This window comes from Phyllostomus hastatus, unplaced genomic scaffold (assembly GCF_019186645.2).
Source record: "Phyllostomus hastatus isolate PE091 unplaced genomic scaffold, TTU_PhHast_1.1 phas_contig_17, whole genome shotgun sequence".
In the NCBI taxonomy this organism is placed as follows: Eukaryota; Metazoa; Chordata; class Mammalia; order Chiroptera; family Phyllostomidae; genus Phyllostomus; species Phyllostomus hastatus.
Genome location: NW_025333664.1, coordinates 11,500,137 through 11,768,527, shown reverse-complemented (window position 1 = coordinate 11,768,527; position 268,391 = coordinate 11,500,137). Strand labels below are relative to the sequence as shown.

Below are 268,391 nucleotides of genomic sequence, written 5' to 3'. Positions count from 1 at the left end.
CTCTTGTCCTTCTGGCATCCCTATGATTTGGATGTTGGCACATTTGGAGATGTCCCAGAGGCTCCTTATACTATCCTCGTTTCTTTGAATTCTTTTTTCTTCTTGCTGTTCTGGTTGGATGCTTATTTCTTCTTTATGCTCCAAATCATTGATTTGAGTCCCAGTTTCATCCCCTCCACTGCTGGTTCCCTGTACATTTTTCTTATTTCACTTAGTGCAGGGATGTCAAACTCATTTTCACCGGGGCCACATCAGCCTCGTGGTTGCCTTCAAAGGGCCGAAATAATTTTCAGACTGTATAAATGTAACTACTCCTTAACTGTTAAGGAGTTGAAATTACATTCAGCCCTTTGAAGGCAACCACGAGGCTGATGTTATGACCCCCGGTGAAGATGAGTTTGACACCCTGACTTAGTGTATCCTTCACTCCTTCCTTTATTTTGTGGCCATACTCAATGAGTTCTCTCAGCATCCTGATCACCAGTGTTTTGAACTCTGCATCGGATAGATTGGTTATCTCCATTTTTAGTACTTTTTTCTGGGGTTTTGTTCTGTTCTTTCATTTTGGCCATGTTTCTTTTTTTTTCTTTTTTCAAGACTGACTTTGTTTTAGAGAGAGGTGAAGAGAGGGAAAAAGAGGGAGAGAAGCATCAGTGAGAGATATCAATTGGTTGCTTCTTGCACACTCCCAGCTGGGGACCTCCTCAACCCAGGCACATGCCCTGACTGGGAATCAAACCGTCAACTTTTTGGTTCACAGGCTGGCGTCCAATCCACTGAGCCACACCAGCCAGGGCCAAGCCATATTTCTTTGTCTCCTCAATTTGGTAGGTTCCCTGTGCTCATTTCTGTGTATTAGGTACAGCTGCTTTGACCCCTTGTCCTAGTAGTGGACCCTATTGTAGAAAAGGCACCCATCTGGATGGATGTGGCTTCCTTAAATCCTTGGTTGTTGGACTTCCATACAGCTCGATTTTCTGATGGTTCTCAGTGTTATTTGTTTTAAGGTCTAGTTGTAATTCTTTCTGTGGTTGCATTCGGAGGCAAAGTGTGTTTACCTACACCTCCATCTTGACCGGAAGTTACCTAAATCAGTCTTGGTAAGAGGAAGTCCATGTTGTTGTGTCCACTTATAACCTCTAACTCGATTATGGTGGCCGTTTTGTATGTTGAGAGCAAGGATGGGGTTGCTGGGAAAGGACTGACATCTGCAGGACAAGTCGTCTGTCTGGCCCATCTGTTTATTGATGGTCTCCTCTGAAGTGGCCATCTTCAGGGCACTAACTACAGAGGATACAGATACCCTCCCCTTCTGTGCCCACTGTTACAGGTCTGTCCAATACCTTCTCCTACAGATCTCCTTATCACCACTCCTCCAGCCCTGACCATACGTCCATCTCCTGAAAATGCGCAGATCCATATTTCTGAACTTCTGTCTCCATCTAGATGGACAACTGTAATATGTACAGTTGTCCCTTATTATTCGTGGGGGACTGGTTCCTGGACCCCTGCGGATATCAGAATCTATGGATACTCGAGCCCTTACATATATAAAATGGCACGGTATTTTCTTATCACCTACACACATCCTCTTGTACACTTTGAATCACCTCTAGATTACTGATAACATCTAGTACAATGTAAATGCTATAGAAATAGTTGTAGTGTATTATTTAAGGAATGACAAGAAAAAAGTCTATACATGTTTGGTACAGATGCAACCCTCAAAGGCCTAACACACAACAACAATGTACCATTTTAAAATATATATATTTTGGGTTCTAGCCCATGTGGCTCAGCTGGCTGTGCGTTGTCCTGCAAATTGAAAGGTCGCCTGTTCAATTCCTGGTCTGGGCACACACCTACGTTGGAGGCTTGGTCCCAGGTCAGGGGGTGTGTGGAAGGTACCTAATCAATGTGTCTCTCCCTCTCTCTCTCTTCCCCTCTCTAAAGATAAAAAAATAATAGTCACAATAATATATTTTTGATCCTCAGTGGGTTGAATCCGCAGATGCAAAACCTGCAGATACGGAGGGCCAGCGGCACTGTCTGAAGTGCCGGTCACTGGCAGGAGTTCCCTTCTCCAGTGCCTTTCAGGGCGTCCCTGTAGTGCTGCAACCACCCACTTCTGGTTGGTACCCAGCCTGAGCTTTTTCTTCCTCCATCCATTGATCATGAGGATTTACCCCGAGGTCTTAGGTGTGGACTGAGGAAGAGGTGGCAATGTGGCAGGAATGGGTGACGCAGCCTGAGTGGTTTCGCTCCCACTTGATAACAGAATGCTGAGGTGCATGCCTAGCTTTACAGCTGATGGATCGGGTGGCATCCAGTTCACGATGGGCGGCTCGGGTTGCAGTCTCTCAGTGTCTCAAGGTCAGGTGCTCGGTCTCTACCAGGGCCCAACAGCAAGGCAGACACTACATTTCAAAATAACAGTTGTTACTTGCAGAAGAGGATATGACTTTGTTCCAAGTCCTAGGGAGGGGCACTGAGATTTCCCTATTGGGGCTCGCTGGGGGCTCTGCCCAGACAATTCTAAACGTGACAGCCAGTTGAAGCACCACTGGACAGACTGGGTCACGTGGCTCAGCTGGCAGAGCACGTTGCACTGCAGCCTAAACCTGCTTTGGCGCCCACCCAACACCGGCTGTCTGACGGGTTACTCAGTGAACGGTTTGGAGCTGCACCCACAGACGGGGGTACCCTGCCTCCCAGATCCAGAGGGCTACCAGTTGTGTTTTTTTTCTTCGGGATAGCAGCAGCAACCTGCCTTTTATCGGAGGGGATGACCTGACATTTCCTAACCCCTGGAACCCTGGAAACTCCACCAAGGTGCCAGGCTTCTGCACACCATGGGGTTTACATACCCCCCGGGGCTTCCTAAAGCATCTGGTGTGCTTGCTAGTTCCTGCTCACTGGGAACAGCTTGACGTTGTCAGTGTAGTGCATCGGTGTGTTCTTATGGGGACACCAGGGTGATCCAGGCCTCCACGGACGAGATGACAGCGGAGAGCAGAGACGCTGACTCAGGCCCGCAGCAAGAAAGAAAGTGAGGGCGCACCGCTCGCTGCCCTGCCAAGTAGAGCTAATGGCTTTGGGTGGCCCTCAACGACAGAACATTTTCCCAACCGAAAGCTGAATGAGAAATGCCAGACACTGTGCTGATTAGCTTTAAACTGGAAACCACATCTAAAAAAACTGCACCCCCTGATGGAGTTACAGTGCCCACGCTTCTGAGAGACACTCATTAGGGAAAGATAAATCTCCTCAACAATAAAGCAGCCCTCATAGATGCCCGATATTCTAAACCTTGTAAAATATTTTCCCCTCCATGACTTCATCAAGCCCATCAAAGACTAGTGAGGTAGAAAGAATCATCCCCATTTCGTAGATGACTGGCAAGCCCAGAGAAGCTAAGAGACTCACCTAAGATCACACAGCTGTGGAGTTGGTCCACAGGATGTGGATGCGGTCTGCTCGCTCACGTCCAGTGTACCCGATAACGCCAGCTGAGAGTCAGCTTATACCCCCACCCATTCAGCCCTGCACCGTCCCCAGCAGCGCAGGGACACCTAGCAAACGCAGCACGCTCAGTAAAGGCAAGCAGAGGCAGGAAGAAATGAAAGGAGTGATTGGGAAATGGCCCACAGCAGCTTGGTTGAGCAAGGCCGGAATACCTTTGCTCCAGAAATTAAGATGCTAATCAGGGTGGCTCCGAGGCCCCTTCCCGCCTACCCAACCACCAGAGCACTCAGACACACACGTCCCAGACAGCCCCACCCTGGCAGAGAAGACAGAAAGAGCCCAGGCTCCACGATAAGGCTTCCAGCTCAGCTCCCCCCCAAAAAAATACGCAGCCTGGAAACCAAGGCCAGGCCGCCCTTGGATTGCCTGTGAGTGGACAGCACCTCCGGCAGGGGGACCTGCTTTACCTTGGCCAAAAGGACCCCATGGATACCCGAGTACCCCCATTCCTTTGACTCTCCTGGAAAACACATCTTGCCCTCCCCGACCCCTAGTTAATCCGGAAGCCAGATTGCTGTCTTAGGGACTCCGTTCCCACGCTAGGTCACTGGGACATGGCCTTCCACATTCACTGACCGCATTTTAACGACTGCTGAGCTGATTGACATTAAAACACTGACATGTATGAGGTTTCTCTGTCCTGGTTTTAAAGTGGTTACGGTAATGAGGGCCTGTCAGGGACTTACTGTGCCCTTGAAAGACACTTTATGGCTTAGCACCTGATGTGTGTGTGTGTGTGTGTGTGTGTGTGTGTATATATACACACACACACAGTATATATATATATATATATATATATATATATATATATATATACACTATGTCCTGTCTAAACACTTTACACATATCAATTTATTTAGTCCTTGCAACAACTCTATGAGGTAGGTACTTACATTATCCCCATTTTACAGATGAGGAAACTGAGGCTGAGAGATCAAGGAATTGTTGAAGGTGACACAGCCCATGAACATGGCGGGGCCAGAATTAGAACCCATGCAGTCCGGCTGGAGCGCATGCTCACCGCCCCACTCCTTTGCTTTTCTAAGTGCTCCGTGTAAATCTCCTCTGCCTGAGCTGTGACTACATTAGGGTGGTTTGGGGAGCACTGCGCTGTTGAGCCCAGCACCCTGTTTGGAGTTACTCATTCCATTGTCTGCGCCCAGCTAGACTGTGAACCGCCTGGAGCCACCGTACCCCTAATGCTGTGCCGAGCACCGTGCCCGGTTTCCTCGATGCTTCTCAACTCTTGGGCAGTGAAGGCTGAACCACCCCATTTGCACATCAGAAACAGAGGCTCAGAGAGACTGACTCGATCCAGGGCACACAGCTGGAGGTTCTAGCACAAAACCGAGTGTTTCTGCCATCGACTCCACTGTAACTGTAACATCATTTATTTTTTTCTAGTGACTGCATTATATTGCTAACGCAGAGGTACCATGATTTATTTAACAGATTGGCATTTGGGTTCTTGACAGTTCACTGTAACAAAAAGACGGAATAGAATCTTTGTACTTATCTTAGCCCATTTCTACAAGTTTTTCTAGGGCTCAAATCTCTAGACTGAGATTGTTGGGTCTACACAGTTCGAGTCTGGACCGTACTGTTACCATTAAAACAGGTGGTGCCGCCCTGGCTGGTGTGACGCGGTTGGTTGGAGCGTGGTCCTGTGAGTGGAAAGGTTGTGGGTTGGATTCCAGGTCTGGGTTGCAGGTTCTGTTCCCAGCCAGGGTGCATGCAAGAGGCAACTAATCAATGCTTCTCTCCTTCTCTCTCTCTCTCCCTTTGGCTCTAAGCATGTCCCTCAGGTGAGGATAAAAAATAACAATATAAAATAAAATAAAATATTAAGTTGCTTAAAAAAAACAGGTCGTGCCCATTTACCATGCCCCCTTTCCCCAACATATGAGAGTGCCTGTTCTCTGTGCTGTGTGTTCGACTTTAACACTTGCCAGAGGCTGTGTAAGGGGTTTCTGGGACAATTTCTGAAGATGACTATACTGCACAGGGTTTCTCTTAACAGAACGTAGGTTCTCCTCAATAGCTATCGAAGACGGTTTGACTTTGGAGACTTTTTAAAAGGACTTCCGCTGTAGTTCACCCCTCTGGGAACTAAGTGCCGCTTCCCATGCCCAGTAGGCCCACGTGAACCCACACAGTCAGGTCTGAACTACACGGCTGTTGACGCAGGAGGAAGGGTGTGATAAAGTGCACCTCGAGGTCAGTGCTTCCTGCACTCACCAGGAAAGCAGCTGCCGCCTCAGCTGTGAGTGGGAGTTTCTTTTCATGGGGTTTCCTAAAATAAAAGTCAGAACCAGCCTGGGAAGAGCTTTTCACCAGACAGCACAGAGAAACAGAATAGAGCAGAAGAGCTGGGGAGATGATTCATTCCACTACCACCCATCACCAGATAAGGAAACTGAGACCCAGAGATGCTGACTGACTGGTTCAAGGTCACACGGAAAGGCAGAAAAAGCAGTGGCGGAGCCCAGCTCACAGCCAGGGGGCGCTCTTCATGCGGGGCACCTCCGTGGTGTCCCCTGACAGTCCTGTCCTGTCGGTCCTGTCTCCAATCTCCGCTGATTCTGAAAATGACGGGGAAGTTAGGTTTCTGGAGGAGGGACATGTGGATGGAAACCCCGGCAGCATATCTGTGTCCTCGGGCATGCTGTTCTCACTTCCTTGGATGCCCTTCTCTGCCTAACTGCGTGTACTCCTCCTCATCCTCCAAGACCAGAAAGAATCGTTAGGTTCTGCAAAAATATTCCCTACTCGCCCAGAGCAGCCGGCTGTCCCCAGCTCTACGTCCTCCGGCCTGACTTTAACCAGCGCGCAGAACACTTTATGGTGAAAATTTCTCGAACGGAGAAGTGTATCAAATTTATCTCTGTGACCCCAGCACACACCTTAGGCTCCAAAGGGACTGACTTGGGACCACAAACAAACTCCACGAGGCAGCGAGTCTGTCATCCTCCCCAGCTCCTGGCTCACGGCAGGAACTCACGAAGGTTCGCGGCTGCCGAAGGAACCTGGACAGGGCAAGTCTTGCCGCACGAGGGGATTCTAATCCTGGAGCCACTGAGCTTTTGACAAACACTCCCTGGAGGTGCCCAGCAGGTCAGGCTGGCAAACCAGTGGGCCCTGAAAGGCAAGAAAAGCCGTCCACTGTGTCTAGGCCTCCGGGACTCTGAGCCATTTTCAAAGATGACCTCATCTGAGTGAACTCTGTAACTGCTCTTCAGTGTTCCTCCTCTCCTGCCAAGAAAACTGCTCCCAAACCTGGTCGGTCCAGATGCCAGGACTCCAGGACCCAGCTGTGGTGGAAGGAAGGAGTAAGTCACGCTAAGAAATACATGGCTGCACACATATTCAGTTTACAGGAGGAACAAAAAATACCTTTTCTACAGCCATGAAATACCTTATATGCAATGAGTAGCTCGAGAAAGGATCCATGCCACTTTCGTAAAGTGGGCTGAGCTCTCGTGGTTGTACGCCTCCTTCAGGGGATCGGAAAGGAACACACGAAACGCCGGGATGTGGGATTTCATTATCTCCAGTTTACTTAATTTGCTTGTTTACACACACGATCTGCGTATATATAACAGTGGCAAGAGCCATTCTCTAAATACAGTCTGGTGCTCAGACTATGACAGATGCACGGGGAAGATGAGGCGTCGGTGAATGAGCCTCAACAAAGAAAGGCAAAAAAAGCGCGGCAGTGTTCTGTGATCGCAGATGTCCTCAGACGGGCTGGGGGACAAGACACTCTCCAAAAGACAGCACGAGACCATTTTGGCAGGAGACAGAGACCCCCCCATGACACTCAAAAGATGTTAATCCCCCTGCCTTCTCTGGAGGAGCCAGAAAGCTTTAAAGGGCTTAGTCAAGAAAAAGGGGCGGGGGACTTTACCTCTGCTGGGCATTGTACATGCATCATGTCTTTTCATCCTAAAGCATCATCTCCATTTTACAAATGAGGAGAACGAAGCTTGCCCATGGTCAGGCAGCTCTCAGTAGTGGTGCCCGGTTTTGAACCCACATCTCAAGTTTGCCTAAGCCCGAACACAGCTCCACCAAACTGTCTCACAGAGGGACAGAGAGCACGCCCCCCAGGAAAAGGCAAGGGTGCTAACATGGACAGGAAGCAGTGGGAGATTAATCAACGTACGAGGCTCGGTGACAGACTCTTTCTGCGGAGTTAATTGGATGCTGAGCTTGAATCGGACCCAGATGAAAAAGACTGAGAGATTGGAAGTACGAGAAATGAACTTCCAGGGTCACCCCGTGCCCATTGGCTTTTGGTGTTGAACACGAAACTTTGGAGATTTCAATCCCTTCCACAAGCTCCCACCATCTACTTCCCACCCCCACTTCCACCCCCTTCCCACTCCCGAGGGCCAAAAAAATCTCGTGGGGACGTTGCCTTTTGCCAGTGCTTCCAAAGCACCAGGGTGGCACCTCCGAAATCTCATTGCTGCTGTGTCTGCTACCTTCTTTGGGTACAAGGTAACTCACCTCACAAGGTAACTTGCAGCTCAACTGGATACAAAGGGAGTACGAACTACATATTTTAAATACATCATTACATGAAATGCAATTTACCCTGAAGGTTTTCCAGAGCTCAAGCCCTTAACAACCAAAACGTGAGTAAAGCCAGTGGAGTTAAGGAGTATTTATCAGTTTGCTATTCTCAGGCTTAACTGGGGGGAGGGGGGCATCAAAGAAGCTTCAGGGATGAGTATCCAAAATGCAAGGTGCTCAGTTTGAAAGGCTTAAGGAAACAGGCGGGGAAGGGGAGGGGGTATCTTATCACAAGGGATGTAACTGCGCCTGTGTGACGGGGGGAGTGATGGGATTTCTAGCCCCTCCCAGCACGCTCCCAGCAAAGACCACACAATGACAGGTGGGAAACTGAGAAGGGCCACAAGGGGACAGAATGGGTAGACCAGGACAATAGGCCCTGATGGTGGTACGGATAAGAGGAGGGTGGGGCCAGGTGATAAGGACATCTTTGCAAACAGCTTAGTTTCCCCGCCATCAAAGGCAATGGAGGGCATTTTCTTTCACTGCTCACTCATCACAATCTTATCCAAAAGGTAGAAACTCCTTGGGCCACAGCAGACCTCCTGAAACACTGGTCAGTCTATACTGGGGACGTGCGGTGAGGAAAGCTTCTTACAAAGAAAATAGCCCCACGAGGTGGAATTTAATGCCATCAGCCAAGAGTTTAGTTTATAAAAAGTAAGTGTTCTAAAAAAAAACCCCCTCAAAGCAATCTACACGTGTGCCAAAGTACAACAGTGGAGATGTGAGTTATTTTCAGTTTTGTCGACAAACAACAAATGCTATGGTTATTAAAAATCATAAAGCACTCATTCAAATTGGAAGGAAAAAAATATAACCTTATTGCACCAAACACCAATAAATAATAGACGGATGAAAGCGTTATCTATCACTGTTCATTACCTGAAACTCATCCGACATTCAGTCACAGAGGCACTCAGTTTAGCTGCTCTGGTAGCTAATCACAAGTCCAGTGTGACGGTTGACATTCCGCGGATGACACCAACACTGAAACCACAGAGTGGCTTTCAGGCAACAGCTGGTTGTTTTTGCCAGAGGGCAATATGGTTAAATAACAGCATTCACAGCCATTAAAACAAACAGAGAAACAAACAAAAACCCAATTAGAATCAGGGAGAGAGCGATGGCAGCAGAGGAGTCTGAGGCCCTGGCCTCCCCAGTTCTGTCCTCTCACTGAGCCTTAGCCTTGCCCTCTGGGGACAAAAGGGACAGTCCAGATCAAGGTCAAGCATTGCCGGGACAAAAAGTGCCAAACTAGAAGCGGTGGTGCCTGTGCCGCCACCGAGAGCAGCTCGGGGACTGAGCTTGCTCGCAGACTCTCCCGCCCCCACCCAAACTGCCTGGTGAGCCTCCTCCCTGCAGGGGGGTCCATACTTTAGTCAAATAACTAAGAAGATACATGAAAAATGTATGAACCACTGTCCTACGGTCACTCCTTTTGTTTCTCTTTTATTTCTTGTAACTGTCTTGCTTCAGATGCGAACTGGAGCCCTGGGGGGGCAGTCCTGGGGAAAAAGATTTCAGATACCAACACCTGTACGTCCCGTACCACCCCAGCAGGCCGAAGGCGGTGCCGCACACTTTCTGGAACCAGTTGTGGAAGTAAACGGTAGTGCAGAGAAACATCCACAACCAAATGAAGGTCAGCGAGCCCAGGGCGACGACCAGGGTGGTGATGATGGTGTGGAGGTGGTGGCCACGGTCCGTCTTCACCTCGTGCAGCACGGCCATCTCCTCCACAATCATGAGGGCACAGAAGGTCAGCAGGAAGCAGTGGCCTGAGATGTCGAAGCCGTGCCAAAAGCCGCCGGCGCCGAGGCACTGCTGCTTGCTCTGGTGCTCCCTCCGGAGGCCCTCCAGGGCGGGCGACTGGTAGCAGCTGCCCGTGTAGTGCTCCACGCTGGAGAAGATGGCCGTGCACACGTACCAGATGGCCGTGCCCACGAGCAGGGTGAACAAGCGTTGCAGCACTAGGACGGCCTTGCCCGTCAGGTGATAGTTGGTGAGCGCGATGAAGGGCAGGAGGAGACAGAAGGTCCAGGCCCAGGCCAATTTGACGAAATACCTGGCAGAGGAGGGAAGCGGAAGTGAAGAGCGGGGACGTGGTAGAAAGGGAACCACGTCACGACCCAGGTCTCTGGACTCTCAAGGGAGGGAAAAGGAGAAGAGTGGACAAAACCTACAGATACTACGTATTTGAAACGTACTATTTAATCTTTAACAAAGCTGTGAGGTGGGGGACTGTTATGATCCTCACTGACAGACCAGAACACTGGGGCACAGAGAAGCATCGTGCCGGAAGTGGAGCTCCGAAGTGGTGGAGCTGGGATTCAAACCCAGGGCCTGTGATCTGAAGCGCTATGCTATTTGTTTGGGAAAGTAATAATAATTTAGCATCTACCAAATGCCAAGAGCTTTCATATACCTTCACTTTCCCATAGACACTCACACTCTCTGGGAGGAAGGTATCATTTGCCCCAGTTTATAGCTAAAGAATTTGAGGCTTAGAAAAGTTCAATAGCCCTGGCCAGGCAGGTCACTTGGTTAGAGCGTTGCCCGGATATGCCAAGGTTGTGGGTTCAATCCCTGATTGGAGCACATACAAGAATCAACCAATGCGGCGGGGTGGGGTGGGTGGGGACGGCAGGAGGACTCAACCAATGAATACGTAAGTAAGTGGAAAAAACAAATCAATGTTTCTCTCTTCCTCTCTCTCTCTTGCTCTATTTTTTAAAATCAATAAATAAAATAAAAGTTTAATAACTTGCCCAGGGCCACACTCACATGCCAGCAAGCACAGAGTTAAACCAAGGTTTGGCGAGTCTCAAAGCCCACGCCTTTTTTCCTACACCATGGCTCTTTCCCACGGGGCAGAAAACCATCTCGGAAAAGAGCCCGACTGCACGTTGTTGGAAGACCCAGCCTCAAATCCTGACTCCCGCTTCATTTGTTACCACACTTCTCTAGGCCTGTTTCCTCAGCTGGTAAATAGAACTGAGGGAACCAAATGGTTTTTTAAACCCCTGCCAGCACCAGTGATTCACTCGTTCCTTTCCATGAATTAGCACACAGGCTTGGAGCAAAATGCCAGAATCCCCGGCTACTGGCATACAACGGGGGCTGACTGGCCTGCCAGGCTGCTTGGCTCCCACACTCCTCCAGGCCAGATAAAGCAGCAGCTGCCTCGCCTGCCCCTCCTGTGCTCACCAAAGGTGGCTGACCTGGGGCCCAGCTGCAAGCGACTTGGGGCTACTACCACTCTCATAATCTATCTTTAGCCCAGCTTCCATGGTGGGTAAGGGAGGTGTGCCAAGGACAGAATAACCCTTTCCTGGGTTCCAAAGGTTTTTCAGACACCACCTAAGGGCCTGTCCTAAAAATTCTTCCCTGAGATGAATAGGCCAAGACCTGTCAGGCATTTGACAAAGCCGTTGGCGAGAGGGTTTTAAGTACATAAGAGGAGTTGGGTTGATTTGGGGAGATGCTGCTGACCCTGTAATTCTAAAGAATCTAGGCCTACATGAAGGAAGAACTTTCATCTTTCAGAGTTCCCCTACTGCAACAGTGTTTTTGTGCAATAAACTTAAAATCCAGGAGCTAAAAAAAGAGAAAGAGAGAAAGTCCTGGTTGGTGTGGCTCCATGGGTTGGGCATCCTCCCGCAAACCTAAGTGTCCCAGTTCGATCCCCGATCCCCAGTCAGGGCATGTGCCTGGGCTGCTGGCCAGGTCCCCGGCTAGGGGAGTAGGAGAGGCAATTGATTGATGTTTCTCTCCCTTTCTCCCTCCCTTCCCCTCTGTTTAAAAATAAGTAAATAAAATCTTCAAAAAAAAAAAAAGAATAAAAAGGAGTGAGTGGGTAGAGTTAAGGAGATGTTGCAAAGAGGGCGGCTGGGATCGCCTTCCTGGGCCACTGCCATGAACTTTGAGTGGCTGACAAGGTCCAAGGAAGTCCAGGAGAAAGGTCATTAGCTGGAGGGTGCCGCTGCTCCGCAATTACCTTGGAGTTCGGGCCCTGCCCTGGGCTGAGACGAGGCTCTCAAAGGGGTGGGGGAACAGGTTTTCCACAGGTGGTGATGGGACTGTCACCAGCTGCGGGGATTGGATTTAGGGTGGAGGCATGGGGACTGACACAGGCAGGAGAGAGGTTGGTGGCATCTCCCCCCGGCCAGGGGCCAATGCCTAACTCCAAGGGGAGGAGAGGGGAGAAGCGTCACAGGCTAGGGCGCCCCTCTTCCCACCCTGCCATCCTGCAGAAACACAGATACACACACAACCCTGCTCGCCACTTCCTGCCCCGTGGAGCTCAGGCTGTCTTGTTTGGGTGTGCAGAGACGAACTGCTAGTGACACTAGCTATCCCGGATCCCTTGGTCGAGACACTCGTGCAGATGCTGTTATGAGTGGGAGGACTTCCCCTCCCAATGACTGGTCCATCAGAGCAGCTAACCAACCCTCAGCTCTCGGGACAAGGCGACAGCGGGTCGGCTATGGCGCGGATAGGAAGAGGACCCGGGGCGCACTCACATGTTGAGGATGTTGCGCTTGTTGCTGAAGTAGCTCTCGGGCAGTGGGGAGACCTCCTTGAGGAGGGAACCCACCAGCGTGGAGGACAGCAACCCCCATGGCAGGTAGCTCCGTACGGCCACCCGCACCAGCGTACACCGGAGGAACGAAGCGCAGCGCTCCACATGATTCATGTCGGACCTCGTCGGCCACCGTCCGGCGCCCTGTGCGCACTCGGCCACCGTCACGCCTTTTTACCCTGGGCCTGTACAGCCACCTCCCACCGGGCGCAAGCGCATGCGCACCGCCCGCGGGCCCCGCCCCCTGAGGAGCGCTCGCCCTCCCCCTTGTGGCCACTGGCGGCCTCGGCCGCGCGCCTGTCGCCGTGCTCCTCGCTCTCCTCTCGGTTCTCTCTGTCCCGCCACAGGAGACGCGCTCGTGTGGGAGGTTCGAACCTCAGCCTCGGCGTATTTTTCTGGTCCGGGTAAAGGTTGGAGGTGAGGAGCCCTGTAGAAGTTAAAGCAGTGGTCACGGCATCATTTTGTCTCTCGTGGAGACTGGGACACACCTCCTCCACATGAGCCTTAGTTTTCTGTGCTGTAAAATGGGGAGATGAGAAATCAACCTTTCTCTAAACTTCGTTAATGAACTCGAGGTTCATGATGGTGTAATCCAGGTATAGGGACGTGAGATCAAATTCCATTCGAAAATAAATGCGTAAAATAATTATTACATTTACAATTTCAATTGTTAGACTTATTTTCACTTCTAAGACACTTGTAATGCTGGAGCGGGGGGGGGGCGGCGGTGGCTTAAGTGGAGATCAGATAAGGGCTTCAGAGACTCAGTCACGCAGCGTGTCCCCAGAGCTAAGTCCTCCGCCGCCCGGTCACCGCTGGGCGTCTCACTCCGCGCTTCCCAACCGGCAGTCATTTCTTGGCCGCTGTGTGTTTCCTAGGGCTGCCGTAACCAGTCACCCCACACTTGCTGCTTCCGACAACCCTCTGGCGGTCGCGGAGGCCGGGAGGCCGAACTCCAGCTGTGGGCAGGGCTGGCTCCTTCCCCAGGCTCGGAGGGAGCCCCCTCCATGTCTCTGGCCAGCCCTTGGCGTTCCGTGTAGCTGTGTAACTCCAATCCCCTGTCTCCACGTGGGATTCTTTCCTCCGTGTGTCTTCTCTCTGTCTTCTCTCCTCGTGTCCTACCAGGACCCCAGTCCTTAGATGTAGGGGATCGTCCTAAGTCCAGGGTAGTTTCATCCTAAGACCTTTAATTATATCTGCAAAGGCCCTATTTCCAAGTCAGGTCGAATTCCCAGGTGCAACTCTTCCCAACTCCGTGTTCGGTGACATCGGCCCTGTTGCGAGGATTTACACTAAGGAAATCGGCCAGCGCTGCAGGTCAGGGCTCCATTAGATGGAGATGCAACTCCTCTTACGGAACACGTTTGGGCTGAAACTGGAGGCTGGCGGTGGATACAAGGGTCCAGCAAAAGTCAGTGAAAGCCTTCTGTGAGAATCATTGAGCTGTATGGAATTTACAATACAGAGTATTTGTATATTTCATTATTTGTAAACTATGTGCTACACTTTATATTAAGAAAAATGTATAACTTATGTAATATATACTTATACATTTTCCCCTAGACAGATAGTTGTTAAACAGTTATCAACAAATCACTGGTTGTGATCCAGTGATTTCACACATGAAAATATAGATGTAATGGACGCTGGGGGCGGGGGGAGGTGTGGGGTGCGGGTGAGAACCGGGGAAGATTAGGACAACTGTAACAGAACAACAATAATTTTTTTAAAAAAGCAACCCAGAAAAAATAAATAATAGAAATAAAAATGTTGCCCTGGCTGGCGTAGCTCAGTGGATTGAGCACGGGCTGTGAACCAAAGTGTCGCAGGTTCGATTCCCAGTCAGGGCACATGCCTAGGTTGCGGGCCACAGCCCCCAGCAACTGCACATTGATGTTTCTCTCTCTCTCTCTTTCTCCCCCCCTTCCCTCTCTAAAAAATAAATAAAATCTTAAAAAAGAAATAAAAATGTATATGCAGCATATAAATAAATAAGTGTGCTAATAGGTACCTAGATATAGCTATAAATGTAGCTTTGTGACAGTTCATGACAGAATTTACCTCTACTCTGTAGAAGGCACTCTGATGTTGTCTATTCAATTATAAATTCAATGGAAAATGCTGGCCCTGGCGGGTGTGGCTCAGTTGCTTAGAGTGTTGTCCTGTAAACCCCAAAGGTCTGGGATTGGGGTCCCGGTCAGGACACGTGCCTGGGTTGCAGTTTGGTCCCCAGTCGCAGCCCCTTGGTCGAGATCTCAATGGAAAGGCAACTGATTGATGTTTCTATCACGTCAATGTTTCTGCCTCTCCTCTCCTGTCCTCTCCATCCCTAGCTCTCTGGAATAAAAAAGAAATGCTGGTCATGACCCAGCATTTTACAGCTCACCAGTGGGAAGGGTTCTGTAGTTTGAATCACTCCACTAGATTTTAAGGCATTGGAGGTTGATGCTCTGCACTTCTCCACCAGAGGGTGACAGAGGACCACAAACACCAGGGTCCTGCCCGGCCTGAGGCCTCATTGGTACCGCCTAATCGTTGGTTTCCGTCCTTCATCTATCTATTCAATAAATACTTCTTAGGAGTATGTGGTTTCTGGTCTCAAGGAACTTAAAATTTAGTGAGGGTGATAATCATTAATGTATTCAGCCAACCAACATGTATTAACCATTTTCTAGTCCCATCCATGGGACTAGATGTTAGGATCTCCCATGTTTTGGATAAGTAAGTTTCCTTGCTAAGATATGAGACCCTTTAAAAACACAGTTTCCCACGTTTGAGGCAGAAAGTACAAGTTGAGGCTGGACTAGCTGGTCAAACCAGTAATCAAGGAAACCATAAGCGATAAAAGACTGGTAAGGTAATTTCAGGAGGACACGAACCAATCCATAGAAAGGCTCCCAAAAGCCCAAGATGGGACAATTTGGGGCATAAATAAGAATAATAATGTCAATGGATGGAAACACACACATCTGCTTAAATCCGTGGATTCATAGTGGCACTTAAAAACCATAATGGCCTCTTTTGAAGGAATCAACTTATTATTTTGAAAACTAGTAAATAAGGTAAAGAATCAAACATTTTTTCTGCCTCTTCTATGGGAACTGAATCACTGAATAACCAAAGAGTAAATGAGTTTTTTTGTTAAAGAAATATCTCAACTAACAAATGAATAATTAGAATATCACCATATGTAGCGTGGAAGTAAAACTGTTAGTCTGAAATCTTGGCGAGTCAGATTCACTACAGAAAAGTCAGTTTGCAGATATTCATAAAGAGAAAAGCCGAATAAATACTGAGCATCATTTTTCCTTAAAGCTTTAAAATTCCACCACATGAGATTTAAAAATTTTAAGGCCAGATTATCATAATTTGGACCATTGCCCAGAATTTTACATTTTAGTTTTCTTAGAGTCAGATTTTGTAGAAGCACATGGCTTCATGTTTACTACAGAGGTGGAGGATGAAAAATGTGTCTGCTACAAAAAAGTGGTATTTTCCTGCTGAATGCTAACTGTAAGTTCACAAGCAAACCCCACACATAGGTCGCTTTTGTTATGAGTCTGGAGATGATGGACTTTATCTTGAAGTCTGAGTTTTTCTTGGACAAATAAACACTCAGCTTTTTGATATTGTGAACATCGCTTTTACTTGTCTTTTTATTCTGGTGGCGGTTTCAGTTTTCTGAAAACCGTAAAATCACTAAGTTTGTAGAACGGCTGCATGGCAGTCGCCTGCGGTGACAGCGGTGCTTCGGCTTGGCCGAGCATGAGCACACGCACGCACGTGAGCCAGAGACAGGGTGCAGGGAAATGTAGGCGTTTGCTGCCCTCCCCTAAGTAAGGACTCTTTCGCTTTTACAACCACATCGCACTCTAATGCCACTGATTCACACGATTAAATTCTGCTGGGGTAGAATACCAAAAAAAGTGTTTCCATTAGAAAAAGGGCCTCTGTTTTGACAATGCTCTTGGCCTGTGTAAAGTACACTGCCCTGTAGCACTTGATTAAATGGCAAAAACAAGGAGGTTTTTGTGTATGAGCAGTGTCATCTTTTAAAAATATACTTTACAATTGATTTATTTATTCATGGGCTTATTTCCTGTCTCTCCTACTGGAATGGCAGCCCCAGGGAGCAGGGCACGTTGCCTCTGTTATTCAGTAATGCATCCCAGGCGTCTAGAATTGTGTCTGGCGCCTACTAAATATACAAAAAAAATTAAGGTTTTGTTTATTGATTTTTTAGGGAGAATCAGGAGGGAGGGAGAAAAAGAGGGAGAGAACATCGATTGGTTGCCTCTCTCTTGCGCCCCCAACAGACGGGGGACCAAACCTGCAACCTAAACATGTGCCCTGACCAGGAATTGGAGGAATCACACCCAACCTACGCCGACCAATTGAGCCACACCCATCAGGGCACACACTAAATTTTTTTTTTTTTTGGTAAAACAAGTTAAAGAGTTATTATTAATATGGGATGTAAAGAAAATTATTTTTAAATTTAAATTTCATCCTTATAAACAGAAGAGAAACAATGGGAAACAGTCATTGTGAAATTGATTATAAATCTCCGTGAAAGGGGTTTTCCGGGTCACCAAGTTTGCAAGATGCTGAGGTAGAATGATAGTAAGTTCATTAGAGGTTGCTTGGGGCCATGAGGGGAGGACCCCACAATAGAGACAGGGAGGCTCAGGGAAGGGTTCTTGGAAGAGATGATGTCTAGCTACACCGAGGTCTGAAGGACTGGCCTGGGGCTGGCCAGGGCAGTGGGGAGAGGCCATTCCAGGAAGAGCAACAGCCAGCAGGTGCCCTTTTGTTGGCTAGCGTGTGTGAGATAATCCACGCTGGGCTGGCCGCGGATAGGCAGCCCAGTCATTGTCCCAGCGGGCAGCCCTCTTTGTCTACAGCTTCTGGCCAGCCAGCAGAAGTACTCATCCCAGCACCGATCCCTCCCCTCTGAGCTCGCCTCTGCAATGCCTCCCCCACCCTTAGCCCCCGGCCACCTGTCTTTCAGGCTGGAGGGGAGACTAGCCACTCCCTGGGGTGAGGCAGTTGAGCAAAGCGGGTGTCTGCTGGAGGCCAGGCTGCTTGATTGCTTAGCTGGGAGGGGGTTGCATCTGCTGGCTGTGCCCTCTACCACCCACCCCCCATTATGTGGGCCCATTTGGGCACCAGACCGACCCCCAGCAGCCTCGAGGACCCTCCTGCAGACCCCAGCCTGTCCTGCTCAGGCAGTCACAGGGCAGGGGGCCTGGGAGGAGGGAGCTGTTGTTGCCTGAAAGAGCTGCTGGTAAAATTAGACAAAATTAAAAGCAAGCAACTAAGTACCCCAGAGTCAGTATAGCAGTCACCCGCAGGGTGGAAGGAGGGGGGCATTAGGATCTGAGGCTCAGGGGCTGTGGGCAAGTCCCAGTTCTTTACCTGGGGGTAGTCATATGGATGTGTACTTCAAAAATATTTATTAAACTATATGTTTAGATTTTATAAATCTTGTTTATAATTCAAAATTTATGAAATTATATATATATATGTGTGTGTGTGTACCAAACTGAGCATAAAATGCCTAGGTTCTAAAAAGAACCACTGTTTTGTTGAGCCTTAACTAAGGGCCCACAGGTGCTGTGCTAAGTGCTGTGCTTTACAGTTGACCTTGAACAACGCAGGGGTTAGGGGCACCTACCCCATGCAGTCGAAAATCCATGTATTACTTTTGGCTCCCCCAAAACTTAACCTCTAGTAACCTGCTGTTGACTGGAAACCTTACCCATAAGATACTCGATGAACACATTCTTTGTGTATTATATGCAGGGTGGGCAAAAGTAGGTTCACAATTGTGAATATGCAAAACAGAATCCATTCTTGTATTATTTTCCACACAAACAACTGTAAACCTCCTTTTGCCCATCCTTGTATAATATATACTATATTCTTACAGTAAGTAAGATAGAGAAAAAATGTTTGGAAGAAAATCGTAAGCGAAACTACACTTACAGAACTGTACGTATTTATTGAAAAAAGGTTTTCATTTTAAAAAAGTGCAGTTTGAACCCGCATGGTTCAAGGGCCAACTGTATGCGATCCTCTTCCTTCTCACAGCAGCCCCACGGGTAGGCGCTGTGGTTACCCAAGTCTACAGACGGAAACACTGAGGCACAGACAGGCTGAGAAGGTGACTTAGCCAAGGTCCCAGAGCTAGGAACCCAGCTCGGCTAGGATTCACCCTAGGCTTGCCATGCCCCACGGGACGAAGTGCTTAGCCACTAGCCCACACTGCCTCCCAGGTTTGGGGGTGCCCCTCTGACCTCACGGGCCTGCCGGAAGTAACGGCTCACATGGTCACAGCACTCTCTGCACGTTTCCCAAGTCCCAGATCACAGGGTTTAGCAGCCCTGTCAGACGTGGGTTCAGGTCAGAATTCATTACCCGTGTGACCTAGGGTGAGTCACTAATCTGTTTTCTCACGTGAAAAATGACAACAGTGCTGTGCTAACATTGTTGCCCAGGCAAATAAGTGAAACCTTATTTTACTCGGTGTCAGGTACACAGGATGTACTCAACAGATGTCACCTCTGAAACAAAGATGTCCATCTTTGGCTGCTCATTGTAGCCTCTGAGGTAGGCAAGGCAGTCTGGCACCATCCCCATGCGACAGATGGGGAGTCTGTCTCGGTTCTCATGCCACTGAATTTTGAAGAGGCCCAGAGGGTCCCTCAGGCCCCTTCCCACCCCCACCCTGTGGGATGCTTAGGGCCCTGCACTGGGATGTGGCCGCAGGGCCCCGTGCTCCGTGCCCCGTGCTCCGTGCCCCGTGCAGGAATGTGGTGGCCAGGCTGGGGGCGCTGACGCTGAGGCTTTTCCGCTCCAGCTGCGCGGGCAGGCAACACAGCAAATTCTGCAGCCACACCTGGCTGTGCAGCTGTCCCGGGCTGGGCCAGGACAAGAGTTCTCCAGTCCTCTGATCGCTGGCCCCGAGGGCATGGCCTTGACCCCTGGAGGCCTCACACCCCAGATTGCTGGGCCAGGGCTCAGGAGCCTGAGGTGCCCTTTCAAGGTTAAGCCTGCCTGGCCATCCTCACCCTCCAGCTTTTCACCCCATCCTCCTTTTTGGAGGAAGGAGGGGGCTAGTCCTCTTTGACACCCCAGGGGTGGGGCAGGGGGTGGGGGACTCCCTGGCTCAGGCCCTGCGAACATCAGCTTGGAATCCTTACAGGGAAGAGGGGGGCAGGGACAGACCCCTCAGGGACAAACCCCCTGGTGTCAGGGTTCTGGGGTCCATGAGAAATCAGCTTCTAGTGTGAACTGGGGTGAGCTGCGCCCTTTTCCTGCAGAACTAAGCCCTAGTCTGCTCTCCCCACCTCCTTCCCAGCCCCCAGGCCCTATGTCCCAATAGGGCAAGGCACAAAGGAGGACCTCGGCTCTTCACCAGCCCAGTGTTGGTGTGCCATGCACCTCTGAGCCCCCTTCGCAGCCCACCTCTCGCACTCCCTGTTCGCTCTGTCTCCCCTAACCTGCCTTTTTTCAGTTCTTCCAATGCCCCAGGTTCTCCACAGCCCCAGAGCCTCTGGCCATGCTGCTCCCTCTCCTTGCATTGCTGTCTCGTCGGCTCACCCTGGGGTCCCAGCTTCTCCTTTCACTCAGCTAACTGCTCAGTTTTCAGGGTTTTTTAATAATTTTTGCTTTTTGTTTTCTTGGCTTAGTCATCATGTATTGCTAATATGACTAATGGCATATCTTGAAAATTCTTGGGTTTGTACGTGAAGTTTATAATCAACTGGGCAACTTCTCCCGGAAACCTTGTGGGAACTGGGCTGGGATCACACCGTATCTCCAGGCTGGGCTGGGGGGAACTGACAAGCCCCAAGTTCACGTACAGTGACACCACGCGAGTCACTGAGGATTCAGACGCAATTGAGACAGAGTTCCCTGAGCCTCCAAGAGCTGTTTCGCTCATGGCCTTCTTTTAAATTTTCAGTTCACGAGAGAAGACCTCACTGGGCCTAGTTTACAGATGAGGAAACTGAGGCTCGGAGAACTTACATGACCTGCCCTAGGTCCCGTGGGGAGGAGGGGGTGGGGCCAGCGGTCTGCCCGAGCCAGGTCAGTCTGTGGGTTGGGTTTGCGTGTGTCTGTCTGTGTGTTTACAGGCAGGGCGTGTTCCCACGCACCCAGAGTGGAAAAGCATTTCTATTTGAAGAGGGATGGGCTGCGGGGGTGAGTGGGAAGGTGGTGTGCTGTTTTACCGGACAGGGACTGTGTGTGTCAGTGCCGGGCTCTTCGGCTGTGTGTGTGCCGTGCTGGGGGTTTTACTGGGTGTGCGGGGAGGGTATGTATGTATGTGAGGTGGGAAGCGTGTGCTGGGGAGACAGGCAGGGGATATTTCTGTCGGGGTGTGTATTTTCTCTTTTATGTAGGATTTTAGTTTTACCCTCGTTGAAAGGCTCTTTTAAAGATTTTTAAAACTATATGTAACTCTAACCTTTTAATGGAGATATACATTAATTTTAGGTGTCAAAATGTAAAGGGTGCAGCTAGAGGAATTTTTATATATGTACACCACCCAGATCAAAATATGACGCCGAGGCGGCACCTTCAGTGGAAGCTCCGTGGCGCCCCTCTCAGGCAGCACCCCTGAAGTGGCCCTCTTCTGACTTCTGTCACCCCAAGGTAGCTTTGCCTATCCTTGAGCATCTCGTCAACGGAATCGCACAGCGTTTCTGTTTGGGCAAGTTAATAGCTAACATTAAACAAACTTTGCTTTGTGTGCTAACATTTCCCATATCTCACTGAATTTCTCATAATGGCCAGATAAAGCGGCACGTATTTACTGACCCAGTTTGCAGATGAGGAGGCTGAGGCTTAGAGAGGGCCCGTGCCCTGTCCTGAGGGCCAGGCCACCCATCCGACTCCACACCTCTGGTCCTTGCCCACTAGACCATCCAGCCTCCCTCTAGGTCCCCTGACAAAGAAGCGACACTGTTTTGGGGGTGCAGAGAGAGAGGGAGTCAGACCTGGGCACCCAGAGGTGCTTCTGGGTGTGCTTTATCTTCTGAGGAGTCGGCTTCTCTGAATCTGTTGGGAGACCTCTCCTACTCCCCAGGCTGGGTCAGGAGTGACCACCGGCAGCCCAGCTGCCGCTGTGCTGCGGAGACGCACAAGCCACGGGGTTCGAGTCCTGGCTCCCAGACGTATTTGCTGTGTGACTGTGGGCCCGCTGCCTCCCTCCAGGTCCTCACCCTTTAAAAAGAACATGAAACCCTCATGCCCAGCTAAGGTGGCCACAGAGGGGAGGTGTCACTGTATGAATTACTGCTGGGTTTTTTTTTTTATCTTTTTTTCTGATAAAATAAAACACAAATACAGAAAGTCACATAAAATAAACCTAGTAAGATGAACCACATGTAGCCACCACTCAGATCAAGAAATGTCCCGCCCCAATCATAGCCAGGCTTTTACACTATTTCTTTGTGTTTCTTTATAGTTTTATGGCCCGATTACACATCCCTAAATGTTAGAATTTACTACACCGTTGAAAAAAATGTGTATTTTTTAAGTGTCTACTGACTCCTCCCCCATCCCTTTTGTTTTTTTACAGTTTATCTTTTCAAAGAACCTGGAACATTTGTCCTGGAGAGTTTCGAAGGGTCTGGACTACCACGGCATTTTTTTTCCCCCACGTGTGCTCTCCTTCCTGGAGCTCCCTCCCTCTTCCACTCGGATTTGGAGTTAAATAGCTCTGGTTGCAGCCCTGAGTCTGCCCGTTGCTGTGTGACCTTGGACAAGTCATTTAACCTCTCTGAACCTCTTTCCTCAATGGACAAATGAGGGCATGACCTAGAAGATCCTTAAAGGCCTTTCAGCTTTCTCAGTCTCTCAAGTGCCAGGCTCCTGTCCCACAGTCTCTTCTCAGAAGCAACCATTGCAGGGTAAGGACCAGAGAGACCTCGTGTTGGAATCCAATTTCCACTGCGAGTAGCTGTGTGGCCTTGGGTGAGTTACTGACTCTCTGTGAGTTCCCACTTCCTCGTCTGTAGAATGAGGAGCCTGAGACTGGACCCATGAAACTGGAGCTTCAATGAGACCCTGCCTCTAAAGCACTCAGTGCCTGGCATCGAGTACGTGCTACGTAAATGTTGGCTATTGTTGTTATTAGTATTTGCTATTATTATAGGTCACATTGATTGACTGCGCACTCTGTGCTGGGCATTGTGTCAAGTGTCTTTGGACGTACTAACTAGTTTAATCCTTACAGCAATGCCATCTGTCATTTTACAGAGGAGTACACTGAGGCACAGAAAGTTTACGGAGCTGGTGAGCCACGGAGGAGGGTCACAGGCTCAGGCTCTCTGTGAGCCACGGAGCTGTGCCGTCTCGAATACCGCCGTAGTCTGGAACCGTGATTTTCAACCGGGGCGCCACAAGAGTTTTTAACGTATGCAGTCCTTGACTGTTTAGTCAAAGGCACTGACCTCTTTTCTCTTAGACTGTCAAATAAGAATATGACAACAGCCAGCCCAACAATAGCGGTCTGGTGTGAATGAATCAAGATTATACCTATTTTTCGCCCTGGTTGGTTGGGTAGTTCAGTTGGTTGGAGTGTTGTCCCGATATGCCAGGTTGTGGATTCAATCCCTAGTCAGGGCCCATACAAGAGTCAACCAATGAATGCATAAGTAAGTGGAACAGCAAATTGATCTTTCTCTTTCTCTCTCTCCCTTCTTCTCTTTCTAAAATCAATAAATAAAAATTAAGAAATTAAAACAAAATTATACCTATTTTTTGTCAGATCAGCAAAAAAATATATTTTTAGTGTGCTGCAGAACTTTAGCAAGTATTTGTGTGTGCCGTGAGATGAGAAAGGTTGAAAATCGCTGGTCTAGACTAACTTCCCCTTTCTCCACCCAAGCGCAGAGGGAATTCCAGGAAGGGTGCGGGTGGAGCGGTAGCTGAATCCAGAGTGATTAAGATCCCAAGGGTGAGAAAGCGTGCTTACCCCAAAGTGAGATCCCAGCCACGGCCTTCATCCGGGTTGCCCCCAAGGATTTCCTGCCCCCACTTTCTAGTATTTACCTACTGGAAACCTGCCTTGGACAATGAAGACACCAGAGAAGGTTGCCCCTGGTGGAGCGGCCAGGGGTGCCCCTGTGTGTTGGCCCCAGTACGGGGTCTGGGTTTCTGTGAGTGTGTGAACGCACAGGGTGGGAGATGGTGATTCCGTTTGCGTGACGGAAGCGTGGGGCTGCACCTTCCTCCATGCGTGTCTGCCTGTCTCTGTGGAGAGACAGAACCAGCCTGCCCACTTACCTATCCCACCTCTGCCACCCACGGGATGTGTGACCCCAGGCAAATGTTTGCCTCAGCTTTCTCCACGCAGCTTTCTCCGCAGCTTCCTGCGTGTAAAAATGATTGTGATGACAGCAGTACCCACCAGATGGCGTTGTTGTGAAGGTTGAATGGGCTTATTCCTGTGCAGTGATTAAAACGGTGCTGGGCACTGAGGAGCAAGTACTAAACAGCTTATATGTGTCAGATAGGATTAAATGTGTAAAAGGTGGGCTTTTGTATAACCGAGGGTGCACAATAGAAAGTATCTGAGGGGCTGGGGAATGGGCTGTGTCTGTGATTTGTGGGAGAAGGATGTGCTTGTGTGAGTGTGTACAAGTGTGATGTGTGCACAGTGAATGTGTGTGCATCCTGTAAATGTGCAAGGGTGTTCACACAAACAAGCTCCAGGCCCTATGACAAGTCACCGAGGCTCTGTGTGCCTCGGTACCCTTGTCTGTGCAGTGGGTGAGGTCACGACCCCAGAGTTAGCTGTGAGAGACGGATGTGCCCTGAGCCAATGCAGGCGCTGGGACAAGTTCATGTTAAGCATCCTGAGAGAGTGGGGTGTAGTTGTTGGCACTCCTGGGATGGGTCCTGAGTGCCAAGGCTGTGTCCTCCGCCCCTGGGCTGCAGGACCCCCTCTAGTGACCCATGGATCCCAGCCTGCTCTAGGCAGAACAGCCCTAGTCCAGTTTCTCCGATGGGGCGCCTGAGGCCCAGAGAAGGCTAGGGACTGGCCCGGGGGTCCCCAGTGCCGTGGAGGCCAAGATGGGGCTAGGCTGGAACCAGTCTCTCTTGTCCTTGTGGGGTGGGGGAAAGCCCTGCTGAGTCTGTGCTGGCAGCTCCTGTGTCCCTCGCTGCCCTGCCTGCCCCCCCCGCCCCACGTCCCGCCCGGACTGGGGGAAGCTGCCCCAGAAGGAGGGTGTGTGCTTCGGCAGCAGATGGGCTGTCTGGGCCGAGGAGGCTGAAGCCGGGTGGCTGCCTGGGGTGAGGGTGCCATGTGTCTGGGGAGCACCCCGCCTGGGTAGCCCAGTCCCAGCTTCCAGCCCTGCACCACCACCTGGCTCTGCCTGGGCTTCTCAGGGGTCACTGGGGGAGGAGGCTGGAGGCTTGCAGACACGTCAACTTTTTTTTTATATATAACATCTTTCTTGTAAGTCTACCCCTCTCATGACAAAAGTACTGCTTGTCACTCAGGGAGAATACAATTAATCAGAGGGAGAACATTAAGCTTTTGTAACCTGGAAGGACGAAGATAGAGGGGCTTTCATGACACACATGCACATGTGCAGTGCCCTGGAGCTGCCCGAGCGCCCCACCAAGGCTCGCGTGTCTATTCCCTGCAACCGTGCTCTGGGCAGGTCCTGCTACGACGGAGGGGGGCATGAAGCGGTCGAGTAACTTGCCCAAGGACGACACCCAGGCAGCGAGTGAAGTCGTGGCGTTTGAGCACAGGTCACAGGCTTAACTAACGAGGCTGCGTGGTGCTGTGAGCGGCATCGCGGCGAATGCCCCTGGCTTCTTTCCTTTGCACCTACGTTGGTCCGGTTCCAAAAACGGCATCCTTTCACACACCCACAGGGCCGGAGGGTCAGACCTGGATCTGAATCCCGGCTCTTCTGCAGGTAGGCCTACTCGACTTGTGTTCCTTCACCTCTGAGGGGCTCAGTTTCTCCATCTGCAGAACGGAGAGCTATAGTGTCTGCCTCTGAGAGCTGGCTGAGCTCGTGTACGAAGCATTCAGCCCATGTCTGGTGCATAGTAGGTACCTCTGAGGTGGGCCGTGTTAACAGCCTGCTCTGAGGACAGAGGGCTTTGCAGGGAAAACAGTCAAAAATGCTCTGGATGCAAAGTGGCCTTAATATGTTGGGGTCTGGAAGGCAGAGCGAAGCCTCTGGATCTCCCAAGGGGGTTGAGACTTCCTCTAGGAGTCCCTGCCACTGCCACATCCCTGCCCCTGCACGCTCCAGAGGGCAGCGGGAACAGCAGAGGCTAGACCTGGTGGAAGAGGAAAGCCCACAGCCGGGCAGTGGGCGGAGCCTCCTGTCCGAGTCTGGCCTGGCTGGAAGGGGAGGGGGCTGAGAGGCAGGGCTGTCAGATGCCATCAGCTCCCAGGGGACCGTTAAAGTCGCTGTGCTGCCAGGCGGGCCGGGGTGTCTGCAGAGGTCCCCTGCCTCCTTGGTCGCCTCCTGCCACCCACCTGGGCTGCCTGTCCTGGGTACGTGCTCCTGGGGAGCCTGCCGCATGGTCTCCTGCAAGCCCCTCGTTAAGTCAATTTCTCTCTCCCTCTTCCCTGTTCTTTATCCCTTTGCCTTTCTCTCTCTACTCTCTTTCCGTCTCTCCCCTGTTCTTCCTTTTTCCCTTCCTATCATCATCTCTCATTCTCTCTTGTATCTTTCCACCTATTTCTTTCATTCCTTTTCTCCGTATCTCTTTTTATGGTCTCTCTCATTTTTCCCATTGGGTTTTTTTTCTTTCTTTCTCTCTGCCTCTTCCATTTTTCTGCGTGTGGATCTTTCTGTGTCTTGCTCTCAATTCTGAAAGTGCAGTGGCTCAGGGACGAGAGCGCCCTCCCTAAGCCTTGGGGAAGGTTGGCCCTGCCCTCCGAGGGCTAAAAGCAGGAGGGGGAAGAGGGCATCCGGGACGGGGAGGACTGGTGTCTTTCTCCTGGGCTGGTGGGATGGAGCCCTGGCTTTGAAGGGGTAGCACCACCTCAGCCCAGGTCCTGGTCCAGATTAGCTGCCGCCTGGGCATTTCTTCCCGTTGCCCAATCCACTCAGTCCACTGGCATGGGGAGGACAGGGTGTTGGGCACCTGGACCAGAGCTGAGTCAGGACATCTTTGCCAAGTTCCCAGGGTTAGCACCCTCTGGGGTGGCAATGCTGGAGAACACTCAGGCTTTGGTGCCCTTATGCCCGCCCCCTCCAGGCAGCCAGCCCTGACTGCACAAGGCAGACGTGTGTGGCCCCTTCAGCCAGCTATGCCCCTGCTACCCGGCACCGTGGGCCTGGCAGGCCTGATCTTCTGGGCAGGCCAGATAGTGAACACCTTGGTGCCCAGTGCCACCCCAGTGCCGGCTTGGCCCAACAGCACAGCTCTGCGTCCCCTGAGTGGCTTGGGGGTGCCCCACTACCGGCGGAAGCGCCACATCTCTGCCCGGGACATGAGTGCCTTATTGGATTACCACAACCACATCAGGGCCACCGTGCACCCACCAGCTGCCAACATGGAGTACATGGTGAGTCCCCGTGCCCTCCCCAGCCCTGCCTCCGGCAAATGCCACTTGCCTTAACCTGTCCTGGAAGGGCTCACCGTTCCCAGCCGGGCCCCCCAGCCGGTGTCTGGGTGTCTGGACCCTGCGGAAAGGACAGGATGTAGCCACCCATTTTGAAGAAGAGAACGTGAAGGCGATTGCACAGGTGTTCGGAAAGTCAGGGGCGGGGGACGGCTGTTGGTGGCGCACCTATTTTGTACACCAGGCCCTCCACACAACGCTGAGGGCCCTCCTCCTTCAAGGTGGGAAATGTCTTCATTTTCCAAGGAAATGCCGGTGTGGAGAATTCAATTGCCCAAGGTCACCCAGTTGGGATTTCAACCGGGGTCTGCCTGCTGCTAAAGGCTGTTGTTGCAACCAACACGATACCCTGCCTGAGAATTTTGGCTCCCCACTGGCACCCTGCAGCGGGTGGGTGGCTGGAGCTTTTCACGCTATTGTCTCTTTGCCCCGGGGTGGGGGGGTGTGATGGACATACCCAGACGGCCCCCAGCAAGCCAGTGGAGTAGAGTTTGGAGCTGCGGGGCTGGGGCCTGGGCATCTCCAGCTGAGGAAAACCGGCAGCTGGCCGTGGGAGGCAGCTGGGAAGTCTGCCCTCAGAGGGACCGGACTGGTGGCTCTTACCCCAGCCTCCCGGAGTGAAGGAGGGACCTGTCTCTTCACCCCAGTCCCTCCTCTGGGACCATCATCCCAAACCAGCCTGGAGACACAGGCTGCCAGCCCACCCACAGATTTCTTTAGGGTAAGAGATGGCCAGTCCCACACCCTCCAAGACTGGCTACACGCAGCCTGCAAATTCGTTTGCAATGTGTCCGTTCACTTGCTAGTGCCTGCTTAAAGCCAGGCCCCGTGCAGAGCCTCAGAGACCCTGCCCAGCACAGGATGGACGAATGCCCTTCCCTCATGGAACTTACATTTTACTGAGGATGACAGAAAGCAAACATCAACGAAATACGTGGGGACTGTAATGTCAGGTGGTGACGAGGAGCGGAGTGGGGTGGGGAGAGAAGCAGGAGTGGCAGGCACCCAGAGGTGGGAGAACCTGTGTTTGTTCATTGACTGACTCATTTTTTATCAGCACAGCCACCGGCACACAGAGGGCCCTCCATCTTCAAACAAATGACACATTTATTGAGCACCAGCTGTGAGCGCAAGGCACTCACTTCAACAGGTGTTTAATGATGGCTGCAGTGTAGAGCGGGAGAGACCGACGTCTCCCGAGGGGCCTCCTTGGGGAGGGTCAGTGAGTGCGGGTTCGATGCTCGCGTGCCTCTCCCATATGGTCCCCTCCTGGTCGAATGCGGGAAGCACGTCTCTGTTTCCCTAACATACTGTTCTCTGAGTCAGACAACCCGGGGAGATGCTGGCAGCCCTCTCTTGGTGCCCCATTTCTCCCCCACGGGCTGGCTTCTGCCCGTAGAACAGAGGACCCCTGCTCAAGGAGCCTTTTCGCTGCCACAGCCCCAAGAAAGTTCCGGCCCGGCTCACATTCTCACACCCTCCAGGACTGTGTCACACCTCGTTCCTCGCTAGACTGTGAGTCCTCGGGGCCTAGAGATACTGTTCAAGCCCTGGCGGGGGGCTCGGTTGGCTGGAGTGCCATCATCCCGTGCACCGGGAGGCTGTGGGTTCGATCTCCGGTCAGAGCACATACCTAGGGTTCAATCCCACATTGGTGCGTGTACAGGGGGTGGCTGACTGATGTTTCTCTCTCTCTAAAATCAATAAGCATATCCTTGGGTGAGGATTAAAAAAAGAAAGAAATACCATTCAATATTTGCTGAAGAAACAAATAGAGAATCCTAGGAAGTCAGAGCTGGAAGGGAACTAGTATTTTTTTAAGCAATGCCTTCTCAGGCTATAAAACTTGGAGCTTTGGTGCATTGTGAAATTATGAAGCTGCTATGGAGGATGAGAAGGGCATTCTCCAGGTACGGATGCGGACTGGTCACCAGGGTGACCTCTCTTGGTGGAGCCAGGTGCTGAGCAGAATGCCTAGCATGCTGCCGTGTGTGTGTGTGTGTGTGTGTATCTTTATAATCATATGTAACCATATGTGCAATCACAGTGCCCATGCCCGCACGGATCCAGGGTATTTCTGGAAGAGACACAGGAAGCTCACGGTGACGCCCGCCTCTGGCAGGCACGGAGGCTGGAGGGATACGTGACAGATGAGAGGCTTCCCACTTTTCCTCTTGCGCATGTTTTCATTGTTCAAAAAGTATTTTAAATTAAATTTCTTTAAAGTTTAAATAAATACACTTTTAAAATACAATAAATGAAATAAAAAGTCAGTTATTCCCATCACCTTGGGCTCAGCCACTTCTAGGGTCTGCTGAGAACTCCAGTACCAACCCCCTGGGACCCTGCCCACAACAGTCATGGAGGCCCGTGAAGAGAAGAGGGCGCCAGACTAGGAGTCAGAGACCCGAGCATGTGTGTCGGCTCCTACGTGGACTCGCTGTTGGCCTTGAAGTCACAGGCCTTCTCTGAGCCTCAGTCTGCTCATCTGTCACGTGGGTGGATCCCAGGTTCCAAGGGAGGGGGAGGCATGGCCCCAGGTAAACATGCACATCTGGGCACTGTTAAAGATGGCCGTTGTTCCCCCCGGGAATTTCACGGCCTCTCTTTCCCCAGGTCTGGGACGAGCGGCTGGCCAGGTCCGCCGAGGCCTGGGCCACCCAGTGCATCTGGGCCCACGGGCCCTCCCAGCTGATGAGATACGTAGGCCAGAACCTCTCCATCCACACCGGCCGGTGAGTGACCCTCTGCCCTTCCCTCACTCAGTCACTCAGCACGCTCACCGAGCAGGCTGGTGGCAGAGCGACTTTCCCTTCCCCCGCCCCAGCGCGCCCCATCTTCTCTGCCTCCCAGGTACCGCTCGGTGGTGGACCTCGTGAGAGCGTGGTCTGAGGAGCGGCGGCATTACTCGTTTCCAGCCCCGGCGGACTGCACCCCGAGCTGCCCCTGGCGCTGCAGCGGCCCCGTGTGCTCCCACTACACCCAGGTACCCCTCCGTCGGACTGCGGGCTGGTGGGAGAACGGAGGGACAGAAATTACAAGCAAAACCTAGACTTCCTTTTGCATGATAAGCACGTTCCTGGGGAGTTGGATTGAGGTGGGCTGCATCCGGTACTGAGCGTCTGAGGGGGCCAGCCAGACTGTGTGGCCCCACCGTGGGGACGTGTGGTGTGACGAACTCCAGAGTGCTTTGGAATTCAGTAGGTCCAAACGTATTCTAGTATTTGCTGTTTTCTAAGGCTCCCACTAGCTTAAAAAAAAGAAGTGACAAAATAAGTTTACAAAAACCATAGTATATTTTGAGTGCTAATATTGAACATGTTAGCATTTATCACACATAAAATGTGATGCAATGTAATGTTGCCAGAAATAAGACAGAAACTTCCAATTGCGTGACAGATACCTTCTTTGGCTCCCCTTGGGCTCTCTGGGATTCACTGGGAGTTAACGTTAAAATTTTAGACTCGAGACACTCTAAGAAATGTAAGGCCTAAACCGATGTCATTGTTAACCCCTCAGGAGATATCGTTGCCTCCGCTGTAGAGCCTGAGGTACCAAGTGGCTAAGCGCCTTGGTCACCGCCACTCAGCTGGTGATGCTGAGATTCTGACCCATGGCTGTTTAACTCCAAAGCTTGTAGTTTAACCCCCAGCACAACAGCGATTTTCAAACAGTGGTCACTAGGGAAAAAGAAAAGAAAAGGAAGGAAAAGAAAAGAGAAAAAGAAAAAAAAAGACCTAATAAAACAATACAGAAAATATTAGCATATTTCACATGATAAAATTAAATGTTGGTTCATAAAGTTTTTTTGTGTGTGTTCACGGGGTAACAGTATAAAATTTCTTTCTTTCTTTTAAAACGTGGAACTCTTCACAAATTTGCATGGTGTCCTTGCGCAGGGCCACGCTACCCCTGTATCCTTCCAGCTCCAGTGTATGTGCTGCCAAAGCAAGCACTAGAATTGACTTCCTACTGTTGGTTGTAGTAAAAAAAAAAAGTTTGAGAAACATTATAGTTCAGCGTTTCCAGGCCCCCCTCACCTTGGAACAGGCAGACCTCACTTCATTCACCCCCCTGAAGCCATTCCAAGGAGCTCCCCACCCCAAGGAGCCTGGGCCCCCCTAAATCCTTCTCAGCCGCCCTCATCTGCGTCCTCCCTCAGATGGTGTGGGCGTCCTCCAGCCGGCTGGGCTGTGCCCTCCACACCTGCGGCAGCATCAGCGTCTGGGGCAGCACTTGGCGCCAGGCGGTGTACTTGGTCTGCAACTACGCTATCAAGTAAGTGCAGCCCTGGGATGGAGGGGGGCCGGGGCAGGGAGGTGGGTTCTGAGGTGGAGCGGGCAGAATCTGAAGACAAGGAAGGCACACTGGACACCCTGCCTTCCTCCGTTCTAAGTAGCCTTCATGCCAGACATTTTGGTAGTTTTAGTCCATTAATGACCCTTTTCCTTTACCCAGGTTTCAGAATTGATGGGGGTGGGGTTGGGAGTGGGGGGCAGAGGACCAAGGCAGGTGGGCAGGCAGTCTCACTGATGAAGTCAGTAGTGGAGACTGTGGCTTAGACCTGCCAGCCACGTGTGCTCCCAAATATCTCACTGTCGAGCTAGACCTGCACGCTCACGGATGGGCCTGGTCCTACATGAGCGGCGCCGGCCCCGCTAAGCTCACCGCATGGACCAGAGCCGCCAAGAACACCCTGTGTGCCCGGCAGGCTGGCAGGCCCCAGAGGAAAGGAAGGGTAGAATGAGCATGTTCTGCTCATCAGAGTTGCCAGTCAGCCTGGTGGGAGGGCGGTCACGCGTGGTCTTCATGCCCTGGAAACACGGAGAAAGGGGAATGGGAGTCTCTATCCAATGTACAGTATGCAGGCTTGCAAACGTCACAGGTTCTTACAGGGACGGAAACAAGAACAAATTCTAAATCAACACGATATTTAGAATTTTAAAATTACATGATGAGAGCCAACTATGACTCTCACGCAACCCTTGGTCGTTTACAAAATATCAATACCCTCACCTTATTATCTCACTGAAGAGATGGAAGAGAAAGAAGGAAACAAGGGAGGGACACCGGAAAGGTGGTTTCCCCTTTCACAGATTAAGATACTGAGGATCAGAGAGGTTACGAGAAGTCGCAAAGCCGGCAAGTAGCAGAGCCGTTTGAAACACAGGCCTCTTGGTGCCAAGCCCCACGTTACGTCCGCTGCACCACCCGATGTCCTGGAAGTCGTGGGTACCCTGGACGCACACTCGCCAGCTGCGTATTTTTCAGATGGTGACGCCTATTGACACCATGTATTGTGGCCCAGCTTTATGAGACAAGGAAAGAAATAACAACCAAATTCCAATGCATACAGCTTACAGAACTCCTCCACTTTATTTGCTGATATATCAAATTGTTGCAACGTTGACTATTAAACAGCATAGTTGCTAGGATGTTTAGACCCTGAGGTCCAGATTGTCAGGGTTAGAATTGTAATTTAACTTAACTTCTCTATGACTTTTCTTCATCTGTAGAATGGATGAGCGTTCTCTTGTAGAATCATTGAGAGAATCAAGTGAGCAGACCCAGGAAACGCCCCCAGGCTCAGGAGAAATTCAGAGTTTGTGCTGGTTCTTGTTGTCATCACCAGACCTGGGCTTGGTTCCTAGCTCTCCCAGGCACACAGTGAGGGCTCTGGAAAAGCTGTTTTGTCCCTATCTTTGTAAATAGGGTCAACAGCGCCCAGTTCCCAGAGGGTCACAGTTCACCGCTGCCCACGGTACATGATGAATAAGTGGCAGCCGTGATTATGACTAGGTTACAAACTCTTTGAGGATGGGAAATAGATCTTACTCATTTCTCTATCTTTTCATTGCAGTGATGCCAACCCTTAGCTTTTTCAAGCAGTAGAACATTTTTCCAAGTGGTTCAATTAAACAAAAAAGAATGACTCTGATTCTATCGCCCTTGGCGTCTCCACCATTCCCTCTCCCTGCCCTCTAATTCCCGAGAGGCCTTTAGAAAACTGTGTCCTCACAGATCTGGCGCAGGTCCGTGCCCAGCAGATGCCCTGGAAGGATGAATGAATGAGTTCCCCGTGGAACCAGAAGGACATACTTTTCCAAGCACTCGGGCTGACTTTCCTCGTGGTCCTTCAATAACCACATTTGAAGAAAAAAGATTCTATTTCTGCCCACAAAGAGTGTTCATTTACAGTGTGAGGAAATAAGGCACTGGGACTTACAAAGATAATCAACACTGTAGGCCAACAGCGAGATTATTAGGCAGCCACGCGCACGAAAGAGCTGGAGGAGTGATTTCGGGCCTCGAGAGGAGAAAGAGGGAGGAAAAGAGAAACCTGTGGGTTGGGATGGGGAGGAAAGTTTTGGGAGGACGAGGCGTGTGAGCTGGACCCACGTGCTGCTAGAGTGGTCCGGAGAGCAGCGGACGTGAGCCCGTAGGCCAGGGGTGGGCAGACTACCGCCTGTGGCCAAACTCTGACCCGCTGCCTGTTTTTACACATAAAGTTTTATCGAAGCACAGCAAAGGCATTCATTTACATATTACCTGTGCCTGTTTCCGTGGGATAGGGACATCTGGCCTGCAAAGCCTAAAATATTTACTATCTGGCCCTTTCAAAAAAAAATTCGCCAATTCCTGCACAGGCAATGGGAAACCACGGAAGGTCCTTGAACAGGAGAAAGTGGTGTTCTGTGTTCCTTTATTTTTTTAAAAACAGCTTTATTGAGACATAATTCACATACCATACAACTCACCCATTGGAAGCATAAAACATATTACATTATTACCTTTTAAAAATTGTGGTAAAACACACAACATAAAATTTGCCATTTTAACCATGTTTAAAGTGTACAACTTGGTGGCGTGAATTACACCCACAGTGTTGTGTGACCATCGCCACTATTTCCAAAGCCTTTTCATTGCCCCAGAGAGAAAGTCTGCGTGCAACCCTTAAGCCGCGGCTCCCTAGGCCCCTCCTCTCAGCGGCCATGGTGGTTGGAAAGGATGGGCTCGTGAGCAGGTGGGATGGACTTGGGACGAGGCCATCGGAGACATAAATGCACAGCAGTGGCCGTGGGGAGGCTTCACGGACACGTCCCCCCCGTGACTGAATCACACCCATCGTCTAAGCGTTCTAGCTCTGCTTCGCACAACACTCTTGTAGGTTACAACATAGCTTCACGTAATTTTTTTAAAAAGATTTTATTTATTTATTTTTAGAGAGGGAAGGAAGAGAGAAAGAGAGAGTGAGAGAGAGAGAAGCATCGATGGGCGGTTGCTGGGGGCCATGACCTGCAACCTAGGCATGTGCCCTGACTGGGAATCGAACCTGTGATGCCTGGTTTGCAGCCCGTGTTCAATCCGCTGAGCTACGCCAGCCAGGGCAGTTTCATGTCATTTTCACGGACACCATTCCATTGATTTGTTCTAGTCAGAGGATAAAGTGAAGGCTCACGAGATGAGGCGGTTTATTCTGTCACCGGTTGGCAGGCGGCAGCATCTAGGAACAGCTCAGAACCCAGCTCTGCCTGAGGCGGGGTGAGCGGTGGCAGGAAGAACGAGAGCATCGGCACTGACCGGGGAGTCACTGACTGGCCAGGCCTGGTGCTCGGCGCACGCGCACGTGGCTCCATCATTTCATCTTCACTGCGTCTCCCTGTGCAGGGAGGTCTTCTCTCGGCTTTGCGGACGGAGAAGCTGAGGCTGGCAGATGTGACTTCCCCAAGGGCGTACAGCCAGTCTGTTGGCGGTGCTGAGATTTGAAAACCTGTGCGAAGGTGGTTCACGGAACTCCCTTCTGCCCTCTGACCCCATCTCCCTGGGACCTTTTTTCTTCCAGGGGCAACTGGATTGGTGAGGCACCATACAAGACGGGGAGGCCGTGTTCCGCCTGCCCCCCGAGTTACCAAGGCAGCTGCAGTAGCAACATGTGCCTCTCTGGGCTCAAATCCAACCAGCTCCGGGGGTCCTGAATTCCCCCAGGGCTCCGGCGGGCCTCGGGGTGGGCCTCAGCCTCAAAGGGTCCTTCCCTAAAGATCAGGGCGAGGAATAATTCTTTTTTAAGACATGAATTGATTTCCTTCCATTGATCTGAATTTTTTCCCTGATAAATGTCTAGCATGTGCCAGAAGAAAACGACCTCCCTGCCTCCCTTCTTTTTTCGGCCGTATCTTCCTTTTCTCTGGCCTCCAGGAGAGAGGCCTGCGTCTTGAATTGACTCAGTTCTCGGAGACCCAGGGCTTGAAGGAACAGTGGCAGCAGTTTTGCTACTCTTAGGCCTCCAACTCACAAGTTTCTGTCCCTCCAATAAAAGGTATCTATTAAATAACTCTTAGCCCGAAACCCAGCTTCATTCACCTACCAGTAGCCAGTCAGATTCTGGGCAGCCTTGGAAGATCTGTGGTCCCCTCCTTGAGCTGGGAATATTCCGGGTCTGAGCTTTTAAAACATTGTGGGTACCCCCTCCTGTTTCCTATTACTGAATCCACCACCTGTGGACCCCCCCCCTTCACAGATGGGTACACTGAGGCGCAGTGAAAGCGTGTCACTTACTGAGAGCTGCAGGGCTTGTCTGAGAAGGCGCCAGGTTGGAAGCTCAGGCTCTGACGTCCTTTTCAGACACCTCTCTGAGCTGACATCCTTTTCAGACACCTCTCTGGGTGCTCAGGACTGAGCGGGTCTTCACCGGCTTCCAGTCACCCTCTCAGCATCTGCCTCGGGCTCTCCCTTTCATCTCGTGCCAGCCCTAGCCCCATTTCTCGGGCTCTCTGTGTCTCCTGTAGAATCTCATTCTCGTTCCCATTAACCGTTTCCCCTTTCCCCACCCCACCCCACCCAGAGGCCATTAACACACAAAAGCTCTTTTGTCTCCAGAGATAGTAAAACTTCTCCCTCAGACCTTGCCCTCCAGCTGGGGCTCACACCCCGCCCGCCCGCCAGGCTGGAGAGAGCTTCAAAGACCAGGATGGAAACAGACCCCTCTCCCCAGGGTCCCTGTGTTTTCCCAGGAGGAGGGAATTGTCTTCTCCTTTGGTCATTCCCACGTAGGCCACAACCTAAACAGGTCACCACCACCACCACCCTCGCCCCCAAGAAAGTCCTCTGAGGACTTCTGCTGTGGCTGTTTCTGGTCCCTCCCTCTCTCAGCTCCCAGGAGAGTCCAGAGGAGGAGAAGGGAGTTGAGCAAGGGGGAAAGGAGCTCACGAGGAAGCCCAGGGGAGGGGGCAAACAGCCCCTCAGCACCCCGCCCCCCCACTCTGCTGCAGGCTCATCAGCTAGACCAGTGCACGTGTGCCTGTGTGCATATCATTAACTCTCTTTTGCAGATGAGAAAAATGGGGCTTAGATCGGAAATGAGTAAGAGAAGCAGGGACACTGTTGTTAGTTCGCTATTCTCAGATTATATCCTTCCTATTTTCTTTACAGGCGGGGTATTAAAATATTCTTTCATTTATAGGACAATGGTGATAATACATGTTAGGTATTCAAGGAAACTATTAATGTTCTTATATTGGGGGGGTGGCTTGCCAACGCTATGTCAATTTCCCAAACATTCTGAAAATTTAAGTGGCATGTAGCCCCCTGAATTAAATAGTAGATGTGCTAATAAAGAGTGGACATGGAATTCAGCTTCATCTGACCCTATTCTTGTGTTGTTTTGATTTCCCACCTTACCTTCCTGTGTCCTGAGTATTAAAATAATGAGAATAACAGCCCCTGGCATTTGTGAACTGCTTACGATGCCCTTAATCTCATGGAATTGTCGCAGCTATCTTAAGTGATAGGTGCTTTTCCTATCCCCATTTTACAGACGTAAACACTGACTGAGGCCAAAGAAACTGGATTTGAATCTGCCCTGTAAGACTCAAAAGCCCAGTGTCTTAACCTGCTCACGCTTCTGCCTTTCACCTGAGAAGAAAGAAACACAGAGACTGGACACAGGCAGAGACAATTAGGCAAAGAGTGCCATCGTGGGGTGGGAATTCCAGATGACCTCCTGGGTCGTCCATTTCTGACACCGGCTCTGAGGAGAGCCCATTCTAAAGGGAACGAGCAAGGTGGGCCTGCCTTGGACACACAGGCCTGGGGGTGAAGACTCGGGGTCAGGGGAGTTGCACTTGAATCCTTGCTTGTTAAGTTCCGTCCCAACCTTCAAACCTCCATATTATTTTATTCTTTTTGAAGACTTTCATTCTGCAATCTCATTTGACTACTCATCCGTCCATACATTTACCAGCCAAGAGGGTTAAGAGCACAGACCCTGGAGCCAGACTGCCCAGGCACAAGTGTAACTTAGTGGCTGGGTGTGTTTGCGGTGAGTTGCTGTGAGCTTTCAGTCTGGTCTGCAAATGAACACACTGCTAGTACCTGCTCCCAAAGTCATTCAAACCACTAAATGAATGAATACACAACAACCATATAGAACAATGCCTTACACATAGTAGGTGCTATAAAATTGTCAACTCTGAGCACAGTGACCATTCATATAGATTGGGGTGGGCCAACAATGACCCACAAGCCAATGGAGCTCTCTGCCTATTTTTGTAAATAAAGTTTTATTGGGATACAGCCATGCCCTTTTGTTTATATACGTTCTATGGCTGCTTTCGGGTTTCCACAGCAGATAGGAGTAGTTGCAAAAGACTGTACATCTCACAAAACCTAAAATATTTCCTAGCCGGCCCTTTACAGAAAAGTTGGTCAACCCCCGAGACCCGCAGTGTTCCTCTGTTCCTGAAGCTCACGATTCTAGAGGGACAGTTAAGCGTTAGACAGGAGATGAATACAAACACTCCGCTAAAACGGAAGGAACTGCTGCCTGGGAGGACGGGGAATTACAAGAGCGCACTCTGAACTAGAATGGTGGTCCCGGGGCTTCCTGCAGAGGGGTGTTTTCTGATGAAGGAGAGAGGCCAGCCAGGCTCTGGGGCGGTGATCTCAACAACGTGGGTGCGAAGCTGGGGGAGAGAGAGCACCTGGCGGTGTAGGGGGCTAGAGAAGACCTGCTGGGTGTTGGGGGACAGTGACTGAGATGACCGAGGGGAGGGGGGCAGGGACCAGATCATGAACAGTCTTGGGGTTTCACTTGAGGACAATGGGGCAGCGTAGCGAGATTCTAACAGGGCAATAGCACGTCAGAGTTGCATTAAAAATGCAATAATTCTGGCTGCATTAAATGGGGAAAAGCTTTGATGAGTATAAGAGTGGATGCGGGGGCCTGGGGGTGGGGTAAAGGCATTTTGGTAACCCAGGTGAGAAATGAAGATGGCGTGGTCCAAGATAGCGGCACTGGGAACAAAGACAGTGGATCCGTTTAGGACGTGGAATTCGAGGGGATCTTGCAATGGTTGGGTGGAAAGGGATTAGAGTGGATGAGAGCGCCCTTTTATCAGGTGTGGAATACAGGGGAGGAGTTTGGATGGCAGCTAAGAGCAGGAGTGCAATTAGAGGCACATCATGTCGGAGACGTCTGGGAGACGTGTGCGTGGAGACGCTGGGAGGCAGTTGGATGTGTGACTCTGGACTCCAGAGGAAAGTTGAGGTTGAAGATACACAATAGGGGGCCCCAGGCATAAGGTATATGTGTGGCCGCAGAAGCCATGGGAACGAATGTGATTATGGAAAGAGAGATAATAGATTAAGGAAAAAAAAGTGACTCTGGAACTAGGCCCCAAGTAATTCTAGTATTTAAGGATGAAGCATGAGCTATCAAGAGACAAGAAAAAAAATAGTCAAGAATAAACCCCCCCCAGGAAACTATTGCAGAATGGATGCGAAGGGGAGAGGTTAGTAAGAGGAAGGGGCGTCAACTGCCCAGCCTCGCCTGGGGTCTAGTGAAGTGTCCATCGGACGTTTGGGCGTGGCACTGTTCTCACTCACCAGTGAGGACCAAGCGGTGTGTCTGGAGGAAGGGGGATGCAGTGCTACAGGTGGGGGAAATAGAGGGAGCTAACGTAAACACCTATTTTACAAGCTTAGCAAAAAGGAAGGAGAGAGTGGATGTAGCCGCTGAGATGGGGAAGGAAGTTCTTGAGGGGATCGTTTACGTTAAAAGAAATGTTATAGCATATTGAAACATTGATAGGATTCTGCTTCTAAAAATTTGTCCCACAAATATACTCCCCCCAAGTGGGTCAAGACACATATATGAAGACAGCTGCATCTATTTGCAGTGACAAAAGCACGGAAACAACCTACATGTCCAGCAATGGGACACGAGGAAAACCACCGGTGGGAGGTTCACACAATGGAACGCCACACAGCTGCTTAACACAATGAGGTAGGTGGCTGGTGTGGAGATGGCGCTTAGATACCAAGGAGGGGCAGCCAGTGGTAGAAGACAGTGCCTAACGTGTCCCCGTGTATTTACATGCATTTATGCGTGTGTATGTCTTAGCTCAAGCTGCCATAACAAAATACCATGCTGGAGTGACTTAATCAATGGGAATTATTTTTTCATGGTTCTGGAGGCTGGAAATCTGAGACAAGGGTGTCAGTGTGGTTGGGTGCTGTGAGACCTCTCTTCTTTGGCTTGCAGATGACCGTCTTCTCACAGATGGCAGAGAGAGAGCTCCCTCAAGTTTCTTCTTACAAGTACACCAATCCTGTGAGTCTGGGACCCCGCCCTCATGACCTCATCTAATCTTAACTACTTCCGTAAAGGTCCTGGCTTCAAATACAAACTGGGGGGTTAGGACTTCAATGTACGAATTTTGGGAGGAGAGAGTTCAGCCCGCCCGTGGCAGTGTGTTCACTGTCACGTGTGTACGTGTGTGTATACGTGTGTATATGTGTAATGTCTGGCAGTATATACAAGAATCTGTTTCAAGTATAATAGAGCAAGATGCGGGACTAAGGTAAGAGGAAGATTTATTTACCATTATATGCTGTTTGTCCAATTTTCATTTTTAACATGTGTATGCATCGTTTTTTTTCATGTATAAAACTAGTTTAAAACAAACAAGAGCAAAAGAAAAGGTCACATCACACAGTTATGATTAAAAAGATTGGCCGCATGAAGCTGTGGTCGGGGTGTGGAAAGAGGGGCTCTCTTGCCCTGCTGGCTGGGTGCAGAATAGTACGACCACTTGGGACGACGGCTGGGGAGTGGCTTATACATTAGACATACATATACTGTATCAAGCAGCAGTGCCTTTTCTGGATATTTTTAAAATTTTTGTTATTTATTGATTTTAGAAAGAGTGAGGAAGAGGAAGAGAGAGAGGGAGGGAGAGAGAGAAACACTGATTTGTTGTTCCACTTATTTATGCATTCGTTGGTTGATTCTTGTATGTGCCTGGCCAGAGATTGAACCCTCAACCTTGGCCTATTGGGATGATGGTTTAACCAGCTGAGCTACCTGGCCTTGAAATTTAACCAAGAGAAATGAAACATACGTCTGCACAAAGACTTGTCCATGAATATACATAGCTACTTAATCCATAATAGCTCCAAGCTGGAGACAACCTCATTGTCCATCGCCAGGTGAACGAGTGAACAAACTGTGGTATATCCATTCAATGGCCTCGCCTTAGCAAGAAGAGCGGACATGATTGAGATGAATCTCACAAACATGCTGAACAAAAGAAGTCAGACACAAAAGAGCACATGCTGTCCGATTCTATTTCTACGACATTCTAGAAAGTACTAGTCTCATCTAGAGTGACAGAAGGCAGATCGACCCTTGCCTGGAGTGGGAGGTGCCTGGGGGATTGATGGTAGAGGAATAAAGCCAACTTGAGCGGTGTATACATTGGCCAAAACTCACAATGCTATATGTAAATTGGACCCCAATAAAGCTCATTTTAAAAGCCTAATGAGGGAGAGGTTGAACACATAGGAGAAGTCACTAGTGGTCCCATTGGGCGCCTGAGCAGCAGGAAAGGTGGGGTGCAGACCCACGTGGGTCTGGACAAAAGGAGGGGAGCAAAGTGCACAGGCAGGTGGACTTTCGTGGGGAGCTGAGGCAGTGTCAGGCTTCTATTCTCTGTGTGAAGAAGGCAAAGACTCGTCCTGCTGAGGAGGAGAACGGACAAGGTTTGAGGAGAGACAGGATCTGACCTGGAGGCAGAGAGTGGAAGAGCAACGAGAAGAGACGGCAGAAGCTCGGCACCATGCAGAAGTCGGTGATCGTGGATCTACGGCGGTTCCCATCTGTCCTCTATGTGATTTTGTTCTCTTGGCAGTGACCGGCTGCCGGCACGCGGGCACGATGAAAGCAAGGCCCTTCGGTCCGTCCAGGATTGTGTTTTTGTCAGCTGGTTGGAAGGTAAGGAGCTGAGAGAGAAACCAAGATAGCACACTGGAGAAAAAGAGGACAGGAAGGTGAGACAGGAAGGGAGGAGATAGCAGGAGACCGGAAACAGCCAGTGTCCAGGGACCAGCAGGCCCCATGAGAGGGCTGAGTGGGCACCCTGAAAAAACAGACTAAGCCGAGAGGAATACATCAATGAGCTACCTTAGAACCGGAGCGAAGCCTGAGGTGGCCATTACCATAGGGACGTCATTTACCAAAAGCCATGCAGCAAGACAAGGTGGAGCTGGGTGTTCCAGTTCTTCTGGGTCCCAGGTTTTACTGCTTCTCATTGGACTGCTCTCTAATGTGGCAAAGACCTTGACTTCAGAATCCCTTGACTGCAGAGACCCAACACTGGGGCGGTAGAAATGGGGCTGTTCTCCAAAAGCCAGGCGGCAGGTGTCTAGCATGCACAGGAGCCGAAATGCAGGACGGCTCCGCTTTCAGAGACCAGGGTTTCAGCAGCCTGCAGCAGTGGGTTACCTTCTAAAGGAGCAGGAGACCAATGAACCAGTAGAGGGGGTGGGCGGAATGTCTTCGGTCCGTGGGCCTGGAGTCAGACCCGGGTTTCTCCACCCCCAAAAGCAGGCATCAGTCTGCAACCCTATCTTTTCCATTATCTGATTACATCACGGCCATCTTCTCCATTAGCCCACAAGTCCTGTGGCTGCAGGGATGATGCCTACTTTGTTCATCTTTGTACCGCTGGATTCTAACACAGAGCTCAGTATGCAGTTGGTGCTCAATAAATGTATGTTAGATGAAGGGGAATTCTGACTCCAACCCTTCTGTGTACCAACTGTGAGACTCCAAGCAGTCAGCCTCTCTCTGTGCTTCAGTTTCCTCGTCAAGGTTTAATTTAAATGGGCAATGCCTGTTCGCATCTCCTAGCATCCAGTAGGTGCTTAACACATAAAGTCCGCCACCCCCACCTTTTCTCTTCTCCTCCTCCCGCCCACCTCCTGCCACACCCATTCTGCAGAGTCATAAAGCCCAACCCAGGCTGGACTCTCACCTCCCCATCCCCTCCTGGCCGCTCTTGTTCCTCAAGTTGAGAATTGGGGAGCTGGTGCTCCCTACTTCTGGCTTCAAGTGTCTCCAACCCCAGAGTGCAAGACTGGGGCCCAAATGGACCCCAGGTCTTGCCAGGTTGCCATTGTCATGGCAACAGTGACAGTCCCCAGCCGCAGGTTCCCTAAGTGACTGGTTACTCTTTAACGTATCCACCCACCTTGGGTGATTAGAAGAATCAATAAGATAACCGGGCGGTGGCAGCTGGCTGCACTCCTGCCTTCCTGGTGAGCTGACTCTCACTGCTGTGGTGTGTGGGGCCCTGGCTCCTCCATGCCCCCAGGTCTTTGGCTGGGTGGGCTCGGCCATGGTCAGTGTGAACACGCCCCTCGGGGCTCCAGTGGAGGGTCCCTATGGTGAGTGGGGCCAGCGGTTGGGACTGGGGGAGGACTGAACAGGGTGGACCCATGCTGAAGTTTGGGAAACCATGGGACGCCCTCCTGTACATTCCGGAAGGGACCAAAGACCCTCTAAGGGCTCCCGTAAAATGGCAGGAAGCCCAGAGGAGACATGTGACTTGCTTTGCTAAGCTTGCAAACGGGCATGGCGGCTCTGGTACGGGAAGTGCTGGGAGGGGCCGCAGGGGCCCTAGCGCAGTGGCTGGGCTCATTTCCTGCCCGGAGAGACCACTTTCCTGAGTATGCATGCCAGGATTCTTCCAAAATTTCTCAGGGGCCGGGGCAGGAAGCATCATCCCCACTTGCCTCGGGGACAAACTAAAGCCCACAGGGAGCCTTGCTGGGCATGGTTGATGAGCGGAGTCAGGTCTGGGTGGGATAGGATGCAAGGGGAGAGGTGGCTAGCCCCTCTGATGAGGGCCATCAGCTCTGGATAATTCAGCCAGGGGAAGTGATACAAAGCAACACACAGTGTGCGGCATTGGAAAATGAGAGCGATCTCATGCTAGTGCGTGCAACTAAGACGCAAGGTTGGGGAGGTGTGTGTTACTGATGGAAAAAGGCTGGGGCTCTTCTGCTCTGGTGAGCTTCCAAAACTGGAAGTCAGGCTGATGTCGGACAGGAGAGGATGGGTAAATAAAGCATGATGAATCTTTAGGACAGAATGCTATCCCATTGCTGGGAAATAATGCAGACCTGTGTGTGGACAGGGAAGGACCTCCAAATTCCATTCAGTGGAAAAGTAAGTTGAAGAGCTGTGTATAGCACGTAACATTTCTGATAACAAAACGGATATGTGCATGTGTGTGTACACACATTTGTATTTGCGCAGAAAATTGGTGAGAGGGCACAAAGAGACGGGGAAGAGAGTTTTGTTTCTGAGGAGGGAGGTTCCAGAGAATGTCTGTTTTTCTTTTTCGGGGGGCACATTTTAGATTTTTAAAAATTAAGTGCTTTTTATAAACCAACTTAAATCACACCCGTGCACAGAGCTTGGCCTCTGGAATCGGTAGATCTCAGTTGTAGTTCTGTGACTTTAGACAAATTATTCAACATTTCTGTGCCTCGGTTGCCTTATTTCTGAAGCTGAGAGAGAAGCTGAAGCCTCAGGGTCTTCCTGGACAACTAAAGGGAAGCAAGGGTGTAAGTCCTTGGCAACACACACACACGCATGCACACACACACACAGAGTACGGAAGTTTTCCTTACTGTCATCAATAGCTGAGGACAGATGGCCTCAAGGAATCAGGGGCTGGTCTCCTGACTGGTCCAGGAGACCCTTCTCTGACCCACCATCCAGCAGGAGTCTGTAATGCAGCGGAATTTGCAAACCCCGCACACCAGCTGTGTGTCCTCCAGGAAGTCACTTCCCCTCTCTGAATCTATTTCCTCGTCTGTAGAATGGAGAGAACAACAGAACCTGTCTCACGGGGAGGAGAGCGGTGGGATTAGAGATTGCATAGCTAGAGGGCTGGGCATGCCGTAGGTGCTTCATAGGAGGTTAAAACACAGTTGCAAGACTTGGTTAACCCTGCGGCCAGAGGAAGACTCATTGTCTCCCAAAGGGGCCAGTCAGTTTCTGGAGGAGAGCCCCAGGCCACAAACCCAGGCTAGGGCTGAACAGAAGGCCCGATAGAGTTCCCTTCAAAGGATAATGTAATAATAATAATATACTTGGCAGCCTCTCACCCTGTCCCAGGTCTATCCACTTTGTAGGATGTCCACTCATGTCCCTTTATCCTAGCCTCGGCACAGTGCTCATCACACAGCAAGTACTCAACAAACATTGGCTGGATGATTGGATGGGTGGATGGATGCTCTATGTCTATTACCTTACTTATTCTCATAATAGTGTACATATATATGAACATACCATTTTGTTATCAGAAATGTTATATGCTATGCACAGTTCTTCAGCTTACTTTTTCATCAGATGCTTGTAGCATACTTCCTCATGACTTGTGCCAACCAAAATTGTCTCCAGACATTTCCAGGTGTGCCCTGGGTGCATGTAACACTACTGTGTTGTAAGGAAGCAGGAGTAGCTGCTAGGCAGTGTCTGCCACAGTGCAGTATTCTGTGACTCTCGTGTCGTGGTGTTTGCCTTGGGTGCCAGGACATAGCCCAATGCCAAGTTTGGGGCTGCTCTTAGCAATGGTGAGGATAAGATGCTGTGGTGTGCCTATCTGTGTGATAACCTGACTCCTGGTTTTGTTATTCTCCTGCCCTTGTTTTCCTTCAACAAGCTTCCCTTAATTACATATTTTGGCACTTTGGGAATTTGCTATTTTTGTAAGTATCTCAAATCTCCTTGCAAGCAAGGTCTGTATTTATGTCATTCTTCTTGTTATACTCCAGGCTACCACAGGTCCTGGCCCCATGTAGACTTTGATGGAGCCTACACTATTGAATGAATGAACGAATGGGAAAATGGATAGATGGATGGATGGATGGATGGATGGATGGATGGATGAATACATGAGTGGTTAGATAGGTAGATGGTTTGATAAATGGATGTAATATCCATGGTGGATGGACTGATGGAGGGGACCCATGAATTAATGGAAGTTGAGAAGTTTGGTAGGTGATTAGATGGGTAGATGCAATAATGAATAGATGTGATGGGTGAGTGGGTGGGCATGGTGGATGGAAGCTTGGATGGATGGATGGATGGATGGATGGATGGATGGATGGATGGATAAGTAGGTGGATGGGATGGGTGGAGAGATGTGTGTGTGGGTGAATAAGTACCTGGGCAGGCAGGCGGGTGGATGGACGGAGGAGCGAGGTGGTGGGTGGGTGGGTAGATGCAGAGATGAATATGTGGATGAGCGGGTGGTTACATGGATGGGTGCACAGATGAGAAGGCTTGGGCTGGGCTGAGAGCAGTACCTGTGGGTGCTCAGAGCGGGACAAGGAAGAAGATGGGGTGATTTGGCCAGTGGTCAACCAGCCTCCATCAGGGCACTCTATCTGTTTTCAAGTGCTGGATGAGCCTGATTTTTCCTGGGGGCGTAGGACTCGTTCCTTTGCCAATGGCATCGGCCTCAGACCAGATCAGAGGCTGCTGTCAGAGGCAGTTTGGTTAAGTGTCCCTCCCACTTAAAGCTGTACCACGGTGGGCACGTGGACAGCCTGATCCCCAACTCTTCATCCACCAGATTAACCTTGGTGGTTGTGAGGGTTCCATGAGCTGGTGAAGGAGAAAATGTACCATGAACTGTAAGGTGCTCTGTCTCCCTGACAGGTAGGGGGACCCAAAGGTGGGTAGGACCCCAGATACTAGAGGACTGTGGGGGTGTGTCGGGTATCAAGCATGCTCTTCCCACCCTTCATTCCCAAAGTGTAGTCCCCCTCCCCCTTCCCTCCTTTCTCCCCCGGTCCACATCTCCCTCCCATCCCACCTCAATTTCAGTTGGATCCCCCGATGGGTTCAGTGGATCACAAACCTGGCTGCATATGGGACACTTTTAAAAACCGACATATTTTGGGTCAGTTGGAATTGAGAAACCATTGCCTTATTTTGCCTCATTTTATAAAGGGAGGCTATGGGTCCCCCAGAGTGCCTCTCGTCTCTACCTAGGAGGTTTCGGCATTCATTAATTCATTGTTCACTTGTTCATTCCTTCAACCAACAACCACTGGGGGCTTGTGGTGTGCCTTCTGCTAGGCACTGGGATGCAGGAGACTGAAACCTGCCTTCAGACCTTGCATAGAGCCCCGTGAGGTGGGGCAGACGGACAAACCAGCAGCAACCAAAGGCAGAGTGCCGTGACAGGGGTGAACGGGGCACTATGGGAACACAAAGTGACTTAGGAGGAGGGGAAGGGGTCGCAGACATCTGACCCTGGGGGAGAGGACTGGTCTTTAAGCTGAAACCTGCAGGTTTGGCAGGACTCAGCCAGAAGAAGGGAGGGAGGAGGAACAGCACGTGCAGAGGCCCGGAGCCTGGTCTCCCACTGCACTGATTTTACTTGACGTTTGACTGCAACTAATTCCACCCTTATTGAAAGTATCTTGGGGCTTTTCTGATTGTTTTAGGAATGGTTTATCTTGTTCCTAGTAAGATTATGAGATGCTTAAGTGCAGGAACTATGCCTTCCATCTCTTCTGCCTCACTTGCCTCCAGCATAAGGTGGGCCTGTGAAGAAGTAGGGATTTATCTCCACTTAACCCCCATCTAGGTAAAGAGCAGGATGTTGGCTACTTTCTGTTTTCTCTATTTAGCCTCTGCAATGACCCGTCAAGCTGGAAAGTATTATCCCCATTTCGCAGCCAGGTCATTGAGATGCAGAGTTGGCAAGTAAGCTTCCCTGCATCACACGGCAGATGAGTGATGGAAATCTATTCTGATCCCAAACCCTCGTTCTCTTACCTGTACTGTTACCTCGTATAGCAGCATCTGAAGGGCTGTACGTGACAGCGTGGTCAGCAGCTCAGACTCTGGCCTCAGACTGCATGGGCTCAAAGTGCCATCTACTAGCTGTGTGGCTTTGGGTAAAGTAATTTCTGTCCCTCAATTGCTTTATCTGTCTAATGGGCTGATAATAATATCATCCACTTCATAGGGTTGTGAAGATTAAATGAGGTCAACATCTGTCAAGTGCTGGGTGGTGTCCGGCACATAGAAAGTGTTGTGAAATAATTTGATTATTGTCACTGCTATTTTACCTACTGCGTGAAAGAGCCTGAATGCTTACTATGCACTAGGCATGGGTTAGCTGTTTGGAACAAATAGAATGAGGGATATGTAACTGGTAACAGGATGCAGCTGGCTAGCTGGAGAGTCAGGATGAAGCTTGACTGCAAGCTCCCCGGGGCCCGCAGGTGCCTGGGGTCTGGTCGTGGGGCTGGTCCATGATCTGAGCCCGTGAGGGGCACACGAGAGGCATGGGGATGGAGGGAACAGCCCACGCTGGCTGCAGACCTGGGAAACAGCTCTGGCCCCAGGCGGCTGTCTGTGGCCTCACGCTAGTCTTTTTCTGCCGGCTCTCGGCCTCCTCTTCTGAGAAACGGAGGCCTGCGCCTGGCTCAGTGGCCATCGCACAGAATTCAGTGGGGGTCGGGAGAGATGCTTCAACCAGAGAAGCTCCATTCTGACTTCTGACTGAAGCATTTAATGGAAAGATCCGTGGTTGAAAACGTTCAGAGAACCAGAGGACCAGATCAGTGTGTTTGAAACTGCCATCTTGACCCATTAATGGGCCACATGATTTATTGGGCTGTATTATTTAGAGCCATACTAGGTGATGTAACGAACAAACCCAAAATGTAAATTACAAGTTTATTTACCTCTGTCGCATAGTCACTCAGGATCCCAGAAGTGCCCCTGGCCCAGACTGACATTTATCACTTCTACTCACGTTCTGTTGGCGAGAACTTGTCACCTGGCCTGGGCCAAGTGCAGAGGATCCTGGGATATGTCCCTAGTAGGCAGCTGTTTCCAGGAATAGCTCTAAATTATGGAAGGGGAGCATGAGTTTGTTGGTATACAGTTGACCACTTCTGCCATGAGGTGGTATACATGCACACAAATATATATAACAGATGTGAATACGCAATTTTTACAACAAATACTTTAATTACAAAGTGCATACAGAGATACATGGGTAGCGATAAAGCAAATGTGATGGAATGCTGCCAGTTGGTGAGTCTGGTGAAGGATACATGAGTGCTCACCGTACTGTCTGTTCACACTTCAGGAGGTTTGACGTTTTCCAAAGTGACGTGTTGGGGCAAATGTAATTGTTAGAATTTGCAAGACTAATACATAGCATAAAATAAGATATATATAGAATAAGTTTAATTTAGGCTTAAGAGTTTTGAACTATAAATTTAATATGGGAGCTGGTAAACTTTTTCTATAAAAGACCAGATGGTATATACTCTAGGCTTTGCAGGCTGGATGGGACTTGTGGCAAGTACTCTGCTCTGTTCTCGTAACCCAAGGGCGGCCATATGCAATAAATAACTGAATGCGATGGCTGTGGGCCAATAAAACTTTATTCACAAAAACAGGCAGTGGGACAGATTTGGTCCCAGGGTTGTCGCTTGTTGACTCTTGCTTTAATATATCAAATATATTTTTAATATATTTTATTTATTTTTAGACAGTGGGGAAGGGAGATAGAAAGAGAGAGAGAAATATCAGTGTGTGGTTGCCTCTCACACCGCCCCCCCTCCGCCACTGGGTACCTGGTCCGAAACCCAGGCATGTGCCCTGACTAGGAATTGAACCTCCAACCCTCTGGTTTCCCCGCAGGCCGGTGCTCAATCCACTGAGCCATACCAGCCAGGGTGCAGATATTATTTTTTTAAAAGCCTTTGAAGCACATGTGTTTGGTTTGAGGCAGGTATATTATTCCTATAGTGCAGGTCAACAGTATTCATAAGACATTATGGATCACTAGCATCCAATCTATTAGGGACCCAAATCTGTTCATGTTTCCTCGCTATGCTGGACAAAATAATTTTAGCACATTTGCTGTTCGCATAATCAACCGGTTTCTTTTATTTTCATTCTTTGTTTTTTCTTTGCATAAAAGGTATGCTATTTAAAAGCATCTTTATTACAGTATAATGTTCTTCAGAAAAGAACATGCATTATACATAAAAATAGATTAATGTAATTTCACAAAGATGACCATATTTTTAAATGAAATAAAATAGAATAGAAAGCCTAGTTCACACCCTGTAATAAGAATACATTTTGCATGTGCGAGACTTCGTCTCATTTCAGTCCACTTACGGATGTGTGCTGGGGGCCATAGCAAAAAAGAATGGGGCACTCACCATGGCCTCACGCGTATTAACTCTTTATCCTCACGATGGCCCTGCGAGGTGGGTACCGTTATTGTCAGCCCCCTTTTGCAGATGAGAAAATGCAGGCACAGAGGTTGAGTCACTCGGCGAAAGCGGCATTAAGAGGCATTAGGAGGCGATGCTGTGGCTCCAGCCAGGGGGGTGGGCTCCACAGTCTGCACTCTTCTGGCGACCACTTTCGTTGCCGCTGAATATAAGGTGTGTGGTGTAAAATGCGTTATGTACTAAGGGCCAGGATAGAAATGATTTAAAAGCCACTGGACAGAATTTTTCAAAGGTGGTTTATAGACCTAAAAATAGCATACTTGTCCTTTGGTGCACCCACAGGGTACAGGCACCAATTTTAGGATGTACCCAAAATCATACTGGGTACATCCCAATATGACCTAAATCACATTGAATTTATTTTACTGTGTGTTAGGAAAATTTATGACTAGCATATTAAAGCATTTATATGAGATATCTTCTTAAAATTAATATCCTCAAAAGAAAGAAAAAATCAAGTAAATAATTACAGGTAAATAAAGGACAGGTAATAGGTAGATATGGTAAAATTTCATAGAGAGGAACATAAGCGTCTGGGGCTTTGGGGTCAGACATTGAACTTGGCATCAGAAGGCCCAGACATGGGTCCTGGCTCATTCACTTTCTACCTCCGGTTTATTTGATCACTTACATGGTTGTTACTGTGGGCCAGGCGCTGTTCTAAACACTTTACAAAACTTAGCTCCTTTAGCCTCACAACTGCCCGTTGAGGTGGGTCCTGTCAGCAAACCTGTTTCTCAGAAGAGGTAACAAAGGCTCTGAGAGGTTAAACAACCTACTCCAAAGCACGCAGCCCACGAGAGGCAGGGCTGGGGTTCAAACCCAGGTGTTGTATTCATAAGGGCACTATTAGCTGATGTAACAAGCCACCCCCAAGTGTGAGATAGAAGAGTTATCTCCTTCACACTTCTATCCTCCCAGTCAAGATGAAAGAAACGCCTTTCATCTGCGCTGGAGACTGGGTTTTATTTTAACCACCGCACCCCACTGGGGTTTATAATGCCAGTTCCGCTGCCCTCTCAGGGGCTCCACAGATCGCAGGGTGGTTGCCAGAGTCTTCCGCACACCGCCAACGCAGGTTTCACTGAGTGCGACGTGTCAGCGTGGTCGTTATCTTGACCAGTACCTGCCCTATAGTGTTAGCGTGAAGATTAACTGAGAAAACACGCACGGAAAGGCCTTCCTCATTCCTGTACAGGCGACATCAGGCGTGAATCACAGTAATGGCAGTGACATAGTTATGCAAATGAAAACGATGAGTATTGACTTATCTCCAAACTGGGAAATGGTTTCTAGGGTCTTCCCTGTGAGCAAGTGAACATATTACATCTAAGACGGAAAAGTCCAGAAGTAGCAGCTTAACCGTGATACCTAGAAATAGAGAGGGGGAACGTCCCCGGGGAAAATAGTGGCAAACTCTTGCCTCTGGGTGGTGGCCGCCAGGTTCAGGAGAGCATCAGCTTGGTAGAAGTCTTTGATTTGTTTTCAATTGTGTGCCTATACAGCTTTGATAAAACTTTTGAAAACAAATTAAATTAAAAAGGAAAAGGGAGGAACTAACTACTGTTTCAAACACTCTCAAGTGTACCAGGAAACAGGAGTTACGGGGTGGAAAGCCGCAGAGGGGAAAGGCAGAGTTAAAGCTAGAGGAGAAAGTCGGGATACAATCGTGTTTAAGATTCCTGCCGAACATCTCTCCCAAAAGCTCGCGTCAGGCGAAACAGAAAGCCCGAACTCTTTCCCCTGACCTACCAGTCCCCCCTGGGAACTCGGCCTGCCCCTCTGTTGGCCTCTCCCGTTTTTCTCCCTTGTGCTCGCTCTGCGTCAGCCGCACTGTCCTTCAATCAAGCCAAGCACGTTCCTGCCCCAGGGCCTTTGTACTTGCTATTCCCTCTGCCAAGAACACCCTTTCTCCCCATCTTCCCACACCTGATTTCTTCCCATAGTTTGGATCTGAGCTCCGGCTATGACCCAAGCGATGGCCTTCCCTGACCACCCAGACCTCAGGCTGACCCACCTCCACCCATCACTGTTATCCTCTACAACAGGGGCGTCAGACTCATTTTCACCGGGGGCCACGTCAGCCTCGAGGTTGCGTTCAAAGGGCTGACTGTACAGCTGCTTGCCCCCAGTTAAGCAGTGGTTACATTTACACAGTCCTGAAGTTACATTCAGCACTTTGGAGGCCACCTCGAGGCTGATGTGGCCCCTGGTGAAAATGAGTTTGACACCTCAGCTCTACAACCCTGGAATCTGGTGCATTCCTTGGTCTGTTTATCATCGGTCTCCTCCAGGACAGTGTAAGTTCCACTGCAGCAGGGAGTTTGGCTGTCATCTTCCCTGCTGTGTTCTCAGCATGCAGAACAGTGCTTGGCACACAGTAGGCGCCCCGTAAATATTTGCGGAATGAGCAAATACAGATGGGGAGAGCCGAATCAGCATGCTGAGTGGCTGGATGGGTCCGTGGCATGGGGAGGAAGCAGCAGCCTCTGCTTGGGCCCTGCCCTGGGTAAACAGGCCTCCCTCTGCCCAGACGGCCACTGTTTGAGAACTGTCTGACGTGGGAGCGGCCAGCCCTGGGCTGCCACACCGCCAAGGCCCCAGGATTCCCTGGGACACTCAGCGGAGGCAACCACACCTCAGGGAGAGCCTGTGAAAGAACAGGTGAAAAAGTTATCCAAACAGGCGCAAGGAAGAGCCAAGAAGGTGGTGAGACAGAGCAGTTGGCCCTTCCTGGGCAGAGGCCAGAGGAGCTGGAGGGAGGCCCTGGCACACCCAGTGGACGCCGTCCCAGGCGGGGCCTGGCCTCCAGGCTGGACCTCCAGGGTCCAGTTCTAGTCCCGGCTCTGGTCCTGACTTGCAGAGGAACATCAGGCACTTGTCACCTCTGGGCACTTGTCACCACTTGTCACCTCAGTTTCCTCCCCTATAAACCAAGGGACCCTGGGCCAATCCATGGTTTAAAAAAATAAAGAAAGAAAGAAAGAAGAAGGCAGTAGCATTCATTCTTCAAACAAAACCGTACCCGGAAGCCAATTCACAGGAACGGAACAATGGTGGTGGGGTGGGGCGGGGGGCGGTTAAAGGAAGGGTTGAGGTTCAGGACACGGCCCCCCCTCCCACGCAGGGTTCTTCAGTGTGGGAGGTGGAAGGGGTGTAGCCAGAGCCGGGCATCTGGTGTCTCCTAATCCAACACAGACCCAGCTTCAGGCCGCACGGTGTGTGTGGTCTCGGGCAGTTTCCTCCGCCTTTCCGAGCCCGGGCTTCCCGGGTGCAAGTCTGGCGTCGTCGCCCACGGTGTCTCCTTCGCGGTGTCACGTTCAGCACGGAGCCTGGCGCCTTGCAAGTTCTCAATGAGAACACTGAGAAATCAGTGTTGGCTATTAGCAGAGGTAGCAGAAGTGACCCAGAGCTCTGGTTCTTTGTCTTGGCTGTGAGTTAGGAAAATACTCGACCGCTCTGAACCTCAGTTTCCTCCTCAGTAAGACACAGCCAAGGTCTTAAAGGAGGTCAGAGGTTGAGATCCAGCCTCCCCAGTTGTTTCAAAATAAAATTTGAATTGATGATTAACTTTTAAAAATCCCAACCGCCAGCTTCTTTCAAAGAGCTGTTAGTTCTAGCAATGCTGATTCCCCCTACCTGTGAGGCAGAAGTGCACTGGAACCGGCTTAGACCTGGTGTGCTTTCTCCAATTTGCCACAGTCCCCACCATTCCTTAGTATCCCTACACTGAAGGTACATTAATGAACAGCACATTAATATGTTTGCCATGTTGTTTTTCTTACACTAAAGTGTGGGATGTGCTTATACCCCATCCACTTATTTCTGTTCCTGGGCATGAAGGGCATGCGAGTGTGGAACCCTCGATTTAAGACCAAGGGCAAGCTCATTATTTGTGGGAGCAATCTATGTTCTAGACTTTGCTATTGTTTTAATGTGACTACTAGGACATTTAAAATTATGTACGTCCTGGCCAGGTGGCTCAGTTGGTTGGAGTCTCGTCCTCATACACCAAAAGGTGGCAGGTTCGATCCCGGGTCACGGCACGGGATTGTGGCTTCAACCCTGGGTCATACGGAAGACAGCTGATCCATGTTTCTCTCTCACACAGATGTTTTTCTCTCTCTCTCTCTCTCTCCCCTTTTCTCTTTCTCTGAAATCAATAACTATATCCTTGGGTGAAGATTAAAAAATATTTAAAACTATGTATGTTTCTCATATTATATTTCTGTTGGACAGTGCTGTCCTAGCCCCTTGGATTCTACAGCAGTGGCCAAGTTCATTGCTAATGCATCCTGCCTCCATTTCCCATCCTGAATAGACCAGTGTTAGCCACCCCCCTGGGGCTGCTGTCCCTGACTGGGTCTTTTCCTCACTCTGCGTTTATCTCTTCTGTCCCATCCCTGCCGTCTTCCTGTCTGTCGGGGGGACCCAGGCGGCAGAACTCCAGGCCCGTCTTCTCAAAGTCTCCACTCAGGAAACCTCACCTCCCGGCCCCCCTCTCACAGCCATTGTGTCTTCCTTATCAGACGTTCCCATAAGACAATAGTCTATGCGAAACTTAAATGCCTACCTGTTCTTCTGTCTCCAGCCTGCTGAATTCACCCCAAATCCAGTGATTTGTGGGGTGGAGTTGGGATCGGGGTGGGGGGCAAGTCATAGTGTTTCTAGGGATAAGGTGGGCTGAGTTTGGGGGAGGGACGCAGATCCTTTGCTTCTGGAGGAGATAATGTACACAGCTTTTCCGGGGAGAGGAGAGCATCCTGAAGGACGCAGGGAGCCAGCCGGGGCGAAAAAGAACGGTGATGAAGGCTGCCCTTTAAAGGGAAAGGCTTTAGATGGTTGTGGCTGAGAACTTGCATGGCAGAGTCAGGCCAACTTGGGTTAGAGTCACGGAGGCCAATGACCTTGCCCAGGTGGCTTTGCCTCTGACCCTCGGTCTCCTCTTCTGTGAAATAAGGGTGAGACTGGACCAATTCAAGCACAGCGCATTGCACAGAAGTGCTCCATAAATGCTAGCTATCATCATACCTTTTGAAAAAGGGCCACAGTGGCATGAAGAGTAAATTTAATTTTTTTATTCTGCTTCTGTGCACTTTTGCAATTCTACTACACACCTGCTTTTAGTTAAATAATAAAGAGTTAATAGAGGAAGAAGGAATACGTGAAAATGTCATCCTAACTCTGGGCTCCAACATGGGATTTTTAGAGCTGGAAGCAGGTAAGAGACCGTAGAGCCTAAGCTCACACACCCATCTGGTATCCCAACAAACTGAGGCTCCAAGAGGAAGGGGATTGGGCCAAAGTCATCTAGCAAGCTGGTGTCAGAGCCCAAACCAGAATGCTGACTGGGAATTGTAGGGGAACTTGGAGGTCACGAGGCCAACCTTTCCCCCAGCGAGACCACTCAGACGAGAAGGATTCCGCTGTTAGACGTTTGGAAAGATGCTGGATTAAAGAGAGCGGTACACATTTCATCACCAGGGAACTTCTCAGAGCCCTTACCACACGCCAGTGCCTCAGGCACCTCGACAGAGGCCCCCTGTGTGCCCACAGCAGTGCATCATGGAGACCCCTGAAAACGTTAGCGCCGTCGAAGCTCTCCCTGCCCCCAAACACAGAAACGCTAGGCTTAGATACATTGTTTTTAAAGAACTTTATAGATCTGTTACATACTAAGATCTTACTAATTACAGTACCAAATTGTCTGTTACCGGTATATGGAAAGATAGTCAGGTTTTTGCTTCATTTCTCCTTCTTTCCAAAGCAAAAATATTACGAACAGGCAGAAAAGTATAGAGAGCACTGCGGCGAACACTGACATGCCTGTCTCTCAGTTTCGCCAGCTCCTGCTGCAGGACCGAGTTTCTGCCAGGCTCACGTCCTGTCGTAATGAATGAGCCACGAGACGTTACCCTTAGCGTTGAAGGCCCTGTGCCCTGCCGTCCTCCTCGGCGGTGACCACGGCCAGCATCTGGTGCTCATCACCTCCAGACAGGTTTTCATACTGTTACTGTGCATGTCTGTGTGCACAATAACTACACAGGAATGCTGTGTGATATTGTTCTGCATGTCTGGGAAATTTATTCAAAGGGTATGTTATAGGGCCCTTCAGCAACTTCCTCTTATTCAGTCGTGCGATAGCTTTGGGGGTCTTCCCCTGCTGATGATGTACAAGCAGCACTAGGTCACTCATTTCAAATGCATGCGACGATCCCGATATTTATTCTGGTTTTTGACAATGGAGTTGGTGCCAGCGTTTTGCTATTTTAAACAGTGCTACGGAGAACACTATTGTACTTGTGGGTGAGAGTTTCTCTAGAGAAGGAGTAGGAGCTGACTGTCTGGATCTCAGGAAAGGGGCCTCTTTGCTTTGGTGAGAAGCTGGTAGATGGCTCCCCACTGACACCTCGGGCAGCTGCGGGGAGCTCCTCTGTCCTCAGCGCCTCCTCTGTGAGTCCGCCTGTTCCTCTCCTTGGCCCACTTTCCGACTGCGCTATTTCCCTTTTCTTATCAGTTTGAGGGAGTTATTTATTCTTGATACAGATCCTATTTCGGTTGTATTTGTGGAAAATACCTTTGATCAGTCGGTAGCTTGTCTCTGCACTCTGTAGAGAATCTTTTGTTATACTGAAGTTTACAACTGTAATGTAGCAATTTCAGTTGAATAATAAAATAAAGGTCATTAAATTTAATCATTTCCATTATGGTTTGCACTTATATCTTGCCTATAAAATCCTGCAGGGCCTGAGATCATAAAACTATTATGCTAAATATTTCCTATTAAGTTTTATTTTTATTTTTCATATTTGGGTCTTTAGTCCATAGAAATTGATTTTTGTGTATGGTATGAAATCGAGATGCCATTCTATTTTTCTTCAGATGGATAAACAATTGTCCTGGCACCATTTATTAAGTAGAATATCCTTTCTTGGCTGATATGCAAAGCCGATTGCTTTTGTCTCCCATTTTCAAATATCCGTAGATCTGTTTCTAGGCTCTCTATATTGTCCCACTCACCTAGCTCTAGTAGCCACTTTAAAACAAATTTTTTAGTCCTGGCTATGTAGCTCAGTTGGTTAGAGCAGTGTCCCAATACACCTAGGTTGTGGGTTTGATCCCTGGTCAGGGCACATGAAAAAAGTAAGCAATGAATATATTAAATAAGTGAAACAAAAAAATGAATATCTCTCAAATTGATTTTAAAATTTTTTAAATTATACCTTGTTTTGTTGGTTTGGCAAAAATTATATTTTTGGGTGTGCCACAGAATTTTAGTAATTAAATGGTTTATGTGTGCTGTGAGATGAAAAATGTGGAAAATCACTGGGTTAGGGTTTGGGCAGCTGCCGCTCGACAGAATCTCTAGAAGTTCGCTCTAGAAGTTCCTGCCGTTAGAAAAGCTCTCCCCACCCACACGGTCCCGGCGATTTAACCGGTGTGAAGGGTCTCCCTTCTCTCTTCGCCGAGTTCAAGCGCTTCTCCGAGCCCCCCTGGACCTCGGTCTGCCGCCATCGCCACCACACAGCGGACACTGGGAGGCTCCCTGTGCGCCTGCGCAGTTCTGTCCCTGCGTCAGCTCCGACAGTGCTCCCGGCAACCCGGAGACACACACACCGTCGTCCCTATTTTGCCAAAGAGCAGAGCAGTAACTCATCCAGGGTCCCACAGCTAGTCCATGGCAGAATCAGAATTCAAGCCAGAAGGTCAGGTTCCAGAATTTGTGCTCTCAGCCTCTCTACTGAGCCGCCTTCAAACATCTGACAAACCTCAGCCACCTTTCTGGAGCCCGAAGGATTGACACACAGCTAGGGGACGTTCTTGACTGTCTCTCCTCTCCTCTCCTCTCCTCCCCTCCCCTCCCCCCCCTCCCCCTCCCCCTCCCCTCCCCTCCCCTCCCCCTTTCTTTTTAACAAAAAGAGAACAAGGACCCACAGACAAAGACAAGGGGGGGATTGAAGGTGGGAGGTGGGGGTGGGTAGGGCAAGGGAGAGTAATGGGGGAAATGGGGACAACTGTAATTGAACAATAGTAAAAGAAATAATTGTAAAAACAAACAAGCAAACAAACAAAAACAAAAAGAGAACAGACCAGGGGCCCAAGGGCTTCCAAAGGCAACAGTAGTAAGTCAAGAGAAAACATAAGTTTATTTCATTCTGTTTATTTTCCCATTGCTTTCTACTTATGATACTGGTGTTTCATTTGGTAGTAATAACACATCCTTCTAAAATAAACCTAAGTTAAAATAAGTGAGTTGATGTTAAGAAAAATGTTAATTAGCCTAAGTGGTTTTTACATATGACAAATCATGATGGTCATAGGAACGTCAGGGAAGCTTTGGAAAGACTGTGTTCAGTCTGCACAGGCGAGGCTGTGCCGCAGGAAACAGCAATGGCATCAGTCTCAGGGGCCGACACAGGGTAGAGCTGCCGCTCACCTACCGTACCTGCGCGGCACGGTCAGCAGGGGCTCTCCTCATCCCGGGGACTCCATTTCTATCCTCGGCTCTACGGCAACCTCAGCACTGGCTCTTAAACCTCCGCCCAGGTGTGACACAGATGGTTTCTGTTCACATGTCATTGGCCAAGACAAGTCACATGGTCACACTCAACTTCAAAGGAGGCAAGAGAGTGCCAATCTGCCATGTGCCCGAGAGGGGAGAAGTGGAATTGTTGAGAACAGCTCACAGACAGACCATGAGTAGGAGGGCCTGAGAGATGGGTCTAGAAAGGTAGACCAAGTCATGACTCGTTGGGCTGCTCCGTCTCAGCACCTGTTCTCAGGGAAGGGACTCTGGTCCAACAGGCAAAGACAGTCCGACACCCCCATTCTGTTAAGCAGCACCTCAGGATTCATTTTGATCGGGATGCTGCTATTTTATCAGCAGGTTTAGCTGAACTTCGTGGTCAGCTTTTGTTTCTTCCCGGAAGGTAGATGAGGCAGCTGGGACTTCGGCTGCGCTAGGATTTGGTTCTGTCCCTACTTTGAAGAGATATCCAGGGATGGGTAATGGGAAAGGAGAGACATTCAAGGGTAGGGTTCAACGGAGAAGGGAGCCTCACCCCGTGCTTGGTTACCTGGTTATCAGGGAGGCTTCCTGGAGGAGTTTCCGAAGTGGGTTCTGAGGGCTCCGTGCACCAGAAGCAGGCGGAAGCTCATTAAACATGTGACAGCTGGGCCCGCTCTTGACCCTGGAGACTTGAGGTGCGACCTGAGGGATTTGGGTTTTTAACAATGGCCTCGAATGATTCCTATGGACGCTGAAAAGTGAGACAGACTGAATTTGGGGGAGAAAATTTCCTCTAAATCCAGAGGTTTAACACAGGTGTTCTCAACCAGGGGTAAACATATGGCGATGTCCGGAGATGACTTTGGTTGTCACGCCTTGAGGGGCGAGTGCCAGTGGAATGCAGCTGGTGGAGGCCAGAGGTCCTGCCGAGTGTCCTGGAGTGCACGGGACAGTCCAGCCCCTACAGCAAAGAATTATTCAGCCCAAGATGTCAATAGCACCAAGGTTGGGAGACCCTGGTTAACAAGAGTTGACCCCTTCCAAATGTAAGGGCACAAGTGATTTCGAATCTTCCCTCTTTATTTTACTGTCCATACTTTCTACTCTAAGCATAGAATCCTTTTCATTGAAAAGCATCGTATGTATCAAGCACTTCATGCATGCTATATCAGTTTTTCCTCGAAACTCTTTCAGTCGTTCTTCCAGTGAGTACCTGTGAAGTGACTGGTATGCGTTGAATTTTAAACTATTCAAGATGTGGGGTGCCCCCTGGAGGACTCAACAGACAATATCCTCAGATCATACAACAGATCATATCCTCAGTGGGCGTGGAGGAGATGTGTAAAGGCCCTAAGACAGGAAAGAAAAACTAAAAAGAACTGGGGGGGAAAAAGCTAGTGTGGTTGCAGCCACTGGGGTAGGGGTGAGTGAAATGAAATTGGGCTGAAGATATAGAGATACAGAAACAAGGTTAGGTAGGCCTCATAGTCCCTGGGAGTTTTGAATTTTGAATTTTGTTATAAATGCATAGGAAACTGTCCAACCCTTTGGCATCTCTGGGCCACACTGGAAGAAGAGTTGTTTTGGGCCACACGTTAAATATATTGTGACACATAATCACCAAAAAAAATATCATCATGTTTTAAGTAAGTTTATGATTTTGCGTTGGGCCGCATGCATAGCCAGCCTGGGCCGCAGGTGGCCTGTGGGCTGCAGGTTGGATACCCCTGCAGGTGTAAAAGCTTATGTAATGTAGAGACCTGATGCAGTCCCTTGGTACGAGATCACCCCTGGCCCCTGGGTGAAGAGCGGGTACAGGACCCAAGCAGAGGAACGAGAGGAGTGAGTGAACAGACCCACAGAGATGATGGTGAGGCGGGCACGGCTGGCTGTGGTGGAAAGGGACAGATGGTGACACACCGAGGTGCTGCTGGAGGTGGCAGGACCTGGATTTCTGGTGAGTTGGGAGGGATAGGAGGAAGGACACAAAGACGGGATTTGGGCTGGAATAACTGAGATGCAGGTGGGATGATGGACTGTGACGATTAAAGTAGGTATCATTATTAATATTCTCTTTTAAAGATGGAGGAAGGAAAGTGCATTGTCCTCCTTTACAAAGCTAGTAGTGGACTCCCATTTAGGTGTGTCTAATTTCAAAGAGCATGCTTTCCCCAGTCTCCCGGACCCACACATTAATTATTATGGTAATGATATCATGAAATATTAAGATATATAAACACCCCTGAATGCAAACGAGGGATCCCACACGGAGCCAGCACAGAGCCTGGGGTTGGGGCTATAAATTTCATAGATGGTGGAACTGCAGTGTGGTACTGGCCTTAGGGAAACAGGTTTTAAAATCTTGTGTTCTGATTGGTGCAGTGCCCAGGTGTTGGTGTGTGACTGGAGGGAAGTTGGCTTGTCCCTAACTAAACCCAGTGAGTTGTGTTGAGCTGTCATTCACTGAGTGTGAAGAGACGTAGTCTGTCTCGGCCTGGGATTGGTGGGATTGTAATGTAACCTTCGCGGTGATTGGTGAAGCCCGTGTGATTATTTAAAGATTTCTGAGAGCCGGTTCCTGCATTGACCACTAGGAGGAGCCCAAGACGCTTAGAGCGCGGCGTCGCGGCGTCTCCGCACTGCTTCCTGCCGGGTACCCTCGTGCTTTCCGCGGCGCCCGAGGGTATCCACCCGACAGGTGGCCACGCTTCTCTGCATAGCCCCTACGGTCCCTTCCTCTGGCTCTCATCCCTGCAAATAGTATTTGCTGACCGAGGGGTGGGACTGCATGCAGTTCACGAAACTTTGTGCAGGCTCAGAACCAAATTACGAAGTTGTGGAGTCTTGACAAGTGAGACCCTTCCTGCTGCAGCCCCTTCTGCCTGCCTCCGAGCCCTTCTCTTAGGAGTAACAGCCTCCACAGTGCCCTTTGAGATCCTCAAGGGACTTTTACAAAGTAGCATCTCTCTGGAGCTTAGAACTGTCCCACAAGGATAAAGGCCACTAGCCCAAGATCATCCTATGCAGGGATGCTCCTTACTGTCCCCACGGCGCTACAACACCCAGTATTTGAAAGTCTCCTTTAAAAAATGTAATTGCTTGCTTACTATATGTTTCTACCATGCCTCCTCACCAAAGCCATGTGAGCAAGGGAATAGGATGGCCAGATCCAATACAGAACACCCAGTAACACTTGAACTTGAGGATAAACAGCAAAGGAGTTTTAAATATAAGTGTGCCCCATGCATTATTTGCTACATGCTTATACTAAAATAATTATTCATTATTTATTTGAAATTCAAATTTAATGAGGCATCCTGTATTTTTATTTGCTGAAACACCCACCACAGTGCATGTGGTGCTGAACAGTTGTTGAATGATTGGATGGACAAGTTCCTTCACTCACACATTTATTTCCCCAGCCCATTATATTAAGTGCCAGCTGGGTACTGAGAATATAGGGATGAAGCAGGAGAAGGCAGATAAATAACCAGTAACCACCACTGGATTCAGCTTCAATGATGTGAAGCGCTGGGGACTGTGGGAGCTCAGAGGAGCCCGGACCCTGCCCGAGCCAGTAGGGCTGCCCAGAGGAGAGGACGAAGATGGGACTTGGAGGATGAGGGTTTGAAAAAGGAGGTGTGACAGCTGCTCTGGGCAGATGGCGCGGCAGGTGCAAAGGCCAGAGACAAGGCGAGGCTGCGGGATTCTGAAATTGCCAGTGGCTGGGGCTGGCGGGCAGAGGTGCAGTTTGAGGGGGCTCAGAAAGAGGTGAGGGGACTCGCGTTCACTGAGCGTCAGTACTTACTGGTCAGCACAGTCGCGGTTGTGCCCAGTGTATAGAGGAGAAAACCAAAGCTCACGGAGGTGAAATGCCTGTCCTAGGTTTACAGTCTCAGTGGGAAAAGCCTGGCTTCAAACTCAGGTCTGGCAGACTCTGAAGCCTGCACTCTTCTGGAAAAGTCACCCCAATTGGAGAAGGAGGAAACGAAGGCTCAGAAAGGTGACAGGGCTGCCCCTGTGAAGACGGCTCTGTCCCGTTTAACGGGAGAACACTGAGGCAGTGTGAGGGGTGTGGTTTATTTCACACCCTCTCCAGAGACATCAGGAGGCCCAGGGCAGGACCCAGGAGTCCGGGCCACTGTCTCCTGTCCCTGTTTGGGTTGGGTTTCTAGGACCCCCTTGGTGACCCCTGTGGCTAATTCCTTGCCTGGGTCCTGGGCGGGCCTGCAGTTTCCATGGAGACCGCCTCCCACCATCCCTGAAATCTCATTGTGACCAGTATTAAGAGATTAGCTCTGCCCAGCAGCCCTTGCAGGGTCTGGGGTGCCAGGGCGGCAGTGGGAGCTGCATCGGGGAAGAAGAGGCTGCCCGCTGTGCGCGGCCCCGTAGCACCAGGACCAGGATGTCAGCCTGGGGCCGGGGCTTCCCCTGGGACCCGCCAGGTATGGTCCTGACGCCACGTCCAACTGTAGAGCAGGACGGGGCGGTGGGAGACAGACACAGGACTGGGGGAGGAGTCTAGATTTGGGAGCAGTTGGAAACCTCCCACCCCCAAGCCCCCACCCCGGGAAGGCCCACCCCAGTGTCTTGATGGGCTCGCCCCATTCTGATCAAGGCAGGATTCAGATTTCCTCAACAAGGTAAGGGGAGCCTCGTAGAGTCCTTTAGGGCTGCTCCAAAGCTATCTGAAGATCAGCTACCTAATACTCTTCATTTTCACTTTGGGGAAACTGAGGCACAGAGCAGGACAGGGAGGTGTCCAAGGTGAGTGAGTCAGTGCACCGAAGCAGATCAAGAACACACAGGGAGCCCTGAGGTGGCCGAGCAGAAACATTTACTCAGACTGTCCCCTCTGCCTTGAATTCCAAGTCTTCCTCCCTGACTTCCAGGAATGGGGTCCCCCCCCTCAAGTCTTCTTCCCCCGGGCCTGTTCCATCAGCCACATGTCCCTTCCCTCCCTGCATCGCCTCCGCTGTCCTCTCCTGCCCCCAGCACGGCCCTGAGGCTGGCAGAGGGCTCCTCCCGGGCTCCACTCTGCTGGAGGGCATGATCCGCAGGCCCTACCTGTCCCATCTAGTGAACTTCCCCTCACTGGGTTACCACCGGGAAGACTTAAAACATGTATCTTTCCTGCTTCCTCCCCTCGGCGACTTTGGTGCTTGGACACCATGAGGCCCTGACAGCCCCCTACCCCCACCCCACCGCCTGCCAGGCCTGCCCTGGAGAGATTTAGGCCGGGCTCCAGCGCTCTGGGCCAGGTTTCCTGGAAGGCCACAGTGGAGCAGGGGGACAAACATGCCCCCGGGCCAGGGCGAGAGCTCAAACAGCAGTGACTCAGCAGTCCGAGCCTCGGTGTCCCCAGCTGCAAAGGGCACGAGAACCCTTCCTTCCTCCGAGCTTGCTCGCAGCTGCTATTGGAAAAGCTGGTAAAAGGGCAGGCAAGGTGCAGAACGGTGCGAGCGTGGGGATAATCATATGTGATCCTGTACACTGCCTGCTCTGTGTAAAGAAAACTTGGAAAGCACACGAGAAAGCAGAGCAGTGGTTACTTATGGTGAATTCAGAGGGTAGTGGGCTGGTGGTCAGGACGCAGAGGTGGAAGCGAGACCCATCACAGGATACCTTTTGCTTTTCGTTTTTATTTTTGAACCATGTGAACATAGCACCAATTCAAAAAATAAATTTAAAAAATCTAACAAATTAGGTAAACTGTCAAATCATCATCATCATCATCATCATCACCATCATCACACAGGCTTCAACAAGAGGGACAGGTGTGCAGCCCAGGATGAGATGCACTAGGACTTGGTTCACGGAGCAGAGAAAGCCTGGTCCCAGCCCGAATCCTCGGGCCCTGAATTTGAAGTCAGTCTCGTTCTGCCAGTAGCAGAATAACGGTCGTTGGTACCGAGGACCAGGAGCTTCCTGCTTGCCAACCACAGTGCCAAGCACTGTCTGAATATCCTCTCGCTGACTTGGCCTTCTGCCTCTATGAGGGATGTGTCATTATCCCCATTTTATAGGCGGGCAAACCGAGACGCACTGCAGTTGCAGGTACTGAGCCGTAGAACGCGGATGCAGCTCTAGGCCTTTCCTGCTCCGAATTTCACGCCCTCCCACCGGTGGGTCTCAATCTCGGCTGCACGTCAGAATCACTCGGGAACTTAAAAAAATACCGATACCCCGCACCCACCCCCACCCCTACCCCGAGATTTGATCATTGGTCTGTGATGGTGCTTGGACATCGGTATTTTTAAAAGGCCCCAGCAATTCTACTCACTATCAGGGTTGAATCCTTGCCTTATGCTAGACAATTTTTCAAATGGGAAACCAAGGCCGGGGAGGGGATGGCCTTGCCCTAGGTCACACGGTGGCAGGAGACAGAGCTGGGGCAGGGCTGGCATGGAGACTTCGTGCAAACAAGTAGAAGATACCCCTCTCTGGGCAGGCAGATCCCCATGGGCACTTGGCTCGGTAAGTGGAACGGGGCTGGACCCCCAGCTCCGCTCGCCGGGGACGCCCTGTGCAGTGAGCAACCATGCAACCGTATGCAGCGACCCCGACCTGATCCTCGGGGCTCCCACACACTTCGCTTCAGAGGCCTCCTGGCAACCCCTGGAGCCCTTCAGAACAGGGTGCGGGGAGACCCAGGGTGGTTTCTGGGATGCAGGTTTCTCCTTCACCCCAGAACAGGGCCGGCGCCCGGCCGGAGCCCCCCTCATCCTTCAGGCCCTGCAGGGGCTGGGCAGTCCCCATCTACCTCGCAAGGTCACTTCTGCAGATAAGGTCAGGATCGTAACCAGAGGGGAGAAACATAAACAGGGTAGCGATGGCCTCAGCCCAGAAGTCACAAGCCACCTGGCAGGAGACAGCCTTGGGGGAGGCCCCGCCCACACAGACCCAAGACCTCCTGGCTTCCTTCCTGATCACTTTCCCGACCAGATTCTCTTCCCTGCCTCTTGAGTCCTGGTCAGCATCTCCCACAATGTCCTGCTCTCTGGCCACACCATTTTCTCTACCTGTGGACATTTCTCTGCTTAGGGTGCCACCCTCTCTGGGAATCCATCCCCGACCACTCCAGCCCAGGGACACGTCTTCCTTCCCCCGCCTTCCAGCCCTCGCGGTCCATGCATAAAGCCCACCCGTGCTTTGGGACGGAGCTTATTTTATCCTCATGCTGGCCTGCTTTCACTGAGCACTGACTGTGTGCCCTGGAAGGGCAGGGTAGCCCCGGGGTTGGGAGCACAGGGTCTGGGGCCAGACTGCTTGGGTTGGAATCCCAGATCTTTCTCATAAGCAGCGTGAGCTCGGGCATATGGCTCAACCTCTCTGTGTCTCAGGTCGGGGCGATGGAAACACTGCCCATCTCAGAGGGGCTGTGAGGATGAACCAGTCAACCCGCAGAAAGCTCCCAGGCAGCTTTAGAAACGTCGGCGTGGTTAGCATTGCGCGCATCTCTGTCCATTTCATCCCCACGACCACCCAGTGAGTTGGGGGTTGTTACTCCCAATGTAAAGGTGAGGAAACGGAGGCACAGAGAGGTTGAGAGAGTCAGGGTAGGGCGTTGCATCCTTCTCTGTGGCCTAATGCCTGCAGAGAGAGGACGTGGCTAAACGGGTTATAACTTGGAGCCCCTGGTTTACAGCTCCTGGCTGCTCCTTGAGGATCCACAGGACACTAAGCCAGGTGAGTCCCCCTGACGCAGGCCTTCCAGTTGTCTCAGGCGCCGCTCCGAAGCGAGCTGGCCCCGGGAGGGAGGGGGCGTGGTGGAGCAGGGCGCTGGAGTACCATCTTGTTCACTAATACACAGAGTACATCGCCGAGGCCCAGAACTAGCTGCTGTGCCCCCTGTGCTGGCTGGAGACCCAGGATGCCTGGGATGGCCTTCCGCCCTCGCACGGGTCCCTTCCTCCCTCCAGCCTCCATCTCCCCATCCGTCCAGGGAGTGAGGGGCTGAGTCTGCATTTGCAGTTGTCTGGTGCTCGCTACCCGTAGCTAGCTCAACCTGTCACACGAATTGTTAAGGAACAGTGCACCCAAGAGGCAGGTGCCGGGGGAAGCGGGCCTGTGCACGTGTCCCTTGGCCCTGGGGAACCTCCAAACCCACTCTGAGTGGCCCCGGCCGCCTCTCCTGACAGGCTCTCCTGGCTCTGACACCGCAGGGTTCTCGAACCCCGAGCTCAGAAGCTGCCGCAGCGCATCCCTGTTTGGAAAGCTTCCCCGCAGCTGCCTTTATCTCTCTTTGGTAACAGAGCAAATTTGCTCAGGACCCAGAACAGGGGGAACTAGCAAACTGTTGACTCTTAGGCAAAACCTCCGCTCGGGAGGGCAAGCGGAGGATGTGCGTGGGGAGGCCAGTGGCCTCTTGCATAACCCGGGCGGCCTCCTGCCCACCCCGGCCTTTTCAGGGTTAGGGGTGAGGCAAACCGCAAACTCATGCCCGGTTAATTTTTTAAGGCAAAATCAACAGGCTCAGCAATGATTAGCAGGCAGGTAAGTTCGTCTTAATCGTGCTGAGGACAGGGAGGAAGGAGGCTCCTGGGGGCCCAAGGATGGGGCTCAGTTATCAGTTAACCACATGAATGTTGTTTCCTTCCAAACGCACTGGCCTTCAGCCCCAAGCTCCCTCATCTTCCTCTCTGGAAGCACTTCCATGGCAACCCCGTGGCCATCGGTCCTTGGGCGAACAAACACGCCGCCATCCCAGGTCCATGGGAGGCAGTGCCGGGGCCCCGGGGGGGCTGCCGTGGATATAAGGGGTCCTCACAGAGCTGGTGGTCTTCGTCTTAAGGCAAATCTCTCCCCCCACTACCGCTGTGTGGCCCTGAGCATGTCCTTCCCACCCCATGGGGCTTAGTGAGGGGCCCCCGGTCTACGGTTCCACCTGCGGCCAGCTCCCACACCCCGGGGGGCTCCTTGTCTCCGTCCACCAAACGTGGAGGTTGGCTGAGACACCTTTCCAGTCTCTAAGTTCTGTGAGGCCTGTTCTCCAGGGTGAGGAGGGTGGTAGGAGCGGAGCTTTAGGAGTCAAGGGGGTAGAAAAGATGCCCAGAACAGGGAGCATGCCTACCTGGTGTCTGCCGTCAGCACCTGCGAGAGTCAGATCCCAGCTCCAGAAGGAGGGCTGTCCTCTCAGGTGGGGGGCCGGAGTCCTGTGGGGCAGGATGGGGCTGCGGGAACGGCCCAAGGGGCCCACCGGGCCGGGCCCTCTTCGCCGCAGCCCGTGGGAGCAGCCAAAGGCAGCAGCCCCGGGCCTGCTGGCTGCCTGGACTGGAATTTGGTCAGTGGTTGGGGACCTATATTGTGAGAAACTTAGGACTTTGTCCACAAACTGGAATTTGAAATTTCAAAGGGGCGAAGCTGAAGGGCCCTACCCCAGAGTGGAGATGGCTTGGCTCCTTTCCCCCACGACTTTTGTTCTCTGTCTTGATAAGTCCCTGACTCCCTCCCCGCGTGCTCCCCGGTGGCGGGTGGGGGAGGAGACGGGAGACAGCGGGCAGGTGAGCGCCCGGGGAAGTGAAGGCTCGGGGCCGCCGTCTGGAAGATGCCCCTGACCTGGCAGGTGCTGGCCACAGGCCCCCTCGCTCCTTGCGCTCCCGAGCTCCAGGGCGGTAATGGGACGGTGGCCCCGCCAGCCCAGCGCTCCAGAATTCTGAGGGGTTTTTCATGGGAGTCCAGGAGGGAGGCAGCCTGCAGCGGGGGTGGGGGGACGGTGAAGCCCCCAGTTCTGGAGTCGGGCTCCGGTTCAACTCTCAGCCCCTCCTCCTTTGATCCCCGTGGCCTTAGGTAAGTCACTTCACGTAGTCTGGGAGTCTCAGCTTTGTCATCTGGAAAGTGGGGCAGATAAGCGGAGGAGAGTGCAAGGTTTTTAGCTCTGGGCCAGCACAGCTCGGGCTGCAGCACCCATCCCAGCACCTGGCCACCCGGGGCAGTGCTAAAAGCCACTCCCCCCTCCTCCTTGAGGCCTCTGTGTCTCCATCTGCAACATGAAGGAGCTGGACCCCGAGGTGAGCCCCGAGGTCCTCCGTTGGCCCCTGGGGAGCTGGGTCTGCAGCCCAAGGGGGCAGGGCAGAGAGAAGGAAGGGCAGCTGGGGGGCATTTGGGATCTCGCTCCCTTGCAAGTGTCGTCAGTCTGGCTCCAATACACTCTCACGAGCATGGACAGAAAGAAGGACTGTTGAGTTGATGGCATCAAGGCCAGGGCTCGTTCACGGCCGGGCCCGCCGCCTCCGGAGCCCTCCTGCACGGGGGCCCCGATTCCCACAGGCTGGGTGGCCGGTGGGTCGAGAGTCAACCACCGATGACAGCAACTGCTGCTCTTGCACAGCGTGCCTGTCCTTGGCCACTGTCGTCCAACTGTCACCGAGGAGAAGGTTTCAACCCATTTGTCTGATGCCAACACTAAGGCCAAGAGAGGTGGGGCAGAGCTTGGGAAGCTGGCAGTGCCTGGATGTTGACCCAGGTCGTTCTGATATCAAGACCTGTGGTTCGTCCTCCCAGGGGCTGGGGTCTGAGCGGGTGGGGTGGGGCTGAGAACCTTACAACGGCGTCTCATTGACCTGTCACAACGAGCTACGTGAGGCACGTTTTACGGAAGAAGAAAGCCAGGTTTCAGACTGATGCCCGTCATTCCTGCAGGCGGGGGGGGTGGTTTATAGGAGGAGCGTGAGGACGTTGTTCAGGGCCAGCTACGGGTGGGGCCAGCCCTGTACGAGATAGGTCATGTAGGTCACATGGTTCAAGAGTGGGAAGGTTTACTTCGGGGTGGGTTGCGGTGGGTGAGGGACAAAACGGGTCTCTGGAAGGTGCCTCAGTGCTCGGATGTGTTGTGCATCGGGCAGGGAGTGTGTGTCACGGTTTGTACACTCAGCAGCTCGTCCACCTGTGCGGGCTGTCCGCCGGCTAGTCCTTGTGCGTGAGCGGTCCAGTGTGGCGTGGCTCGCCCGAGGTGATCAGAGACCTCATTGAATTCAACGTAAGGTATCATGTGCAGAGATGGAGAGGTTGATATTTATGTGACCAATTCAACTCGGGCGTGCCAGCCATCCCAGGGCACTTCGGGGAATGTGGGACGTGGCTCTCCACATCCGAGACATGCCGCACGTGGAGGCCAGGCTGTGCTGGGCTGTGATGGGAGCGGCTGCGTGTGGCCCGTCACGGGTGCCAGACAGGTGGCCGGGCCTGGAGTCAGTCCTTGGAGGCACCCCACCCCCACCCCCACCCCCGGAGCTGCCGCACACTCCCCGTCGTGTTCACCCCGTCGCCGGGTCCCCAGCCCTGCTCAGACTTCCCCTGGGGCCTCTGGAGTCAGGACCAGACGTCCCTGAGCGGGCAGGGGAGGAGCCCACCCTTAGGGGAGGTCATCTAGTTCAGGCCCCCGTGGAGTCTCAAGTGTGGGCTGTGGGGGGCACTCCCTCTCCCCCCCTGGGGGTCTCATCCTGACCCACCCAGGGTCTGCTCCCCATTTCACCGATAGGGAAATTGAGACCCTGAGAGGGATGTGGTTTAAACACAGTCATCTGAACGGTGGCAGAGCGAATTCCGACCCCGGGTCTGCTAATGGCAAATCGTGCCTCCTTCTCCTCCCAAACATTTGCTGCCCCTCAGTCCCCACCCCAGGTATCTCAGCTCTGGCGGGGAGATGCAACCGGGAGAACAGAGCTACGTGGGCAAAGAAGAAGCTTCTAGTCATTGAAAGAACACGATGAGGGTGACTCCACACACTGCCTGTCCCACTGGCTCGCCTGCTCGCTCACTCGCCCACCCATGTGCGCGTTCACTCGCTAATTCCCTCTGTCACCAATTCGCCCACTCGTCAGTCCACTCCTCCCACGTTCATTCGCCCGTCTCCAAGTCACTCAGCCTTCAGTTCTCCTGCTCATTCATTCACCCGCCCACTCACGCATTAGTTCACTCTCTCACCGATTCACCCACTCCTCCCCGAGTTCATTCAGCCTGCCTCTAGTTCACTCGTTCTTCAATCACCCACTCGTGAACTCGCTGTCACTAATTCACCTGCTCTCACTAATCGGCTCTCTCACGCATCTACCCACTCTTTATTTTTTAATCCTCACCGGAGGATGTGTCCATTGATTTTAGAGAGAGCAGAAGGGTGTGTGAGCGAGAGAGGGAGAGAGACGGAGACAGGCATCAGTCGGTTGCTCCCGTGTGCACCCGAACCAGGGGTCAAACCCCCCACCCTTCTGGCGTACAAGACAACGCTGCAGCCAAGCCACCCGCTGGGTCCAGTCCACCCGCTCTCGCTCATGGTGTTACCGCGTCCCGCCGCCCTGGTCCTCCCAGCTGGCAGAGGAGAGCAGGCTCCCCGGCCTCCAAGCCTCAGTCCTCCTGCCTCTGCCCAGTGGGCTCCACCTTCCACCTTGTGACCTTGTGACCTTGCGACCTTGCGACCTTGCGACCTTGCCTCCGCAGCCAGGCTGGGCGCTCTCGGAAGTGCTGGTAAAGAGGGCGACGAGGACTGGAGGTGTGAGGGGACATGGGTGGGCCGTGAGCTCAAGGCGGGCAGGACCCCGTGTTCAGAAATTATTAAGAATTTCGGCAACAGCAGAGTATGGAACCAAACCCGGGACCCAGGTGTGGGCTCTGCACAGCTGCTCGGGTGGCACTCCTCTGCCGCCCACTCCGAGGGGAGGGGTGGGTGGAGAGGGACCAGGGAGACATGGAAGGGGAAGAGGGAAGGATGCCTCCTGGGCACCACTGGGTGCTTCACTGATGCCGTCTCACTGAGCACTGACACCACCCTGGAGGTGGACGGAGCTTCAGGTCCCCCCTCTGTAAAATGCACACAGAGGAGAATCATTTACCCAGAGTCACAATTAGTCGGTGGTAGGCGCCTGAGTGCAAATCCAGGTCCGTGGGGCTGCAGGTCCTTGTCTCTGCCTGTCTGGGGGGCAGGAGGGGACAGCAGGATGTGACAGGGAAGGAGAGATGGAGTCTGTCTGGCCCGGAGCAGCTGTGGGGACTTGTGGTGGCCATGGCGGGGTCACGGGGAGCAGGGCAGTGGAACCGAAAGCGAGTCTGGCCCCACCAAACCTCCAATTCATTCGGCTCCCAAAGAGGGTGGGAAGCTGGGAGGGAGCTCCCAGTACGAGGATCCAGGAGATCGGTATCTGGACCTTGGGATTTAGGTTTGTGATTCGTGAGCCGGGAGGCAGCTTTATCTCCGTAAGAGCGCTGAGGGTGGCGGTCAATGATTCGGGGAGGCATTGAGTTAGGGCGCCTCGGTGGTGGCCCTCCGCGCCCCCGCATATCAGCTAGACTGCCTGACTTGGAGCGACAATGACTTGGAGGGCGGCTGAGCCAGGGGTCAGACGAGTGCTCGCGAGCCCGCCTCTCCATCTTGCGGAATCAATAACTGAATATTGGTGAGTGAAGGCCCCACCGGTTGTAGCAGCGCCCCGGGTGTCTGCCAGAAACCAACAGACAGCCAAATCCCCGCGGCCCCGCCCAGACCGTCCGCCAGTGGGGGAGCCGATTAACCATTAACCCCCACCCCTCCCTGGCAGAGCCTCCACCCCTTCCCAGACGCTAGGCCAAGACTCCGGGGAGAGCCTCCCAGAGGACAGTTGGAAAGGCAGGAAGGCAGAGAGCCGCTCTGGGAGGAGACGGGGGGAGGAGGGTGCAGGGCGGGGGCCACTCGGCCAGGAGCCTTCGAGGTGGGCCTCCTGGGCAGGGCAAGTGACTGAGGTGTGGAGGGGGGAGGATGCGCCTCTCCAAAACCCTTGTCGACATGGATATGGCCGACTACAGCGCTGCGCTGGACCCCGCCTACACCACCCTGGAGTTCGAGAACGTGCAGGTGTTGACCATGGGCAATGGTAGGTGGGGGCAGGTGTGCCCGGGCCGCACGGAGCGGGGCTGCGGCCCGCAGGGTCGGGTTGGACGGAGAAGGATAGGCAACGTCCAGGTCGGTTCGATAATGCAGCACGGGTGTTGCCAGGCGAAGGGAGCGTGCCCAGGTACAGTGAGCAGGGTCTTTCCGGGTCGGGGGCGGCCTGCACGGGCAGATCCCCAGCAAAAGCAGACCCCAGGAATCCCTGCCAGGCCCTTCCAGCCCCTGGGACCTCAAAGCCGTTCCTGCTCAGTGTGTCCCTGGGAGCCGGGCCATGACTGTGAGCTCCGTCTTGACATCCAGCTCTAGGGCTGGGGCCCAGCACGGCCCCTTCTTGAATCCCATGGGCCTGGGTCCAGGGCGATGGACAGGTATGCACGGTCCCTGGAGACGGCGGATGGAGGCACAGCTGGGCTTTAGGGCGTCTTCGGGACTTTCCTGGGGTAAAGGCCCCACTTAGACAAAATGCAGTTCTCAGGGAAGTTTTGCTAAATGTGTGTGAGTACTTGCGTGTGTTGTGTGACCTCCTGGTGCAGTGTGACACCTGAGTTTCCCTGCAGGTGGGTGGGCGGGTGGTAGCCTGGGTTGGCAGCCGCGTGCCTGCGGGAACCATGAGCATATTTGTGTCTGTGGGCACCTGTTCTGTGTCCACTTCCACTTGTGTTTGTTCTTTGAGTGGGTCTGTGCGGGTTGGTGTCTCCAGAGGTGCCTGTGTTTCTCTTGCTTAGGCATGGAAGTGGCAGTGCATGTGTGTACTTGTGTCTGCACACACGTACTGTGGATGCGGGTTTGCCGGTGTGCCCTGTGTTTCCCGGGCGCATGTGCCTGGCAGGGGCATTCGAGTCCCGCTCTGCGTGTACCCGCTGGTGTGCATGTGCGCACCCCTGCCCTGGGGCCGGCCCTCTCTGGCAGGCACGATGTGCGGACGCGCTGTGCGGGGTTCGGACATTGCCGTTCTCCAAGTGAGAGTCTCACCAGCAGCACGTCTGTTTGTCTTCGAGCAGATACGCTGCTTGCATGTGTCTCCCAGGTTTATGCGTCTGCTCCTACATCACTGGGACCCCATCTGAAGGGGAGAGGGGGTTCTCCTCCACAAGGAGGTGGGGGAAGGAAGGAGGCTTGGAAGCCAGGAAGTTTCTGGAGGGGAAGGTCCCTAACTGGTGGCAGGCCAGCCTCAGAGGAAAAGTGGGTGGCAGCTCTGCGAGGTCAGCCTGCCCCCGGCCTCAGGCAAGGCCTCTGAGGCTTGCGGTCTGTTTGGCTAGGCCACAAAGAGGGGGCTGCCCTGCCGGTGATCACTGGGCACTGTCCGTGGTCGATCCCACCAACTGCTCGCCTGCCCCTGCCACCAACTCTCTGTGTGACCTTGGGTATGTCACCTCCCCTGTCCCAGCCTCTTCTTCAGAATGGGCTTAATCACCGCATACCTGCTTGGCGGCTGGCTTTGAGGAGTGTGCAAGAGTCACATGAGGAAACTGAGGGAAAAACACACAGGAAATGGTAAACAAAGAGCTGCCGTGCTAGGCGGGGTGCCGTGTGACCCCACAGGGACAGTGTGTGCTGTCACACTGCTGGCCACCACCCAGCCCCAGGCCGCTCCCTGGGACTGGCGCCATCTCCCCCCTCCCCCCACCAGAGCTCGTGCCTCCAGCTCCCGGGCATCCCGTGCTCCCGACAACGCGGAGGCCAAGCCCCCCGACTGGGTGTCCTGAGGACAGGCAGCCTCCTGCTCGGGAGCCAGAAAGACCAGGCTCCAGTTCCGGCATAGATCCTTTCCTGCTGGAAACTCAGTTTCCTCATCTGTAAAGTGCGAATAAATAACAGCACCTGCCCTCCCCCGCCCCCTAGAGGATGAATAAGGTGCCTGAGAGCCCAGCTCTGCTAACTGGTACTGGCTCCACAGGCATCGTCCCGGGAACTCTGAACAACCATGGAAGGGTTTACACATTCTTTGCTGGAGTTTGAGACGGTCTGAGAGTTGAGGTTGCGTTTGGCATAGGTGCTGGGCTGCTAGCTCAAAGGCCCAAGGATAGCTCTCCACCTGTCCCCCACCTCCAATTCGGAGTCAGCTGCAGCAGACGGTTGTTGCTGCGGAGGCCCAGTAGACACCCCAACAATGGTGGTCGTGGCCAGAGTCATCCGGGTCACCTGGGCCGTATGTCTGGCTCCTCTATTAGCAGCAGCGTGATAAGCCCAGGCAAGCCGCTTGTCCTCTCTGAGCCTGGTGTTGTCACCTAGAGAAGGGGACCCATCAGCTGATCCCAGGGGTGAAGTATACACTTGGCAGCACCCCTCCCCCCAGCCTCAACCTGAATGGCCACAAACTGTGGGGTCAGCTCTTCCCAGGGGTCTGGGGAGGCGAGGCTGAGGGAGAAAGGGCACAAGCACGGCTTAACAATTATCCCCATCTCCGGGAATAATTCACCAAGTGGGGGGGCCGCACTCCGGGGCACCTTCGGGAGTCTGGGAGGAGGTCAGCCAGGCAGCGGCAGAACGAAACGCAGCGGCGTCCGCTTGCGCATGGAGGCCGGAACTCTGCTGCTCTGAGAGTTTTCTTCCGCAGACAAGTTTTTATTTCACACATGCTGGTGTAGTGCTTAGTGTATGACAAACACGTCACTGAATCAGCATAACAGCCCTAGGACACTTTTCTCCTCGAAGTTAATTAATTCAGCCAAGGTCACACGGGCTAGAAAGTGGGCAAGCTGGGATTCAGACTTGGCAGAAGGGCTCCGGATTCTGTGCTCCTAACACAGCACCATGTCCCTCTCCGGTCCTTAGCTGGGTGTTCCCTAGGAAGTCAAGGTCAGGTACAGCGTTCCTGTGAGAACGTGCGTGTTATGACTTTGTGTGGTGTGCACACGCATGCATTTGTGGGGGAGGGGGAGATGGGACACAGTGTTTATCATCTTCTCCAAGAGGTCTATTCCCGGTGGAAGATTTGCTTATAAAAAGAGAGTTTGGCTACTGAAATTTAAAAAAAAATTAAAAACCGTTGGACCAGTAGAACTACCTTCTTTATATTTAGAGGAACCTAGGCCCAGGGGAAATTGAGGCAAGGGGAAAATCTCGCCCGAGGTCACAGGCCAGTTAGTGGCAGCATCAGCACTAGCACCCAGAACCCATAGCACCCAATCCAAGGTCTCTGCCACCTGCCTCTGATAGCCCTCCTCACACTTATATAGACGCCGTAGCCACTGCCCTTGATGCCTGCCTCCTCATCTCCCAGGAGGGTTGGCAGGGCCCCTGGGCACTGAGACCACCAGCCCTAGTTACTCAGGAGAAGGGAGGGGCAGGACCTGTTCCTGGGCAGATGCTGGGGGAGTATGTCTCCCTCCCACAGCCCCTCTGCCCAGTCAGTCAGGGCCCATAAGGGTTGGATGCATCCTAGGGGGCAGCCAGTTCTTCATTCCTTCCCAGAGAAAGCTGGGCTAGCAGTCTCCACCATGCCTCACCAACCGCTCTGGGAGGTCACTGTCACAACCAGCCCTAAGTTAGAGATGCCAAACAGGCTCCAAAAGGCTCCCAAGGTCACCAAGAGAGTGGGGACAGCGTGGCCTTCTGGCTCAGGCTGAAGGCCTGGGGAGAGCCCCACAGCACTCGTATTGCTTTGTGAGTCTTAGCCACCGGAAGAACAGGGCCTCTGGGAGGTGACCCTGCCCCCCCTGCCCCCACCCCGAGCCCTCACTGTTCTTTCTTCTCGTGCAGACACATCTCCATCAGAAGGTGCCAACCTCAGTGCAGCCAACAACCTGGGCGTCAGCGCCTTGTGCGCCATCTGCGGGGACCGGGCCACGGGCAAGCACTACGGCGCCTCGAGCTGCGATGGCTGCAAGGGCTTCTTCCGGCGGAGCGTGAGGAAGAACCACATGTACTCCTGCAGGTGCGGAGCCCCTCCTGGGGGCTTGGCTTCTCCGGCTGGGAAGTGAGCACCCTAGGGCGCATGGTCCCCAGGGTCTGTCTTCTCCCTGATTGGGTCCCAGGGGCGTCTGTCCTCCGAGGTCTGTTTGTCTGGTTTTGTAGGCCTTGTGGGTTCAGATGGGAACGGCCTCTCTAGGAACCTCACTCACTGATCAGAAAGCTAGCGGCTGCCTGTTAATGAGCACTGAACTCGCGGGCGCCGCACTAGGTCCTGCACGCTTGTTGTTGTCTTTCCCACTGAGCCAGTAGGCATCCGTGAGGCTTGGGATCAAGCTGCCTCTGACGGCTCCGAGGATGGGCCCATCCCCCAAACTGGGGCTTTTCCAGGGGCGACTAGGAGATTGGCCCCAGGCCTTTCCATGGACTCCGAGGGATTCCTAAAGCCTTAGAGGTCCCTCCTTGGAAAGATCTGCCATTCTGGGTGACAACAATAAGGAAGTAATAGCCATTGGTGATGAGCATGGTTTTAAGCTCCATCCATGTACTGTCTTCCCCTGTCACTGCCCCTCTGAGGCGGTTACTATTACTATTTCCATTTTACAGAGGAGGAAGCTGTGGCTTGGAGAGGGTTTGGAATTTGCCTATGGTCACCCGGCTTGAACCAATGGCAGAGCCCGGGCTGATGCTCAGGGCTCTACCTGCGAACACTGTGGGGCACCGTCTTTGCTTATACCCCCCTCCGGAGAGTGGCCTACGTGGACCAAGTACTAACCCCTAGCTGTAACCAGGACCCTGCCCTGGCTCTGGGCTCTTACAGGATGTGGTGCAGACAGCGGTGCTTCGATACTCAAGGGGCAGGGGCCAGGGTTCCCACCTTGGCTCTACCACCAGGCCGAGCGACCCAGGTGTACATGTGGCAACTCTGAGCCTCAGTTTCCCCACATTTAATAGGACCGGGTTGGACGCCATAGAGCCTTTCTCATGGTTACCATGAGAACTCCTGGGGGGAAGGGTTGGAGCCAAGAGGTTGGGGACCCCCCAGGTGGCCAGAGGTCTCGTTCCAGCCTGGGGGTGGGAGGGCTGTCCCTTCTGCATCTGACCATCCGAAGCCCTCCCCAGATTCAGTCGGCAGTGCGTGGTGGACAAAGACAAGAGGAACCAGTGCCGCTACTGCAGGCTCAAGAAGTGCTTCCGGGCTGGCATGAAGAAGGAAGGTGAGCCTCGGCCCTGCCCTGCCGCCGCCGTCCCACCCGCACCCGCCCGCAGCTCCCCACGGCCATTTACGACCGTGGCCGCAACTTTATGACTCGGTGACAGGCCCCAGGGTGACTGGCTAATGGCTGAGAGAAGGAAGAGCCTAGAAATCTGACCACAGGGAGGGGCTGGGCTTGGTCTTGAGAACATTCGAAGAGATAAGCTCCCACTCTCAGCTACTTGGGTTCCCAGCACCGCCGCAAGGCAGCCAAGTCGGTGGTTTATTCACACACACACACACACACACACACACACACACAGTTTTGAATATTAAGGAAGGTATAGAGAATGGTGTTACAAATGTCCGTGTATCGCCCTGACTCGGATATGAATGGGAGGGAGGCTCTGTTCCCGAGCTTCCTGTCCAAGGGCAAGCCCAGCCCCTCTGCCGTCATTGTTGAGTACCGGGTGAGTCAGGCTTTCCCGTTCCAGGGAACGGGAACAAGGTGCCCAGCTCGTCCCGGGAGGTGGAGGGAGAAGGGGAAGATACTAGTGGACACTAATCCCTGCGCTGGCCTTTCCCACGATGGATCGCGCTCTTTGTCCTTGTGACAGCCCACCGTGGCTGGCGCCATCACTGTTCCCTCTTTTCACGGATGAGGGGATGGAGGCCTCACCAGAGGCCCCCCAGCTGGCCAATGTGAGGTCTGCGATTTGGCCCCCGGTGCTACCAAGTCGAATTTGGTGACGTTTGGACGACACCTCCATGCTGGCTACTTTCCACCCTCCAGGCCTCAGGGACATTTAGAAATTTTTTAGCACAGGCTCAGGAAGCAACAATATTTTAGCTGCTTCTTTCTTACTTTCAAATCCCTTTTTCTCCCCGAGCCTCACATCTCCTGGCTCTGAGACCGGCCGTGGGCCTTCACTTCGGGCGCCCTGGCCAATCCTTTGGTGTGGTCCTGCGCCCCTCCTGCTGCTGCCCCACCGTCCAGCAGGACCCCGGGGCCTGCCTGCTGGGCCTCCTGAGGAGAGGAACTCAGCTATATCAGCCTCTCCTCCCCCGTGTCTGCCTCCAAGACCCCGTTTCCTCTGCTTTTGCCCTAGAAAACATCTTCCGTGTGTCCATCCTCCTAATGGGGCCTTGGTTTGAGCGCACGAGTCCCGTTGGCAGACCTGGGCCTGCCGACCCAGCCGGGGGAGCGGCACCTCCTGCTCTTGGCACGGTTCTAGCACCCGGACCTCCGTGGTCCCCAAGGCAGGGCAGGGGGGCTCTTTCCAAGGGCAGATGCCCCCATCTCTCTCGGCCCTGCCCATGTCCACGGCAGGGTGGGGGGAGCCTCTGCCACCCACCGTCACCTCCGAGTTAGGAGCCACTCCGTGGAATGAGAAACGTTACAGATGGGAATGTGATACACAGGGGTAGGCAAACATAGACTAGTAACAATGATAAATGCCACAGCAATAAGCAGCAGCACGAGAGTAAACTCTGTTTTAAACGCTCACAACTGTAAACCGACTTTTGCCCACCCCCTATGTGTGAACAGCTGGTCGCAAGAGGGAGGCTGAGAGCTGTAGTCTAAGCGCCTACCGGTCCGTGGTTCTAATAGTCAGTGATCCCATTACCCCGGAGTCTAGGGTTTTAGGTTCAAGAGAATGAATCTCTCATATGAAAATTTTGCGCCTGTGCCAGGCAGGTGGCCGAAGGGTTGGTGGCCTTCCTGGACTGAATGTGGCCTGGCCCAGCTGTGGTCAGTCTTTACATATGTCCCTTGTTACGCATTCAGAGCTATTTTCATGTGTGTCTTTTCGGGGGTGTCTCTGCTCCTTCCGGACTCTGTAAAAGGAGGGGGTTGGTAATGATCCCTCCCAGCTTCGAGAATGTCACCACAGACACGGGGACCTGTGTGTTTGTTTTCTGGCCTTCCCCCAAAGCTGCCAAGGAGACCCAGGCCCATGGCCTGGTACCTCGAAGGGGAGAGAGCGAACCACGCCACCCTGCCATAGCTTAGCCTGGAAAATAGCCGTTGCTTCTTGGCTCAAGGAAGGTGGCACTCTGCCAGGGGGGTTGGAGAACTGGCTGATGGCAAGTCAGCATGGGCGAGTGGATGCTGGTGGCTATTTACACGCCCGGGCTGAGACTGTGTCGTGTGCACATGTGGCCTGGGTGCTTTGAGAGGGGCCAGGGCAGCAGCGTGTTCTGTTGCCACAGTGGTCAGACTCTGGGACGCTGAGGGTATTACTGGTTCCGCCGAAGTGTCCCAGTCCCAACACCCTCCTCAGCCTGGTCGGAAGTTCCCGGGGCCAAGAGAGAGTTTTCGAGGCCGCAGGGATCGGCAGAGTTGAGACAAGTTTTCATTTTTCTTCTTGATGGTCTTAGCAGGATTTGGGCATTGAAACCCAAAAGTAGTCCCCGAGGGGCCAGCTGTGTGGTGATAGGTAGTCACTAGACTTTGAGGATGATTCTTTGCAGAATATATAAATATCAAATTATAACATGGCATACAGGACACATATTTATCTTAGAAAGTAGTTCCCGGGGACAGGAAGGCATGTACTGAAAACAAAATGTATGGACCAGCCAGGCTTATATGAGGCCATCAAATCTACCTCCTCCCCACTTCACAGATGGGGAAACTGAGGCCGGGGAAGTGACATGATTGGCTCCAGGGTGGAGTCAGAACTAGAACTCAGGCTCCCAGAGCTGGGCAGACACCAAGCTCCCAGGTTCGAAGCCGGGGGTGGGGGACGGGGAGAGGGTCCAGCATGGAAATCATCTCAGGTCCAGATTCCTGCAAGTTCCTCTCGACCCCAGAGAAGGGCTCCAATGGCCAGAGGTTACTCCGTGGTGGCCAGAAGCGGGTTCCCCGAAGTGACAAAGACTCTGGGGAGAAACCCAGGGGCCCATGGGCACAACAATAGGGGGAGAATTCTTTCCTGTAACCCCGGCACCTACTTGACACTCCGCTGCCGGACCTGGGACAGAGGTCGGGTCCCGGCACCGCACCGGAAGCCCAGCCCAGGAAGCAGGGCCGGGGTGCAGGAGGTGGGTGGTGGGGCCTGTCTTGGAACCCCAGCCCAGCGCCCCCACAGGCCCCCATCCAGGGGCTCTCTGAGAAGAGAAGCTCATCCTCCTCTCCGCCTCTGCCCGGGCTGGTTAATATTCAATAGAAGTTACATTAGGTCCCCGACCCCGCTAATACTGAGCAAACATTTGGAAAACATCATTCCGTGACTGAGCTCGCGCCGGGCACTGATAAGGCGGCCTAACCTTGAGGAGCCCTGTCCTCGGCTGCTGACAGCAGCCCTTTTATTCCGCCTGCCTCCTCGGCCGGGGCCGTGGGTGCGGGCCGCTGTGGGAGCGGTGTGGGCGGGGCGGGCGGGCAGGGCCGGCGCTGGGGAGCGGCTCTGGGAGCTGGCCCCTGGCAGGGTGGCGGGTCTCCCCAGAGACTCCTTATCTGGGCACTTCTGTTTTATTCCACTGACTCCCCGCTCCGGTTAGACTGTCCAACTTTCGTTCTCTGATTTCCACAATGTGTGAAATCTCGAGACAGTTGAGTAGCCGGGATGTGAACGTTGCCCCGAGAAACAGGGCACAGGGTGCTCCCGCACCCTCTGTCATCCGCTGGACACACACTTACAGGGTGCCTGCTGGGCGCCAGGCTCTGTTCCAGCTGCTGGGGCCACAGCAGTGAGCAAGAGGAAGGAAGTGCTTTCTGGAGCTCTCCTTCTCAGAGAGAGAGAGAGAGAGCGAGCAAAGAAATGCACCTAGAATTCGGCAGTAAGTGCCAAGAGGAAGAATAAAGCAGGGTGAAGGGCAGAGCGTGAGGAGGGAGCGCCCCATCAGATGGGCGGTCAGAGGGGATCTCTGAGAGCATGACGTTTGCGCAGAGACAGGAGAGACATGAAGGTGCAGCTAAGCCGCCGGGGAGAGGGTTTTAAGGAGTGGGAAAGGCCCTGGTGCAGAGCGGCAGGGTGAGCGGTGGGGGCAGGTTTGGGGGACAGCGAGTAAGCAGAGGAGATGGGAGAGGAAGGGCCACAGGGACGGGCGAGCTGTGGCTTTTCCCCGGGGGAGGTGGGGAGGCACCGGCTTCGAGTGGTGGAGGGACTCCAGCGGAGTTTCAGTGTTAGCTCACTGAGAGGCGCACGGGCTGCTGCGGGGCAAGGCCAGGAGCACAGGGACCAGTGAGGAGAAGGCAGGGCCCAGACGGAGCGGGAGCTGGGGACAGATTCTGTGAGGCTTACTGACAGCGTGTGGGGCGCGAGCGGAGGCAGAACGTGAGAACGAGACTCCCAGGCTGGATGTGGGAGAATAAGCCTGCGTGTTCCTGAGAAGGGAAGGGCCGCAGAGCAGCGGGTTTGGGGGGCAAGAGCTGATAGAGGGGGCCCTGTGGGCCCAGAGAGAGGAGGTGATTCCCACCAGCACTCGCGGAACGAGTGGCAAGATCGAACGGGACCCGGGTCTCTGCCCACTTCGCCCTCCCTCCCCCCAGCTCCCGCCAAGCCTCAGTGCACAGGGAGGCCTCCCCCAGTCCGAGGGGCCAGGCCACGGCAGCAGAAGGTCTTTCTCACATCTCAGGCCAGGACTGGCCCAGAGGGGGTGTGCAGCGGGGTGTGGGGCCCTCATGGACAGAGGTCCCAGATCTCGGAGTTCCTGGAGAGAGCCCAGCAGCGGGGCCGGAGGACAGTGTTCCTCGCTGTCCCCGAGAAGGTCAGTCCAGAGCACAGGCAGCTCCTGCTGATGCGGGAGGCTGCCAGGCCAGGTGTGTAGCCTCAGGTCCCCTTTTCTCGACCTTCTGCCTAGGGGTTCAGGAATCCCTGGGTCATCTCGTGTCACCCAAAGGGGTTCATTTTGCTTGTTGTGCGCACTTTCATCTGGAAAGAAAGGGACCCTTTGCCAAAACAGAGCTGGAAAACCTGCTCTCTAGACAGATGCCTTCTTCAATGCTCAAGACCCACCTTAAGCCCTCTGCCAAGTCATCAGTGACTTGCATGCCTCCAGTGATGGTCGGATCACTCCTGCAGGCACTGCGTTGTGTTGGGACAGCTCTGGCACTTGGAAAGTTCTTCCACAAGCTGGGTTAGATCCATCTCCTGTCCTTCCCACAAGCCGGTCTGAGCTCCGCCCCCTGGACGTCCCCCTCTTACTCCCACCTCCAGCTGTGCCTCCTCTGCTGCAGGGCAGCCCTGCAGAAACCTCTTTCTGGGTTGAACTCTCTCCCCTTGCACCTCACCCACTACCCATCAGCCCCGAGGAAACCCTCCCCTCTGCCACACCCCTGCCTTCCCTCCTCACCTGCCTCTGCTTCCCTCACAGCCGTGCAGAACGAGCGGGACCGGATCAGCACACGCAGGTCAAGCTATGAGGACAGCAGTCTGCCCTCCATCAACGCGCTCCTGCAGGCCGAGGTCCTGTCCCAGCAGGTACTGAGGTGACCCCTCCACCCACCTGGGGACCCCCACACACTGAAGAGGGGTCGCCTCCACCCCGTCCTCCCCAGCCAAACCCTGGAGCAGCAGCTAGAAGGACCCTCAGCTATCACAGAAGGGAAACTGAGTCTGTGTCACACAGCCAGTGCAGTAGCCAAGATGAATCTCGATCCCGGCCTGGCGCTCTGGGGCACTTGTAGTTCGTCCATGGCCTGCAGTGCTCAGGCCAAGCAGAGCCGTCGCTGTCACTGAGGCCTGAGGTCAGCTGTGCCCCAAGCGAACAGGGAAGTGAACACGTGGACCGAGGAGCAGGCTGGGCCTCAGCCAGCCTCTCGCTGTGTGACCCGGGCAAGTCACAGCACCTCTCGTGGTCTGTGGTTTCTTCATCTGTCAGATGAGGATGATTATCTCTGCCCTGCTTCTCCCCGAGGGCTGAGGGGCCCCTTGGGATTCCAAGGAGCTGGCGGGAGAAAAGGCGGGGATGGGCAGCAGGTGAAGGCCCCGAGGGGGCCCTCCTCCCTCCTGTCTGCTGTCTTCAGCCTCTTCCTTCTGTCCGTCTCCCCTTGCGCTTCCTCCAGAGCCGAGAAGGCACATGGGGGCCCGTCTCCCCCTGTCCAGGCAGGGAGACTGCCTGAGGAGGGGCCTCCGTGCAGGTGCGGAGGGCGTGGGGTGGGCCCAGCCTTCCCCAGCATTCCCCTTCCTCTCCCCCAGATCACCTCCCCTGTCTCCGGGATCAATGGCGACATCCGGGCAAAGAAGATCGCCAGCATCGCGGACGTGTGCGAGTCCATGAAGGAGCAGCTGCTGGTGCTCGTGGAGTGGGCCAAGTACATCCCGGCGTTCTGCGAACTCCCCCTGGACGACCAGGTGCGGGCCGGCGTGGATTGTGGGCGGAGGGGCCCTGGGCCGGGGGGCCCTGCCGGCCCACGGGGGCTAGAGCCTTGGGCTGGGTTGATGTTATTTAACGAGATGCACATAGTGTTCTTGTGTCCTGGAATTCTTTAAATCACTTTGCAAATATTAACTCATTTAATCCTTCCAACAACACTATGAGGTAGTGTTGTTATTAGTTCCGTCTTACAGGTGAGGAAACTGGGGTACAGAGAGGTTGAGTAACTTGCTCAAGGTCACACAGCTAGTGCCCAGCAAAGCTGAGATTAAAACCAGGCAAGCAAGCTCCAAAGTCCAGGGGCCCAAGGCCAGCAATCAGGACATTTAGGACTGAGCCCTGGTTTTAAGACTGGTTCTCTGTGTGATCTTGGACAGATTACTTCCTATTTCAGTTTTCTCATCTGTCAAGTCGAAACCATAGTACCCGCCTCAGAGCTGCTGGGAGCGTCGAGGACATTACCATCCGAAAAGTGTGAACCGTGTAATGAGGACACGCAGTGCCCAGGCCCCAGCTGGCCTCCCTAGATGTCAGTTTCTTCCTTGTGCCCCACTGAGAGGGTCGAACTCAGCGTTTCATGTCCCAGAGTACATTCCTTGGCACGCTAGAAATGTCTCAGGGGAACACAGGGGAGCGTCTGAGGACACACGGGCTTCTGAGGTACTGCAGATGCTGGCTCCGGCTTAGCGCCCCGTTAGGCGGCTACGGGCGTGAGCCCCGTCGGAGAAAGGAAAGCTGGGAGGGGTCACCTTCTCGGCTGGCTCCGAGGGAAGCTCAGGGTCACCGATGGCCAGGGCCAGGATGTCAGCTCCTGGTGCATTGGATTCTCTGCTTTGCACAAAAGACTGGCAGCGCACGTTGGTCTATTAAATTCCCCAAGAAGCCCCCCAGGTGGGGCAGCTGTCGAACCGTGCGGACAGGCCCAGGGCTTCTGACCTCCTCCCTCCTCCGGCACCGGGACTCCCCTGGAACGCGGTTAGCATCCCGCGGCGGGACACGCCGCACAAACACCAGTCCGGCCTGCCCTCGGCCCCACACGGGGTCTGGGTCGGATGTCCTCTCACGCGGACTCCTCCTGCACTGGGAGGGATGGCAGGGCAGGGAGCTTGGCACAGCTGCCCCTGCTTTCTCCCCTGCTCCTCTCGCTCTGGCCCTGGTCCCCTCTGCTGGAGAGGCTACATTAATGTTTAATCCCTCCTGTTCCTTCCCAGGGGCTCAGCAGGGCAACAAGACACCCCCAAGCTGAACAATTGTTAACCTCGATTTCCCACCCAAACCTCCCTGGCTGGGGCTCAGAGCATTCTCGGAGAGCAGTGATGGGTGGCCGATAGCACAGGACAATCATTAACACCCACCCCCTGCCCGCTCACCCCCAGAACAGCCCCCATGTCAGGGGACAGGACCGGGGACCATGAGGGTTCCCAGCTCTCCTTGCATGGTCGGTGTATAAGGAACCCATCTTGCTTAAGATGGGGGGAGAGGAGGGAGGAGGAACACCTGGAAGACTTGGGGGTCACTGTCTCCCAAAGGACACCCCAAATCTGTAGACACTGCCCCAGGAACCACCTTCCAAGTGTGTTTACTTCTCATTTCGTTTGGGGTATCAACCCGTGGAAACCTAGAAGGCTGGGGAGCATCGGACGAGGGGCCTGAGGCCTAGAAAGGGAGAGCGACTTGCCCAGGACCACAGAGCACGGCAGCCACAGCGCTGGGGTTCGGTGCCAGGTCTTCGGCCTCTCGGTGTGAGGGCCACCGGTTCTGTGACAGAACCCTGCACGGTCCCGGGGGAGCGGTATGGGAAGTGCGCAGTAATCAGCGTCCTCGTCCTGGGCGTGGGACACGCACTCGCCCCTCCTGCTGGCCATTCTGCTCTTGGCCTGTCACCCCCACAAGGTCTAACCACAAGGACATGGACCAGGGAAGGACAGGCGGCTGCCCAGGAGGGGCTGGGTCTGGAAAGGAAGTTAACGAGTTTGCTCGTTGGTTCATTCGGCCGTTTCTTCCTCCCTTCCTTCCTTCCTTCCTTCCTTCCTTCCTTCCTTCCTTCCTTCATACACATATTTACTGACCGTTTCCTATGTGCCTTAGAGCACACTTGCCTCCTTAGATAGGCCTTTTCTGACCTCGCTGTGCATGCGGTCAGTCTTGTCCCATTGCTCCTTATCACGTGACCCTCCCCTCCCTCCCCCCATCCTTCCCTTCCTTCCCAGCTCCCCTCTTCTCCTCTTCCTCCCTCTCTCTCTCTCTCACTTTCTCTCCCTTTCCTTTCTTTTCCTTTTCTTTCCTTTCCTTTCCTTTCCTTTCCTTTCACCACTGTGCCCCCATTGTCTAGAAAGTGTCTGTCACTTAGTAGGCACTTGACATTCGATGACCGAAAGAACAATCAAATGAATGAATGAACAAAAGCAATTTTCCCTCGGAACTTAGCCTGTTGTAAGACCTCGAAACTCCCTAACCCAGCCTTGCAGACAAGACCCTGGAGGGCACCAGCCTGTTCCTGGCTTGTCTCTCCCATCCCTTGGATCTCACGCGAGCTGAGTGCTAAAGCAGGTGGTCTGGAAGGGCAGGCCGCGTCCTGGGAGCTGGCTGGGCTCCTACCGCTGACTTCAGTCTTCCAAGGCAGCCTTGTCCTCTCCCAGAGAAGGGGTCTGTGAGCTCGTCCCCTTCCAAGGACCAGTGCTCATCCCTGTGCTTTCGCTGGGAACCAACGTCCACGCCCAGTTTCTTGTAACTCCCTCCCAGAACCCTAGAACCTTGCGCTGTCACGTGAGGGTTGCCCTGGAGATCTTCCGGAGCGGCGACTTCCCAAACACAACGGCACGTGTCAGGGTCAGCCGGGGAGCTTATTCAGTACAGATCCCTGGGCCCAGCCCCACACATACAGAATCAGAATCTGGTCGCAGAGCCTGAGAATCTGCATTCTTATAAAACACTGTTCATAATCTTTCGTAGCAGGTCCGTGGGTAGGAATTTGGGACCCACAGTTTCGGAACGTTTAGGGTAGTAGGCCCTCTTCCCAGTCTGGTGAGAGCCCCTGAGCCCCTAATGAAAAAGCACACCCCGAATATTGTCACAGTTTCATCAGACACAAAAACCAGGCCCAAAGGGGAGCAGCAACTTGCCCAAGGACACAGAAGTTCAAGGTCAGAGTCAGTGTTTGGCCTCTCCGCTCTGAGTACATGTTCTTTCCCCTTCTGGGTTTCCACTGAAGCTCTCCCAGGTCCCTGGTTTGGTCAGTTGTGGGGAGAAGGCAGCAGTTTTCTGATGCCCATTTTATGGGTCAGGCAGGTCCAGGCAGGTGGAGCGGGCGGCTGACCTGCCCAGCCAGGGAGTCGCGGGGAGCAGCCTTCCCTGGGACACAGACACCAGGCAGCATCCCTTCTCCCTTCTCCCTTCCAGGTGGCGCTGCTCAGAGCCCACGCCGGCGAGCACCTGCTGCTCGGAGCCACCAAGCGATCCATGGTGTTCAAGGACGTTCTGCTGCTCGGTGAGGGGGCGGCCCGCCTGTGCACACTCAGGGTTGTCCCCGGGATCTCTCGTGTGTTCCAACGTCAGGAACAGGAGGCGGTCAGAAATGGCACAAACCCCAGCCTGTGTCGCCTATGCCTCCATAGCACGGTTGCCTATTATTTCAGTGCTCATAGAGATTGCGCTGTGGGTCAGATCCTAGTCTGAGCACTTGACAGATATAAACCCCTCTAACACAACATCTCTTATGGGGTAGACTCTGTTATTTACCCCCATTTTACAGATGACAAAAAACAAACAAGGCCTAGAAAGTAATTTATCCAGATATGTCCGGCTTGTTAGTGGCCGAATTGGGCTTCGACCCAAGCAGTCTGGTTCCAGGATGGAGGCCCTTACCCTTGATGCTTTGGCATCTTCCAGGTGGCCCTGAAATGGCATCATTCTTGAGGGTCTTGTTGAAGAATAGAGCTTGCGTGATGTGAAAGGGTCCCAGAAAGCCAGGCTCCAGGCCTGGTCCTTAGCTTTGACCAATCATTCCTTTAATCTGAGCCTCAACTTCCTTGTCTGTAAAATGGGCAGTCCCCAAGGGCGCCAGCTGTACTGCAACGGCAAGGGACAGGGCCTGTGCAAAGCTAGGGGTAAGGGGTACACCCAAGGTGGCTTCCCCATCGCCTCCCCTTTCCAACGACGCAGGGAACGACTACATCATCCCGCGGCACTGCCCGGAGCTGGCGGAGATGAGCCGGGTGTCCATGCGCATCCTCGACGAGCTGGTGCTGCCGTTCCAGGAGCTGCAGATCGATGACAACGAGTACGCCTGCCTCAAAGCCATCATCTTCTTCGACCCAGGTACGGTCCGCACCTCCCACCCCCACCCCCAGCGCTCCAGACCTCCTGCCGGACCTGCACCCTGAGGTCCCAACCCCACCTCTTTAGCACAGCAACCCGGAGAAGGCATGTGTATTAGCCCCACGTCACAGATGAGGGGAATTAGAGGTCAGACGGATGGTGTGACTTGACTGACTCCCGTCCGCCCTCCCTCCTTCTCTCCCTTTGCCACCTACCGTCCTTCTGTTCTTTCCTGTGATCTTTCCTCCTTTTCCTTAGAACATTTTTTTAAATGTTAAATTACCATAGTTTTTTAAAAGATTTTATTTATTTATTTTTAGAGAGGGAAGGGAGAGAGAGAGAGAGAGGGAGAGAAAAACATCAATGTGCGGTTGCTGGGGGCCATGGCCTGCAACCCAGGCATGTGCCCTGACTGGGAATCGAACCTGCGATGCCTGGTTCGCAGCCTGCGCTCAATTCACTGAGCTACGCCAGCCAGGGCTCCTTAGAACATTTTTATCCCAAGAATATCTGCATATGCTTACAATGCAGACAGTCCTCCCCACCCCGCTTTCCCCGCTGAAGCCTGCTCCCTGGAAAGAACCACTTCTGATGCTTCTCACTGTTCCTTCTGGCCATGCCCTCGAGCTCTGAATAAACGCTAAGCCTGCTGTTGCTTGATTTATCTTTTCTAGATCGAATTCTTGCTCCTAGGCTAGTGGAGGGTTTCACTCTCCTCTGTCACCATTCCCATCTTTTCTTTTCTCCCCCATCCTCGTAATATATTTCATGGCTATTTTAGTGTCTCCATCGATCACCTTTATCACGTTTGTTGTGTGCTTACGCCTCCATTTCTTATTGTATCAACAGTGCAGAGGATTTTCTAAGCCTTTACTTGGGAGGGCGAAAATACAGTAGTCCCTCTTCTTCTCCATTTTGCCTTGGGTGGTTTCAGTTAACTGTGGTCAACCATGGTCTGAAAACGTTAAATAGAATCTTCCAGAAATGAACCATTTGTACATTTACAGTTGCACGGTGTTTCTGAGTAGCGTGATGAAACCTCACACCCTCCTGTTCCACCCGCCTGGGACGTGTGTCACCCCCACTTGCCCCAGCGTGATCACTCCGCCCACGCTGCCTGCCTGGTAGCCACGGGGTAGCCGCCTCGGCCGTTGGAGGGACCGCGGCCATGTCGCAGTCCTCGCGTCCAGGCAACCCCATTTCACTTGATCCTGGCCCCCAAGTGCCAGGGTAGTGATGCGGGCAGTTCGGACATTCGAAAGAGAAGCTAGGAAGTGCTTTCTTGAAGTGGAAAAGGGCATACAGTCCAGTAAGACATTCTGAGAGAGGAAGAGAAAGACCACGCTCACGTAACTTGTATCACAACGTATTGTTCGAATTGTTCGATTTTATTATCAGTCATTGGCGTTAATCTCTTACTGCGCCTAATTCATGATTAAACGTCCTGATAGGTTTGTGTGACAGGAAAACCTGTGGTGTGTAGCTCGTTTCATAAAGGGCTCAGTCCTGTTCGTGGTGTCTGGCGTGCGCTGGGGGCCTGGGGCGGTACCTCCGCTGTCTGCCCTATCGAGTCCCCGCCCTTTCCCCTCGGCTCTCTCCTCCCCTCTCTCCAACCCATCCACTGACTCGCCATCTGCATTTGTAGTGGTGTCTGTGGGCAGAGCCTGGTTTTAAAGAACAATGTCAAGGTTCCTGGGCCCCCAAAGGCTTGTTTGCTTCCTCCCCTCCTTACCTGTTAGAGAGGACCTACTAGGTGCCAGGCGCCTGCATGAGGATCACCTCTAGTAACAACAGTAATGAAGAGGAAGATGATCACCCTTTATGGAATGCTTTTTAAGGCACCATTCTAAACATTCTATGTGGATTATCTCACTTATTACTTGCAACATGGTACCTGTGAGGCAGGGATTGTTATCCCCATTTTGCAGATTAGAAAACTGAGGCACAGGGAGATTGATTTCTTTGCCCAAAGTCACACAACCAGGACATGGCAGAGCTCGGATTTGAACTTCAGACTACCCAGCTCTCAGGCCTATGTTCGTACTTACCACATGTTATTCCCCGTTTCTTAAAGGGTAAGATCTCTAGATCTAGTTTCCTTGAGAGCTGTATCCCCTCCAGTGCTTAGCACTGGGCTAGATCGAGTAATTAATCGCTCAGCAAAATGTGCAGGATTACTGATGCTGAGTCAGGGTCGGCCACCTGGCTTGGAGGGGCAGGCGACCTAGAATGGGGCCTGGCATGAAGGTGGCGGTCAGTAAAAGTTTATTGACTGAATAAAAGAATGCATAAACGTGATTCAGTGGAGAGAGCCCTGGACTAGAAAAGTGAGGGTGACGTCCTCTTTTTGCCACATCCTTTAGGAAATAAGCGCATTACCTCCACGAAGGTTGAGATTACCTAGTAGAGGACTGTGTGAGTTGCCTTCTTGAGACTGAGGATCTAGAATTCACCCATTGATTTTGTTCATTCATTTGTCCTTCCACCCATCTACCTGTCCTTTCGTCTAGTTACCTATTCAACAAGCACTGACTACGCATGGTGCTAGGTGGTGGGTTTAAAATGACACGTGGGACGTAGGCCTGCCTGCGCAGAGCTCACAGCCCAGTGGAAGGGACAGTCACCTCCTGTGCGGCCGGCAGCCACAGAAGTCTGGGAACATGATGGACACTCACAATGCAGACTCGGGGAGGGGGGAGCAGAGAAAGCTTCCTGGTGGGGGTGAGACCTAGGCTGAGACCCCAAGATGACTCAGGCAAGGGAGCAGAGAGGCGGGGGCATGGTTCTGAGGTGGTGGCAGCAGCAGCCTGGGCTGGGGTATGGACAACGGGGCCCCTCCACTGGGACCAGGAGCCCCAAGTCCACTCCTGGATCTGTCAGCAGCCGGATGTGTGACCCGGAACACGTCCTTTCCCTGCTCTGTGCCTCAGTTTCCTCAGCGTAATGAGGGAGTTGCTAAGTGCCCTCTTGGGTATGTTCCTGAAGTCCCGTCCCCCATCCCCGGTTTCCCTCTCCCGGTTCTGCATCTCAGGAAACGTGACAGGAACACTTTTCTGCCTGAGTCCAGGAAGCTCCCAGCCGCACTAGTGAACTCTGGTTCTTGAGGACCCTGAACCCTCATCCCAGCACTGCCGATGGCTTCGGGTCACTAGGCCCCCTCTCGGGGCCCCATGAGTCAGGGGAGGCCTGGGTCCTGACTATCCAGGTGCTCCAGCCGGGCCCCCTGCCATCCCTTGCCACCCGCTCCCGTTGCAGATGCCAAGGGGCTGAGTGACCCGGGTAAGATCAAGCGGCTGCGGTCGCAGGTGCAGGTGAGCCTGGAGGACTACATCAATGACCGCCAGTACGACTCGCGCGGCCGCTTTGGTGAGCTGCTGCTGCTGCTGCCCACCCTGCAGAGCATCACCTGGCAGATGATCGAGCAGATCCAGTTTATCAAGCTGTTCGGCATGGCCAAGATCGACAACCTGCTGCAGGAGATGCTGCTGGGAGGTCCGTGCCGAGCCCCAGAGGGGCTGGGAGGTGGGCGGGGGGGTGGGGGGCAGAGGGGCCTCTCCCAGAGACGAGCCTCGCACAGACCTGCGTGCACCTCCCTTCCTCACGCTGTGGCTGTGGGCAAACCCCTTAAGCTACCTGAGCCTCAGTTTCCTCATCAGGAAAATGGGGACAGTGGTCCATTTATGTAGGCACTGAGAGCCCAGCATGTGCCAGTCACTGTTTTAAGAGCTGGGGATTCAGCAGAGAACAAGATCTCTGTCCTCCTGGTGGTTGTGTGAGTGTGTGCGCGCCTGTGTGTATAAGGCCCGGGGGAAGAGGCAATAATCACGTGTGTAAGAAAGAGGGTAACTGCAGATATTTAAGTAAACAGGTAAAACAACACAGCAGCACTGAAAGGGGCCTGTTTTGACAGGTTAGAGAAGGGAGCCTTCCCTGAAGTAGTTAGTGGCTTAGGCCCGCTGGATGAAAGGAGATAGAACATTTAAAGGCCAAGAGAAAAACCCTCCAGGCAGAAGTAACTGATACACAAGTCCCAGGCAGGAGAGGCGCGTGTGTGTCGGAGAAGGAGAAGGAGAAGGAAGGGGAACGCTGTGAGACAGGGGAGTTGTGTGAGATGAGAATGGAGACCAGGCAGAATCCAAACGAGGAGCATGTGGTTTTATAGGCCGTGGTCAGAAACTGGGGTTTTACTCTCATGCAACTACTAGAAGAAGAGTGAAAATCAGACTAGTGTTGTAAACTAACTGCTCTGATTGTCCGGCAGAAACTGCATTTCGGGGGTGGGGGCGAAGCGGAGGCAGGAGAGCCCTGAGAATGGTGTCTCCGGCCAGGGGAGGGGCGGCGGGGGCTCGGGCGAGAGCAAGACTGGAGCTTCCGCAGCGGAGGAGAAGCTTGATCGTCTCTTTGATCAGGACTTGCTGATTGACCAGATGTGGGGAGGGAGGGGAAGAGGAAGAGTCAAGGGTGAAACCTGTGTTTTTGCTTTGAGTAACGGGAATGCTAGTGGAGCGATTTCCCGGGATGGGGAGACTGAGAAAAACAGTCGGAGGTCGGGTGGGGGGTGAGGGATGAGCCCACAGACCCATCCGAGACTTCAGTGAAGCTTGAGAGGACTCCTAGACATCCAGGCCGAGCCACCGAGGGGGCAGCTGAATGTCCGTCTGTTGCTCACACACAAGCCCGAAGCTCGGGATGAACGGCCGCTCTGTGGTGCTCCCGCAGGTCAGGGCCAGGGACAGGGACGGGAGCAGGAAGACCAGCCCCGGGGGTAGCAGCGAAGCCAGGGCAGTTCCAAGAGAAGAGGGTGTTTTAGGGAGGACAGGACATTCCACGGTGTTAAATCCCGCAGCGGAGGGATGGAGGTGTTCACTGGATCGGCACCCGGGAGGCCCTGGGCGCCTGTGGAAAGAGCGTCAGAGGACCGTGGGGAAGGGGGCCAGAGCGAGAGGTGTCCCCGCGTGCGTGAGTGGGAAGGTGAGGTGGACACAGCAAGAGGAGACTCACCCTTTGAAATGTTTCACTCCGAGGTGGGGGGCCGTGAGGGAGCTGACGGTGACCGCGAGGGAGTGATTATAAGGATGGGCGATGGAACCTTGGCCGGACTAACAGAGATACAGATGGGGTGACAGACAGTGAAAAGTGGGGGTCGGGTCGGGGGCCTCGACAGGGCTGAAGAATTTTTGCAGTGGTGGTGCTGGAGGAAGTGAGCTGGAAGGCGAGGAGGCAGCGTCCCAGTGAGGCAGCTCGGGCTCATTGTGAGGCTCCCGGGCGGGGCCGTGGCTGTTCCCGGCAGGTGGGTTACAGGTGAATTGCCCACCAGGGGCGTTCCCAGGGAGGAGGAGTTCGCTTCCGGTTAGAACGGCCAGAACCAGGAGAGGCTTCGCAGTGGAGGAGACATCTGAGCTGGAACTGTGCGCATGGAGGGGCGCAGGGGTGGCGGTGAGACTGACAGGGGAACCGGGACCAAATGCTCGAAGGACTTCAGACCGTGAACTTTGAGAACCATCGATTAACTCCATTATACTAACATCCAATCAGAACTCGATGTAATACTTAAGTTCTCTCAATGCTTCCTTACATCCTCCTTGTTTCTTTTATTATTTTTTTATTTTTTTAAAGATTTTATTTATTTATTTTAGAGAGGGAAGGGAGGGAGATAGAGAGAGAGAGAAACATCAATGTGCGCTTGCTGGGGGTCATGATCTGCAACCCAGGCATGTGCCCTGACTGGGAATCAAACTGCGACACTTTGGTTCGCAGCCCGAGCTCAATCCACTGAGCCACACCAGCCAGGTCCTTGTTCCTTTTAAATCACTTCTGTTCTCTTGGCTTGTTGGGTCCTCCCAGTATCCTCACAAAGTGTGCAGATGGGAACAGCGCGCCCAGGTCCCTGACCCAGGAACAGGCACCCAGTAGGCATCTTCAGTAAGGGGTGAGCGGGTCGACCGGCCCCCCCCTCCGAGGAAGATGGTGGCCCCAGGCCCACGGTCCTTTCCCCAAAGTCTCCATCTTCACTGAGCTCCCCCTCCCCCCGCAGGATCCTCCAGCGATGCCACTCATGCCCATCACCCCCTGCACCCTCACCTGATGCAGGAGCACATGGGCACCAACGTCATCGTCGCCAACACCATGCCCGCTCACCTCGGCAACGGGCAGATGTGTGAGTGGCCCCGACCCAGGGGGCAGGCAGGTGGGCAACTCAGGCTCTGCTCAGGAAGGGGTGAGGTTGGGGCGTAAGGGGGGAGCCGAGAGGAGGTCGGGGCTAGAAGATGAGAACCAGGATGCAGCGGTTCTGGGTGCTGCGGGGTGCAGGCGAGGGGTGAGACTGTCCGCTCATGAAGGCTTTGCCCAGGGAGGTGACTGTCAGCCTTTACTGAAGGAAGCTGCCCTTGGGATGAGGCGGCCCACCGGGGCAGGTGGCCCACCGGGGGAGGATGCCCATTAGGGTGCAAATGCCATCATTTTCCCTAGGTAAACCTGTTTGTTTAATAAGGCTCCTCGAGTGGGTGAGGCTCTCCACTAGACCGTGGGGTGAGACTGTTTATTAGGCTGGGGTGTCCGCTGGACTAGACTCTCCTCCGAGGTGAAGTCCCGCAGCAGTGAGTTCGTCCCTGGCAAAGCTCTTCAAAGAGTAGGACTAGCACTGGGAAGAGGCAGCCCACTAAAAGGAGATGCCATTTCATTGAGGTTGTTCTTTGGGAAAGTGGTCCATTGCATAAAATCAGCCAAGTGGGTCATGGTCAGAGTTACTTTCTGAACCCATTATGCGGGTGAGGCCAATTAGTTTCTGTTACTCATCTACTTAGATATCAGAGGAATCGTCCTTTTAAAGCCAGTTAGTCCGACCTTGCGTTGCATCAGCCGTTTTGCTCCTTCTCTCCGAGAATGGGTCTTCCTGTCACAGGTCCAAGCGTCCTCGGGGAGAGCCAGACCTGGGCCCTGGTTTGGGAGGAGGAGCCCACACCCCCTCCGCATCAAATGGGTGGGGGGTAGGACCCGGGTAAAGGCTGTGCCACAAACCTGGGCCGGCCACTGCCTCCCAGACCTCACGGGGCTTAAGGCTGTGATGTGGGGCTCAGAGAGTTTGAGCCCTCAAAGGCCTTAGAGAGTGTCTAGCTCTGTTCTCTCACTTTACAGAAGAGGAAGAACTGTTTCTTCTTCCTCTTCGCCTAGAGAGGGGGAAGAGCTTGCCTAGGGTGCTTCCTTCACTCCCTGAAGGGCAGGGATGCTGAGCAGCCATCCGTCTCTCTGTCCCTCCAGCCACCCCTGAGACGCCGCAGCCCTCACCGCCAGGTGGCTCGGGGTCTGAGCCCTACAAGCTCCTGCCAGGAGCCGTCGCCACCATCGTCAAGCCCCCCTCCGCCATCCCGCAGCTGACCATCACCAAGCAAGAAGTCATCTAGCAAGCCGCCGGGGGTCGGGGGCTCTGCTGGCCCCCCAGCCCCCTCAGAGAGCCCCTGGTGGTCCCTCCACCACAGTGAAGGGAGCTGTGACCCGAACAGGGCCAGCCCCAGAGCAGGAATGAAAAGGGCGAAGGGCCCAAGAACTTGGGCCGTGGACCGCATCCCATTGCCACCCTCCACCCCTGCTCTAGACGCGGGGCTCCGACCTGGGGACACCCCAGCTGGACACCCTCGGCTGCCTGGGACAACTTCGCTGAAGCCACTGCCTTCCGCTCATCCGCTCCTGCCCCACCCACTTCGCCAGCAGAGGACCTCACTGCAGCCTGGCCCCTCCCCCTCAGGCCGGCCCTCCCCTCCCAGCGCTGCGCAGTGTCCACACCCGGGAGCCCCCACGGTGGGGTCGGCTGGGTCGCATCAAGACCCCTTACTTACTCCTCCCTGCTCGGCTGCCCCACCCTCCAGTGCTCCTCTCCGTCTGCCGCAGCCACCGCAGCCTGTCAGCGTCCCCAGAGCCACCTCTCCAGAGCCCGAGGAAGACTTGCGAACGACTCTCCCAGTCACTTGGGAGCGTTTCCGGAGCCCTGCCGGGCTAAGCGCAGTGTAGCAGATCGTGGAGAAGGAAGGCGCTTTCTGCCTCTGACCCACCGGTCTTCCTTTCCTCCGGGCCTTGGGTCGGACCCCTGGGGGGACCCCTTGGCTGGGAGTGATGATCCCTACGGACTTTCAACAATGAAAGAACAATTCGGGGTGGACAACCGCAACAGGAGCTGGCCGGGAAGGCCGGGCTGGTCAGAGAGAGCGCCCACAAAAGGGCAGACTGCGCACTCGGCCCCTAAGGCAGGGTCGGATTCTGGCTTGTGCAGCCAGGGAGACAGGATGTTCCAAGGGAGGTCAGAGCGCCTGGGCGAGGCCTGGAGGCCAGAAGAAGGGCCGTCTGGAGCGGAGGGGGCATGCCGGGCTGCACGGGGGCCTCGAGCGCCAGACTGAGAGGCATTGGTGCTTGGGCTCCTAGGCCCTGGGTACTTGGGAAGGGAGTGCAGCCAGCTGAGCTTCCAGACGCTGCAGACAGCAGTTCTGCGGAGGTGGGAAGGAGCAAGGAGATCGGGCGATGCCGTGTCCCCAGTGAGAGAGGCGAGGCTCAGGGGTGGAGAAGGACGGGTGAGTGCCCAGGTCAGAGTGACGTTGGCTTGGGGGGCAGTGGAATTACATGCCAGGGCCCGTCTCAAGCTCTTTCATACTCGCGGGACTATCTCAGGGCACTTTCCATGCATCAGCTCCTTTCCCGGTCCCCACCACCCAGAGATCCGTATAGACGATGACACTGGGACCTAAGAGGCTGTGAGTTTCTGGAACTCACGGAGCTGGTAAGGGGCCAAGTCAGGGCTGGGTCCCAGGTCCACCTGGACCAGAACAGGAGCTTTTAACCAGGGTGGCAGAACCTCTTCCCTGCAAGGACCCTTCAGTCCTCACTGGGCTAGAGCTGAGGGACTTCCTGCCCCCTCCCCCAGCCTTAGGAGCCGAAATATCATGCTTTGCGGGAGCCCTGCCCACGCCCAGAACTAAGATTCGCATGAGGATGCACTCAGGTCCATTTAGGGTCCAGAATCCTGTCTGCTGATAAACAAGAAGAATTCATAGCTCTTGGGCCCTTTTCCCTCTTCACTCCTGGCTCTGGGGGGCAGTCACTCAGGGTAGATCCGGTTCCTGACGGTCCAGGAGTGGGCCAGTTTGCGGGGGCAGGGGACAGGTCTGAGCCTGCGACTTGCTCTGGGGCGCGTCACTCAGGGTACATCTGGTGGGAATTAAAGCTGGGACCAGAGCTGTGCTTAAGTAGGGGGGGTGAACAGTCAGACTGGTTACCGACACCCCAGCCAGGGATGACCCTTCTGAGCAGACGGGGGCAGTACCCCCACGCCCCCACATTCCATCATTAGTGATTGTTGCCTTTGGCAAAAAGAGGCGTGGAGGGTACTGAGACCGTGTGTCCGAGAGAAACCTCTACATCTCCAGTGCTGGCAGGGTGGGCCGTCCCCACTCCGGCGAGCCAAGTCCCCACCCCCGGAGCAAGTCCTCCCTGCTCAGAGCTCTCGGGCCTTCCTCTGCCACGTCTCGTTTGGGTCCCCCAGACACCCCAGCGGGGGGCTCAGACTGGCCTGGGGCACAGTCGGGAAGCCAGAGTCCTTCTGGTCGTCGAGGTCATTCCCACTGCTGGCTCTCCTGCCCTCACTGTCACAGTGGCCATGCTGAGACAACGATTTCCTGCAAGGCGGAGTGGCGTGATAGTGGCTTTTCGTGGTATCAGTTTTCTGGGGCAGGGGTCAGTCCTCTGCCCAAATAACCAACCCTTCTTGGAGGAGAACTCCGTCCCACTTCAATGCTTGGATTGCAGTGCAGGAAACAAAACAAAGGCACGTTTGCTCCTCTGATTCTCCACTGAGACACCACATTGGGAATTTTTTTTTTTGTCTACCTGAGTTGTAGCCCTAAAACAAAATGGATAGACTAGAGAATGGCTGCGAGGGCAGGCGCGGACCTGCTGTCCCTCCACGGAGACAGCCCCCTCTTGAGGCAGCTCCCGGAAGCTTCCCGAGTCTACACCGCTCTCCTGAAAACAAATGGACAAGGAGCAGGAGAAAAGGGTTGTCAGCGGCTGCTCCCACATTTCTCCTGCTGCCCCGCCGGCCACTCCTGCCAGCCTGCTCTGTGATTGGCCCTGCGTGGGAAGAAGTGTGGAATTCGCATCAGGTGGTTCTGGAGGTTCTGGAGGTTCTGGAGGTTCTGGGAGTGGGATGGGTTCGCTCAGATCCACCCGCCTCTCGCAGTTGCCGTGAATGTCACTTGGTCCCCGGCTGACATCTGAGCCCCTGTCCCTGCCACCCCATGGGGCAAAGAAACAATCAAACAAACAAACGTTTCTTGTGTGTTTTAACAAAAGTTTATAAAGCGAAATAAATGGCGCATATGTTTTCTAAGTCCTTGGATGGGTGTCTTTCCTTCCTTTCCGGTGTTAGACATGAGAATGAAAATAGCCAGATAGGTGCTCTGCTCTCTCCTCCGATCGTAGGGATCTGTCCCCTTCCGTGAAAGTGGCCGGGCAGCGCCTACAGCACGCAAGGAGTGCGCCCACATCCAATATTGTCACTTAATCTCCGCATCAGGAGGAACGCAGGTGAGACATTATTATGCCACCCCCCCCCCACTTTATGGGTGGGGAAACTGAGGCTCAGGGGAAGTGATTTTCCTAGACAGCCAGAGATAGGACCCTAACTCTGGTCTCTTGATTTTTGAGTACTTGGTATGTGGCAGATAGTGAGAGTGAGAAGAGAGCGGATGATGGAAAGATCTGGAAGAATGGCGAGAGGGTCCAGTGGTCTGTGGTCTACCCTCAGGGTCCAAGATGGAGCCCTATTCTGGGTCCTGGGTCAACCTGCCAGGAACAAGGGGCAAGTGGGTATGTGGAAATCTCATCAAAGCAGGTGTTGCTTTGAAAAAGAATAAAAGCAAGGGGTACACATGAGGATTTCCAGCCAGGTTCGTAGCCACCTTGGTCTTGTCCCCTGATACACTAGCCACCGGGGACACAGCCGCACAGTCACTCGGGGGTTTGTGGAGCTGGTGAGTGAGGGTCGGTTGTTAACTGCTCCTCCCGTTGGGCAGTGTCTCACTGACAGCGGCGGTGGGGACACTCACACCACCGGAGCCGGCACAGTCTACCAGTCAAGGCCTTCTGCAGCAGAAAGCACTGTTGAACGTTGGCCAGCACACCCCGGCATTCAGAGCTGGGTGGATGGGGGCGTGCTGGAGGCTGGACTGGGGGGTACCTAGGTGAGGTGTCACTCAAGCATGAGGGTGGAGCATAGTGGCCCCTTCAGTTCTTCCTCAACAGAGGGGACAGCAGGTCCAGCCCAGCGATTAGTGTAACCTTGGTCTGGTCACTCCACCGCCCTGAGCTATATCTGCAAAATGCAAGTGATCCCTCCCTGCGGGAGTGTTGTCAGGATTAAGCAGCATGAGACGATAGTGACCTTAAGAGCTGCTGTGTACAAGAGGTGCCCAAAGTGGCCGTCACGTGGACTGGGTAAGCGTGAGCTCTTTGCCTGACCCTTTCTCGTGAGAGGCTAACCATTAAGCTCTCCAGCCTCTGGAACACCCATTAGCTGCCTCCCTTATCCTGGGGGCCACTCCCGCCTCCCCTGCCCCTCCCTCCCCTCACCAGTACCAGGAAATGTTTTCCGCAATGTTGCAACAGAAGCCTCATCCATGCTGGTGCCAGCATAGACGTGGCGGTGGGGTGGGGGGGGAGGCAGGGGCGAGGAGGAGACTGTTGCAGTCCTAGAGCGTGTTTAATAAGTCCATATCAAAACCATAAACCCTGGGCTGCCATAAATTCCTCAGGCCTTGGTTCCTCCACCTCATCAACCCTTTGCCCCAGTTAATCTCAAATCTCAGCATGGGCGGCCAGACCTTGGTTTCCATTTCAGTGGCAAAACATCAGCTTGGGAGAAAAACAGTAAATCCCATTATATTTAGAGGAGATGAACTCAAAGTTCGCAGAAGTGAAGGAACTTCACGTAGCCAGAGAGCACAGCTAGTTGAGCCAGGGCCGGAACCTGTGCGTCTTCTACCAACTCATATGGCCTCGCTGAGAACTGGGAATGTGACCCGACCCCCCGACCCCCGACACGGACTGCTTCCCCAGCCCTGACCCCAGAAGCTCCTTATCCCGTTATTCTGAATGGATCCCCATTACGCCAAGAGCGGGGATGAGAGGTGAAAGGGACTCTGGGTACGTGACAGGCTGCGTGTGGAGCCACAGGAAACTCCGTGCAGTGCGAATGACCTGTCATCCCAAACTGGTGGCGTTGCCATACTTCCTCTTTTATGGAACCCACATCACCTTTGCTCTGCCTTTCTGGAATCAGTGTGTCATATGTAAATTCCAAGACTCGAGCTAAGAGGCCTGAATCACGGGATCCCACGCAGCTGTTTGATGATGACGGAGTGAAAAGCCAAAGGCCGACTCCGGGGACAACGTAGATTGACCTCTTCCTCGTTGTCAAGCACTGTCGGGCGTGATTTAATCCCCACAACGATCCCCTGAGTCAGCTATTCTTGTTGTTACATTCTACGAACGAGGAAACCAAGGCTCAGGAGGAGGAAGGGACTTGACCAAGGTCCACAGCTGGTGTGACAGCTGCAACCCAAACACCTGTGCTCTGGCCCGAGGGGCCGCCGTGATGGAATTGAGGAGGGCGTCGATGAGCAGCCCCTGCGTGCCGGGCACAGACGCATTGTGGCCTGTGGGTAGTTCGTCATTTGACGAATGGCAATGGTCAAACAGCTGCATCTTTTTTTATTTTAATTCTTTAGTTCTCACCCAAGGGCACCCAAGGGCGTAGAGGGGAAGGGAGGGAGAGAAACATCGACAGAACGTGCAGCCCAGGCATGTGCCCCGACTGGGAATCAAACCTGCGGGCGGACCTTTCGGGCGGCGGGACGTCGCTCCAGCCAAGGGAGCCACACCGGCCAGGGCGCAAGCTGCTGAATCCTAAGAGCCAAAGGAATGAGTGACAGCTGTGAAGACGATGGTTTGAGGAAGGGAGCGATTACGGCGGTCCGGAAGGACGAGTGGTGTGCGCGTGCAGGACACGGCTCAGGCGCAGCAGGACGGCGGAGAAGGACAGAGCTGGAGGCTGAGGGAGGGGATGCGCAGCAGGCTGGGTGGGCAGCGGGCAGCACCGCCCGTGGGTGGCTGGGGGGCCAGAGGCCAGCAGTTTCCAACCTTCGGTCACCGCACACGCCACCTTGATCCTCTCCACACCCGAGGACCCCTGTCCTTTCTGCTGCTTACTATTTTTCTTTAAATCAGTTCATAATTATTCTCTTTGCCCTGATCCCTGATGTAGATGGGAAACCAGTATCACTTGCTGTAAAGAGGAGGCAACTGAAAAACTAACATGAAAAGAAAACAATATTCTCCAGCCCAGGCAGGCTTGCCAGGGAGATCTCTGCTCTTTCTTCTTTAGGCGGGGAATTGACAAGTACGTAGAGAGATGTTATAGGCACATCTCTATCCATATGCTATCCAAAGAAGACTTTCTCCTTAATATTTTCAGAAGGGAGTTAAGACCTATAAAGAGAAAGTCTTCGGGGACAATGTCATTTAATGTCATCCCCAGGCATCCCAAAAATCACTCCGCATGCCACTGAAGTCCTCCTCCCACACCCAGAAGCACACCACGGTGGCTGGTCTCGGCCAGGGGGTGCGGGCCTTGAACACTGGGCAACTGGGAATAGGAAACCACTGGGCATTTGAGGTTGGGGGAAGGCTGTGGCCAGATCTGTGTTTTTCAAAGGTCATTCTGGCAGCTTTGTGGAAGATGGATTGAAGGGGGTGCAACTGTGCAGGGGTTTAGCAGATGTTATGAAGGTTCTGAATGGGCTGATTTTGTGAGAGGGAGATCACCCTTGGTGGGCCAGCCCTAATCAGGCGCGCCCTTATAGGTGGCTGGGCTCTTCCTGTCTGGCAATTGAAATTAGAAGCATGAGCGGGATTTGATGCGAGGGAGTTCCTGTGGCTGGCTCTGGAGATGTAGAGAGCCATGTGGCAAGGGAAGCAGGCGGTCTCGAGAAGCTGAGAGCGATTCCGCTGACAGCCCACTAGGAAATGGTGACCTCAGTCCTGCAACCGTGAGGAACTGAATTCAGGCAACAACACCTTGAATGAGCTTGGAAGTGGATCCTTCCCCAGAGCTTTCAGGGAGGAAGAAAGCCCAGCTGATACCTTGAATTCAGCTGTGTAAGACCCGGGGCGGAGACCCCCATGCCGCCAGGCCTGCCTGACCACACATAGTGAGATGACAAATGGGTGTTGTTTTAAGCCACTGAACTTGGGGCAATCTGTTATGCAACATTGAAAATTAATACAGGCAGTGGTGAAGAGGGGTGGTCAGACTGGGGTGTTTTAGCAGCGGCCCTGTCAAGGACTTGCTAGTGGACAGGACATGTGAAGAAAAACCAGTGACCACGGGGCTGGTGGCACTCATGCCTGAAATGAGGGACACTGTAGCAACTGTGGGCTCGGGCTAGAAAGCACAGTTCCCTTGGGGTGTTTTGTCTGACCTGCTAATTAAACATCCAGGGACTCGTGGGAGGTAGGAGCCTGCAGCTCCGGGAAGAGGTGGGCAGGAGGGAGAACGGTGAGGCCGTAAAGAAGCGCAAACGGGACTGAAGAGCCGGACAGCAGCACTGCTCGGCGAGATACGGGGGCACACTGCTGACACGAGCACCGGACCTCAGACGTGCCCTTCTGGGCACAGGAACCCCAGCCCGGAGGCTACCTACAATGTGGTTCCATCTACACAACGTGCTGGAAGGGAACAGCTCCAGGGGGAGATGCTGTGGTTGCCAGGCGCTCGGGACACAGTGGGGAGGGGACTCGGGGGTGATGGACGTACTCTGTATCTTGATTGCGGTCACCACATTTTTTCAGACTATAAGACGCACTCCCCCCAAATTTGGGAGGAAAGGGGGGGGGTGTGTCTTATCCTCCGAATGTAGCTTTACATTTCCATTGGTGAAATATTATGTTTTTTATGTTATTAAATATTTTACCACATTTTTTTGCTTCAAAAAAATTTTTTTTCCTATTTTCCTTCCCTAAAACCTAGGTGCGCCTTATGGTCTGAAAAATTACGGTGTACCTTAATAAAAAATACGAAAGAAAAACAAGCCAAAATAGTTGTGTGAGATCCCTTAGAGAGGGACTGTAGCCAGAGAGACATGTATGGGAGGACTTCACTCTGGGCCACGCCACTGCTCAGGTGGAGAAAGAAAGATGTGGTGGTTGCCGTCCTACTATGTGCTGGGTGTGCCAGCACACTGGTCGTGCCTGGCCACCTCAGTGAGGCTGTGAGGCAGGTTAAGGGGATTGTCCTTGTCTTACAGATGAGAGGAAGCGAGTTGCCCTGGGTCCACACAGACCGTAATAGTGACAAAGGGAGGAGATCCACACTGGCATGCCCTGCACTCTATTCCCTGTTTGTTGAATGAATAAACGAGCGAACGAACACATGAATGAACGAACCGATAAATATCACCATGCTCCAGGTGCTGAGGTTTCACCAACAGGTTCAAACTGAGGATATGAGAATTTGGTGTTTTTAGAGAAGCTGAGGCCATAAAACTTGTTCCATTTCCCTCCTTGTGCAACACCCAGCCCCTCCCGCCGTGGCTCTGAAATTGCTCCCCGGCCTTGGGAAGGGCTCCTCAGGCTTATCTCAGGGGAGAGTGAAACTGTAAAAGCCTTTATGGCTTTGAGATCATGTCTGGCAGGGGCAGTGATTGTCGCCATAAACCTGCGTGGGCCCTGCGAGGGCGCTGCCCGGGGCCGCCAGAGCGGGGGCGGTTGAGCAATGCCAAGGGGCCGCCACTGCGGAGCCAGGCGCGCTGGGGCCCGCGGTCAGGGCCTGGCACAGGTTTATCTCGTCCTCGCACGAATCCCCGGAGGCAGCAATGATCGCGATATTCTGAAATCCTACGGCGCACTCTTTTTCACGATAAGATATCGCTGAAGTTGAGTCAATGACATGCCATCGTCGCTGTTGGTTAGAATGGGTGGCGGTCACGACCCGGTTGGTTCTGGTCATTATTTCCGGTGGCCTCGCTGGACAACTGCGTCCTCTGTGTATTTCATCACCGAGGACTTAAGGGTCATTGGAGGAAGGGACGGGAGCACTGGGGTCTTCCTGAAAACCTTCCGCTGACACCTTCCGAAGAGAGGAAGCAAGCGCCAGGGTCAAGCCTGCAGGGCAGGCGGGAGAGAATCTCGGAGGCCTCAGCGGAGCAAAGCTTTTCACGGCGTGGAGGACGGTACTGGGCAAAACCGACGGGACCAGGAAGACTCCGGGTGGAAAAAGTGGTCCAGATCAGCACAACGCTGCCCCGAGGGACTTCCAGCAGTTCCCGAACTAATTTGTTTCACCTTTGTATTTAGGTGCAAGGGTGATGTGGGATTTTAAAAACAACATCTCAGGGCTCTTTAATAAATACAAAATAAAAATTCTAAGTGCTAAGAAAGCAATTACATCATAATTAAATTGTCAGTGTCTTTTCTTCCTAAGTGGGACACAAAATGCTAGTGCCTCGCCCTGGCTGGTGTAGCTCAGTGGATTGAGCACAGACTGCGAACCAAAGGGTCACTGGTTCAATTCCCAGTCAAGGCACATGCCTGGGTTGTAGGCCAGGTTCCCAATGGGGAGTGTGAGAGAGGCAAACACACATTGAAGTTTCTCTACCTCTCTTTCTCCTCCCTTTCCCTCTCTCTAAAAATAAATAAATCCAATCTTTAAAAAACAAAAAGCAAAACAAAATGCTAGTGCCTGTTACAAGGGAGCACTTAGTGAGATTCTACCCATTTCATAGATGGGAAACCTGGGGACGCAGAGGGTGCGGGGCAGCTAAGTGGTGCTCTCTGACAACAGATCCTGTGTTCTTTCTGACCCCCAAGGCTGACTTGGATGTGGCCACACACCCTGTCACCTCCCTCAAAGGTCTTGGCCACACAACTCCTTGGGAGGCAGCAGGCTGCCCTGAAGGGGGTTTGCAAGCTGCCTCCTGCCCAGCCGTCCATCCTTGCCATCACCCAGGTCGGCCACCCCAGCCTGGCCAAGCCCACCCCAACTCCAGCTGCCGCGTGTCCTTCGTGCTGTCGCTGGAACTCTGGTGTCTGTGTCCAGTGCGACCCCACCTCTGATCACCTGGTCCTGGACCAGCAGACTGGATTCTCACCTCGTTTTACAGAGGAGGGACTGGGGCCTAGAGAGGTGGCCTGACTCTCTCAAGGTCACGGGTGAGTCAGTGTTTGGGAGGAGTCTGGGATCCGGGGCTCAAATCCAATGTTCCTCCCAACCTCACAGATCTCCTGCATCTGGAAGCAGCAAGCTGGGGAGGGGGAGCCAGCGACCCAAAGTGGGTCGAGAGACAGGACATTCTGGCAAGAGGGACTGCCGGTCCCGAACACAGAGTCACGTGATAATGCCAAGGTCTCTACCTGGGTGTCACGAGACCAGCAAGTTCTGGGATGGCAGTGCTTGGAGGGCGGCAGAGGTACGGTCCTGCCCAGAGGGTGGAGCCAAACACCACCAGCCATCCTCTCCATTCTCTAAAAACCCTCCCACAGCTTCCCGGCACTCCCAGCGCTAACTTCACGCGTCTCACCAGGGCCCCACCCCCAGCTCCACAGAAGGTGCCTCCTGACCCCTCCTCGGGGGTCATGGCCTCCACTCCGCCTCCGGGCCACTGCATTCCGGCTCCCTGGGCCCCCTCCCTGTTCCTCAGTGCCAAAGCTATTCTTATTTCACAGCCTTTACCCTGATTTCCCTTCTTCTGGAACATTCTTTCCCTAGTGTTTCTCATGGCCACTTCCTTCTAACCATTCAGATCTCGGCTCAAAGATTGCCTCTTGGAGGGCCCTCCCCTGACCAACTGAGCTAAGTATACGAGGCTTTGTACGGCTGTATGATCTTTGTTGTGGCTACCGAAGTCTGCCGTTTTAGCGTGAAAGCAGCCACACACAACATGTAATGAGTGGGCGTGGCTGAGTTCCAATAAAACTTTATTTACAAAAGCAGGCACAACAGGTCGGGCTTGGCCAACGACTGCAGTTTGCTGACCCCGGCTCCCGGGATTCGTCTTGTTTGATTTTCTTCCCTCTGTTTACGGCTCTCTGAAACTATCCAAGTGTCTGTACATCAGTGCATTGTTTTCCTCTGCGGCCCCACCCCCACCCCAAGACCGTCACCTCTAAGAGCGGGGACGTTGCCAGTCTTGCCCAACATTGTGGCAGTGACCAGCTTCCCGGTACTGACACTAGCATATGGCTTTCTCCCGAACGGCGCAGGGCTGCCCTGTGTAAGCACCTGGCTGCCGTGGAAATGGAGGGGTGTGACTGTCCAGGCTAGGTTACAAAAAGCACTGTGGGTTCCGCCTTGCCATCTTGCGTCACTTGCTTGGAGGAAGCCCGCGGCCTTGTGGTTAGGGCCACAGGGGAGCGGCCGGGGCCTCCCGCCCGCCGCCCGCTGCGGGAAGGAGCCGTCTTGGAAGTGGGTCCTGCCACGCCTCCAGGGGACCGCGGCCCTGGCCAACTGTGACTTTGTGAGAGGTCCACCTAACTAAACCACTCCTGAAATCCTCCCACACAGAAACTGTGGGATAATAAACGTTTGTTGGTTTAAATCGGGATAATTCGTTAGGCCGCCATAGATAAAATACAGTCGGCCAGAATAGTGTCTAGTACATAGGAGATAATGATTAACACTAAGGTGCTCGATGCACATTATAGAAGGACACATTATATTTGAAAGGCAATGTAACATTGTATAAATATTTGTGGAAATGGAAGCTAAAGAACATAGAAAGGCATGGTGGAGTCTCACCTAATTCACCAACAGGACAAGATGCCTGTACACAAATTCTTCCAACATTGAAATCCTAAGCTTCTGGGATGCTCTGTGTCTGCATTTCTAGTACTTTCGAAGTTTGTAATTATGTGACCCCGAGATTTGAGGTTTCTGTGTCACCAAGTCCACGATTCTAAAATGTTGTGGTTCTGTGATTCTAGTGTCCTACGGTTCACCAATCACACATGTTGGCTCAGCAGCACCTCTCTGCCCGGCACAATCAGGTGCGAGGCATTCAGCAGAGAAAAGACAGCCCAGGTTTCCGCTCTCCTGTGGCTGCTGGGGACACAGGCCAGCACCGGGGCATGTGGGACCCGCAGGGAGCTCTGTCATTCTTGTGGACCCAGGATCCGGGAGCGCGAGCAGAGGGAGTGGGAGGGCAGTGAGCAGAAGCGGCTTCCTAGCCGAGAGAGGAAGAGAGAGTATTCCAACCAGAGAAGGAGGCACTGCTGTACACTGTGTTCCAAGTGGCAGGAACAGCAAGTGCAAAGGTCCGGGGGTCAGGGAGGGGGAGAGCGTGCATGGCATACATACCTGGTGAACTAAAACAAGGTCGGTGTGAGTTGTTGTAAAGTTGAGGGGTGGGGGTGCCAGAGAAAGGCAGAGTGGCAGGAGACTGTGGCCAGATGACAGCAGACCTCATAAACCAGGTCAAGGGGTTTGAACTTTATCCTGAGGGCAAAGGGGAGCCAGTGAAGGGTTTTAAGGGGAAGAGTGGCACGCTGCGCTTAAAGTTTAAAAAGATGCCTCTGGCTGCTGCGTGCAGGTTTGGAAGGAGGAGAGACCAAGGAGGAGGCTGGAACAAGACCCCAGGTGAGAGCAGAAGAGGCCTGAATGGAGGGAGACGGGCCCGAGAGAGACGCTTCGTCCGTGGCGTGGTGAACAGGTGGGGGGTGGGTTATACGGCCAATACACAGGTCCGTGCGTCCTGGGCTCCTGGGCTTGATGATTCTAAGATTCTCTGATTCTGTGTTCAGCACTCCACACTTTTTCATACAAAATGCCCATCGATGTGACTCTACCTGATGGTCTCTGACCTCACCCTCCCCTGCGTCTCTCCTTCCTGAGTCTTGGGAGTCCTTGTGCACAGAATGGGCATCATCACCGTCCTTGCAGAGCACCTGGGGGCTGAGGGCTGGTGCGAGGGCAGCGCCCGCACAGAGCAGGCGGTCCCACCGTGGTGGGCACATTTGCCCCAAGAGCTGGGCACGCAGACGTGGTCAGGAAGGAGCCGGTGTCCAGAGGAGGGGAGAGAGCAGAATGAACGAGCCCTGTCCCCGTCTGCTCTGGCCTCTGGCCTTCTGGCTGGGCATCTGGGCTGCATGACATCATTAAGTAACCTAGGGGCCCAGATTTGGTGGTTGGCTTTCAGTCACTGGGAAATAAATCTACGAGTCGACTGTGGGGACCCCCATGCCTGTAGCCCTCTGGCCCTCCCAGCTCTCCCTTCTGGTCTTCAACTCCCCGAGGGCTGCAGACGCCAGCTGGGGACAGTCGGGGAAGATCTGGCCTTCCCCAGGCAGGTCTGGGCCAGGCCACGTGCCACCCAGTTGGTGGGACCCAATTGCTCCCAGCCCAGCCCCCTCGAGGCCAAGCCATAGATACTTGTTCCTATGACTGAGGGTCAAGCAGGTCTTCGGGGACAGAAACCTCACTGACCCTCCAGAACAACCACCTGCAGTTTCCAGAACCACACCCAAGGCTTACGGGTGCACCTGTCACAAAATGTGTTTCTTGCCGGTGGTTCAGCTTTCATTCAGTTTAATCCACAAAACGTCAATGGAGCAGCACAGCTGGGGGCACCCCCGGCCGTGTGCTCCTTGATGGGATGAGGAAACGAGAAGCCAAGTGCCCTGTGTGTAGAACTACAGTGTTCGGTGAAGGGGCAGGCTCGGAGTCCACCCCCGGGGTTCTCAGCCCGTTTCTTTGCACACAGCATCATGCGCTGCACAAACATCACGCACATTCAGTTAGGTGAGGGGTGGCCCCGGTCACAAATGTGACTATAACATTTACTACCTTCGCAGGGATTATTTCTAGAAGGTGGTAAGAGACTGGAGGTAGTTTCTGGGGAGGTGAGCTGGGCGGCTGGGGTCAAGGGTGGGAGGAAGACCTGCTTTTCATTTTGTGCCCTTTTGTACCGTTTGAATGTTTTATTTTCCCCAAGTACACGCAGAACAGAGCCAATCAATCAATCAAACAATCGCAATTAAATAAACAATTACGCGAGCCAGGCGTTTTGTAACTCCTTCTGTACCTGCTGTTCCCTTGGGTGGAGACACCCTTTCCCGGCTTTCTCCATCCCGAAAACTCCTACGCAAGTTCCAACACTGAACTCAAATGCCCGGAGTCGGGGGCCGCTTCCCCGCGGCAGCGACTCTCCGTCCACCCGGCACCTCGCGTTGCCGTGGGTGCCCCGCTCTGCGCTCCAGGAGATGCACACGCCTCCTTCTGACTTCGGCTGGATCTCATCAAAGGAGGAGCCGCGGGGAGACCGAAGGACCGGATGAGAGAGGAGCGGGGGCACTCGTGCTGCCCACACCTCCACGCCCCCTCCCCCCCATTTCTCCTTGATCTTGGCGGGGGCTGCGTTTCCCCATGGCCTCGAGGCCGGTCGGCCTCGCTTCCGCAGAACCAGCCATGTCCGGCAGCAGTTACACTGTTCCCCCTCTCGCCTCTTTGGGACTTGAGGTGATGACGGCCCCCCTCTGTCTCTAGTCCCTGGTGCCTCTCCACTCCTTGAAGGGTCCCTCCGCCAGCCCTCGCCTCTGCAGAGACCCCCTTCATTAAGTTCGCTTCCGTTAAGCCCCTGGTGGTCAAGCTGGGGTGATTCTGCCCCTCAGGGGACATTGGACCAAGTCTGGGCGCATCTTTAGTTGTCAGGACTGGTGCAGGGGAGCCGCGGGCGTTTAGTGGGAGGGGCCAGGGGTGCTGCTAAACATCCCACAGTGCGCAGGACAGCCCTGGTGTTAGAGGGTCACTGGGCCCCAAGTGTCCCTGGTGCTGAGGACAAGCTACCCTGGCTTAGACCTTGGGGTGCCAGCTGCTCTCTGGCTGGACCCTGACCATTCACAGTGAGGGGGTCTGGGTGCCCGCTGCCCACTCAGTGCTGTGGCGGGATCCACTCATTTCCACGCCCACTGGTGGCCTCCTCCCAAGGGCACGACGGTGGAAAGACCCGATCTTTGCCGTCAGCCAGCCACTGTGCTGGGGGGAGACCCTGGTGAACTGGGCCCCCCAGCTCACTGGGGTCCTGTGTCATTCACCACATAGTCCCAGGAGTAGGAGGTCGACAGATGTTTGCTGATTGAGCTAAACAAACAAAAATTCTCTCAACAATGTCTCAAAACGGGCTGCAGAAGACAAGGGGCTAAACGGAACTCAGAGACCATGGGCAGGCGGATACACACGGAATGAATGAATGGTCGTCCCCAGGGATGTGGGCGGGGGGGCAGGACCCAAGGCGTCTCACCTCTCAGGTGGGTATCAGAGTAGAGCCCACCTGCTCAGACTATTATGAGAATATCATTAATGGGAAGCATTTTGTGTGTGACCTTGGACCTGGCTGGCGCCAAATAAGCAGCACCCATCAGCTCTCGGGAGGAAGTGATAGAGCAGAGGCATCAAGGTGGGGGCTGGGGAACAGCTCTGCCCCGCACACGGGGGCTGCTTTGCACCCCTGGGCCTCAGCTTCCCAAACTATGAAATGGGCGTTAGGTAGGCAAGCTCGCCGCTTTGCGGAAATCATAGCATAAGGGATGCCTTTGGGGTTCCCCATGTGTCTCAAACATCACCTTCAAACTCAAATTGATAATTTAACTAAAGCAAGAGGCCCGTTTGTTAAGTTGCAATGGGGCAGAACAGGCAGGGGGACCACCGCATCCTGTTCCGCCCAGGACTTCTCCAGTGTTGGCCGGGAAATTCCTGAACGTCCCCAGTCTTGGGCAGACAGAGATGGCTGGTCTCCCTGGCAGGCCAGAGGATCCGCCTGGCCACGTAATTTTTAGAAATAATAATTAACTAACATATGTTGAATGCATATTGTGTGCCAGGTGCTTTTCCAATGGCTTGATAAGTATTCGCTCATTTACTCTTCATAAGAACCCGGTGAGGGTCCTGAGTCACAGAGCCAGGACCTGATTTCAGGGTGTCTGGGTCCAGAGTGCCCGTATTTAACCAGGACCTCTACTATGCCTTTGAATGTAGTTTAAAACAGCTTTTGAAATAGTAACAATGATCATAACACTTCTGAGCACTCAACTACGCCTTCCAAAGTTTAACCCGGTGGCAACAACTGACGCTCTGCCTCGGGCCACCAGATCCACCTGCTGCTGTGTGGACCTCGGAATACAGCATTCAGGCCGCCGCCTCTGCTGACTTAAAGCTGGAGTCGAAGACGTAACCGGTTACAGGGCCAGGTGGGCAATGTTGGCGAGTGAGGTGAGCCTGGCTGTAATGTAAGAGGGAGTGGTGGGGACTGCGGCAAAATTGGGGTGGCACGCATGTGCTGAGAAGCAGCAGCCAGGAGCTCAGTCCAGGCTCCTGGGTCTGGGGACCCAGGGATGGCAGACCTTCCCAGAGAAGCCAGACATCCGTCTTTCACAGCAACTAACTCAGTGAAAACAAAACAAAAGCATGAGGTGTGTGAAAAAAAAAAAAGACACTTAGAAGTTGCGGTGTATTCACACAACGGAAGACTGTGCAGCCATGGGAATGGATGCGCTCTGGCCATAAAGCACAGGGACACCTGTTTATACGTCAGTCACCAATGAACACGCCCTGTGTTGCCCGTTTCTGGGAAGTTCAACAACAGGCCAAATTAATCCAGGGTGTTGGGAGTCAGGACGGTGGCCGCCCTGGAGAGGGGTGGGCCGTGGGGGACTGGAAGAGGGCCCCAGGGAGGCTTCTGGGGGGCTGGCTGGGCCCCGTGGCTTCCCCTGGGGGCCAGCGCCATGGTGGCGTTCTCTTTGTGATGAGTGCTGAGCTGTCAACTTAGGTCTGTGCATTTTTTAAATGTGTGTTGTATATTTTAACTTACATGAAAACATCGCAACACAGGTACAGGTACACACAGACTGTTACCACTAGAAATATTTCTCTGGTGGATTGAGCGCGGGCTGCGAACCAAAGCATCGCAGGTTCGATTCCCAGTCAGGGCACATGCCTGGGTTGCAGGCCACGGCCCCCAGCAACCACACATTGATGTTTCTCTCTCTCTCTCTCTTTCTCTCTCCCTTCCCTCTCTAAAAATAAATAAATAAAATCTTTTAAAAATTAAAAAAAAGAAAAAAGAAATATTTCTCTGGGTGAAGCAGCATTTTGTGTGGCTAAAAAAACTAAACTAAACTAAACTAAACGCTGAGATAATTGGACTGAGAGGCTGGCTTCCGCCCGGGAAGTGTCTGACCGCCCTCTGTGGGATAAATGAAATGATGCCATGTGTATTTTTGATATTTGAATTGCCAGGTTATACCCCGATTTGAAGCTGTGGTTTCTAATAAAACAGCCTCGTGCTTCTTGATGATGGCCTCGATCATATTCGTGTTGAAAGACGGGTCTGTTTTGCTCCCCACATTCACCCAAGTTAGGGATTTGAAGCTATAAAATAACTTTCTATGCACTTTCTGTATCTGACTTTCATGGGGAAAGGGGTGCACAGCTAAGGAAATCGGAGTCTGAAGATTGAGGTTCAGAAAGTCCTCGTACGCAAAGCAGGCTGCGAACGGCGGGGTGCATTTGGGGGTGATTCACCTGGCAAGGCCGGGTGGGAGGGGAGCTGCTGCAGCCTTCTCTCGCGGGGCGTGTCTCACTTACAAAGGGACTTTTCATCCTTTAGTCATCTCTCCAGTAAACACGTCCCAAACGCCCACTCTGTGCCAGGTTACAGGGCGCAGCGTTAGTCCAATACCCACAGAGACAGGCTACTAACGGCGGCCAGGTGTCGTGTGAGCACATGGCCAGGGGACCCTCGCTGGTCTCCCCCAACCTCCCAAACCACTCAGGTTGACCCCTTCTCAGCACCCCCACTTTCCACCCCCGCCCCACCTTCCCCGCTGCCAGCTGCACAGCTGCCACCTCAGCGGTCTCTCTGCCCCACTCGGACCCCTAACTCCATTCGCTACAGTGTTTCTGTAAGGCACAAACCAAAGACGCCCACCCTGGCCTTGCCCCTGCCCCTGCCCCCGCCCCCAACCTGAGAGCTATACCCAGGCCACATGGAGACACATCCAAACTCCTCCCTTTGGCTTCCTAGCCCCATGTCATCTGCCCCAACTGCCTCCGCATCCCCTCTCTCCGCCCAGGAAGCTGGTCCAGCCTCGGGGCCTTCGCACTTGCCATGCCTCCACCCAGATGCCTCTCCTCCCACATCTGCAGATGGTTGCTGCTTCCTGTGGTTCAGACGCCACCACGCATGTCACCTACTCTCAGGAAACTGGAAGAGGGGTGGGAGCCGGCAGGGAGGAGCACTTCTGACCATGTGACATCGTGCAACGCCTGCATTTCGTACCAGTGCACACCCAGATAAGCTTTGGATTTAAATGGAAGCGTCCCCTTGGAGGGGACTTTCTCGGGAGCAGCCTTCCTCATTTGTTTCTTCTTATGGTGCTTTTGTTTTCCCTTATGAAGTACTTAATACAGTTTGTAATTGCCTTGTTTTTTTTGTTTTGTTTTTCTTCTCGTTTTAGTTTATGGTCTACCTCCTTCCCCTTCATGAGGATCGGGACTTTGCCTGTCTTATCTACCAGCTAGCCCAGTCCTTGCACATAGTAGGTGCTCAATAAATATTTATTGAATAAGTGACGAAAAGAAGGGAGGGAGGGAGGGAGAGAGGGAGGGAGGGAGGGAGGGAAGGACGTCTGAAACAATAATGGAGCGTTGGCCAGGCAAAGCTGGGGTTGGGACAGTCGGGCTAAGCACCAAGCAGAGCTGGAGGTATAGCACCTGAAGAAGGCCGGGCTGATGGGACTGGACGTAAGGGAGTCGGGTATGAAGCAGACACGATTATGCCCATTGTACAGATGAGAACTCTGAGGTTCAGAGAGGGCGAGAGACTCCCCCAAGTCATCCAGCATTCCAGGGTCTGAGTTTAGAACCCAGGCCCTGATTCAAGATTATACAGAACCTTGCAGGTAGTGAGCACCTATATGTACTAACTTATGTGGTGGGCACTATTGTCACTTCCTCATTTGACTGATGAAGAAACTGAGGCACAGAGAGGTTGAGAGACTTGCCCTAGGTCACACAGCTTAGAAGTAGCTGAGCGGTTCCCAGTTTCTACCTCCTAATTCTCCCACAGCCTCTGGGGTCACACAAGGCCCCAGTCTGGACCCCAAAGAGGCTGTAAGTCAAACCCTGACCCTCTCTGGAGCTTTGGGAAAAGTAAAAAAAAAAATAATTCCCTGAAACCCTCTGGGGCCTGGATTCCCCCAACTCCAAATCAAAAGAGAGCAAAGCCAGCCCCGTTTGCAAGGCTGCTGTGAGAAAAAGGTGATAAAAAGGCTCGTGGAACTGGTAAGCGATAACAGTAACTGTAGAGCCCCCGCAATCAGCCCGGGCCGCAGCCGCAGCAGCGATAGGGACAAGTGATAGCGGGGTTTATGGCCCCGTGGGCCCAGCCTTTCTGAGGCCAGGTTGATAGGAGCTGGGGTCACAAGTGGGGTCACAGGCAGAAAACTCCCAGCAGCCCCTTCCTGAAGGGAGGCCGAAGGCCCTTCCTACCGGCCTGGGCCTTGATTTCTGGGGTCTGCCCCGTCCCCAACGCCAGGCTGAGGGGCCACCATTAGCCATCCATCTGGTCGCCTTGGTCTTGTCTATAGCTGCTAAACCTGTAAGCCATTAGCACTTTATAGTGACTTGGTTCATTCATTAATCCTCAGGGCGCCAGGGGAGGGCAGGGGGCAGAGGGCTCTGTGATTCACGCCTCCTGTGGCCAGGGGACATTCACTGGGGCACTGCTCTGTGCCGGGGGCCCTGCAGGGAGGAAGGTGGTGATTGGACCCTGGCCCGGAATCACACGTGCCCTGGGACTGTGGGACGGCACAGCTGGACCTGGGTCCCCACCTCCCGGGACCGTGACCTCACCACTACAAGGAAGACTGGGAGTGGTTTGTCCCTACAAGAGTTCAGTCTTTAAAAATATCAGAAACCCACCTTAGAACATGGAGTTCTATTTCCTGGTTAAAAAGAAGAAGAACCTACGTATCACTAATGCTCATATAATACAGAGAAGTACAAAAAAATGTTCCAACCACTGAAATTTTACCACCCTGAGCAATGGCAGCGGAGCTACGTTAGTCAAGAGCACAGCGTCCCAGGTCCCCGTGCCAACTTGTGACATTGAGAGCATCACTCTCCTCTGCCTCAGTATCTCCAACCTGCAAAATCTTCCAGCGGAAGCCCCGGCCACACGGCCCGCGAGGAGCACAGAGCCGGTGATGACCTACAGAGCGCTCGGCACGCCCGGGCCCAGAACCAGGGCTCTCGCGGCGGCGTCTCTCCGACACGCCCCGTCCGTGCGCGCTCCACCTGCTCGCGGTTTCAGAACCTGACAGATACACTCGACAGGACATTCTAGGCCTCTTTCCGTGTCTCTAAGCGACGACGTAGAGGCTGAACACCTGACTCCTTCGGGAGCCCCCGCCTTGCTTTAGATCGGCGCTAGCGCCCCTGGGGAGGCAGCCGGCTTTCTGCCCCACCCGTTCTGGGCAGATTCGCTCCGGCAAACCTGTGTGGCGGTGTGGAAGCGAGGATCCACAGACAGCGGATAACTTGCTCGGGGCCACAGAGCTTCGACCTGAACCTCTGACATCTGGACTCCACCGGCAGAGCTCAAGGCTGAAACACAGGCACCAAGAAATCCGGGGGGGTGAGGGGGTGGGGGAGGTTTGGAGCCAGGCGGTCGTGGACTTGAATGGCTGTTCTGCCAGTACCGGTGGCGTTCCCTTGGGCCGGTCTCTTCACCTCCCCAGGGATTAGTTTTCTCCTCTGCAAAACGGGGCTGCCCACCCCCACCAACAGTAAAAGAAGTAAGTATATTGAGGTGCACTCACGGAATGGAATACGACGCAGCAACGAAAAAGAGCACGTTACCAACAGCAACAACGGGGGTGAACCTCAGAATTATATCGGAGGGAGCCAGGCACCCGAGACTGCTGGAGTAGCCAGATAAAAATATAGAATGAATTTCTGTATTTAATAAATATAGCAAAAAATAATGCATTTCAAATAAACAATGATTTTTTTTTAAAGTATAAGCACGTTCCATAGGACATTTAAATTTAACTGACATCCTGGATTTTTATGTGCTAAACCCGGCAACCCTAAATAGTATATGTGTATAATTACATTTGCATGAAGTTCAAAAACAAGTGCAATGAATACATGGTGATAGAAGTCGGGATAATGGTCGCCTGGGGTGGGGGTCGGGGGAGTGGGAAGGGTGTTAACAAAGTTGTACATGTTCAAAACCACAAGTTCATGGCTACAGACCACAGAACGGCGACCGCCAGAGGGGTGCGCAGGCAGGGGAGGACGAAGACGGTAAAGGGGTCAAGTGCAAGGTGACACAGGGCAACTAGGCTGCAGGTGGTGAGAATGTGACATTGTATTATAAAGCTGCACACCTGAAATTTATATCATGTTATTAACCAATGCTACCCCAATAAATTGAATATAAAAAATTAAAAAGGTATCTTGATCCGGGTGGGGTTACCTGTGTGTATACACTTGTAACACTTCACCGAGCTGTACACTTAATAGTTTTGCATTTTATAAGATTTGTGAATCGTGGCTCCTTACAAATTATATTTTGAAAATTCTAAAGAGCGATACACCTCTCGATTCAAGTCTTTATAATAGCACTTCACTGATAGGGCATAAAGGATAAAAGGAAATAAAGGTTGTGCGTCTCTCAGCACATTTTAGGAGCTCAGTAAAAAACTATCAATGGAAGCCATTGTTAAATGAACAGTAACATTCCTATTATTATTACCACCCTCCTGGGATTTTCTCTATTGTCGGTGGATTGGAGCGCCCTCATGTGTCTATATTTTGTCATGGCACCTCAGTTACTGCAAAGAATACCTACTCTATCCAAGCGTGGAGTCTCCATCCCAAAGGGCAAGGCTTTGCGTTTCTTTTTGCTCCAGGACCACAAAATAAAGTACCAAGATTCACATGACACCAAGGTGTCCGAAGTCCAAGTCCAGCCCTGCCCACGATAGCCCCTGCAGTGTGTCAGAAGAGACCACACAGGTTTATCTCTCTGACTCACTGTGGAAGCACAATTGCGAACATTCCCCCATTTCCCGAGAACTGACGTGATAATATTTGAAAGTTGCACTGGGAGGGCTACAGAATGCCTTCAAATTAATAATAATCACAACTGGCTTTCTCTGAGCGCTTCCTGTGTGCAGGCACCATGCTCAGACATGCATGTCCACTTTTCTCCTTGAATCTTTCAAATGACTTGTGAGGCATATACTGTTTTGTAGCCTGCTTCCCACCCCCCACTCCCCGCACCCCCAACAGTGGGCATCTTTCCATGTCAATAAATACGGCTGAGGCGGTGAGTACTTGATTCAAAGGCTGAGAAACTTAAACAGTCAGCGGCCACTGCCCAGGTGAAGATCAATAATAGTTAACATTTATTGAGTGCTTTATCACATACCCGGCCCTGTGCTAATTGTTTAACGTGCACTGTCTCTTATTTGATCCTTAAGGCAATCCGAGGTAGCTGCTAGTATTATTCAGATGAGGAATCTGAAGCTCAAAGAGGCAGCGGGACCATCCGAGGTCAGAGAGCTGGTGCGTGGGAGGATTTTTGCACTCAGGCAGCAGATTGGATTCCTCACTCAGGCAGCAGATTCGAAGGACTGTGTGGAGGAGGGCACAGGGGAAAGGTCCCCAAGTAGAGAAAGCAGCCACTGACAAGTCCTGGAAGTAGGCAAGAGGGGGGTGTGGGGGTGGCCGAGGGGTGGCAGTTCCACATGGGAGGAGGACAGGAAAGCTTCCTGGAGGTGGTGCCGTGTAGACTGACTTTCTATCCCCAGCCAAGAAAGGAGGCCTTTTAATAACTTGCCAGCTGCCGAGTGGTTTGACCTCAGATGCATACATGGGTTCAGATCCTAACTGCCACTCTAGAGTGTTTTAAAAACAGCATTACTGAGGTATAATCGATGTACAATGAACTACTACTTAAACCGCGTAATTGGATGAGTTTCGACATGTGTACATACCCAGGAGCCCGTCACCACAGTCAAGATGAGGGACGTTTCTGTCACCCCCAAACGCTCCTGGTGTCCTTTCCCCTCACCACCTCTCCATCACCCGCTCCCATTCCCAGGAAAGGCGGCAGCAGTCTCTACAGTTTAGGTTCTTCCACTGCAGGTTACTGCAGATCTCCTGGAATTTTATAGAAATGGAAATATACAATTCACACTCTTCTTTTCACCGAGCATAATTATTTTGAAATTTATCTGTGTATCAATAGTTTGTTCCTGTTTGTTGCTAAGATATAAACAGGGGTGGGCAAAAGCAGGTTGCCAGTTGTAATACAAATCAATAATACAGTAATGAATAAATGATAACACAAGAACAAGTTCGGTTCTGCGTACTCACAACTGTAGCCCTACTTTTGTCCACCGCTGTATACATCGCAGTTTGTTTTGGCCTGTGGTCCTGTGGATGGACACCTCGCCCCCAGTCTTTAGCTTCTATAAATAGGGCTGCCAAGAATACTCACATGTGTGTCTCTGAGTGGGCAAACCCTTTCATTACTCTCGGGCAGATATCTAGGAGTGTGATTGCCGGGTCATATAAGTTTATGTTTAACTTTTTTAAAAGACTTTATTTATTTATTTTTAGAGAGAGGGGAAGGGAGGGAGAAGGAGAGGGGGAGAAGCATTGATCGGTTGCCTCTCGTAGGCCCCCCGGCCAGGACGGAACCTGCAGCCTAGGCACGTGCCCTGACCAGGAATCCAACCGGCAACTTTTCGCTTTGCAAGATGACGCCCAATCACCTGAGCCACACCGGTCAGGACATGCTTAACTTTTTAAGACAGTGCTGCAAACCGTTTTCCAAAGTAGTTGTACCACCTGGCTTTCCCACCAACAACGTCTGAGAGCTCCAGTTGCTAGGGTCTCTTTAATTTCAGCCATTCTAGAGCACTAGGTTTTGTTGTTGTTTTTTTAACCTGTGGAGCCCATTGATGGTTTCCTAGCCTTTCTGAGTCTCAGCGGGTCGACAGGGGGCTGGGCAGACAGGGGGAGAGGAGAGGAAGGGTGTCACGTGACCTGCACCGTTCTCGTGGCCTCCAGTGCTCTGTGCTCAGCACACAGCTGAGGCCGCCCCTTTCTGTTGGGGTGCTGTTAGGGGCTCTCAGAGATGGTCCTTGCTCCAAGGGTTTCTCACCTTTGATCTTGATGGCTGCGCCCCTCCTCCTGGCCATCCCTTGCGATTTCTTCTTCAGCCTTTGGGAATCTGACATCGGACTGTAGCTTCTTGCTGCTGCCACCCTTCTGCCAGTCTAGGAGACCCTATGGGACAGGGCCCAAGTTGACTCCTTGTAGCTGCTTCCTGCCCACACTGGTCCGTGGGAAACACTCCCGCAGCCTTGCCCCGGAGCGCCTGGGAGTGCGGGCCCACCTCAGCACGCCCACTCTCTGGCTCCTTCTCCAGCGCAGCTGAGCACCCCCTTTCTCCCAGCCCCTAGACGTCCCTGCCCACAGCACGCCGCTGGGCCCTCACGTCGGGGTCATGTGTGAAGCTCTCCAAATAGTCATCCCCCCACAGAGGAGCCCCCATGACCCCCACTCCACCCTTCCAAGAAGAAGGCCACCAAAGGATCCCTTGCCCCTTCTTTCCATCTCAGGAGAGCCATGGGTGAACGTAGGAGTAATAACACAGAAAGGGTTTTGGGCCAAAAAAAATTTTTTATTGATTTCAGAGAGAGAGGAGGTAGAGGGAAGGAGGAAGGAAGAGAGAGAAAGAGAGAAACACTGTTTGTTGTTCCACTTACTTGTGCATTCATTGGTTGATTTTTGTACGTGCCCTGACCAGGGATTGAACCTGCAAACTTGGCGTATCAGAACGGCGCTGTAATCACCTGAGCTACCCGGCCAGGGCCTTGGCCAAATTTTAGTTGTGGGCTTTCACGGTGCTTTCGAGAAGCAGTCACTGGTTGTCACAGCAGGACCTCTGAGCGACATCTCACAAGTCACGCCCACCTCCCCGGGCCTCAGTGTTCTCACACCCTCGTGGAGGTGACCACACCACCCGACCAGGCAGCCGTGGCACAGGGCACCTACAGAGCAGTGCCGGGTCTGACAGCCTGTGACTCACAATCACGGGCCTGAAACCCCTCGTGTGTGGCTGTTCACAAGTGATTTGTGCCTCTCCGGGTCTCCGTTCTCTCATCTCTCGCGTGAGAAACCCTGTAGCCTGAGAAACTCGGTAGCCTGTCTGCGAGGTGGCTGGGCGAACACATGTAACGTGATTCGCACGGTGCCAGCTTTTACTAAGAAGTGGATCCTGCTGGGCGTTAATAGTACAGTGGAGGGTGGGCTGAGTGGGCTCTTAGGCTGGTGCTTGTGGGGCAGGGGGTGTGGCGTCTCCACCTCTCCTCCACCCCTACCATTCCTGGCCCTGGTTTGGAAATGCTTCAGCCTAGCTGGGACGCAGAGCCCCCGGGAACAGAGAATGGACTGCACCTCCAAGTGGCCATGCTGACTCAGGTTACAAAATCCATGTGTGAGCAGAAAAACCCATGTGGCCTCCCACCTCTTCTGGGAAATCCAGCCCCCAGCCCCTGGAGAAACCATGTCTCACGTGTGGAAAGGTGCACAGCCCTATGGTAGGTCCTGATTTCAAGGCCTGTGAACCAGAGCCCGGTGCCCGGAAGTCCCTGGCTCCTCGAGGCACACCCAGCCCTTGGAGCACAAGCTTCACACGACCCTCCGGCTGGGGTCAGGCACGCCTGGCACTTGCCAAGCTCTCGACTCCTCCCAGCCTCGTCCAGGCACTTCTCAAGCCAAGTCAGGCTCCGGACCACTGATTGGGCATCCGGTGACCTCAGCCTGGGTCAGACCCATCCGGTGAGCATCTGTTTAAGAGTATAGAACATCTCGTTCCTCAGAGTCCCAAGGGCAAAAGAGTAGGAGTCCTCTCCCTCTGTAACTCAACCCTCCCGCCCCCAAGTCTGCCGAGAACTTACTTTGTAACTTCGGGCAAGTTCTTCAGCTCTCTGAGTTCAAGTTTTCCCGTCTGCCAAACGCAGACTAACAAGGACCTCCACCTTCCAGGCTGTGTGAGACTCGGGTATGGCGCGTCAAGGGGTGGCACGCACATGGGCAGGCACTCGATAAGGGGGACTTATTATTTGTGCAAATAGATTAAAAAAAAAGTCCCTGTTCGGGTTGCAGGTTCAACCCCCTGTCAGGGCACATACAAGAATTAACCAATGAATGCATAAATCACTGGAACAACAGATCAGTAGTTTTTTTCTCACAAACAAACAAACAAACAGTAAGGTATACACACATGCGTATGAGGCAATCAGGAAGCCAGACTGCCTGGGTTCAAAACTTGGCTGCTCTTCCACTTTCCGTGGGGCCACAGATGACCCCTGGAAGCCTCCGTTTCCTTCTCCGGAAAAATGGGAATAAAAATAATAAGGTTGTGAAGATTCAGTTAGATTAAGTGTACTGGGAACAGTGCCTGGCACATAATAATTAACCACTTAATGAGAATCAACTACTTAGTTGCACAAGCTAGTCAGGTTAGTAATGGGTCTGAAATCACCAGGGTTAACAGGAAGGAAACTCATATTTAGTGGGCACCTGCTATGTATTTGGTACTCCCAGAAGCTATGTATCCATGTACATATATGTGTAGACACACACACAGTGAAGTACTTCTGTTTTCATTTGTTAAGACACATATATTGTAAAACAAACATACAAATTAAATCTGTAGCTCAGTGAATCATATATGTGTTAAGACACATATATTGTAAAACAAACATACAAATTAAATCTGTAGCTCAGTGAATCATATATGTGTTAAGACACATATATTCTAAAACAAACATACAAATTAAATCCGTAGCTCAGTGAATCATTTCAAGACAAACACTCTTGTAAGCACCACCCAGGTCAAGAAATAGAATTTTGCCAGCCCCTCAGGAGTCCCCCCTGCCATGCACCTTATCCCAATCACAGCCCTTCCCCCCAAAATAGCCACTACCTTGATTTTTATAGTAATTATTTCCTTGCATTTCTTTATGGTTTAATCATCTGACTGTGTGCCCCTAGACATTATAGCTTAGTTTTGCCCATTTAAAAAAAACTTAATATGTCTTTTAAGCCTTTCTTAATGCATAGGTTTCTCCATCTCTTCCTTTTCCTTGCACTTTATCTGTTGAAGAACTCAGACTGCTTGAGTTTCTCAAAGTCTGGATTTTGTCAATTGTATCCTCATCATACAGTTCAACTTGGCCCTTTGACCTCTGCATTTCTTGCAAATTAGCAGCGGGATCAGACCCAGGTTCATCCCTTTGGCATGTTCACAGGTGGTTCTGGTCCTTTTATCAAGAGTCTTGTACATGGCTGGAGTTTAGCTTCTTTTTTTCTTTCTTTTTTCCTTTTTTTTGGCTAGAGACATGAATTTATTATGGATTGCAAAATGGCAATATTGTACCATTGTGGTTTCATTTATTAGGTGTAACAATTTTATAAGAAGTTGCTTTTCTTAATCTATTATTCATTTACCCAGTGGTACGATTCATATATAAAAGGTGGGATAAATATTTCATACTTTCCCTTAATTTATCTGGCTATCAACAATATAATTTGTTTCCATGCCATTCTCAGAAAGTGATCAATTAGCGTTTTTGCTGAATATGAACTCTTTTTTGCTGGTTTTATGAACTCGGGGATTGAAATATATTTGATGCATTTCAGTCCATTGTAATTGTCTTCGTTGCAGCTATTATCTCATTATCTCAAAATTATCTCATTTTCAGGTTGGTTTCTAAATTCTTTTGATGTAGCTCTAGTGCCTTTGATAGCTTCTTTGTTACCAAGTATGACAAGACAGTCTAGACTCATCCTGTGTATTTCCTGCTACTGATCTGTAATCAACAATTTCTCTAAAAGGTCCCTTTATTTTTAAAAAATAGAAAATGGCATTTCAAGACTAAAATCTGAGTAGTCATTGTTTCTGGGCCTTTCTAGCGGATAGAACTAGGTATTTTATATATGCTATATTGATATACATATGTATGTGTGTATACATACATATTTACTTCTTTTCAAAAATAAACTGTCTCTTGAATTCATACTGATATTTCCAATGCAAATACAGCATTATGACGCTTTAAATTAACTTTTTCTATATTACATCTGCAGCTCCTTTCTCCTGTTCAGGAGATAAAATTAAAAGATTCTGTAATTACTGATATTCACACAACCTAGCAACTCACAGAAACGACTGTCATGTTCTTGTGTCCCTCTTGGGTCATTCCCCATCTCCCTGGGACCTCTTGTCCCTGGAGTGGGGAAGACTGTCATCTCTTGCATACTCTTTTGGGTTCTGAGTCCTCCTGGACATAATTTCTCTTTCTACAAATGGTTTAGTCTTTTCGCTGACTGAAAGATGGACCTCGATTTCTCTCAAAGTCGTATTTGCACAAAATATATGTCGGTGAGTCTGGGGATTGTAATGGACTGGGATTGGGGGATAGTAAATCCTTTTTCTCAAGCCACCACTTTCTGGAAGGGGACTTGACGAACCCCAAAGCAGAGAAGAATCCTGGAATGCTAACACCAAAATCTAGGGTTAAAGCCCTATACTTCATTGATTGCCTGATTCCCTTTCACGCAAGTTTCCATGAATATGAGGATTTAATGAGACAAAAAAAATGTAAAACAGGCTCGTGGAGTTGCGTTCTCGGAAAATGGCAGCGTTTTTCCTTCCTTCTCTGGGCCTCAGTTTCCCCAGCTGTACCACCTAAACCTGGCGGCACTCCCTGTTCCTCCCAGCCAGCCCCTTCCCAGGCTCCTGTCCCACTGCGCGGGGTTTCGGCCGCCAGGTGGCGACAAAAGACCGACGCCGCGGCGAGATGTTACACATGCGCACTCACAGAGGCGCCCGCCTTTACACGCCCTGTCACGTCACTTCCGGCGCGAGGGCCCGGCCGGCCGGGCCGGGAGTGCGGGTCGGTTCTGCGTGCGCTGCCGGACGAGGTTCCAGCCGCCGATTGACCCGCGCTCCGCCCCGTTGCCGGGCCGGTGAGTGCCCGCGAGTCTGTCCGTGTGCCTTGGGGACCGGGGAGAGGGACCCCTGAGAGGGAGGGATAACCGGAAGTGGGCGACCCAAGGAGAGAGACCCCAGGAAATGGGGACACCTGGGGAAGGGGTGTCATCCGGAAGTGGGGGGCCTCCAAAGACTGCGGACGGGAGTAGAGTCTCTGGGGCTCCAGGAGCGATGACATCCTGTCCTCCCCTTGTTTGGGTGGCGTGGGGAGGAAGGTGATGCTCACAGAATGATGGACTCCAGGTGAGGAAGATTCACGGCTCCACCCTAAGCCACGGTGTTTGCACCCCTCCCTGTGTCCACCCATCAGTTCCTTCACAGGCTGTGACTGAGCCCTGCTCTGTGCTCGACGCTGCCGAGACCCTGGAGATAACCGGGGAGCTCCAGCTGGAGCAGAGGGGCCAGTGTGGGGCCAGACACATCCTCCTTTGCCTCCCTGGCTGTGCACCTCTGGGCGCGTCGCTTAACCTCACATCGGCCGCTAGTGGTTGCTGAGCACCGCCGTGTGCCAGGCGCCGGGGGTGGCAGTGAACATGCCAGGCACATTGTCTGCCTTCATGGAATCTGCATTCTAGTGGGCATTGTCCTCCTTTGTACATGGGGACAGTAATAGAGCTGTCACCAAATATGTGAAGGTGAAATGAGACACAGATGTAAGGTGCTTATCATTGTGCTTGACGCATGATAAAATGATCAAGTGTGTGTTATCTCTTCATTATTCCACTGTGAGTTAAATTTCTAAGGCAAAGAATTATATTGTTCACGGTTGTATGCCCAGCACCTGTGAGCGTAGTGCCTGACGCATGTGGTAGGTGATCAATAATTATTAGGTAGTGAATGGGTGGTGAAGCTGATTCTGAAGAGTTTTCGTGCAAATACCCATAACACTGGACTGCCATTTCTGAAAGAGATAGGTGCTGTGGAAAACTGGAGGGAATCACCCTGGGGGAATCAGGGAAGGCTTCAAAGAGGAGGTGACGGTGGAGCTGGGTGTGGAAGGTGATGAGTTGTCTGGTTGGGACAAACAAGGAGAGGGAGTTCCAGGCAGAGGTATTGTAAATGCATGAGGTATCCCAAGAATGGTGGGTCATTAGTTTGTTTTGAGTGACTGGCATTTAGTGTGCTTCGAGTGGGGGGAAAGGAGGACAGAGGCGGGAGCAGGACTTTGAGGCTAGGACATGGACATCGCAGTCTTTCTCCTTGGTGAACACTGAATTGGGGTTACGGGCATCTGTTGGTAACTCCCATGGGAACAGAGCCCAGGGTGGATCCTCTGAATCTGTGATTGTTCCATCCCTTGCCCAGCATTCCTCTGCCAAGCAAATTAGATTCATTCAACAAACATTTACAGAGCTCAGACTATGGGCTTGGCACCCTGCTAGGTGCTGGGTTTAAGGTGATGAGCAAGACGGCTGGGAATGTTGCCCACAAACTGCCTACAGTGCAGCCGAGTGGGAGAAGCGCCATGTTGGAAGGGCTGCCGTGGGGGAGGCTCCTCACCTGGCCCGGAGTGGGGAGGCCTCCTGCTGCAAGCACGTCATCCCCGCCTGGGTTACGGAGAAGCTTCTAAATGGCCTCTTCGCTTCTCTACTCATCCTCTCAAATCCCATTCGCAAGGCAGCGGAGCAATCCTTTTAAAATACAAATGCAGTCACATCACTCCACTCAGAACCCCCCATGGCTCCCACCAGTTTGAAAGTCAGACTTCTTATTGGCCTCCAAAGCTCTGTATCAACAGGTGCCTCTCTGAATGTGTCTGCCAACACTCTCCGCCTTATTCACTTGGCCCTAGTCACACTGGCCTTCTCACTGTTCCTCGAAAAGCCGGTGTGTTCCTGCCTCAGGCTTTGCACTTGCTCCCCTAAATACCGGCATGGCTTGCTCTCGCCTCCTTTGTCGTTGCTCCACTGTCCCTTGGGCGAGGCCTGCTCTGACCACCCAGTTACAGTTGCAACTCCTGTGCCCAGATACATTCAGACCCCTTCCCTGCTTCCTCTCTCCCCATAGTACTGATCTGGTTGTTGGCTATGTCGTTTATTTTGCATGTAGTCCTCCTTTCTGCCACCAGTATCTAAGTTCATTGAAGGAGGGACTTTTCATTCACTGCTGTCTCCCCAGTGCCTGGAAGTGGGCCTGGTACATAGTACGTGCTCAATATTTGTTGAGTGACTGAAGTGGCATCTAATTAGAATGTAAGGGTGAGTCAGGTGATGAACTGGAGGAAGAGCATGTTGGTTGGCGGAAACAGGAGGTGTGCAAGACAGGAAAACACCTTTGAGGAAGTGCAAGAAGCTGGGTAGGGCTAGAGGAGGGGTGTCGAACTCAATTTCACCGGGGGGCCCCCTCAGCCTCGCGGTTGCCTTCAAAGGGCCGAATGTAATTTTAGGACTGTGTAAATGTAACTGCTCCTTCACAGTTAAGCAAGAGTTCAGCGCTGTCGCCGGGTAGAAACAAGGTGCCGGGCCAGATAAAACAAGGTGGAGGGCCAGATTCGGCCTGCGGGTCTTGTGTGTGCTGCTGGTGGACTAGAGGTGAGAATGCAGGGAGTGGAGTGGGCAGGCCTGAGGCTTAGGGGAAGTGACCTGGTCACAACGGTGCCGTTGACTTGTGGGGGAGACTGACCACGTGCAGAGACTCTTGAGGTGGTCCCTGCCTTCCTTGCTGAGCTCTGAGTGGTGATTCAGTGGCAGCCCGTGGCCAGGAGCTTGGGCTTTGGAACGGGACAGCCCTGCTGCTGGTTTGTGACTGGGCTGTGGAAGGCAGCTGTTTCGTGTTTGTTTTCATTCGGTAAGTGTGCTGGCTCCGTCGTCTAAGAAGCAGATGTTAGGATGAGATTACACATGCAAGAAATCTATCGGCGGCAGCACCCACGGAGCACAAGGGGAGGGGAGCTGGCCCGTGGGAAGGAGGTGTGGGCAGGAAGTGTCGGGCTGCAGCGCAGTCCACAGAGGGTCGCTGGCTGGCCGGGCTGACAGGGAGCCCCCGAGGCAGAGCTGCCTGCTGGAGGCATCAGTGTCTCAGCCGCTGGCGGGGGGGAATCTGTGCACAGTGGCGTCCGCTGGACGGTGGGTTCAGGGGGCAGAGCTGGGGCCCTCCGTCAGATGTGCTTCGCACCGGCAGGGGACCTGGCGAGCTCAGTTTCACAGCCACCGTGATAGGTCACATTGCGTATGGTAAAAAACAGAACAAAACAGAAAATAGTAAAAAGTCTCTCCCACCTTAAATATCCAGTTCTTCAGTTCTGTTCCCTGGGAACCTTTGGCAACAGTTTTCTGTATCTCCTTTCAGAAATTTTAGGTGCATTTGCAAGTGTATAAACATATATTTTTAAAATGTAAGCACGATTATTTTATGTATACTGCTCTGCAACCTGCTTTTTTCCCTTTGACATGTCAATTTATAAAGTTCTGTCTGATTCCTTTCGTGGCGTCTGAATACTTTGGAATACTCCAAATAGCATTCCATGCCTATGGTGCTGTGATTTAACCAGTCTCCAACTGGTATGGAGTTAAAGTGCTTCCAGTCTTTTGCTGTTATAATCAATTCTTGTGACGGTTATTCTTCCGTGCATATTTTGTCCACGCGTATATGTTCTGGAGATGGAATGCTGAGGCAAAGGGTATGTGGTTTTAAGTTTTGGTAGATACTGACAAACTGCCATCTAAAGAGGCTATCCAATCTATTCTCCCAACGGCAGGCACATGAGAGTTGTCTTCATTCACGTTTCTTTAACCGCGAGGGAGGTCAGGCACCCACCCGCATATCGTGCGCAGGGCATCGGTGTTCGATGAGGAGCTGCGAGTGCCCTGCTGCGGGTGCCTGGGCGCCTCGGGGGAGAGTCTAACTTCTTTCGGTCTGGGGTCCGACCCGGGCCTGTGGTTCTGATCCAGTTCCCCGCTCCCCCGAGTTGGGAGCCACTGCTCTGAGGTTCCTTGGCTCACCAAAAGTGTCCCCGTCCCCCTGCATCAGCGGCCCCAGGGTTTGCAGTGGCCAGTGCTGCACTTTATTAACTTCCCATGGGGCTTCTGTTTGACAGGGATCCTGGTGGCTAATGTCAGAAGAAAGCGACTCTCTGAGAACCAGCCCTTCTGCGGCCTCGCTTTCCGAAAATGAGCTGCCGCCCGCCCCCGAGCTTCCCGGCTATGTGTGCTCGCTGACGGAAGAGCTGGTCACCAAGGCCAGGGAGGAGCTGCAGGAGAAGCCGGAATGGAGACTTCGAGATGTCCAGGCCCTCCGGGACATGGTGCGGAAGGAGTGCCCGAACCTGAGCACCTCGCTGGACGACGCCTTCCTGCTGCGCTTCCTCCGAGCCCGCAAGTTCGACTACGACCGGGCCCTGCAGCTCCTGATCAACTACCACAGCTGCAGGAGAAGCTGGCCCGAAGTCTTCAATGACCTGAAGCCCTCGGCCTTAAAAGACGTGCTCGCTTCCGGGTTCCTCACCGTGCTGCCCCACACCGACCCCCGGGGCTGCCACGTCCTCTGCATCCGCCCAGGTATCGCCCAGGCTGGGGCGGGCCAGCACCCTCTCTCCTCTTCCTTTTCTCTCTTGTCCCCTCCCTGTTTTCATCAAGGCTCTTTTGATGGCAGAGCACTCACCCCGGCTTAAGAAAAGGGGCAGAGTTCGTCTGAGGAGACAGGAGCATCTCACATTTGCACCTCTCCCCGGGCCCTGGAGCCGGAACCAGACCCCAGTTTGCTCCCCCTGGGGCCCTGAGCCAGCCTCTCTCCCTGCCTCTCTGCTCTGCCTCTCTCCCTGCCTCTGCCTCTGCTCTGCCTCTGCGGGTCTTGGGTCTGTGTGTCTGTGGGCCACACACGTCTGCTGCCCCTTTGCGTGTCGTCTTCGCTCTTCTCTCTGTGGCCTGGCTTTTGCTGCCTCTCTGCACATGCCCACATCGGGCACCCCTCAGCTCCCGGGTTTGCCTGGCCGCCCTACTAAGTCCCTTCAATGCAAACTCCAGATTTCTAGGGTTGAAACTCTGGCGGGCTGAGAAAGCCGCCCTGGTCACTGGGCATAAGCAGGGCGGCCCGGCCCCGGCCCCAGCCCCACCCTCCCCCGTGAGCAGGGAGGCGCAGATGCCAGCGTGGGCTGGCGGAGCGTGGAGAGGTGTCATCTACCCCACGCTTCCTCCCGGCTTTGCCTCCTTGCCTCTGCTTTGTTCAGCCCCTGAAAGGATTCACTTTCGGTTCACTTTTTGATCTCAGCACTTCACGATCGTAATCAGGACACCTTGCGTTTCTTTGGCACAGCAGGTTTCGGTCGGTGGCAGCTCCCTGCCCCCTCACCTCCGCAAAAGCGTGTAGAATGTGTGGGGACAGTGCTCGCTCTGGCGGCACACATACTGGAAAGGTGTGGGGACGTTTTTTAGCTGACACCACGGCTGGGGACACTAGAACTCAAGCCTTCGCATCCTTCCCTCGGATGTCTTCTGTGACACCGAATGCAGGATGCGCTCAGGAGTGTTTCCACCCCACCCACAGCTGCAACATCCCCGCGCCGCCCCCCCGCCCCGGGCCAGAGCTGAGACAGAAGTTGAAAGTGGGATTGCATACAGACACCTCTGAAGGGACTTCGGGAGGGAGCGGACTCCTCTTCCTTTAAGACCCGAGTTGCCATTTCCGTCTGTCACTCACTGAGCCCTCTTTGGAGACTGAACCATTCTGTTGAGCCTGTCCTGCGACCCAGGCACAGTGTTAACTAACCGCTTTCTCTGCTGTTTCGGGCAGAATGAGAGGTGCTCATTTCTAAATTGACATAAGCCACGCAGTGGAGATTTCAGGGCACCAGGAGACACTGAAACCCAGTCAGGGGTTTTTCTGCAGCTTCTCTGTACTCAGCCGATAAGAGGATGATGAAACAGTCAGATATTACCACACTGGTTTCACCTCTTGTGTGGCTCAACCCTTTGCTTGTAAGATGAGGTTTTTCCTTGTACATCTGGGATGGATCTAGACCCCTGCCCACCGGCCCAGCCTTTTAGGAGGAGGCAGACAGAGAAGGTTTTGTTCTCAACTGGGGATTGGCTTCGCCTTTCCAGAAGCTCTTTTGAGACATCTGCGACTGCAAAGGCTGGCAGCCAGCGAGGGAGAAGCAGCTTTGATTGGCAGCAGCGTTAACCAGCAAGCTGGCACGGTTTTTGGACAAAGATTCCTTCGTAGGAATTGTGCGCATATTACACATCCCATTGGCAGCGGTCATGTGGAGTTTCATCTTTAACAAAGGGTTGCACGAGTCTTGGTGGGATTTTCTTGAGAATGGTGGTTAATAGTCAAAAGTTGTCATTTTCCATGTTTTTCCCAAAGGAAGGAAAGACTCCTCAGCTCCACGGGGAGAAGTAAAGGAGCGTCCAGCCTGGGAGGGGAGTTTGCGCAAACCACGGCGTTAGAAAGCCGCCGCCCTCTCCGCCGTCCTCGGCGTGGGCTTCCGCCCCAGACCAGCTGTTGTCCCGTGGGGCGCCTGCATCTCACGCTCCCACCCTCGCCCTTCCAAGAGGAGAGAGGGATCTGTTCTTTCCAGAGGGCCAGGCTCTTGGAATGGAGCCCCCTTGGCTCGCTTGACCTGGCTTGGATTGCACTCTGGCCGGGCGGATGTGAGACCTGGCTTGGCCAAGCCCGCGCCTGGAGCTGGGAGTCAGTTCAGCTGGGTCCAAAGTGCATGGCTAGCCTAGGAAGAGTGGTCCCCCCGGGAGAGATCAGGGTGCGGTTATGAAGACACATCTGACGGCAGGAGGCACAGATATCCCTTAAGATGAGTACCACTGTCCCCTTCTGCTTGTGAGGCGGGGCAGGCTCAGGGTAAGGAAGGACCTCACCCAGCGTCGGACGTGAGGGTTCACACTTGTCATTTCCACACTCAGTTGCTTCTGCACTTGGGAACACGCTGCTGTGCTTGAAGCTACGAAACGGCAGCTGCTGCCTAAGGTGTCTGACTTCCCGACCTGAATAGAGCCAGGCCAGTAGCGGATGTGGCTTTTCTTTTTCAAACATCTGTTTCAGCGTGGAGATAAACCTTAGCCTGTCTGACTGTATTTATTTCTGTAACGTACCGATCTTCTCTTAGACAGGTGGATACCGAGCAACTATCCAATTACCGAAAACATCCGAGCCGTATACTTGACGTTAGAAAAACTCATTCAGTCTGAAGAAACCCAAGTGAATGGAATTGTCATCCTTGCAGACTACAAAGGAGTGAGCTTATCAAAAGCGTCTCACTTTGGCCCTTTCATAGCCAAAAAGGTGATTGGCATCCTTCAGGTATGGCTCCCATTGGTTGCGTGCCCGCTCCGTGGTTGCCTTGGCATTCCCCGGGGCTCCGCCCATTTCCCTGTGTGGTGCGCACCCCCCTTCCCACTCCCACAGCGAGGAGATGCAGAAGCACTGTGGGAAATGTGGAAGTCTGTTTACCACGCATTCCGTGAGGTCCTCCCATTGTTTCTGAGGGACCTTCAGTCAGGCGAGACCAGCTCTCGGGCAAGAGTCCAGAAGCCAGAGAAATGCTTTCTGCTTTTTTTTTTTAAAATCGAGAAGACAGAGGAGAAATTCTCCTAGCAAACGAACCCCAGATGCCGTGCTGCTGCCTGAGGTAGTGGAACCCGTCCTGCCGCCCGTGGGACTGAGCACGTGGGCGCTGTCGGGCCGGACGCTCTTGCCCTTGGGGTCCACGTCTCAGAACACAGGGCACGGAGAACCATCACATTCTCTGCGTGTCTTCACTGCGTGTAACGGTTTGCGGTGCGCTTTTGTAGTCGCCCTGCCCTTCTAGTCCTTCAAGGAATGTTTCGAGACAGATGAGTCAAGGCTCATCTCTCCTTTTTGGTAGATGGGGAAACCGAGGCCTAGAGGATGCAGTCCGGCCCAGGTCTCCAACGGGCTCGACTCCCGGTCCCTTCTGACCCAGCCCGGGGGGCGCTGTCCCCTGTGGGCTGTGGGGCACTGGAGCAGGAGCCGTTCTCGGTGAGCTCGAGCCCCACCTGCGGCGCCCCAGGCCGTACACCAAGGTCACGTTTGGTCGTTGTCAGAAATGGGAATTCTGCCTCTCCTTAGCCACTTCTCTTTGATGCCTCCTGCTAAATCCCATGTAGATGCGAGGATCAGTGTAGTGAGTGTGGGTCACTGTTTCCTAGTCCTGTAAGGCGATCTGGGAGACAAAATTCCAGGGTAAGTTTGGGGAATAAGGTAAAGTGAGTTCCTTCCTTGGGAATTTCAATGTACGCATCTGCACATTAAAGCCGTGGAGCCTATTTGACAGTGTTGAGTCTCCTGCTCGCAGCTGCTTGCCCACTGTGGGGCCCTCTTTTGCATCACACCCCGGAACTTCCTGAGGACGTATTTCGGGCGGCAGCACGGGCCCAGCGGGGGTGGCGCCTCTAGGCCCACCCTCTCAGGCTCAGCACGTTTATTTCGCCACAGGAGGAGCAGCTCCCCACTAGTTTGCCCGACCCCTCCCCACCCTTACCCAGCTCTGGGTCCCAGGAGAGGCCCTTTCCGGAGGCCTGCCGTCCCGTTCAGCACCCACTCGGGTTTCTCTGAGGCCGTGAGAACGGTACCAGACTGATGGTGGGGCCTGAAATGCAGAAGATTTCACGGGGGGAGGCAGGCTGTGGCAACAGGCACTTGGCAAATACCCTGCATGTGCTAACACCCCCTTTCCTTCCCGCGCAGGACGGTTTCCCCATTCGGATAAAAGCAGTGCACGTGGTGAATGAGCCGCGCATATTTAAGGGCATTTTTGCCATCATAAAACCGTTTCTGAAGGAGAAAATAGCAAACAGGGTAAGTGGCGATCCTCTAGACTTAAGTACTTTACTTTGTTTTTGCTCCCTTGTTTGTGACATCGTCAGTGAAGTTATTTTAGTTTATTATTTTTTCCCTGGGACCGTTAACGTGGGAAGTACAGTGAACAGTCCTTCCTCCGAGGGAGGATGAGGTGAGTACGAGTGTGACGTTTGACAGTAGGGGGCGCAGAGCCAGGGCCGCCCCCGAAGAGCTCCGTCATCGTGGGGACTTGCCGATGTCCCGGGCGGGGCCTTACGGACCCACGTCGTATTTCACGCGGAAAAGGGCAGTCACGGGGTAGGCGGTTACGAAGAGTTACGGAAGTTTCTCACTACGGCTCCTTGGGCTGCAAAATGCTATTTAAGCCTTTCCATTTACCTACTTTGTTTTCTCGCTGCGGAAAGTTTGGGCACTACTTCAAGGTTTATGAGATTTGTGAGTTTTTAGCTTAATTTTTATTGAGAACAGACGGATGACACTTGAGAAAATGGAAGAGCCACCGCTCAGCCTTTCCCAGCACCGGGATTGCAATGGGAGGGGCGGCACCCTCCTCCTCCTTCCCTCGACCTACCAAGACTGTGATCACACCCAAGACTGGATCTTGAATTTCATAATGTGGTTTTCAAAGAGGAAGAGCAGAAAGGCAGAGAATCTCAAGATTGGGAGGGAGGGAACTTAAAAATCCAGGTCCCCAGGCCTTTTCCCGGAAGGCTTTAATTCATCAGCTCGGGTGAAGCCCGGAGGCCAGGGCTGTGCTTTTAACATCGCCGGGGCGTGCCTGCTGCGGCTGCGTCTGGGGCCGTCGGCTCAGCAGCTTCCGTGCCCGGGTCTGAGCCCGTGTCGGTTTCCGGAGATCCTGTTTGGAGCCTGCTCTCCCCCAAGCAGCCTCCGGACCAGGTCTTTTACGTCTGTGATATGACCCTGTTTGTGGCCCACAGTCTTGTCCCTGTGGCCCTTCATGTGTTCATTCATTCATTTATTCATTCATTCATAAATATTGATCACCTACTATGTGCAAGTATGCTCTGGATGAACAAAACAGACCAAAATCTGTGCCCCCAGGGAGCTTATGTTCTAGGGAGACAGAGACAGCAGATTACGCACGTTGGCTGGTGTTAGAACCTGGTAAGTACCGTGGAGAGAAACACAGCAGCGAAGGGGCGCAGTGAGTGTGGGAAGGCGGAAGGGGTTGTGGTAGTCAACAGGGCGGTTGGAGGTGGCGTCATTGGGAAGTTGGCATTTGAGCGGAGACTTGAAAGAGGTGACAGAGTGAGCCTTACAGCTCTGCGGGGACCAGCAGCAGCCGGCCCTGAGGCGGGAGGCAGAGCAGTAACTGCCGGCTTGTGACAGACCCTGTGGGCCGTCGTTGGGACTCCAGCCTTGAGTCTGAGGCGGGAGCGCTGTGCGGGGGAGTGACGCGGTCAGACTTCCGCTGGGAGGACTCGGGCTGCGGTGGGACCAGGGCGCCAGCAGGGAGACCAGGAAGGAGGCTGCTGTGGGTGGCCAGGGGGGCAGTGGCGGCAGCACGGTGCCATTAGGGTGGCAGCGAGGTGCTTGGAATCTGGGCATATTTTGATGTAATAGCCAACAGAGCATAGGGAATAAGGAAAGGAGAGTTAAGGATCCTGAGGCTTTTTGAGGAACTGGAAGGGGAGGCTTGCCATCAGCTGCCCCTTTCTTCGTTCACCAGATACTTGCTTGACACGTACGGTGAAGGAGGTTACCGAGTTAGCGGTGTTTGACCTAAGGCCATGTGCGTTTTCATTTCCTTCCCCTGCAGTTTTTCCTCCACGGGTCCGACCTGAACTCGCTCCACACAAGCCTCCCGAAAAGCATCCTCCCCAAGGAGTACGGGGGCACGGCCGGCGAGCTGGACGTCACCGCCTGGAACGCGGTGCTGCTGGCCTCGGAGGAGGACTTCGTGAGGGAGTTCTGCCAGCCCATCCCCGCCTGCGACAGCATCCTGGGCCCGGCCCTGCCGGCCGAGGGCCCGGCCTCAGACGCCCAGTGCGACGACTCCGTGCGGGCCGTGAAGTCACAGCTGTACTCCTGCTACTAGCGCGTCCCCGTGAGCATCGCCACCTTTGAGTCCTTTCCTTTTCCCGTTGGGGGGGCACACGGAGAATTTCCGGTGCCATGGGCTCGTTCTTGCCCCTCGTCAGTGCGCTGCAGCTCGGAGGAAGGCCTGGATTGCCCCGAGGGCAAGCCGAGGGGTGCGCCCTGGATTACTTGAATCATTCCACGGAAGACCCAGAAAACGTTTCCAGTGATTCCCAAATGTCTGGAATCCCAGTTTGCAACCGTTAATCTGGAAGCTGTGTCTGGTTCTCACACATCTCAAAGCGAGAAAAATCAGGACCCAAGTCGCTTTGGCCCCACGTCCCAGGAGAAGAAAATGACCCGATGGGCCGGTCAGCACGTTCCTCTGAAACGCTTTGGTCGAGGCTGCAAGGTGGCCACACGTGAGCCTGCGGGGGGTTGTGTCTTTCACTCGACCCCTGACCCCAGACTTCAGTTGCTCATCAGGAATCGACACGTCGGAGGCCCAGGCCCGTTGCCGTCGGGGGTTTGGAAAGCACCTTATCTGGATCGGGCACCCGTCGGGACCGAGCAGCACTTGTGATCGCGTTCGGGAGCCAGAGGCTCCAAGCACCATGGGATTCCTTGGTCAAATCTTGCAATAGAAACTCGTTTCCCCAAGTCCATAAAGCCTTAGCCCTGGTTCTCAGCAGAATCACGCAGGGTCCTAGAAGTACGTAATTTCACTCAACCCTAAATGCTGGTGCCAGGCCTGCGTAGCTAAAAGATTTCGAGCCTGAGAATTAAGAGACTTGAGCCCCAGCCTCGGTGTGTGACTGTGGACAAGGCCTGGCCTCCAAGCCTCCGTCCTCTCGTCTGCGGGAGGAGGCTGGGTGAAACGCCCCCGGGGGCCCTTGGGCTGCTGCGGCTCTGGGTTCCAGACATCGTTTTTCTGTCTAGAAAGATGACCCTCTAGGTGCAAGTGGCTGGATCGTTCTTTGGGGTACACCTGGGCCTTCCCAGGAGGGATGTATCGCTCCCCATTGGGCCCTGCCTTTAAAGGAATAAGTTTGTGTGTTCCCGGGGCCCAGCGATACTAACTTCCTTCTCATAGTGAGGGTTAGACGTGAAGAGGGTGGCTCTGTGGGGGCAGGCAGGTGAGGTGACCAGGATCTTATATGGGTTTCCCGCATCCCTGAGGTTCTGTAAAGTGGCAGCAGGGGGTGGCTGAATTACTGGGGTTCAGAAATTTTGGTCTCTGGAAGTGAGTTCAAGGGCAGGTTATTGCTAGGCCACTTCTGGGGCCCCTGCCCTCCCTAACCATCCTGCATTTCTTTCTGGTGTGGGCGGACACACTTCAGCCAGCCTGAGTGTCTTGCATCTCGACACTTTAGATCCTTCCTGTGAAGAAGTTAGCCTTTGCCCAGGCATCAGATGACAGGGTTCATCGTGTGGCTTTTGACCTATTTCCTTTCCTGTTCATTCCCTGTAAATTATGTTAAAAAGCGACAAGAACTGTGTGTTGTGTGTGTACCTTCTCTGTGCACTTACCAGGCCACCAGGCACGGTGGACAGCTTGGTTAGGGAGGGAACAGTGCACTGAAATTAGAAGGCCAGTCTGTTGCGAATAAGCTGTTTATCTTCATAGCACTTTTGAAAATGTCTGGAGAAGGTGGTGGTGGAGATTACTTACCTCGTTAGTGCCAATTCTAGGGAGAGCTCGAGTCACCCTTGGTACTGCCCCCAGGTCCCTCGGGGCCTGGCTGAGCTGCAGGTGCCAAAATGCACACCCTGGCCGCCTCGAGTCCCATCTGGTGACGATGGTGTGACCCGCGTAGCTGAAGAGATCTAAGTGGGACCCGTGGGGCGGCCAACGTAGGTAGAGGGTTCGGAGCCCGTCTGCCTGGAGAGGCAAACCGGTTAGAGGCTTGACTAGGTCCCAAAGAGGAGAGAGATCAAAACAACAAACAAAACAAAAAAAGCTAGACAGGAAAATGAGTTGCTCGGCCCCACCGGGCTTCCAGGGCTGAAACTCTGCGTTGCCTTTGTCGGTGTGATGTCACCTGGGTGGCCAGGCTCTCTGTCTCAGAGGCCAGGAAGGATGTTTCGGCCTCTGTGGCTGAACCAAGGAGCCATTCCTTACAGCGCGTGGGAGGAGTCGGAGCCAGCGAGTGTCCGCCTGCCTGCTGGAGCGGCTGTGCTTTGTTCTGGCTCCAGAGAGAGATCCCGCACACAGTCTGGGCACCTCTGGGGTCCAAACCAGGCTGGGAAAGCAGGCCCGCCCCGGGTTGGAGCTCACGGCAGCCTGGCTCCACCAGGCATGTCTGTAGTTCCCCAGCAGGGGCAGGGGAGCACTCAGGGAGCCTTGCTCCACAGTGGGGGCTCACTGAGGGCACCCCAGCGGACAGGCGGAGGACTGGGAGCGTTTGCCTTTAGGGAAAAACCTCGGCCTGTTCCGCGGGCACCCAAAATGAACTTCTCCCGAAGTTCAGCGTAGCACAGTGTAGGGAAGGGAAGCACGAATCAGCAGTAATGCGTTCTAGCTGTACCTTGGTGTGTGGCTTTGGGTGAGTCCCTGAGCACCCCAGAGTCATCATGTACTAACGGGATCACACCCCGACTGAGAACTCTGCTCCTGGCATCAGCCACCCTGTCACAGGGTCCCTGCGTCACAGGGACACTGTCTTATTAGGGGCCCTCTCATCGGGGCCATTCAGGAAATGTAGGTCAGAATGAACTGGCGCTTGCAGCTTCCAAGTGAATCTGTAAGTTGAGGTACTACGGGGTTCCCCCCCTTTCTTCCCACATACCACCACACAGGAGAGCGTCTCTTCCCGGAACCCCACCGTGTGTGCGTGGGGAAGGGCCGGACTTCACAGGAAGGGAGTGCAGGAGCAGCAGGACACGCGAGCCTGGCTTCCTCTCGCCTGCCCTTCCACGGAGGCGGCTCTAGCTCCCTCGCGCCTCATTCTGCTTCCCAGGAGCTCCCTGTCCTCAAGTTTACAAGCACTTCAGCTTACAAGCTGCTACTTTTTTTTTTTTTTTTTTTGCCAAAAAGCAGCCGGGCAAGAAAGAGGCACTCTCCCCACATTCCTGTGAGACGTGGAGCCTTCCCGAGCTCCCCCGGGGGCATTGTCTGTACCTGCCGTCCGATCCTCAGGTCAGCACACGGGATTCCTTTTTCCATTTGGGTGGGCAGTAGCTGTGGTGCTGTGTGGCATTATTATAATACCTCATTTTGAAGTTTTCGGCTTTTAAGCTTTTCCTTTAAAGCCCTTTCTCCATCTAGGAAGTAGAACATTAGCTGATGTGTGCGTGGGGTGGCCTGTGGCGTGGGAGGTGCCCAGATGCCAAACCTCATGACCGCCTGGGAGCGACGTCAGTTCTCACGCCTCTCGGGACTGGGCGCTGTTAATATTGTAGGTCCACAGTCCATTCCCTTCTGCCGTCCCGGCTCAGAGGTGGTTTCCTGGGGATGTAAGGAGTAGGCAGCACAGAGCAGACAGTGCTCCTCGGTAGGGTCTGCGCCACGGGGCGGCCCGGGTGATTGGTGGATGCCGACGCTGGTACTGCATACACCGTTCCAGTTCGCCGCCTCTCCTTCCATCCCACCAGGCGGCGTGACCAGCTGGGCAGTCAGGTGGCTGCCCTTGGGGCTGCTGTGGACGTGCCCCGCCTCTTGGCATATCGGGGGTGACCGTGACAAGTGAGACACTCGAAACTTCTCTCGGGCCGGCGACCTCTGGCACCGCTGGGCTGCGGTGGGAGGTGGGCCGATTTTCCGGCCGGATCGGGCACTGGTTTAGCCGCTGTCCACGTTCCTCGCTTCGAGCCGAAAGTCAGCTTGGCTCTGAGTGTGGGGACATGTGGTGGATTCGCCCACGTCAGTGTTCATTGTGACCAAAAGTTTATTTTTCTAGTGCATTTTCTAAGTCCAAGTGGTAGAAACATGTCATTTTAGCATGCATGACTGGGTCGGAAACAATAAAAGTCCCTGTAAGGCCGAGTGTGTGTGGACTCCCTTTGTGACAGTAACCATTCGGGGGAGGCTTGCAGGGCTTTTTATTTACGGCACGCACATGCCTTCTGTAGGCCCGGGGCGGGCTGCCACGGAAGGCCACGTGCATCTGAGGACACCAGTGTGTGGGGAGGAGGGTGGAGCTAGATGCACACGGTGGTGGGGAGGACGGGCCGCTTTCTGGTTCTCAAGGCCGAGGTGAAGTTCCCGGGCTGGCCCTGCACCTCCAGTGCGAGTTCACGAGGGCGGGCGGCGGCTGTGTTCCTCACACAGGTGATCTCATGTAACCGTCAGGCGCCCTTAATGAGGCAGTGGTATTGCCGCTGTGGGGAAGGGGAGGCACAGAACAGGTGAGCGGTTCGCCCAGGGACGCAGAGCGAGTCGGGCAGCGGACCTGGGGCTGGAAGCCTGGCAGCCTGCCTGGAGCCCGTCATTGCCTCCCAATGGCGCTAGGCTGTGCTCCCCCTACCCTCAGCCCACAGCCGGACACGGAGGGGCCGGAGGGAGGAACCTGTTGAGTGAGGAAGCATCGGTCTAAAAATGGACTTTATTCTTTTTGGCTTCTTAGAAAATAGAAAGCAGAGGTTCTTAACCTCTGACACCCAAGTTGTAACTGGACATTTTATTCTAGAAGCACCTAGAAGTAAACGCAGATTCCATGGGAGGTGAACCAGCGAACGGCTCGACTGGTGCTGGTCCTCTGCACACTCAGCCACCTCTCCGCCCGTCCCGTTTGCGTCTGCAGAGGACACACGCTCTGCCCAGAGGAGACGAACGCCAGGTCCCCCGGTGGGCCTGCCCTGTGAGTGGCAGCTCGGCTGAGAGATCCTGTCATGCAGGACGTCCGTACACTTATCGTTGGCTTCTGATGATGCAACAGGTGAGTCCTTACACGGCAACACAGCAGCCCTTTGGGTCCGCCTGCCCGGAGGGGGCTGAGGGACTGGAGCTCAGCCTCTCAGTGTGGGCCCGTGGGCCCCCGGCTCCCGCCCTCACCCTACAGCAGTGTTCCAGGGCCACGGATGAGGCACCTGACAAGCAGCCACTGGAGTAGTTACTGTCCGTGCTGGGCATCAGCACTTCTTGTAACACCTTCATTTTCCCCGGTGCCCTGTCTCACGTTACTGGTTTGGCATCCGTGTAACAAATGGCAAACGTTTCATGTTATTGCATTTAAAGCTGGTGAATAATCACATCATTTAAGGTGCCACTTTTTCGGGAAAAAAATGTTTAATCAGATGTCCACTCTCTCACCTGATAAGGTGCCAACCGTTAGGGGTACAGTGACCTAGTAAGAAGCTAGCTGCTGCCTTCAGGGGATTACCAACTTCCCTTTGTTAGTGACGGGTGGCTTGGAGAGCCAGTTGGCTCCCCTGCACGTCCCTAAGCAGTCTCGAGTTTGTATTGTCTCCCAGGGCCTCGTAGGCCAAGAGACAGTGGGGGTCTGTGCAGTCGAAGGAAGAACTGAGTTCCCTAAGCCTCGGTGGTCTGTGAAAGGGGGATGCCAGGTGTGGATGTCGTCAGTTCGTCACTGGGCACATGTAGCGACTTGTTACCCTTCACCTGAGGTCACAGGCACCGTGTGGCTTGAGTCACTCAGCGGTACTCAGGACATCCCTGAGCAGCTCCCTGCCTTGGCTCCTCCTGGGTGACATGGCAGACACCGGAGACCCACACAGAGGGACAGACGTGAAGCGCTGCTCCTGTGCGTAAGCCTGAGCCTGGCAGCTGCCTCAGTCTGCAGAGGTGAAATGTGTGCCTCTTATGCATCCTCACTTTAGCTTGACGGGTAAAAGGAAAATACAACTAAGCAAGGGCTTGGAATGAACAAGAGCTGTGCTGGTTTAAGCCAAGCCTGAGCTGTGACGTGGTCTGGAACATCACAAGCGCCGATACCCAGGCCCACAGCCGTTCTCTGGCGGTGTGTCTGGTTGTCAAGACAAAGTCTGAGTTCCCAGCGGAGTGAGTACTTCTCACAACCACCTAGAAAGCACAGCCAGCACGGGCCTACAAGCCCCTCCAACGAGTACCTCGGTGCAGGTGGCAGCCACGGCCGATGCCCTGGATGAACCCCTCCAGCATGTCACGGACCTCCAAGCCAGGGCCCTCCGTCTGCTATCCCGGGAGACAGGCAGGCCTGTGTATGGTGACAAAGTACTTCTCGTCTGAAGTGAGGTGACACCATCAGGTGTGACGGTTCAAAATACGGTCTGATCCTGCTTTACAGTCTTATCCTGGACTTAAACTGCTGACACTTACGCTTGTCTAAAATTCAGCACATGTGTGGATAATTCAGTTGAGTCTTAGGCAAACTATTGGGTTTCCAACCGAACTTATTCTCAGGGTGCAAAACCACACACAGCAGGCACACTGCCCCTTACTTTTTAAAGAAAACCTGTTATTTCAAATTAGTATCAAAATTATCATCATAAGAAAAATTAAAAAACTTTATTGGACTTTATTACACTTATTTTACAGTTTAGTATTGCTTTTATTTTAAAGTACATGGGGGGGGTTGGTACACCATGTTTTTGGAGTTTAGGACCTTTAATGGGTTCGATCTGGCTGGCCTCTGCTCAGGAAGAGGGGTATCTGCTTCGCACTGGAAAAGGGCTGACCCTCCTCCAGCTGCCCCCCAAGTCCCTCACAGCCTTGTCCCTGTACCCCAACGTGAACCACTGGTTTAGCAGACGGTGGTTCCAACCATACCCGTCACACCCTGCTGCCCTGCCCACCTCCACCCCAGCTGAGACATGTCCTCTGTGTTCCCTGTGTTTAATTCTGCAAGAACACGCGAATCTAGCCTGCACTAGGTTTTGGCTGAAAATCTCTGACCTTGGAATATTGTCTAGTCTCTTCTAGCCCTTACTGAGACTACCAGGTACTACCCGAGTGCTTAAAATGGGTTGAGCACTTTGCAAAGTAGCTTTGCTCTCTAAACAATCTTAGGTAGTAGGTACTACCTTTTGTCCAAACAGGGCAAACAGCGGGGCTCAGACAGGTAGTCACTTGCCCAAGGTCATAAAGCTTAGTACAGATTTAATAAATGTTAGCTGTTTGACAGGCAGAAAATGGCAAAATTGATGCGAACCAGCCAGACTTCCAGGCATTATGCGCCTGGCCATTCTCAGGGCCCACACCCCCCTCCTTCTGGCATGCCGGGTCCCTCTTCCTGCCCCTCACCACACAGATGGAACCGCCACTGATGCAGGTCACTAAACCAGAATCCCTCAGGAATCTACCTCTCCCCCACATCGAACCACTGCCAGTCATTAAACTGTAGTTTACTAAGTAGCTCTGAGCGACCCCTTTCTCCCCATCTGCACTTTTACGTCTCCTTTTCAGATCTTACATGGGTTGCCCTGGCCTTCTCTCTTTACATCCATTCTCTAACATGCGGAGACTGAAGACACAGCTCCCCGCTGCCCTCAACATAAGGTCCAAACTCTTCTGTGTGGTTTACAAAGCCCTTTATAACCTGGTCCCTGCCCATTTCTCCCTATTCCAGCTTTATACGTTTTTTTTTAAAATCTCCCTGCCTTTAACATGCAGTTTTGTCTACTCTTCAGCAAAGCCACCCCCTTCCCACCTCTCTTCTCAGCAGCCCCTAACAGTTCTTAGCTTAGACATCACTTCCCCCAGGAAGCCTACCGTGGCAGCCCTGCACCGGGCACCGCTTCTCTGAGCTCTCTGCGATTCCAGAATCACGGCACCAGGGACACCACATCACACCCCTTGTCAGCTCGTTTCCACCCTCCCTGAAACTGGGAGTCCACCGTGGCGGAGAAGGTGCTGCATCCCAACTCCTGACGGCCGGTAAAGAACAGAGTAAATCTTGGTTAAAAGAACAAACTTCTCTCTCCTTGCGCACGACCCCTTCCAGAGGATTCCTGACGTTCCTGCCCCTGCCTTTCCTCTACCCAAGCGTCTCACCCAGCGGTATGTATTAGGACAATTTCTGAATGAGTTTTAAGACTTTACTCACTAGCCCTTAAGTTTTAGAAGGACTGGGTGCATTCTGCTGGATGTCTGATAAATCTGCCTGCTCGCATAACTCTTAAAAACACAGAATGGCTGCTAATTTGTAAAAGCTGTTAAAGAAAGGGCCTTAAAAGCATGAGTCTATTTTAATCAAGTACCTTATAGTGCAAATATAACTCACATGCATTTTACTTTTACATATTCGTAACATAATTAATTACATAGACTAAAGCTGCAGTGTTTTCCCAAGTGAATCTTCACTTTAACCAAACCTATAAAGCATTTTTTTTTTTTTGAAATTAACGTTCTGGCAAAGCCAGACTTGAATCAAGCAGCATCAGTGCCATAGTAATAAAAAAAATGAAAAAAACTCAGGATGCAGAAGCAGCGGCCCCATCAGCAAGCCCTCCCGGGGGAAAGACACACACACACACACACACACCACTTTGCCCAAGCAAACCCGCGATATTACGCCTCGAGCGTTTCAGGACAGAGCAGAGGGCTAGGACCACACCAGCAGAGACTTTCAGGGAGGAAACCTGCCACACACACACATTATTACTTTTTTCCTGCTCTTTAAGGATACTGCAATAGAAATATATTAACGATGGCCTCAAATATCTGATATTTTTCTATCTTATATTTTACATCAAAGTTGCAGGAACCTATAGGTCTTAATAAAGAACTCTTCACAGCACAGCTGTAGTTTCACTTTACAATGCAAAAATGTTCCCTTTGTGCTCTATCCTTAAAATAAGCATAATATACATGTAAAGTTCAGATCCTGCGTCCGTAGTAATTCAGCCTTGCCCTCAGGCACGAACCCTGATACAGTCAAATTCGCAAAGCGTTCACTGACTATTTTAGTTGAAGCAAAAGCAGCGGGGCTCCCAGCACAGGCAGCCTACGAACTCCAGCGGCGTCCCGGGCCTCGGGGCTCAGCTGAAGTCACGGCTGGTGATGATGAGCGGAGCCACGAGGGTCCACACGTAGAGGAGGAGGCAGACCCAGCTGGAGCTGATCTTGACCCACACCGCTGGCCACTTGCTGGTCACCTTCTGGAACTCGGTGTCAGGGCTAAGAAAACAGAAGAGAGTCAGGAAAAGGAGCTGGATCTCAGCAGCGAGCCGCCGCCCAGCCGAAGCCAGAACATTCTCCAGGGACACTTGACTGACACTGCTCCCTGGGAAGGTTCTAGCAGGGACTCGAGGAAGCTGCTGTTTTAGTTTTTATGAGCAGGGAACTCTGCCTGCCTCTCAAACATATTTTATCCAAGTTCTTTGGGAGCAGCGGGCTGTTCCAGACACTGCAGAACATCTAGACTGAAACGGCCTCCTCGAGACGTCCCCCGCGCCAACCATCCCCTGCACTGGAGTACTCGAGACGGCCCTCTCTAGACACAGAGGAAAGTTGGAGCGCAGACACGGGTCAGGCCGCTCTATGCCGGGATCGCCTCTCTCGAGCACCCAGGTCTGGAAGAGCTGCTTATGATCTGCACTGCAAGAATTCCAGCTGGATTTTCAATCCAAAAGGAAAAAAAACTCCAAAGTATTTGAGGAAAGAGTCCATACTGAACACAACCTTATCATACAGGTAAGAGGAGGAGATTCTCGAGTCAGAAAGACGGATGGCGGTTTTACAGGCAGCTCGAGGGGGCCGAGCGGCCCTCCAGCTGCGTTGCCCGCGCCTCCTACCTGTACCAGCTGGTCATGGTCATCATGACGTACAGGGAAGCCAGGAACAGCATGAAGTGGAAGACAGAGTAGCAGTACTGAACTCCCTCCTTCTCGTTGTCCGCCACCCGCCGAGGCTGTCCCTCTTCTTCATCGCTGGCCCCGCTGGCAGCTGTGTCGCGGAGGATCACACTTTCACTCCCGGACAGGGTCAGCTTGCTTACTTGGCTGTTGCTGGAAGTGCGCAAGCTAGAAAGTGAGCCCAAGGAAAACAAATCAGAAAGGCACCGCGGACACGGTGATCTGCTGCCTCTGTGCGTGAAGGCTGTTTCTGAAGTGCTCCGACTTTGGGGCCCGACGGCCTTCTGAACACCCTGCCTGAAGCTCTGAACTGTCGCCTGCCACCACAAGACAGACAGTACGCTTACCAGTCACTACTCGGTGGTTTAACTGCTTAGGAGTTTCCCCAAACATACTGTGCTCTCACTGTCTGTGTCTGTGCCTTCGAAAGCACCTCTACCACTCTTGGGACGCGCCGCCCTCAGCCTCCCTGCAGGGAACTTACTCATCCCGCACCTCTCTGGCTGTGTGCCCTGCCCTCTGGAAATCCTCCTCTGACACCACCCCGTCCCGGGCTGGGTTCAATGCGCCCAGCTCTCGGAGCCTCCCTCTGCTGCAACACGTGCCGTTCCCGTCCTCCTCGCTGTCCACAGAGCTCCTGGCCCACTGTGGCCTTAGTCACCTGTGCTTTTCTGGCACGCAGCAGACGCTCACTGAAGTTTGGTAAATGACTCACTAACAAAGGACATACAAATAAAGGACAAAAATCCCACAATCACCTCTGTCGACATTAAAAAAAGAGCCCTCTGACAAAATCTAGTACCTTTTCAAGATGACAAAAATGTTCCAACTAAGAACAGAGGAAAACTTTCTCAAAATAATAAAGGGCATTTGTAAAAAACCCAGTGCTGAACCCATACCTAACAGTGAAAGAGTAAAAGCTTCCCCCCGAGAGCAGGAACCAGACAAGCACTCCACTCTCGTCACTTCTGTTCCACACTGTGCTGGAGGTTCAAGCCAGAGCAACTGGGCAAGGGAAAAATAAAAGGCATCCAGACCGGAAAAGAAAAAGTGAAACAATCTCTATCTGCAGATGACCTGACCTTGTACATGGGAAGTCTTAAGGAATTCACACTCAGAATCAATGAACCACCTTGAAGAATATAAGATCAACATACACAAATTAATTATATTCCTATGCACAGCAATGAACAACCTAAAAAATAAAGAAAATCTCCTTGACAACACCATCAAAAAATACTTAGAAAGAAATGACAGACCTAAACGAGACATCCCATGTTCATGGACTAGAAGCCTTAATATCGTTGAGACGGTAATACTTTCCAAGTTGATGTATAGATTCGATGCAATCCCCTTCCAACCCCAGTTACTTTTTTTTTTTTTGGCAGAAACTGACAAGCTGAACCTAAAATTTACATGGAAATGCAAGGGACTCAGGATAGCCAAAAGAATCTTGAAAAATAACAAATTTGGTTGACACACAATTCTTGATTTCAAAACTTAGCACAAAGAAACAGTCATCACAAAAGTGGTACTGGTATAAGGATTAACGAACGTACACACCAATGCAGTAGAGCTACGAGTCTAGAAATAAACCATTACATTCATGGTCAACTGAATGTAGCGGCCCGGACAAGGATGCTGGGACGAGTCGATGGAGAAGGAACAGTCTTCCCAAAAACTGGCGCTGGGAGCACTGGGCATCCGCACACCACAGAAGGAAGTTGGGCCCCATGCCTCAAACCACATAAAAAACAATAGAAGACAAAAAACCTAATTTTAAAATAGAAGATTTAAATAGACATTTCTTCAAGAAGATACAAACATGGCCAATAAGCACGTGAAAAATGGTCAGCATCACTCGTCACTAGGGCAACGTAAAGCAAAGCCACAACGAAATGCTGCGGCACACCCTCTGGATGGCTGTGCTCAGAGAGACACAGCGCAGTGACAAGGAGGCAATGCGATGAGAACCCCCGTGACACGCTGTGGCCACTCTGGAAAATGCTCTGGCAGTTCCTCAGAAAGGTAAACAGGGCGGTGCCTTACAATCCAGTAATCCCACTCACAGGTACACACACCCCAGAGAACGAAAAACTTACACCCACACAAACGATGCGCGCACACACATTCGTAGCAACAGTATTCACGACAGCCCGGCAGGGGAAACACCCGAACGCCCGTCACCTGGTGAGCGGACACACAAAATGTGCTGCAGCCACACAACCACACACTATTTCCAACGACAGGAAGGAATTAAGCACTGACACGTGCACAACACGGGTGGACCTTGGAGACATCATGGCAAGCAGAAGAGGCCAGTCACGAAAGACCGCACAGCGCACGCCTCCACGCCCACGGAACACCTGAACAAGCGAATCCAGGGACAGACACGCCTGTCTGCTGGGGCCCGAGGGCGGGGGAGTGGGGGCGACTGCCGGTGAGTACGGGTTTCTCTTTGAGTCACTGAAGTGTTCAGACTGATTGTGATTTTTGTGCAACTCTGTGAACGTACTAAAACACTTCTGAATTTTTTTAAATTCACATTTTTAAAGGGTGAATTCTGTGGTAGGTGAATTATTCCTCAAAAAAAAAAAAAAAAAAGGCCAGAAGTGAAACAAGCACACACAGCCACAGACAGGAGGAGAACGGATGAGCACAGCTGTGTCCCAACGACACTGCTCACAAAAACGGGCAGACAGCCCGGGGCCGCGGTCTGCCGACCCCCGTTTCCAGCAGTCACTTGAAAAAAAAAAAAAAAGGAAATTTACACATAGTATTATGGAAAGCTGTCCAGATTATAACCAATTCATATCTCAAACAGTCTGTGTATTTATGCAGCATGTTCCTATTTTTTAAATTATATACAAAGTGATAGAAATTAAGCTGTATATTTAGCTATATATAGTTACGTTTAATTAAATAGATACAGATGGGTTGACAGCATTATGGGTGTCACATGCATTTTCACTGGGGGCTACATCAGCCTCTCGGTTGCCTTCAAAGGGCCGAATGTCATTTTAGGGCTGTGTAAATGTAACTACTGCTTAACTAGGGGCAAGGAGCTTGGTGCGGCCGCCGGGTAGAAACAAGGCGCCGGGCCAGATAAAACAAGGTGGAGGGCTGGATTCAGCCCACAGGCCACCTGTGAGGTAAACACATGCAAAGGAAAACAGCCTGAAATAATAGGTACCAAATGCTAACCATGGAAGAGGTAAATTTGGAGGAAGCACGCTTTCATCTTCTACCTTATACTTTTCTCATATTATTAATGTGAACATATCCTTATCAATTTTTATTATTACCTATTTTGAGATAATTAAGCTAATACATGCCATTATGTAGAAAATATCAATAAAAATGAGTGGGAGGACCAGTGGTAACTGCTAACACAGGCCATACCTGGGGCCTTGGGTTTACTAGAGCCTTTTACATTAGGTGTGTATAATTCTGTAGTTGTTGAATTATTCACAATGATCGGGAAATGAATTTTTTTTTTAAGCAAAAAGCCAATTTTCAGAGCCACTATTCTAGCTGACCCAGGTCGGTCGCGGAGTTTGCTCCTCGTATGAACGAGAAGGTATTTCTTTGGAAGGCTGGGAGGAATTACTCGATGAGAGAATTCAATGAACTTTAAGAAGCATACATGACTCATAACTGAGGCAAGTCAAGAATTTCTAATAAAGAAGAGTTAGGCTATTTTTTTTTTCTTTTAAAAAAATCCTCACTCAAGGGTATGTTCACTGATTTGAGAGAGAGGGGAAGGGGGAGAGCCAGAGAGAGAATCATCTATCGGTTGCCTCCTGTGTGTGTCCTGACTGGGAATCGAACCTGCAACCTTTCTAGTGCACTCGATGATGCTCCAACCAACCGAGCAACCCAGCCAGGGCACGTTGGGCTCTTTTTCAAAATTCTTCACGCTGCTTTTTGAAAGCAAAATAGCTGCTTCACTCTATTTCCAACCTTCATCAGAATCTTCTTTTAAGTATTTTTTTAACTTACCTAGAGTACAAAAGGCAGATAACAGAGATTATCAGCCCCCCAATAGCGTGTTTATCCAGAAAATGCCCACTCGGTGATGGCGGAGCAGAGGTAGGGGCCACAGCAGTGGTGTTTCCAGGAGCCATGGTCGATGCAGGCATGTTCGTGATGATGCTCAACAGGCCTGGGTTGCAGGAAGGATCTGAAAATGGGAAAGCATGCATTATCTTCAGTCATAACTCCTCTTGTTCCAAGAAGGGACTCGAGGGCTGTGGGAACACATTCAGTCGTGACACATGGGGACGCTGCACTGTCTTTAAAGGGACCTGAAACTTGGCAGTCGGTAACATGTTTGTGTTGCAAGCAGTGACCTAGTTTCAGAAAAAAAGAAACAGTAATTTGTCAGATTTCTTAAACGTCAATCTTGATTTGACTGGTTGTAAAGTTGAACTGATAAATCTTCTCGGTTCTACAACCATGTAGAGGGCTTTAGGCGCAAGGCGTTGATCCCTACTTTTGCTGTTGCATACTTACAAAGCGATACAGTATGCTGAGACGTCATTACAGGGTCTGCAACAACTGTTTTCCTTTAAAAGGGATCCACTGAAAACCCTACTGAGGGACAATCCTGTAGGAACTACAAAAGGAGATTTCCTGCAGCTACAGGCTCTACAGCCAATAACACAAAGTAAAATTCTATTAACAGTTCCACACAAGGCCTCGACCATGTTGCCTTGTCCAGCTCTTAACTAGTTCGCCTTAGGCCCGGGAGAAGCCTAGACTAGCATAAAAGACTGTGTGTGTGTTCTCTTAACGAGGGCATCCCGACCTCAGACTGCAACCGGCTGGGCCTGTCAGGAACCAGGCCGCAGAGCAGGAGGTGAGCTTGAATGTAATGCGCTTGAATCACCCGAAACCATCCCCACCACCCTGGTCCCTGGAAAAACTATCTTCCATGAGACCAGTCCCTGGTGCCGAAAAGGTGTGGGACCGCTGGTCAGCTATGAACAGCGATGAGTGGACATGGAGAATAAAACTTGAAAGGTAAGTATCTGCGAACAGTGGACATCACACACTTCAGTGGAGCTGTCTGTTCGCTTGTTCGCCATCTGCTCTGGCTCTAGTTTTTACCCCACCGAAGGGGTCATTTCCTACTTTCTCTTCACCAAGTGAATGTGCTGTCGCCATTCCCTTACCAGGCTCATTGGTCATGGCCGACCACGTGAGGTACATGGTGTAGGCGGTGATGACGGAGGACTGCAGGAGGCCAGAACGAGGCTGGTGTTCCTATGGGATCAAACAGAAAACAATGCCACAGGCGCTGTAGGGCTGACTTTCTGGGACCCACCGGACTGTCATTAACTAAGAACCTTCTGATCCTCCTTGACAGTTCAAGGATGCCAAGCAACCTTTCGGTTTCAGTTAGCTCGAAAAAGAACCGAGAAGAAAGCAGCAGCACACACTATGGGTCCTCAAGGCATTTCACGACCCCGTGGGTTCCTGTGCAGCGCACAAAGGTTTCGGTTTACTGTCTCAGTGCAGTGGGGTGTAAGCTCCGCTTTGCCACTGACTAGCGAGGCGGCCGGCCGTCTGTCTGGAACTCGCAGTTCTCGCACTTTTAAAAGGAAAGGTGAGGTCCAGATGTTCTTTTCATATTTCATATATAAAACGCCAGGAATTTAAGTATGGCATTTAAGTGATGAAACTCAGGAGCATGAGTTTATTTATTTTTTAACCGTCACCCAAAGATATGTTTACTGATTTTAAAGAGATAAGGCAGGGGGGACAGAGAGAGAGGGAAACATCCATCAAACCGCCACCTAGGCATGTACCCTGAGTAGGGATCGGACGATCCTCCAACTAACTCAGCCACAGAAATCAATTATTTTTTTTCCTGTTTAATTCCCCTAAAATACCTTGGCTAATGACTCATAAGAATCATTCTTTCGATGTAAACAATCATAAAAAGTATCAATTCTCAGGTTACCTACGTTTTCTTAAATGATAGGGAAATTACTCATTTGATTATAGTACAGGCAACCCAATGGCACACTTTATAGTTACTACGTATAACTGGAGACGTGTTTAAATGGGGTGAAAATACACACAAATTCTCATCAAGGGCCACCTAGGTTTCAAGTGCCGCACTAATTGAAACTCCCACTGGAGGAAGCAGCAGCAAACAGCCATACCTGAATTTTTGGAAGGATTGATATAATGGAAACGATAACGCAAAGGATCAGGTTAACGCTGATGAAGAACTTGTTCTCCGTGCAGCCGTCCGGCCTGGTGTAGTACGCATACAGGCAGCCGACCCCGACGAGCGAGACGATGTACAGGACGCTTGTGACAGATAGTAAAACTGAAAGATCAAAAAGGGAAGCCAACGTGAATCCCACAAGTCTAACCAACTTTTACAAAGAAGACCAATTTTCCTCCACTCTGTATGAAAGTGGAGACACTGGGTCACTTCTATGGTGGTTACTAGTTCGCGGTGAAAGATGCAAGGCCCAAGGTCTCAGGCTGTGCTCGAGCTGCCTCACTGGTAACCTGCAGAGCCGACCGAACACCGGAACCCGCTCCCTGGGTTACCTAGCTCGGTTTGGTGGTTGAAGAGCCAGGTATCTGATCATTCCAGCCAGAGTAAATTCTCAGTACGTGCTAAATATTGTTCATTATTAGCTTTTCTTAGGAGCCTAAACGACTCCTTGACCCTCAGAATGGCCCAGTTCACAGCAGGCTCAAGGCCAGGGCCGGTGTCAGCACAAAACACAACGGACAGGCCTCTCCTACGGCCGTTCCTCCTCTGTAGCCACTGGTTACAGATGCCCGTTTCCTGTCACAGGACCATGGCACTGCGGGAAATTGGCTTATTTGCTATTTTCAAATATCTAAAGCGAAGTTCCTTTCTGTTCACGTGAGTAATGAACAATTAACTCTGAAAAACCAAGAACAGTACACACAGTCTAGCGCACCAGCTGTTTCATTCAAAGCACAAGCTTACTTGAGAAAACTAATTTCTGCTTATCTTGATCTAAGTGAATTCTGCATGTTTGAATGACCTATATATACAACGCTGCTATAAAATAATGATGCACATTAAGTCACTAGCACAGTTCCTAATGTTTTCTATCTGAACACACAAGATCTTAGTTTTAGTTACATAAAAGTATGGCAAACCTACCATTCATTATTAAATTCTTCTGGAGTTGGAGTGACCCAAAATGAATTATACAGAATAGGTAAAAAATGAAATACAATTTTATTAGGCAGAAAGGAGGAGAGTTTCGGGATTCCCAACCCACAATGGTGATAGTTTAAAAAACCTTTTTCTGCAATAAGCTGTCATTACACACACTTTAAAGGGCCAACAACAGAGCAGTGTTAAATGCCCATCATGGAGCACTGTGATGCGGACCACCATGGAGGTGCAGACTGGAACACCACGCAGCTGCTAATGAATGAGGCACACCTGTGTGCACCGGCAAGGAGGGTGTTCATCACACAGTACGTGAAAGAGCAAGTCACGGGACAACACACAGTGTAAACCTCCTGGCATTTAAGTACGAACACAAGCAGACGTGCGCAAGTGCACGCAGGTCCGGTCACAGCGGACGCATCTGGAGAGGAAAGTGGGTGGTTGCAGGCTGGTAGCTACATGTTTTCTTCTTGATAAAATTCTATCATTTGTGTTTATGGTAAAAATGGTTCTATTTTTTTTTCTTTTTCAATTTAAAAAGATGCACCCTAAATAAATAATATGAAAGGAAAACCAGACAATTTGATAACACGTACTGAGCATTTACAATGTCCACACCCTCTGACTCTTCTGCTTCTGGGAATTTATTCCAAGGAAATAATCAGACAGGTGCGCAGACAGGTTATCAGGTGCACTGCTGTCCAGCAGCCAAATATATTCACGAGCTATCTCTAAGTTTTAAAAAAAAGTCAAACTGTAAACTATTCAAATATATATTAAAAAATAAATAAGACACAAACACAGTCACATTTTTCAATGACTTTTGTTTATACATAGAAGGTACACATAGGAAAAAAGACTAGAAGGATTTAGACTAATATGCTAACAGTGAGTAATAATTACTAGGGAGTTAGATTACAGGGGAATTTTTTTCTTTTGTGATTTTTGATTTTCAAGTTCTTGACATGGAGCATCTATTATTTTATAATTGGGGGAAGGGAGTCAGGGCAGGGAACCTCAGCCACCATTTTTAAAACTGAAGTATGGCTGGGCCATTGCTCCTAATAAGTAGAGGGCTCCAGAGTCCCTTCCCATTATTTCAGCCTATAAATCCTGTTCCAGCCTGAACGTTTTAAGTACCCCTTTCCCAACAGACAAATTTTACCAGAGGTGCGCAGCCACACTCTGAATAAAGCCTGCAGTAAGAACTGTCCACCTCCTCTGCCTATGCTGGCAGATGCCCCATACATAGAATGCATCTGAGTCCCCTCGTCCAGGGAAACAAGGAAATCAAAACCAAAATTACGTCACTAAATACAACTCTTCTCCTTATCCGAACACAAGTAGTTACATCACAAATCTCAAAATAAATGAATTGGGAAAATCCAGTGACACAGTATCTGTGCTACTCCCTTCCAGAAACACATATACTTCACAATGAACCCAACGAGAAATTAGTTTAAAAAGTCTGCTCAACCTCGAAAGTTTATACATTTCAGTCAGTGGAGATTTTTCCTGCACTCCCTGTGTAATACAGAATAACGCAGAACGACTCTCACGGGTGAGTTTAGACACCTACCAGCATACCAGCGCCTCGAGTTTCCTTCTTCCATTCGATTTACCCAGGATTCATTCCGAGAGTGAGCCATGTCCACCAACAGCACCAGCTGGATAAGGATGAATAAGAAGGCCCCAATCATGCCAATAACAAACCAGGCTACAAACCAAAAGAACAAAGTTATTCTTTCCCACAGAAGTAACATTTCAGAATGTTAACTAACAATCTAAGAAGATTTCAATTCAAGAGAGAGAGAGGTGGGAAAGACGTATTCTGCTCAGCAGTAAGTAAGGCAGGATTACTCTGACTCCAAACTCAGAGGTAACTCTCTGAAAAGTGTTCCATTGGGTTTCAGACCTTTTAGAACTCGCTCTAGCTTGTGCCAAGGGGAGCCTAGGATCTGACCTTCCAATGCTACTAGAAGCCCTTTCCTTTCCTCTACAGGGAGGAACAAGCACGGTGGACATCCACATAAGTCGCTCGATACCATGGTTAGGGATGGTAGAGCCCTGACCAGTGTGGCTCAGCTGGCCATCATCCCACAAAGTGAAAGGGCACCGGTTCAATTCCCGGTCAAGGCACATGCCTAGATTGCAGGTTTGGCTCTTAGGGAGCATGTGAGAAGCAACTGATTGATGTTCCTCTCTCAAATCAATGTTTCTCTCCCCCTTTCTCCCTTCCTTCCCCTCTCTTGAAAAATAAGTAAAATTTAAAAATTAAAAAAGAATAAAAAGACAGGATGCTAGAGCACAAGTTACAAGTCCTTATGTTGACAAGCTCTCTAATCAGCTCAGTACTGCCAAGGAAGAATATGACCTATTAAAATATTGGCACACAATTAGATACGGTTCCAGAACAGCTGAGAAGTGACCTGAATGCCTCCTGGCTTTAACCAATTAGTATCTTCATAGTAGTGCCAAGTCATATAATTGGACACCATCTCCTTTGTCAGTTCTGCACAATCAGTAATGAAGACACAGCTGTAACTCAACCCTTTGCAGAGTCGGTACCCATGACAACGAACCCCCTCAGCGCAGAGCCGTACCTGTGGTGAAGTGGCCCCCGGGGATGTAGAAAGAGCCCACCATGATGCCAACAATGGCAGCAATTTTGAAGAACCAAAACCTATGAGAATATAAAAAATGCATTTATGAAAGGGTAATTTTCACTCTTACACCAAGAAAATTAATTTATAAAATGCAAAAATAAGTCTGAATAGCATTTTCAACACGCCTGTCTGGGCTTGGATCTTCATTTGACATGAAGCTACTTCATTCAGGGTTTTACACAATTTAAGCACAGAGAGCAATCGCATTCACATTCATATTACAAAGAACATGTATCTGTAGAGTTTCCCTACTTTCAGCACTTCAAGATAGGAATTTTTCTAGCATTCTCAAGTGTTCTAAACTCACAATGTTACCTAAATATAGAGCAATTAACTATTAGGTCTGGGGAAGAGTCACCCCCCAACCCTTCCTTTACAACACAGAAGTGCCCTGCTCACAATTACACAGCTCATCGCTGGCAAAGCCAAGACCACACCTGGCTTTTAGTCCGCGATCTCTAAAGACTCCTTGTACAGCAGAGTAAAAAGAATCAGACTTTGGAGCTGGACAGGCCTGAGTTTCAATCCCGGCTCCAACCCTCAGTGGCTGAGATCTCAAGCAATTTATGTAACCTCTCTGAAATTCGATTATTGCACTTATAAAAAGGGGGTTATAACAAAGTTCACAAACCCCCTTCAGTCTTCAAATGAGAATCGGGGGAACTCAGGCCAGGAATATGGGAAACAACAAAATATGTCAATCAGTGGCCCAAATATATTCGCTGTTTATCTGTCCGTATAGTTTAAGCACATCAGGCACATGCTTATCTTCTAACAGTAGAAAGGAAAAAAGTGGTTCCTAACACAGTGCCTGAACTGTGTCATGGGCATTCAATAAAAATTTAGGAACAAGAAACAAAAGATACCCCCCCCCAAAAAAAGATAACTCTCCTCATCCCCTCTCCCTCCCCCATGCTACAGTCCCTGACTGAAAATGACGGGGAAACCCCTCACACGTGCAACAGGTCAGAAACACACACGGGCCACCAATTCATGACTCCCCCGCTTCCATCAGGGTGGCGGCATTCCTGCTGAATGGGGGGCCCCACGCCGTAGCATAGCAAGTTAATAATAAATAAACCTTACGTACCCATTGTGTATTGCTGCTCTGGGATCTTTACTCGATTTTACTTTTATCATGAGCAGAGAAAAGGCAAAGAAAAAGATGGCCAGGGCGAAGCTGATCCGATATACAGCTTTAAAACCGACCTGCACATCACAATCCTTATTTGCCTTTAGATCAGCCACCTTGAAATTAAATTCCCCTTCACAGAATCCAGGGATCTGGAAAACATCATTTCAGTGTTACAGAACACCCACGTTTAGACGGAGGTCCTACCCCAACCCAGGAAAGCCTTGATGTGTAAAACGGCCACTTCAACAACTGCAAGACTGGCCTGTGGGATCTCTCTCTGTCTTCCAATTCATTTATACTCCCATCACCATGTGGTTCAAAGAACTTGCATTTTGGAAATAAAAGTGAGGCACTCTCTTCTTTGCTCTTTTCTACTGATGAGGCTATATCTCCCCTTTCCCATGGATTTTCATGCCACATCTCACTCCTTCCAAAGGTGATGGCCTAGTTCAGCTTAAATGTTTACGTCTTAAACACACATGGAAAGAAAATGTTTTAGGGACACTCTTTCATCATCTGTTTTCTTCCCGTTGTCAGACTCGAACTTGAAGATGTTCACCGTGGCTTCCTTTATTTCTGGAAAAGGACTAACCCCTTCATATTGTGTCTTGACTATACCCCAAAGCTACAATGAACTTGACTGGCTTTCATGACAGTGAAGAAATAAGTAAGAACATTAATGTCAAAATAAAATTTTGCACAATACAAAAATCATCAGTTCAGTAAGGGTTCTGTTACTTCTACTTCACCTTCTTCAGCTGAGCTTCTACCGGTTCTGTCAGCATAATACAGGATGCAACAGCGCCCAGGAAGAGGATGAAAGCGTAGATGAGGCGTGTCACCGTGGAATTCTTAGTGTTGGGACAGCAGCTGCACAGCAAACACGACGCACCACCACAAAGGCATGGAACCTGGAATAAGCACACATGGCCATTTGAGACTTTTCCGTGGACTTTTTCATGAAACAGATGTTGCAAAACAGAGGACTAGGCAAACAAGGCTTCGGTGGTTTAACAGAGAATTACAGCTGGGAGGAAGTGGTTAAAAGCATGGGCTCTGGACTCAGCATTACTTCTGCCACTGTATCTCAGCAAACCCTTTTCTCCATCTGTAAACCGGACTCAGTAGTGGAATCTTCCTCCCTCAGACACTACTGTATTACATAACCACTCAACGCAGTACCGAAAACATTAAAAGCCCAATAAGATTTTACTTACGTTCATTCATACAGGGGTCGTGTTGAATTTAAAAACAATGTATCGAGCCCTGGAGGGTATAGCTTAGTGGATTGAGCGTGAGCCTGCAAACCAAAGGGTCACCGGTTCGATTCCCAGTTCAGGGCACATGCCTGGGTTGCTGGCTAGGTCCCCAGTTGGGGGCGCATGAGAGGCAACCACACATTCATGAGAATTTCTTTCCCTCTCTTTCTCACCTCCTCTCTCTAAAAAGAAATAAATCTTTAGAAAAGAAACAAACAAACAAACAACAATCCTCAACAGGATGTGAGAAACTTGGCACTGCCTGACTCTGAGTTTAGGTCATAAAAGGTACTGCGGTTTCTCCTGCTGAGAGCCACCACGTGACACACCCAAGTCCCCTGAGGTCCCCGTGCTTTGAGGGAGCCCATCCACATGCAGAGGCCACGAGGCAGCGCCCAAGCTGGTGATCCGCTTCTCCGAGTACCCCCCAGCCCAGGTCCGGACCTGAGCTGAATATGAGCCCTCAGATGATTCCAGCCCAGCTGCTGAGCTACCCCAGCCGGTGCCCTTCCTGAGTTTCTGACCCACAGAAGCTATGAGCAGTTGCTGTTTCCTGTCATTAAGTTTGGGTGGTCTGTTACATAGCCATAGTAACCAAATCAGGGTTTTTCCCAGTTCTGCTAACAATCCTAAAGTTTTACAAGGCATTGCCAATGGTGAGTTGTTAAGTGGAAAGAAACCATCAGTAATGGACTATTATTTACTACTCATAATTTTTAAAAATCTCAATCAAGCAGGCTAGAGAGAAGACTGCTTTCCCTTTACTCCAACGAAAATGATATTACAAAACTGTTGAATAAAGAAGTAATCAAAACAATGAAGGAAAAGGTATAGAAGTTAATTAATATTAGTGCTACATTACTTAAAAAGTTTCTGTATGTTTTGGCATTTGTCAATCATTCAAAATTCGTATTTTTGAGTGATTTCTTTTATCCTTCTAGATAAATATTCACATAAAAATAATAAAAACAATAAATCTTAATATTGAAAAAAAAACACAAAAAAACAAAACCTAACTGCCTTGTTATTTACTGAGAACCTTAGTTACCAAGTCTGATGTTATAGCAGAAAGCAGCATTACATGACAGCAAGAGCAATGGTAACCTGGAGACTCCTCAAAAAGTTAAACATTGAATTACCATATGACCCAGTAATTCCACTCCTAAACATGCACCCAAAACAGGTGAAACAGGTATTCAAAGAAAAGCTTGTACCTAAATGTTCAAACAACACTATTCACAACTGGCAAAAGGCAGAACCACCCAATGTCTTATCAACTGATGAATGGGTGAGTAAAATGTGATATATCTACACAATGGAATATTATTCAGCCATAAAAATGAATCAAGTACCTACTGTGTAAAGGTACTTGATCTGTGGAACAAACCTGTCCTACTACATGTTACGTCACTTCCGTATCTCTAAATGACCCCTATTCTTCTCGTTACTCAGTCCAGGAACCTTGGAGTCACCCTTGATGCCTTCTCTTTTTCCAAAACCCTCATCCAATCTGTCAGCACATTAGCTCTATGCTCAGAATATACCCAGGATCTGACCCCTTTCTCAGCATCCTTAGCTATCACGTTAGTCTAAGCCACTAATAGCATCTCTTACCTGGATTAATGCAACAGCTCCTATCTCACTGCTGTAGTGACCCATTCAGAACCCAGAGCTAGTATAGAGTATTTTAAGATGAAAACTCCTGAGATTCAGAACAGATAAAGAAAAAAACCTTCTGAGAGCTGTCCTCCGCAAGCAGCAACTTTGGGGGTGTGAGGCTGGCCGTAAGTTATCTCTCCAAAAGAGTTTTATGGCCACGAAGACAAAGAGACCTCTGCATCTACACAAACAAGTTATCATTACATTCTTATCTCCTGTTTGTTCTCCTAAAAACCCATTTGTCTTTACTAAAGAAACTTATCTGTTCTTCCCATAGGAAGAACTTTTTAAGTAATGTAGCACTAATATTAATTAACTTCTATACCTTTTCCTTCATTGTTTTGATTACTTCTTTATTCAACAGTTTTGTAATATCATTTTCGTTCTGCCCTTTTCTCCCACCTCATTTCCCCTGTTAAGTTAGGAATATAAGCTTTATATGCTAACCACCCCTTTGAGCTGCTTGTCACCGAGCACTCCTGTGTGTGTGTGTTGCACTCATACACAAACTCTTCTCTCTTGATTATCTTCCGTCAGTTTAACTCACAGGCCCCTAACGCCAACAGAGAGTGGACGGTTTCCCTCCCCCTCACTGCTTTGCCCATTCTTTTCTACCATCTATTCTGCACACAGCAACCTTGCTGAAACACCACCAGATCAGATCGTTCCCCTTTCCGGATCCCCGTATCACCTAGGAGGAAAAGCCCAAGTCCTTAAACTGGCCCACAAGACCGGGCAGTGGGTATCCGCGTGCTTTGGCTCCCTGCTGCTTTCCGACTTCCTTTCCTGCTACCCTTCCCCTCATTTGTTCCATTCTCTGCTACCCTGAACTCCTCGCTGTTCCTATTAAACAAAAGGGATTCATAAAATAGAAAAATCACTTATAGATAGAAATGCTTTGATGGCATAAATTCAAAGTTTAGCTTTACATCAAAGCCAGAATGTGTTTCAGGTTAGGAAGGGCATCTTTCTTTCAAATCTCCAATTCACCCCTTAGTTAACAATCTTGTTTTTTTTTCTTAATTGATTTGGGGGGGGGGAAGGAGAGAGAAAGAGAGAAACATCTACTTGTTCCACTTATTTATGCATTCATTGGCTGATTAGTGTATGTGCCCTCACGGGGGATCGAACCCCAAACTTGGAAGTCTGGGTAACACCCTAAACAGCTAAGCTACCCAGCCAGAGTAATGACTGTCTTAGGTCTACATTTCTACATCTATGTTTTAAATACTGAGTTTGATCCACTAGTGGACTGTAAAAATCTACCGACCAGGATTTTTTAATGTGGTAGAAAAATTGGACAGCAGATGGTAAAGCTGAGAATCGTATCATGAAACTTGTGTCTAAATGGAGGTATTAACTATGTAAAAATTATTTCTTACTTTGGGTCAAGGTCAAAAAACTGGGAAAGCCGCTGCTCTCAAGGAACTGGTACTTTTGATTTAAAATCAACAACCTTGAAGATTGGAAAACACACTGTGTCCCTCAGCAATGGTAATGGAATAGCTGAGATCTGAGTCCTCTGGCAATTAAACCAGTTGGGGAATTAGGAAACAAGGAAGTGATTTCGAGAAACCATGTTCCTCTGAAGTGAGTATCTGAGGGAACGCAGGATACTCTATTCCATAAATCCTAAAACTTCTCTCTAAAATATGGAATGTACAATCGACAAAGTGATTCAACCTATTTATTCACTTTACCCCACAACAGCTCTCCAAGTGAGGAATGCTGGGGTGATGATAACCCTTGTCTTACAGGCAGAGACAAATGACTTGTACAAGGTCCCCAAGTTCAGACCATGGCTTCCAACTCTGAATCACAATCAACAAGGCCTTCTTCCCCTCGCACCAAAGCTGCAGACAGGCCTCGGTTAAAATCACAGCTCTGCCACATATTCAGTAGCGTCGACAAATCCCGTGCTACGGCTAAAAATATTATAAGCCACCCAAACTAAATGGCGCCACCTTCAGAAGGTGCTTCGAAACGAACCAGAGAGCTCCCGCCGTGGGAGCTCACTCCTTGGCTCTATTCCAGCTCTGGGGTAACCTAGATGCCGGAAGGCTCGCGGGGGCGGGGCAACAGAAATTGTAAACAATGGCCGCCTGGCCTCCTACGTTCCTCACCAAACCCGGAAAGTGAGCCCCCTGATCCCGGTGGCGGGGCATTCGGATTTTGGCCTGGGCCAGTGGATTCTCTCTACAGCCCAGGGCCCGTCCCTCCCACCCCGATCCCCTGCAGCCGAGGCCCGATCGGGTCCGGTCTTGGGACTCACTATCGCCACCCCCCGGCCAAACCACAGGTCCAACGGAGACATCAGGCCCGAAACTCACCCAGCTGGCCAGGGAGAAAACGCCCAGCACAGCTCCCATGGTGGCGCTGGTGACAGAGGTGGCGGTTTAGGAGGCTTCTAGTGCGGTGGGAACTGCCGGTAGAAGTGCCTCCCCAAATACGCGGCGGTTACTCAGGCCGGAAACGTGCTGCTTGCATCAGTGCGTGGCCCCGCCCATCGCCCGCGGCCGCTGAACAGAAACCCCTTTCATTGGTAGAGGAAGAAGGCGGAGCTAACTCCCACCCGCCCCCGCCAAGGGAGGAGGCGGAGCTAAACCGCCGGGAGCTGGGGGGAGAAGGCGGGGCTTTGCCGGCCGGTAGGGCAGGAGTTGGGAAGGCTTTATTTCTTTACCTCGTTTGAATTCATTGGGAGCCCATTATGTGTCAAGATCTGGGGTACAGCAGTGTACAAGAATTTATGGCCTAGTTAAAAAGAGACCGACAATGCACATAAGTGCACCATGACATACTGTGATAAGTACTATGAAGTAGCGTAAGGGAATACTCTTTCCATAAAAGTTTAATGCCCACTATGTAAGAGGAAAGCAATTTAACTGGGGGGCGGGGGGGGGGGGATCCCGGAAGGCTGTTTCGACGAATTTATAGATAATCTGAAAACTGACAGATGAGTCAAGTTAATCAGGGGAAAATAGGCATTGTCTCCTAAAATGTGGGCTCCGTATATGATTTAGGGTAAACGAAACAAACATGACATTAAATAACATTGAAAGGCACAGTGAAAAAGTCCTGTTGCAAACTGAAAGAAGTTTTGAGACTAGTGTGTATTTAACATTTTTGTAACATTTGCTTTTCTCTCTTTTTAATAGAATGAAGGCTTTACTTTCCAAATCTCTCCAAAGGTAACCACAGCTACAGTTAAATAACACTATTTTGTCTTAGGGTTTGTGTGTGCAAAAAATTCTTCCATTTCTACCACATAATGCTGGTTTTCCACTTAAGCAGTGAGGTAAATTTTACTTTGTAGATGTAAGTAACAATTGAGTCTTTTTTAAGTCTATTCAAAGGGAGAAAAAACAGAAAATGATTTATTTAAATACACACAGTATAGGGGGTATGTAGATACGACAACGGCGGGGAGGTCGTACAAATGACTAGTGTACCCGAGAATGTAAGAACCTGTGCAGTTTGGAATCCTATGATATTTAGGTTGGAAGAAGCCTTAGAAATATACTTGGATCCCTTCTTTTATGGAAATGGGAAAAACTTTGCCCTGCCTGGTGTGGCTCAACTGGTTGGGCATCCTCTGCAGAGTGAAAGGTCACCGGTTGGACTCTGGTCAGGGCACCTGCCTGGGTTGTGAGTTTGTCCTGGTAGAGGCCTGAGCAAGAGACAACCGATGGATGTTTCTCTCTCACATTAATGTTTCTCTCTTTCTCCTTTCCTTCCCCTCCATCTAAAAATAAATAAAACCTTTAAAAAAAGAAGACTCAGTGTTAAATGGTTTGCCCAACGCCACAGAAAGGGTTAATGGCAAAGGAAGGAGAATTACTCAAGCTTTTCTAATTCCTGCCTCAGCATACCTACCCCCTACCCCCAAATGCCTGCCCAAGTCAGGTTGCTTCAGGACCACTGAACCTTCCAGGTAGCTCTTAAAGCCCTGTAATCAAAAAGATTTATTTAGCTTGTTTGCTAAGGGAGAACTCATCTTGGTAAGAAGGACTTGGAAGGAGCTTATTATTAGGATTTGGGTTTGTGCTGTGTATCTCCAAGGATAGGGTAGGGAAGTGGGGAATTGTCTTGAATTGGACACAGTCAAGAAGCAGCAACAAATTGATGTTTAGTTATCTTAATTTTTATCCGGGAGGTAGAAAGATTAAATAAAGCAGGGCCAGAACTGAAAAAGAAGCAGAACCCACTCCTGTTAAGTCACAAGAGTTGGATCACGAGTCTCTTCTTTGTTCCAACTGCAGAGTGGCCTTGTCTACCACTTGTTTACATTTCTGCGCACTGTTTATGTTCAGTGAGGAACATAGGGTCAAGCCAGCTGCTGAGGAGTTTTTCATTTTCTGACCTGCAAGCATTAGTCCTCCCGAATGTGGGATCCTGCTGATCTCTGGGTTTAATGCTAAGTGTTTACATGTGCCTCCTCTAGCTGGCACAGTTAGGGGAAAGCTTATCTTTGAGATCCTGTACTCCAGTTTTCCACCTATTCCAAGAACCCCTTGGCACCATCTCTTCTGGGGTAGGGGCCCACTGCCACCTAGAGCAGCCCCTCCCGTATTCACAGTTGATTGTCAAAACTGGGTGGTTTATTATTTTTCCTTTTTTCCCCTGTAGGGAGGAAAATTTTTCTTCTAATCTCTTAGGTTCAGTGACTGGGCTGGCTAGAGCCGGAGCCTTTTATACCAGTTGACCAAGGCTGGTAAATTTTAAATTTGTAGAGAAGTGCTAAGACAATGGGAAGGGGTTTAGGGTTTTTGGGGGGCAGGCTGTGGAAAGGTAAATACAAGGCAGAAATTAATGTTGTTTAAAAAAATATTGTTGTAGCAAGATTTGTTCTGTGGGTTTCCTCTCACTGAAAAGAGTCTAGGGTTGGCTCCTGTGATTATCCTGGGGGGAGAGAGGGGGCGGGGAACACCTAAACAAAGGGAAATTTACAGGGGGAGAGCAGAGTCCATGTGTCTACTTCTCAATTGCCTGCAACTCAAAACTATCCTTACAAAGTGGCATATTTTGAGGTGGCATATTGTGATCCCTTACACTCCTATAAATTGTTTGAAAAGATAATGCATGTACTTGGCTTTTTTAAATACTGCATTAAAAAAGTGAAAATGCATTATTTTAAAACCCCATACTTCCCAGATCTCTTTCCAGAATTCATATACGCATCTATCGCCCCCCTTTTACAGGTCTACGACTAAATTGATCTATGTCTCTCTTAGTTCTTAACCCATTGTATGCAAGCACCATAATTTATTTACTCAATCCCCTAATGGACATTTGGACTGGTCTTAATCGTTTCGCTTTTACAAACAACGGAGCAATGAATACCCTTTAGGCTCGTGTTCCAGTGTTATCTGTCGGATTATTTCAAGAAGCACAATTTCCAGTGTTATCTGTCGGATTATTTCAAGAAGCACAATTTCTGGTCACAAAGTAAATTATTTCCCATATTGAAATGAAATGTGGTGATCTAATTGTCGCCCTGAGCCCAAAGAAGCAAGTTATTTATTCTTTGCCACACCACCGCTCCGGAGATTAAAGAAAGAGGCATCTGCCACCCCTCCCACGACAGTTTTCATGTCTTTAAATACTCCCAGTCTAGCGGGCTCCCGCCGCCCCGTCCTCTCCCCGAATGGTCTCTCTCACACGTTAGAGAGAGAGAAATCGAGGCACAGGTAGGGCCCGAGCTCAAGTCCTCCCCCGGCCTTGTAGTCCCCTTTTCTCCATCATTCCCTTCCTCTCCCTGTCCTCGGGGCCAAGTTCCAGGACGCCAAGCCCGCGCGGGTCTCACACTGCGTGCCGACCCCCAGCCCCTTTCCCTCCGCCTCCACCTCCGCCGCCCGCTCCGGGGCCGCGGAGAGACCGGCGAACCCTCCTGGTCCCCTCCGAGCCGCCGTAGCGGCAGCCGAGGGAGTTCAGCCGCTCCGGTCGCCAAGGCAACGGGCTCGGCGCGCGCTGCGGACGCCCAGCAGCCCGGGGGAGGCGCTGCGGGACCGGCGGCCAGGCTCGGCGAGGCGGCGGGCGGCGGGACGGCAGGTGAGCTGGGGCGGACTGGGCATTCGCGGCCAAACACGGCACCCCGGTGTCAATTCCTTGAAGCGGGCGAGGGGCTGGGCGGCGGGGGGACCCTTTTGCCGGTACCCGCGCCGGGGCGGCGTCCCCACGTGCCCTTTAACCCTGCTAGGCTCTGGCTTGGAGTGCGCGTTGGGCTGTTCATTATATTTGGGGGCCCTGGTCCCGAAAGTTCCTTTAACAACGGCAAAGCCCTTATTTAGGGGCCGGAGTATAACTCAAAACTGCAGGAAATGTCGTTTGTCTATATGATTCTTCTGGGGCCGCAGGTTGACTTTGTGTATCAGTTTTCCCATCTGCGAAATGGGGATGATGATAGCACTCGTCTTACAAGGTTATTAGAAAGTCCATGTATATTTAAAACTTGCAGATAAGTCCTCAATACTTGGGAGCTTTTATTATTACTACTACAGGTATATCTCGTTTAATTGCGCCCAGCTTTATTGCACTCCGCAGGTGTTGCACTTTTTACAAATTACTAAAAGGGAGACCCTCCACCAGCAAAAATATTACAACTGGCTTTGTTGCAATACTTGTTTTATTGCTGTGGTCTAGAACCCAATTTGCAATATCCCGGAGGTGGACTTGTCCCAACAAGGATGTCCAACATGGGGGACGTTGGTGTGCCAGAGCCTGGGCCGATTGCCACAGGTAGAAGAGTGAGACGTCTTGTCCTCAGGGAATGCCGAGGTTTTATGGCATAAAGAGGAATTTCTTGTGATTCGTGCTATGATCTTGGGCATACAGGGGACTATGAACACACAGAGAAGGCCCTTAACCCCGATTTCGGGAGATGAGGTTGGGTTGGATGGCCAAAGAGAGAGAGATTCCATAAGGAGATGACTTCCAAAATGAGATAGAAGTCTGCCTTTGTCCTGGTGGGAAGATGAGGCTGGTGAGGGCACAGTGTTCTAGAATCTAGGCAGAGAGAGCAGTGTGTGCAAAGCCTGGGGGCAGAGTGCAGGCTTCCTGGGAGTTTGCTGGCATTTCACAGGCTGGCTAGAGACATATTCTGAACAGTGGAAGTGGTCTAGCTAAATGATATTTGAGAAATAAGAGGTGCCCCTTCTGAAAGACTTTCCTCGTATCTCCTTGCAAGTTTTGAGGAGTTTGGACTTTATCTTGGGGGCATTGGGGAGCCATCAGAGGATTTTAAGCATTCAGCGAGTGTGTTGTGCGTGTTTGATCGAGGTATGCTTTCAGAAAAAAGAGGGTTTTGTTGTTGTTGTTGTTGTTCTCTCTCGGTGTCATCACTCCTCCAGCCTGCTTTCGCATTGCAGCCATTCATTTATGGTGATTCAGAAACTATTTATTGAGCATCTATTATGTGCCAGGCATTGTGTAGGCAGTAAGGAATTAGGTGCCTGCCCTCCTGGCACGTATTCCAAACATGTTCAAAGGTACATTCACGGAGATGAGAGCAGTCTAGCAAAGCTGGAACTTAAATCAATGTTTAAAAAAGAAAGCCATCCAGTACAACTGGAACTTAATCGATATTGGAATAGATACGTCCAGAGAGATTTTTAAAAAGACCCAGATCATTCAGGGCCACTGTGTCGAACACTCTGGAAGAACCATTCACTTAGACAACATGAAGAAGAAGTTACCAGAGACGCTGGAGAAAACCTAGGATTGTGTAGTAATGAAAGCTGAAGGGAGAGCCCAGCTCTGCTGGATGCTGCTGAGATTTCAAATGAAATGAGTTTAAACACTAAAGTGTTTTTTGGATAAATCCATCTAGAGGTCACGGGGGACCTAACTGAGCAGATTTAGTGAAGTGTTGGGGGCGGAATCTATAATACCAGCAGCTTCCAAAGGTTCAATGTAACATATCAGTAAAATGAGGAGAGAGTGGGATGTGAGAAAGACGAAGTGTGGGCAGCTGAAAGGAGTTTGTGAAGGGGGAGAGAGAGAAGGCTGGAGAGCGATTAGAGAATCAGGTGAAGCCTTTTTAAGCACTACAGAGACGGAGACGTGAGCACATGTAAATGCTGATGGCATACGGGAGTGAGGAAGAGGGTGAGAAAATACAGAAGATGAAGTGGAAAATCAATAAATAGTGCAGCCTTCCTGAGAGCGTGAGAGTGGATGAAATCCACAGCACAGGCACTTGAAAAGGAGTCTAATGGCTTCTGCATTTTTTGGAGAATTGGGAAGCAAGGTAAATGCTGAAAAGGAGTGCCACCAGCATAATGTGACGAGAAAAAAGCGTGTGAACGTGGGGAGAAAGTTGTATTTTTATTATTGGCACATAGCTGACATTTATTGAACTGATACTGTGTTGAGCACTTGTGCACTAATCTCAATTGATGGGACGTTTACAGCAGTACTGTGAGACAGCCCCCCTTGTAACCGGGTAACCAGGTTACCGGGAACTGGGGTTCACCGATGAGGAAAGCAAGGGAAAATGCCTACTCGGGGTCACATAGGATTTGAATCCAGACCTGCCAGAACCCAGAGCTTTTAGTCTTAATAACTAACCAGATGATATGATTGCCTGCCTATAATATGATTAGCTGCTGAGAAAACTCAGCAGAATTAAGTTAAAAGTAATTAGATATAGGGTTAAGTGAATAAGCAGCTACAAGGTAGACAAGAAGCAATCCCATTGTGCTAGCAGTAACGGTCAGAAAATGAAATTGTAGGAGAAATGACTAGCAATAGGAAAAATAAGCACCAGGAATAAACTTTAAAATAAACGTGCCCAGGCTAGCCCAGCAGAGCAAGAGTTGGCTGGAGGTTAGAAGGTGAGGGTGCAGGACTGGCGTTTGGATGAAGAGGAGGTATTTTTCCCCTGGGAAAATCAGCATATTGATACCCAAAAGAAGGTACGTGAAAACCCAGATGTCTGTCATAAGACACAATGAGAAAATATGCCGAGATGTTGACCATGGTGGTTTGAGAACATTGAAAACTTGCAGACAGACTGGTTAAATGACAGTGCAGTCATGTGATGGGTAAAAAAAAAGAATGAGGTGGGACTTTACATATGAGAAAGATGTTTAACCTCACGTGGTTAGGGATGAAAAGCAGATTACAGTATGTGCCTGTTTTTTTATTGTATTCATCCCATTACCATGTATCACTCCTGTACCCCTTCCCCCTCCTCCCACAGTCCCTACACTCGTCCATGTCCAGTACAGTATGTTCCTATTTTTGATTTTTTTAATTTATACATATTTATAGGAAAAATGTCTGGGAAGATTAGTTCTTTAAAATGTTATAATTTTTAATTGTGGTAAAAGACCCATAACATAAAATGTATCGTTTCGGTGGTGTTAAGGACATTCGTGCAGTCTCCAGGGCTTTCTCATCTTGCAGAACTGAAGCTTTATACCTGTTAGCCATTAAACAACAACTTATTTCCCCACGGCCCCGAGCCCCAGGCAGCCACCATTCTACTTTCTGTTTGTATGAACTTGACTACTCATAGAACTGGATACTTCATGTACTTTTCACATAACTAGAATCCTTCACATAACTGGATACGTCATATAACTGGAATCACACAATGTTTGTCTTTTTGTGATTGGCTTGTTTCCTTTAGCGTAATGTTTTTTAGGTTCATCTGTGTTTTAGCATGCATCAGAATTTCCTTCCTTTTAAAGACTGAATAATATTCCAGAGCACTTTGTATGTACAGTGTATGTATTTAGACATTCGGGTTGCTTCCCGATGTGGGCTTCTGTGAATGGTGCTGCCGTGAGCGTGGGTGTACTAGAAAGATAAGATCTTTATGTCTGTCATGAGATTATGCGGAGACTTTTATTCCTTTCCTTATTGCATTATTTTTCCTTTGATTTATGAGCATGAATTGCTTTTATAATAAAACAGAGCAATAAGGATATATTTATTCTGTGTGGGGGAGATGAGGAGTAAAGGTAAAAATAAGATGAAATAGCCCGGTCTAGGCCACTGGCAGCAGGAATGGGATGGAGCAGGAGGCCTTGGGAGACTTTTCAGGAGAATCAACAGGACTTGACAGCTAGGGACTCGGGGAGAAGAGTGGAAGAGGGAGCCTTGGCGGCCTGGGGAGAGGAGGGGGCGGGCAGCAGTCCTGCAGGAGGGGAGATAAGGCTGGAGAGCCACCTGAGCCTTTGTTCAGGGGCTTGGACTCTCTGGAAGGCAGAGGGAAGCCATTGGGTGGAAGGGAAATGACTTAATTAGATTTGCATTGTAGAAAGATCACTCTGGCTCTCCAGCCCATTCTGCAAGCTGAAGCCAGATTGCGCCAAATTGCCCTTTGTGTTTCTTCGACTTGAACCTCTGTTAATGTCCTTACATTTTGGAATGAAGCCTTAGTGCTGAAAGATACACGTCTATTCTTCTAAAAGCACCTGGACTATTTGAAGTAAAGTCCTGTTCAGATTGCACTGATTCCTAATTGTGTTCCATTTTTTTATCAACAACACAGTCTTTTATAAATGTACTTCCCACCTTCACTAGAGGCAACATGAATAAGTGGGAAAGGAAAAACCGGAAGTCTTAGGCCGGCATGCCTCACACGTGCGGTTCCTGCCGGAACTTTAATTGCTAGAACTTACTCCCACGAGAAAGCCGTGGTTTCTTATCAAGTACTCGATAAATGAATGTACATTTTGAATGATTCCTGTCTTTAACCAGCTGTTATTTTTTATTTTGTTTTTAAAGAATTCTAGCCCTGGCTGGTGTAGCTCAGTGGATTGAGTGCGGGCTGTAAACCAAAGTGTCGCAGGTTCAATTCCCAGCCAGTGTACATGCCTGGGTTGCAGGCTACGGCCCCCAGCACATGGATGTTTTTCTCTCTCTCTCTTTCTCCCTCCCTTCCCTCTCTAAAAATAAATAAATAAAATCTTTAAAAATATATCTGTTAAAAAAAAAAAAGAATTCTACCATTATTAGCCCTGGTCACATCAGGGAGAGAGCTTCGACTTTCTTTCTTTTTACATCATTACATATGCATTCCTGTGCATCAGGTGACATGAATAGTAGCACCAAACCCTGATCTTGAACGTGTCCATTGTTTCACAGTTTTCAGTGTTCTACGTGGTGTTTTTGTGGTTTTCTCTCCAGCTAAAATCTTCGCTAAGGAGCATGCTTCGATCCTAAGACTTGCGAGGAGTTCTGCCTCTCTTTGCCCAGAGGCCTGGGTTTCTGCCCGGAGACCATTATCGTTCCGTAGAAGAGGGCACGTGGGCGTTCCAACACGGAGTTTGCTTTGGGGTTTGGCTCCATTTCCTCGTGTGGGCCCCTTGCTGAGTTTAGGTGGTGTTGGTGTTGAGTGCACCAGCAGGTGTGGATTGTCCCGGAGAGTCACGTGCAGGGGAGTTTGTCCCCATGTGACGTCTTTTTCCAATTCACACAGTGGTTCGTTTGCACTTGCCTTTTTATAGCGTCTCTCCTAGACAGGCCTCCTCCATGATGACTTTCGCATTTGTGTAAGTGGGCTGCAAAACTCCCGGCTAGTTGAGGACAGGGACCCTGCAGTGGACCTTGGTCTATCTTAACCTAGTGGGTGCTCATTTCATGTTTGGGGGATAAGGTGACTTTCTTCACTTGCTGTTGATACATAGCTGTCTTCTGTAACACTTCCTTTGAATTTATTGTTAGTGGGGGCTAGTCTTCTGGCTTCTTCAATAGGCCTGATTCCTCATTAGAGTAAAAGATTTTAAAGGTTTATCAGGTAGTTTTCAAACATAAAGGTAAAGAGAAAAGTATAAAGAAACCCCCATTACCCATTATCCAGCTTCAATAAGTATCAACATTTTAGAACCAATGTTGATCTGGGATGAGGGTAGAGAAAGTGTGATGACCTCAGGGGGCTCATTTTAATTTGTGGGCAGAGAAGCAGGGATATCCAGTAGGCAGGGCGCAGAAGGGGAGGCTGGGCGCCCGCAGGCACACTGCCCGTGTACCTCGTAGGGTTGTCAGGAGGGCTACGTGAGTGACATATGAATGGGGCAGAGAACAGAGCTCAGCACCTAGTGAGTGTGACTTAAGGGCAGTCGCTGCTGCCACCCTTGCTGTCACCGCCATTACTCTCACGGCCCCATAGCTGCAGGGAGCTGGTTTTGTAGCCATGGTACTTACTAACTTGATGACTTTAAAAAAATGTTTTTTTATTGATTTTAGAAAGAGAGAGGAAGAGGGAGGGTGGGGAAGAAAGAGAGACGGGGAAACATCAGTTTGTTGTTCCACTTATTTATCCATGCACTGGCTGATTCTTGTATATGCCCTGCCCAGGGATCGAACCCACAACCTTGTATCAGATGACACTCTCACCAGCTGAGCACCTGGCCTAGGCCTAACTTGGTGACTTGGGACACCAGCCTTTCTGAGCTGCAGTTTCTTTATCTGGAAAAATGGGAATGATAATAGTTTCTTACATACCACCGGAAGCAATGAAGTAATTCACGTACATGTGTTCCAGACCAGTCAGCATTAATCACAGTTTTCCAGATTGGTGGTCTGACCTGGAAAGTCTGTGCTTCTGGAGTTTTGGGGAGTCAAGCCTGTTCCTTGTGTGGATTCTCATTCTGAGGCTTCATATTAGGGCCCCCCCAAGAGTTATTTTTCAACTTTCAATGTAGCAAATAAATATCAGTGCAATAAGCGTTGTTTCCATTTGCACAACATGTGTTTCTAAAGCATGGAAACAGTTTCGCTTTATGTAGCTTGTCCATATATGCACAAGAGATGAAATACCAACCAAGCTGATAAAGGGATAAAAATAGTTTTCCTAAGGAACTGTTTGCTGGGGATTAGTGTTGGTAAAATGTTGCAGCAGAATGTTTCACCATCTTTGAAATATAAACAGTATCTTCATTTGTCTATATTTTTCTGACAACACTTTGCTCAACTCCCAATTAAAATAGCTTTCCCAAAGCCAGCATTCCTCTTTAAAAAAAATATCAGTTTTCTTTTTTTTTTTCAAATGAAGTCCAAGTTTTTTTTAAACACTTTGTTTTCCCCTTAGTACTGCAAAGAATTCTAATCACGCAGAACGTCCATCCAAACCACACACATGTATCTGTCTGAGATGAGAATTAGCAGACACTGTGGGGAGAGATGGAATACCCCTGGCGGTTGTAATAAATTTCTTTGGTGTTTGTTTGGACAGGACGGTCAGCTGTCACGTCTCCTAGGTACAAGAGTTACATAAATCCAGGTCAGAAAGTCTGCGCCTTTAACTTAAACCGTCAGGAAGATCTTCTGCTTCCAAATGACTAATCGCCATTAGATCTGATTTTTTTAAAAGTTTGTTTTTTCAATTAGTAAAAATTTGGCCTTCTTTCCATTTGTGATTTATGGCGTCTTGTCCTTTTATAAACTTATTCAGTCAAAGAAGCTAAACTCCCATTCTCTACCCTCAAATAACAAAAATAAATCAAAGTACAGTTTTATCTCAGAGCAATAGTTTAATGCCACTCTTTGGCCCCAATGACATATGAACTCTCAGCTTTATTTCCCATAGACTGTTCCATTTAAGTGTTTTATTACACAGTCTGTTTTCTTGATTTTTCTCCCCCTGGGATTCTGGTATGTTTTGCTAAATTTTTTTTTCAAAGGATCTAGCACAAATAATTTCTAGTAGTGATCTAGCCAGTGTCGTATTAGAAAATATGCTACTTCTAATTTAAATTTTAATTTAAATCTAATTTAAACTTCTGAATTGAGAGTATAGACAGGAAAAACTTTGGATTTTTATAATTATGGGACTCCTTTACTTGGATACATGTGTATGTCTCTTTGAGTGAAAACCAAGTTAGAAAGGGGTATAAATGTAATCCTTGATCCTTCTTGTTAGTCATTGAAAAGTGAGATTTGGAACTAGTTTTAACTTCTGAAGGATTTGGAGAATTTTATCCAGTATCTGAGGTAATACTTTTTTTTTTCTGTACTAGGCATTTTAAGATCATTTTTTAAAATTTCAAAGTATATTGAGCATTTACTATGTGCTTAGCACTGTGTTAGGAGTTTTACACGCATCTGGTTCATTTAACTTTCACAGAAGCACTGTTAGGTGGGAATGATTTAAATACCTCCTGCCCTGATCTCACTGCCCTGTCTACAACAGTCCATTTGGTTATGCTGCTATAGCAACAGAACACACCCTCCTCCATGATGCAGCCTTCGAGCCGCCAGACAGTGGCAGCTGCCTCCTTGCAGACTTTCCTGATTCCCTTCATGTCCCGCCGTAGGATTATGGTCCTGCGTCTAAAACTGATACAGTGTTATGTGTCAGTTATAGCTCAGTGAAACTGGGGCCTGCGGAATGGGAACTGAGAGGAGGGAGTGTCAGGAGTTGAACACCCACGGTCAGAGGCCTCAGATGGAACTCCACAGCTGGGCCATCCAGGACGGTGGCTAATAGCCACGGGCGGCTTTTGAGCCCCCCAGAATGCGGCTGTTCTGAATTGAGATTTCCAAGACTTGGATTGGATTGGATTTCAAAGACTTAGTGCAAAGATAAAGAATATGTCATTAATCATTTTTTTGTATGTACATGTTGAAAAGATAATGTTGTAGAAATACTGGATTAGATAAAACAGATGATTAAAGTTTAAAAAGGTTTTATGTGTGTATACCTATTATATATGCATGCATGTGTGTATGTATATAAATACCCACATAGCAGCCGGGGTGATTGGGTTTGTTTTGTTGTGTTTGGCTTTTTGAGATAATTGCAGATTCATCTGCAGTTGTAGAAAATAATACAGAGATGTCCTGGCCAGTGGGACTCGGTTGGAGTGTCGTCTGGTAAACTGAAGGGTCGTGGGTTTGATTCCTGGTCAGGGCAGGTGCCTGGGCCGCGGGTCGGTCCCAGTCAGGGTGTGTGCAAAAGGCAACTGATCGAAGTTTCTCTCTCACATCGATGTTTCTTTTCCCCCATCTCTCCCTCCCTTCCCCACTCTCTAAAGTCAATAAGCATGTCCTCAGGTGAGAATTAAAAAAGAAAAACGAAAAGAAAACAATGCAGAGAGATCCCATGGACCGTTTACCTTTTCTCTGAACAATAACTCGGACGCCACCTCCTCAGGCCAGCCTTCCCCGACCACCATCTGTAATGTCGTCTGCTTTCCCACTTCCACTCACCCGTCCCATTACCCTGTTTCATTTTCGTCGTAGGATTTGCTACTGTCTGACATTATCTCACTTGTTTAATTGCCCTTTGTCCAGTAGAAGGTGGGCCAAAGAGAGTGGCGGTCTTGTCGCTGCCTTACTTTATGTACAGAGCCTAGAACAGGACGTGCAATAGGCACGCGATAAATATTCCCCAGGTGGGTGCATTTCACGGGAGAGGAAGCTCAGCTTCAGCATGATTAACATACTCACCTGTGGCCACACAGCTAGTGAGTGCTAGAACCGTGGCTCGAAGCCACCGGCACAAAGGCTGTAAAATAGCGTTGAGTTTGTCCTGCTTGCAGAACAGATGGAGTGCTGCTGGAGGACGGGCCGTGGGCGGGAGAGGTACAGCTCCAGACCAGAGGAGTCCTCCTGCCTGGGTCCACTCAGGCTTTGTAGATGGTGGCGAGGCGCAGGGATGCCATTGGAAGCACACTGGAAGGCAGCAGAAGGTTCTCAGCAAGGGAACACCATGAGCATCGTGGTCCAGCTTCGCTCCCGGGAAGTCGGCTCTGGTGCTGGGGTCCAAGTCCTGGTCTGGGGTGATGCTGTCCTTTTCCTTGCCCCCTTGTGTGCACGTTCCTCTCGGCAGCCACCTCAGGAGAAGGACTGTGGTCCGGTCACCTGCAGCCTATCACCTGTGGATTCCATTGGTCCTTCCAGTAGCGATTCAGGCGGAATGATGGGTTCGCTGGGAGGGAAAGGAAGACACAGCTCACGCTGGCCTTAGGGTGTGTTCAGGACGAGGTGCTTCAGTGTGTCCTGGCCTCTAAGTGCGCAGCACGTGTGGCTTGGAATTTGGGGGGACCACCTTGGGCTGTATGTGAGCACAGGAGATACTGGCAAGTGACATGTTCTGTTTGGGGCAAGTGTTTATCTGAGGCATCGTTAAAAACAAGGGCTAGTTTCAGGGAGCAAATGCAGCAGACTAAACCAAAGGGAGACTTTTGAGTCTTTTTTCCAGGGGCCATGAGAAGCCTAAGAAAACACATCGCAAAGACAGGCCTTTACCCCCAAGGAGTTTATAGTCTGTTTAGAGAGGCGTCTGCACATTGAGCGGCAACGGACACTTCAGGCGGTCTTCCCCTCAGTTTCTGGGAGGACGCCGGAGGGGGACAGCAGAGGGATGGCTGAGCCTGGCAAGGCTCACGGGGGAGCTGGTGCTCGGCCCGTGTCCCTGAGGATGAGGGGGAATTAGGAGGGAGGGGGGAGAAAGGCGTCCAGGCGGGGTGGGGAGATGATACAATCTGGAGAGTCTGAGGGAAAAGAAATGCACTTGGTGTTCGAGGCTAAGTCGGACCCGCCTGGCTGGAGCAGAGCCAAGAAGGGGGAGAGAGCAGAGGGGTCTGATCGGAAGGAACTAGCGTGAAAACGACTCTTGGAGAAGAGTTTCCAGTCGTTCTACCTTCACAGAAAACTCAGATGGAGAGACGGGTAGGTGTGCGGATGGGCGCTGTTTACTGAGGTGTGATGATGATGATGATGATGGCTGTGACTTCAGCAGCGCATATCTGTGCCAAGCTCTGCTCTGACCAGCCTCCAGGCATCACATTATTCGGTCCTGACCACAGCTCCGTGAGGCAGGCACTGTTATCTTCATGTTGCAGATGGGGATACTGAGGCACGGGGCGGGGATGCACCTGCCTGAGGTCACAGAGCCCTAGAGTCTGTGCTCCTGCCCTCTCTTGTAACCTCTCACGTAATGAGGGCCAGATGAATCCCCCCCAACCTTTTTACTATGAAAAATGTGAAATATACCGAAAAAAATTAAAAAGTACAATGAGCATCTACAGCTCAGTGTTGACATTTTGCTGAATATGCTTCATCTAATATATATTTATCATTTATGAATATGTGTGTGTGCTTTTTCAGTTTTTTGGGACTCTTAGAAAGTGTGTTACAGATGTGATCATTTGCCCCTGAATACAAAACAAAGTATTGTGCTCTTTTTATGTGGTATTTACATCTTTCCTTTCCTTTTGCATGCAGTGTACGAGTCTGTTGCCTCTGAAACCATGCAAAGGTACTTTGTAACGTGTAAGAAGGAGTTCAGTTCTAGGCTCAGATAACTATAATCAGGTTTATCACTTACATGACTATCTTGGTACTTGAAAGTCAGGTAGGATGAAGGCAATTTTTTTCTATAAAGTACAATTTGCTTGCTTTACAGTTTGCTGGGTGTTTAACCTGGTCCCTACGTGCTAAACACCAAAGAAGCAATCAAATATTGCGACAACCAAAAATGCCCTTTCCTCCCACAGACTAGAGTTCCTGACCTAACTAGCCGCCTGATGAAGGAGCTGTAGGCTGAGTTACGCCCAGGGCCCACGCAGTTTTCTGTTCCAGCGTATTCTTCCTTGTTTCGCTGGCGGTGCGAAAGGTTTTATCACACCGTATTGCTCCCTGGACTCCACGGACCTCTCTGTTTTTCACTGTCAACTGTCAAAGTGCATTTCTCAACTTCTCTCGGATGCCACGGATCCTCCTTGGAGGCCTGCGCTGTGGGACAGTCCGCACTCCCCTAGCACGTGCTCTTGAGACACGAGCCACAGGCCGACTTGTGCGGTAGTTGACTGGCGTTTTCTTTGTCTTCCATATGTATTTCAGTAGTGACTTCCGTGGCTGGCCTCGTTCAAGAGGATGGATGTAGAGAAACGAATCTCTCCTAGTAATCCTATTTTCCTTTCATTTTGCTTCTTGATCAGCGCAGTGGCCTCATTCTCTTGTATCCCCCGTGGTACCTGATGCGTTGCCTTGCTGGTGGCGATTCATACATATTTCGGAATTAAGTCTGGGATACAGGGAAACAAACACTTAAAAGTCGGAGCTAAGTTCAAATCATGGTGCCACCACTGTGCAGCCTTAGGCGAATCACTTAACCTCTGTGAGCTCCAGGTCCCTCATCTGCATATGGCGTTGATAATAATACCCACCCTACAGCACTGTCGCAAGTTTGAAGATGAGCTCTATGAAGTGCCGGGCACAGTCAGTTATTGATTGGCACGTAGAAGGTGCTCCTGCAGTGGTAGTTATTGTACAGGGAAGCTCAGCCATCTCTTTGGGTCACTTGAGGGAGCAGTAGGAGCCTTCAGGATCTTAATCGTTTTAAAGGAAGTGCTTGCTTACTTAGTCTTGGGACTTCTCTGAGAAGAGGCAGGCCCCGGGGAAGGGCGGGCCCGTCTCCCGTGAACTGTTCCCTGTGCAGAGTCCGAGACCTGAGTCTCTGTTTTGGAACTACTTATATAACGTATACCACCTGTCCTTCGGGTATTTTTAGCAGCCCGAGTCCAGTAATCCTAATCCTGTCTGTAAGAGAGCAAACTGTTTACCAGAAGCAGAGCTTTTTTCTCACTGCTGACTCACACTGACTCACCCTTCTCCTTTTCCTCCCCGCCCCTAACATTGTAGCGGCCTTGCACGGGGGAGAATTCGTAGGGAATTCGGTTGGGTTCCTTTGTTCTTCCCTTTCCAAAATGGAAAGCTCGGAGAAGGTCCTCGCATGGTTGATTCCCCCTCAGGAAAGGCTCCAAGCGTGTGCAGACAACCACTCCTTCTGGCCCAGAGATTAGACAGGCGCCTGCCGTGTACTCGTTCGCGACTAAACACATGTTATCTCCTTCAGTTCTGTTGAAGCTAGAATAGTTCTTCTTTTGAGATAAGAAACCTGAGTAGAATTAGAGCTGTACATGTCTTAACTGTCAGATTTGAGATGACAGTCACAGGAGCCAGCAACATGGGGAAGGAAGGTCCTAGATCAGATGACCAGTATCCATCCTTATGCCTTTGTTTGACATTCATTAAATGAAGATCGTTTGTGAAGATCCGGCACATTTACAGACCGCCCGTGCTGTGCCGGATGCTAGGGCTGCCACCGTGAGTAATGACGGCAGGGTGCCTGCGGTCACGGACCCCGCAGTCTGACATGTGTGTGCGAAACACGCTGTGGTGGTGGACACGGAGGACGGGGAGGGGGGCAGGGAAGTGCCTGGCCTGCTCACATGAGCACGCGCTCGTGCATGAGGACGAAGGGAGGGAGGGAGGCTTCCTGGAGGAAAGGCACCGAAGCTGAGACCGGCTGGAGGCACGGGAGCGCGTCAGGAGAAGGGGTGGGGCAGGGTTGGCTGAGAGATTCCAGGCAGAAGGGGCCACAAGGATGGAGGCCTCGGAGCGGGAGAGAGCTCGCTCGTGGGGGACGTGAACTAGGTTCCAGTGCGACCGAAGGACAGTCGAGTTGGGGGGAAGTTGGGCACGAGGTGAATTTGGGGAAGCTGCTAGGGCCAGGCCATACAGAGCACTGGGGATCAGTTTATTAATTCACACACAAATTTTTTTTTTTGCTCTGGCCAGGTAGCTCAGTTGGGTGGAGTGTTGTCCTGATACTCCCAGGTTGCCGGTTGGATCCCTGGTCAGGGCACACGCAAGAATCAACCAGTGAGCGAGTGCGTAACACACCCGCTCTTCCTTTCTCCCACTTCTCTCCCTCCCCGCTTTCTCTGCCTAAAAAAATCGATGAAAATTGTTTAACAGGTAAACTTCGCACACGGTGCAGTGCTCAGGACACGTGCACGCACCCATGTAAACGGCCCCTGTTACGGGTGAGACTTCCAGCCCGGTACGAGGCGCGTGGGAGAGGGGGTTGAGCTGGGCCCAGACTGCCTGGCCAGCTTAGAGCCCTGCGGGCTGGAGGGCACCCGTGGGACGGGCTGCGGTGGGTGGCGGAACCCAAAGTGGGAATGGACCAGGATCTCTGTTTTCCTAAGACTTTTTTTTAATTAAAAAAAAACTATTTTTATTTTTTGGCTCTTAGAGGATGTTTCCTAAAGTGGGGACAGTGAAACGGGAAGGACTTCGGGTACTGAGGCAATAGGAGAGACGAAGTGGGGCTGCTCTGGCTCGCGCAGAAGTCAGAGAAAAGGTGGCCTTGGGGTCAGGGTCGGGGTCAGCCCAGGTCAAGCTGCTGCTGCCCACTGCTCCCTGGTTGCAAGCTTCGTGGGGTCTCTTAGAGTTCAGGAGCTGCAGGCCTGTGGGAGACAGAAAGCGGGGAGGGAAAGGCGCTGGCGTGCTCCTGGGAGGGAGAGTTCACTCCTGTAGATGTTCCTGGCAGAGGACAAACCCCTGCATGCTTCGTAGACTTGGCGTCTGCCGCAGAGTCCGAAGGCCGCACCTCCCGCACCTCCCGCAGCCTCCCCAGGCACGCCTGGCTGCAGAGACAGCGCTTCTCCAGACTCCACCGACACCCGCGGGGCAGCAGTCACCTTACTGATACATTTTTGTCAGTGACGGGACATGTGACACTTTTTCTAAGAGCAGGGTATTAAAAATACTGTCTCAGTTTTGGGTTTTAGGGATTTAGCAAAGCTTCTATTGTTTAAGTGTTCTATTTCAATATCTGGATTTTTGACATGGTGCCAGAAAGGAATGTGCTACTGTGCTATTTTTGTTGTTGTTTTACTTTTTTAAGATTTTATTTATTTTTAGAGAAAGGGAGGGAGGAAGAGAGGGAGACATAGATATGCAAGAGAAACATTGATCAGTTGCCCCTTGCATGCCCCCAGCTGGGGGCCTGGCCAGCAACCCAGGCATGCGCCCTGACCCGGAATCGAACCTGCGAACTTTTGGTTTGTGGAACAATGCCCAGCTCACTGAGCCACTCCAGGCAGGGCTTGTTGATATTATTCTTAAAGAAAGAAAAGATATTACGGATAGAGTTATCCTCAGTGTCTCTAATTAGGAAATGTTTTTGGTTTTTATTAAAAACAAATAAACATAATGTTTTGAGAGATCTAGGTCTGTTCTCTACCTCCCTTTTTCCCTTTTAAAAAAGTAAGGAATATGCCTTGGCTGGCGTAGCTCAGTGGATTGAGCACAGGCTGTGAACCAAAGCATTGCAGGTTCGATTCCCAGTCAGGGCACATGCCTGGGTTGCAGGCCATGACCCCCAGCAACCGCACATTGATGTTTCTCTCTCTCTCTATCTCCCTCCCTTCCCTCTCTAAGAATAACAAAATAAATCTTTTAAAAAAAGTAAGGAATAGTGCTTAAAAACAGTTTATTGCCAAAACACCCTGAAATATGTTTGTAGGAAGTTTATTTCTCACTAGATCTTTTTTGTTTCTCTGAAGTTTCTCAAGCTCAACAGGTTTTGTGTGAGTTTATATAAATGTTTTCAGACACATTGGCCTTAACCTAAATCCTTGTAAGTATCCAGATTGCCTTGTATCTTTCTGTGTCTAAATCCAGAGATACCATCCTGTTGTTTTTGTCTAAAATTCAAAGTGGTTTTGACTCATGTGGTTTACCTCATCCACAGATTTTTGGTAACACTTGAGGATGTCATCTGAAAAAAATCCTGCACAAATTCTGAAAGTATTTCTTTGATCTAGCATGCCCGCTTTTGTGTGCGTATAGATTATTTTGTTTATTGTTCCTCATATTGAAACTGTTTTTATTATTTTCAGCTCACCGAGGCATAAGTGACAATTAAAATTATGTATATTTAAGGTGTACAACATACCGTACATATACTCTGTGAAATAATTACCCCAGTCAGGTTGGCGCATCCATCACTCAGATAGTGTGCGTATGGTACGGATGCTTAAGGTTTACTTTCTTAGCAAATCTCAAGTGTACAACTCAGTGGTACTAATTATAGTCACCATGTTGCACGTCAGATCCTTGGAGCTAATCCCATGGTAACCGAAGGCTCCTGCCTCTTGACCAGCATCTCCCCGTCTCTCCTCCCCTCAAGTCGCTGGAAATGCCATCCTACGCTGTTTCCGGGAGTTCAGCTTTGTTGTTGGATTCCGTGCGTAAGTGAGGTCACAGAGTATCTGTGCTTCTGTGTGTGGTTTATGTCTTCTAGGGACCCCAGAGCCACTGGTCATGAGGAACAAAACTGTCCGTCTTTAAACGCCTATAGTATTTTAATATAACAGAGGGAGTTATGACACCCCATTCTATAATGTAGATATATTTTCGAAAGGGGGACTACTGGGGTGTTACTTTTGCTGTTTAAATTGCCCTCATCATTGTGGTAGTAGTAAACACAGTAGTACCATTAGTTTGTGGAAAACCTGGTATGTTTTAAATACATAGTTTCCTTTAATCCTTGTAACAATCCTGTGAACTCGGTTTTTTATTCTCGCCATGTTACAGGTAAGAAAACCGAGACTTTTTTTTTAAAGACTTTTAAAAATTTATTTATAGAGAGGGAAGGGAGGGAGATAGAGAGGGAAGGGAGGGAGAAAGAGAGAGAAACATCAATGTGTGGTTGCTGGGGGTCATGGCCTACAACCCATGCTTGTACCCTGACTGGGAATCGAACCTGCGACACTGGTTCGCAGCCCGTGCTCAATCCACTGAGCTATGCCAGCCAGTGGATTGCCGAAAAAACGAGACTTGAATAGACTATTTGATTTGTTTATTTGGTTGGTTGGTTGGTTTTGGTAAAAGTCGGGTGTGTTTTGCCCGGTACTGTGCTTCTCCATAGTAGACAGTGAGTATTTGAGTAGTAAGTAATTGCGTGAGAGGTAAGATCAGCTCGTCTCTTGCAGTATGCCCTTTTACTCTGTTTCAGCTGTCAACTGTCCAGGTCAATATCCTGTTTCTTCCAGTCTAGTTAATCTGCCGTTTTCCAGGCTCTCTGTACTTTGTCCATCCTCCCGGTGGGACTCCTCCTGCCAAAGATATGTCCGAATCCTGCTCTGCCTGTGTTACTCTGCCACTTAAAATATGCCAGTCATCTCTTGTCACCTGTGGAGCGACAATCTGATCGTGGGCTTTGGCTTTGAATGGCCCTTGGTAAAAGCAAGCACCAGCCATTCCAGTGTCTCTCAGCTTCAGGCCAGTCCGCGGTGTTTTCCTTTTTGAAGTGAACTGTGTAAAAATACACATTTATGTATATGTAAAAGTAGAGACTGTTATAAGTAAAATTTCTTCTCCCTCTTCCCAAGTCCCCATTCTCATTTCATGGAAGTAACTATTATAAATGATTTCCTGGCTAATCCTTCCAGAAATTGCCCATATCCGAGCAGAAATATTAGATCTACTGGTTGCTTTAAAAATATATAAATTATACAGTGTTCTGCCACCAGTGCTCACATAGATCCTTCTTACTCTTTTAAACCACGTCGTGGTTGTATCTGTTACAGATCTTTTGGCTTGGAGTAACAGACTCCGGGAGTGTGCTGGACGAGTATAGGACAAAGTTCGGAGAATAGTCAGGACCAAGGCAGACCTAGGAACCATGGAATAGCAGGTTCAGTGAGCCTGTTTTAGCAGGAGCAGCCAGGCCAGTGTTGCCGTCACTGCCCCGGAACACTGTCCAATTCCAGCTGTCCTTTGTCTTTGTGTTTCTTGCTGAAGATTCCGAGTCCCTGTGGGGGAGTACCGCCAGATAGGATCCAGGCAGCTGGATGCTGGACAGCTTCAAAAATGATGAATGTCCATTACAGTGGTGTTCTGTTGTATAAATATGCCATCATTTATTTACTAGCTACCTCCTGGTAGATATTCAAGTTGTCATAGTCAATTTTTCATTAGCAAAAGCTACTGTTGCAAAGAGAATTATATGTCCGTGAATTTTTAAAAGCATGTGTATGGAATCAGTTTCTAGTAAAAGACTGTGCTGAATCAAAGGGCAAGCATGCTTAAAAAATTGATGAATACTGCCAATGTATCCTTAGAACCTGGCACTAGTTTACACTCCCGTCTAGAGAGTGAACTGGCTTCCTTTTAACTTGTGAGATACAAAGTTACTTAAAACCAAATACTCTCCAAAAGCCACAAAATACCAAAAGCCACAAAGTATCACACCAGGTAGAAAGCCAAGTTTAAATGGCTAGAGAATAGAACTTCAACATCTACCGAGGAGTACCTCTGTTAACAGGATTTTTATTAGATAATTATAGTTTTCCAGTAAGAAACTAACTTGTAGCCCTGGCTGCTGTGGCTTGGCTGGTCGGAGCATCGTTCCGTGCGCTGCAGGTTGCCGGTTCAGGTCCCTGTCAGGGCTCGTGCCTAGGTTGCGAGTTGGTTCCTCTTTGGTGTTTGTCCAGGAGGCAGCTGATCGATGTTTCTCTCTCACATCGATATTTCTCTCTCACATCGATATTTCTCTCCCTCTCTCTCTCCTTCCCTTCCTCTCAATGTCTAAAATCAATAAGCATGTCCTCTGGTGAGGAATAAAAGGAAAAGAAAAGAAACTAACATGTTCCTCTGTGCCCAGGGTTGTCCCAGTAGACATTCCGGGAAAGGCTGCAAGGTCAGTCAGCTTCCCTCTCCCCCGTTCTCCGGGTCTGTCTTCCTCGGCATTGGACCCTGCCATCCCCTGCCGCTTCTCTTTCCAGAATTCGTTGTATTTGAGTAGGCAGGACTGTTACATGCTGCAGAATTCACGAGTCAATGAAGGGCATGTGACAGGAATCTTACTGCAGTCAGCATCAAGAATGAAGCGAGGGGATCATGTAGTCGTTAACAAGAGAAGATACAGTGAACCAGGCACTGAGCAGAAAAGAGAAAGAACTCATGGACCCGGACCACAGTGTGGCGATTGCAGGGGTGGGGGTGGTGGTGGCAGAGCTGGGGGGCGGGGGGTGCGGAGGTGGAAGAGAGTGTAAGGGGGATAAATGGTGATGGAAAAATACAATAAAAGTAAACTATTAAAAAAGACATGATGAACAGTTTTATGCCAAACACTCTGAAAATTTAGGTGAATGGATAAATTTCTTAGTAATATAACTGTTAATGAATCAGCAATTAAAAACCTTCCCACAAAGAAAATGCTATTCCTAAGTGGCTTCACAAGGAAATCATATCAAGCATTTAAGAGAGAAATAATATTATACAAACCCTTCCTGAGAGTAGAAAAAGACGTTAGCAAAAAATAAATAAAAATCCAGCGAAAAACCTGACAGTGACGCTGTGAAAAAGGAAAACGCACAGGCCGGTTTTCTCATGGACACAAAAAACCCCAAACTGTCAACCAGGCAGAGCCCAGCATTGTGCCTGCTGTGGTGATGTGAGGAACTAACCAAAATGTCGAGGCTCAAAATGCCCGTCTTGTCATCCCAAAGACTGTGTGAGCCCGGAGCTTGGACATAGCACCACGGCCTGGCTGGTCTCTGCTCCACGTTGTCTGGACACCCCCAAGGGGAGACCCAAAGGAGCGCGGGGACCCTTGGGAGGTGATGTCACGGTTCGTGCTGCCTGCCCCATGGGCCCTCCGCTCCCCTCCGGCCGGTCTGCACGGCCTGGCCGAGCTGCTGCTCAGCGTGGCTGCTGTTTCCAGGTGCAGGGCGCTGCGGCGGCAAATTAGAGATGCTTCATGCTTAGCACTTTTACGATCCAGTCTTAAAGCTCACATATGCCATACCCACAATACTCTCCTGGTTGAGACAGCTCCAAAGGTCTGTGCAGATTCCAAGGAAGGGGTCCCAGACCCTACATCCACTAGGAGGAGGGAGGAGGTTCCGTTACAAGAAAAGGAAAAACACGTGGAATGGGGCAGCACGGTGGAGGCCTGTTTGGAAACCCAGGCCCCCACCTCACCGTGTATGAAAAGGGGGGCACGTCAGGACCGCGTTGGGTTTGTGCCAGGAGTCCAGGTTGGTTTACCGCCAAAGACTCGAGTGTGGTTTGCTAACGGAGTGAAAGAAAAATCATGATTGTGTGATAAAATCCAGCGTCCACTCCTGATAAAAACAACATGTGGTCACCCAGGAATAGGTGACTGCCTCACTTCCTTAATCTGGCGAGGAGTAACTAAAACCCGTGCAGCAAACATACGGACTGGTGAATTTTTACTTGGAAGACATTTTCACCCTGAGGCCAGGACCAGAGTTGCCTGTTACAAGCATTGTTTCTATTCGACGTTTGTTGGAAGCTCTGGCAGTCACGGCGAGGAAAGAAGAGGCATTGTGTAAGCACAGGAAAGGAAGCATTAATAACTTGCTGTTTACAAGCTACACGATTGTTTATGTAGAAGTTACAAAAGAATTCTATATAAATTATTAAAGCTATAAAAGTTTTACAGGTTTGCTGGATACTAAATCAATATACAAACCAATTATATTTCTATACTATGGCAGCTTCAAATAGAAAATTAAATTTTAAAGGACACTCTTTACCACAGCATCAAAAATAGCAGGTCCCTGTGGAGAAAAATCATAGAAACTTGATGAGAGATACGAAGAACACCCAAATAAGAGGAGAGACAGGTCGAGCTGCAGATGCGAGAAAACTCACTACTGTAAAGACACCAGTTCTTTAGAAAACATCAGGGTGCTGTTCTAGATTAGAGGAGACTTAAGAAATGAACAGTCAAGTTCAAAGGGGGTTCCTTGATTGGATCCTCTATCCATAAAAAAGAGAAACATCTTCCTTTCATACTTACCTTTCAGCTGCCACTTCCCAGTTTCTCGTGCATTCTTCCAGAGACAGTTTACACGTGTGAAAGTCAACGTGCGTATTTTATTGTGAATTCAGTAGTATACTGTGCATATTGTTCCACACCAGGCTTTTAAAAAGATATACTTTGGATATTTTCGTATCATTACTAAATAATTATATCACTAAATAATTACCATTGTCTGTCTAACTTATGTGGCTACACAGGCTTCTGTTGTTGAGAAGGGCCTGACTTTTTTAACCTATTTCCTATTGACAGATACTGAGGTTATTTCTAACGTTTTGCGGCGGTGCAGTCAGTGAGCACACATTGCACACCGTGAATATATGCTCTCACGGTAAAATTCCTAAAAGTGATTCGCCGAGGCAGAGAGGATGTGTGAATTTATTCGGTTCGCAAATGGCGTTCTGCCCGCGGGTGACTACATCAGAGACGGGTGAGAGTTCCGGTCACCGAACGGTGCCTCGTCTCACTTTTCGGTGTTCTGCAGCGGCGGAGGAAAAGTAGAGCGTCAGCTGAGGTCGCTGCTTCCCGCATGTTCAGAGCCGTGTGTGTTTCCTGTAAATTCCCCGTTCATATTTGGGCCTCATTGTCACACCTTGGGTTGCTGGGCTTGGTCTTACCAATTTCTAGAAGCTCTTTCTAGATCAAGGACATAGGCCATTCGTGACATGAAATGCAGTTTTTTCCCCCAGTTTGACATGTGATTTTTACTTTGCTCATCATGATTTTTGCCATGCAAAGTATTTTTATTTATACATGGTCAAATTTATCCACATTTTCTTTCATGACATCTGGATTTTTAACTTGTAATTCATGCTTGGAAAGGCCTCCCCCCCTTTGCGAAGTTTTAAAATGTCGTGTGTTTTTCTAGTACATATGTGGCTTGATATTTTTGCATTTGAATCTGTAGATGCACCAGGAGTTACTTTCAGTGTGAGTGTAAGGTTCTCCTTCCTGACCTCACCTTCTCAGGTAGATGGAGAGGTTAATTTTGACTGCAGGAAAGAAAGGGTGTGGTAGAGTCTTCAATTTAGGGCACGGAATTCCTTTTACTCACCATAGCGGGGATGAGCCCCTCAAGCCAGAGCGCCCTGCAGGTGGGGAAGAGGTCAGTGTTAGACGGAGCCCTTTCTCCGTCTTCCTTCTCGTTTCTCAGAACCGTCCAGTGCCACGGTAACACCGGCCTCACGGCAGGTCACGAGTTTGACCTCATCTTGCTCCAGGTTCAAGTTGCTGTTTTCTGATGTCATGAGAGGGCGCACCTTCATTTCGGCCATAAACCGTCTCTAAGTGGTGGTACGGCATGGCCTACCGTGAGCTCTGGCCACTCTTCTAGTGACCGCCAGCGTCGGAGGGCCCGCCACCTCATCCAGCGATCTCTCTGTGACTTCCTGTCGCCCTCCCTCTGTGTGTTGTAAGTGCCTGCGGTTGTGAGTGCAGGAGGATGCAGGCCTTCCTGTCGATTCCGCATTCCTGTCATTGTTCTGGACTTAAGCGTGCAGACCTTCCAGACCTTTGAAGCCCACTTCAGACCTACCAATGGCAATAGAGAGAATTAGCAAGCATTTTTCCTCATTAGACCTGGTCCCTGATGTGAGTACTACTATGCTACTTGGTCTCAGATGAATGATACTTTGATCTAAAAACTTAAGAAAATATATTAAAATATGTAAAAACTGCTCATCTCACTATTTTAACTAAAGCAGTAGCTTTCATGGGGTTTGTGTTTTTTCCTATTCTGTGAATTCCTCTGTACTTATTTTTAGGTGTCTGCCGTTCGCCAGGCAGGCATTGTGCCTGGTGCTGGGCTGCAGAGTTGAATAAAATACATTCTCCCTGTTGACAGAAACATAACGAGTAATCATAACGTACTGTGCCGAGAACTGTAACGGAGGTGCTTACTGGGTACTGCCCAGAATTTTTAGTAGCAAACAACAAAACTGCTCTAGTTGGCGTAAGCGGAAAGGTAGCTTGAGAGTCTCCAGGAAGCTGGTAGATCTGGGCTTGAATATTACTCAGATGAAGATAAAGCAGCCGGGGCAGTGTTCCCTGAGAAATGCCCGGCTATACACACTAAGGGAGACTGTTCAGAGAAAACACCACTGCGGCCGCGACTCCCTTCCCCAGCACAAGTGGCGTCAGATGCTGGGCCTCAGGAACTATGCCCAGCGCAGCCCTAGAACCCAGCTGGTCGTTCCCTGTAAGGCCTCCAGGGCGGATGGGTGCCGTTGGCTCCTTGTTAGTCTGCAGTGGCAGCCGCTCAGTTTGCAAGAGCCTTGCCTTCGGTGTGGACCTCGCCGCAGGTGGCCGTATACAGTTATTTCAAAAACTGGACACTGCGTGCCTTTGACTGCAGTGTCCCCTCCTCTAATGCAGGGCGTGGCAGACTCTATGTATGGCCTGCAGGCCACACGGGACCTGCCGCTGGTTTTTGTAAATAGAGTTCTGTTGTCATACAGCCAGGTTAATGTGTCCACATTTCGTCTGTGGCTGCTTTGGCTCTATAGCAGCAGGGTCGAACAGTTGTCACAGGAGCTACTTGCTGTATTAGTTCTTTAAAATGATCCATTACTTGTTCAAGAGATGCCTCTGTGTAAGAGGGTCCTAAGAGACTAGAACGGGCAGTCAGGGCTCATATGTTCATTCTGGGCCTCGTACCACTCCCCGAGTATATGATGCCCTCAATCAGAGTTCCTCTGGGGCGTCCCGTCCAGAAACCTCAGTCAGAAACCTCAGCTTGAGTGCCGGCGTTTGTGACTGCATTCACTGCCGTGAACCCGTCTTTCTGGAATGGAAATAATAATAATAATAATTATTATTATTATTGCCTTTTGCTCTGTTAAGTGTCCCTTCTGGTCCTCAGCTTCAGATGACGATGTCTTCATGTCATGGAGGATTCTATTACTAAAAGTCTAGAGAACTCTGGGCCGTAACATAGGGATAATCTTGGGAAATGGCCGGAGACGAGTGGACATTGAGGAGTACTTGGGAGATCAGTCTTTCCTGTGAATGAATGAATCAGAGTCATCTCTGCTGATACTTGCAAATATGGAGCTAACAGTTGGTGCATAAGGATTGTAAGGACCAAAATTCGGGTGTAACTTTGTTCTTCTCTTTTTTGAACCCATGTGATATGTTCAGCCCAGACTGAAGTCTTCTGGTCTTACTCCCCATCTCCCCCCTGATTCTCCCACAGCGGGGTCTGAGGGATGGAGTGCTACTCTCCCTTTCCTGATTTCTTCTTCATTCACACTGAGCTTCTCAGTCAGCTTCCTCTAGTTTCTGTAACAGAAGAGGCCAGCCTGCTTTTGTTCTGTTTCAAATTCGTTTAAATTTATCGTCAAGTATATCATCTCTCTTTCTGTTTTCCTAATTGGGACTTTCAAAAACATAAGTGTCTGCAGGCCCAGCCAGCTGCCTTCGTCCTGCCCGAGGGGGCGGGGCGGGTCCCATTATCTTTTGCAAGTCAGCTCTCTTTCCAAGTCCGCTCTCACTCGGGCCTGGAATTTGTTCCTGGCTAAGAATTTTCATCTACGGACACAAAAGCCTCTTTGCAGCTTGAATAAATAGTCTCTGTATATTATAAATCGCAGCATTGTTGCGCATTAGTTTGAAGTTACCTCTAGTTCTGTGGACTGGCAGTCTTATTCTTGATTTAATCTCCCCCTGTACCGAAGCTGCTGGGTGCAGTTATCAGCTGAGCTGGCGGAGCCGTCTGACCCGCCCTGGAAGTGAGAAGAAAGCTCTGGGGCCCTTGCTCTGTGATCGTCCAGTCGGAGCTTTCGAAGAAGGGCTCCGGCCAAGCACTCCCCTCTGGCAGGAGGGGCCTGTCTCCACCTGAAAGTCGTCCTTTTTCTTTTCCCGGGACCTGCTTCTCTCCTTCCTTTCTCCTCTTCCTTTCTCTGTGCTTAGGCTTTGCATGACGGTGCCGTCATCAGGTAGCTTGACTCCGGGTTCAGGTGCCTGAACTGAGTTTGGAGACCTCACTTCCACTTTCTGGTGTGTGTTTCTCACGTCCGAAGGGTCCCAGTGCCCGCCCTCCCTTATCGGGCTCAGGCTGCCAGCACACCTCCCAGGCCAGGCCAGAGACCTAGCTCGGCTAGCAGAGGGGGGCGGCTCATGTCTCTCCCATCATTCAATGGCCAGACAGCGTATTTGATATTATGATTGTTTCCACTTTCCCCACTGTTATAAGTCACTGCTGTAAATGTCTCTCTCACTTGTAAGTCAGAGTATGTGCATTTTCATAGCATTTGGTGTGTATCCTCCACAGGGAGTTAAAAATAGCTTTTTATGTTTTTCTTTTTATGGAAGTAATACTGTATTTTTATTATAAAAGTAATGCTTTTTAGAAAAAATTAAAATAACAGCAGGCTGAAAGATGAAAAAAATTATCTTCAGTGTTATTAAGTTTGTCGTCTTTTTAAATTCAAAATACTATTTTTCCTTTTCCAAATATGAAACCCTACTATAGGTTGGGTTGGCCAAAAAGTCTGTTACGTCTTTTTCCATAGGATGGCTCTAGTAGTGCTTAGTTGTCTTTAACTTCATTCAGAACAATTTTGTTAGATTGTATTGTGACAGCTGTCATATCAGCGTGCATTTTTTTAAAAAACTTACCAAAACTGGTGAATTTTTGTGCAACCATTTTAATATTGCCCATGGAAAAACATGCAACATTTTTGGTATATTATGCTTTATTATTTCAAGAAAGGTAAAAATGCAATTAAAATGCAAAGAAACATTTGTCCACTGTATGGAGAAGTTGCTGTGACTGAGTAAACATATTAAAAGTGGTTTGTAGCCCTAGCTGGCGTAGCTCAGTGGATTGAGCACGGGCTGGGAACCAAAGTGTCCGAGGTTCGATTCCCAGCCAGGGTACATGCCTGGGTTGCAGGCCATGGCCCCCAGCAACTGCACATTGATGTTTCTCTCTCTCTCTCTCTCTCTATCTCTCTCTATCTCTCTCTATCTCTCTCTATCTCCCTCCCTTCCCTCTCTAAAAAGAAATAAATAAAATCTTAAAAAAAAAGAAAAGAAATCCAACATTTAAAAAAATTTAAAATAAATAAAAGTGGTTTGTGAAGTTTCTTGGTACTGTTGACATTTTGGCCAAATAACTCTTTGCTGTGGGGCTGTCTCATACATTGGAAGATGTTTGGTAGCACCCCTGGCCTCTACCCACTAGAAGCCAATAGCGGGAGATAGCCAAATGCTCAAAATACCCAAATCAGTCAAGTTATTGGTAAAAATGAAAAATGTGTCTTTTATTTTACGGAGGAAACTAAACAGATTTCTTGGGCAACTCAATACATCGTAACATTAAAACAGTACTTCTTTTTCATGTCATTAGATATTTTTCTATAATATTACTTATTGTGGCTACACAATATTCCATTCTATAAATATGTTAAGCTTTATTTAACCACTCCTTAATTGTGGACTTTTAGGATTGTGTTCAGTTCTTTACTATTCTAAGCAGTGCTGAAGTCAGCAGCCTTAAGGCACATCTTTGCACACACCTGCCCTGGCTGGTGTGGCTCCGTGGATTGAGCACAGGCCTGAGAACCTAGTGGTTGCTAGTTCAATTCCCAGTCAGGACACATGCCTTGGTTGTGAGCCAACCAACCCAGGTGTCTTTCCCTCTCTTTCTCCCTCCTTTCCCCTCTCTCTAAAAATAAATAAATACAATCTTTAAAAAATATCTTTCTATACATTTATAATGATTACTCTTGGATAAATTCTTTAAAGTGAAATGACTGGGTCAAAGGGCATGTACACTTTTTAAAATTAGTAAACTTTTTTAGACTAGTGTTAAATTCAAGCAAAACTGAGCAGAAAGTACAGAGTTTTTCATACATATACCCTGTGTACAAGGTCTATCCAGAAAAAGTTCAGCCATTGTTAATACTAACAAGAACAGTTTGAGTAACATCGTGGCATCGATGTAACCTGGCAACCAAGGAGAGCGGACTGGAGTGTGTGTGTGTGAACAATGACGACTTCACTGTACTAGTCAGTGGGGGTGGTAGACACTGTTGAGTGAGCATGTGTACCATGTGGTGTCTCATTCAAAATGACTGAGTGAGCAGAGCAACAAATCTGCATCAAATTTTGCATTAAGTTTGAGTATTCCTCCACGGAAACTATTTGGACGATTCAGAAGGCTGCAGCTGTGGGCAACTGGTGACTGGCAATGTGGTCGCTCACGCATCGCGTCTCCTGCGGAGTTTTTTGGTGAAACATCAAATCACCCAGGTGACTCAGCCCCACCACAGCCCAGATTTGGTACCCTACAACTTCTGGCTTTTCCTAAAACTAAAATCAGCTTTGAAAGGGAAGAGATTTCAGGCCGTCGATGAGATTCAGGAAAATATTGCAGGGCAGCTGATGGCGATCGGGAGAACTGTGTGAGGTCCCAAGGTGCCTACTTTGAAGGGGGCAGAGACATCTTATGTACAATGTTTCTTGTATCTTGTATCTTAATAAATGTCTGTCTCTTATATAGCACATGGCTGGATACTTTCTGGACAGACCTCACATGCCTTTTTTTTTTTAAAGATTTCCATATGTATTACCAAATTGCCTTTTAGGAATGTTGAGGCATTTTGCATTTTCACCTACCTTTTTCTGTATCTCCACAACACTGGGTATTCTCATTACAAAGAAACCTTTAATAAGGTACATTTAAAGCAGAACACCTATTCTAGTCATCGTAAGACTGGATTTCCTTTATCTGAAATATATATTCATGTTATTCAGCCCATTACTATTTCTTATGGTAGGTGATGTAGAATACTACCAACCTTCCTTCTTTTGCCAATTTAACAAAAATTATAAAATACATGTACACAAAAACAAACATCCAGGTAGGGCAGAAAGATAGAAAAATGTAAAATAACCTTTCTTCCACTTACCCAGGCTTTCTCCTGAAAGCCACTGTTTTTTTACTTTAAATAGTTTTTAGTAATTGGGGTGTCCCAAATTCTAAATAATTTACACACACACACACACGTTTTCTTCCTCATTTCTCCTTCCAGGCAGTTAACTTGGATGAGCAGCTCTGTGTTATCCGAACTGCCGGTGTCTTTGAAGGCTCTGGCGCCTGCTCATCTCACTGGATTTGTGCTGTTTATTTGACCTCACGAACTTTCCCATACTGGCTTTTAAGCTCAGCCATGCCTTTGACCTATTTGCCAGGGTGATGGCACCCATCACTGGAGGGGTTTGGGAAACTTAGTCCATCCGTTGGCTGAAATAATGGTCTTAATCCACTCCTTTTGTGGCTCTGTAAAAGATGAAGAAATTAGCGTCTCCATACTTCTCATTCTACCGCCTGTTCTTCCCTCCACCTCTCCACATTTAAATGCAATAGATAGTTATTTTCTGTAGTTTACAAATGAGATATCAGAATTCAGAGAGGTTAAGTGATTTGCCTGAGGTCACACAGGTAGTAAGTGGAAGGTGGAGCCAGGATTTGCATTTACACCCATGCTCTAACAGTGCCACAAGGACGCATTCTCTCCACTTTTATCCCGGCTGCTACCTCTCCTGGCCTTGCTGTTTCTGTCCTTACTGTCATTTCCCCTGTGAGCTTAGGACAAGGTAGGTCTGACTGTATTCTGACGTTGGCTGCCGGACTCACAAGCTGTAAATGACCCTAGGCAAGTCACTTTGCCCTCCTTTGACTCTGCTTTTTTTTCCCCATGGGAATATAAACACTTACAAAGAGATACCATGTTGCAGGAGAAATGAGACAATGTATGTGAATGTGCCCCATACAGTCCAAATAGCAGACACTATTATTATCTCAGAGGTCAGAAAATATTGGCTCACACAGCAGTGCAAACCAGCAATGTGGGTTGCAGACTTCTCTTAGCATTAGATGAGTTTTTCAGAACATTCTTTAAGTGTGTTAATTCCTTTTACTTAAAGTAGCATTAAAAAACCAATGGTTACTGTTTATTAGAGAAAGGGGTCTGGTTTTTGTTTTGATTTGTTTTGTATGAGATATTTCTATGCAGACAGAGAAGAATCAGAAGTCCGGAGGAGCAGGCTGGCTATTTAAAGTGGCACCAGTGTCCTGGCCTCTCGCTGCCTTCCTCCACTTGTGCTCAGTGTTCATGTCAATCATTTCCACCTGTTGTTTTATTTGTCGTTAGTAAATCCTGGAGCCAAAAAAAGGGAGTGGAGGGGTGAGGCTAGTCTGAAATTGTTGGGCAGAAGTTAGAACATGCAGGAGGGGGAAGGTGGGATGGGGTCCACAGCGCCCAGAGAAGCAGCCCATAAAAGAGCTTCAGTCAGTTGCTGCCTCTGGTCACTATCTGTTTTAGTAAGAGGGGGTCCACCGCACTCAGAGAGAAAGTCCATACATAACTTTAGTTAACTGCCTTAACCTTGATTAACTGTCTGCAGTCACCTGTCTGTTTTACTCGGAATGACAAGAGGTGGCCTGGAGCAAGATAAGAATCTGGGTGAACAACCCTCCACACACTTGTTGTTCCCCCAGGGGAGGTGACAGAGGACCTGGCGCCTAACCCTAAACCCTCGCTGTCCTTGCCTCTGCCTTCTCCCCCATCTCAGCAAGGCCCCTTGATAAGCCCTGCTTGCATATTCACTCGCTAGTATTTCCCACGGCCACCTCTGTTAACAATTTGGTATATTTTTATCCTTTTAGAGATTTCAATGCATATAGCAACAGCAAAAACCCTGACTTCAAACCAGTTCCTTGTCAAACTGGTTCCTTACCAGTGCATTGTCTCATTAAATCTCACAGTCTCTGATATGCAGGCTTCTGTTTACCAAAAAATAAACTTGAGGCGTATAGCAAGCTGACTGGCGACTTGCCTGAACATGTTTCCAATGTTTGCTGCTACAGACAATCTGCAGTAAAGCTGTACCTAGCAATGTAATCTTGTCTGATTATCTCCAAATGATACATTTCCAGAACTAGAATTACTTGGTCAAAAAGTGTACACATGGAAACTTTGGGTTCATTTTGAGAGAGGGGCTTAATTAAGAGCATGGCTTTGTAATCGTACTCACCAGTGTCTGTGTCCCCATTGCCACTGGCCACTCACTAGACTTCAGCTCTGCCTCGGTTTGCTCATCCTAAAGTGGGACGATAACAGAAACTTCCTATTGTTATCAGGGAGACCCGAGTTGGGGGTCTCCCTCCCCTCTGTTCCTGCCTTGCTCACAAGAGAAGAATTAAGCGAGAGGCAGCATGCGTAGTGGAAACGAGATGACAGTAAGTTTATTTATGAAATACACTGGAGCACAAGGCTGCAAGTGGCTGCTCAGCTAGTCTGAGTGCCTTACACATATATATATGGAAAAGTGAAGCTGCAAGTTTGTCTATACACTTGAGCAAAAAGCTACAAGCGAACAATCAGCTAGTCTAGACTGTCCCGGACTCCAGAGTTACCTACAGTTAGTCAGCCTCTAGGTACTCCTCCTTTTCCGCCTTCCAGACCTTGAGATTAATGTACACTCTGTCTTAGTGAAATTGCTACAGAGCCTCCCTTTCCCAGCACAGAGTCTCAAGGGCTCCCCGCCTCCTGCACTGTCTTTGCTCGTGATGTTCGGCACACCCGGCAGTCTTACTGGTCCGGGCTCAGCACTGCTGAATGAATGGGTGAGACGTGTCTCCCTCCCGCTTCCGGTCGTCCCATCTAACAATATGGCTGCCGGATTTAAATGAGATGGTCGTGGAAAGTCGTCGGCTAGTGTCTAACACGTAGGAAGAACAGTGCAGTAGACGGACCAGGTTGTTGTGCTTTATAAAGCTCACATTTTATTGGGGTAAGGAGGTAGCAGTGAAAGACAGGCAGTGAATACATTTAATGAACAAGAAACATAGAAGCGCTGTGTGGACAGTTACAGGGGTGTGATAGTTGGGTGGTTAGCCGAGTTGGGTGGGGTGGGGAAGTCCTGAAGAGGTGACATTTTAGCTGAGTTTTTTTTTTAAGATTTTATTTATTTATTTTTAGAGAGGGGGAAAGGAAGGAGAAAGGGAGACAAACATCAGTGTGTGGTTGCCTCTCACATTCCCTCCCACTGGGGACCTGGCCAGCAACCCAGGCATGTGCCCTGACTGGGAATTGAACGGCGACCCTTTGGTTCGCAGCCTGCGCTCAATCCTCTGAGCCACACCAGCCAGGGCGACATTTTAGCTAAGTTCTGAATGATGAGACTTTATTCTTTAAATTTCTAGAAGTAAAATCGTGAGACCAGAGAGTGCATGCACTAAAAATCTTGGTTAATGTAGGATTGGTAAGTTGACCTGCAAACTCTTTCTACAGTAATTCACGTGTGCACTGGGCATAGATATGTTTCTTTTCTTGACCCTCGCTCGCACTTTCCTCCTGATTCTAAAAAGTGGGGTCATTGAAAGCTTATGTAGAGACCTTTCTGCTCGTTTCTGATGAGCTCCTGTAGCCGAGGGGAAGGAAAACAAGTTCGTCCCTTCTGTGTCCTCCCCCTCGTGTAGCTGCCCAGCATCACTCTGCACACCGTAAACCTTTCTTCTCACTTGCTGCCCTTCTCTCTGGGCTGCTTCCTGCCCACACCACGAGGCAGGATGGGAAGCCGCCACCATGTCCGCCGGTGCCTGGGGGGCGCGCAGAGGTGGGCGTGCAGGTGTTCAGTGACCAGCCCGCATCATCTAAAAGATAAATCATAATTAAGGATTCCAAATAATAAGACGACAAATAATACGAGTAAGTAATACAAGAATAAATAAAGAACCATACAAGATAGAGCAAACTGTCTTGCGTATGCACAACTGTAAACCTGCATGTGAAGATTAACAACGACTTTTCCCCTTCGGAATTGGTGCCTGGCTCGGGGGACGCGGCTGGTAAGCATGGCGTCTGCTGTAGAAACAAGACAGATTTTAGAGGTGGGCTGGTTTTGCCCGACACATTGGTTGGCAGGGGGACGCATACCACCTTCTGTGAGTTAAAACCCTGCAGAAGGCTCTGCACCTCGTTTCCCACAGTCAGGCCTCTGCTGTTTGGAGTGCAGCGGGGGAAGGGCGCTGTTGATCCCAGGACACTGGCACTGCTTCGGTGGGTGGTGAGACGTCCTTTGTTTGTTTGGAATGTCTGTGTGATTACACATTGTTTGCAGATCTGTTCCGTGCAGCCTTTACCATCCTACGTAAACTGTCATAAGAACCCCTCTCTGTGGGTCTTGAGCAGGGCTCAGCAACATGGCAACAGTGTAGTTAGCACCTGTGAAGCTGGAGACCTCGTTCAGGTGCTGTTTTTGTTTCGGTTGTGTGTTTTTTAGCATACACATGTATTAGAATTTAGGCTCTGATTCAAGCCTGAAAGCAAACCTTACTTCGTAGCTTAAACTCAGGGGCAAATGGATTAAGGCAGTGTTCTTAAAATGTAGTTTCTTTTTATAATCTTTCAAAACTCAGCAACTTAAATAAAACACCCTAAGGGCAACATGTGTTAGGGAGCAGATCCGGGGGTGGAGTGGGGAGGGAATGTGTTTGGTGAAATTGTCCAGGAGCAAAGCACCACCGCTCACTTGAAGCTCAGAGATTTGTCATCCAAACATGTGCAGATTGCTGGTGCTAGAAATAGTTTGAACTCACGAAAACAGCTTCTTCCCCCTGGTTGCTGCTTGGCCGTTACTCAGATTGCCGGAGCAGCCTGGCTCTGGGGCCCAGCTCTCGGGCTGCTTCTCGACTGCGCGGGGCTCGAGAGGGCCAGATATGCAGGCCCTCCAGTCCCCCACTTTGGGCTGTTCTCCTACACGGTCTGTTGTGCAGCTTTGCAAACTTGCCTCTGCCCTAGAGTCACCGAGCCCAGATTCCTGGCAACTGTGAAAAGCCTGAGGCCGCATGGCCTCAACTGAAGCGGATTTAGGAGAAAGGCATTTCCCTCTTCAGGGCAGAAGCGCACGTCTCGCTCCTTTCTTCCTCCGGGAGCCAAGCAGGGCGGCACCTGCCCCCAGAGCCGCTGCAGGCCGCCCGGGCCGACAGCTGCTCTGCTCCGTGCCAGCGGGCGGGCAGCTGACGGGTCGAGAGCCCCTTTGAGGACTCAAGCAAAATGGTGACAGTAGAGCAACTGAGGACACTCCTCGGTTTATTACCGTATTTCCTTCGGAGAAGATAAGTCTTAAGAAAAGATTCCTGCTTCTGCTGCGTTCATTTACAGTGGCTGTTCTGTCAGATGCCCGTGAGGAGGATGCGTAACTTGACACTTTGTGGTGGAGGGGATAGGTGGTGAGGGAATGAAAGAAAGGACTGGATTCTTAGGCAGGTTACCCAGCTTTTCTTAGCTTTAGTTTCTTCATTTGCCAAGTGAGGATAATCCTGTCTTTCGTTTCATGGAGTCGATGAGGAAGGTCATGTAAAAGTCCGTCTGGACTAGAGCGAACTAGTGGAACCGAAGGGGGAGGGAGGGCAGTGGGAAGAGTCTCCTAAGCCTGGCCTCCTCTGCGACCTCGAGCAAAGGGCTGAAGTCTCTCAGGCTCAGTCTTCTCGTCTGCGAGATGGGGACACCAATACCTGCCTGGCAGGAATGCTACAGAGATGAAAAATGACTAATGTAAAGCACTGACAAATGGTAGACGACAGTTAAGTGGCAGCACTAGTTATTGTTACATTTAAGGTGGAGGTATTTACCCCGGGTGATTTGGGGTTCCTCCCCTGGAGACACAGATTCGGTTTGTAGATGTGAAGATTAGCAAAGGCCCTGCTGATTAGCAACAGCAATAACTGATAACAGATAATGTTTTGATAATGTTTTAAAAAATATTTACTTAGTAAGCCCTGGGTGGTGTGGCTTGGTTCGTTGGAACATCATCCCATAAACCCAAAGGTCACGGGTTCGATTCCTAGTCAGGGCACATGCCTGGGCCGAGGTCGGTCCCCAGTCTGGGCGGGTGCGAGCAACAGTGAATCAGTGTTTCTCTCCCTCTCTCCCCCGTCTCTAAAATCAATGAGCATGTCCTTAGGTGAGAGTAAAAAAAATTTTCATTGATTTGAGAGAGAGAGAGAGAGAGAGAGAGAGAGAGAGAGAGAGAACAAAGGGGGCAGAGAGAGAGATTGAGCAGCCAACAGTGATTTGTCCTTCCACCCATTCATGCATTTACTGGTTGACTGCTGTTTGTGCCAACCAGGGATTGAACCCACAACCTTAGAGTATCTGGATGATGCTGTAACCAACTGAGCCAGATGTTACCCAGCCAGAGCAACATTTAAAAAAAATACAGGTGATACAGCCCTGGCCAGGTGGCTCAGTTGATTGGAGCATGGTTCTGTACACCAAAACTTGCGGGTGTGATTCCTGGTCAGGGCGCAGACCCAGTTTTGGCGTGTATGGGAGGTGGCCAGTCCGTGTTTCCCTCTTGCAATGATGTTTCTCTCTCTCTGCCTTCCTCTCTCTCTAAATCCAGCGCACACCCTTGGATGAGGATTAAAAATAATGAATAGAAGGAAGGAAGGGAGGAAGGAAGGATATGAACATCATTAAAAGAAGTCATCGAGTCCAGAAATGCACCGTTATCCATTATCCTGCTTACCCCCTCACTCTGGGACAGCCATTTAATTTTTCTGCCCTGAACTCTTCTGGCAGTTACCTCCATTTCTCTAAATAGTATTCCCTCCATTTCTTTTTTTAAAATTCCGTTTTTGTCAGAATGGCGCGTGCACATCATTTGCTTTGTTCTTAGTAAGGTCAAATGTCAAACTTCGACAACACAGCCCTCCCCTGCCTCCACCCCTCCCTGCTGTTCCTTCCCTCCTGCTGTGTTTCTGGGAGTCTGCACTTTTGGTCCTGTTAGCTGTTCGTTCTAGTATTTTTTACTATATCTTGAATAATATGCTTGTACAGCTATCTCTTCCTGAAACACTTTCTTACTGTGGAAATTTTCAAACGCATACACAACGAAGGGGGCTAGTGTAATGTACCACCCATCACGCAGCTTCAGGAGTCAAGAGCAGCGTTGCTCGTCCGTGCCTACAGCCCCGCTCTGGGTAGGTCCTTTCATCAGTGGCTACGTCAGCACGTGTCTCTGAGAGAGTAGGGACTTGTGTATACGTGTGTGCGCGCATAGACACGCCCATACGGCCATAATCACACATAAAATAATTAACGGTCCCTTATTATTTGCAAAGATCTCCGATGGACTCAAGTGTTTTTGTTCAAGCCACATCCAGACCAAGCCCGCACACGGCCATACTGCTTTCTCTCTCCGTCCGTTGCAGGCGTCACTGCTGACCGGCACCAGAGGCCTTAGCTTCGGCCCTGCAGCTCCACTCGCCCTCCTGACCCTGTCCTCCCAATGCCGCATCCCAATTCCCTCGTGTTCCGTGTTTTCCAGTGTCACAGCGTGGCACGTGTCTGCCGCCGCGCCAGCACCCTTCGAACTGTGTCTCCTTTCTGTACGGCTGCCTTGCCTGGCCTTCTAGTAGCTGCTGCTTTAATGTGCTCACCTTTCTGGTTTTTTTGTTCTCACTGCTAAGTCTTTCCACACTTTCCTGGAGACTTCCAATACAGTTCTCAGCACACCTGTCGAGGGACCCATCATCAGTTCTGCTTTCCTAGAACCGCCCACTCTCCTCCCGCAGTCAGACGGGCGCTGTCTCGGCCGGTCCAGCAGCTCATCATCCTGGACATTCCCTTTCACCTCGCTCAGGAGATCTCTGTTTCTTGAATCTTCTGTCCAACCCCCCGTGTAGGTGTTGAGGTGACGTGTGATCCCCAGGGCTTCGCTGAGAGAGCAGGGCCCGGAGGGAAACTGTTCTCAGTCCTGTGCGGGTCTGCAGACGTCTCGTGCCGGCCGGGCCTGGACTCGCGGCGCCAGGCCGCGTCCCCGCAGGGCTTTTCCCGCAGAGCGCGTCCCTCGCTGGCTCCGCGGTGCTCGGCCCCGGCGCTGCTGGTAGGAAGTCTGACACCAGTCGGATTCTTTTCTCCTGAAGTCACCTCTTTGTCTCTTTAGAAACTTTCAGGATTTTTTCCACTTTGAATTCTGGAAGATTAGGAAACCTCGTCTAGCTATGGTCTCTCTTCATCCTTCTCAACACGTTCTTCAGCTTTTCACTTTGAAGGTGCAGCCTCCCTGATTCAGCTCTCGGGTTTTTTCCTCAGGATTTCTTATCAGTGGATAATTCCCTGTGGTACCGTCCTGTTCAGTCTGACCGTGAACTCCCTGGGTTGTCTCCTCTGTCGACATCCTTTTTTATCCTATGGAATTTTTCCCCCGTGTTTTGAAAAATTTCCTTTTCTTATTTTCCAGTCCTTCTACTGAACTATTAATTCCAGTATTCATGTTGTTCATTTCCAAGAGCCCGGTGTTATCAGTTTATTTCATGTTTATGGATACAGTATCCAGAAACTCTCGGAAGATACAAGATTTTTTTTTCTTTTTCTTTTCTTTCTTTTTTTTTTTTTTGCCCTCACCCTAACTGGTGTGGCTCAGTTGGTTGAGTGCCATCCTGCAGAGCAAAAGGTCGCCGGTTTGATTCTCGGTCAGGGCACACGCCCGGGTTGTGGGCCCGGTCCCCGGTTGGGGGGTGTGCGAGAGGCAACCACACACTGATGCTTCTCTCACACATTGATGTCTCTTTCCCTCTCTTTCTCCCTCCCTTCCCCCGTCTCTAAAAATAAGTAAAAAAAGATCTTTCAAAAAAGAAAAAGGAAAGAAGTAGGCCTCGGTTTCCCCTGGAATTGGTTGTGTGTGTGCCCCATGGGCCTCGCCCTGCCTGGGGGGCCACTGTTTCCGTGTGGGAGGGGCGCACTTCGCTGCGGGGCACCTGAGCAGCTGCGAGACTCGGGACTCGGGACTCGGGGTGCTTCAGAGGTCGAGTTAAGGGGCCTGGGCTCGTACTAGAAGCCCCTGAGTGGCCCCAGGCAGATCTTCCACTTGAAGAGCCTCCCCGTCTTTGCACGGAGTCGCAAGGATTGAAACCCGGTTTGCAGTTTCAGAGACGTGATGCTTTTTCAAACACGTGTTATTGCTTGCTTTACCTCCAGCCTGGTCTGTCCAAGGTGAGTGAGGCTGTGTGTTTAGAAAGCGTGTATTGGGTTTCCTATTTTGTACCAGGGAACAAGCGAGACATGCTGTTGATCTCATGGAGTTTACAGTCTGGCAGGAAAGAAGCATGTAACATGTACTTCCCATGACATGCGTTAAGGGTCAGGAGAGGGGAAACAGGTGCCGCAGGGCGCATACGGAAGGGGGAGCCAGCTTGGCTCAGAGGGAAGTGACATTTAATCTGACGTCTGACGGCTGAGGAGGATTTCGAAGTGCGGTGGCAGGGGGAGCCTGGCACCGACGGGTCTTCCTGCCGCCGGAGCTGGAACGCCCGGCTGGTCCAGAGTGCTCAGCACCCAGCATGGCCCCGGGCCCCAGAAGGTACCTGCCGTGGTCGGCAGACAAGATGAGTGTGCTGGTGTCGCTGTGGTCCACTCTTTCTGGATTGTCACCAGTGTGCAGTGACCCAGTCCGCAAGGCAAGTGTTGCCGAATGGTGTTGTAGAAGAAAATTGGATCTTTGTTTCTATGAGTGGGCTCCGTACTGTTATTTTCGGTCAAGTAACTGACGAAACGAAACAGCAAAGCCCTGAGGGGACCTCAGTAAGGCTGACCTGTGAAGAGCTGGGGCTCCTTTGCTGAGGCCACTCAGGCTCCTGGAATAAAGGCCCAAACGAACAGTGGCCTAGCCAGTGGCCTGGCTGGCCCCCAGGCCCTCCGCGCCGAGTGCAGCCCTGACAGCCGGCGCAGGCCTCAGTCCCCTCCCCCTCCTGGTGTGCTGGAGAGGCACTGGGCCCTTTTCCAGGCTTCCCGACATTCTCAACCTTTGTCATTGCTCGTCACATCATCCTCAGGGCAGAGGACGGTGCAACTGAATCAGAGTTAGAAAACGATGTCTTTACTATTAAGACGTTACAGCGTGTTTTTGCAAGTGTTTTCCAACTTGCAGTATGCGTCAGGCACTTTCCCACATAAGCACCGTGCAGGATCAATGCCATGTTGGCTCTTGTTTTACGTTGGGAAACCGAGGCACACACAGAGAGGTAGGTCAGGGTCATCCCCGGCTAGCAACAGGGAACGCAGGTCCGTGAGCCAGTGACTGCTGTGCCGCCCGGGTTACAGGCTGGTGGTCTTTTTCTTCCACCAAATTGTGGGGCAGCCCTCCCATCCGCACTCTCCCTCCTGGCACAGGGTGGGGCAAAAGTAGGTCCCCAGTTGTCCGTATGGAAAAGGACACAGTAGTTAATGAGTAATGATGCAGGAACAAACTGTGTCTCCCACACTCACAGCTGGAAGCCTCCTCCCCCGCCCCCACAGAGAGCCTGTTGGCTTGGCCCTTTCTTGATGAGCTTCAGAATTTTCTGAGAACTGATTAAAATTCCGGTTCGGTTACGAATTATCACAGCCTTATGAACAGCTGCTGCCTTCCCAGTAGAGCTCCAGCCCCAGCTCCCCATCCCAGTAGCTTTAAGACAAACCGGATCCGCCTCCCTGGGGGGAGAGAGATGAAGCCCAGACCCCAGACCTGCGTCGGGCCACGCAGCACTTAGGTGGTGGAACGGGTGAGCGCCGCCTCTTCCCTCCTGGCCCCGAATGTTTTCTCTAAGCAAAAGATCGGCCGGCTCCCCTCACCCCTGGCCTGGCCGAACCCAGGAAACGTCTCCCTCCCACCCCTTGCCCACTCACTGTAATATGCTCAGCTCATTTTTCTAAGAGGGGGTGATGACCCCACTCAGGAACAAGGGCCAGGCTCGGTGAAAGAGCCATTTTGAGAAGTAGCATTGGTGGGCGTGCTGGCCTAACGGAGACTTCTTTTTTTCAGGTCTGGCCCTTTCCTCCTGAGCTGTGTGACCTTGGGCACGTCACTCAGCTTCCCTGGGTTTCATTTTTCTATTCAGGAAACGGAGATGAACGGTGTAGCCCCTGGGTACCAAATTCTCATAAAATGAGATTTTGTACTTCAGCAATGAGAGCCAATGTGTGTCAACACTTGGTTTGTGTCAGAGACTTTGTTTCCTCACGCGTTATTTCGTTCTCACAGTCCTAACAGGCAGGCCCCAGCATTCCATTTTACAGTTAAAAAAAAAAAGAAAAACCCACCACCACCACCTCCTGAAGTTCAGAGAAGTCAAGTCACGCAGGACTCAGATCCGTATCCCCGACTCCCAAACTGATGCTCGTGATCACTCTCCACGTCACGTGGCTTCCCACTGCGCACAGAGGCGGAGAGGTTTCTGTGTCTTCCCCTTCAAGCACTCTGCAAATGCCAGTGGTGATGATCTCTTGTGACCGCTGCTGGTCCCTGTTCGTCCCTAATAAGGACAGCAGGATTCTCTCCCTGCTTTATCTTACTCAGCTGTTTATGCAGCCTCTTTCTCAACGTCCCCCAGGACTTGTTTAGCGAATTCTTTCGGGTTTTCTCCCAGAGAAACAATCCCGCTCCAAAATAAAGGGGGTGGAAGGAGCCAGGCTCAGCCTGACCTCTTCTCTTCCTTCAGCAGTGTCCCGTGGCCTCTCCCGGGTTCTCCCCCCCCCCCCAAGCATGTAATTAAGCAGTCAGCTTCCAGTAAATGCCCTACAGCACCTTCGTCCAGCTCCTCCGTCTCTGAGGTGCAGAAGGGGAAGACATCAAAGCCATTATTTTGTCGATGGGGAAACTGAGGTCCAGAGAGAGGGCTGACTTGCTTAGTGCCCTTCATTCAGCGAGGTGCGTGACCAGGATGGGGTGCCAGCTCCCCCGGATACAGGCCAGTGGTCCTCTCGAGCCTTTTCACGTGGGCGCGTGTCATCTCCCCTAAGCGAAGGACGAACTCGTGCGTGCACTGTGCCCAGCATGCCCCTGGAAAACTTTGTGGAGGAATTAAACAGCTTGGAAAGTTGAGCGGGAAGAGCTGGGGGAGGGGAAGAAGGTCTCCACCCTAACCTAGTATATTACAGACGAAAGAGATGAACTAAAACAGTCGGCAGGGACTGAGAGGCGGTGGAGGGATTCCTGCCGGGACCCCTGGCCCAGTGGGTGGGCGTAGGAAGCCTTTTGTCAGTAGGGCTGCAGCGTTGAAAATTGAAGGAAGGATGTTGGGCGAACGTGAGGACTGCTAGGGTAGTGTTACAGCCCCCGGCTCATTGTCCAGAGGAAATGGATCTCTCCGGTGACGGAGAGGTGGAAACCGAACGCAGGAGCTCGGCGGCTGACATCAGCAGGCTGGGCATTGAATTACAGCGCACGGGGCTGGGCTTGGCCGGAGACGTGGGAAACGCCCACTAAAACCTCGAAGTGCATTTTATTTAGGAGACCCAGGGAGAGGGAGAGGGAGAGGGGAGCGGGGGGAGTCCTGCCCGGCCTGCTCATCTGGTTTACCCTCCAAACGGAGGCGTTTCGAGTCCTGGTTTCCGAAATCCCACCTCCACTTCTGACTGCGGACCGCCGGGCTTTTGGAGAAACTCTTTGCTGGAGTAAGTACAGCTTCGTTCCCCAAACCCCAGGGAGAAGCAGAGCTCTCCGGAGGGCTTGCTTTTGTTGGCCACAAAGTGTCTATTTTTACTTTATGATACATTGCTGCCCTGAAAATTATGGCTTTGTCCAAAACTGCTTAGGGCTCTGAGCCTCAGGTCTCTCAGACGGGGCTCCGGCCAAACGCTGCTCGACTTTCTTGCCCAAGAACTTTCACAGAGCATCTAGAGCTTTAAAAGCAGCTCCTGGTGCCTTTTAGGTATCGGTGAAGAAATCCTCCCTTAGAAATAGGTGTTTCTAAAGACCTTGATATATATTTTTCTGATCACAAAGGCAGTACAAAAAATTTTAAGCATTCTAGAGGTAAATGTCAAGGTGAAAATTCCCTACAGCCTTTCCCTCATACAGTGGAGACTCACCCTTAGCCAGGTACAACAGTGATACTTTAAACTACAGATACAGACGTGATTGGATTTCATGACAGTATCTCATCACATGCCCCTCAGTGCTGCCGCGCCTGCATGGGGAACTCCAAGATGGAAAGAAGCTTTAGAAATCTTGAACTTTGGCTTTGTGATCTTTTTATTGCTTCCTTTTAGAAGTTTGCTGTTTATACCTAGAACATAAACAGGACACGTAAGCCCTCGGGCGTTTTGTTTGTCTAGTCCGTTTTCGGGATTTTGAACCTGCCCAGACGCTGCGCACCTGTTGGGAGCCGGAGCGGAGGGTTTGCCGTGGCCTGAGATACCCGGCCCGCAGCGGCCGTGTGTCACGGCCTTCCCCTGCTCGCACGTGGAAGTCGTTGACGAGAACACAGGAAACAGAGGGCCAGCCTGCACCAGAGGGCCCACCCGAGGGAACACTGCCGGGCCCGTGTCCTCATCCGTGCGGAAGTGAGGGGGCGAGTCCAGACGACCGCTCTGTCTCCAGCTGCAGCTTGAAACAGTGTCAGTGCTGCTTTCCCCACGAAGAGAACCCTTGGGGCTTAAGAAGCAAAGTGCCTCTGGTGGTCAGTATCCCAGGATGCCTAAAACCCGGTGCCTCGGGGAGAATTATACCAGGGCAGGACACGGGCACCACTGAGGTACTCCTGAGTTTATGGTTTTGTCAGAAGAAAGAGGGTTTCAGTGTGATGACAGGTGTGTGTGTGCATGCTCACACACAGTTGGGGCGGGGCGGGGGGAGAAAAAAAGAATGAACGTGACTGAGCCACCCCTGAGGGCCAGGCCCGTCACTGTGCTCACGCCTTTCTGTAACGGGAGGGGCTGTCGTCATTCCCTGACCTCGCTGACTGATGGTGAGTCTCCACCACACGCCCCCATGTTATCCTGAACTCTTTCCGAGGGCTTCCCTGAGCCGTGCTTGCGGAATCGCTGGCATAACTTCAGGCCGCTGGGTACTAGACTGTACGCACCCTCTCTGTGAGTCTGTCTCAGCCACCGCTGCGCCCCTCTGCCTGGGGAAAGCCTGGCACATGGCTACAGCAGAGACACGGCAGGCTGCAGTTGAACTTCAAGCCCACCGTTCTAGCGTTCTAGTGGCTGCCCTGGCAAGGGAGGGAGAGGAGGCGGGGCGATCCCTTTATTGGCCTCCCCCCACCCCTCGTGTCACCTGGGCACCGCCTCCGCTGCTTCCTGGAAAGGATGGCTGGCGCCAAAGCCCAAAGAGAAGCAGAAGGAGTTGTCACATCTTAGATTTTGAGTCTCCCAGGTTCTAGGTCTTGGCAGCTTTAGGGATTTTTTTATCTTTAAGGCCATCAGAGATCCTACCCCCCAGGAAGATGTGGCTTTTAAAACTCGGCGTGAATTAAGATCCAGGTCACCAGGGGGGCTCCCAGAGCCCCTCGGTGTATCTGGAACTGCGGCCTTCCCCAGCAGCTCAGCCCGTTGAGGTGGGCTGTGGACTGTGGACTGTGGCTGCCATGGAACTGCCGTGGGCTCAGGCAGTGGGAAGGCCAGGGTCTCCGCCTCCCTCCAGCCCCCGGGATCTTGAGACTTTGGATGATTTAAAAAGTCACTTCTCCTACTAAGGTGGTGGTGAGGGGGTGGTATTCTGGAAGTAAGTACCTACCTGGGCCTTAACGGTCCCTGCCAGTGGCGGGGGTTGGGGGGGCAGGGGAGGGGAGCTGTGGTGGGATGCCCCTAAATCCAGGCCTTCGGGAAGCAGGTGAGGGTGGCGTCGGGTCTCGTTCTGAGCGGCCAGTGTCAGCACTGTTTTCCCTGTGCTCTTCCCCACGATCCCACCTGCCCCGAGCACGTCCGCTGGGCTCTTCTGTCTCCCGGAAATACAGTCACGTGCAGGGCTGGGCATCTTACATGCAGGGTGAGGCAAAAGGAGGTTTATAGTTGTCCATATGGAAAATAATACAATAACTAATACATAATACAAGAATAAACTGTGTGTTTTGTGTACTCACAACCATAAACCTACCTTTGCCTACCCTGTATGTCAGTTTCTTTTGATCCTCGAAGCACAGACGTGCAGCAGAGATTATCTTCATCTTGCACGTCAAGGGGGCCTAGAGAGGTGAGTGACTTGCCCGCGCCTGTCAGCCAACAGGTAACAGCCGAATTTCCTCGTGAGAACTGGCTCCCCCTCACCCCCGAAGCCCTTGACCTCCCCACCGCATGTACTGCCTTTTCCCTAGCCCCGCCCTGAGTCTCAGTTCCTCCGTCTGGCAGAAGGAGGCAGGGTGAACTGGAGTCAGTAGTCTGAGAGGTGTGGGGTTTCTGCTTTATTTGGATTGGAATGCCTTCAGGTGGGTGTGCTCTCCCGGTTGTCACCACCTGTGCCATTCCCTTGCCCAGTCTGGTTCCCGGTCCCCTGCCGCCCCTTGGCCCCCGTGTGCCTTTGCCTTTTCCACCCCTGGACTGGTTGGTGGCCACAGTTCTGTGCCTTTAGACAGTATGTCCTTCCACGAGAAGCAGGCAAGGGTGGCATTAAGCCCTCTGCCTTTACTGCTTCCTCGCTGAGACATCGGGGACAGATTACCTCCCCCCACAGAGCCTGCTTCTCCCCTCCGTAAGGCGGGGGTCGCTGCTGCCCCCATCTCAGAGGGGCACCAGGAGGGTGACGTGGGACAGAGCTCGTAATGAACTTGGTCAGTACACAGATACATGCGTGGGGTCAGTTGCTTTGTGGTTTCCAGAGAGAGAGCGCTGGCCAGTGTGTGCAGCACCTGCCCCTCCTCCCAGGATGGCGTTCGTGTGAGGAGTGTGAGGTCCTCTCTGATCTCGGCATTGCTGCAACCCCAGGGACGGGCCCAGAGCTGCCGCTCTGGCTCCTCAAACTGGGCCCCAGTGCTGCCTCCTGTCCCCCAGTCAGGTGCTGAGGCTGAAAGCAGAAGTGGGTGCTGTTCTCCCAGGGCCGGAGGACCCTGGCCCAGCCACTTAAGGAAGAAGCTGGTGGCAGGTGTTACTTTCTGAATGTGACAAGACGCTGAGCTGCCCGATTAAGTCTGTTGCTCTGACAAGGGGTCAGAAGTTCCTGCGTGGAGACAGACATGGGAAATCTAAAGTTCTTGGAAACAAGTCATTAATCGTGACTCAAGCTGAGCTCCCCACCTTCTGGAAATCACACGTGCATTATGAAAACTCGGAGCGCGCACTGCTCTTTCAAAGAGTGGTTTCTTTGGAGGTTGCCGTCAGCTGTGATGATGAGTGAGTCCCAGTTGCCGATTAAAATGCATCCGCTCTTACTGGAGGGAGCCAGCCTTCCAAAGAGCCTCTATCATCTTCCAAGAAATTACTGGTCTTTAACCTGGCTTTTCAGAACTGAATAATGGACCTTCCGGCACTAAAGAAATGAAGTGCTTGGTAGCTAAAGCGTACTGACTGTGTCCCAGGGTCCAAGGTCAGTCATTAGGTTGAGAACTCCGTGGGCGTGGCCTCTGACACTCACTGAAGGGTGTGCGTGGGGGCCAGCTCGCTCTGCGCAGGGGGCCCGAGGAGCAGGCCCAAGAGGCGGGTGGCCTCTGGTCTGTCTTGTGGGGTTCTTCCGGCATTGGGCAAGATGGGTGGGTGGGTGGGTCGTTACCGGATGGGGGTCCTGATTTCGAGCTCAGCTGATGACTCCCAAGCTTTCCCCCGGTTCCTTACTCTTGGAGCTTTGCCGGCATTCGTGGTAGGGAGAAGCGAGAGCGGGCCCCCTGCTGCCGCTTTCACCCCTGGCCCCTTCCCGTCCCACGCGGCCGCACACAAAGAGAGGAAGCCCTCACAAAGCGTAGGGGCCGCACTCCCACGTTCGGTAAGGAAACGGACGGTGATTCCGTCGTAACCTGAAATCACCACTGGACTTTCTGTTGGTTGGTTTTTATAGCATTTATTGTGTGGGGGTTTTTTTTTAATTACAAAATTAGAACATGTTCATGGAAGGAAAAACAAACTTTGATCACCCACTGATTTCACTTCTCTGATTTTTTAATGAGGCGTGGCAAGGCAAAGGCCATGGACCTTGTAGATCTCTGACACAGATTCACAGTGTGGCACCAGAAAGTTTCTGCCCGTACGTTCCCATTAGCATGCCCCCCCCCCCCCCCGCCATCCACTCACTCACGTACACCACCACTGCACACCAGCCAGGGTTGGTTCTCACTGAGTTTCTCCCCGGGCAGAGTCTGTCTGCGCCTCCAGGAGGTGCTCGCGTGCTCAGGTGCTCGCTCAGGCCCCTGCGCAGAGGCCGCAGCCTCTGTCTGCACCTCCCTGTGTGTGGAAATGAGTGCACCCACCTGTGTGTGCTAGGCGCTCTGCAGGGTGCTCTGGGGAGCGCCCAGGTGTGAGTAGTGCAGAGGCTGTCAGCTCAAGAAGGCTCAGATAACCCCAACACGTGTGCTTTGTGCCCCAAGAGAGGGCCAGTAGCGTATGAGATGAGCCCTCGGTTCACTTCAGTGAATTTTCATGTGTTTATTCAATATTTCTTGAGCATCTAATATCTGCCAGGCACTAGGTAGACAGTATTACAGTAAAACAGGCCGGGTCCTTCCTCGCGTGAAGCCCACAGGGTGCGTGGGCGATGGACGAGGAGGAGAGTGCGGTCAGGGCGAGCTGGCTCGAAGAGGTGCTGTGTGAACCAGGCGAGGAGTCGGGTGGGGTCTGCCAGGAGCCCAGGCGGGAGGGAGGCAGGAGGAGAGGGGAGCTGTGGAGCGGGAAGGAAGAGTCCAGGCCGAGAGAGGTGCACTTGGGACAGGGCCCCGGGCAGGAAAGCGTGGGGGGTGTTGGGGGAACTGGAAGGCCAGTGTAGCTGAAGCACGGAGGGGAAGAGAGGAGGGAAACGGGCGAAGGTTCTGGTGAGGAGAAGCTTACGAGGACAGGGGACGGGCCCAGGGATCGATGCGGGGGATTGTCCTTCCCTGGTGCAGTGGCGGTGTCCCCGGGCTGTCCCCGTGCGCAGGCAGGAGCGCCTTCCAACGCGGCATCGAGTGCCACTCCTAGGTTAGAACTTTTCCATAAGGGGCCAGAAAAATCCACTCCTCCCAAGAGCCTGTTTTACTCATTGACCTGCCTGCGGTTCCTCCTCCTGTCTGCACTGTCACACGTGAGCTTCCGACTGGACCTGGGGTTTGGAGAACGGAGTTTGTGTTGCCGCTTCGTGTCCAGCTTGCCAGAAAGGCCCTTAGCTTTTCCGGGCCTCGTTTTCCTCTGTAAGTGGGAATGGCAGACACTGACCCGATCCCAGGGTGGTGGTAAAGATGCAAAGTGCTGTAGAAATGTGGGGTGTCGTTATCATTTCAATGAAACAAAGTAACAGAAGTTAAAAGCAGAGCATTCCACCAGGGAGGACAGAACGCCCCTTCCGGCCTGAGTGGCATGGCTCAACCGGTTGGGCATCACCCTGCCAGCCAAAAGGTCGAAAGGTCGTTGAATCCCCGTCAGGGCACATGCCTGGGTTGTGGGCCGGGTCCCTCCCTGGTCCGGCTCGTGTGAGAGGCAACTGATCGATGTTTCTCTCCCTGTCTTTCTCCCTCCCTCCTCCTCTCTCTAAAAATGAGTAAAGAAAATCTAAAAATAAAAGAATGTACCTTCCAGATAACTGAACTGTCAGGTTCAGCATAGGTAGCTGTCCTTCAAGAGCTTGCTACAAATGCTATCCCTCTTTTTTTTTTTATCTACTGGGCTAAACCATTTCTGCTCCTTCTTCCCTCTTTCAAAAATGGTTTCGGCCCTAGACAGTGTGGCTGTTGGTTGGAGCATCATCCCATAACCAAAAGGTTGGGGGGTTGATTCCTGGTCGGCACATACCTAGGGAGTGGGTTCAATCCCTGGTTGGGGCACGCATGGGAGACAACCAGTTGATGTTTCTCTCTCTTCCTCCCCTCTCTCTCCCTTCCTTTAGATTTATTCTCTCTAAAATCAATAAACATATTTAAAAAAAATAATAATAATAAAATGGTTTGCAAAACAATCCACTTCCCTTCTCTAAATTCCAGGACCCAATTGATACAGGAACCAAAGCACCTGCTTGGGGACCCAGAGAGCCTGTGGGCAGAGGCGCTGCGGGGTTCAGGGCTGTGGTTCCCAGCGGACAGCGCCCTCGCTCCCGGGGGTGGGTTTCCGTGGATTTGGGGCAGGAAGGCACTCGAGGGCACAGAGCCACTGCCAACAGTCACCAGCATGAAACCAGCCTGCACCCCGCCTACACAGGGAAATTTCAAGCCAAAGCTTTAGGCTTCCTTTTGGATTTTAAAGGGAGAAATGATTTTTATTTAATTTCCCCCTTTTAAAATAAGAGCCATAAGCCCTGGCTGGCTAGCTCAGTTGGTTAGAGCATTGCCCCAATACACCAAGGTTGCGGGCTCGATCCTTGGTCAGGGCACACACAGCAGTGAACCCAATGAGTGTGTAACTGAGTGGAACAACAAATCAGTCTCTCCCCTTATTCTCCCTCTCTCTCAAATTGATAAATAAAAATTAAAAAATGAAACGAGGCGTAACTGCTTAGGAAATAAAGTATACTTTTTCCCCTCCATGGAGTTTTTTAATAAACTGTTCTGTTTTGACCAAAAAAGAAAGTGACAATAAGTGCAGTTAACTGTCCGGTGTAAAGGTAAAGGGTAGTATGCAACATAGTTTACTGTCATTCTCTCTCTGCTCTCATATGTTTCTTTATTACTGTCTTTATTCTTTTTATTTTTCCTTAAAGTGATACATGTGTTCATTGTAACTACCGTATTTAGCCGTGTATAGTGCCTTCCCACATGTGCTAATGTGCTCCCATGTGCAATGCACACCCACAGTTTTGGCCTGAATTTTCAGGAAAAAAACTTTTAATTTTTAAAAAAATATTTTATTTATTTATTTTTAGAGAGGGAAGAGAGGGAGAAAGAGAGAGAGAAACATCAATGTGCGGTTGCTGGGGGCCTTGGCCTGCAACCCAGGCATGTGCCCTGACTGGGAATCGAACCTGCGACACTTTGGTTCACAGTCCGCGCTCAATCCACTGAGCTACGCCAGCCAGGGCTTGTTTTAATTTTTTAATTCAAATTTTTAATTATTTATATTTAGAAACAAAACCAGTTGTCACATTCCAGGGTATTATTTTGCATACAGATATCATTATTGCTTTCCAGAGTTATACTTTTAGTGCATAAGCATGAATAAACATTAAAAACATTTATATAGATACAGAGAATTAGTACTACCCATGTATAATACACATCGTTATCTTTCCCTCAAAAATGTGGGCAAAAAAGTGCACATTGTACACAGCAAAATACAGTAATTAAAAACTGGAAGCTTTGTAAAGGAAAAGCTACAGTCTCCCTGCTCCCTGTGGTCCCCGTTTCTGCCCTCTGAGGTGACCAGTGTTACCAGTTCGGTGTGTACCTGCTCCAGGCTCCTGTATATGAGAGGATACAGGGTTTGTGTGAGTATGTGGCTATTTGTTTCATCAGAGTGGGATCACACTTCATTAGTTTGCAGGTTACTTTTCCCCATACAAATACAAGTAGGTGTAACTCTAATTCACTCTTTTAATTACCTTCGGGGCTGTGGGTCTAGAGGTACCACGATATACTCAGCCACTTCACCTGTGACAGACACTCCGGTTGTTACCTGTTGTGTTTTTTTCTACCAGAAATATTGTTGCATTAAATATCTTTACATATACATCCTCTACTGGTGCTTTTATTTTTATAGGTTACGTTTTCAAAAATAACATTTCTGGGTCGAAGGGTATATGTATTTAACATTTTAGTAGATAATATCACCCTACTTTACAAAGAAGTCTCCATTGACGTTCTCCCCAAATATATATTAGTACTTCCATTACCCTGAATCTTTACCAATATTAGATACTCTTTCCCTTCACCCTCCTCCCTCCCACTCACCAGCCCTCCCCCTCCCTCCCTTCATCTCCGTTATTTATTTTGTGGCCAAGCTGATAGAGCGGGGGGTGCTTGTTTACTGTGTATATTCTTACTAGTGAGATTGGACATGACTTCATGTTCGCTGGCCATGTCATTAACTCTTCTGTGAGTTTCCTTCACACATTTTTCTTAGGAATTGTTTGCCTTTTTCTCAAGTTGTGGGAGCTGTATGTATACACACACACACACACACGTATGTATATATAGATATAAGATATGAGTATATGAGATATCTATGTCTCAAGGATTCCAGATGCATTGCAAATGTTTTTCCTAATCTAATTATCTGTTTATTACATTTTTTCTACTAAATTTATAGAAAATTTTTTTTAAAAAATCCTCACCTGAGAATATGCTTGGATTTGAGAGAGAGGAAGGTGTCGGAGGAGAGAGAGAGAGACATCAGGACAGTGCTCCAGCCAACTGAGCCACCTGGCCAGGGCAGGAAATTTTTATTTTTTTATGGTAAAATGTCTGGTTTTGATTTTTCTCTTCGTAGTGTCTGATTTCTCACCTTGCTTAAGAATAATTTCTCCAACTCAAGTTATACAGATATTTTCCTAAATGCTCTTCTAATATTTTTATGGGTTTTAATTTTGAACCCTCAGTCCCTGTGGAGTTCCTGCTCATACATCATGAGAAGTGGCAGTCGGGGTTTGTTCTAGAGACACCAGCACCGTTTGTTAACGAGCTGTCTTTTCTGCTTTGCACTGAGGTCCCACCTTTGTTGTAAAGGAGGTCATTCACCTGTCTGTATCTGGACTTGCTGTTCTAACCTTTCTGTCTGTTTTTATGTTAATCCCTTGTCTTTTTATTATAATGTCTTTATAGTCAATTTTTATTTTCTCATAAAATAAGCCCCCCGAATATTAGTTTTTTAAATAATGTTCTTTCCTGTTTCCTGGCTAATTTTTCTTAGATATTTATTATTCCATATGAACTTTAATTGTATCCATTTTCCCCTTCAAAAATGCTATTAGTATTCTTATTGAAAATTAATTAAAATTATGTAATCTTGGAAGAATTGACATTTTTGGATAATAAGCCTTTTCTACCCAGAGCATGCTAACTGGTTTGGAATATATGCATTCTGTTTTTTAAAAGATTTTATTTATTTATTTTTAGACAGAGGAAAAGGGAGGGAGAAGGGAGAGAAACATCAATGTGTAGTTGCCTCTTGTGCACCCCCTACTTGGGACCTGGCCTGCAACCCAGGCATGTGCCCTGACTGGGAATCGAACCGGTGACCTTTTGGTTCGCAGGCCGGCACTCAGTACACTGAGCCACACCAGCCAGGGCTGCATTCCATTTTTGTATTTTGTTATTTTACCTTTAAAATTTCAATATGCCTCATTGATATTTTGTGTAAAGTGAAACAGTATTTCCATATTTGTCCTGAGTAACCAAGAACCTTCAAAAGCTGTGACTGCGTTCTCTCGTGTCCTCGGGGCCATCACTGTGAAGCACGGAACACTGTCGGACTTGTCTTTGTTCCCTGGTCAGCTGCGCTGCACTTGACAAGTGTTTCCCTAAATCTGCCCATACACTTACCGAGTTCTTTGCTCTCTGCTGATTCTAAAGTCTCACTTGTCTTGTGTTCCGTTTCCCTTCCGTTGGCAAATGTTCCGAGTCTCCGAATGGTGAACTTGCTCAGTTTGTCTAGACACGTCCTTTGCCCTCACTCCTGCTGTTTTGTAATTTTAGATAGACAGCTTGCATAGTGGTTATGGAAGTTACTTATGCCTCTTTAAGAGTTTTCAGCCAAAACAGAAAGAGTTGGAGTTGAAGTAAAAAGGGGAAGTCTTTTGTCCCCCTCCCTCTCCCCCGCAATCTCCGGGTCTCGGGGCTGTTTTCTGTGTAGATACAAAAAAAGTGTTATCTGCACAGTGCCGGGCTTTTTTCTAAGTTTTTTTCTAGACAGATGTGCTGGTAGTTTTATTAAAAAGCGATAAATGGTACCATCTTTTCAACAGTGCAGCACGTACGTCTCCGTCCACATCAGCGTCAGCGCAACGAAACCTCTCCCCTTCTTTCCAGTGCCGCATTGTCTGCCGTCCCAGTGATGCGCCCTGATTTAACTCTTTCCCATCAGCGTGTCCGTGGTCCCCCCTGTTTTTTGTCATTACCCCGTATGTGTCACTGAACATCCCTTCATTCACGTGACCCGTCTGCAGTACGACCTGCTGGATGTCTGACCGGCCCGGAGGGTGTCCACACCGTGTTCACAGACGGCGCCCCCTGGTCTTCCCGAAGGGCTGTCCCCATTCACGGCGCCGGAGCACGGCTGGCTCTCATTTTCTTTTCTTCTGGCCCCTCAGAACTTCTGCACGGACCAGTGGACGGTGGGCAGTCGGAAGAGATGCGAGTGGGCCAAGGAAACTAGACCAGGTGGGTGGTCCTGCCGACACACCGCTCTGCTGCGGCACTGGCACCGGCACCGGCACCGGGGGCGTTTGCCTGAAAACCTTGATTTCTCCTTGAAGAAAGACGAGACGAGGTTCCAAACAGAGTTAGAGAGGAACTTTGGCCCCATGAAGGAACGGCAGGATAGCCCTTTTCAGAAGTCAGATGGTATTTCACAGCTGTGAGTTATTTACAGTCTCTTTATAGCGTCAGGAAGACACTGTACCTCTGGCGGCTTAAAAGAGAATGGTTTCTTGAGCCATCTACTTAAGTAGATAGAATCACGCACAAGGGTTTTTAGCAAATCTGGGTATGATGTCGGCTTCCCTGTCTACCCGTTGTTCGCTGTAAAGCTATTTTCGAGAAGACTCGGGCCCATTCTGGCGGTGTGGACTCTGTGATAGGGGGACAGAAGCAAGCAAAGCCCAGCCCGAAGAAACAGGCACTGCCCCGTGGGCCGCCGAGGGGAGATGCCCTCTGGTTGGGAGCAAAACGCAGTTCCCGGAACGTGCGTGGCCTGGAAGTGTGGCTGCCCTGGGGCAGTGCTCATCTTTTTACGGCATCTGAACGTTTCTGGCGTAAGCGAGCAGTTTTTAGCGGTCTCTGACCTCCCCGTCTTCAGCCACCTCCCCGCACCCCAACTTTACCGCCCCCTTTCAGCTCCGGCTCCTTGCAGTCAGGGTGGAATCTCCAGCCTTTGTTTCCCTGCTGGAGTCCTACTGGCCCTGGGAGCTTGGAGGCGGTCCAGCTCCTCTGAGCTCCCTCTCACGGCCCAGCCCTCCTCCCGCACCTCTCCTGAGAGTCCCTCTCCGCTGGCAGCGCCGAGTCTCGCCTGGCAGGCGGCTGCTCTGGGGTTGGAACTCCCCGGCTGCCTATCAGCCAGGCCTCTGGGCCTTGCCCCACAGTAGCTTCCAAACCACTAGGCTTGTGTCCTGTTCTGACTCAGTGCCCCTGGGAATCCCCTGGATGCAGATGCTGGCAGGCACTGGGACGCGGCAGCCTGCTCCCAGGACTGTTGATCCGGCCGCAGCCGGCGCAGGAGGGCAGGCCTCCAAAGGGCCTCTGCTCCGGCTGCTGTGGGAACGAGCGACGCCAGGGCCCCCAGCCCTGAGAACGCTGGGGTTCTAGGAAGCCTAGAGCTGTTTGCTTTGTTTTGTTTTTTTAAGTTGATTTAGAAAGAAAGAGAGAGGAACATCAGCTCGTTGTTCCACTTACTTATGCATTCATGATTCATTGGTTGATTCTTGTGTGTGCCTTGACCTGGGATCAAACCCACAACCTTGGCGTGTTGCGGCGATGTGTGGCTGGGGTTTTTAACCAGGGCTCTGTGGTTGGCTTCTGGGATTTAGGAGCCCCCTGCAACCATGAGTGCAGTTTTGTATGTACACACACACACTTTTCTGGGTGTAGCTCTCCTCAGACGGCAGGATGAGTCGTGACCTCTGAGCTCGAAGAACCACTGGTCTGCAGAGAGCCACCCTTGGGCGCCAGTCCGTCAGACACCAGCGTTATGGGAGACGCAGCCAAGCCGCTGGGTTTTCCTGTTCGGCGGTGAACTAGCACACATCCCCTAACATTCCCACAGCTCGCAGTCATCCCACGGATGTTCCCTTGCCCGGTCATGAACGGTGCCCCCGGCCCGTTGCATCTCACCGAGCTCACCGGGGGTGCCGAACGCACTGTGCGGCGGGTGTTCGGGTTTGGGGTCCGTAGCTCAGGAGGGTCCCTCTGGGCGGCTCTGCCCAGAGCAGTAGCAAGAACAGCAGTGACGGCGGAAATTCAGTCTGGGTTTCCCCTGCTGAGAACAGCATCAGCTGCTTTGTACACATTACCTCATTTAGTCCTCTCGGACCTCCAGTGGGGCTGGCTCTGTCGCGTTACATATGGAGACGCGAGGCACAGAGAGACCCAGGAACTCTCCACAGAGCTCACGGGTGATTTGTGATCCGAGCACAGGCGCTTCACCAGCAAACCTTAAAACTAAAGGGCATTTTTAGAAGAAAATCAAGCGAGCAGAGAAAGTATGGGGCTGTGTAGTGTCAGACAAACAGCCCTGTGTATTTCGACGCTGAGAACAGCGCGGTGCTGTAGCAGGTTTTGGAAAGCTGTGCCTACAGCAGTGCTCTGAAATCAGTAAGGAAAGGCTGGGGGAGGGAGAAGGGGGAGGAGGGCAGAAGGTGAGGGAAGGAGACTTGACTTTGGGTGGTGAATGCACCGTGCAGTATGCAGACAGTGTATTATAGAGTTGTATAATTCCTATATAATTTTGTTAACCGGTGTCACCCCAATTAATTCAATTTTAAAAAAAGGTTAGTGGGTAGCACCTTAAGGCATTAGTGTGATATAGGAGAATTTTTATTCATTATAATTCCAATGAGGTTTTTTTTAAGGCTTTATTGAGATATTCATGTACCATACAATTCACTCAGTTAAAGTGTACAGTTCACCCTGGCTAGTGTGGTTCAGCAGATTGAGCGCTGGCCTGTGAACTTAAAGGCCACCGGTTCGATTCTCAGTCGGGGCACATGCCTGGGCTGCTGGCCAGGTCCGGGGTTGGGGACATGTGAGAGGCAACTGATCCGTGTTTCTCTCGCACATCGCTCTTTCCCTCCCTGTCTCTCTCCCTCGTCCCCTCTTTCTCCCTCTCTGAAAATACATGACTAAAAAAGTGTACAGTTCAGGGGCCTCCGTGTGCTCCCAGAGTTGTGCACCCCTCACCACAGTCAGTGTAGGGGCATTTCCATCACCCCAGGAAGACGCCGCAAGCCATTCATCCTCGCCCTCCCATCGCCCAGCCCTCCCCGGTCCTGGGCAGCCGTCTGTCTACTTTCTCCAGATGAGGTTTTCTTCCCTCCTCTTACATTTTTTCAATCCTCTCCCGAGGACATTTTTTTTTATTGCCTTTAGAGAGAGAGAGAAGAAAGGACAGAGAGAAACACTGATGCGAGGTAGAGGGAGACGTGACCTGGTTGCCTCCCGTGTGCACGCAGACCAGGGATTGCATGCGCCTGGGCCGGGGATCAAACCTGCAGCACAGGCAGGAGCCCCGGCCAGCAGCTGAACAGCAGCCCTTCGGTTACGGGGTGACGCTCCAACCACCCGAGCCATAGCGGCCAGGGCGCTCCAGGGGAAGTTTCGGGACTGGAAAGAAAGAGTGACCGTGTGGGAATCTGGGTGGTCTGGAGCGAGCCGTTCCCTAAGGCTTCATGAGACAAATAAAGCTTGACCCAGTGTATTTTATAAATGGTTTTATTGGCTAAGAAGCTACAAGCTCCAATTTGGGGTTGACATAAGCAAGAGATGAGTTTTCATTTGTCAGCATCCCCTGTCAAATAGGCTTTTCTCAGGGAGCGGCTCATAAAATGAGACTTTTTTTATGAGAAATATAAAAAATGGAGGTTTCGTGGGCACGCACTGCTCCACTGGCGCCAGGACCAGTGGTGGTTCAGCTCAGGGTCTCTTTGTCTTCTGAGTCGCAGGCTCGGTTCCTGTCTCCGCCTCGCTGTGGCTGTTGGTGGGAAGGGCGCTCACGAAGACGCCGTCGCCCTTTGGGACCCGGGAGGCAGCGAAAGTAGGACCCCTCAGGCACCCAGGGGATGTGCAGCCGCAGCTCCCTTGAGCTGTTTCCTGTGAGCAAAGTCCGTGTCCATCTCTCCGGGCTCACTCCTCCGTTCGCTCATTCCTTTAGGGAAAACACTTACTAGGCCCTGTGGTGGGTGCTCAGCAAATCCCTCTGCAAGCCGTCCGCCCCCCAACGGCGCAGGATGTGGCCTTATCTGACCCAGGAGGGGGGAGCCATATGAGCTGAGAAAAGCCGGAGAGGCAGGGAGCTTGGGAACAGAACAGATCTCCGATGGGGACTGGACGGACACTGTCCCGCCCACATCAGGGCACAGCCATCATCAGGACTGAATCAGGAATGTGGAAACACAGACTCACATCCCGACTCGGTCGCTGACTGGTCGGAGGGCCATGGGTGACTGTCACCCCCTCTCTGAGCCACACGGGCTCTCGGGAGGGTCGAGGAGCACAGTGCCTCTGGACGTGCCTTCAGGGTCGTTGCTGGACAGGGTCCGTCCCCGGCGGGGACTGGATGAGTGAGAAGGAGTGAAGGAACGTGCTGGAAATCTCAGCGCCAGCATCTAGCTCTAGCCGGTCAGGCGACTCGGTGGGGCGGGCGTGAATGGGAAACAAGGAGACCCCCCTTTTCTTCTCCAGGCAGTCTCCCCCTGCCACTTCTGCCCCTTTAAGCTCACCTTTTTCTAGGGCTTCGGCACACTCTGCTTCCCTGAGCCAAAGAGAGATGCCACCATCGAGGCCTGGGACCTGGGAGCCAGCCAGTCCTGGGTGTGAGTCTGGGGCCAGTGCGCCCCAGCTGTGTGCACGAGGGACCTGCTCGTGCTGGGCTACAGGGGAGCGCACGGAAGACGGCACATGGACAGCACTTGTCACCAGGTCTCACGCGCAGGATAGACGTCCCATTCGAGGTGGCCGTTTTTACTTTGTCATCACTGTTGTTGCTTATTTGGTCAGGAGCCAGGACCCAGGTGGCTATTTCAATCACTGGCTTTGGAGGGTGAATGTCCTGAAGTTCTTACTTTGTCTGCTGGCTTGTTCATCCATTCATACGAGTCTATTCTGCATCTTCTGTGTGTCAGGAGCTGTGCTAGGGACACAGAGACAAACGGGAGAGGCAGGGGACCTGCCCTCTGGGAACCACCGGGAAGGCGGATGTTGAGCAAGCGTATCCGTACTTGCGTCAGGCCTGGCTCCCGGGAGACGGCCACACGTATTCTCTATTGAATGCATTACAAGTGCTGCAAGAGGCAAAACAAGGAGGTCTTCTCTCCTGCTGGGTCGGAGAGGAGGGTGTTCAGGCCGAGGAATCTCTGTCCTGGGCCTCTGGGAGTCACACAGGACACGGGCTGGGCGCTGGCAGCCCCCACGAAGGCTCAGAGCCTGGAGGTGGAGGTGGGGGTGGGGGCTGGAACACCGAGCCCGGGGTTGGGGTCCCGTGCACAGTCGGTGAACGTGGGCTCCCCGACTGCACCAGGAACTTCCTCAAGGGCACGGCGGTGCTCTGCTTCACTGTCTTCGTGTCCACGGCGTCTCATCCCAAGCCTGGTACACACCGAGCGACAGATTTCATGGCCTGAATGAACAGACGGATTCATTAATTTTAGAGAGATGACACCTCTTCCTTCCCCACAGTGGGGAAGGGCGTGCTTGCTGTGGAATTCTGAGAAACTGGAGAAGGGGCCCCAGAGCTGGGCGCCCGTCACCCCCAGTTCTCGGTGGTCGGGAACTGCCGCCGCCGGCGCTCACTGTCTTCCGTGGCTTCTGTGGGCAGGAATTTGGGAGCAGCTTGGCTAGGCCTTGCTGGATCTCTCACGCGGTTGCAGTCAGACCGTGGCTGCGCTGGAGCAGTTCGGGGCCAGCGCAACTGGGAGCTGCTGCGCATCTCTCCGTGCGAGCTCAGGACTCTGGATGCCGGCCCTGTGGGGGGCTCGCAGGGCGTCCTCGCAGCGCAGCGCGGCGCGGCCTCGGGTTCCCCAGGTGTGGCACGAAGCTCCAGAAACAAGCCTGCAGAGAGCCAGCCGGGCGGAGGCCCGGTGGCCGTTTCCAACCTCGTCTTGGAGGTCACAGCAGACGCATTCCCTTAGTCCAGGGGTGTCACACCCATTTTCCCCAGGGCCACCTCGGCCTCGAGGTTGCCTTCAAAGGGCACTTTGAATGTCATTTTAGGACTGTATACATGTAACTACTCCTTAACAGTTTAAGTGAGAGCTCAGCGCTGCCACCAGGTAGAAACAAAGTGCCGGGCCAGATAAAACCAAGTGGAGGGCCGGATTCGGCCCGCGGGCCTTGTGTGTGCCACCTGTGCCTTAGCCAGAAGCAGGTCACCAAGGCCAGCTCATTCAGTTCACCTCTTCCTAGGAGGAATGTCAGAGAATTCCAGTCATGTTTCGGAGCCACCACGGAGAGGCCCGTTCACCCCGGCATTCCACACTCCGAACCCCCGAGGTCCGAGGGGAAGAGCCTCACTGGAGGCGCCCAGTCTGGCATCAGCAGGGCCGCAGCTCAGACCGGGCCCTGGGCTTCGGCTGTCCTGCTTGGAAACGACCTCCGTTTCCCTTCCCGCCTCCCCCTCCCCCCTCCCCGCTGCGATGGGAACTGCCAATCCCTGGGACCCACGCCTTCTAGCCGAGCCCTCACCAAGTTTTCACGATGTGTGAGCAGCGGGAGACCAGGGCCGCCCGGCACGGGCTCCAAGCAGTGATTCGGCTGGCCCGTGCGGCCCCCTCCAGAGCCCCCGTGGCCCCCTTCCAGAGCCCCCGTGGCCCCCTTCCAGAGCCCCCGTGGCCCCCTTCCAGAGCCCTCTTGGAGGCGCAGGCTGTCGGGGACTGCAGATCTGCGTCCTTGCCCCAGGCCCCAGGCCCACTCTGCGGGCACCCCACCCCGCCACAGGGGGAGGTGTAGCTGTTGGGGGGTCAGAGCTGTGACATTTGTACCCCAAGTAACGATTTTACCACTGCTGTGAAGTTAGACAAAAAATAGAACTTGGTGGCACGATTCAGAGATGCTAGCACCACTAGAAAGGTTCTTAACCCTCTAAACAGAGTTTTGCGCGAGCAAGGGTAAAACACTCCTGGGTGTACGTTTCCACCCGTATTGTCAACTGTTTTCTTGGGACTTCAACTGCTTTCTCGTTCTTCCTTCAGGAATGCCTTATTACACGGTTGGGAATAGAGGAGAAAAAAGGGGAGAGAAGGGAATGGACACTTTTTAAAAGACCCTAATTATGTGCCAGGCATGATGCTAGTTCATTCCCGTGCCTCCAAGCCGGGTAGCTCAGGCTCAACCCTGCTCCAGACTCAGTGGGCACGTGACCTGGGGCAAGCTGTCTCCCCTCTCTGTGCTCCAGCGCCCTCTTCTGGAGGCCGGGAACGGGGGCACCTGCTGCTCCTGGAGCTGCTGTGGGGTTGAGGTCTTTTGGCTGTAGGATGCTCAGTGCAGCCTGGCACGCAGCGAGGGCTCCACGAGTGCTGGGTCACCCCCCAGCCCCCTTTCAAGGCCCTTGTGACACCCCTGTTTCATAGCAGAGGTATCAGCAGGCAGGTCAGTCACTCAGCTGTCAGGGCAGAAGGTGGGGTGACCCCGCTGTCCTTGCTGTGCCCACTGCACCTCGGAAGACTCCAGCCAGGCCTTCCCGGCGTGCTGTGGTGGTGGGCAGAGGGGTTCTGGAGGCTTCGCTCCCTGCAGAGCCCCCACGCCGGGGCCCTGGAGCAGGAAGACGTGAAAAGTCAAGGCCTAGAATCCACGGATGAGGCTCTGTAAAGAGCAGGATGGCAGAGGATGTTCTAGGCAGAGGGAACAGTCTCGTGGGGACCCGGAGGGCAGGAAGAGCTTAGCTGTCTTGAGGAATTAAAGAGGGGCCGGTTTGGTCAGAGCAAAACGGGCCAAGAAGAGAGTGAAAATGAGGCAGAAGGTCACAGAGGAAGCCAGGCCAGAGCCATGCAGGATCTCAGGGGCTGGCGTGCACTTTGAACTTCGCCAGATGTGGATGGAAGAGCATCCGGGGTTGAACGAAGCAGGGAGTCACGTGACCCGATGCCTGATCTGAGAGCATCGCCCTGGCTGCTTGTGTAGAGAACAGAGCGTGGGCGAAGGCCAAGGGGGAGGCAGGGATGTGATGAGGGTGCTGGTGGGAAACAGAGCTGGTGAGGGGAGGGGGACTCCGTTTTGCAGGTGGAAGTGACAGGACCCTGTCTTGCTGGTGGAAGTGACAGGACCCAGTGCTGGACTCCGAGGGATGGTGAAGGAGGCGGGGCCCCCAGGCAGCTCCAGGTTGCCAGCTTGATGGAGCAGCCTGGGCAGCGGGTGCCCTGCAGAGCTGGGAGGGCCAGAGGGAGCAGTCTTGTGATGTGACAGGCGAACTTGGACCCGCTGGCCAGATAGGGGAGGGGCCTGCTAAACAGGCAGTTAGGTTCTCAAATCTCAAGCTCTGGTGATGGGCCTGAGGCTATTTGGGAATTGTCTCAGCATCCCATTTAGGGAAAGGTTAAGAATCCCGCGGAGTAAATAAACAGAAGAGGAGGGGGCTGGTCCCAAGGGCCACGAACACAGAGGTCCCTAATGGGGGAGGCACTTGTGCAGAGGCCCAGGGGCTGTGGTGTCTGGAAGCCCCTGGAGGGACAGAATGGTGTCCCTGGGGACTGGCGGTCTGGAAGTGGCTGCAGCACCCTGCCCTCACCTCCTCCCCAGGAGGACTCCCATGGCTTGTGTCCCCACTGCCCACACTGGGGCTGCAGGTCTCACCCCATTCCCCACTCCTCCCCAGGCCAGGGCCCTGCCTGGCTGTTTCTAGGCCAAGTCGCACTAAGGAGCCACTCTCTGAATGGACAGTCGGTACTGTCCTGGCAGGAGACGGGCACCTCTCTGGTGACTTCAAGCTGGATGTGCCCCTAAGGCGCCAGGCGGAGCGTGGTGCCGGTCCCCAGCAGGCTGCAGCGGCAGCTAGCACCAGCTGCCCCGCCCATTCCCAGGCTCGAAGAATGTGCTTGGTCTGGGGCCCCAACATCTCTGCTCGCCCAGTGGCTCTGCAGCTCTGGCTGCCCATTGCAGAGACAAGCCGTGCCTATTGAGTGGGAGGCATGCCAGCGCAGTGGGCCCTGGGGCAGCCGTCAGCCTCGCACAACACCCCCTTCGCCCAGAGAAACTTCAGAGAACGTCTGCCCCACCCCCCAGGAGGCTTCTCCCACAGGACCGTGTCCCACTCTGCTTTGTGTCCTCTGCAAAACCGTCTCCTTTCTTTCTGTATGGTCTCTGCAAATGTTTAATTTTTAAGAAGGAAAAAAAACAGGAAATGACCTTTCTGGTATATTTGGAAAACAGTTCGGAGCTGTAATGGAATCTGCCTGCGTGCTGAGGGCTAGTAGCTGCAGACTTGGAACGGACTGTGTAGGTTTTGGCAGAGTCGGGAGCTTCTTTGGTTCGCAGGGCTGGGGGAACGGGAGGAACCGAGGGGAGAAGGCAGCTTCTGCGGGGAACCCTGGCAGCACCCGAGCAGGCACCTGTAGGAGCCGCAGCCTCCGGTCCTGGGCCGCCGAGGGAGTGGAGGGCTCTTCCCTTCTGACCCGGGCATTCGGGGTCACTCAGGTGCCTCTCAGGGGTCCAGACCCCAGGAAGGCACCCAGACCCCCTGAGGATGAAGGAGAGGGAAGACGTGTCCCTCCTGTTCACTGTGGGGGGCTCGAGCTGAGACAGGAGACACTGGGTTGCCACAGACCCAGGCAGTCTGTTGGCTCTGCCCGGATCGCCCTCCACCCACCTTCTCTGTAGATCGCAGCCCAGGGCCCCCTCCTTGAGAAGGCCTGCCCCGAACGTGGGACCTTGGACACATCCACCCTCCGAGGACCCTGTTCTCTTCTTCCACAGCACTCAGCACAGCCTGTGACGATAGACTCCTTTACCTGGTCGGTGCGTGTTTCCCCTTTCAAATTGTCCGAATGTCTTTCTAGGCTTCCGTGAATACCCCACACTGGGCACAGTGCCTGGTGTGTGGAAGGTGCTCAGGAAACACTGACTGAGCGGACAGAGGGACGGATGGAATGTCGGGACTAGAAGAGACTGAGTAATTATGATTCAGCCTTCACTGTTCAGACGGGGGAGAGGCAGCTGGGGGAGCGGAAGGGACTCATCAGGGGTCACCCTCCTGCTTAGAGCCTGAGCCAGACCTCTGGCCACCGCTGCGATGCAGGGCTGCGCACCCCTGGCTCCTTCCGCCCCGGGGTCTAGAGCATCCCTCATCCATCGAGAGTTCACTGAGCCTCAGCTCTGGGCCAGGCCTCTCGGACACCGCAGTGCGCATGCCGGCCGGCCCGCGTCACCGCCTCTGTGGCACTGACGCTCCACCAGGACCGGTGAACACAGGAGAGCGAAGTCTGAGTTTCGGCCGACTGTGCGCCATTAAACAGTGAAAGCAAAGGAGCTGAACAAAAATGTCCAAAGGGCAGTTCTGTTGATATCACCCATCAAAAACGGACCATACTAAATGCTTTCTTAATCGATATGATCACTGCTTTCCTTCATATTTGTAAATGGGGGGAAAAAAAACCAAGATGAAAACAGCTTTCTGTTTTAAATAAGAAGGAGGAAGGGAGGGAGGAAGGCAACGAGGGAAGATGAGCATCTGGGGGGGGGGGGGGGACCGCAGGGCAGGGCCTGCCTCTGGGCGTGTCTGAGGGGAGGCCGCCTGCCCACTCTCTCCCTGTCATATCTTGTAAGTGTTACACCATGTGCACACACGTTCAAAAGTGACATGTTTTTAAAATACAGTGGATGTGTTCACTGTAAAAATTTAGAAAGCACAAAGAGTGTTTAAGTCACTCATAACTGAGTGTCAGTATACGTGATCACAGCGTTGAGATTCTTCTTCACTCAACAACATGCGTGAACGTCCCCCCGGGTCTGTTAGGGATATTAACGGCCATTGCGCATGTCCATTCTGGAGTGCATTGCAATGTCTGCAGTGTCTGGCTGCTACACATTCCACTGTGGTGAACATCTCCGTGCGTTTGTCTTTATGCACAACCTGGATGATCTTCTTAGAATAAGTCATTGTGAGCTGCCTTAGCGGACGTACTGATTCAGTGGTTCAAGGGAACGGGAAAAAGTCAAGGCTTCTTGCTGCATCTTGTCGAGTCACTCCCCAGAGAGGCCCTGCCCATTTACACTCTCGTTAACAGTCTGAGATGGCCATTTCCTGGCGCGATTTCCAGCTCTGAGGATTCTTTATTTCCACATTTGCTATTGGCTTTAAAGAGGAGAGAGTGAGGGAAGAATACAAATGAGAAAAGTGAATGAACCCTGTGCTGAGAGGAGAGGCACAGCCCAGACCCGCCCTTGGGGCCCCGTCCCCTGAGGGGGTGGGGGGCGCAGCTGGAGCTCCTTGGCTGGGCTGGTGTTTTCCAGGATTGTGCTCTGAGCTCGGCACACTTCCCTCTTGGCCCCAGGAGTGCCAGCTTCCTGCAGCCGGCAGCTTGTAAGGTCAGCCGGGCAAGGGGGGGAGCCAAGGCCCAGGGTGTCTGTTCCCTTTAGTAGATGGAGCTGTAACTTCATCCCAGGGTGTCAGATCCGGGAGATACCAGACGACAGCATCGGCACAGCAGCCTCTGGGGCACAGGGGCCTCCCGCCCAGTCCCGGGACAGAGTCGAGTTGTCGTTGTCCCTGCAGACGGGGAGAGAGGGATGGAGGGACAGACAGGTGCAGATTTAACCTGAAGTTGTTTACTGAGCATCTATCTGCTCACTGTGTGGTGGGGAATCTGAGTGTGGAGCTGCCGGAGCCCGTGGGCTCAGCTCCCAGGACTGGGCCTTTCAGTCCAGCCTGGTGAAGACCCAGACGAAGCCCCAGCTGGTGTGGCTCAGTTGGAGCATCCTCCGGTGAACCAGAAAGCCGCAGGTTCAATTCCCAGTCAGGGCACACGTCTAGGTTGCAGGTTCAGTCCCAGATTGGAGTGCATGGGAGAGGCAACCAACTGGTGTTTCTTGCATCAATGTTTCTCTCCCGTCTCCCCTCTCTAGAAAATCAATGGGCATGGCCTCAAGTTACAATTAAAAAAAAAGAAGAAGAAATCCAAATAAAAACCCTCATTCTCGTGGAGCCAACATTGTGGTTGGAGGAAAAGAGCTCAGGAAACGGTGCCGGGAGACAGCGCGGCCTGCGCGGGCCTGTCCCTTCCTGCCGGCAGCAGGAACCACGTGGAGAATGAGCCCGGGCGCCCGGGGCCTTTCTGAGTCATGGTTGCGCGCACCCCTCGCTGACCTCAGAGAGCTGTGGGGCAGTTGAGTCAGCGCAGTATGGGAAACATATGTAATGCCATGGTAAATGTTACCTTTCCTTAGTGTTAGAATTATGGTGATTTTTATGCTGCTGTTACTGCTGCTGCCGTTCCCCTGTTCTGAAGCTTTGAGCATTTCACCCAGAGGGAGAGTGCAGGGGTGAAACTTCTGTGACCTGCAGAAGGACCCGCCCCTGGGATTTCAGAGGTTTTTTGTTGTTGTTTGTTCCCTGCTGAGGAGGAGCCAAAGCACAAAGCTGGGCTGCCTCTTTCCCAGGAGGCAGCCGGGAGCAAGGCAGGCTGGGCTCGCCCTCTGCTGGAGCTCTGGGGGATCGCCCGAGTCGGAACGGAACCCCAGAGTCCTGCCCTAGGTCTGGTGGCAGGACCAGGTTCACAACACAGGGTCACCCTCTTCTCTCTACTCCTGGACACCTCCCTATCTCCCATGCCTGATCTCTGAGTGCTCTGATGTATTTTTCAGGTGTCCCTTCTGAGCAAGGCGTTGGGAGATGTGGTTCCAGCCCTCCGTACTGGCCAACAGCTCCTCTCCCCCCACCCCCCTCCTTCTCTCCCTTCCCCCGCTCCTCTCCCTCCCTCTCCCCACCTCCCCTCTCCATCCTAACCCCTCTGCCTCCTGCTCCCCCCCCCTTCTCTCAGGTACACACACACACACACACACACACACACACACGCATTCCCTGAGCCCCCCACCCCCGCGCTTTCAGGCGCGTGCTGCTGACTGACATCAGCCGCCTGCTGGAAGCATCACACGATAGCCTGGGCGCGTGAGAACTGCCGCCTTTACAAAAATACAGTCTTCGGAGTGAAAGTTCCCCTTAGTTGCAAAGAATCACACTTGGCAGGGTTTTTTCCTGCCTGTATCTGCTCTTTCACCACAGAAACTGGGTTTTATTTTAGACCCTGTTTTGCAACCTACATTTTTCAACTAGCAGTTTATCTCAGAGCCCTTGCTGTATCAGTGCAGGTCCATCTGGCGCATCTCTTTTTTATAAGTACACTGTAGTTCGTGTCGTGCCTGGCCTCCTGCTGGACACTCAGAGGGCCCCCTGCGGTTCGCCCGCTGACCACACGCGGTGAGCGTCCTCACACTGCGGAGAACGCTGGGGTTTTGCCTGCGTGTGTCTACAACCGGGATTCGCTGGACGCACCCCGCCCAGGAGGACTCTGAACGTGTGTGGTCAGGCCAGCGGCTTAGACCCCTCCCACGTCCCAAAGCAGGCTCTGCGAAGTGGGCAGGGCCCAGGCGGTGCCCGCGTGGTCCGATTGCCTTCAGAGAAATCACAGGTGGTCGGCGAGAGACACTCCAGTCCCCCGAGCAGGCCACAGGGTCTCATGTAATAGCAGTGCTTGTTGGCAAGGGTGCAGGTAAACAGGCAATCTTACGTGCAGCTGCTGGGAAGAGAAGTAGGGACAGTGATGAATTTATAAAGTTCCGTACCTCATTTTTTCATCATCATAAATACAGTTGACTCTCGAACAGAACAGTGTGGGTTTGAACTACATGAGTCCATTTGCAAGTGGATTTCTTTTTAAGTGACCCACGCATTTCAAACCTGCACTGCTCAGGGTTAGCTGGCAGTCGGGCACCTGACTGTGTGGAGGGCCGGCTTCCGCTGTCCGCAGGTTATTGGCCGCACGGGCAGCCAGCACCCTTAACTGTACCTCTGTGCCAGTTGGGAAGGCAGCCTTTTTTTAAAATATATTTTATAGATTATGCTATTACAGTTGTCCCATTTCCCCCATCCCCTCATCCCCCTCCACCCTGCACACCCTCTCCCACCTACGTTCCCCCCCTTTAGTTCATGTCCATGTGTCATAAGTTCTTTAGCTTCTACATTTCCCATACTATTCTTGCCCTCCCCCTGTCTGTTTTCTACCTACCATCTATACTAATTCTCCGTACCTTTTCCCCCCTCTCCTCCTCCCACTCCCCTGCTGATAAACCCTCCATGTGATCTTCATTTCTGTGGTTCTGTTCCTATTCTAGTTGTTTGCTTAGTTTGTTTTTGTTTTAGGTGTGGTTGTTAATAATTATGAGTTTGCTTTCATTTTACTATACATGTTTTTTATTTTCTTTTTCTTAGATAAGTCTCTTTAACATTTCATAAAATAAGGGCTTGGTGATGTTGAACTCCTTTAACTTGACTTTATCTGAGAAGCACTTTATCTGCCCTTCCATTCTAAATGAAAGCTTTGCTGGATAGAGCAATCTGGGATGTAGGTCCTTGCCTTTCATGACCTGGAATACTTCTTTCCAGCCCCTTCTTGCCTGCAAGGTCTTTTTTGAGAAATCAGCTGACAGTCTGATGGGAATTCCTTTGTAGGTGATTGTCTCCTTATCTCTTGCTGCTTCTAGGATTCTCTCCTTCATTTTAATCCTGGGTAATGTAAGTATGATGTGCCTTGGTGTGTTCCTCCTTGGATTCAGCTTCTTTGGGACTCTCTGAGCTTCCTAGACTTCCTGGAAGTCTATTTCCTTTGCCAGATTGGGGAAGTTCTCCTTCATTATTTGTTCAAATAACTTTTCCACTTGTTGCTCTTCCTCTCCCCCTTCTGGTACCCCTATAATTCAGATGTTGGAACGTTTAAAGATGTCCTGGAGGTTCCTAAGCTTCTCCTCATTTTTTTGAATTCTTGTTTCTCCATTCTTTTCTGTTTAGTTGTTTCTTTCTTCCTTCTGGTCCACTGCATTGATTTGAGTCCCAGTTTTCTTCCCATCACTATTGGTTCTGTGTGCATTTTCCTTCATTTCACGTAGCGTAGCCTTCATTTTTCCATCTAATTTGTGACCAAAATCAACCAATTCTGTGAGCATCCTGATCACCAGTGTTTTGAACTGTGCATCTGATAGGTTGGCTATCTCTTAGTCACTTAGTTGTATTTGCTGTGGAGCCTTGAGCTGATCTTCCATTGGGGCCATGTTGGGGGGGCGGTGTCTGGTCACTCTTGTTATGTATGAGGGGCAGAGCCTTAGGTGTTCACCAGGGCAGGGCAACCCACTGGATTGTGATGCTGTATGTGGGGGCGGGGTCCGAGAGGGAACAATGGTACTTACTCCACTCTCTGTCAGATTTCAATCCCTTCCACTGCTTCCCCCAAGCAAACTGGGCCTTTCTGGTGCTGATTCCCATGTGGGTGGGCTTGTGCACGTTCTAGGACCCTGTGGGTCTCTCCAGTGAACTCTCCCATGAGGCTGGGAGTCTCTCCCTGCGCCTCAACCCCCACAGGTGTTTTCAGTCGGTGATTTGAGGTTTTATTTCCCTGCCCTAGGACCCTGGGCTGCATGGTCTGTCATGCTCCCCAGTTTCGCCTGGTTTATCTGCTCGCGAATGTGGGACCACTCGGTCAGCCAGCGCCTGTTTGCAGCGCCTCGCTTCACAATCACTGCCTCGCTGGGTCCGCCCGTCGCCGTCTTGCACACCTGGGGTGCCATGCACACCCAGTGGCACTGCTTTTTGTGCCAAGACCCCTCTCTGCCTGGCCGTCTGACTCTACCCCGCCTACTGGCCCAGATGAATGTGTCTATTTTAATTCCTTGGTTGTCAAGTTCAATTTCTGTCAGTTCTGGTGGTTATTTTGTTTCTAAATTGTTGTTGCCCTTATTTTGGTTGTGCCAGGAGGCACAGTGTGTCTACCTATGCCTCCATCTTGGCGGGAAGAGGGAAGGCAGCTTTGAAATGTGTCTTCAGACTATTTTTTCCTTCCCTTTATCCTGTCAGTTCTACTTCTGGGAACATCTCTAAGGATTTGCACAAAGACCTACTACCGTCTGGGATTGTGTGAGGCTGGAAAGCTTCCCCACGTTCACTTCTAGGGGCAGATGAAATTGTCGTGCACCCAAGTACGCAGGCGCAAAAGTCATCGGTAGGGAACCTTAATGACACGTTCTAGAGTGTTCCAAATAGTGGGCTATAGAATGCAATGCGTAGTGTGATCCCCAGAGTTTTTAAAATCGAGATGGCCCTTCTTGACGTGCATGGTTCTCCTCTCTCCAGGCTCTGTGATCAGCCACCAGGGCTGTTAGCTGCTCTCTTAGCAGTTACCTCTAATGTCCTGTCTTCCCTCCCCATGCTGTACCCCATCGCGTTTCTAGGCTCCCCCTTCCTCCTCCCCTCCCCCTTGGAGGGCTTGCAAGCATCTCAAAGTTAACGCGGTTGAATAGAACTTGTCATCTTCACCCACCGTCACTCCCCAAACTACTCCTCCTCTGCTGCTCCGCACCTCAGGAGACCACGCTTCCGCCGTCTGCCCTCGCCAGAAGGCTCACTTCCCGTCAGTCGGACACCGAGGCCTGTCCATTCGTCCTCCGGATTTCCGCTAGAATCCGACCACCGCCACCTTCCCCCGCCCACCATCTTTGTCCTGTCTGACCTCTGCGGGAGCTCAGCTTTCCCCTTTCCTGGGCCCTGCTCCACCCCGACCACCTCTGAACATGCAGATCCGCCATTCACAACCTGGCCTCACACCGCAGGACCGAGCTGCGGGTGTGGCCGGCCCCGCCCGGCTCCTCCGAGTACTAGGTGCCCCTGCCCTCCCTCCTGCCCCTGCCCTCCCTCCTCGTCCTCCAGCTCGGTGCCTGCATCGCTCTCGGAGCCTTCACACGTGCTGTTCCCCAGCCAGCAGTGCTGTTCCCTCAACTCCTTGTCTTGGCGACGCCTGCTCCTCCTCGAATCGCTGGCCCGGGCCTTGGTCAGGCCCCGGCAGTTACCCAGTGCCCTGCCTTCTCCCTAGAAGCCCGAGCACCCTGGTGATTAGAGGTGTGAGGTGGCGGAGGGGGCTGAAGGCAGAGACCATGGCTGACCCATGCATTCCTGCATCTGCAGCACTGCGCCAGTGCCTGGCACGGATTTTTGTTTTTAAGATTTATTTTTTAGAGAGGGGGAAAGGGGGCGGGGGGAGAGAGATAGACACCGATAGATCGTTTGCCTCTTGCACACACCCCAGCCAGGGACTGGCCCGCAACCCAGGCATATATGTCCTGGCTGGGAATTGAACCAGCGACCTTTTGCTTTGCAGGATAATGCTCAACCGATGAGCCACGTGGGTCAGGGCTGGCATGTGATAGCGAGGGATGTGGAGATATTTATCAATAATAACTTGACTCAAAGACAAAGATGTTCTTTAAACATCAGTGATTTTCTGGGTGTGAAATTTCAGGGACATTGTGCACTTTGCAGCTTTTCTGTGCTTTCTGCTCTGTCTTCAGTGGTCACGGCCGTAACTGCCATTCTGTTGGAACATTCCGGTGCTGGGGGCCAGAGCCGTGCCCTCCCTGCGGGATGCACCTGGACACCCCTGCTGCCCTCCTGCCCTTGTCCCCACAGGCCTGAAGAGCGATGCGACAGGCGTGATGGAGGTCGAGTCCTCCTACTCGGACTTCATCTCCTGTGACCGGACTGGCCGTCGGAACGCAGTCCCTGACATCCAGGGGGACTCCGAGGCCGTGAGCGTGAGGAAGCTGGCCGGAGACATGGGCGAGCTGGCACTGGAGGGGGCAGGTCAGAACCCCTTCAGCACTCGGCAGGTCCCCTGACTCCCCGCTGGCACAGCCCAACGCAGCCCGCAGCCTAGTGGCTGCTGCCTCACACCCTGGCTCGGATACCAGGTGCTGAGGAGGGCTTTCCCGGGCGGCTGTCATTGGCCCTCCCTAATCACATGACTCCTCGGCTCTCTGGTGGGGTCTCCTGGGTTTAAATCCGAGCTCCAGGAGAGCCGGGGCCTTGTGTTCTGCCGGCAGGAGCAGGTGTGTGGAAACCACAGGCTGAGTGAGTGATCGGAGAAAGCCGCACCTGCGGTCCCCTCTGTGCTGCCTGTGGGGCCCCGACCTCCTCCCTCCCTCTCCCCTTCTATCCCCCACCACCCCTTCTCCCCTGCCTCTCCCCCTCCCGACCACAGAACAGAGGAGACTCTGTGGGGACCGGCAGCCAAGCCTATCATGTTTCTTATCTGGACAAATAGGCCCAGAGGAGTTGGGTGGCTTGCTCAGGGTCACCAACAAGTGAGCCCAGAATGAGAGCGGGGCTGCCCCCAGCACCCCGCCCCAGGAACCACACCGCCCCACACCCCGTCTTTGTCTTCGTTCTGCTCGCCCTCCTAGTCGTGCAGCCCACACTGCCCCTCCCCCACCCCTGGGCACAGGTGCCTCCATGGACACCCTGCTCACCTCCCCGGCCCCCCTCGCCCTTCCCCCTCAGTGCCTCTGATCCAGCCAGAGGAAAGCACTTCTATCTCTTTTTTAATATTTACTTAAATATAAATATATTCGTTACTTATTGGTTCCGCACAACTGCGCACCTAACCACCAGGAATCAAACAGGTGACCTTTTGCTTTGGGGATGACACCCAACCGAGCCACACCGGCCAGGGCAGCACCTCTGTTCCTTGAAAGCCCCTTGCAGGGCTGAGCACACTGTGCCCTGTGTCTGGCTCTCCCTGCCCGCCCCTGCCCGGCTCATTCTCAGAAGCCCCACTGCTCTGCTGCGAGGCCTCCCTGACCGCATCCCCCTGGGGCAGGGGAGGCGCATCTTTGCCCTGCCCCCAGAACCACCCTGAGCCCAGCGCCCTTCTCTAGGCTGTGAGCTTCTCTGCACGGGATCAGTCCTGTGTCCTCGGTGCCTGGCAGCATTCGGAACACGGTAGAGGTGCCTGGTCCGTGGCCGTTCTCTGCAGCCGAAAGACCAGCTGCCGCCGGGGCATGCTGCCAGGGGGCTCGTGCTCGGGGCTGCTGTGTCCTCAGCTCTGGTGAACTGTCTCTCCCTCTGCGCCGGCAGCTGCAGCCCCTCGTCCGTGGACCCAGTCCCTTCCAACACCTGTTTCCCCTCCAGTTCGAAATCTCTGAAGCGTCTGGGTCCAAAGGGGCATGCCATTTCTGCAGAAGTTCTCTCTCTGACCTGTAGCGATCTGGATCGCATTGGCTGCATGCAGTCTTTTTTTTTAACCCTCACCCACCCAAGGATATGTTTTTATTGAGTTTTCGAGAAAGAGAAACACTATCGATGGAAGAAACACCAATTGGTTGCCACCTGTATGTGCCCCAACCGGGGATCAAACCCACACCCTTTCTGGTGTACAGGGCATTGCTCCACCCGAGCCACCTGGCCAGGGCGGCTGCCTGACACTCGGAAGGGGCCCTGAGAAAGGCACAGTGCTCACTGCAAGGAATCGAGGCGCTCAGGGTGGAGTGCAGGCCAGACCGGCCAAGGAGCCCTCCTCCGGCGGGCCTCGTGCTGAGAGCTGCCCCAGCGGGCCTGCGGGCTGTGCTGCCCCGCAGACGACCGAGGGAGTGGGAGCCCACAGGGTCTGGGTCCGCGGGCCTGGCTCGGAATCTCTGTGCTTAAAGCTTCCCGGCAGGCTGATGCGCAGCAGGCTGATGCGCAGCACGCTGTGTGCAAACCCTTGCCTTCCCTGGTGCTTGCTTATGCGGGGACACGAACGTTCCCTTGCTTGGCCTTACAGTGAGAGAGAAACAGCAGCAAGGCGTGAAGGGGTCAGCACCCTGCCAGGCAGTGTGTGATCAAGAACACTTTCAGCTGGCGCTCTGAAACTGGCCCCAGGAGGCCCGAGGGTGCTGGTTGGTGAGGAAAGCGCTTCAGGACCTTCTCCTCTGGCCAGGAGAGCTGGGACCGGCCCACAGGGAGCGTCACCATTGCTAAGACCCTCCCACGCGTCAGATGGCCACGCACAGGCCCAGCACAGCCCTCCTGGGCAGTCAGAGGGGTCACCGTCCTCACGTTATGGATCAGGAGACAGAGGCTCAGACATTCAGTGAACTGCCCGAGACCCCACAGCCAGGAGGTGGCAGAGCACAGATCCTGGGCAGTCTGACGAGATCCTTTCTGCTTGCCGGGCCGAAGCTCCGTGCCAAGCAGGGCGCCATAGACGGCCAGCTGAGGGATTTGCCCCAAGTGCCGTCCAGTTTGTCAGGCTTCTGGAGGGGCCAGAAGAACCCTCTGGGACCAAGCCTTTGCTGCAGTTACCACCCAGGACAGGAGGTAGCCTGGCAGGGAGCCAGATGTCCAGATTCTGCCCGTACCACTTGCCACTGCTCACGCCCGCTTCCCAAGGCAGCAGCGCAAGGGCACAGGGAGGCAGTGCCGGCGACGAGAGGCCTTTCTAAAGCCTCGAGAATGCTGCGTGACAGGAGCTGGAATTCACAGAAAGGACACTGGCTCCCTCCACCACTTCAGCTCGGGCCAGTTCGCTTCTCAGTGCCCAGGTTTCCTCGCTTGTGCCCCCAACCACCCTCCAGGCTGCTGTGTGGGCTGCCCAGAGCGAGGTCCAGGGCAGTGCTGGTCGGTCATGTGAAGGGCCCGGCCTAAGGGGGCGAAGACAGAGGCTGGGGCTGCGGTGTGGCTGGTCTGGTGAGGACACCGCTCAGCGAAACAGGCATAGGCCGCACCCCGGTGCTCCCCTGAGCTGGCCTGAGAACGTCCTCTGAGAACGACCGCGCGCCGAGGCCTGGCATGTGGTGGGGCCTCCCATTTGCCCTCTCCTGCTGGAGAACCTGCACAGGCATCTTGACCCTCAGCAGCCCGTGGCCTGTTGCTGGTAGCATCCATCCAGAGCCCTGGCCTTGATTAATTATACCAGTAACACCACATGCGTTTCCTTTGTGTTAGAGCGTTAGAGGCCAGGCTGGAGTTCCCTTCGGCCCCCCCACCCCCATTCACTCCTGCCGCGCGTCCCCCGGCTCCCCCACTGTCGCCGCTTCGGGCCCTTCCAGATCTCCTCCTGCGTTTCACATCTGCGTGTGCCCCTCTTCCCCTTCCTCTTCCCTCCAGAAGGACAGGCGGAGGCCAGCGCCCCAGACAAGGAGGCCAGCAACCAGCCCGAGAGCAGCAGCGACGGGACCACCTCATCTTGAGTCTGACCTCGCCCGCGGGGCTGGAAGGGAGACCTGCTGTCCCCACTGGGACAAGGAGCGCCGGCACTGGCCGACAGCCTCTTCTCTGAGCCCACGTTCCAGGCAAACAAGGCCAAACCGAAAGGCACCCCGGAGGCCACTGTGGCCCCGACCTGGGAAGGCCCTCTGCCCACCCCCACTGGCCCCCGCTGCCACCCCGTCACTGTGCCCAGGTACACCTCTAAGACACTAAAGCACCAAGATGTTATTTATTCGTTGGGCACTGGGACTCGGGGGCCGGGCCCTGCTGGCCTGGGGGAGCAGCACCCCCAGGAAGGCCCCCCACCCCCACCCCGGGCAGCCTGGGCCAGGCTCTGCCCCCTCCTCTCCAGACCCGGCCTTCCAGGTCGGGGGGGTCTGATCTCTTTTGTAAAAAAATGCTTTTAAACTTTTAAAAAGTTTTAAACATTTTTCAGCAGAGAGGGAAGGAGCTGACAATCAATTCACTTTTGGTTTTCGGAAGCCGTTTTAAGCTAAGCCCTGTGCGTCTGTGCCGCCCCGAGGCTCCCGCCGGGAGCTCCACAGACCGCTCTTCGGGAAGGGATTTTTGTGCTCAAACTACCTGATCAACTTCGTGCCCTTTCTTTCTACCAAGATGCATCACACCTGGGACCCAGGAAATAAATGCCGATGATTTGTGTGACTGGTTTAAGACGGTTATTTCCCCTTTAAACAGCAAAAGCGGGGGCTGGGCCTTGTTCCCCCGAGTCCACAGTCAGCTGGTCAGCTGGGCTCTGTCTCCGCCCGGGGCTCCCACAGCAACCAGCCCCGCTCCCAGGCCTGGTGGCTGAGCTCTCTCCCTCCCTCTCTCCCTCTCTCTCCGCAGTCTGCAGTGTCAGAAACGCAGAAGGAAGGTTTGCCCCTTAAAACCTAGACTAGAGGCATCGAGGGTTCAGGGGGCGTGTAAGCAGCCGGCTCTGGCTCTGGCTCTTCAAGAGAAGCCTTGCTTCTTCCAGGGGGGCCAGGCTGTGGGCCCCTCTCGCCCTCAGTGGGGGAGCGCTGGCCCCCCCTCCACGGCTCCTGCTGGGCTCTCGGGCCCTGTCCCCGGGCAGGCTGCTGAGTGTGGGAGCCCCAGCGGCTCCTTCTGTTCCCACCTCCCCCCCACCCCCCACCCTCCACCCCCCGTGTCGTCCTGCCCAAGACCACATATCATGTGCTGTGTGACAGCTTCTTTATTAAGCACCAGCTTTTCAGTATGAGTCACCGCAGGAGGAGGGTTTCAGACTTGCCCCGGCCCGGCACAGAGCCGGGGGGAGACGTGGCCGTGCTGAGGTATATGTGTGCATGGACGTGGGCACGCAGGCCTCAAGAGCGTCAGCAGCCGACTTTGGAAATGACAGTCTTCCCAGGAGTAAAGGTAAGAGTGCCGTTCAGTCCCCCAGAGCTGCGAAGTCTCCATCCACGGGACGAGGGCTCAGCGAGGCGGCCGCCGCGTCCTCACAGATGCTGCCCTGCTGGCCAGGTCAGAGAGGCAGGGGGTCAGGCAACTCAGTACCCAGGGCATTCAAAAGAAATCACAGAACATTAGAGCCAGAGAGGAGCCCCCAAGGGAGACGGAGGTTGAGGGCAGGGGAGTGCCTTGCCAAGGCCACACCAGAAAGAACAGAGCTAAGACCTGGGCCCAGCTCCCTGCCCTTGGCTTTGGGCAGCCGTGCAGATGCCCCAGACCAGCCTGAAGGTGGCTTTTATATAGAAAATACACCAGTCCAGGGAAAGGCTGCCACCAGCCAGGGCCCTGGGACCAAGGAGTCACCGCTGTCCCTAGTGTCGCCCGAGAGAGGAAGGGAGGGCAACTTGCTCGAGGTGGCCCGGAAAGCCTAGCTGGAGCCAGGGCTGGTCAGCAGCCTGGAAGGTCAGCCAGGGACATACCTGCGGAGGCCGAAGGTGGCATCCCATAGGCTTCGTAGAGCTGATCCAGGAGCGCCCTCTTCTCACCTTCTGGGAGGAAACTGGACTTGGCCGCGTTGATGTTCTGGAAGGGCCAGAAGGGCAGACGGCATGGAGCCAGAGAACTCGGCGGGGTGGTGGGGGGGGGAGCGCCTGGCAATCTAGGGATAGCCCTCTCTTCCCTGCATGGTGGGCGGTCGGTTAAGCTCAGAGGGGAAGGGACTTGTCCAAGGTCACGTGACAGCAGCTGCCGGAGCAGAGACCGGGAGGCTCTGTGTTCTCAGAGCTGGAGACACTTTGAGAGGCAGGGCAGGATGTCGGGGGCCAGAGAGAGACGGGCCTGGGGAACTGAACACCTGAAAACCAAGGGCTCGGCCTGGGGTCTGTGAATGGCGTGGAAGTGGGTGCAGAACTTCAGAGCTGACCACACTTCCAGGTTCTCTGAGGGCAAGCAGAGGGTGAAACACCTGGGTCGGGGTCAGCACGTCAGCCTGGAGGGCACCTAGCTCCGGGTCTGGCCTGGTGAGGCAAACTCACTCCTCGTCTCCAGAGGTCCTCCCGCACGCCAGGGCCCGGAGTGCAGGCCAGCGGGGCCCACACCCACTCACCAGCCTCTTAAATTCCTCTTCAGTGAAGCCCATGTCCTTAGTCATCTGGTAATCGGTGTTCAGGGTGGACTTGAAGATGAGCGGGTCGTCCGTGTTCAGCGAGTAGTTCGCCTGATCCTTTTTGAGTCTGGATAGGGGGGGAAGGGAAAGAGCCCCCCTTTACTCTGTCGTGAACAGACACTGCATACCAGCCTCCTTCAGGCCCTGCATCCTCCTCCTCACGCCTGGAAGATCTCATCCAGAGCGAGAAACACATTCAGAGAGCTTGGGCGACTTGTCCGAGGCCCTGTAACTGGCAACTCAAGACTCAAACCCTCCAGTCAGACGAGAGCTCAGCGAAGGCGGAAGGGAGCCAGGTAGAGTGGCAGCCCAGAGAGGCCGCACGAGCAACGCCCCCTCCAGCCACCCCCCTCTCTAGCCTGTCCCTTCACAGCCAACGTTCTGGGCGAGTTGCCTGCACCCTCCCCCATCGCCCTCACTCCCGCTGCACCCTGCTCTGTGCACTCGCCGTGGTGTTCGGTCCAGAGGGCCCTGCCCAGCTCTCCCCGCCCAGCTCTCCCCACCCTGGGTTGTGCGGAACGCCACCGTGGACTGCTCCCACACCGCCCTTGGGTCACTTCTCCCTCTGAGCACCACCATGGCAGTGTAGGGGGCCCTGGGATTTCTCTCCAGCACACAGGCCGTGTGCCCGTGCGCCTCCAGAACCTCCACCTGCACTGACCACAGGCACTGCACGCTCCCCTCCCTTTGTGAGAGCCCAAGCTCCCTCCCTTTGCATGACAGACCAGTGCCAGCCTGACCGTGGTCACCCTGAGTCCTTGCTGTCCTCATCCTGTGTCAGGAAAGGTAGTGTTGCCTGCCTGAGGCCTGAGGCCACTCCCAGGGCTCAGTCACAGGCCAGAGGCCTCTGCCCTGGACTGCGGGGTGGGAGCAGGGGAGGACGGGCCAGACCCCCAGGGGAAAGCCTGCAGCCAGTGCTCGGGGGCATGCCCAGAGGTGCCAGGAGCAGAGACCGTGTGAGCAGGGGAGACTCATCTCCCGGACTCCGAGGAGGCAGGGGCTGGAGGGTGAAGTTTCTCTTGGGCAGCAGGACATTGCGGTCCAGCTCAGTGAGCTCCAGCCCCCAGCTCTGCTCTTCAGTCGCGTTACAGCACATCTGCGCTTCGGCTTCCCCGCTTGTAAGGGGAGGGTAACGCCAGTTTCGCAGGGATTTGCACAGGTTTCGTATGAGGACCATATGGCTGGTGCCCAGTCCCTGCATTTTCTCCCTCCCTGGCTCTCCTGGTACGAGACTGAGTGGACCCCACGGGAGTGAGCCTCACCGAATGACCGGGTGCTCCGTGGTCGACTCCCAGGCGCCTGTGAGGTAGCTGGACCAGGGGCAGACCTGCAAGAGCAGGCGTGCGGCTCGCAGGGACTTCCCCAGGCCACTCGGGGCCCCGCCCCCCACGCCCCGGGGCCAGAGCCGCCTGCTCGGGCCGCGGTCACGTGGCCTCCCTGCTGCTCATTCCCAGGAGCCCATCCATCCCAGTCTTGCTCCACCACCGAGCAGCTCTGGTGCCCACCGCCCACGCCCACCACAGCTTGCCCCACTCCAGCCCCCAGGCCCCTCCTGGTTTCCCCCACCCCCCAGTGCTCCCTCCCAGGCACCTCGAAGTGCATGTTGTCCTGTCGCAGCTTGGTGTAAAGGGTCTCATCGTCCAGGGCGTGGTAGCCGTGTCCCAGCCTCTCTGTCTTGAGCCTGTCCACAGCCTGCAGAGAAGCGGATGGGAGCTCAGGAAGGGGCAGGGCAGAGGTGGGCAGGAGGGCCCTGCAGTCCACCTGGGGGCTCCGTACCTCTTTCACCACCTCTGCGGAGCCGACCTCCCCGGCGTGGACCGTGCGGTGAATGCCGCTCCTCACGGCCTCCTGAAAGGACAAGAGCCAGGTGGTGCGTGGCCTTGGGGAGCCCCCCGCAGGCCCTGCCTTCACCGAGCTTTGGGTCTGAGTTTCCGCAGGCCGAACCACGCCCACGGTCAGGCCAGCTGCCTCGGGATGGGGAAGCCTGGTCTTTTTCACTGATTTGGGTGACAGCCGCCATCTGTGGGACAGGCGTGTGCCAGGCACGGCACAAAATGCTCTGCATCCGCCATCTCACATTCACTGTTACCTACTTTGCAGGGAGTTGGGGGAAACCGAGGCTCGGGGAAGTTAGGCAATGTGACCAAGGCCAAACAGGAAGTGGGAAGCCAAGCACTGAGCCCGAGCGGTTGTTCTCCGGAGCCCCCCGCTCGTAAGCCCTTCCACGAAGAGCTGAGACCGCCACTCCCAACAGGCCCGAGAAGGGACAGACCCGCCCAAGGTCGTGCAGCAGACACAGGCGGACAGCCTCCCACCGCAAGCAGGGCCTTTTCTTTACACCAAGTTCACAGTCCCTAGAGCCCCCCGGACCCATCTGGGGACCCGGGAGGCCTCACACTCCCCAGTCCCTGTGACGTCTCCCTGCCCTCCTCCCACAGTGCCCACCTCGTAGGCCTTCAGGTGTCCTGGGAAGAGGCTGCTTCCTTGGATGGTCTCATCTCCAGCCAGATCGATGCCCACCACGGTCTGGTACCGGTACTTCTTACACAGCTCCACCACCTCCGGGGACCAGTCTGTGGGTCACATGCCCGCCAGGGCTCTGTCAGCAGCGGCGGCCGGGGGAGAGAGCCTTCCAGAATGCCTGCTTGCTGTCCCATCCCACTTACCTCACCCCCCACCCGAGGCTAGCGTGAGACAGAGGCCCAGTGTCCTGTCTTCAAACCCCGACCTCCGCAGCCTGACCGCATGGCCTCCGGCAGTCCGCTCCCCCCAGTGCCTCGGTGTCCCCTCCTCTCTGGGGCCACCACCAGCTACCGCACCGCGTCATGGCGAGGCTTTGCCGAGATCCCGTGTGTCAAGCACTGAGGGCGGAGCCTTGGCTCGGTGCACAACACGTGGCCGTTGTCTCATTTGTCCCCCCAACCGCCATGGGGGGCTCTTCCCCGCTCAGGTGAGCAGACGGAGGCCCACACAGTTGAACGTTTAAACCTAGCACGTAACTCACACTGGCATCACTAAACATACTGCTCACATACTAGGGGCTTAACCGAGAAAGTCATCACAAAGCATTTAAAAAAAAAAGGAAAAAATCACAGGCTTTGGAACCGGATGGCTCTGGGTTCACATCTGAGCTTTCTGCCTCCCTGATGGAGGAGCAGGAGGCGTCACCTCCCTTCCTCCCTCATGGAAGCGTCCTCATCCCTCAAACAGGATCAAGGACAGTAGCTCCCAGGCTGCGGCAAGGCCTGGAGAAAATACACGTAAGCCACGCTGTGCAGCAGGCCGGACAGGTGGGGGCACTAGCCCTCTGCTGTGGTTCTCACTCGTCCTCACAGTGGAGAGTGAGGCGAGTGCCACCACCTCCCACGGCAATGTGTATCCGAGGCCCTAAGAGGGGACCAAGTCACACAGTGGAGCTCCGCCCTTTGGAAGTCCCAGCCCTGAAGAGTTGACCGCAGTCAGTCACTAGGGAGACCCCTCAGACTCCAGCGGGCAGACCAGACGGGGCCTGGCCCACGGGACCTGGGGGAGAGCTGTGGGCTGTTCAGAACCTGCCTTAGATGGTTTTCTTTGGTCTTTATGGTCAGGCTCCGTGGGTGTGGAGCCTCCCACAGGCCCTGCAGCTGCAGGCCCAGTCTCCGGGCGGAAGGGGGGGGGCGGGGGGGGGAGCCTTTGTTGCCAGGAAGTTGTGAGCCTGCCTGGCAGGGCTCTGATAACTTCAGGAAGCCCGAAGGTCCAGCTGATGGACTCGAAGCGGACACCAGGGGCAGCCCCAGCACCAGGGCAGGAGGTTGGGGTCACTGTCAGATATGTGTGCAGCCCAGGGGAGGGCCGAGGTCGCACTCACCGGACTGGTGGCGCATGCAGCACAGGATGGAGCGCACCTTCACCTTGAAGTCGCGCTCTCCCTCCTGCAGGCCTTGGCTCACCAGCTCCACCACCTCGTCCGGGGTGAGGTCCCCTCTGTGTGGAGAGAGCAGGAGGGATGGGCCTGAGACAAGGCAAGGGCTAAAGGACCACACTGGGTCTGGGACAGAGGAGGAAGAAGAGGAGGAGAGTGGGGGAGGGGAGGGAGGGGAAGAAGAGGAATCTTCCAGAAGCCTCTCCCCACCACCTCTGAGACAAGACTGAGGGAGATGGCCAAGCTCTAGCACACACCCTCCCAGCTTCCTTGGGGTTGCCTGGGCACTTCCAGACCTGGAGAATGTCCCTGTGGGGGTGGGGGGGTACAGGTGTCCCTGTTGGGGGTGTGGACAGGGGGGTGCCCGTGTCAGACACAGCCCCGCCCCAGGTGGAGGGCACAGCTACGCTCACCTGGCCCAATTCCCACTTGTTTACGAGCATCGGAGTCGTGGCTAGGAGGGGCAAAGTGGCTGGGTGACACCACTTAGAGATCCCTGGGGTCCCAGCAGGGGACAGGAATGGGCCAGACTCGTTTCCGTTCCGGGGTTAGAGCAGGACCCCTGGAAGCCACTGGACAGCCGTGTTTCGAGGCTGCAGGCCTGTGTCTAGGACTAGGGGTGACAAGACACAGCCAAACGCTTTCTCCCAAGGTAAAAACGGACGTGTGAGGGACGGGCACCCTGTCTCTCAGGCCGGATAAGCCCATCTTTCCGAGGCCACAGACCAGATCACGGGGCAAGGTCAAAGTCGTCTTGGACCAGGGCCTCCCAACAGTCTGCCCCCCCGGGTCCCAGGCTGGGCCCCCCTGTCCCGGCCGCCCCGCCCTCCAGGGGGTCGGCCACTCACTCAGCCTGGTTCCAGGGGATCGGCACCACTTTCGAGTTGGCCAGCAGGTGCGGGCTGTAGCGCACCTCCACGTACACCACGCCCTCCTTGGCCTTCATCTCAACAAACTCGTAGGCGATCCTCTTGACGGCCTCCCGGCAGCCCCTGGGACGGGAAGAGAGTACTTGGGACCGCCTCCTCCGAGGTCCCTTCAGAGCTCCAGGGACAACAAGCCTGTCCCCAGCCCCTGGAAGATCAAACCCACTCCTGCTCTTCAGCCCCCTAGCCTCCGGGGCCCGGCTCTGGGCCTCCACCGGAGAAGATCCCAGACACTCGGCCAGTCCTGTCAGCTCTGCTTCCAGACTGCAGGCCGCTTCTTGTCCCCTCCGCCCCAGTTCTCACCACCTCCTCTCTCTCACTGGCCTCCGTGTCTCCACCGCCTCCTGGTAACTATTTTCCTCGTGGCAGCCAGAGCAATCTTTTCCAAACCTAAATCCAAGCATATGGCTCCTCTGCTCTGAACCCCCATGGCTTCCATCATGTGGAATGAAATCCCAACTCCCTTGCCTGGCCCACATGGCCTGTATACCCCGCCCCCTGCCACCTGCCCCGGCTCCGCCCCCCTCACACGTTCTGCGAGCCCGTCAGAGGCTGGCGGTTCAGCTTGTTCCCACATCCGGGCCTTTGCATGTGCAGCTCCCCAAGATCGCCCCATGTCCCTTCTCCCTCTGGATTTTGTAATTTTACTGTATTTTAGGGAGAAGGGAAGGGAAGAAGAGAGGGAGAGAAATATCTATGGAAGAGAGAAACATCAATTGGTTGCCTTCTGCAAGCAACCCAGCCAGGGACGGAACTTGGAGCCTGCAACGTAGATATGTGCCCCGACCGGGAATGGAACCAGAGACCTTTTGGCATGCAGGACGATGCCCAACCAAACGAGCCACATTGGCCAGGGCCCCTCTGTCACTCTCCACCCCTTCTGGACTTTACTTTTCCCCATGGCCCTTATTACCCTCTGACATTCCACGCCACATGGTTCACTGGCCAATTTTCACCTCGCCGCCTAGAATGCAGTCACCGTAGGACAAGGACCCCTCCATCTGTCTTGTCACAGCTCAAAGATGGCCAAGGACAGAACCTAGGACATAGCGGCCACTTGGAGTGTGTTGAGTGATGGGTGCAGGCCAGCAGGGACGAGAAACGAGAGGAAAGGACACGCACAGGCCAGAAAAGCAAAATCAGACAAGCAGGACCACATCAAACGAAACAGCCTTTTGCAGAGCAAAGGAAACCATCCCCAGAGTGAAAAGGTAACTACGGAATGGGAGAAAAATATTCGCAAATCACACATCTAAGGCGCTAATCTCCAAAATATAGAAAGAACTCCCATAACTCAACAGCAAACAAAACCAAATTACCTAATTAAAAAATAGGCAAAGGACCTGACTAGACATTTCTCAAAAGACATACAAATGGCCAGCAGGCACGAGAAAAGGTGCTCAACCTCTCTAATCATCAGGGAAGTACAACACCACAGTGAGACGCCACCTCGCACCTGTGAGGGTGGCTGCTACCGAAAAGAGAAGCCACACCACGACAGGTGTCAGTGAGAAAACGGGACCCTTGGGCGCCGGCAGTGGGACTGGCAATGGGCGCAGCCATGGTGGAAAGCGACAGGAAGGTTCCTCATATGGGTACACACAGCCCTGGGGGCCCTGGGGCCCAGCCGTCCCACTTCTGGGTGCGCGTCCAGCGGCGGTGACGTCCGAATCTCCAAGAGGCGCCTGCAAGTTCATGCTCGTTCATTATTCATAGCAGCCCCGGCATGCAAACCACCCAGGCGCCCACCAGCGGGTGAGCAGACAGAGAGACCTTTCAACCGGGACCGGCGTCCTGCCCGCCAGGCGAAAAGTCGCTGGTTTGATTCCCGGTCAGGGCGCATTCCTGGGTTGCAGGCCCGGGCCCCGTGTTTCTCTCTCATGCATTGATGTTTCTCTCCCTCTCTTCCTCCCTCCTTTCCCTCTCTCTAAAAATATAAATGAATAAGTAAAATATTCATTTTTAGAGAGAGGGAAGGGAGAAAGAGAGAGAGAGAAACATCAATGTGTGGTTGCTGGGGGCCATGTCCTGCAACCCAGGAATGTGCCCCGACTGGGAATCGAACCTGCGACACTTTGGTTCGCAGCCTGAGCTCAATCCACTGAGTTACGCCAGCCAGGGCAAATAAGTAAAATCTTAAAAATGATCTCCCACAGAGAAAGACCAAGCAGCCTTAAAGAAGGAAATGCTGCTGTCCACAGCGTGAACGACTCTGGAAAGCAGGACGCTCTCGGAAAGAAGCCGGCTGAGAGAGACGACCGCTGCGTGGCCGCGTGCACATGTCACGCGGAAGCCAGAGCAGCGGAGCTTGTAAAAGCAGAGGGTCGGGCGCTGGTTGCCGCAGACGGGAAGGCAGGGGGTGGGGAGGCGTCGGAGCAACGGCACAGAGTTTCAGTTGTGGGAGATGAGTAAGTTCTAGAGATTTATTATCACACAGCACAGCGGCCGCACGTGACACTGAACTGTCTCGTTGGAATGTGCCAAGAGGGTAGAGCGTAAGTGTTCTTAGCCACACACAAGAAACGTGGCCGGTGTGTGTGGCGAGGGATTAGTGAACCGGCTCGATTTGGTAATCACTTCCCAACGTGTGCGGTTGCCAGAACCCCAAGCCGCGCCCCTCCAGCGCGTGCCACCGCTGTCTGTGAGTCCCACTCCAGAAAAAACGGAGAGAGAGAAGGGCACCAATGGGCGAGTCCGAAGGGACCCGGGACGGGATGGGAGAGATGCCGGGGACGCGGACCCGAACCCTGGTTCCCACGCTCACCTGCCGCGCGACCCCAGCTAGCCGCCTTCTCGGACACCCACATCCACGGGTCACCGTGAAGGTGAGTGAGCGAAGCCTCATAAAACTCGCCCGAGCCGGTGCTCGGAGCAGAACAGACAAATGCTCCAGGTGTTTTGACTGCTGTTCCTGAGTGTTGGCCCGGGAAACAGGGCGCAGGTTAACCTGCAGGGGCTGCCGTGGGTGTCGACCGGAGGACAGGGACCGGGCCTCAGCCGGGAGTCTCCACCACGCAGGGTGAAAAAGGACCCCTGACCAGAAAGCAGTGTGTGAAGGAGGCGGCCCATGGGAGGGCCTGTGCCTTTGAGAACCAGGGGGAGGGTGGGCAGCTGCTGTGGGAAACCCCTGGGGCACGGGGTGAGCCCCGGGTGGCAGGGGTCCTTATCTCCCCCACGGCTGCGGCCGACGCTGCCCCAGGCGCAGGGGATACAGCAAACGAGGTGGACAAACTCCCTGGCCCCCCAGAGCCTACTTACAGTCTAGCGAGAGAGACAGGGAAGTGAGTAAAATGGAAGCTGTATCGTAGGTCAGATGGTGAGAAGTTTCATGGACACACACAAAGCAGTGGGGAGCGGGGTCTGGGACAGCAGTTTTCAGTAGTGTCCCCAGGGCCTCACTGAGAAGGTGACATCTGAGCAGGGATGCGAGGGAGCCGTGGGAGGCAGCCCCGGGGCATCCACGGGAACAGCGGTCCAGGCAGAGGGAACGGCAGTCGCAGGGGACCTGAGACCAGGCTGTGCGTGGTGCCCGCTGTGCCACAGGAGGCCGATGCAGCTGGAGAGGGGTGAGCCTAGGGGCCAGTGGCAGGCGATGAGGGCTCTCATCTGACCCCTGTGGGCGCAGGCAAGAGGCTGGAGAGTCAGAGCTCTTGGCCATGGCCTCAAGTGGCCAGGCAGCCCTGCAGGAGGCGGCCTTTAGTGGCCTGGATGAGTTTGGCCTTCAGGGAGCTGGGCCTCTTCTGTCATGGGGCCAGAGAGACGGGAGCTGCCTCCAGGTGGCGTGGCAGAGGTGTCCAGGCCTGCTCGTGTGTTCTGGGCGGGGAGGGAGCAGGGGGCGGGGTCTTGGGAAACGCAGCACGTGTCTCCAGCAAGGCGACATGTGTCTGCTTACCGGAGGCAAACCCTGGAACAGTCAGTGCCTTCCGGGCTGAGCCCGAAAGCTTCCAGCATGAAGTCAGCCACCTGGCCACCCATCTTCCCTCCCCAGGACTCCTCGTACCTGTTCTGCTGCTTATCCGGCCAACACCTCTACCTGCCTCACACACCTGCTTTGCCAATCCTCCAACAACCCACGCTTGGCCCATCCTCCAAGCCTTTCCTCAGGCCTGCCCCTCTAGACAATGTCACACCCTTGCTATCCCACAGCCGGGGCCTTACTGCCTCCTCCAGGCAGCCCTTCCTGACTGGCTGCAGCCCCTTTGGCTCCCCCCAACCCCCACCCTCAGCTCGCATGGCGCCGACTGCCAAGGCTGATCGTTGCCTGTCCTCAGAAGCTCTGCCTCTTGCCAGAAAGCTCAAGGTGGGACCGGGGCGAGAATCTGGGCTCTATCACCTGCCAGCTGTGGCGCGGCAGGCAAGCGCCTTCACTTCCCTGGCCCTTCATTCCCACCCCCCACAGGAAATGAGGACTGAGTCCACCCTGCAGGCCTGCGGACGACTGTGAAAAGTGTAGTTCTGTGAGCTGTGCATCTGTTACATGCATCTACATCGGGGATATTCTGCTGTGAAAAAGTAGAGGGGATGCAAAGTGACATCAGATCACCAGCGCCTGGCTGTCGATAGAGGCAGCAGTTGCATGCACAATGAGAGGCAGCTGGCTGAGGACAGTGCTGTGTCCAGTCCAAACTCCAGGAGCTGGACGGGACCCCATGGCCCAGGGTCCAGACAGGGGGGCTGAGGCCCAGAGAGGGACTCTGCCCAACGTTATTCCATGAAAAAGCCGGAGACGAGGGTCTGTGTTCCTAACCCCCCTTGTGCCGCCACTTCTCTGTAGAAGCTGCAGGCATTTGTCTCTCACGCCCACTTTCCAGAAGAGAACATCGAGGCCCAAACGCACGGAGAGAGTCAAGCAAGTATACGAATGGTGAGAAGCAGCCTGGGGTCTCCTGCCCCACAGGCCGAGGGGCAGGCCTGGGGCTGGTGGCCTCTCCCAGGCACAGGGATGGACGCTGCCCGGGGCCCGAGGGTGGGGGACTCACGCAATGGCGGGCATGTAGTAGTTGAACTTTTCCAGGAAGGCGGGGAGGCTGATCGGCTTGTCCATGCCGATGATGTTCTGTAGTTCCTCGGCAGTGTTAGCTGGGAGGGTGACCCCCCTCCTCCTAGGGACAAAACAAGAAGGTGACAGACTGCCCCCAGGGAGGACTGGACCAGCTCTCCCGGGGGCCACAGCAGGAAACCTGAGGACCTCACCATCCAACCCCAACCCACTGGACAGATGGGAAGACTGAGGTCCAGGGCAAACAGAACCAAGGGCAGAGTTCTCCCAGCACCTCCTGTCCTTGAGGCCACAACCAGCCAGTGGATTTCAAGGGGTGAAAGCCTGTGTATGTGGACATGTGCCCGCACACACACACACACACACACACACACCTGGAACAGGGAAGGTGCCCGGGCAGCAAGCCCACAACTTCCGCCTGTGCCCCGAAAGTGGGCACACCTGGTCCTCTGCCGGGTCCGAGGCTACCAGGGGCAATACTACAGGGCAGGGGCGGCCCGGACAAGCACTGGCCCTGCCGCTCCTCTGCTCTCTGTCTCGTCCGCTCTCTCTCAGAGGGGCTTGTTCGGCCCAGCGCCCTGCGAGAGGGCCGGCGAGCCAGTCGTTGACCTGAGTCCCTCCCATCCCTGCCCACAGTCCCCCCACGGGCTGGACACGGTCACCACTCAGTAAGGCCTGCATCTCTGCTTCCGCAGCCCGCCGGCCACAGACCCCGCCTCCCAGGGCACACTGGGCCGCAGTTTCCCCACTTTTAAGATAAAAGAGGCAGTAAAGGACACCAGACACTCAAGAAACACTTCTACCCTGAGGAATAGAATGAGCGAAAAAGGAGATCTGAGGAAACAAACAAAAAAAATGCAGAAAACTTTTAACCCTAAAACGAGCAGGGAGATGAAAGACAATACACCCTTGAAATGAGACATTGCTTTCTTAAAAGGGGGGCGTTTAGAGAGTAAGAAAAAGCTGTTGGGAATTTAAAGGAACATGGCAGCAACCATCAGGACGTAACCAGAGGCACGGAAAACAAAGGCGAGAAAGTCCGTCAGCAAGCAGAACAAAAGGCAAACATGACTTAAAAGGAAAATAAAGGAGCAGGGAGCACTGGAGGCCTGGCTTCCCGGCCACATCGTCCGTTGGACTCGGACTCATAAAAATCCTCTAAAAACAAACAGGAGCAACCGGGGAAGAAGGTCAGATGATGAAACCAGGAGGCTCACGTGGGCGGTGAGCATCTTGGTGCGGACGGCGCTTCATTGAGCTGTATACTCAAAACCTGTACGCGTGCAGGGACGTCCGACCTTTTGGCGTCTCTGGGCCACGCTGGACGAAGAAGAGTTGTCTCCAGCCACACATTAAATGCCTTGTGACAGGTAATCACACAAAAAAAATCTCATCGAGTTTTAGGTCAATTTACGATTTTGTGTGGGGCCACATTCACGGCCATCCTTGGCTGCACAAGGCCTGTGGGCCGTGGGCCGGACACCCCTGCAGCTTTATTAACCAATGTCACCCCAATAAACTCAATTTTAAAAAGTCAGGGGGTTCAAGCATCCAGTTTTCCACAAAGCAAGATGACAGGAGGAAACTGTCAAAGAAATGGAAGTTGGACGGAACAGTGTTGAAGTCCCTTAGTGGCTCCTGTTATTCAAACATTAAAGTGGTTTCCTACCTAAAAAGCTATTCCCCCGAAGCCCCCTAAATATGCCATCCTCCCCTCTGGGTGGCCCCTCTCCCTGTGAGCGCCCAATGAGTGTCACCCCGAAGTCAGGTGCTCAGAGCGCACTGAGCCTTCTCCCCGCTGCCGGCCAGCCCGCCCCACACTGCGTTTTGAATGTCTTTCCGGGAGCCAGTGGGCTGAAGGCAGAGGGGGTGGCGCTAAGGCTCTGGCTCTCATATCGGCAGATTCAGGGGCCGCATTCGCCTTGGACCCCACTACCACTTATTGGGGTGCTGCCTCCCGAACACTTTCTTCCAGATCTCCTTTCATGGATTTCCACCCGGGGTCCAGAGGCCCACAGTTCCGACTCTCTGTCTCCGAGAGCCCTGGGTGTGCCGGGCGGGGAATGGACAGCAGCGGCCGAGACAGACGCGTGTGTCTGACCCCCCACCCCAGGAAGGCGGGCGTCTCCTTTCCCTTCCCCATCCCGGGCCCCACATTTCCAAGCGTGGCTCCTCTATATCTGCCCAGCAAACCAGAGATGGGGCTGTTGCCCAACTCCGTCCCCGTTGTCCTCTGCCTGCCACGGTGGGCAATGCACCTATAAGGACCCCGGCCACAGAGAGCCCGGACAGGAGGGTGAACTCAGCGGGTGGGGTTGGAAGTCCATGCCCCTCCTGTGTGTGCCACACCACCCTGGGCAGCCCCTGTCCCCTCGGAGGACCTCCACGTCCTCGCCAGTAAAACTCGGAGCATTTTCTGTGCAGGTGCAGAGACCACGTGAGGCTGTTAATGTGTCCTGGGAAAGGCAGCATGCCCTGAGGCCGGATGGCCTGGGGCTGAATCCCAGCTCTGAGATAAAGGCTGTGTGACCTTGGGCAAGTTACTCACCCTTTCTGGGTTTCTTAGGTCTGGGATGTTTGAGAAACACCCAGTGTGGACTAAGCAAAGGGCAGCAGAAGAGGTCACAGATCTCCCTCAGGCTTTGGAGAATATTAAGGGCCATGTGCAGACGTTGGCTTTGACCCTGAGTCAGTGGGAGGGACGCGTGAGAGGGTTTGAGCAAGGGAGTGAGCTGATCCAACCATGTCTTTTTTAAAAATTAAAAAATATATATTGATTTATTTTTAGAAAGAGGGGAAGGGAGGGAAAAAAAGAGGGAGAAAGACATCAATGTGTGGTTGCCTCTCATGCGCCCCCTACTGGAAACCCAACCCACAACCCAGGCATGTGCCCTGGCTGGGAATTGAACCAGCAACTCTTTGGTTCTCAGGCTCGTGCTCAGTCCACTGAGCCACACCAGCCAGGACCAAACCATGTTTTAAGACAACTGTTCTGACTACAGTATTGTGGGGACGGTAGATGGGGGAGGCAGGAGTGGACACCTGGAGACCAGTCAGGGGGCTGTTGCAACAGTCTAAGTGAGGGACTGGCGGGGGCTCAGACAGGGTGGTGACAGGGACGAGAGCACAGCCAGATTCAGAACGTGCCTTGAAGAAAGAGCAGATGGCATCGAGAAGGAGACGGAGAGAATCAGGAACAGGCCCCGGAGAGGACGGACTCACAGGAAGAAGAAATGGGTGACAACCGAGGCAGTGGAGGCCCCAGAGGCAGAAAAGGAGCCACTGGGTTTGGCCCCAGCCCACCTCCACCTGGGAGTCCTCCAGGGCTGCCCATATTGATCCGACCCACTCCCTGCTCCCCTCGCCTGCCGGAGGTCAAACTCCAGCTGGCACCAGCACCGCCTCTCCAGGGTCAAAACTGTCCCCGATACTCCCAGGCGGCGTGGGAAGTGGAAGATCAACCAGCCGCCCAGCACCGATGGCTCCTTTCCGTCCACCCCGCCCTGGCACTCCTGCCTCATTGCTGCGCTAGTGAGTGCTCTGTGACCCCTTAATAGGCACCCCGATTAGATCCCATCTTGGCCCCCGATAACCCACCCAAATGGCATCACCGGGGCCTTGATCAGTGGCTGGCCCTCAGCACAGGCGAGGGACAGGTGGAGATAAGCCGAGCGGCTTGGCTTAGCAGAGCCATTACTTGTGATTAATGACCCTGCCATGAGGGAGTGCCTTTCCTGGAGTCCCAAGCTGAGTGTTTCCCCTGGGGCGCTTCGCCTAAACCTCTAGCAGCAGGGGTGCCGGTCAAGGGCAGGGACCCGGTCTCAGCTGTGCTCACTAGACAAGTCACTTCATCGATCGTGACTCAGTGTCCTCCGTGTCTGTAACACAGGGACAATGATAGTATCTACTTTACCGGTGGTCATGAGGGATCAGTAAGCTGACCCAGGTGTGTTGGCGTGCAGTAAATGTGAACATGCTTATGTAATTAAATAGCAAATCAATAGCCGCTTCCTCGAGCAAGATTGCTGCATGTGAGACAAGACGGAGCAACGTGGCTCTGGCTGGTGGCTCAGTGGTTGAGTGCCAGCCTGGGAACCAAAGGGTCGCCAGTTCAATTCCCAGTCTGGGCACAAGCCTGGGTTGCAGACCGGGTCTCTAGTAGAGACTGCTCAAGACTGGGAATTACACCGGTAACCCTTTGGTTTGCGGGCTGGTGCTCAGTCCACTGAGCCGCACCAGCCAGAGGAAGACCTTATTCTTATCCTCAACTTGCAGAGGCCAAAGGCACAGTGAGAAAGCTGTGTATGGATTTAAATCCAAATATACTGCACTTTGAAAGTCCCTGAGCTATAGGTGCTGTCCCCAAGAGAGGGGCCGCCACCGTGGGGGGTGTGGGGAGGGAGGCATGGGCCTCCCTCACTGGGGGCTCCGGGGACCCCTCAGCCCACCCGCATCCATACGAGCTGAGGCAGGAAGCATGTCTCACTTGGAAGATGCTAAGTTGTGACCAGAGAGGGAGCCCCTTCGAGGCTCGCAGTAGCTCATCTCCATGGTGACATAGGAAAAGCTGTGGCAGTCAGCTGGCCTGTCAACTTTTGACTCTGCCATTTACTTGCTGTGTGTGGCCTTGGGCAACTGCCTTCACCTCTCTGAACCTGCTCTCTCCTCAGTGAGATGCGGACAGCAACACCCCCTGTCCTGTGTGGGTGTGTCATCTGCCGCCAGTTCTCTGCCAGAAAACAGTGACAGGCTCAGCCCTGGGAACTGCTTCTGTGTGTGTGTGTGTGTGTGTGTGTGTGTGTGTATGTGTCTCCACATGTAAGGTAAGGCACACTTCCCTTGGCTCACCTGCGAGTGGAAAGACAAGAGGCAAAGGTACCCAAGGCGGAAGGCACGGGCTGTGGGTCCCCAGCTCGGACACCCGCCCCTCTGGCCGGGGCTGGCTGGATCGCATGGGGGAGGGAAGGAGCAGCAGCCCCGGGTTCTCCCAGGTCCTCACACTGGAGACCCTGCCCAGACCCGGGGAGGGAAGGCCTCTTATCCGTGGACGTACCTTCCATAGTATAAGATGGTTTCGGGTTTGATGGATCCGTCGAGGTGGACATGCAGCTCTACCTGGCAGGGGCGAAGGGAAGCAAGAGAGAGAACACGCACCGTGAGTGCCTGGGGGATCTTCAGAGAGTCCGTGTTAACATTAACCGCGATAACCCTGAGGCACTGCCTATCGGACACTCACAGACATGTCACCAAACTCTACACACGCCATCTCGTTTGACCCTCACCTGTGTGGCGGGTTTCTCTATCCCATTCACAGCAAGAATACTGAGGTTCAGAGAGGTTCAACGACTGGTGCAAGGCCACACAGCAAGCCAGTGGTGGAAGCAGGAACCCAACCCAGTGCCTTTGGGTTTAACCACAACCGACAAGTGACAGAACCAGAATTCTAACCTGAGCCCAGTCCCGAATGAAGCTGGTGCTCCTTACACATGAGGCTGGCCGAGGTCCCCTCGGAGCTCCCGAGCCCCAGCTGCCGCCCCGGCCAGTCTGGCTCTCAGACAACTCGCTCAACAAACTCCAACCGTAACAACGAGGGTCGACCACAGACTTCCTGCAACTTCCTGCACTAGTGAGTCACATGGCATATTTCAAAAATCAGACACCACTCTCGCTTTTTTTATCTTCACCTGAGGACAGTTTTTTTCATTGCTTTTAGATAGAGAGGAAGAGAGGGAGTGAGAAAGAAACATCAACTGGTTGCCTTTTTGTATGTTAGTCCCACCGGGGATCGAACCGTCAACCTCTCGGTATATGGCACAACGCTCCAACCCATGGAGCCACGCTGGCCAGGCTCCATTTTCAAAAGCAGGTGTTATTTAAACACAGCTTCTCAGGAATTAATAGTAAAGCAACACAAGATCTTTCCACGACTCAAGGAAGGACACTAGATACTCGGCCATCTGGGTGATCAGCTCCAACGAGCCCGGCCCCACGAACAACGCCCAGCCCCACAGACAACGCTCTGCACACGAACCCAAGAGTTCACAGACAGGGGCCTGGGAGACGCCTGTCAGGCCCGGCTCCCAGCCCTGCCCTTCCTCTGGCTGCGCAACTTAGACACGACACTCCGTCTCTGAGCCTCGGTTTCAACGGGAAGACCACGGCCCCGACTGCCTCCCTGTCTAAGAACAATTGTAAGGATTCAAACACCAGTGCAGGCGGATACTAGGGCCCACGGGAAACGGCTCCTTCCCCTTGGATTTTTCCACGTGCTGCTGAGAGAAGCCCAGCAGGTGCTGGAAGACGGCAGGGAAGTGCCTTTGTCATCTGCCCGTCCCAGGTCACAAAGGACACTTTCCTGGGCCAGGGGGAGACCTAGACGACTCTCACTGCCATCTCCACCAGCGTGGGGCCGTCCCTGGGACTCAGGGACGTGGACGAGAAGGCGGCTGCCTTGGCTGGAGAGGAAGCTCAGCATGTCCTAGAACACCCACGTGGGCGCCTCCCTCGGAGGAAACCCGGCCCAGGCCCAGGGGGGGCGGCAGGGACAGAGCTGCCAAGCCCGCCCATCAGCAGGACATCTGAGCCATCAGATCTCCCCAGAAGCCGTCCAGCTGGCACGGGACCCAGCGGCACTCACACACAAGCTCGGCGTCAACCGAGCTGCTGGATTCCCTGACCAAATGAATTCGATCCCACTCAGCCAAAGGTTTGCTGGGTGCCCCCCAAAATGCTCAGCATCGAGAACACTGATGTTTCCAGTCCAGGGACCTGCCAACCAGCAGCGTGACCTTGGACAGGGGACCTCATTTCCCTGAGCCTCTGTTTTCTTATCCTTAATCCTCCCCGTGGCTGAGGCGAGGATTCAGCTAAAGAGGCAGGGTGGCTTTATGGTTTGTCACCCAGCTCCTCTGCGAGATCCCTGGGCGTCTCCACCCGTTGGGCAGGGAAGAGTGTACACCTGCCTCCTTGGCTCCGGAGGGTTTGCCACGGGCGTGCAAGCACACAGCGTGCTCAGCACAGAGTCAATGTGAAATAACCGTCAACGAAGAGTCCTTCCTGCACCGGACTGCCGAGGCCCTGCTGGGAAGGGAGAGGTGAGCAAAGGGACAGAGGCCTGCTTCTGTGACGTGCATGGGCCAGCAAGGGGGAGAGACACGAAGCATCCCGCAGCTAAGTATATAATCAAAGCCAGGAGCGCTCCCTGGGAAGCACCGACAGGTCCTGGGAAAGAGCGGAGCAAACAAAGAACCTCGCCCAGCCGGCGGGCCGACAACGGCTTCCCAGAGAAAGCAGGTCTTGAGCTAAGACCTGACAGATGAAGAACCAAGTGAGGAGGAGGATGGGAAGAACATTCCAGGCCGCAAGAAAGGCCGTGTGGTGAGAGAGAGCATGGTGCACACATGAGAGGAACCACAGCATGGTGCCAAGGCGGGGTGGGGGGCAGTATTTGTGGGACTGCAGAGGCTGCAGGGCCACCGGGCCACCAGAAAGAGACGGGTTTAACCTGAGAGCACAGAGAAGCCACGCAGAGCTTGAGACTGGCTGCAGGGGGAGGAAAACCTGCAGCAGGACCGGTTAGAGGCTACTGCAGTCCAGTGCATGAGAGGTGATGCCTTGGACCAGGGAGACGAGGCGGATGTGGGAAAGCAGGTGGACAGAGAGAGACATCAAGGATAATGCTCCAGGTTGGCCCCTATGGGGTGGGAGGTGATTCCCACGCTCTGAGATGGAGAGCTCCGGAAGAAAGGGGATGAGGAGGGGCGGAAGTGTGGGGAGACAGGTGTGAGCCATTTGATCTTTGTCACATTAGACTGGGGCATCTTTGAGATTTCTGAGTACAAATGGACGGAGCCTGTGGACATGAGGGCCTGGAGTTCTCAGAGATGGAGGCTGGAGATGTTGGAAGGAACTGAGGTAACCAGAGCTGTGGTCTTGAGTGAGGTCCCCGGGGGGACAGCGTGGAGGACAGGGCCCAGGTGAAGCCTTGGCAAGCACCGGCACTCACGGGCTTCACAGAAGGGGGTGGGCTTGGAGAAGAGCCCCCGAGAAGTGGGAGGGAAATGGGAGTGTGGGGTTCGGAAGGCAAGGGGCGACCAGATTTCAGGGCAGAGGGGTGGTCCACCTGGTTGGAGTAGAGGGCTGAATGGTAGTCCCCCCAAAACATGTCTGTGTCCTCATCCCCAGGACCTGAGTTGCCTTAGACGGCAAAGTGTGATTATTAAAAGCCTTGAAAGAAGGGGCTCATCCTAGATTCCCTGGACGGCCCCTGCTGCAGCCACCTGTCTCCTTATGAAAAGACAAAGTGTTTTGAGAAACTCACCCAAGAGGAAGCAGCAACGTGACCACAGAGGCAGATGGGAGCCACAGGGCCACAAGCCAAGAAGCGTCTGGGGCCACCGGAAGCTGGAGGAGGGCAAGGGATGGATTCTCCTACCCCTGGAGCCCCCGGAGCGTGTATGGCCCTGCTGAGACATTGGTTTTGGACTTCTGGCCTCGGGGACTGTGAAACAATGAACTTCTGCTGTTTTAAGTTACCCAGCATGTGGTATTTGTCACAGCAGCCACAGGAAACTCATACAGCCGAGTCCTGCCAGAGGCCGAGGAGCAGGGGAGCAGAAACGTGTCCCGGGACCCAGGACACGGGGCACCAGGAGGCGTGGTTCTCACCCCGACTGCCCACTGGGAGCACCCAGGAAGCTCTGGAAAGTGCCGGATGCCCGGGCCCACGCACGTCCATTAAATCACAATCCCTGCGGTGAGCCTGGGTGCAGGTTTTGTTGGGCTACTGTTATGTTTTGTTTTTTAAACATGAGGCCAAGATGGAGGACCACCACGCTAAAGGAACCATTCCAGAGGCCTGAGTGAGCCCACTCCACACTGGGGTAGGGAAGGCGAGAAGCAGGGGTAAGGAAATGGAGAAAATGTAGGTGGAGGTAGGTCAAGAGCACTGTGTTTATTTTTCAGGTGGGAATGACGTGAGCGTGTTTCAGTGACGATGGAGGAGACTGAAGCTGAGAGGGAAGAACAGCGTGAGGTTCGAGAAGGCAGGAGAGGTTAGAAGGCGAAAACCAGAGCGTCTCCGAGTTACGAGTCCGAGCTCAGCCAGTCTGCGAGGCTGTGGCTGGTGCTGCTTCCCCGGTGGCGGTGGGCGGGCCTGCGAGGCTACTTCTGGCCCCAGCACTTAAATGCCAACGCACAAGTCTCCAGAGCCCTCTCTTCACTCCGGCACAGCAACCAGAAACGCCCAGGATGGCAGCCGCCCATCTGCCTACATGACAGTGATGAGCAGACGGTGACGGACATGGAAGATGAGCAGAATGACGGACACCTCAGCCGATTCAGACCCCCTGGACCTGGGGACGGTGGTCACTGCGGCAGACTGTAGCCTACCCCGCCCGAAAGCACGCACAGCTCTCAGAACCCAGCGTTACTGATTGTGCGTGTGTGCGAGGAAAAGAAAAACAGCCAGGAAGTGGGGGAGGAGGGGCTCAGAAGTACCCAGAAAAGATCGCTTTGCGGGGGAGGGAACACACAGAGGAGCAGGGCGTGGTGGGCGGAGGGAGGACAGCAGAGAACCGCTCCAGACACAGGGAACCGCAGCTGCTAAGTGTCCGGATCAGGGTGCAGTCAGGAAATTGGTTCAAGTGCAGGGAACAAGGTTGGTGGTGAGAGAGGAAGCCGGAAAGTTAGGGGATGGAAGCCAGGGAGACACCGCAGGCAGGCCACGGTTAAGGGGATCCGCTGAGGAGTTTGAAACAGGGGAGTGGCCTTTTAAAAGCTGTTTCTGCTGCTGCTTGGGGAGTGGATTTAAGGGAGGCAGAGAGAGCGCAGCTGCAGGAGGCCAGATGGTAGAGCAGCAGTACCCAGAGCTCCTCCAGCTCCGGATGCAGTAGGTGCTCACTCAGCGTGAGGCACCTGGTGCAGCGGTGCATGGCCGAGAGACGGGCGGGAGGCAGGAGTGCCCCAGGGACAGAGAAGACAGAGCCGGCCTGCCCACCGTGCCCCACGGATTCCACCCTCCTTGGGGCTTCTGGGAGGCTGCCTAGACGTGGTTCGGGGGAGGAGCAGAGGCAGGAGCCACTTCCACAAGCAGCCCCAGCTGCTCCCATTGGACTTTCTGGGAAACTGCGATTACCCACGGAGAAGTGTCAGCCCACCCCCACCCCGGATGACACGGGGTGCAAGCTCAGAGGCTGCGGCGGGGGCCCTAACCCACTGACCCCATCCAGGGAAAAGCAGCAGCAGTGACTACCGGGTGCGAGACCACGCTCATGCCTTCTCTTAGTTCATTCTTACGACCAGGAAGGTTGGGGCTCCCCTCCCATTTTCCAGATGGGGAAACTGAGGCGCAAAGCAGTAGCTAAGGACCCACAGTCAGTCGGTGATGGAGTCAGGATCTGAACCCCGGTCTGAGTCTTCAACTCCTACAGGCCTGGCCTTGGATATAAATGATACAGCAACAGTAACGGCAGCTGCCTGTTACCAGGCCCTTTACCTCGCTTCTCCTCAACCCCCCTGCAGAGGTATTTGGTAGCCCCGTCCGGACTGGCCAAGCTAAATTCAGACAACTGCCCAGGGTCACACAGATCTACAGTGGCAGAGCTGGTTGGAACCCAAGTCTCTCCAGCCCTAAGCCCGAGGGCTGCCCAGGGCCCAGCACCCACCCCCGCATCCCACCCCGGGCCCAGCACCGGGCCAGGCCTCCGGGAGAGGAACCTCACGCCCCCTTTTCTGCACCTGCTCTCCGTGAGTCGGACTCACAAGCAGAGCTGCAGGAGATCCTCCTGGACCTGAGCAGGAAGCATCCCAGTCACCAACAATATTTATTAGTGGGCACCCTGGGGCATGGGGAAACGCCCTGAGTCCTTGCCCTCGGGTGATGCCAGCCAGACAAGTGAGGACCAGGGAGCTGCATTCCCTTGCCCGGGGTCACCCAAGGTGGCCGTAGCAGAGCCAGGACGAGGACCCAAGTCTTGGATTTTTTGGCAGGACACTCCGAGATCTGACTCCCTGCTTACAACTGCCGAAGGGTGGGGGGCTGTCCTCCCCCAGCGCCTGCCCCAATCAGACTGCTTCTCAGGGCTCCTCAGGGCCCCCCAAACACATCACTGTTTATTTCCATCCCACTAATTTTTAAAGTCTCTTACTGTGTGTATCTCCTGCCCCCAACCACTGTTAGTTACCTGGAAGCAGGGACTTTGCGTCCTCAGGCTGCACCCTTAGGACCTAGCGCCTGGCACAGTGAGAAGGGCCCAGTAGGTGCCGAGTGACCAAGTGATGGCATCCCCTTCTCCCTGTCCTAGGTCAGCAGTGCTGTGTCCTCTCCCTGCCTCGAGGAGGGGCTCACCTACACCCTATGGCCTGGCGGAGAATCCAGGCAGGGCAAAGCAGCGAGTGCTGCCGGCCCAGCCCCAGAATCCGGGCGCTGCAGTCAGAACCTGGATGAGCCACAGTGCCCATAGGGTGGGGGGCCAGGGCAGGGCGGACGTCCTCTCCCTTCCTAGCCCTGGTCTTGGCAATGATCTGGACAGTGCCAGAGGCCAGTGCCAGCAGGGGCCACGGCCTCTCAGCTGACCTGTGGGGTAAGAGGAGGAGACAGAACAGCCCTGGGGCTGACAAATTGTTTCAGCCACACCTCCTCCAGGAAGGCCTCTATGCTCAGCCCCATCTGGGCTCCTGCAGCTGTGAGGTACAGAAGGGAAGGGGCGGAGCTGTTCCTCAGTGCCTCCTGCCAAGCCGGAGCCTGACTTAGCTCTCTGTTGCTGCTGTGGGCCTCCCTAGAGGTTTCACAGAAGACAGATGTGTCCAGGGTGACATCCCGTGGGGAACAGCCTCGGAACTCAGCAGAGTTATCCCCATTGTATAGGTGAGACAACTGAGGCTCAGAGAGATTAAGGAACATGCTGCAGGTCCCAGATTAAGGAGTGCCACAGCCAGGACGAAGTCGCACCTACCACCCTTCACCCTCCATAGCGGCGCTGAGTCAGCGCTGGTAAAGTCCAAACTGAATGGTTAATAATCATGACAAAAAGCATCAATAGCAGCTAGCCCTGGCGTGCCCCACCCCAGGCAGGCCTGTAACTGACATTTCAAGTGGGGTGGGTAAAAGTCCGATCCCCCTGTGACATGCACGAACGGAGGCACAGAGAAGACGCTCAGCCAAGCTCCAACGATGGACAAGTGGGGAGATCAGCACACGGAGCCAGACAGCCTGGCCCCTCTGCCACCCAAGTTTAAACTCCTCACTGGTCTCCCAACCTTGCTGCTCCGGGGCCTCAGAACCCTAAAGGATGGGGGTAAGCCTGCCCCCAACACTCTGGGTGAACACAGATTTGAGCCTCACTTTGGGGCTCCTGGCCTGCTCTTCTCCCCCACGCCCCCGTTCCAACCAGACCCCAGTCCCACCCCTCCCTGCTGTGGGGACACTCCCTAGGACAACCGAGCGGGTGGACAGGTTTCTCCCAGCTCACAGGGCCCCTGCCCACGCCAGTCAAGCCCATGTGAGATCAGATACAGAATCAGGAGGCCGACTGGGCTCCTGTGCTTCACTGCGCACCCGGACTCGGCACTTCCCCGCCGCCGTGGTCCTCACTTCCTCCTCCGTCAGAGGCTGAGAAACCCAGTCTCTGTTCCTGTCCCTCCCAACTGCCAGGTGGGGAGATGTAACCGGTAAGCCAGGCTCTTCCCCGCGGCATTTGTACTTTAACAAGTGGCTCTGGTCACACACAAAAAAAGGGCTGGAAGCCCAAGGCAGTGTCTTCCAGCGGCAGCAAGACAGAGAGACAGGGCGGGCGGTGGGGAGACTTCCCGAGTCCACAGCAGCCCCCAGGCACCAACCAGCGGTTCAATTTCCCCCTAGGGCCCCATGAGCTTGGCGGTATGAGCCCATTTTAGAGAAGGAAGCTGGGGTTCAGGAAACTGTCCACCTAAGCTCTCGTCACTGATAAGTGCTGAGGCTGGGATCCTACCCCAGGTGCTCTGAAGTCCAAGGTCACCCTAATTCTAACTCCTCCCCCACTAAGTGGGGATGGCAGCTAAGCAAAGCCAGTAACGGCATCCACGTCAGTTTCAGGTAGATCAGGGTGCAAGTCTCGCCCTTCTGCTTTCCAGCTGTGTGACGCTGGCAAGTTCCTGCCCCTCTCTGGGCCTCCGTGTCCTCCCATGTAAATGGAGAGAATAACAGGACCTCCCTCAGGAGGGCTGTGGTGAGCATTAAATGAATTCACACGTGCACATACACATATCAGAATAGCACCTGATTCAGAGCAAACGTTCAAATATGAGAAAGAGAAAAGTACGTGGGAGATTTAGCCCCAAGTCTCCTCTCCCTCAAAAAGGCACAGCTCAGAACACTGCTGTTCCAACGTGGCTGGCCCACTCAGCTCTCAGGTTTTGACTAGCCTCCGGCCAACCACGTCACCACTCCAGCCTCGGCCCCCGAATCTGTAAATGGGGACGAAACTTGAGTTTCGAGGTCGCCCTGAGTTCTGCCTGTGGTGTAGCAAGGGGCCTGCCCTCACCTTCTGCCTTTTGCAGTCTTTGGCCCTGACGTGGGAGAGCCTTTCCCTCACACCATTTGCAAGGGACACCGTGAAGAAGTGTTTTACTGCGTGTCTTGCGTAACAGTCGGCCAGTCTTTCGAAGCTTTGGGAAGCGCTACAGATGGGTTCCTTCTAACCCTGTCACTCACAGACACATTCCTTTCCCCTGGCTCCGACCGGATGGGCTGGGATGGGCTCACGTGACCCAAACAGGAGCACAATAGGAGGGGTGGGTTCAGTACCTTCCAGAGAGGAATCTTCCTCACACCCTTTCCTCTTTGGCTGTTGTTCCCCTGAATTCTCACAAATAAACACCATGTTAAGCAGCAAGAAGAAGAGGAGGAAGAGGAAGCGAAGAAGGAGGAGGAGGAAGAGGAGGAGGAAGAGGAGGAGGAAGAGGAAGAGAAGGAAAAGAAGGAGGAAGAGGAGGAGGAAGAGGAAGAGAAGAAGGAAGAGGAGGCGGAAGAGGAAGAGGAGACGGAAAAGGAGGAGGAAGAGGAAGAGGAAATCTACCCTGCCAAGTCCTTGCTCAGGGGATTCTGTGAGGTAAATCACAGAAGGTGCTGAATACCCATAAACATTCAGATGACAGCCGTTATTATTATTAAAATCCCAGGCAGGGGATCAGCAGTGCCCCCCGACCCCACCCGACACAGAGCTTGCCCTGAGTGCCATGCCATTTTCCAGGCTTGCCTCCTGCGGCGATACGTAAGGGCCACCCCTCCACACACGCTGCGCCTCCTCCAGGGCCCAGCAGGTGCTCAGGAAGCATCTGTCGGAATGCCATAATCAAACCACTAGGCAGCTGCCGGGGGTCTTGCTACCAACAGTGTGGTCCCTCCTCCAGCCAAATTAGCACCACCTGGGAGCTTGTCAGAAGTGCAGCATCTCAGCACCCACACTAGACCTGATTCAGAGCCCGAATGTTAACAAAGTCAAGTGATTGTTGAGTACACCTTAAAGTTTGGAAAGCTCTGCTCTGGCTTCTTACAGCAGGCCAGGTCCTGGGCCTCACCTAGAGGTAGGTATGAGATGCCAGAGAGGCCTGCACCCGGGGTTCCGGTACCCCTACCCTCAAAGGCTTCTGCAGAGACAGTTCCGGAAAGTTGGTTAGGGCCACAGGGTTGTGAAGCCAGCCACACTGGGCTCAAACCCTAGTTAAACTACTCTGATTTTCCTAATCCAGTTCATCTCTGTGCTTCTGTCTCTTTGTCTATAAGACAGGTGGACACCAGCCACCTCACACCATCACTGTCAGAATGAAATGGATTAATCCAGGTAACATGCCAGAATGGTGCCTGGCACAGCACTATAATGCAACTCCATGAACGCCGGACGCTCGTACTAGTAGTTCATTATCTGCCCCACCCACGGGAAGGCAGGGAGCTGGCTCTGGTCGCAGGGGCTGAGCCAGCTTGGGTATGTTCCCTATTCCTGAGGATGTAAAATCTAGTACACAGTGGGTGACCTCTGGATACCACTACAAGCAGGGGGGGCCCATTTCCCACACGCAGAAACTGAGGCCCAGAGAGAGGAAACGACCCGCCCATTTCAATCACAGGAAAGGATTGGGCGAGGCCAAACATTAGGGATAACAGTCTCTCTCCCACTGGGCTGTTACAAAAGTGTTACAAGGATCAAACCGGTGCATATAGCAAAAATCCTATAGAAGTGCCACCTTTCATTTACCTCTGGAACTTCCATTTCACTCCTGGTCAAGGGGGTGTGTCTATTGCCTTGGTGTTCCTAGCAGGTAAGGTGGTTCCCCAGCCCAAGGGCAGAAGGGGTCCCAAACAGTTAAAAAAAAAAAACCTTCAAAGGAAGGAACCACTACTGATGGGCACCTGCATTTGACAAGGTGTAAAGGAGGCTTTGGGGATGGGGGGCAAAAGTGCTCCCCCAGAACTTGGAACACCTGGCAGGAAGGAGCTGAGCATTTGCCCTGTGGTGGGGCATCATCGGTGGGTGGGGGACTAGGACTTACCTCCTCAGAAACCCCCCCCCCACCCCTTTGTGCTCCTCTCCTCTGCATACAGACACAGGATTCTTCCAACACTTTCGAGACATCTGCCCTCATCGCTTGCACCTATTTCTCAGGTGGGTAAGTTAAGGCAGACTGAAACTCATGCCTGCCCCTGACCCCTTAGCAGTCTCAAATCCCACTAGCTGGTCCTCTCTGCTGGGCAGACTTTCCCATGCCTCCCCTCCCTGGATGAATCCCAGTCCTCTGAAGCCCCACGGGTGGGCCTGCACTCTGCCTGACCCCACCATTCCCAAGACACCACAGCTGGCGGGAGGAGGGACAAGAGAGTTATCCTTTGGGACCAGTGGCCAAGTGAATCTTACCAGAAGAGTGCAAGGCCTAAGGCCCACCCAGACCCTCTGCCCCTATCTCTGGCATGGCTCACAGTTCTTCCCGCCCGTACACCCACAACGGGCTCCTTGGCACGGACAAAACTATCACAATGCTACAGTAAAATTCACAGAGCACTCAGTACTCACTACACACAACGCCAGATACCTCCGGGTATAGACAAGGGGCCCCAGGCTAGGAAGCCCATTTGACAGGCAGTGAAACTGAGACCGAGAAGGGCCAAGTCAGCGCTGGAAGCAGAACTCTGAAGGCAGCTAGAGGTGCCTCCGAATTCAAGACCCTCCCTTCCTCATTGTCTCTCACTAAACAGCCAGAAGGCGGGCGAGGGCCTGAGCTGCGGGAGGAAGCGCATGCAGGGGCGTCCGTGCGCTCCCGCAGCGTGGAAGCCCCTAAAGCCCTCCAGCCAGACAAGAAGCCAGAACCCCGACCACGAGTCCCGGCCCGGGCCCCGGCCCGCGCTCACTTTGGGCTTGTTGAAGGCGGGCGTCTGGGCCATGGTGCCAAGCGTGTGCCCCGGCGCTTCTCCCTTCGCTGAGTGCAGGTGGTCTCGGGCTGAGTAGGACGCCGGTCGGTTTCTCCCGGGCCCCGTCGTAACTGTGGCCCACCACTCCCTTCTTAACGGGGCCCGGGCCGGCCCCGCCCCCTGCCCGCCCCTGCCCCGCCCCGCCTCCGCTCCCGCTCCGCTTTAGGCCCCGCCCCTTGTCCGCTTCAGGCCCCGCCCCGCCCCGCGGTCCCAGCGGCACTTTTCCTGGAATTCCTTCCCCGCCGCGGGGACAAACACAAGTCACCTCCGCGCCTTGGCCCACCCAAAAATTGGCCCCAGGGATTGGGGTTGCAGTCACCTGTGGGCTCAGGCTCCAGCTGCCGCCCGGTTCTGCTTCCTGCTGGCCCCTCGGAGGCCAGCTGTCTGGGCATTTACAGTGTGGCAGGCCCCAGCTGGCATCTGGGAACCCACGAGCATCTCAGACCTTGTGGGCTTCACTGTCGCTCATCACACAATCGCATAACATAAATGTATAACTAGGGAGCTTTAATGGGGACCAGACGTGGCCGGCAGGTTGGGGAAGGCTTGTCCGAAGGACCTGCAGTGGTTTGCCTGGTGAAGGGAGTTGGAGTGGAAAAAGGCAAGCCAGAGAATGTTCATTCACACCTGGGCTGTTGGTAGTAACAAAAACATTGGAAACACCCCAGATGCCTGTCCACAGGAGAGTGGGCAAATACACTGTGGAATATTCACACCGTGGAATAGTACACAGCTGTGAAATTGAATGAACTTCAGCAGCAAACAGGAACGCATCTATCTCAGAGACAATGTCCGCTGAAAAAGTCGCAGAAACCTACATACGCTATGGTGCAACTTTTGGAATGCATAATAAAAACAAAACCAAAAATGTACATGTTTAGACACATGCATTTGGTAGAAAATGTTTTAAATCAAGGGAGAGTTAAGCAGAAACTTGAGAATGGCTATCCCAAGTCAGGAGAGGGGAGGAGCATACGGGGCACATTCAGGTTATTGGTGATGTTCCGATGCTCCGTGGGGCGGTGGTTCTGTTTCATTTCATTAGGTTATAAATAAATTGTTAATAATAAGGAGAAAAGAGAGGACAGGGGAGTGGAGGGCAAGGGGCTAGAACATCAGGTGAGAACCGGGGCCACAGAGAACCTGTGGGATACAGTGAGGTCTCTCCCCAAGAGCGCTGGAGAGTCAGGAGACGGTTTTAAGTGGAAGCAAGGCAGAATCAAGTGTTGTTTGGGGGAATACGTTATCAAATTTTGTTCCGGGAATCATTAGCATCGATGGTACCCGGGAGCTGATTATAACTGCTGACTCTCGGGCCCCAGCCCAGACCTACTCAACTGGAATCTGTCTTCTAACAAGATGCCTGATGGTCTCATGCCCATGCTGCAGGTTAAGCCCGGGGGTGCTGTGTCACCAGAAAGGGACCAGGACAGAGCGGATCTGCCCCCAAGCAGGTAGGTAGCGCGTGGGATCTTGACTTCATGTGGGAAAACTTCCACAACACGAGCCGAGATGACTTTTGAGAGTACGTTTGTTAAAGCTGGGGACGGTGAAACACAGAAAGGCCTTAGGGTAGGAGAAGCAGCAGGAGAGAGCCCAGGCGGGGCTCTGCTCTGGATTCTGGAAACGTTACAGGAAAGAAGTGGGCCACACTGGGCTGGGTGGACTCACTGAGAAGTAATGATCACAGGGACGGCAGTGAGCCGTGGCGGGGCTACCGTTAGCTCACTGGGAAGTCAGAGAAAAGGGGGGCATCGGGGGCAGGTTCAGGGGGTGAGCCTGGGACGAGCTGCTGCTGCCCAGTGCTCCCCTGGTTGCAAGTCTCCTGGGGACCCTTAGAGTTTAGGAGAGAGAAGGAAAGATGCACGCCTGAGATGGGCGTGCCCCAGAGACGGCCAGCTGGGTCTCTGTGTTGGGGGTTTTTACCTGTTTTCTAAAGGGGGGAATTTTAGGGAAGGTCTTATGGAGGACCTCAATAGTATATTCATCAGTTCCATGCTGATGCACCAAAATGAGATTGATCCCCTTGACTTCACCCATCCTTGGCTGTGGCTGGCACAAAGGGCGCTGATTGGATTTCTGTTATCTATCTCGCTGACTAGGGTGACTTAAGCCATTACCCTCTGGCTGGGGAGAAGTGTAAACCATTTACTCTCAAGTGTCCTAGGTTAGGACAGGCTTTTGTGATTTACTCGGTGGCTGGAAACTGCTTGGCCATTTAACTAGCTGTCTCGGTTTCAGTATTCCGCTTCTCCTGGCTCACTGATGAGTCTCAGCTGCAGTGAGAGGAAGGCATTGCAGAGGGGCCGGAGCAAGTCTGGAGACCGGGAAGGGGGCAACTGCAACGGCCTGGTGGAGGTGCTGGTGACGGTGCCGGGAGATGGGGAAGATCGGATTCAAGCTATGTTTGGGGGGGTGGGGAATAAAGATCAGCTGAACCTGATTTGCATTGCATGTGGCAGTGACAGGGAAACTCAAGAGTTCAAGTTTCTAGCTTCAGTTATAGTTCATAGGCTTAAGTGATTAATGCATGTGGAAGCTGTTATGCTAGGAAATGGAACATGTGACCTGTGACTCCAGAGGTCAAGAAGCCATTCAACTGTTGTGCCCCGAGAGGGTATCAGAGCCATGTGCTCCAGCGAGGAAAAGCCCCGGATGCAGATGAAGAAGTTCTAGGAAAACCCTACTGACTGCAGCTCCTACCCAATGAAACTTTTCTCCAAACCCCTTACCTACCTTCTAGTCAATTAACCTTTTCCTAAACCCCTCACCAGCCCTTTCTTTTTATAAAAAGGGAAGCCTGAGATGGGCTGTTAAGACAGTTTTTGAGGGTACGTAATGCGCCTTCTTCTCAGATCGCCGGCCATCTGAATAAAGTGCCCATAAAGTTTCACTCCTTGTCTCTACTTATTGGTTTTGGCAGTGACAGGCTGCACAGGCACCAGCTTTTGTGGTTTCAGGACCTTCACTGTCTACCTCCTTACTGTCGGCCCAGCCCCTGCCTTGACATTCAAGTTCCTCTCCCGTGTCAGGTTCATCACTGCCCGGCACGTTCTTCAAACACCAGCCAACTTGGATGACTTGCTCATCGCTGAAGGTGACACATGTTCTTTGCTCTTCCTCCCATCGTGAGAGGGACTCTTAATTCTCCCTCTTGCGTACCTGGGCTGGACTGAGTGACTTGTTTCCCTGAGAGAACGTGCTGAACGTGACATTCCTGAACTTTGAATCTAGGCCATAAGAAAACCTTGTAGTGCTCTGACTGGTGTAGCTCAGTTGCCTGGGCATCGTCCCAGAAGTCAAAAGGTCGTCGGTTCAATTCCAGGTCAGGGTACATGCCCGGGTTGTGGGCCAGGTGCCTGGCTGGGGCATGTGCAAGAGGCAA

General features: G+C 52.3%; 7 protein-coding genes and 2 long non-coding RNA genes across 21 annotated transcripts; 5 read left to right on the top strand and 4 right to left on the bottom strand.

Annotated features, from left to right (window-relative positions):
• Nucleotides 1–7,057: 7,057 nt before the first annotated feature.
• FITM2 (fat storage inducing transmembrane protein 2) lies at nucleotides 7,058–12,865 on the bottom strand. Its single transcript, XM_045833495.1, has 2 exons — nucleotides 12,630–12,865; nucleotides 7,058–10,171 (listed from the first exon to the last, which is right to left on the bottom strand). Exons 1-2 carry the CDS (start codon nucleotides 12,800–12,802, stop codon nucleotides 9,556–9,558), a joined length of 789 nt encoding a protein of 262 aa, XP_045689451.1. The 5' UTR covers nucleotides 12,803–12,865; the 3' UTR covers nucleotides 7,058–9,555.
• A 13,341-nt stretch (nucleotides 12,866–26,206) lies between these two features.
• On the top strand, nucleotides 26,207–35,278 carry R3HDML (R3H domain containing like). The gene is made up of 6 exons (XM_045833167.1): nucleotides 26,207–26,225; nucleotides 26,936–27,245; nucleotides 29,919–30,037; nucleotides 30,156–30,288; nucleotides 31,465–31,580; nucleotides 35,146–35,278. Exons 2-6 carry the CDS (start codon nucleotides 26,988–26,990, stop codon nucleotides 35,276–35,278), a joined length of 759 nt encoding a protein of 252 aa, XP_045689123.1. The 5' UTR covers nucleotides 26,207–26,225; nucleotides 26,936–26,987.
• Nucleotides 35,279–42,879: 7,601 nt separating this feature from the next.
• HNF4A (hepatocyte nuclear factor 4 alpha) lies at nucleotides 42,880–98,361 on the top strand. Of its 3 annotated transcripts, none has more exons than XM_045832674.1 (10): nucleotides 42,880–43,028; nucleotides 76,007–76,181; nucleotides 77,279–77,373; nucleotides 82,671–82,777; nucleotides 83,495–83,650; nucleotides 87,072–87,159; nucleotides 87,834–87,989; nucleotides 91,245–91,481; nucleotides 94,024–94,176; nucleotides 95,247–98,361. In XM_045832674.1, exons 1-10 carry the CDS (start codon nucleotides 42,980–42,982, stop codon nucleotides 95,387–95,389), a joined length of 1,359 nt encoding a protein of 452 aa, XP_045688630.1. In that variant the 5' UTR covers nucleotides 42,880–42,979; the 3' UTR covers nucleotides 95,390–98,361. The 3 variants fall into 3 exon arrangements, with proteins under 3 accessions (XP_045688630.1, XP_045688629.1, XP_045688628.1); XM_045832673.1 differs by lacking the exon at nucleotides 42,880–43,028 and adding an exon at nucleotides 72,019–72,287 and having other exon boundaries at nucleotides 94,024–94,146; XM_045832672.1 differs by lacking the exon at nucleotides 42,880–43,028 and adding an exon at nucleotides 72,019–72,287.
• LOC123814741 lies at nucleotides 58,066–67,738 on the bottom strand. The gene is made up of 3 exons (XR_006784982.1): nucleotides 67,520–67,738; nucleotides 59,015–59,407; nucleotides 58,066–58,919 (listed from the first exon to the last, which is right to left on the bottom strand). It is a non-coding gene; the product is annotated as an uncharacterized LOC123814741 (long non-coding RNA).
• Nucleotides 98,362–107,547: 9,186 nt separating the features above from the next.
• LOC123814657 lies at nucleotides 107,548–113,504 on the top strand. The gene is made up of 3 exons (XR_006784976.1): nucleotides 107,548–107,661; nucleotides 111,168–111,288; nucleotides 113,151–113,504. It is a non-coding gene; the product is annotated as an uncharacterized LOC123814657 (long non-coding RNA).
• A 10,514-nt stretch (nucleotides 113,505–124,018) lies between these two features.
• On the top strand, nucleotides 124,019–141,278 carry TTPAL (alpha tocopherol transfer protein like). 7 transcript variants are annotated; one of them, XR_006785056.1, is made up of 7 exons: nucleotides 124,155–124,405; nucleotides 128,199–128,658; nucleotides 131,223–131,416; nucleotides 132,824–132,934; nucleotides 134,718–135,689; nucleotides 138,018–138,116; nucleotides 139,606–141,278. XR_006785056.1 is itself a non-coding variant. In XM_045833520.1 (5 exons), exons 2-5 carry the CDS (start codon nucleotides 128,214–128,216, stop codon nucleotides 134,994–134,996), a joined length of 1,029 nt encoding a protein of 342 aa, XP_045689476.1. In that variant the 5' UTR covers nucleotides 124,019–124,137; nucleotides 128,199–128,213; the 3' UTR covers nucleotides 134,997–138,008. The 7 variants fall into 7 exon arrangements, 3 of the variants coding, with proteins under 3 accessions (XP_045689476.1, XP_045689475.1, XP_045689477.1); XR_006785057.1 differs by lacking the exon at nucleotides 138,018–138,116; XR_006785054.1 differs by lacking the exon at nucleotides 139,606–141,278 and having other exon boundaries at nucleotides 138,018–138,960.
• Nucleotides 141,279–141,394: 116 nt separating this feature from the next.
• SERINC3 (serine incorporator 3) lies at nucleotides 141,395–161,106 on the bottom strand. Its single transcript, XM_045833518.1, has 10 exons — nucleotides 160,939–161,106; nucleotides 156,440–156,601; nucleotides 155,646–155,839; nucleotides 154,493–154,572; nucleotides 153,469–153,606; nucleotides 150,883–151,052; nucleotides 149,887–149,977; nucleotides 148,712–148,892; nucleotides 144,650–144,877; nucleotides 141,395–144,032 (listed from the first exon to the last, which is right to left on the bottom strand). The coding sequence occupies exons 1-10, from the start codon at nucleotides 160,975–160,977 to the stop codon at nucleotides 143,894–143,896; spliced, it is 1,422 nt and encodes a 473-aa protein (XP_045689474.1). The 5' UTR covers nucleotides 160,978–161,106; the 3' UTR covers nucleotides 141,395–143,893.
• A 3,505-nt stretch (nucleotides 161,107–164,611) lies between these two features.
• Nucleotides 164,612–236,830, top strand: PKIG (cAMP-dependent protein kinase inhibitor gamma). Of its 4 annotated transcripts, none has more exons than XM_045832579.1 (4): nucleotides 164,612–164,656; nucleotides 215,337–215,406; nucleotides 232,610–232,783; nucleotides 236,066–236,830. In XM_045832579.1, exons 3-4 carry the CDS (start codon nucleotides 232,636–232,638, stop codon nucleotides 236,146–236,148), a joined length of 231 nt encoding a protein of 76 aa, XP_045688535.1. In that variant the 5' UTR covers nucleotides 164,612–164,656; nucleotides 215,337–215,406; nucleotides 232,610–232,635; the 3' UTR covers nucleotides 236,149–236,830. The 4 variants fall into 4 exon arrangements, with proteins under 4 accessions (XP_045688535.1, XP_045688537.1, XP_045688536.1 ...); XM_045832578.1 differs by lacking the exon at nucleotides 164,612–164,656 and adding an exon at nucleotides 204,488–204,658; XM_045832581.1 differs by lacking the exon at nucleotides 215,337–215,406 and having other exon boundaries at nucleotides 164,624–164,656.
• A 511-nt stretch (nucleotides 236,831–237,341) lies between these two features.
• Nucleotides 237,342–265,095, bottom strand: ADA (adenosine deaminase). 2 transcript variants are annotated; one of them, XM_045832925.1, is made up of 12 exons: nucleotides 264,947–265,095; nucleotides 253,622–253,683; nucleotides 248,549–248,671; nucleotides 243,492–243,635; nucleotides 242,590–242,705; nucleotides 241,188–241,315; nucleotides 240,519–240,590; nucleotides 240,333–240,434; nucleotides 240,005–240,069; nucleotides 238,683–238,809; nucleotides 238,057–238,159; nucleotides 237,342–237,641 (listed from the first exon to the last, which is right to left on the bottom strand). In XM_045832925.1, exons 1-12 carry the CDS (start codon nucleotides 264,977–264,979, stop codon nucleotides 237,625–237,627), a joined length of 1,092 nt encoding a protein of 363 aa, XP_045688881.1. In that variant the 5' UTR covers nucleotides 264,980–265,095; the 3' UTR covers nucleotides 237,342–237,624. The 2 variants fall into 2 exon arrangements, with proteins under 2 accessions (XP_045688881.1, XP_045688882.1); XM_045832926.1 differs by having other exon boundaries at nucleotides 237,342–237,638.
• Nucleotides 265,096–268,391: the final 3,296 nt, after the last annotated feature.

Bases quoted from the DNA above. Each gene is read 5' to 3' on its own strand.
- R3HDML (XM_045833167.1), top strand. From the start codon at position 26,988: ATGCCCCTGCTACCCGGCACCGTGGGCCTGGCAGGCCTGATCTTCTGG. The intron at 27,246-29,918 runs GTGAGTCCCCGT...CTCTTTCCCCAG, and splicing joins CTGCCAACATGGAGTACATG to GTCTGGGACGAGCGGCTGGC. The intron at 31,581-35,145 runs GTAAGTGCAGCC...TTTTTCTTCCAG, and splicing joins GTCTGCAACTACGCTATCAA to GGGCAACTGGATTGGTGAGG.
- SERINC3 (XM_045833518.1), bottom strand. From the start codon at position 160,977: ATGGGAGCTGTGCTGGGCGTTTTCTCCCTGGCCAGCTGG. The intron at 153,607-154,492 runs GTACGGCTCTGC...TTTGGTTTGTAG, and splicing joins CGGGGGCCACTTCACCACAG to CCTGGTTTGTTATTGGCATG. The intron at 151,053-153,468 runs GTAGGTGTCTAA...TTGATCTTTCAG, and splicing joins CTCGAGGCGCTGGTATGCTG to TTTTACTATCTGTCACAAGC.
- TTPAL (XM_045833520.1), top strand. From the start codon at position 128,214: ATGTCAGAAGAAAGCGACTCTCTGAGAACCAGCCCTTCTGCGGCCTCG. The intron at 128,659-131,222 runs GTATCGCCCAGG...ATCTTCTCTTAG, and splicing joins CGTCCTCTGCATCCGCCCAG to ACAGGTGGATACCGAGCAAC. The intron at 132,935-134,717 runs GTAAGTGGCGAT...CTTCCCCTGCAG, and splicing joins AGGAGAAAATAGCAAACAGG to TTTTTCCTCCACGGGTCCGA.
- PKIG (XM_045832579.1), top strand. From the start codon at position 232,636: ATGGAGGTCGAGTCCTCCTACTCGGACTTCATCTCCTGTGACCGGACT. The intron at 232,784-236,065 runs GTCAGAACCCCT...TCTTCCCTCCAG, and splicing joins GCTGGCACTGGAGGGGGCAG to AAGGACAGGCGGAGGCCAGC.
- HNF4A (XM_045832672.1), top strand. From the start codon at position 72,173: ATGCGCCTCTCCAAAACCCTTGTCGACATGGATATGGCCGACTACAGC. The intron at 83,651-87,071 runs GTGCGGGCCGGC...TCTCCCTTCCAG, and splicing joins AACTCCCCCTGGACGACCAG to GTGGCGCTGCTCAGAGCCCA. The intron at 94,177-95,246 runs GTGGGCAACTCA...CTGTCCCTCCAG, and splicing joins CCGACCCAGGGGGCAGGCAG to CCACCCCTGAGACGCCGCAG.
- ADA (XM_045832925.1), bottom strand. From the start codon at position 264,979: ATGGCCCAGACGCCCGCCTTCAACAAGCCCAAA. The intron at 241,316-242,589 runs GTGAGTGCGACC...TGTGACCCACAG, and splicing joins CTGCATGCGCCACCAGTCCG to ACTGGTCCCCGGAGGTGGTG. The intron at 240,435-240,518 runs GTACGGAGCCCC...GCTTCTCTGCAG, and splicing joins CCGCAGAGGTGGTGAAAGAG to GCTGTGGACAGGCTCAAGAC.
- FITM2 (XM_045833495.1), bottom strand. From the start codon at position 12,802: ATGAATCATGTGGAGCGCTGCGCTTCGTTCCTCCGGTGTACGCTGGTG. The intron at 10,172-12,629 runs GTGAGTGCGCCC...CTCCTCTGCCAG, and splicing joins AAGCGCAACATCCTCAACAT to GTATTTCGTCAAATTGGCCT.